We start from the raw sequence: 288,358 nt of genomic DNA, 5'->3' as shown, positions 1-288,358 counted from the left end.
GTTATATTGTTCCTTGTAACATTTCTACATTCCACATGTGACACAGTGTGAGCCAGAGGTATGCATTTATGAAATGTGTCATACTGATGAAGATCAGGAGTTGGTTTACGATTGAGTGAATGGGAATCTGGTGAGATGGGTGTGATCCTCCAGGAATGGGCAGCTTGTTGGGTCTCAATGTCTGTTCATACATAAGGTTGGGGGGAGGGAGACATTGCTCTTTCCCAATATTACAGAATGGGCAATGTGAATCCAACAGGCAGTGTGAGAGGACAGTGAGAAGCTCTGTAGGAAATATCTGAGAGATAAAGCAGTGGAGATGATCAAATCCATACCCCAGCACTGACCCCTGGATCACCCCATTCAGGCCACCCGCCAGCACTGACCCCTGGGTCACTCCACTCAGTCTATCCCCTAGATCACCCCGCTCAGTCCGTCTCCCAGTGCTGACCCCTGGATCACCCCACTCAGTCCGACTCCAGCACTAACCTCCTGATATCATTCATTACTGGAGTATAATTTCCAATTCTATTTGATACTAGATTACCCTCCCCTCAGATCAGGCAAGTTGTCATTTATTTGCAAAAAATTTAATACTATTTCCTGTTTGATCACCGATGGGAATTCACACGTTTCAATGGATAACAATTGTTGAAATCACTGATGACGGCGATATTAAGAGATCGATGCGACTTGGATTTTATGGAAAGGAATACCTCAGCTTCGATCAAGGTAGAATGAGATGGATCACAACCAATCACAATGCAGTGAAGACTAAAGAGAAATGGGATTCTGATTAATTCTGGAACAAATATTGGGAAACACATCTAGGGCAAGGGTTTGTTCGGGATTTAAAGAGATATTTGCAAGCTGGAAAGCAGTATTTTGGAAGGAAAGGTGTGTATTTCAGTTTTGTTCCATGTTCTGATCTAACCTCACTGACCTGTGAAACTGCTCTCCCATTCCATTCAGTGTCTGTCTATTGTTTGTGTTTTCACCCTTTTCACATCACAGTTCAGCCTGAAGTGTTCATCTCCAGGAGGGAGCCCAATGGTCAGGACAAGCCACTCACTCTCTCCTGCCTGGTCACTGGGTTTGATCCTGTAGACGTCGAGGTGACCTGGCTAAGGAATGGAGAGGTCATGTCTGAGACCCAATCCTCGGGGGTTCGACCGAACCACGATGGGACCCATCAGATCCAGAAAGAGATTGAGATCAATGCTGGGGATGAGGATCAATACTCCTGTCACATTGACCACAGCAGCCTGGCAGAGGCCCAGCTCTATCAGTGGGGTAAGGAACTGGAGTCTGTGTGTCTGTGTGTATCCATGCAATTTTTTTTACAATGCATAAACTTTTAAAATTTATGAAAATCCTTTGATAGCTCTTTCTGAGATTGACCTTAGATTTTCTTGGACTCACACTTCCTCGGATTGGGTAAAATGATAGTGGGTGGAATTCCCTCTTTTAGTGAGGAGGGGAGGTGATGACGTGGTGGTATTATCACGAGACTATTAATCCAGAGACCTGAGTAACATCCTGGTGACCTGAGTTTGTATTCTATTTGTTAGATGGTGGAAGTTGATTTGAATGAAAATCTGGAATTAAGAGTCTAATAATGACAATGAAACCATTGTTGTGTAAACCTGTTTGGTTCATGAATTCCCTTTTGGGTGGAAATCAGCCGTTCTCACCTCCATGTGACTCCAGTCATACAGCAGTGTGGGTAACTCTCAGCTGCCCTCTGACCAATTAGGATTGATTTATAAATGCTAGACCAGCCAGTAAGACTGCTGTTTCTGATTTATAGAAACTACGTAAAGTTGAATGTTAGAGGGTTGATCAGTAAGTTCTCAGATGATATGAAATGAGTGTGGTGGGACATAGTGAGGAGGATAGCCTTCGATTACAGGAAGATATAGATGTTCTGGTCAGGTGGGCTGATCAGTGCCAAATGGAATTCACTCTGGATAAGGCGAAGGTGATGCCCTGGGGCAGGACAACCAAGGCAAGGGAATACTTGATGGATCCTGGGAAGTATTTGCCGCGTGTATCCCCCTTAAAATTTTCACCTCTCACCTTGAATATGTGACCTCTCGTTATTGAATCCTTCAGCTTGGGAAAAAGCTTATTCCTATCCACCCTGTGTATACCCTTCATGATTTTGTAGACCTCAATCAGGTCCCCCCTCAATCTCCTTTTTTTCTAATGAAAATAAACCTAACCTACTCAACCTTTCTTCATAGCTAGCACCTTCCATACCAGGCAACATCCTTGGAAATCGTCTCTGCACCCTTTCCAAAGCATCCATATCCTTTTGGTAATGTGGCGACCAGAACTGTGCACAGTATTCTAAATGCGGCCGAACCAATGTCTTGTACAATTTTTACATGACCTGCCAGCTCTTATACTCAATACCCCGTCCAATGAAGGCAAACATATTATATGCCTTCTTGACCACTCTATCCACCTGTCCAGCCACCTTCAGGGTACAATGGACCTATACATCCAGATCCCTCTGCCCAACAACTCTTCCCAAGGCTCTTCCATTTACGGTATAGTTCGCTCTAGAATTAGACTTCCCAAAATGCATCACCTCACATTTGCCTGGATTGAACTCCATCTGCCACTTCTCCGCCCAACTCTCCAGTCTATCCATATTCTCCTGTATTCTTTGACAGTCTCTATGCTTTCTGCTACCTCACCAAACTTCGTATCTTCTGCAAACTTACTGATCAGACCAACTCTGCCCTCTTCCAGATCATTTATGTATATCACAAACAACAGTGACCCCAACACTGACCCCTGTGGAACACCACTGGTCACCTTTCTCCATTTGGAGAAACTCCCTTCAACTACTACTCCCTGTCTCCTGTTGCTCAACCAGTTCTTTATCCACCTCGCCAGAACACCCTGCACACCATGTGACTTCACTTTCTCCATTAGTTTACTACGTGGGAACCCTATCAAATGCCTTACTAAAGTTCATGTGTATGATATCTACAGCCCTTCCTTCATCTATCAACTTGGTCACTTCCTCAAAGAACTCTATTAAGTTGGTAAGGCACGATCTCCCCCACACAAAACCATGTGGCCTATCACTGATAAGCCCATTCTTTCTAAATATAAATGGATTTTATCCTTCAGTACCTTCTCCAGCAAGTTTCCCACCACTGACATCAGGCTCACTGGTCTGTGGTTACCCGCAATATCCCTACTATCCTCCTTGTACAGGGGGACAACATGAGCAACCCTCCAGTCCTCTGGCAGCTCACCTGTGTTTAAGGACGCTACAAAGATATCTATCAGGGTCCCAGCTATTTCCTCTCTCACCTCCCTCAGCAACCTGGGTTAGATCCCATCCAGTCCTGGAGATTTGTCCACCTTAATATCCTTCAGCCTACCCAGCATATCTTGCCTCTTTATGTCAACGTGATCCAGAGTAAACAAACTTCTCTCTCTAATCTCATGTCCCTCTCCTCAGTGAACACTGATGCAAAGTAATCATTGAGAATCTCACCCATTTTCTCAGGTTCGACACACAACCTTCCTTCCTTATCCTTTAGTGGACCAACCCTTTCTCTAGTTACCCTCTTGCTTCTTATATATGAATAAAAGGCTTTGGGATTCTCCTTATTTCATGACCCCTTTTAGCCCGCTTGATTCCTCATTTAAGATTGTTCCGACTCTCCCGATATTCCTCCAAGACCCGTTCTGTTCTAAGCTGCCTGGACCTTATGTACACTTCCCTTTTCCTCTTGGCTAGTTGCATGATTTCTCCGATTATCCACGGTTCATGAATCTTGCCTTTCCTATCCCTTGTTTTCAAAAGGACATGCCTATCCTGCACTATCTTTAACCTGTCTTTGAAAGCCTCCCACTTCTCAAATGTGGACTTCCCTTCAAATAGCTGTGTCCAATCCACATTTCCCAGCTCCTGCCTAATTTTGATGTAATTGGCCTTGGCCCAGTTTAGTACTCTTCCCTTAGGACCACTCTCATCTTTGTCCATGAGTATTCTAAAACTTACAGAATTGTGGTCACTATTCCCAAAGAAAACCTCCCACTGCAACTTCTACCACCTGACCTGGTTCATTCCCCAACACCAGATCCAATATGGCCGCTTCCCTTGTTGGACTATTGACATACTGCTCCAGAAAACTTTCCTGGATGCTCCTTACAAAATCTGCCCCATCCAGACCTCTGACACTAAGTGTATTCCAGTCAATTTTGGGGAAATTAAAATCTCCCATTATCACCATCTTGTTGCCTTTACATCTTTCTATAATCTGTTCACCTATTTGTTCTTCTACTTCTCGCTCACTGTTGGGAGGCCTGTATACAGCCCCAACAATGTAACTGACCCCTTCTTATTTCTCCGCCCCACCCATAATGCCTCACTACCCAAACCCTCTGTAGTGTCCTCCTTTAGCACAGCCGTGATATCATCCCTGACCATCAATGCAACTCCTCCACCCACCTTTTACTTTCCTCCCTGTCCTGTCTGAAGCATCTATATCCTGGAACATTTAGTTGCCAATCATGCCCTTCCTTCAACCAAGTCTCTGTGATCTCAATAATGCCATACTCCCAGGCACTAATCCAAGCCCTAAGTCCATCTGCCTTACTCACACTGCATTAAAGTATCTGCACTTCAGGCCACCCAGTTCTTTTGCATTCATCTGCTGTCTGCCTACTCTTCCCCTTGGTAACGCTAACTTCATGATCCTTATAGTCTCCAGTGTCCACCTCGCTGTCTACTAGTCTTCTCTTCTGGTTCCCAGCCCCCTGTCACATTAGTTTAAACCCTCCCCAACAGCAGTAGCAAAAACACCCCCAAGGACATTGGTTCCAGTCTGGTTCAGATGTAGACCGACAATTTGTAATTGTCCTGCCTTCCCCAGAATTGATCCCAATGTCCCACAAATCTGAACCCCTCCCTCCTACCCCATCCCTCAAGCCACATGTTCATCCTGCCTATTCTTTCATTTCTACCCTGGCTAACACGTGGCACTGGTAGTAATCCCGCGATCACTACCTGTGAGGTCCTCCCCTTTAACTTCTCTCCGAGCTCCCTGAATTCTGCTTTCAGGACCTCATCTCAATCTTTTACTTGTATCGTTGGTGCCTATATGGGAGTCTCGTTTTCAGCCACAGAACCGCTTATCTATTCGCCTTACAATAGAATCCACTGTGACTATGGCCCTACAAGTCTTTTTCCGCCTTTGTGAACAGCAGAGCCCACCAAGGCGCCATGATCCTGGCAACTGTTGCCCTCCCCTGGTGAGCCATCTCCCCCAGCAGTATCCAAAGTGGTATACCTGTCTTGGAGGGAGATGACCGCAGGGGACACCTGCACTGCCTTCCTGCTCTTTTTCTACCTTTTGGTCACCCATTCACTGTCTCCCTCAGCAGTTCTAACCTGCGGTGTGACCATATCACTAAACGTGCTGTCCACGACCTCCTCAGCATCTCGGATGCCCCACAGTGAGTCCATCCGCAGCTCCAGAGCCATCACACGGTCAAACAAGAGCTGCAACTGGACACACTTCTTCCAAATGTAAGAGTCAGGGACGTCAGCCACGTTCCTGAGCTCCCACATCAAGCAAGAGGCACATGCCACCGGTCTGAGGTCCCCTACCATTGTAAGCCTTAGCTTTATATCAACTAACTAAAACCAAACAATGCACTTAAATATATGAAAGAAACGAAAGTAAAAGAAAGCCTTACCTTACAGAATCCTTTTCTTCTGGTTAGAGTGGGGGGGGGGGGGGGGGAGGGAGATACTACACGTGTAGTATCACGGGTTTAGCCGCTGCCCAAATTTATACTAAGTCCTTACTTTCCCGGCAACCTCCTAGTCTCCACCACTACCTCTGCTCTGTCTCCCGCTGCTCTCAGACAGGAAAAAGGCTTTGGGCTTCGAAGGTAAGAACTTATACTGTTCTCTTACTTTCCCGGCAACCTCCTGGTCTCCAACATCACCTCCACTCTGTCTCCCTCTGCTCCCGGACAGGAAGAAAAAGAGAATAAAATGGGTCTGGGTGGATACTCTTCGGAGGGTCGGTGTGGACCTCTTGGGCTGAAGGGCCTGTTTCCGCACTATCAGGAATCTAATGTAATCAAAAAAGATTTACAGGCATGATGTGTCATCAAGATGGCGGTGGAGTGTAGCTCCACATTTTTTTGGTCTTTCTGTTTGTACTCACCTCTTTCCCTGAGCTTGAACAGCATCAGCAGCAGCAAAGTATCCCAGTGTGGACTCGACTGGGCCTAGTGTGGACCTTGTGATGGTGGTAAGTGAGCCTTGCTTACTTACTTTACCAGGGCCGAGCATGGGGAGCTGGCATCAGAATTGGCAGCTGCTACCCAGCGGAGGCGATGTTGGTAGGGTAGGCTCAGCAGCAAAAGATGGCACCTGAGGATCAGTAACTTCGTCATTGGTTGGACCCAGCTCTAGTGATGGAGATACAGTGGTGGGAGGGCCTCATAGTGACATTGGTGAGGTTGGCCAAATGGTGAGAGATGCGATTCTGATGTTGGTGGATCCGGTGCAGGTGGCAGCAAGGCGGTGGCAGAGGAGAATTGGCCCAGATTTACAAGATGGTGCCTGAAGAGTGGCAGTTTCAGCGTTGGTTGGGTCCAGTGTAGAGAGTGGGCGAGGCAGTGGGAGAGGGATCGTGGTGCAGCATCATCGATGATCAGGCCTCATGGACTCTCTTGAAGCTTTAACTCTCATTTTTTTGTTTTTTTTAAAAATAGAATCCCAACAGTGTCGAAACAGGTGCTATGGCCCAACAAGTTTACACTGATCCTCCGAGGAATATCCCACCTGAACCCATTCCCCATTACTCTACATTTACCCCTGACTAATGCACCTAACCTACACATTCCTGAACACAATAGGCAATTTAGCATGGCCACTTTACCTGACCTGCACATCTTTGGATTGGGGGAGGAAACCCATGCAGACAAGGGGAGTATGTGCAAACTCCACACAGACAGTCGCCCGAGGCTGGAGTCGAACCTGGATACCTGGCACTGGGAGGCAGCAGTGCTAACCACTGAGCCACTGTGCTGTCCCCTTGTTCTTAAAACTAATCAAAATGGCCTCAGATTGTGGTGACAGTGAAAAATCTTCTCACTGTATCTTACTGTTTGCTCACTGTAAAATACACATAACAATGAAATCATTCATTCATTCACGTGGTCGGACTAGAGAGGGTGCAGAGGAGATTTACCAGGATATGCCTGGTCTGGAGAGTTTCCGTTATGAAGAGAGATGAGACAGACTGGGATTGTTTTACATACGGCAGAGGAGATCGAAGTGGGAAGGGACATGATTGTGGTGTATAAAATCATGGGGAGCACAGATAAGGCAGACAGAAGAAACATTTCCCTCTGTGGGGTGGAGAGATCAATGAACAGGGCCAATAGATTTTATATAAGTCTGAGAACATCCACATTAAATCTGAGAACGTTCCGAGGAGCGGTGAGGAAAAGTGGGTCGTGGGAATCTGGAACTCACTGTGTGTTTGGATGTTGAAGCAGAAACCCTCATTAGCATTTAAGGAGTATTTAGATGTGTCCTTGTGATTCCAAGGCTAACAAGGCTATGGCCAAGTGCTTGAAAATGGGATTAAAACAGTTTGTTGGTTGTTGTTAACTGGTGCGGACGTGATGTGCTGAAGGGTGTCTCTCTCTCTCTGTGCTGCAGCCATTTCTGTCTCTGTGACCCCCACATCCCAGGAGCAAATTAATGAGGTTAATGTGTCCAGTGCTTATCATTCACTCTACTGAATCTCCACTATACCTCCCTCCAGAACAGTCTGTCTGATGTGAGGTTTGATGTTCAGGACACAATGTCATTCTCTGGATAGAGTCTAACCGAAGATGCACTTTGTCACTTTATATTGTAACCCCCTTGAGTTAAAGGCCAACACTCGAATAACTTTGTGTTTTTTAATGGAACATGCATGAGATTTTTATGATGTTTATACATGGCCTTGCTAAATGTACTATATTTAACATCGTATAATTTCACAACAGCAGGAAAGGGTTCAGATTTGTCTTTCTCAGATCTAAAGTGGATGATTGCACACTTCCCCACATTGGATAAAACTGAAGCAGATGGAATTCACTCATTTACTCTGTTACTGTCCCTTCAGTCCGTCTCTCAATCTAGCGCCTTCTGTAAACATGGATATTATCCCCCTAGATTGGGACAACACGTTCTTTACACCCCCTTCAATAAGATCTTTAGGGACTTTAGGAGAGTGAACCTGAGTGACGGTCAAACCAATGTTGACCCAACCCCATCAAGTCCCAACGGATAAGTTCTTTTCAATTGTCTTGAATCGACATGAATTGGGAACGGATCCAGGAACAGAGATAATCCTGATGTTATTCAAATGTATTTCAGAAGTCCCGAAAAACAGTGCAGGATATGCTCATCTTGGAATTGTGATTGGATTAGTCGTTGCAATGGCTGCAATATTTGGAATGATCATCTGGAAAAAGCCCTGGAGAGGTAAGAATCAGAGAGAGGGGAATGTGGAACTGAGGGGACAGGGTGAGTGTGGGGGAATCTCCTGTACTGGGAGTACAGGGCACTGTGGGGAATGGAACTGAATAACCCCCACACACACATACACACGTATACACACGTCCTGTCCCCTGTCTGACTTTCCTTCAGGTGATCGGCCCAGTCCAGGGCTAATATTGATCATTAAACCCTTCACACACTCTCACCTCCTCACTGACTGAGTATCAATGGAATGGGAGAGATCGCCAGAATCTCCATAAAAGGTGAGGATGGAAAGGAATGTGGGAACTAGGATTTCTTACAGAACCTCAATTCCCACACACTGTGTTGTCATCCTTTGAGAATGGATTATTCCCCATTCTAATGGACATTTATTTTGTTTCTGCAGATTCCCCAAGTGGGACCTACACAACAGCTCCCAGTAAGTGACTGAGGGGACAGAGTGTTGGGAATGATGGAGCGGGATTTGCAAGTACAGAGTTACATTCCACTGAGTGTTACTCAGGCTGACACATGTGCCACCTTCCTCACTCTGAAGACCCTCAAACTCTCGTCTCTTTTCCCACTTCTTCCTCATTTTCACACTTTTCCCACCCCCCATTCGTCTCCATCCAATTCTTTGCTCTTTCATCTGTTATCCCCATCCGTCACCATTCAGTTCCTGTTCCCTCAGGCCCCAGTGTCCCACTGCCTCACCCTTCACTTCCCCATCCCCCACACTGCACTCCCTAAACCCCACCATCCACTCTCTCCCTCCAATCCCTCTTCCTCCACTCCCTTTGTGCTGTGCTCTCTGAGTCTGGTTTGTTAATGCTGAGGGGAATTGAATCCTGGGTCCTGTGACTGAGCGACAATAACTCAAAATGGTCAAGTTTATATTTTGTTCCGTTTCTCACAGTCTGTCTTTATTTTCTCAGCTTCTGATATCTCTGTTCCAGCTCCTTCATGATTTGGTGAGTGACATTTTAATGTAGCTCCAGTGATGTATAACATTTTCACTCTGCTCCTGACCCTGTCCCACCCTCCCAGACACTGTTAAACCCTGTCAGACTAATTCCCCTCCCCTCCTGACCCTGTCCCACCCTCCCAGACACTGTTAAACCCTGTCAGTCTAATTCCCCTCCCCTCCTGACCCTGTCCCACCCTCCCAGTCACTGTTAAACCCTGTCAGACTAATTCCCCTCCCCTCCTGACACGGTCCCACCCTCCCAGTCACTGTTAAACCCTGTCAGACTAATTCCCCTCCCCTCCTGACCCTGTCCCACCCTCCCAGACACTGTTAAACCCTGTCAGTCTAATTCCCCTCCCCTCCTGACCCTGTCCCACCCTCCCAGTCACTGTTAAACCCTGTCAGACTAATTCCCCTCCCCTCCTGACACGGTCCCACCCTCCCAGTCACTGTTAAACCCTGTCAGACTAATTCCCCTCCCCTCCTGACCCTGTCCCACCCTCCCAGACACTGTTAAACCCTGTCAGACTAATTCCCCTCCCCTCCTGACCCTGTCCCACCCTCCCAGACACTGTTAAACCCTGTCAGACTAATTCCCCTCCCCTCCTGACCCTGTCCCACCCTCCCAGACACTGTTAAACCCTGTCAGACTAATTCCCCTCCTCTCCTGACCCTGTCCCACCCTCCCAGACACTGTTAAACCCTGTCAGACTAATTCCCCTCCCCTCCTGACCCTGTCCCACCCTCCCAGACACTGTTAAACCCTGTCAGACTAATTCCCCTCCCCTCCTGACCCTGTCCCACTCTCCCAGACACTGTTAAACCCTGTCAGACTAATTCCCCTCCCCTCCTGACCCTGTCCCACCCTCCCAGACACTGTTAAACCCTGTCAGACTAATTCCCCTCCCCTCCTGACCCTGTCCCACCCTCCCAGACACTGTTAAACCCTGTCAGACTAATTCCCCTCCCCTCCTGACCCTGTCCCACCCTCCCAGACACTGTTAAACCCTGTCAGACTAATTCCCGTCCCCTCCTGACCCTGTCCCACCCTCCCAGACACTATTAAACCCTGTCAGACTAATTCCCCTCCCCTCCTGACCCTGTCCCACCCTCCCAGACACTGTTAAACCCTGTCAGACTAATTCCCCTCCCCTCCTGACCCTGTCCCACCCTCCCAGACACTGTTAAACCCTGTCAGACGAATTCCCCTCCCCTCCCCACCCTGAAGTGATTACCTTGTGTCTGTCCATTCCTGACCTTGTGGGTTTCCTGGGCCCCACTACAGGTCATTCCCGGAGCCTCATTCCGGAATAATGGGATTCTCCTGTTCCAGTATGAACATGGACATCATTGTCTATCCTTCCTTATCACAGCAGACACACAGAATTACAGCTCATTGTTCACACCCAATTCTTTCAGGACTGAGATCAGTTTTCCGGGAATGTATTTCTACAGGTTAAGCAGTGGATCCCAGGTCTGCAAGTTTGGATCCTGATCCCTCAAGCGAGACCTTCTCAAGTCGTGTTTCCATCCCGTCTCAGAAATGTGAGCAGTGTCACCGTCAGAGGGATCTTCACAGATGTTTCCTCCCTCACAGATTCTCATCTTCACTGTCTTCAGTGGGTCAGTGATTGACCAGAAATAAGGCAACATCCTGAGGGAACTCAGGGGCAGTTTTTATATTGTAGGAAATTGATTTTGCATCTGACGTTAACAAATTTCAAATGTTATGTAAATCTCTGTACATAAATGTCAGTTTTACATATTCTAATTCTGAGATAAATATCTACAGAAATTTTATAAATCTGATTTATTGTTGAATACTAAAATCTGTCACAACTTATCACCATTGTTTAACTACAATCACCAATGTGTGTCATTTGTAATCACTAGAAGTTATTTGTGAACTTATTGATTTTGATGTTTTTATTAATGATTTCACAAGAACGATTCTATTCATTTACACAGCAGCAGCTTGTGGCTCTTGGAACCAGCAGATGTTGAGCTTCAATTCAATGTGAACTGGGGGAGTGAAGACCATCCAACTCCCCAACAAGCCTTCCCCAAACTAACCAGGGAGCTCAAAGTGAGGTTTGTTCAATGTGTGTTAAGAACTGGATGGTTGAAAATGTCTGTAAGTCTGCAGTTTTGGAACAAAATAAAATGTACCACACCCCAGAAGATATCGCACTTTCACTTAATGCCTGGCCCAGGCTGCTGGGGGGGGTGGGGGGGAAGAGTGAAAATCTACCTTTTCCTCCAAACAAGCACCCATGCACACACCCTCTCACACTCAGATACATACTTGACCATACTTGAGGAAAGGGGTAGGCTCACCAGCTGAATGACCCACACAATCCTTGAGACATTAACAGGAGAGAATTATAAAGTGACCCCTGACCTGTCCACTCTCCAGGAATGGGATTTTAGCTTCAAGTCTATCCTCCAATTGGACATGTTAATGATTATACTGAGGCAATAACTTTTGATAAAAAAAATCATTGCACCTGATCAATCCTGTCAGAATCTTTTAAACTATGTCAGCTATATTTTGGTACAATGTAATTCTCGTTTGAAAAATGATACAGTGCTTGAATAATGAGAATGTAAGAAACGTGAATAAAATGAAAATGGATTTTATTCCTGACACTCTGTTCCCTCAGTCACTTCCTGCAAGTCTGTGTCACACTTATTCCATCTGCAGGAACAAAATCCCCGTCAGTTTGAATGATGTTCTGGTTCCAGCTGACGGTCACCAAGGACAGTCCAATCCTGGAATGAAACCTGGATTCGAGGTGGAATATTTGTAGATGGGGTTACCATGCAGGTTAGTCACTGAAACATATTCACACGAGGCTGCTGATGTTCTTTTACAAAGGGAGTCTATATTGACACAAGAAAGGAAAAGAAACAACCAAAGCTGTGTATTTTATATACAGTATATATCCGCAGTCAGAAAGGTCTTTGTGCAAATAAGAAAACAGATTCAATCTGTTCCACAGCACGGTTACAGATATTCACTAAAAGGTCAACTCTGTCAGTTTTTATTTTACCGACTCTCCCTTATCCTTGGAATGCTGAGACAGATTCATGACTCCTTCCCAAATCTGCTGGAATGAACCTTTCACAATTCGGATCGTTTCAATCTTTCCAGTTCCAACAACTGACTTTGATCCAAACTCTCCCGGTTGAGAAGTTCCAGAAACTGCAGCCCTCTGGCTCGGGTCTCTGGTTATCCTGAATTGAACTGAAAATATCAATTTCTCGCAAGGAGAAAACTGTTCTCACCCCTGAACTGAGACCTTTAACCTTCTGTTCTGAAGTCAAAACGAAACTATTGACCTTTCTCTCTTTTCCCGGTTTGGCATTAACTCAGCAGTGTCAACTCTTAACTCATTCACACCCAAGGGATTCTGTTTGGTTGCTAGATGAGAATAATAACAAGCTTTTGTAGAATTGATACACAGAGATCACAGTTTTAAATGACTTTCTGACCTCTTTAAAATGATCACCTTTACGTAGTGACCAATATCCATCTGCCTCTATTGTAAAATCCAAATGATAACTCCATACCTGTCAACACAATCAGGGAAAGTCCATTCCCAGAGAGTGGGAACACACAAGTGTGAGGGAATGGAGATTGTGTCAGAACCTGATGTAGATTCTGGACATCGCTTCCATTCCATCGATATTCCCTGAGGATGTGAGTGTGTGTGGTGGGTTTGATCAACATCAGACTTGTACTAAAGGACATAGCTGCTAGACTGGGTCTGCAGCAGGTAGTGATGGAACCAACAAGAGGGAAAAACATACTTGATTCCATCTTTCCAATCTGCCAGCTGCAGGTACAAATGTCCATGACAGTCTCAGTGAGAGTGACCATCGCACTGTCCTTGTGGAGGCAAGTCCCACTGTCAGATTGGGAATAACCTCCATCATATTGTGTGGCACTATCACTGTGTTAAATGGAACAGACTTGGATCAGATCTAGCAGCTCAAACCTGGGTATCCATGAGGCACTGTGGGCCACCAACAGCAGCAGAACCATACTCCAGCACAATCTGTAACCTCATGGCCTGGCATAGCCCCCACTGAACCATTAACACCAAGCCAGGGGATTAACCCTGGTTCAATGGGGAGTGTAGGACGGCATGCCAGGAGCAGCACCAGACATACCTGACGATGAGGTGCCAACCTGGTGAAGCCACCAAACAGGACGAGTTGCATGTCACATAACATAAGCAGCAAGTGATAGACAGAGCTAAGCAATCCCACAACCTCAGCTCTGCAGTCCTGCCACATCCAGCCAACTCACTGGAGGCTCCACAAATATTCCCACTCTCACTGATGAAACAGCCCATTACCTCAGTGTGAAAGATAGGCCTGAAGGTTTCACAGCAATCTTCAGTCAGAAGTGTCATCTCAGCCTCCTCCAGTGGTCCCCAGCATTACAGATACCAGTCTTCAGCCAATTCAATTCACTCCACGTGATATCAAGAAACAGTTGAAGACACTGGGTACTGCAAAGGCTTCAGGCCCTGATAACATTCAGGCAATAGTACTGAAGGCTTGTGCTCGAGAACTTGCCACTCCCCAATCCAAACTGTTCCAGTCCAGTTACAACACTGGCATCTACCCACACAATCAAGAAAAATCCCAGAATATATTTCCTGTGACACCTCAGTTGTTGGGTTTTCAACTGGTTTTCCAAACACAGTAGGTATTACTCCCAGCCGTGGTCTAGCTGCCTCCTTTCCAAGGATAAACTGTACTCCTATTGACCCTCCACCACTTTTCACCAGACTCTCCAACCTCACTTTGAATTTGAATGCAACATATTACCATCTCTTCTGTCAATACAGTAGTCTCCCCCGTACCCAGCGGGGATATGTTTCAGGACCTATCCGCGGAAGCTTGAAACAGCAGATAGGAGCGAGCCCATTCATTTACATGGGAAACTTACCTTCCCGGTAGCCTCCTGGTTCCGGAACATTCCCTTTCATGTGTTCGGGTGGCAGTAACTGAAACCACGGAAACCAGTTCCATGGATACTGGGGTTGCCCCTGTCCTCCTTTTGAATGACATATTCCCTCATTCCTCAGCATCAAAGATTGATGTTTCCTGTTTCCCTGCTCCTCCTCCTGCACAGGAATGTTCTTTAAAGAGATCTGGCCCTTTCTTCTCAACCAACCCCTGACCAGGCTGTACATTCCTACTGCAGCTTTTTAGCTTCCACTGTGATCGATCTCCTTTACTGCTTTAACAAACCTCACTGGCTTCTCCTGTTTTACCACATCCTTCTTCCCAGTGCTTTTCCTAAACCACCAACATTGCAACTCATGTCTCCTTCCTTATGACAGTGAAAATGCCTGAGTTTTTTTTATTTCTCTTCCCCCTTCTTGGGTTTCCTTTTTAACTTGTGGTAAATTGTCGTTATTATCTTCAACCCTTTCCTTTACCACCTGAGGATATCTCTTTGCCCAAATTCTGTCCCTCACAGATTGAAATAATCATTGGCCAATTCTGCTGCTAACCTTGTATTTTTAACTCTGAGCCCTTCCATATGGGTTCATGGTGGTTTGTTCTTCCAGACTCCCCTTCCTCCTAGTCACTGATTGGAACAGGGACAGCTGGTTCACCCCATTCTCCAGGATGTAGAAACCCCGAGATCAGAGAAGCTCCAAGCAAATGGGAAACTATTGAAATGGACAATTTTAATTTTGTCAATTGGGAGAAGTCAAACAGCTTCATCATTCCTGGTCTAAAGTCTTGTAAACACTGCGGGGAGGAGAAGGATACTCCATGTTTAACCCAGCCCAGGCTCAGCTGTGATGATGCCCTTGAAAAGGATGGTTTTCTCTTCAATTTCCACAGCCGAAGAAAACTAGACGGAGCAATTTGGAAGCTTGGCCGGTGTTTATTCATGCATATGCAAATGTGATTCCCTTTCCTGTTGGGAAAAATTGATCTCTTCAAGCTGTTACCAATCAGGGACAATATGCCACTTTTCACACGGACCTTACATTATTCAAATACATCAATGAATTTTAATCCATTCATACAGTCCCAGTCAGGTTCCATCTCTGATGTTTGAATCTTAACACCAGGGTACTGTCCAGGAAGTGGGATAGGCTGGGCTGGGGAAAGGTAAACAGATGGCTAACTCCTCTGTCTTTAATCCTGTTTTAATGGGACATCTAACCTCATGGACTGGAACATCCTATCTCTTTACTGCCCCTGGGGAAGGTCTTAGGCCGGCAATACTGGAATTCCCATGGGAAAGGAGTCATTTTCTCTGGGCCGAGCATCATTCCATGCATTACGATCCACTGCATTAACACCCACACTGGGCTCTCTGTACATTACACACTCCATTAACGCCCACACTGGCCTCCCTGTACTCCACTCCATTAACCCCCAAACTGGGCTCCCTGTACATGACCCACTCCATTAACACACACACTGGACTCCCTGTACATGACCCACTCCATTACCCTCACACTGGACTCTCTGTACATGACCCACTCCATTACCCTCACACTGGACTCTCTGTACATGACCCACTCCATTAAACCCCACACTGGACTCTCTGTACATTACACACTCCATTAACGCCCACACTGGCCTTTCTGTACCCCACTCCAGTAAACACCACACCAGGCTCTCAGTACATGACCCACTCCATTAACACCCACACTGGACTCTCTGTACATGATCCACCCCATTAACCCCCACAGTGGACGCTCTGTACATGACCCACTCCATTAACCCCCACACTGGACTCTCTGCACATGACCCACTCCATTAACTCCCACAATGGACTCTCTGTACATGACCCACTCCATTAACCCCCACACTGGGCTCTCTGTACATGACCCACTCCATTAACCCCCCCCCGCACTGGGCTCTTTGTACATGACCCACTCCATTAACCCTCACACTGGTCTCTCTGTACATTACCCACTCCATTAACCCCCACTCTGGGCTCTCTGCACATGACTCACCCCATTAACCCTCACACTGGTCTCTCTGTACATGACCCACTCCATTAACCCCCACACTGGGCTCTCTGTACATTACACACTCCATTAACGCCCACACTGGGCTCCCTGTACCCCAGTCCATTAACCGCCAAACTGGGCTCCCTGTACATGACCCACTCCATTACCCTCACACTGGACTCTCTGTACATGACCCACTCCATTAAACCCCACACTGGACTCTCTGTACATTACACACTCCATTAACGCCCACACTGGCCTTTCTGTACCCCACTCCAGTAAACACCACACTAGGCTCTCAGTACATGACCCACTCCATTAACACCCACACTGGACTCTCTGTACATGATCCACCCCATTAACCCCCACAGTGAACTCTCAGTACATGACCCTCTCCATTAACACCCACACTGGACTCTCTGTACATGATCCACCCCATTAACCCCCTCAGTGAACTCTCTGTACGTGACCCACTCCATTAACCCCACACTGGACTCTCTGTACATGACCCACTCCATTAACCCCCACAATGGGCTCTCTGCACATGACCCACCACATTAACCCCCACACTGGGCTCTCTGTACATGACCCACCCTATTAACCCTCACACTGGTCTCTCTGTACATTACCCACTCCATTAACCACCACTCTGGGCTCTCTGTACATGACCCACCCTATTAACCCTCACACTGGTCTCTCTGTACATTACCCACTCCATTAACCACCACTCTGGGCTCTCTGCACATGACCCACTACATTAACCCCCACAATGGGCTCTCTGCACATGACCCACCCCATTAACCCCACACTGGGCTCTCTGCACATGATCCACCCCATTAACCCCACACTGGGCTCTCTGCACATGACCCACCCCATTAACCCCCACACTGGACTCTCTGCACATGACCCACTCCATTAACCCCACACTGGGCTCCCTGGACAAAAAACATAGGACATTACATTAAGCGCAGTACAGGCCTTTTGGCCCTCAATTTTGCGCCGATCTGTCATACCAATCTGAAGCCCATCTAACCTACACTACTCCATGTACATCCATATGCTTGTCCAATGACAACTTAAATGTACTTAAAGTTGCGAATTTACTACCGTTGCAAGCAAAACATTCCATATTCTTACTACTCTCTGAGTAAAGAAACTACCTCTGACACCTGTCCTATATCTATCACCCCTCAATTTAAAGCTATGCCCCCTCATGCTCGCCATCCCCATACTTGGAAAAAGGCTCTACCTGTCCACCCTATCTACCCCTCTGATTATCTTATATGTCTCTATTAAGTCACCTCTCAACCTTCTTCTCTCCAATGAAAACAGCCTCAAGTCCCTCAGCCATTCCTCGAAAGACCTTCCCTCCATACCAGGCATCATCCTAGTAAATCTCCTCTGCACCCTTTCCAAAGCTTCCACATCCTTCTTATAATGCGGTGAACAGAACTGTACACAATACTCCAAGTATGGCTGCACTAGAGTTTTGGACAGCTGTAGCATAACCTCATGGTTTCGGAACTCGATCCCTCTATTAATAAAAGCTAAAACACTGTATGCCTTCTTAACAACCCTGTCAACCTGGGTGGAAACTTTCAAGGATCTGTGTACCTGGACATCGAGATCTCTCTGCTCATCTACACTACCAAGAATCTTATCATTAGCCCAGTACTTTGCATTCTGGTTACTCCAAGCAAAGTGAATCACCTCACACTTGCCTGCATTAGGCTCTATTTGCCATCTCTCAGCCCTGCTCTGCAGCTTATCGATGTCTCTCTGTAACCTACAACATCCTTCATCACTATCCACAACTCCACCGACCTCGCTGTACATGACCCAATCCATTTACCCCCATACATGGCTCTCTTGAACATGACCCACTCCATTAACCCCCACACTGGGCTCCCTGTACATGACCCACCCCATTAACCCCCACACTGGGCTCTCTGTACATGACCCACTCCATTAACCCCCACACTGGGCTCTCTGTACATGACCCACTCCATTAACCTCCACACTGGGCTCTCTGTACATGATCAACTCCATTAACCCCCACACTGGGCTCCCTGTACATGACCCACCCCATTAACCCCCACACTGGGCTCCCTGTACATGACCCACTCCATTAACCCCACACTGGGCTCCCTGGACAAAGAACATAGTACAGGCCCTTCGGCCCTCGATGTTGCGCCAACCTGTCATACCAATCTGAAGCCCATCTAACCTACACTACTCCATGTACATCCATATGCTTGTCCAATGACAACTTAAATGTACTTAAAGCTGGCGAATCTACTACCGTTGCAGGCAAAGCATTCCATACCCTTACTACTCTCTGACTAAAGAAACTACCTCTGACACCTGTCCTATATCTATCACCCCTCAATTTAAAGCATCCCCCCCCCATGCTCGCCGTGCCCATACTTGGAAAAAGGCTCTACCTGTCCACCCTATTTAACCTTCTGATTATCTTATATGTCTCTATTAGATTAGATTAGATTAGATTAGACTACTTACAGTGTGGAAATAGGCCCTTTGGCACAACAAGTCCACACCGACCCGCCGAAGCGCAACCCACCCATTCCCCTACATTTACCCCTTTACCTAACACTACGGGCAATTTAGCATGGCCAATTCACCTGACCTGCTCATCTCTTTTTTGGTCTGTGGGAGGAAACTGGAGGACCCGGAGGAAACCCACGCAAACACGGGGAGAATGTGCAAACTCCACCAGTCAGTCACCTGAGTCGGGAATTGAACCCGGGTCTCTGGTGCTGTGAGGCAGCAGTGCTAACCACTGTGCCACCGTGCCGCCCACTGCCACCGTGCTGCCCACCTCGCAACCTCCTTCTCTTTAACGAAAACAGCCTCAAGTCCCTCAGCCTTTCCTCATAAGACCTTCCCTCCATACCAGGCAACATCCTAATAAATCTCCTCTGCACCCATTCCAAAGCTTCCACATCCTTCTTATAATGCGGTGAACAGAACTGTACACAATACTCCAAGTATGGCTGCACTAGAGTTTTGGACAGCTGTAGCATAACCTCATGGTTTCGGAACTCGATCCCTCTATTAATAAAAGCTAAAACACTGTATGCCTTCTTAACAACCCTGTCAACCTGGGTGGAAACTTTCAAGGATCTGTGTACCTGGACATCGAGATCTCTCTGCTCATCTACACTACCAATAATCTTACCATTAGCCCAGTACTTTGCATTCTGGTTACTCCGACCAAAGTGAATCACCTCACACTTGCCCACATTAGGCTCCATTCACTGTCTCTCAGCCCAGCTCTGCAGCTTATCTATGTCTCTCTGTAACCAACAACATCCTTCGTCACTATCCACAACTCCATCGATCTCGCTGTACATGACCCACTCCATTTACACCCATACATGTCTCTCTTGAACAGGATCCCCTCCATTACCCCTGACACTGGGATCTCTGAATATGAAACCCTCCATTAACACCCACACTGGGCTCTCTGTACATGACCCACTCCATTAATGCCCACACTGGGCTCTCTGTACATGACCCACCCCATTAACCCTGACACTGGGCTCTCTGTACATGATCCACACCATTAACCCTTCCACTGGGCTCTCTGTACATGGCCCACTCCATTAAGTCCACACTGGGCTCTCTGTACATGACCCATTCCATTAACCCCCACACTGGGCTCTCTGCACATGACCCACTCCATTAACCCCCACACTGGGCTCTCTGTACATGACCCACTCCATCAACCCTCACACTGGGCTCCCTGTACATTTCCCACCCAATTAACCCCCACACTGGAGTCTCTGTACATTACACACTCCGATAACGCCCACACTGGCCTTCCTGTACCCCACTCCATCAAATGCCACACTGGGCTCTCTATACATGATCCACCACATTAACCCCACAGTGGTCTCTCTGTCCATGACCCACGCCATTAACCCACACACTGGACTCTCTGTACATGACCCACTCCATTAACCCCCACACTGGACTCTCTGTACATGACCCACCCCATTAACCCCACACTGGGCTCTCTGTACATGACCCAATCAATTAACCCACACACTGGGCTCTCTGTACATGACCCACTACATTAACCCCCCCACTGGGCTCTTTGTATATGACCCACCCCATTAACCCTCACACTGGTCTCTCTGTACATTACCCACTCCATTAACCCCCACTCTGGGCTCAATGCACATGACCCACTACATTAACCCCCACACTGACCTCTCAGCACACGACCCACTCCATTTAACCGCACACTGGGCTCTCTGTACATGACCCACTACATTAAACCCCCACTGGGCTCTTTGTACATGACCCACCCCATTAACCCTCACACTGGTCTCTCTGTACATTACCCACTCCATTAACCCCCACTGGGCTCTCTGCACATGACCCACTACATTAACCCCCACACTGGGCTCTCTGCACATGACCCACTCCATTTAACCTCACACTGGGCTCCCTGGACAAAGAACATAGAACATTACATTACAGCGCCGACCTGTCATACCAATCTGAAGCCCATCTAACCTACACTATTCCATGTACATCCATATGCTTGTCCAATGACAACTTAAATGTACTTAAAGTTGGCGAATCTACTACCGTTGCAAGCAAAACATTCCATATTCTTACTACTCTCTGAGTAAAGAAACTACCTCTGACACCTGTCCTATATCTATCACCCCTCAATTTAAAGCTATGCCCCCTCATGCTCGCCATCCCTATACTTGGAAAAAGGCTCTACCTGTCCACCCTATCTACCCCTCTGATTATCTTATATGTCTCTATTAAGTCACCTCTCAACCTTCTTCTCTCCAATGAAAACAGCCTCAACACCCTCAGCCATTCCTCGAAAGACCTTCCCTCCATACCAGGCAACATCCTAGTAAATCTCCTCTGCACCCTTTCCAAAGCTTCCACATCCTTCTTATAATGCGGTGAACAGAACTGTACACAATACTCCAAGTATGGCTGCACTAGAGTTTTGGACAGCTGTAGCATAACCTCATAGTTTCGGAACTCGATCCCTCTATTAATAAAAGCTAAAACACTGTATGCCTTCTTAACAACCCTGTCAACCTGGGTGGAAACTTTCAAGGATCTGTGTACCTGGACATCGAGATCTCTCTGCTCATCTACACTACCAAGAATCTTATCATTAGCCCAGTACTTTGCATTCCGGTTACTCCAAGCAAAGTGAATCACCTCACACTTGCCCGCATTAGGCTCTATTTGCCATCTCTCAGCCCAGCTCTGCAGCTTATCGATGTCTCTCTGTAACCTACAACATCCTTCATCACTATCCACAACTCCACCGACCTCGCTGTACATGACCCAATCCATTTACCCCCATACATGGCTCTCTTGAACATGACCCACTCCATTAACCCCCACACTGGGCTCCCTGTACATGACCAACTCCATTAACCCCCACAATGGGTTCTCTGTACATGACCCACTCCATTATCCCCCACACTGGGCTCTCTGTACATGACCACTCCATTAACCCCCACACTGGGCTCTCTGTACATGACCCACTCCATTAACCCCCACACTTGGCTCTCTGTACATGACCCACTCCATTAACCCCCACACTGGGCTCCCTGTACATGACCAACTCCATTAACCCCCACAATGGGTTCTCTGTACATGACTCACTCCATTATCCCCCACACTGGACTCTCTGTACATGACCCATTCCATTAACCCCACACTGGGCTCCCTGGACATAGAACATAGAACATTACATTACAGCGCAGTACAGGCCCTTCGGCCCTCGATGTTGCCCTGACCTGTCATTCCAATCTGAAGCCCATCTAACCTATACTATTCCATGTACATCCATATGCTTGTCCAATGACAACTTAAATGTACTTAAAGTTGGCAAATCTACTACCGTTGCAAGCAAAATATTCCATACCCTTGCTACTCTCTGAGTAAAGAAACTATCTCTGACACCTGTCCTATATCTATCACCCCTCAATTTAAAGCTACTCCCCCCCCTGCCGTGCTCGCTGTCCCCATACTTGGAAAAAGGCTCTCCCTGTCCACCCTATCTAAACTTCTGATTATCTAATATGTCTCTATTAAGTCACCTCTCAACCTCCTTCTCTCTAACGAAAACAGCCTCAAGTCCCTCAGCCTTTCCTCATAAGACCATCCCTCCATACCAGGCAACATCCTAGTAAATCTCCTCTGTCCATTCCAAAGCTTCCACATCCTTCTTATAATGCGGTGACCAGAACTGTACACAATACTCCAAGTGCAGCCTCACCAGAGTTTTGGACAGCTGTAGCATAACCTCATGGTTCCGGAACTCGATCCCTCTATTAATAAAAACTAAAACACTGTATGCCTTCTTAACAACCTTTCAACCTGGGTGGCAACTTTCAAGGATCTGTGTACCTGGACACCGAGATCTCTCTGCTCACCTACACTACCAAGAATCTTACCAATAGCCCAGTACTTTGCATTCTGGTTACTCCGACCAAAATGAATCACACTTGCCCGCATTAGGCTCCATTCACTATCTCTCAGCCCAGCTCTGCAGCTTATCAATGTCTCTCTGTAACCTACAACATCCTTCGTCACTATCCACAACTCCATTGATCTCGCTGTACATGACCCACTCCATTTGCCCCCATACATGTCTCTCTTGAACATGATCCCCTCCATTACCCCTGACACTGGGATCTCTGAATATGACACCCTCCATTAACACCCACACTGGGCTCTCTGTACATGACCCACTCCATTAATGCCCACACTGGGCTCTCTGTACATGACCCACTCCATTAACCCCGACACTGGGCTCTCTGTACATGACCCACTCCATTAACCCCGACACTGGGCTCTCTGTACATGACCCACTCCATTAACCCCGACACTGGGCTCTCTGTACATGACCCACTCCATTAACCCCGACACTGGGCTCTCTGTACATGATCCACACCATTAACACCCCCCCCCCCCCCCCCCCGCCAACTGGGCTCTCTGTACATGACCCACTCCATGAACACCCACACTGGGCACTCTGGAAATGACCCACACCATTAACCCCCACACTGGGCTCTCCATACATGACCCACTCCATTAACCCCCCACACTGGGCACTCTGGAAATGACCCACACCATTAACCCCCACACTGGGCTCTCCATACATGACCAACTCCATTAACCCCCACACTGGGCTCTCTGTACATGACCCACTCTATTAACCCCCACACTGGGCTCTCTGTACATGACCCATCCCATCAACCCCCATACTGTGCTCTCTGTACATGACCCACTCCATTAACCCCCCACACTGGGCTCTCTGTACATGACCCACTCCATTAACCCACACACTGGCTCCCTGTACATGACCCACTCCATTAACCCTCACACTGGGTTCCCTGTACATGACCCACTCCATTAACCCCCACACTGGGTTCCCTGTACATGACCCACTCCATTAACCCCCACACTGGGCTCTCTGTACATGACCCACTCCATTAACCCCCCCACACTGGTCTCTCTGTACATGACCCACTCCATTAACCCACACACTGGCTCCTGTGGTGAAAGGGTTAAAATTATGTCCCAATACATGTGTGAATCTTATCATGAATATGTTACCGGAATGGAAGGTGTTGCTTAGTCTTGCCCTGTTGTTCGCATGAATATGTTGCCGGAATGGAATGTGTTGCTTATGGTGTTTATGCTACCAGCCTTGATAAGGAACAGACACTGTCAAACAGGATGTTGCAAGCTTAATTGGTTCCAGCTGAAACTCGTAAAGAGTCTTGCCCTGTTGTTCGCATGAATGTTTAGATCTCGAAAGAGTATATAAGCTGGGAAAGTCCCCAGTTCGGTAGAGTCTGCTCCAGGTTACGTTTAACCGCCGAGCGTGGGTTGTTGGCAACCGCTCTACGAGAACTGACGGCTCCCAGTTCCGGTAACATGTAGAGTGAGTATAAACCAGACCCGTTGTAAGTACGAGACCTGGTTGAGGCGACACTGCGGGGAATAAAATACTTATATTCTAGCAAACTCGTCTCTCAGTTCTTTTCTCCTGGTCTGTGTCAGACTACTCTCCTGCGAACCCGATCCTTGAGAATTTATAAAACATTTTGGCGTAGTCAGCAGGATCAATCGCAATTGGGGAGAGATTTTGATACAGAACAATGTTTGGGAAAAGGACTAAGAAACCAGAAGAACAAACTGTGGAGGTCCCAACTGTCCCGGGATGGCAGGGACCGTGGCATGACGTGGCAGTTTGTTTGAGGAATGGTGGGGGGCGACCGGAAAACTGGGAAGCCGAGGGCGTAGGAACCCCAGTGTCGCTGCTGTCTACCCTTGAGAGGATCCCAGTCCTGCCGAAGAACCCCTTGCCTGGGGTACAGCGGAGGATGTGGGCAAATGGTGGGGGGCGACCGGAAAACTGGGAAGCCGAGGGCGTAGGAACCCCAGTGTCGCTGCTGTCCACCCTTGAGAGGATCCCAGTCCTGCCGAAGAACCCCTTGCCTGGGGTACAGCGGAGGATGTGGGCAAATGGTGGGGGGCGACCGGAAAACTGGGAAGCCGAGGGCGTAGGAACCCCAGTGTCGCTGCTGTCCACCCTTGAGAAGATCTCAGTCCTGCCGAAGAACCCCTTGCCTGGGGTACAGCGGAGGATGTGGGCATGTGCGGCGGCTTGTAGACAACAGTCAGACAAGCGCCAAAAAGCTGAAGCAGAATTAGCCCTCCTGAAACATGAGCAGGGACTCAGTTCGGGAGATGCCTCTATGTTGAGGCAGGAAATTATGAAGTTAAAGGCTGAATTGACAGCATTAACTGAACTAGCAGGACGAATTATTATGTATCTGTCTGCTAAGAAACGGAAAGAGAAAAGGAAGGTCCCTCGAACCCCGGACCCAGTACAAGTACGGGCATTTGTAGCCCAGTTAAATAATGGGGATCGATGGGATATCGACCATTGGGACGGAAATATTTGGGGAGATTCAGATGATCAGTATGAAGATGACCCACCCGTACTCCAGGCTAAACCAGTAGTTAGGAGAAAACAAGTCCAGAGACGCCTCCCGGTGCAGCGGGAAGTAATGTTAGATGGGGAAGGGAATCCCATACGGAATGAACAGGGGGAGGCAATTATGCATGAATTACCGCGGGCTCAGCCTCCTGCGGAATTGGGATTTTGGTCCCGGAAATTGCCCCCGGCAGGGGAACGATACACCCCCTTTGAGAAACAATTGTTATCATGTTACTGGAGCTTGGTGGAAACTGAAGCTCTAACTATTGGACATGAAGTGATCATGAGAACAGCTATTCCTATCCTCCCGTGGGTACTCAGTGACCCCACTACCCACAGGATAGGAACCGCCCAAGAGAGCAGCATTATCAAATGGAAATGGTACGTGTCAGAAAGAGTGCGGACTGGACAAAAGGGAGTGTCAGTCCTGCATGAGCAAGTGGCGGAGGCCCCTGAGGAAGGGGAAAAGCGGTTTGAGGTGATTGAGTATAAAGAATCACCCGTCAAGATGGGCAAACGGTATGATGAACTGACCCTGGATGAACAAACCACGGCTTGGTTTGTAGATGGGTCAGCCCAATGGAAGGCAGGACAACGTAGATGGAAAGCTGCCGCTTTTAATCCGAAACAAGGTATAACCCTAGAAGAACTAGGCGAGGGGAAAAGTAGTCAGTGGGCAGAATTAAAAGCAGTACATATGGTGGTCATGCAAGCGGGGGTCATGGGAGTTTATTTGTTTTCTGACCCTTGGTCAGTGGTTAACGGCATGACACAATGGATGCCAACTTGGCAGGCCAATCAGTGGATGATCCAAAATAGGGAAGTATGGGGTAAACAGTTATGGGAAGATATTTGGGAAAAAGCTCAACACCTGGTTATATACATCACCCACGTAGATGCCCATACATCTCGAAATGATGTGGAAGCTCTACATAATCGATATGTGGATGGTATCGTCCGAACCATGAATGTGCAAAGGGGCACCTCAGTGGACCTAGCTAGATGGGCACACCTTAAGGCTGGGCACTGGGGAGTGCAAGGAACCTTGCAATGGGCTCGAGACCGAGGAATAGATCTTATGGTAGATGATGTTAAGACTGCAGTAAACCAGTGTGAGCAGTGTCAGCATCAACGGCAGGGAGTGCCCCAACATATGATGGGACATATACACCGAGGAGCGGGACCGGGACAGAGCTGGCAAATGGACTTTGTGGGTCCATTACCTTCCTCACAAGGATGTAACCATATATGTACAGCTGTGGACACTATGTCTGGGGTTTTGGTAGCCCATCCCTGTCGACATAACAACCAACAGGCTACCTTACGGTGTTTAGATTTGATCGAAAAATTTTATGGATTGCCCATACAGGTCCAGAGTGACAATGGCTCCCATTTCACAGGAGGGATGGTGAAGCAGTGGTGTCATGATAACCATGTGGAGTGGATTTATCACGTGCCCTACCATCCGCAAGCTGCGGGACTTATTGAACGAATGAACGGGCTTCTAAAATCCTCCCTGCGAAAGGCAGGAGGATGTAATAATTTAACAGGTTGGAAGAAACAATTGATTCGGGTAGTAAAGCAAATTAATAACCGCCCATTGGGAAACGGGGTGAGGCCCTTGAATCGGATGATACGGGTGTGTGATACCCCAAAGGCACAGCCTATTAAAATGTGGAAATTTGCTAAGGAAGCTAATATTCCCGTAAGGGCCACACCGGTTTCGGCTGGACTGGACTTACGAGCGTTAACTACACAGACTTTGGTCCAACAAAAAACCTACGGTGATTAAGACCGGATTAGGATTGATTTGTCCCCCTGGAACCTATGGGCATATCCTCCCGCGATCGGGATTGTCACTAAAGGGGATTGATGTAATGGCAGGAGTAATTGACGCGGACTACCAAGGAGAATTGGGAGTAGTCCTGGTCAACATCACATCTGAACCTTATGTGATACAGAAGGGAGACAGAATAGCACAATTAGTTATTAAACCATGTAACCTTACAACGGTGGAAGAGACGGGAGCTCCCGTTAAGGTTACTGAGCGTGGGACGGGGGGATTTGGGTCTACTGACACTAAGGGTGCCAAGGTATGGGTACGCCAGATAACTGGTCCCCCCAAACCGGCAGAGATCATAGCCCAAGGAAAAGACAGTCTGGTCACCATTATGTATCCTGGGGAATCAGTCTGGAGGAGTGTGCCAGCTCAGTCGTTGGTACCCTTATCGAAACAAAATGTAGGTTGGAAAATTAGTAGTGAGGAACGACAGCAAGATGATTTTAAGTGTGCGGCAAATCAATGGTGTACAATTTTAGATCTCACGAGTGATTGTCAAATGTATACTTGTGTACGATGTTATAAGGGGAGAAATGTAACTTTGATAACCCCTAACTGTACATTGATGTTGAATGCAACGGTGAATATGTGTCATTGGAATATAACCGCTCGTGAATGTGAAAGCTCAAACGGGACACGATGGAACATCACGACTGGAGATGAGGACATCTGGATCAGCAATGGAACAGTTATTCAAAACCGGACTCGAATGTTATGGCTGATCTTGGTGCGCCCTAACGTCTCTGACGCGCACCGCACACAGTTGGCTCCCATTATGTCAACTTGTCAGCAGATGGCCCAGGCAGTACTGCACACTGATGTTCACTGGCAGGTGCGGCTGCCGGCTATCCCAGAATGCCAACATAAGAGGAGGCGGCGTGCATGGTATGACACTCTACTGGGAGGTGCAGGAACTGTCATGGGTATCTCAAATGCTATTGACTCTGAGGTAACCCGTACTAAATTATCCAACACGGGACAAGCTACTTCACAAGGGCTGCACACCATTGGAAGATGGATGCCATCCGTAATGATGACTCAAGGAGAAACAGCTAAAATATTGATATAATCCCTGCAATGGGAACTAGATGTCTGGGGTGCCACCCAGGAACTGTTTGAGAACATTACAGCTCAGTTAAATTGGACTGCCTGTCATATTAACATGTTGCATGCACAGATGCAGAAAGAACGATTCTTGCGCACGGTAACATCCCCTAATGTACAAGCTTGGAGGGGAATATGGAATGTATCCGAGAAACTGTGGATGATGACACATCCAGAGAAAACATGGTGTAATACAACTATGTGTAGAGGATACTTTGTTACCATGAATGTAACCCACACTGTTACGGTCTGTCGATATTATGTATTACCAGTGATTACATCTTCTGGATATTATTTTCTGAAGACAAGGGAGCAGTGGTTTAGCCCAGATACCAATATTACCTATGATCTGTCCGCTTGTGAACAGACTGATCAGGGAAAAACTTGCCTACTGATGGACAGATATCGGGACCCTTGCTTGACTAAGGGAACGGCCCTGTGCGAATGGACTGTTGAAACTCCAAGGGACATGATGTGGCAGATTGGGCCACACACGCTCTGTGTGGCTACCAATAACCCACATCCTACGCTTCCCACAGTACCGTTCTCGGGATGCCTCTCAAATGTCTATCAGTGGCAATGGCAGAATCAGACCTATCTGTTAACCAATTATAGCAGTGCTCACCACTTTACCAAGGTGCAGTGGAAAGTGCTGATGAATCCTTGGAACATTTCCCTGGATCGGTTTAAGCGAGCATTGGACCGATCCGAGGAGCTTAAGCAGATATTACGAAAGCATCAAACCAATGTCACCAAGGTTACAGTGTCTACCTTTATACATGGACAGGAGGTAGTACACGCTGCCCATGTAGTGGAAGTAGAGTCAGCTCATCATTGGTGGGATATGTTGAGTGGTATGTCCTCCACTGCGGGGAAGTTCCTATTCCCACCCTTATCGATCCTGGTAGGAGTCCTGGTGATCGAAACATGCTGTAATATCCTGACTTGCTTGTATATTTGGCGTGTACGTAGACGCTTGTTGGAAAAAATATATATGGGCATGATGTAACACATGTATTGGGCCAATCAGTGGAATGTGGTGAAAGGGTTAAAATTATGTCCCAATACATGTGTGAATGTTATCATGAATATGTTACCGGAATGGAAGGTGTTGCTTAGTCTTGCCCTGTTGTTCGCATGAATATGTTGCCGGAATGGAATGTGTTGCTTATGGTGTTTATGCTACCGGCCTTGATAAGGAACAGACACTGTCAAACAGGATGTTGCAAGCTTAATTGGTTCCAGCTGAAACTCGTAAAGAGTCTTGCCCTGTTGTTCGCATGAATGTTTAGATCTCGAAAGAGTATATAAGCTGGGAAAGTCCCCAGTTCGGTAGAGTCTGTTCCGGGTTACGTTTAACCGCCGAGCATGTGTTGTTGGCAACCGCTCTACGAGAACTGACGGCTCCCAGTTCCGGTAACATGTAGAGTGAGTATAAACCAGACCCGTTGTAAGTACGAGACCTGGTTGAGGCGACACTGTGGGGAATAAAATACTTATATTCTAGCAAACTCGTCTCTCAGTTCTTTTCTCCTGGTCTGTGTCAGACTACTCTCCTGCGAACCCGATCCTTGAGAATTTATAAAACAGCTCCCTGTACATGACCCACTCCATTAACCCTCACACTGGGTTCCCTGTACATGACCCACTCCATTAACCCCCACACTGGGCTCTCTATACATGACCAACTCCATTAACCCCCACACTGGGCTCTCTGTACATGACCCACTCTATTAACCCCCACACTGGGCTCTCTGTACATGACCCATCCCATCAACCCCCACACTGGGCTCTCTGTACATGACCCACTCCATTATCCCCCACACTGTGCTCTCTGTACATGACCCACTCCATTAACCCACACACTGGCTCCCTGTACATGACCCACTCCATTAACCCTCACACTGGGTTCCCTGTACATGACCCACTCCATTAACCCCCACACTGGGTTCCCTGTACATGACCCACTCCATTAACCCCCACACTGGGCTCTCTGTACATGACCCACCCCATTAACCCCCACACTGGGCTCTCTATACATGACCCACTCCATTAACCCTCACACTGGGTTCCCTGTACATGACCCACTCCATTAACCCCCACACTGGGCTCTCTGTACATGACCCACTCCATTAATGGCTTGGTAGCATCTTCGGTTTTGTAAAATTCCCCTGAAAAGACTTGATGCGATTATCACCGCCGAAAGGGGGCAATCCCGATATTAACTTGGTCGTTTCCAATTCACAGTCTGACTGTAACCTGTCTGAGATACATCCTCCCAGTAACTGGTGACGAGAACCTGTTTATCTCTTTAATTGGATGGTTTTCTGAGTCCAACCAGTTTTCTGGATCTGCAGTCCGGAAATGGTCGGAATTCAACATAAATCGCTGTGCCGAGAAACTTGTTTTTGTTGTTTTCCATTTTATAAAATTAAATTGTGTTGTCCCCCCTCAGAGTGTTTTATTCCCAGTCCCTGATCGGAATAGGGAGAGTGGGTTCCCAGAATGTTGCTGATCCTTCTCTCCATCTCCCTGTGTTTTTCCCGGGTCTCTCCCGGTAAGTACAGAATTCAGCTTTCCATTCTCCCTCTCTCTCTCTGTGTCTGGGGTGAATGTGAGTCTCTTGGGGAGAGTTTGAAATGGGGGATGTTTGACCAGCCGCCTGTTATACAGCCAGCCTGATCTTTTACACATTGAAGGCAGCACAGTCTGGGAGACTCTGATGGGATTTGTGTCCAGGTCTCCTGACAGCAGGATGTAGACACCCTGAGATCAGAGAAGCTCCGAGCAAATGGGAAATGGTTCCAATGGACAATTTTAATTTTCACATCGATTGGGAGAAGCCAGACAGCTTCATCATTCCTGGTCTAAAGTCTTGTAAACATGGAGAAGGATACTCCATGTTTAACCCAGCCCAGGCTCAGGGGTCCATGATGGAGGTGACTCAGCAAGTCTGAGTCTATTGTGCTCCACCACATCTCCTCCACTTCCCGCTCCTCCGCCCTTGAGCCCCGCCTCTCCAATCGCCACCAGGACAGAACCCCACTGGTCCTCACCTACCACCCACCAAACTCCATATACATCGTATCATCCTTCAACATTTCCGCCACCTCCAAACGGACCCCACCACCAAGGATATATTTCCCTCCCCTCCCCTATCAGCGTTCCGAAAAGACCACTCCCTCCATGACTCCCTCGTCAGGTCCACACCCCCCACCAACCCAACCTCCACTCCCGGCACCTTCCCCTGCAACCGCAAGAAATGCAAAACTTGCACCCACACCTCCCCCCTTACTTCTCTCCAAGGCCCCAAGGGATCCTTCCATATCCGCCACAAATTCACCTGCACCTCCACACACATCATTTATTGCATCCGCTGCACCCGATGTGGCCTTCTCTATATGGGGAGACAGGCCGCCGACTTGCAGAACGTTTCAGAGAACACCTCTGGGACACCCGGACCAACCAACCCAATCACCCCGTGGCTCAACACTTTAACTCCCCCTCCCACTCCACCAAGGACATGCACGTCCTTGGACTCCGCCATTGCCAGACCATAGCAACACGATGGTTGGAGGAAGAGCGCCTCATCTTCCGCCTCGGAACCCTCCAACCACAAGGGATGAACTCAGATTTCTCCAGTTTCCTCATTTCCCCTCCCCCCACCTTGTCTCAGTCAAATCCCTTGAACTCAGCACCGCCTTCCTAACCTGCAATCTTCTTCCTGACCTCTCTGCCCCCACCCCCACTCCGGCCTATCACCCTCACCTTGACCTCCTTCCACCTATCACATTTCCAACGCCCCTTGCCCAAGTCCCTCCTCCCTACCTTTTATCTTAGCCTGCTGGACACACTTTCCTCATTCCTGAAGAAGGGCTCATGCCCGAAACATCGATTCTTCTGCTCCTTGGATGCTGCCTGACCTGCTGCGCTTTTCCAGCAACATATTTTTAGCTCTGATCTCCAGCATCTGCAGTCCTCACTTTCTCCTCGAAAGTGCTTCTCCCAAGACCGAGGCAAAGTGGGCCATCCTCCTCCACCACACTCACCAAATCAATTAAAAATAGTTTTTACTTAATGTGATTATGGCTTGGCTGGTGGTGAGAAGGGCTCTGCCTGTGAGATCCTTTATGCACGCCCGGACTCTCAGCCGCACCGCACGCTGCCCTCGAAGCGGCTGCGGGGGAGACGAGACTGTCACACACCTCCTTCTGGAATGTGCCTACGCAGAGGAAGTCTGGAGAGGAATGCAGTGATGTTTGTCGAGGTACGGCCCGAGCAGCGCCGTGACGCGGGACTCCGTGCTCTACGGCCTGTTCCCCGGGACACACACTGAGACGGACATCAACTGTGCCTGGAGGATCATCAACTCGGTGAAGGACGCTCTCTGGGTGGTCCGAAACCTGCTGATCTTCCAGCTGAAGGAGTTGACCCCGACTGAGTGTTGCAGACTGCCACATTCCAAGGTCCAGGACTACGTGCTGAGGGACGCGCCGAAGCTTGGGGCAGCTGCCGCCAAGGCGCAGTGGGGAAATACCACCGTATAACATCTGCCTGCCTAAAGAAGAACAGGGGGCCCACGGAGTCATTTGGGCTCCGCTGACACCTCAGCTAAATTTATGGAATATGATTGATAAACGTACAGACCTGTGTATAAAAATTATAAATTCTGATCTCTGTATGTAAATGTATGTATTTTTGAATTTATAATATGTAATTAGTGGTATAGTCCTAAATTTATACAGTTCAGTCTCCTGTAAAAATGACTAGGGGGAAAGGAGCCCCTCCCCAGCTGCAGCAGAGGCGTCCGCAGCTGCCCGGGGGACTTACCTACGGTGGCGAGCCTCGCGAAAATAATCTCCAAACTCGATGCGAAGATCGATGCTTTCATAGAAGAGTCCCGAAGTCAGTGGAATTCATTCTCGGCCGCGCTAGAAAAGCACGCCCGAGACATCGAAGAAATCGAGCGCCGAGTCGGAGGGGCGTAACTAAAGGCCGCGACCTCCGAGGCCATTGCAGAATCGGCCCTGGATCGGGTCCGGACGCTCGAGCAGCGAGTCCGGACCTTAGAGAATCACATTGACAACCTCGAGAATCGAGGTCATCGATAAAATATTTGCTTGCTGGGCCTTCCCGAACGGGCATAAGAAGGCCGGCTTATAAGGTTCCTTGAACAGTGGCTTCCACAGTTATTGAATCTGGAGGCTGGATCAGGCCAGGTAAGGGTAGAATGGGCCTACCAGGTTGCAATACATGGGCCCGGCTCGAACCAGCGCCCCCGCCCGGTCCTGTCCCGGCTGCAGAGCTATAAGGTGAGGCAGACACTTTTGGAAGCCTCCAGAAATCTTGGGAAAGATCCACAAGCCATGACTCATAAAGGATCCAAGATTATGTTATTCAATACTCTTTGCGCTACCCAGCTATACTACGCTATAGCCATGAAGGGTCCGTGTTTAACTTCGGATCACCGGAGAAGGCCAAGGAACTTTTGGACTCTCTTCGACAAATTATAAGAGTTAATCGATGTTGTTTTGCCCTACCCCACCCCGGTGTATCCCCCACCTTTTTTTTCCTTTCATTATCTTACTGTTTATTATTATCTCCGGGGGGTGGGAAGAAGGGCTTATTTATTCATCCTTTACTTAGCGATTTCCTTTCCCCTTTTTTTTATATATGTATATTATATATATAGGCCAGAGGGTCTAGTTAATGTAGATGGGGGGGGGATGGTGGCAACCATATGTTATTTTATCTTTGTCCTTGGGAGCGGGGTTGTTTACCCCTGTTATTTTGTATTAATATATTTAATTATTATTTGCTGAGACTGTAATTTTATAGTCATATATGTTCATATATGGTATTAACATTACCAAATATATTCAGGTGTTGGTGTGGGTGGCGGTGAATAGGGTACTCACTGTTAGTTCTAATTCAGTAGTATACTTGAATTTTCTTTATCCTATCGTGGGGTGCCTGGGTCAAGGGTGGGGCACTGGTTGGGAGAGGTTATGATGGGTGTTTTGGAATAAGGGGGAAGATCTCCATTTAAATACGTTTTATACTTTTTTTTACTATATAGAAATAGTTTTTTTTATATATTGATCTGAATGTACTGAAGAGCTTTTATTTTTGTGAATTTTATATGTTCTATGCTCGTGATGGTTTGGATAAATACGGGTTTTGTTGTGATCTGATGTTAACACATTCCGAGCAGGTATATCACTGCTCAATTTATGTGTTAGATTAGATTACATTACATTACAGTGTGGAAACAGGCCCTTCGGCCCAACAAGTCCACACCGACCCGCCAAGCGCGACCCACCCATACCCCTACATTTACCCCTTACCTAACACTACGGGCAATTTAGCATGGCCAATTCACCTGACCTGCACATTTTTGGACTGTGGGAGGAAACAGGAGTACCCAGAGGAAACCCACGCAGACACGGGGAGAACGTGCAAACTCCACACAGGCAGTCGCCTGAGGCGGGAATTGAACCCGGGTCGCTGGCGCTGTGAGGCAGCAGTGCTAACCACTGTGCCACCGTGCCGCCCGTGTTATCCGTTGGAAATTTTTTTTCTCTTGAATAATGGAAGAATTTTAATGTTACACTCTGGTTAGTTGTAAGTTAGATGAGTAGTTAGTTGAGTTTTGTCTTTTCTTTCTCTTGGTATTTCTTTTTCCTTGTCTGATAGATTTTGGTTATCATTTATTTAAGATTTAACTGTATATCAATGTTTATACTTGGGTCTTTTTTTTAGTTTTCTTTTGTAAACTTGTGAAAAAAAAACCCAGCCCATGCTCAGCTGTGATGCCCTCATGGTTGAATAGGCCGGGTTATCTCAGACACCAACATCCTAATGGCCGTGTATGAAGGACTAATTAAAAAGTTTAGTGAAGGACAGTGAGGATCCTGCTCTGGATTGTCCATTCCCCTGTTTGACAGAGAGACTGTTCACACAGTAACTGTCCCCCACGGTCTCACACTTCATCCTCCCAAAATATTCCTGTTTCTCTTCAACTTCAATGTGGCTTCACTCACCGCAAATCTTTCCTGGTTATGGTGATAAACCACAGCCCTGCCCCTGGGTTATCCTGAATTCCTCACTCCAGGTGGACCATGGGCAGGATTTTTCTTCCATTTATGCCAGATTCCTGTTCCAGGTTAGTGATTTTCTGTTTAATATCCAATCACTGGATTGTGTCCCAGCCTCTCCCTGTGTCCACATTGACTCCATCGAGTATCTGAGTGACCCTGATTCTGTGTTTACTCCCTGTTCTGAGAGGCTGCAGCAGCTAATTCTGACCTAGTTGAATCTGATTCTGTTGATTATATCAGACAGGATTCTGACAGTGTTATAATTTGGTGGGTTATTGGAGATTGTCACTGTGTGGATGGGCCTCACTTTGACCAGCTGGAAGTGTGTGTAATTGTTTTCAGTCTGACCTTTACAGATATAACATGTTGAAAGTGATTTTAAGGGCAGTCTCTCACATTAGCGATGTCCCTGATGTCTGTGATGTGATTCTAGTTTTGTAGCCCAGATATATTAATATGATGTTTATTTTCATGTTGAGTAACTTCCTGCTTTCATTGTTTGCTTTATAGAGGCTAATGTAATCACTGTGATTTACACAGTTGTTTCTGGAATTAAGAATTTTCCTGAGGTTACAAACACTGCAACAGTCAATGGAGTTATCATAGCTTCTCGTGACAGTAAAACCCAACAGTGCATCCCCAGGCAGCAGTTCATGGCAGAATCCTTCAATGTGAATTTCTGGGATTATCTCACACACCGGGCAAAAATACGTGCAAACATAGCAAAGGAAACAATGAGTGCAATAATGAAGAGGACAAACCAGACATCTGGTAAGATGTGGCTGATTGAATTTCTCTATTGGTTGTCCCCTTTCATCCTTTCATCATAAAACCTCATTCATTCCCCAACACTGACATTTGGTCCCCAGGACTGGGAGAGACGTAATAGACCTCGATGCTTCCCTTACCTCTGGGAGCCTTTTCCACCCACAGTGCACCACCAACATTCACCCCACTTCTTCATATCTTTTGAGCGACCAAAATAGGGAATTGTAGACACAGTGCAGTCAAAATGTTTTCCACGGGTTTAACAAAACGTCTTAGATTTTATACTCCGTTCGTCTATTTGCAAAGCCTATTGAAATCTCAGCTTTCAGTGTGACCCACCTTCCAACCATTGCTTTCTGAGATGTTAGACTTTATCTGTGAGAGTCTGAGTCACGGAGCAGATTCAGGTAACCTTTAATGTGATCGACAGCTTCAGTTACAGCATGTGATGTTGAGTTATCCCTCTGTAATTGGCTCTCTATACAGCATCTTACACAGTTCAAGTTTACCTCAATGTATTTCATCATATCACTGAACAACAAAGAGATGGACAGGTTATTGGCCCACCCGTGGTCCTTCATGACGTTTTCTCAGACTTTCTTATCTTTCTTCTTGAGGTTTTTCACAATGGATACTGTATTCCAGTGACATCTCCCTGCTGCACCATGTTAACTGCCATTTACTGGATACTTGCTTCAGGAATCTTTCACAATTCTCATCACAGGAAATACACAAGAATATTGATTTTTAAATGATCCCAACAAAGTTAGGTAGTTTCACCAAATGTTAGAATTCTTCAGCTAACAAACTGTGTCTTAAAGTGTTCATTCAATCCACATTCCAATATCTGCTGATCTCTGTTTTCATTCCTGTAGTAATGGGGAGGGTGGGGGGGGGAGAGCGGGGATTGTGTTTACTGTCTGAAACTGGTTTGAATCTTTTCCTCCAGTACTTTTATTGTATTTATTTTATATATATGTAGATTCACAACTACTTCAGAATCGATATCTATGATTATCTAAAGAATCATAAATGAAACCTACTCTTAATATTGTAACAGATTGATTAAATAATTCAAGAGAAACAACTAATTAGCGTGAAATGTTCTTATCTAAGAAAGCAACTGCAGCTGCACATTCTCTCTCAGTCAGTAACCTTGATTATACAGAGTTACTATTGTCCTACATGTGAAGGCTACGTGAAGCAAACATTTTCCTAAGTGCTGTAACTACTGTCAGCCATGTCCTGCTGCATTAACCATGGGCAGCCAGCACCCATTTTGTGCCGCTCAGTCATGGGAGCCCTGACACCAGACAATGTCACACAACTTGGTTCTTCCTGTTATGTGAGTATCTCTGTTTCTTCAAACCTGGCCCTGTGCAGTAACATCTTACAGGCACCCCGAAAGTAGAAATGTCACTGCAACATATCACAGGGTAGGAAAGTATCGCAGATGCTGGAAATCTGAAATTTAAACAGAAAATGCTGGAAATTCAAAGCTGGCCAGGCAGCATCCATCGAGAGATAAGCAGAGACAATCAAGAGTTGTGTAAAGATTTGTAGCTTGGGTGCCGGTTGCCATGGGAAGGGTATGGTCGCTGAGCGAGAAAGTTGATTTGCAGACATTTCATCCCCTGTCTGAGTGACATCTCCAGTGCTTCAGAGCCTCCTGTGAAGCGCTGCTGTACTGTGCTTTCTGGAATTTATTTGGCTCTGTTCCTTCTGATTCCAGTTGTTCATTGGAGTGGCCGGTATAAAGGGCCCAGGTAATGTGTTTGTTGATGGAGTCTGTAGATGACTGGCGTGCTTCGAGAAATTCTCTGGCTGTTCTCTGTTTAGCTTGTCCTATGATGGTTGTGGAGAAAGTGAGGTCTGCAGATGCTGGAGATCAGAGCTGAAAATGTGTTGCTGGAAAAGCGCAGCAGGTCAGGCAGCATCCAGGGAACAGGAGAATCGGCGTTTCGGGCATAAGCCCTTCTTCAGGAATTCCTGAAGAAGGGCTTATGCCCGAAACGTCGATTCTCCTGTTCCCTGGATGCTGCCTGACCTGCTGCGCTTTTCCAGCAACACATTTTCAGCTCGGATGGTTGTGTTGATTCAGTCGAATTTGTGATCCTTGGCTTCTGTATATTTGGCTATCAGGGACAGCTGGTCAAAGTATTTAGTGGCTAGTTGGTATTCATGGATGTGGATTGCTCGTTGTCTGCCTGTTCTATATAGTGTTTCATGCAGTCTTTGCATGGTATCTTGTAAATTACCTTAGTCTTGCACATGATGGGTAAAGGGGCTTTTGTTGAAGGTTCGATCCTCGGGAGTTTAAGGTAGAGTATTGGCTTAGATAAGGGATTGACTAACTGACACAAAACAGAGGATCAGGAAAAATAGGTCCTTCTCTGGATTGTGACCTGTAGCTAGTCTTGTGCTGCACGGGTTAGTTGTCAGACTTCAAGTATTTACAATCTGTATAAATGAACTGCAAGCAGGGTCAGAGTGTATCATAGTTAAACTCATGGATGATACTGATATTGGTGGGAAACCAGGCTATGATGAGAAGATAATACGTTTCCAGATGGATATTGGCTGGGAGAATGGGCCAGACTCTGACAAGTGGAGGTTAATGTGGATAAGTGTGGGGTTGTTCATTTTGGCCGGAAAATAAGAAGACAAATTGTCATTTCATTGGGAAGCAGGTTCACAGTGTGTCAGTGCAGAGGGATCTGGGTGTTTTTCGCCATGAATTGCAGAAAGTGGATATGCAGGTGCAGCATATAACAAGAAAGGCGAATGGAATACTGGCATTTATTGCAAAGAACATATGACAGAGGAGGAGGTGCTGGATGTCTTGAAATGGGTAAAGATGGATAAATCCGAGGACCTGATCAGGTGTACCCTAGAACTCTGTGGGAAGCTAGAGAAGTGATTGCTGGGCCTCTTGCTGAGATACTTGTATCATCGATAGTCACAGGTGAGGTGCCAGAAGACTGGAGGTTGGCTAATGTGGTGCCACTGTTTAAGAAGGGTGGTAAAACAAGCCAGGGAACTATAGACCGATGAGCCTGACCTCGGTGGTGGGCAAGTTGTTGGAGGGAATCCTGAGGGACAGGATGTGCATGTATTTGGAAAGGCAAGGACTGATTCGGTATAGTCAACATGGTTTTGTGCGTGGGAAATTATGTCTCACAAACTTGATTGAGTTTTTTGACGAAGTAACAAAGAGGATTGATGAGGGCAGAGCGGTAGATGTGATCTATATGGACTTCAATAAGACGTTCGACAAGGTTCCCCATGGGAGATTGATTAGCAAGGTTAGATCTCATGGAATACAGGGAGAACTAGCCGTTTGGATACAGAACTGGCTCAAAGATAAAAGGCAGAGGTTGGTGGTGGAGGGTTGTTTCTCAGACTGGAGGCCTGTGACCAGTGGAATGCCACAAGGATTCCACTGGTCAGAGGCCTCCAGTCTGCTGGGTCCTCTACTTTTTGTCATTTACATAAATGATTTGGATGCGAGCATAAGAGGTATATTGGGGAAGTTTGCAGATGATACCAAAATTGGAGGTGTAGTGGACAGCGAAGAGGGTTACCTCAGATTACAACAGGATCTTGACCAGATGGGCCATTGGGCTGACAAGTGGCAGATGGAGTTTAATTCAAATAAGTATGAGATGCTGCATTTTGGAAAAGCAAATCTTGGCAGAATGTATACACTTAATGGTAAGGTCCCAGGGAGTGTTGCTGAACAAAGAGACCTTGGAGTGCAGGTTCATAATTCCTTGAAAGTGGAGTCGCACGTAGATAGGATTGTGAAGAAGAAGGCGTTTGGTATGCTCCCCTTTATTGGTCAGAGTATTGAGTACAGGAGTTGGGAGGTCATGTTGAGGCTGTACAGGACATTGGTTAGGCCACTGTTGGAATATTGCATGCAATTCTGGTCTCCTTCCTATCGGAAAGATGTTGTGAAACTTGAAAGGGTTCAGAAAAGATTTACAAGGACTCAATTGGGTTGGGATATCTGGTCGGCATGGACGGGTTGGACCAAAGGGTCTGTTTCCATGCTGTAGATCTCTCTGACTCTATGACTGTAAGTGTTGTTACAACAATATAAGGCATTGGTGAGACCACACCTGGAGAATTGTGTCCAGTTGTGGTCTCCTTACCTAAGGGAGGATGTGGTGACATTGCAGGCAGTTCAGAGGAGGTTCACCAGGCTGTTCCAGGGATGAAAGGGTTATTGTACGAGAAGCAATTGAATAGCTTGGGCCTGGACTCACTGAGATCAGAGGAATGAAGGAGGATCTGATTGAGAAATATAAAATGCTCAAGGGGATTGATAAGGTCGATGTCTAGCAGACATTCCCCTTGTGGGACAGTCTTGAACAATAGATGGTAGATGTACAGAGAGAGGAGATCGGTTTTAAACTGAGATGAGAATTACCTCCCTCTTTCAGGGGGTTGTGAATCTGTGGAACTCACTGACCCAGAGCGGGGCAGAACCAATCAACAAATTCAGGACAGAAATGGCTACGTTTCTGATGGAAAGCAGGATAAAGGGGGATGGGAGCAGGCAGGAAGGTGGCGGTGAGATCAGGATAAGATCAGCCATGATCATGTTAAATGGTGGAGTGGACTCAAAGGGCTGACTTGCCCACTCTCCCTCTGAACTCCCATGTTACTAGGATTAACTGGGAATGTGTTTGAAAGCAGCATACCAAGTGTAGCACTGGAATCTATTACTTGTTGTCATTAAAATAGAAAAAAGAATTATAAAGCAAACAAAGCTAGGAATGAAGAAATATTTTAAAGATGCAGAAATTGATGGAATAATTATTAATATTTTCATGTTAAGTTATGAGCCAATCAACAAACAGTTAGACAACTAATGAATTGAGAACATGAGGGACATGAAAGAGAACATTTGACTGTCACGGTCCATTCATGATCTGGAGATATTTTTGAATCACGTTGTGCAGATATATTGTGACCCCTTTGGGGCAGCTGGGACCTGAAACAGGGCATTCTGGGAAACCACCACTGCCCCAAAAGAGGCCAACTCATTATGTTTAATTTGTGATGAATAGATTAAACAATGAGAACAAAGTTTAAAAACACTGTAATAATTAGAGGAAATTGTACAGAAGGTAGATTCATAGAATCGTACAGCACAGAGACAGACCTTACAGTCAATTCTTTCATGCAGACCAGCTATCTTAAACTGATCTAAGCCCCATTTGTCAGCATTTCGAGTCATAGAGATGTACAGCACAGAAACAGACCTTTTGGTCCAAGTCATCCATGCCGACCAGATATCCTAAATTAATCTGGTCCCATTTGCCAGCACTTGGCCCATATCACTCTAAACCCTTCCTATTCATATACCCATCCAGATGTCTTTTAAATGCTGCAATTGTACCAGCCTCCACCACTTCCTGTGGCACCTCATTCCATACATGTACCACCCTCTGCGTGAAAAGGTTGCCCCTTACGTCCCTTTCCCCTCTCTCCCTGAACTTATGCCCTCAAGTTCTGGACTCCCCCACCCCAGGAAAAAGACCTTGTCTATTTATCCTATCCATGCCCTCGTGATTTTATAAACCTCTATCAAGTCACCCCATAGTCTCCAACGTTCCAGGGAAAACAGCCCCAGCCTGTTCAGCCTTTCCCTTCAGCTCAAACCCTCAACCCTGACAAAATCCTTGAAAATCTTTTCTGGACCCTTCCAAGTTTCACAACATCCTTCCCATAGGAAGGAGACCAGAATTGCATGCAATATTCGAAAAGCAGCCTTACCAATGTCCTATATAGTCACAACATAACTCCCAACTCCTGTCCTCAATACTCTGACCAATAAAGGAAGGCATACAAAATGCCTTCTTCATTATCCTATCTACCTGCAACTCTACTTTCAGGGATGCTGTGGTTCTGTTCGCCGAGCTGAAAGTTTTTGTTGCAAACGTTTCGTCCCCTGTCTAGGTGACATCCTCAGTGCTTGGGAGCCTCCTGTGAAGCGCTTCTGTGGTGTTTCCTCCGGCATTTATAGTGGCCTGTCCCTGCCACTTCCGGTTGTCAGTTTCAGCTGTCCGCTGTAGTGGCCGGTATATTGGGTCCAGGTCGATGTGTTTGTTGATGGAGTTTGTGGATGAGTGCCATGCTTCTAGGAATTCCCTGGCTGTTCTTTGTTCCGCTTGCCCTATAATGGTAGTGTTGTCCCAGTCAAATTCATGTTGCTTGTCGTCTGCGTGTGTGGCTACTAGGGATAGCTGGTCGTGTCGTTTCGTGGCTAGTTGATGTTCGTGGATGCGGATCGTTAGCTGTCTTCCTGTTTGTCCTATATAGTGTTTTGTGCAGTCCTTGCATGGGATTTTGTACACTACATTAGTTTTGCTCATGCTGGGTATCGGGTCCTTCGTTCTGGTGAGTTGTTGTCTGAGAGTGGCTGTTGGTTTGTGTGCTGTTATAAGTCCTAGTGGTCGCAGTAGTCTGGCTGTCAGTTCAGAGATGTTCTTGATGTATGGTAGTGTGGCTAGTCCTTTGGGTTGCGGCATGTCCTCGTTCTGTTGTCTTTCCCTTCGGCATCTGTTGATGAAATTGCAAGGATATCAGTTTTTGGCGAATACATTGTACAGGTGTTCCGCTTCCTCTTTTTGCAGTTCTGGAGTGCTGCAGTGTGTTGTGGCCCTTTTGAATAGTGTCTTGATGCAACTTCGTTTGTGTGTATTGGGGTGGTTGCTTTCATATGTGGTGTTTCCTCCAGCATTTATAGTGGCCTGTCCCTGCCGCCTCCGGTTGTCAGTTTCAGCTGTCCGCTGTAGTGGCCGGTATATTGGGTCCAGGTCGATGTGTTTGTTGATGGAGTTTGTGGTTATGAAAGCAACCACCCCAATACACACAAACGAAGTTGCATCAAGACACTATTCAAAAGGGCCACAACACACTGCAGCACTCCAGAACTGCAAAAAGAGGAAGAGGAACACCTGTACAAGGTATTTGCCAAAAACGGATATCCTCGCAATTTCATCAACAGATGCTGAAGGGAAAGACAACAGAACGAGGACATGCCGCAACCCAAAGGACTAGCCACACTACCATACATCAGGAGCATTTCAGAACTGACAGCCAGACTACTGCGACCACTAGGACTCATAACAGCACACAAACCAACAGCCACTCTCAGACAACAACTCACCAAAACGAAGGACCCGATACCCAGCATGAGCAAAACTAATGTAGTGTACAAAATCCCATGCAAGGACTGCACAAAACACTATATAGGACAAACAGGAAGACAGCTAACGATCCGCATCCACGAACATCAACTAGCCACGAAACGACACGACCAGCTATCCCTAGTAGCCACACACGCAGACGACAAGCAACATGAATTTGACTGGGACAACACTACCATTATAGGGCAAGCGAAACAAAGAACAGCCAGGGAATTCCTAGAAGCATGGCACTCATCCACAAACTCCATCAACAAACACATCGACCTGGACCCAATATACCGGCCACTACAGCGGACAGCTGAAACTGACAACCGGAAGTGGCAGGGACAGGCCACTATAAATGCCGGAGGAAACACCACAGAAGCGCTTCACAGGAGGCTCCCAAGTACTGAGGATGTCACCTAGACAGGGGACGAAACGTTTGCAACAAAAACTTCCAGCTCGGCGAACAGAACCACAGCAACGAGCACCCGAGCTACAGATCTTCTCGCAAACTTTGAACTTTCAGGGAGCTATGAACCTGCACTCCAAGGTCTCTTTGTTCAACAGCACTCCCTCGGACCATATCATTCAGTGTATATGTCATGCTCTGATTTGCTTTTCCAAAATGCAGCACCTCACATTTATCTAGACCAAACTCCGCTGCCACTCCTCAGCCCGTTGGCCCATCTGATCAAGACCCCGTTGTAATCTGAGGTAACCTTCTTCAATGTCCACCACATCTCCAATTTTGGTGTCATCTGCAAACTTACTAACTATATCTCCAATGGTCACACCCAAATCATTTATATAAATGACAAAAAGCAGTAGAGCCATCACTGATCCTTGTGATATACCACTGGTCACAGGCCTCCACTCTGAAAAGCAACCTTCCACCCCCACCCTCTGTCTTCTATTTTTGAGCCAGTTCTATATTCAAATGGCTAGTTCCCCTGTATTCCATGAGATCTAACCTTGCTAACCAGTCTTCCATGTGGAACTTTGTCGAATGTCTTCCTGAAGTCCGTATAGGACTACCACTCTGCCCTCATCAATCTTCTTTGTTACTTCCTCAAAAAACTCAAATCAAGTTTGTGAGACATGATTTCCCTCACACAAACCCATGCCGACTATCCCCAATCAGCCTTTTCCTTCCCAAATACGTGTAAATCCTGTCCCTCAGGATTCCCTCCAACAAAGTGCCACCACCAATGTCAGGGTCACCGGTCTGTAGTTCCCTGGGTTTTCCTTACCACCCTTCTTAAATAGTGGTACCATGTTAGCCAATCCCCAGTCTTCTTGTGACTATCGATGATACAAATATCTCAGCAAGGGGCCCAGCAATCACTTCCCTAGCTTCCCACAGAGTTCTAGGGTATACCTGATCAGGTCCTGGGGATTTATCCACTTTTATGTGTTTCATGACATCCAGCACTTCCTCCTCTGTCATCTGGACATTTTTCAAGATGTCACCATCCATTTCCCTACATTCTATATCTTCTATGTCCTTCTCCAGAGTAAACCCTGATGCAAAATACTCATTTAGCATCTCCTCCATCTCCTCTGGCTCCATACAAAGGCTGCCTCTCCCTACTTACCCTTCTGTCCTTATTTGTAAAAACCCTTTGGATTCTCCTTAACCCTATTTGGCAAAACTATCGCTTGTCCCCTTTTTGCCCTCCTGATTTCTGTCTTAAGTATACTCCTACTGCATTTATACTCTTCTAAGGATTCACTTGATCTATCCTGTCTATATTGTCATATGCTTCCTTCTTATTCTTAACCAAACCCTCAATTTCTCTTGTCATCCAGCATGCCTATACCTACCAGCCTTTCTTTTCCCCCTGACAGAAATATACTGCCTCTGGACTTCTATTGTCTCACTTTTGAAGGTTTCCCATTTTCCAACCATCCCTTTACCTGCAAACATCTGCCCCCAGTCAGCTTTTGAAAGTTCTTGCCTAATACCATCAAACTTAGCCTTCCTCCAATTTAGAACTTCAACCTTTAGGTCAGGTCTATCTTTTTCCATCACTATTTTAAAACTAATAGAATTATGGTCGCTGGCCCCAAAGTGCTCCCCCACTGACACCTCAGTCACTTTTACCTTATTTCCCAAGACTCAGTCAAGTTTTCCTCCTTCTCTAGTAGGTACATGCACATACTGAATCATAAAGTTTTCTTGTACACAAATTCCTCTCCATCTAAACGCTTAACACTATGGCAATCCCAGTCTATGTTTGGAAAGTTGAAATCCCCTTCCATAACCACCCGATTATTCTTACAGATAACTGAAATCTCCTTACAAACCTGTTTCTCATTTTTCCACTAACTATTAAGGCATCTACAATCCCAGAAAGGTGATCATCCCTTTCTTATTTCTCAGTTCCACCCAAATAACTCACCTTGATGTACTCCCAGGAATATCCTCCTTCAGTTATACTATCCCTTTTCAAAAATGCCGCTCCCCTTCCTCTCTTGCCCACCCCCCACCGACCCCACCGCTTGCAATCCTTCTCTGACATTTGTATCCTGGAACATTAAGCGACCAGCCTGATCATCCCTGAGCCACATTTCTGGAATTGCTATGATATCCCAGTCCCATGTTCCCAGCCATGCCCTGAGTTCATTTGCCTTCTCTATTCGGCCTCTTGCATTGAAGTAAATGCAGTTTAATTTATCACTGCTATCTTGTTGTCTGCTATGTTCCTTCCTGCCCCAGCTGTTTGACTAACTCCCTTTCCCAACTGTACCAGTCTCGGCTTGATCACCTTTCTCAATATCTCCCTGGGTGCGCCCCCTCCCTCCACCTTACTCATTTAAATCCTCCTGAGCAGCTCTAGCAAATCTCCCTGCCAGTATATTAGTCCCCTTCCAATTTAGATGCAATCTATCCTTCTTGTACAGGTCACTTCTACCTCAGAAGAGATTCCAAAGATCCAAAAATGTGAATCCCTCTCCCATATACCAGCTCCTCAGCCACGTATTCATCTGCTCTATCCTCCTATTTCTACCCTCACTAGTTCGCAGCACCAGGAGTAATCAAGATATTACTACCCTCGAGGACCTCCTTTTTAAATCTCTGCCTAACTCTCTATATTCTCCATTCTGAATCTCATCCTTTTCCCTTCTTATGTCGTTGGTTCCAACATGTACAATGACCTCCTGCTTGTCCCTCTCCCCTTTTGAGAACATGCTTCACTCTGTCTGAGATATCCTTGATCCTGAGACCAGGGAGTTAACACACCATTCTGATTTTTCACGGCTGGTCACAGAAACGTCATCTGTGCCTCTGAATAGAGAGTGTCGTGACACAATCGATTGCTTGGAACCCGACGTACCCGTCATTACATGAGAGCCAGTCTTGATACCAGAAACTTGGCTGTTCCTGTTACATTCACCTGAGACTCCATCACCCCTTACATTTTCCAAAACAGCATACTTGTTTGAAATGGGAATAGCCACAGGAGACCCCTGCACTTCGTGCCTAACTCTCCTACCTTTCCTGGAGGTAACCCATCTATCTGACCGTATCTGCGGCTTTTCTGCCTTCCTGTAACTGCCATCCATCACACCCCATTGCTCTAGCAAATTCCTCATTGCCTTCAACTGTAGCTCCAACCGATCCATGCGATTCAATAGGATTCGCAACCAAACACATTTCCTGTAAACATAATCATCAGTAACATGAAAACTCTCCCTAACCTCCCACATCCGACAGGAAGAGCATATCACTCTACTAAAGGCTATCACTGCTCCTTCACAATCTACGGATCCAGAAAATATCACCGTCTTATTGCGCTGGAAAGCAGTACTCCAGGCTAACTGGGAATGTTTGGTTTATATTTCTAAACATTTAATCAAGAGACAGGATACAATTAAACAAATAATCAAAACAGAATTTACTCTATTCGGTTCTGCAGACTTCCAGAAAGGTTACATATCAAAAATTATGAATGTATCTGTTCCTGTGCTGGTTCCTCCAAGGTCAGCTGTGAATTTCGCTGTTTGCTAACTTTCCAAGACACACTCTGATATCCACAGATACGTGAACTCTTTGTCTGCCTTTCCTCCTTACCCAAAATGCAACACCTTTTATTTAAATTAAACTCCTCAGCACTGTTTTGGTGTCATCTGCAAATGAAACATTACTGACCATTCCTCCTATCTGCACATCCAAATCATTTATAAAACTGACAGAAGATGGACACAGGGAGTGAGTAACTTAAAGAGATTGATCCTCATCTCCATTCAGCCAGGCTCAGGGGAAGAGATTGCACAGCCCCACACAGGGAGAGGGTCCTTGTAAATAACACACAGAGTCTGATCGTGGGCCAGTGCCTGTGGGAGGCTGACAGAGTGGTCACGGACAGACATGGACTACATCCCCCAGAATGCAGCCTGTGATTGAGACAAATGATCAGAAGGACTGGGCCTGTCGTTCCAGGACAGTGGGAATGTGAGTGCTGGAATTCTGACCTGGATCAGAGAGCATATTGCTTATTTGCTCCAGGTTGAGGTGTGAGACAGCAGTTGGAGAAAGGGGCAGTGCTGCCTGAGTCTGGGACCCTCTGACAGCACAGGCCTTGGGGATTAGCCCCATGTGTAACTCCCTCACCCCCTGGGCCTGGTACAGGATAATTTGACCGGATTGTTTCTCTGGTTAAATAATTTGTTAATTATCTATGTCTGTTTGATCACTGACAGGAATTCACACTTTTCAACAGATAACTACTGTTGAGGTCAGTGATGACGGCAGCATTAAGAAATCGATGAGATTTGGATTTGATGGAAAGGATTTTATCAGTTTAGAACCAGACACAATGAGATGGATCACATCCAATCCCATTGCAGTGATGACTAAAGAGAAATGGGATTCTGATGAATCCTGGAACAACTACTGGAAAAGAAATCTGGAAGAACTCGCTGTTGAATATTTAAACAGATATCTGGAAGCTGGAAAAGATTATTTCAAAAGGAAAAGTATGTATTTCTGTTTTGCTCCATGTTCTGATCTAGCCTCACTGATCTATGAAACCGCTCTCCCATTCCATTCAGTGTCTGTCTATTGTTTGTGATTTCACCCTTTCCCATCACAGTTCAGCCTGAAGTGTTCATCTCCAGGAGGGAGCCCAATGGTCAGGACAAGCCGCTCACTCTCTCCTGCCTGGTCACTGGGTTTGATCCTGTAGACATTGAGGTGACCTGGCTAAGGAATGGAAAGGTCATGTCTGAGACCCAATCCTCAGGGGTTCGACCGAACCACGATGGGACCCATCAGATCCAGAAAGAGATTGAGATCAATGTTGGGGATGAGGATCAATACTCCTGTCACATTGAACACAGCAGCCTGGCAGAGACCCAGCTCTATCAGTGGGGTAAGTGACAGGTGAAATCATTTAGAGGACACTTTTTCACTTCCTTGTTTGCAACTACCCACCTTGTTCTCTGCGTTGATATGTCATGTTGGTCTCACTGAGTTAAAGATTTCAATTCTAAGTTTGAAAGGGTCACCGAATTCCAGAGCCTTTAGGGGATTCCAGATTCCCAAAGACCTGTGAAGTACTCGTCGATTTCACTCCGGAATAATCTCACTAGAATTACAAGCAGATTCCCTTGTATTCCAGGCTTCAGCACAAGACATGGGCCCAGATTGTCCAGCAGCCAGACACCCTGCGAGAGGAGGGTGTGGACCCGTCAGAATTCCTGACTCACGGAATGGGATTTGTCCGGGAAGTTTCAACTTCCAATGGACAATTACCTCAATCCGGAACCCTCTGGAAAGATCTCAGGTTCTGAGGTTAGGGATTGGAAGCTTCTTTAACTCCTAGTGTGATGATGCTGTCACTTTAAAAGGTTGTTGGTGTCCTAGTTTTTGTTTGGAAGAGAGGTTGTAAGGCAGAGGCACCAAACATGCTGCTGGTGATGACTGAGGTAAACCAGTTGTAAGGCCTTGGGGTTTTATTTTAAGCTGGAACAATAGAAGCAGTCTGAATGGGCGTGGCCAGCTCTTACAGATCCAGATTTCTCAGTTTGTTTTTTTTCAGTTACATCAGAAGCTTTTGGGGTCTCAAAAGAGTTGGCAGCTTCAGTGAGTGTCACCTGGCTACTACTCTCTGCATTTATTTCTTGATATTGTTTCCTCTGGGACTGGAGAACTGCATGTAAGAATCTGTGTCTGAATTTACCTTTTTGCCAAGGTGTTTATGGGATGTAACAATTGGAACAGTTAATTAATAATAAGTACTGTATTCGGTTACATTTTTCAATTGTTAAGTTATTCAAAATTCCTTTTTTGTTTTTATTTTAATGACAGCGTTTAAATAAATTGTGTTTTGCTTAACATTGAGTTGTTTGAACACTTGCATTGTATCTGGAACACTGCACTTCCCATCCAGTTTTAAAATAAGCAGCAGTTCAGATCTAGGCTACCTTCTTCAGATATTTTGAGGGGGCCTGATCTGGTCCCTAACAGACTGAGAAAACCGACCATCTCCAAAAGTACTGCTGATCCCTACATTCACACACAGACCAGGATATCTGGTCAGTGTGGGCAAGTTGGACTGAACATACACACTTGTTGTGTGACTCTTTAACTCTTTGACTCCATCCCCTCAAAATACATGACCTGACCTTCTGCAACCAACACTTGACCTCTTCCCAGCACCAACACCAGCTCACCGCCTCCAGGCGTCTGTCAGACTCGCAGTGCATCACCCTGGACAGACAACTGGGACACAACACAGAACTCCACAACTGGATCCCTAACAAGGCCCCCTCACCAGCCCACTGTGGCACCCAAACCCCATTCCATTGGTACTCAACATCCCCAACACTCACCAGTGAGTTCCCAAACTGCCCCTTGCCCAACCACTGAGGAAGTGCCTTCTGGGTACCTAACTACACCCCTCCAACCATTCACTCACTCCTTCACCTCACCCAAGGCCGATCTACCCCACCAGCACTAGTAAGGACAGGACACAGAGATATTGGGGAGAATGGGAACTGAACTGTCTGGGGAGGTAACCCCCAGGACAGGCACAACACGATGTTTATACCCCTATCAATGGGATCCTTGGTGACTTCACTGGAGAGTGAAATCGGGAGAGGGTCAAACCCGCATTTCAACCAATCCCAACAGCTCGGAGGGTTATAATTGTTCCCAATTAACACAGGGTTAGAAATAAATCCAGGAACATAGAGAATCCTGATATATTTCCAATGTGTTTCAGAAAATCTGAAAAGCAATTGGCTGCATTCCCAACTTGGAAGTCTCATTGCATCAATGGTCATACTATTGGCTGTTATTGTCGGGATAGTCGGAATAATCATCTGGAAATGGTCACGGAGAGGTAAGAATCAGAGAGAGGGGAATGTGGAACTGAGGGGACTGGGTGAGTGTGGGGGGATCTCCAGTACTGGGAGTACAGGGCACTGTGGGGAATGGAACTGATTGAATTCCCACACACAGATACACACGTATAAACACGTCTCGTTCCCTGTCTGATCTTCCTTTACGTGATCAGCCCAGACCAGGTCTAATATTGATCATTAGACCCACTGCACCCAATCAGATCCTCACTGACTGAATATTAATGGAATGGAAGGGATTTTCTGCACCTCCATAAAGTGTAAGGATGGAGGGGAGTATGGGAATGAGGATTTCTGACACAATCCCTGTAAAACCTTCCTTCCTGCCTTGTTTGGGCACCATCACCTTGATAAATTTTGAAGATCTCTCTCCCTTAATGAGTTTGTGCAGTTTTGGATGACTTATTACTTAGGTTTGACCCTCGGCGTGTGACTGATACCGATCATGTTATTCCAGGCATTTGGTTTGTCTCCAGTCCCACCGTATTTTTAATGTTTTGGAATGATCTCTCTGCCCCATTTAATGGGATTCTGGATCATCCCTTCTCTTGTTATCCAGCTGTTGACACTTTCCTCCCACCATCTGACATTTGTGATCACCTGCAGAGACTCCACTCACCCCATTTGGATGATCTTTTGATCTCTCTGCCCATTGATCTCCCTGCTGATAAATTCGGTGTCTGTGTGCTTCTCTCTCACTTCACCTGAGGAAGGGGCTACGCTCAGAAAGCTTGTGATTTCAAACAAACCTGTTGGACTGTAACCTGGGGCCGTGTGTGTTTCTGACTGTGTTCACACGAGTCCAATACCAACACCTCCACATCAATCTCCATCCCCTCACACTTGTTGTGTTCTCACTCTCTGAGAATGGATTATTCCCCATCCTAATGGACATTTATTTTGTTTCTGCAGGTTCACCAAATGGGACCTACACAACAGCTCCCAGTAAGTGACTGAGGGGACAGAGTTTTGGGAATGATGAAGAAGGTAATGGGAGGTGTAGAGTAGATTCCCTACAGTGTGGAAACAGGCCCTTCAGCCCAACAAGTCCACACAGACCCTCCAAAGAGTAACCCACCCAGACCGATCCCGCAACCCTATAGTTACCCCTGACTAACAATGTAACATGGCCATTTCACCTGACCTGCACACCTTTGGATTGTGGGTAGAAACCGGAGCACCCGGAGGAAACCCACACAGACACGGGGAGAATGTGCAAACTCCGCACAGTAACCCGAGGTGGGAATTGTACCCGGGTCCCTGGTGCTGTGCGGCAACAGTGCTAACCACTGAGCCACCGTGCTGCCCCTATTAGTGTAGAGTTATATTTGCCAGGGTGTTGCTCAGGGTGATGGGTCCGTCTCCTCACCATGCTGTTTCTCAGCCAACACTCTCTTATCGTCCTGTTTCACTACTCCATATTCCCTGAGGATGTGAGTGTGTGTGATGGGTTTGATGACCAACATCAGACTTGTACTAAAGCTGCTAGACTGGGTCTGCAGCAGGTGGTGAGGGAACCAACAAGAGGGAAAAACATACTTGATTCCATCTTTCCAATCTGCCAGCTGCAGGTACAAATGTCCATGACAGTCTCAGTGAGAGTGACCATCGCACTGTCCTTGTGGAGGCAAAGTCCCACTGTCACATTGGGAATAACCTCCATCGTATTGTTTAGATTAGATTACTTACAGTGTGGAAACAGGCACTTCGGCCCAACAAGTCCACACCGACCCGCCGAAGCGTAACCCACCCAGACCCATTCCCCTATATTTACCCCTTCATCTAACACTACGGGCAAATTAGCATGGCCAATTTGCCTAACCTGCACATTTTTTGGATTGTGGGAGGAAACCGGAGCACCCGGAGGAAACCCACGCAGACACGGGGAGAACGTGCAAACTCCACACAGTCTGTCGCCTGAGGTGGGAATTGAACCTGGGTCTCTGACGCTGTGAGGCAAAAGTGCTAACCACTGTGCCACCATGCCGCCCACAAAGTATTGTGTGGTACTATCACTGTGTTAAATGGAACAGACTTGGATCAGATCTAGCAGCTCAAACCTGGGTATCCATGAGGCACTGTGGGCCACCAACAGCAGCAGAACCATACTCCAGCACAATCTGTAAGCTCATGGCCTGGCATAACCCCCACTGAACCATTAGCACCAAGCCAGGGGATTAACCCTGGTTCAATTGGAAGCCACCAAACAGGACGAGTTGCAAGTCACATAACATAAGCAGCAAGTGATAGACAAAGCTAAGTGATCCCACAACCAACAGATCCGATCTCAGCTCTGCAGTCCTGCCACATCCAGCCAACTCACTGGAGGCTCCACAAATATTCCCACTCTCACTGATGATACAGCCCATTACATCAGTGTGAAAGATAGGCCTGAAGGTTTCACAGCAATCTTCAGTCAGAAGTGTCATCTCAGCCTCCTCCAGTGGTCCCAGCATTACAGATACCAGTCTTCAGCCAATTCAATATCCACGTGATATCAAGAAACAGTTGAAGACACTGGGTACTGCAAAGGTTTCAGTCCCTGACAACATTCAGGCAATAGTACTGAAGGCTTGTGCTCGAGAACTTGCCACTCCCCTATCCAAACTGTTCCAGTCCAGTTATAACACTGGCATCGACCCAACAATGTAGAAAATTGCCCGGGTATATCTTAGACACAAAAAGCAGGACAAACCCAATCTGCCCCATCAGTCTCCTCTCGATCATCAGTAAAGTGATGGAAGGTGTCATTAACAGTGCGATCAAGCAGCACCTGCTCAGCAATAACCTGCTCAGTGATGCCCAGTTTGGGCTCTGCCAGGGTCACTCAGCTCCTGACCTCAATACAGCCTTGGTTCGAACATGGACAAAAGAGCTGAATTCCAGAGGGGAGGTGGGAGTGACAGCCCCTGACATCAAGGCTGCATTCGACTGAGTGTGGCATCATGGAACTCGAGCAGAACTGGAATCAATGGGTATTGGGGGAAAACTCTCCAGTGGATAGAGTCATACCTGACACATAGGAAGGTGGTCTTGGTTGTTGGAGGTCAGTCATCTCAGCTCCAGGAAAGCTCTGCAGGAGTCCCTCAGGGTAATGTCCTAGGCCCAACCGTCTTCAGCTGCTTCATCAATGACCTTCCCTCCATCATAAGGTCAGAAATGGGGATGTTTGCCAGTGATTGCACAATGTTCAGCATGATTTGCAACTCCTCAGACACTGAAGCAGTCCATGTTCAAATGCAACAAGGTCTGGACAATATCCAGGCTTGGGCTGACAAGTGGCAAGTAACATTTGCGCCACACAAATGCCAAGTTATAACCATCACCAACAAGAGACAATCCCACCACCACCCCTTGGCATTCAATGGTGTTACCATCACTGAATCCCCCCACTGTCAACAGCCTGTGAGTTATCATTGATCAGAAACTCAACTGGCCTCACCACATAAATGTAGTGGCTACAAGAGCAGGTCAGAGGCTAGGGATACTGCAGCAAGTAACCCGTCTCCTGATTTCCCAAAGCCTGTCCACCAACTACAAGACACAGGTCAGGAGTGTGATGGAATACTCCCTGCTTGCCTGGATGAGTCCAGCCATCTCAACACTGAAGAAAATTGATACCATCCAGGACTTAGCAACCCAACTGATTGGCACTGTATCCACCAACATCCAGTCCCTCCACCACTGACACTCAGTTACAGCAGTGTTTGCTATCTACAGAAATTCATCAAAGATCCTTAAACAGTGCCTTCCAAACCCACAACCACCTCCATCTGGAAGGTCAAGGTCAGCAGATATATGGGAACACCACCACCTTCATGTTCCCCTCCAAGCTACTCACCATCCTGACTCGGAAATATATCACCATCCCTTCACTGTTGCTGGTCAAAATCCTGGATTTCCCTCCCGAATGGCATTGTGGCTCAACCCACAGGAGGTAGACTGCAGCAGTTCAAGAAGGCAGATCACCACCACCTTCTCAAGGGCAACTAGGGACGGGTAATAAATGCTGGCCAGTCAGAGACACCCACATCCCACACAAACAGAATCAATACAAAAACTGGGGGAGGTGTGATACATGGTTATTGTCTCTGGAGGAGGAATCCCGTGACCAAAGTATCATTCCAGAATGAGAAGCCTCTTTCTCCTCCAGGGAGTTGTTCAATGTTCACACCTGGATGTGACAGGACAGCAGAGCTTCGATCTTATCTATCGGTTGTGGAAACACTAAGTTCTGACTCTGCTCCCTCTGCTGTTTACTGCACAATCAGTCCTGATCTGACACTTCACTGACCAACACCATCACTTACAATTTCGCCTCCAAGCCATTCACCATCCTGACTTGGAAGTATATTGCACTTGGTTCACTGTCACTGGGTCAAAATCCTGGAATTCCCTCCCACCACCACATGAACTGCTGCTGTTCAGGAAGGTAGCTCACCCCCACCTTCTCAAGGACCGTTAGGGACGGGAAATAAATTCCAGCAGCCAGTGATTTCCACGTCTCTCCAGTGAATAAAAAATACATCATTTTTCATCTCTCCTTGGTCCTGCTCCTGTGATCCCTCCCACATTCCTCATTGAACCGGGGTTGGTCCCCTGGCTTGGTGGTAATGAGAGACTGGGGGTTGGGGTGAGCCATGAGGTTACAGTTTGTATTGGATGGCAGTTCTGCTGGTGTTGATGACCCACAGTACCTCATGGACACACAGTCTTCATCTGCTCGACCTGTTCACATCCCACAGGAGGGGAGGGGCTTGGGGGTGTGCCATGAGGTTTAATGGGGAAATGTGTTCCCATCTGATGGTTATTGGTAGGAGCAGGGTGCAGTGAACGGGCTGTAACCACCCGGCCCCCACTGGGTTCTCTGTACCTGACTCTCACCATCAATGTCCCCCACCCCCCCAACACTGGGTTCTCTGTACCTGACTCTCACCATCAATCCCCACCCCCCCACCCTGCAGATATATGGGAACACCACCACCTTCATGTTCCCCTCCAAACCACTCACCAACCTGACTTGGAAATATATTGCCATTACTTCACTGTCGGTGGGGGGGAGCCTGGGTGTTTCTCTCTTTGCACTCCCCCCTTCCACACTCCCCTCCCCCAGGGTCTGAGTGTCTCCCCTGTGACTGTGTCCTGAATTAGACTCAGTACCTGGAAGAACACTAGGGTCCATGGGATTCCCAGCCAGCCCAGGGTTAGCAGTGACTGATACTGACCTGTGACCCATGACCCAGGGGGACACCATGCCTCAGTGGTTAGCACTTCTGCCTCACAGCACCAGGGACCTGAGTTTGATTCCAGCCTTGGGTGACTGTCTGTGTGTAGTTTCCCTGAGTCTGCATGGGGTTTCTCCGGGTGCTCCAGTTTCCTGCCGCAGTCGAACAGGTGCACCTTGGGTGGATTGGCCATGCTCAATTGCCCACAGTGTCCAGGGATGTGCATGTGGATTATCTATGGAACATGCAGGGTTACGGGATGGAATAGAGCGGTGGGTCTGGGTAGGAAAATCTTGAGAGGGTCGGTGTTGACTCAATGGGCTGAATAGCCTGTTTCCACACTGTCGTGATTCTATAATTCATGAATGGCCTTTAATTTCCCAGTTCCCAGAGACAGAATGGAAAGCTGAATTCTGTACTCATCGGGAGAGACTCAGGAAAAACACAGGGAGGTAAAGGAAAGGATCACAACATTCTGGGAATACACTGTCCCTATTCCAATCAGGGACTGGGAATTAAACTCTCTGAGGGGAAACAGCTTCTGTTTACAAACTGGAAAAACCAGTAATACAACAATCTTTGGAAACTGCACCCTATTTGTTGAGAAATTTGATCCATTGTTTGATGTGAAGCTGCAGAAACAGAAAAATGGAACAAGTGCTAAGTGATGACCCGGTCCCAGTGACGGGGAAGCTCCAGCACAGCCAGGCTGAGGTTCAGGCTCTGAGCCAGTAAGGCTGGGGCTGAGAAGAGGCCTCCCCCACCAGCTCAGGAACATTAGGAGAGCACTAGGACCCTGGGGTCCCCCTCTCACAGTAAACATATGGCTCAGTCCTTCCAACTGGGGGAGGTGACGGTACATCGGGATTGTCCCTGGAGCAGGAATCCAGCAACCCAAGTGGAGCCTCCTCCTCCTACATTGAGTTGTTGAATGATCATGACTGGATGTGGTAGGACAGCAGATCTGATCTGTTGGTTGTGGAATCACTGAGCTCTGTCTCTGCTGCTCCTGTTGTTTCTGCACACCTCGGCCTGTTCTGTAGCTTCACCGAGGAACACCATCATCTGCAAGTTCCCTCAAAGCCACTCACCATCCTGACCATCCATTCCTTCACTGTCACTGGCTCCAAATCTTGGAATTCCCTCCCTCCCTAATGACATTGTGGGTCTGCCTCCAGCACATGGAATGCTCCATGAGGATCACTGGGGAGATGGGCTCTCCCATGACTGCAGGGAACCAGTTGAATCTCCATGCTGGATTCTCTGTACCAGACTCTCACCATCAACTCTCATACTGGAGCCTCTGGAACTAAACGTCCCACACCACTCTCTGTCATTAATCCACTCCATGAAGACCCCACACCACACTCTTCATTTCTCTCTCTGCACACCCCTCCCTCCCCCAGGGTCTGAGTGTCTCCCCTGTGACTGTGTCCTGAATTAGACTCAGTACCAGGAAGAACACCAGGGTCCATGGGATTCCCAGCCAGCCGAGGGTTAGCAGTGACTGATACTGACCTGTGACCCATGAATGGCCTTAACTCTCCCATATCACATTGAACTGACTCTCAACAACTGCTGATACGAGGACCCACAGCTGCTGAGTGAAAATCTCGTGAAATTATTAGCAATGAATTCAATCAACAATGAACAATTATTTATTGATGACTGACTACAATTATCAGCATTTACAGTCAGTTTAATGATATAAATAGGAAAAGATTGTTTTCTCATTTGCATATTTGCTTTGTAAAAATTGTAAAAACAAATTCCGTATTGGATCCAATTTACATGACACAAAGTGCAAAGTCAGTCACATTCTTTCAGTGCAGTCTGTGGCTCTCTGAGCTGCCTCACTACATTTATAACTGTCGGTTATATTTTACAATATACACATCACGTTAATCAGACAGCTCCCTCAAGGGGTTTTATAAGGTCATCAATCTCTTCCTGTCGTGTGGTGGGAGGGCTGCAGACAAAGACCTTGCTTCATTCAGCATCTATGGGACTTGAAACCCCTTTCCATGATATGCCCCATTCTGGGTCTCACATATTATTGGTAAATGAGGTTTGGCTCTGAAAGGGTTAATGCTGAGGAGTACATTAAGCACTGCCCAATATGATGATGTCACATGGACTTGGATGAAGGGATCAGGTGTGGATTTTGAAGGGGTGAGACCCAGCATGGATATCTCCCTCATCGTCTGTAAAACAATGTCCCCCTCACTCCCCAACGCCAGTGTATCCTGGACCGAGATGTTACCATGAAGTAAACTCAGTCCTGTTTAAAACAAGAGCCTGTTCTCATTAGCTTCTCATGTGGTTTTCCTCAACTAACCACTTGACCAACCAGGTCCTGGAGATTCCAACCAGGAAAGAGGATGGTCACATTTAATCTCTCAGATGGAACTGGAGGAGCTGTGGGGAGGATCCATCTTACCCTACGTGTCTGAAAAGTCAATGGTTCATGGTGTCAATCCCTTCAAACAGCCGTGGAAGTGTTCTTGAAGAGCTCGAGGTTAATGAGATCTGGGTACCACTCTGTTGTAGACTGGAATTTTACCTTCCTAACATCTCCATCATTGCACAATGAAGGACCAACGCCATCCAGATAATGAACCATCACTGGATATCTTGATCTAACACTGTATCTATATCTGTATGTGTATGTTCATCTGTATGTTGTGTGTGGGTGCAAACAGATGTCTCTGCCTTTGTACTTATCCCCATCCGTGTATATCTTTCTACACTCCTACACTCCTGAGTGAACTGTGTATGAGTGCACACTGACATATCTAACACTGACCGATATCTGTCCATCTCCCTTTCATTATCTGCCTTTTCTCTCTCACTCTGTGCAATCCACCTACTGACAGGATCCTGCTCTCTGTCTGTGAAATGTGGATCATGTATTCAGACCACATTTTGACCTGGAATCACTTTCCCCTGAGCTACCTCACACTGCCAATGGGGATCAGGCAGTTAACAAGATCCTGACACTAAAATCCATCTAAACGCTGAGCTGCCAGCTATCGATGCTCTGACCATGAATCACGGTGACAATGTTCAGCTCATGTGGTTCCAGTGTCTGAGGATCCAATCCTGAAGATGGTCTTTTCTGGGTAATTTCAGAGTGAACAGTAAGATTATAATGTCTATTTAAAAGTACTCTGACACAAAGCAATACAGATGTCTGTCATTGGGAACAAGTTGTTGAAGATGAGAAAGAGTGAGGGAAACCAGCCCTGAAGATCCCTTCGACTGTGAGAGCCATCACCTTGCTGACACTGGATGGAGCCACTCCTGGGGAAAGTCTCACCTGAAGAATCAGGATTCTGACCTGGTGGATCTGGGATCCACAATTCAATTTGTGGAAGCACATTCCCAAGAAAAATCTATCTCAATCATTTGATAAAAAACGGTTATAGAGTCATAGAGACATACAGCACAGAAACAGACAGTTCGGTCCAACACATCCAAGCTGACCAGTTATCTTGACATCATCCAGTCCCACTTGCCAGCACCTGGCCCATATCCCTCCAAACCCTTCCTGTTCATTTAACCTTCCTGATGCCTTTTAAATGCAATTGTGCCAGTCTCCACTACTTCCTCTGGCAGCTCATTCCATACACGTAACATACTCCATGTGAAAACGTTGCACTTGAGATCTCTTTTATATCTTTCCCCTCTCACCCTAAACCTATGCCCTCTAGTTCCGGACTCCTCCAGCCCATGTCTATTTATCCTATCCATGCCCCTTATAATTTTGTAAACCTCTATAAGGTCACCCCTCAGCCTCCGACGCTCCAGGGAAAACAGCCCCAGCCTGTTCAGCCTCTCCCTATAGCTCAAGTCCTCCAACCCTGGTACATCCTTATGCATCTTTTCTGAAGCCTTTCAAGTTTCACGACATCTTTCTGAAAGAATTGCATGCAATATTGCAAAAGTGGCCTTACCAATGTCCTGTACAGCTGCAACATGATCTCCCAACTCCTGTACTCAATATTCTGACCAATAAAGGAAAGCATACCAAACGCCTTCTTTACTATCCTATCTACCTGTAACTCTACTTTCAAGAAGCTATGAACCTGCACTCCAAGGTCTCTTTGTTCAGCAACACTCCCTGGGACCTTACCATTCAGTGTATAAGTCCTGCTAAGTTTTGCTTTCCCAAAATGCAGCACCTCACATTTTCTGAATTAAACTCCTCAGCCCTCTTTTTGTCGACTGTGTGGAAACCTCCCCATTACCCTTTCCTTTCACAGCTTATCGGGCCATCTGTCCAATGATATGCCGGAAGAACATGACTTGGATTTTTGTGAACTCACTGTTCACCAGGTTTAGCACCAAGCATGCCTTCGGAAGTGGATTAAATAATTCTGAGAGTTACTCCAAATGATCCTTCCACATGTGTCTGAAAATGACAAGATCAACCAAGTACACCACACAATTGAACAATCCCAAAATGGCCTTCTTCGTTAGTCTTCAAAATATGGCATTTTTCGTGTCAAAAGACATCACTTTGAACTGGTAAAGGCTGCTCGCTGTCATATAAGCCACAATTGCCTTCACTCTTTCAGTTAAAGTCCCCTGCCAGTATCCTCTGAGTAGTTCAAGCTGAGAAATGTAAGTTGCTTGTCCCACCTTCTCAATGTAATCTTTCAATCTTGGCATAGGTTACAAAGCAGGTTCCATCACTGCGTTGTATTTTCGATAGTCCACACAAAATTGTTGGGTACCATCTGGTTTTGGTACCATCACTATGCGTGAGCTCCATTCACTGCAACTCATTCAATTATGTCATCGCTCAGCATGTTTTCAAACTCTTTTGGAACTTTTAGCAATTTCAAAATATTAAGTCTACAAGAATGTTTCTTCATTGGAAAAGCATTTCCTATATTTCCACCATGAGTAATTACTTGACTACTTCCCAGCTTATTCCCACGTACAGCTATATCTTTATGTGATTGCAATCAGACTTTCAGGTCAGTTTGATTTTCCTCTGGATGGGAACTCAGTAATTTAGTGCAAGTTTCTTCATTGTCCAATTTAATTTGAGGAAAATCAAATTCAGACTCATTTGGATTTGGGTCTTCCCTCTGAGTTGTAACAAGTATCCATTCTCATCTCACTTTTCTTCCTTCTCAAACACTTTCTGAGCAAATTCCCACCCTGTTTCTTTTCTACCTGACGTTCTTATCAAATAATTCCCCTCACTCAATTTCCTTTTGATTCTATAAAGCCAACTAACCCTTACCTTTTAATGTTCACCTCCCACTGACAGTAACACGATCCCCTTATCCCCATTAGCAAAACTACACATGTCTGAGCACCTGTTTGCTTCCTGAATCACCACGTGGTGTGCTGGGTTTACACACTGTCCAGCCAACTCACCCACTCTATTTAATTTCTCCCTAATATTTATTATGTTGTCCTAATACTTAGTCTCTTCAATGTTGACTCTTCAATATTTCCTTAATTAATTTAAATGGTCCCCCCACCTCATGTCCGAATACTAATTCAAATTTAGCTGATTTATTAGGTATATCCCAAATTGAAAAAAATGTACAAATACAATTTTGTTCTCCCAGTTGTGATGACACTGTGGCATTAAGTGATGGATTTTACCCTGGTTTTTATTTGAAGAGAGATTTTAAGGGAGAGGTACTGAGCAGTCCAGCTGAGCCGTGAGAGTAAACAGCTTGTGAGGCCTTGGGGTTTTTATAAGTTGGAATAATAGAAGCAGCCTGAATGACCCTGTGGGGTCAGGCTCCCACAGAACCAGGATTTTTTTATACCTTTCAACAGTTGCTGTTGGGTTTTGAAGACGTGGAATCTATTTGTCCTTCTCTCAGTTACAGCCAAAAGCTGGGGGTTCTCTTCCTGTTATTGCAGTTGGATGTGAGACAGTCTGTTTTCTGAATTTACAATTTGCCAAGAATATATTTATGGGATATTACTCTATTGGAACAGTTAATTACTAATAGTTATTGCTTCAATTATTCTGTTATGTTTTTAATAGAGTTGTTATTTTGTTGTATTTTGACTACAGTGGGGGAATAAAGTGTGTTCTGCTTTAAATCCGGTAGATGGACCAATCAAATTGCATCTGGAATGCAGCATCTCATGTTGACCTTTAAAATAAGAAAAAGTTAGTGTCTGGACTATCTTCGGAATATTTTGAGGGGATTTGGTCTGGTTCATAACACAATCCCTTGGATGGTCTTGACTGTCTGCCCTCAAGATAGTGTTGAAATCTGGGTGTTCCCCAACAGGAAACCCTGGATGGATCAGGACATACAGAACCTGCTAAAAACCAGGTGTGAGGCCTCACATCAGGAGACCCACTCAAATATAAGGAATCCAGGTGTGACCTTCACAGAGCCATGAAGACAGCCAAGGACCAAAACTGATCCAAACTCGAGACCCAGACAGACACCCGGCAACTATGGCAAAGGCTGAATGACATCACAGGCTTGAAAAAGAGACAGTGCAAGATAGCAGACGATGACACATCCCTCCCAGATCGTCTCAACACCTTCTATGCTTACTTTGAGCAGACCTCTGGTGGAGAGCTAACACCTATTCCAACAAGTACTGATGAACCTCTCCAAACCGTCGCTGCATCAGAGGTCAGGTCAGTTTTCCTGCGTGTGAATCCAAGCAAAGTGATGGGACCAGAGTACCAGGCCGTGCACTCAGATCATGCGCAGATCAACTGGTGGAGGTCTTCTCGGACATCTACAACCTCTCTCGGCTCCCCGCTGCTCTTGACCCACTCCAATTTTCCCATTGGACCAACAGATCCACGTCAGATGCCATGTCACTTGCCCTTCACTCATCCCTAGAACATCTTGACTCCAAGAACAGCTACATAAGAATCCTACTCATTGACTACAGTTCAGCCTTCAACACTATTATCCCCTCGAGACTGATGACTACACTTACTGATATTGGACTAATCCCCATTCTCTGCAACTGGATCCTTAGTTCCTTGACCCACAGGCCACACTCAGTGAAGACTGGGGACAATATTCCATCCTCACTAACACTCAACACTGGAGGCCCCCAGGGGTGCTTACTCAATCCCCTACTGTACTCACTGTATACCCATAACTGTGTCGCCAAATACCAGACTAATGCCATTTACAAGCTCGCTGATGACACCACCACAGTCGGCCGAATCTCAGATGGCAATGAAACAGACTACAGATGGGGAAGTGGAAGACCTGGAAAATGGTGCATTGAGAATAATCGAGCTCTCAATGCCGGCAAAACCAAGGAACTCATTATTGACTGTTAGTGTGATGTTACTCATGCCCCCCACCAACCCCCTCCCCCTACACATTAACAGCACAGAGATGGAATGAGTGGAGAGTGTCAAGCTCCTGGAAGTGACCATCAACAACAAATTTTCTTGGACTCTTCATGTGGACACACTAGTTACAAAGGCCCAACAACGTCTCTTCTTCCTCAGACAACTGAGGAAATTCGGTATGATGCACGTCTTTTATAGTTGTTTTATTCAAGAGTATTCTGTCTGGATGTATCACTAGCTGGTATGGCAACTGTACGATTCAAGATCGGAGACAGTTACAGAGAGTGGTGAACTCAGCCCGGACAATCATAAAGACCAACCTCCCATCTACAGAATCCATCTACCAGGCCCGTTGTCAAGGAAAGGCAACCAGCATTCTCAAAGATCCATCCCACCCTGGCAATGTTTTTCTACAACCTCCTCTACAACCCCCTACCATCAGGGAGAAGGTAGAGAAGCCTGCACACGGCCCAGCTGGTTACTAAACAGTTTCTAACCTATTGTTGTTAGAATACTGAATGGACTCACAAACTCTTAACATTCGCCTGTCACTGTTTTTTTTTGTTTTTGCCGCGGTTTACCTATTATTTACTTATCTATTCAACTTAACTCTGTGATCTGCCTGTATTGCTCACAAGACAAAGCTTTTCACTGTGCCTCGGTACATGTGGCAATAAATTCAATACAATTTAAAGTTTGATGTCACTGTTCTAATGCTCCCCCATTTCTGGATGGTACACAATTGATTTAAATTATTTAGATGCCTGAGCTCTTCATAATTTCCTTGAATAACTTTGATGTAAAATTTGATCCTTGTTCCAATTGCATTTCTACGGGTTGTTTGTAACGAGGGAAAAATACTGAGTAATTCTTCTCCACTCCTTTCAGCCATGCTATCTCATTCTGGAATGGCCTCTGGAAATCTCAGAGACACATCCATTATGGTCAACAAATACTGATCCCCACTTTTTGTTTTAGGGTTGGGTCTATTGCAAATAATTAAAACTTTTGTAAATGATTCATCAAATGCTGGAATAGGTATTAAGGGTGTTGGTTTGATCAATAAATGAGTTTTCCAATTATCTGACATGCCTGACATGTCTGGCAAAATGCAACAACATTTTGAAGGGCTTTTGCCAGAACCATGGATTTTCCTGCTCCACGGATGCGGCCTGACCTGCTGTGCTTTTCCAGCACCACTGTAACCTTGCCTCTGATCTCCAGCATCTGCAGTCCTCACTTTCGCCGAACATCTTTCTGCAGTCCAGGCCAATAAAAATAAACTTCTATTTTCCTTACTTCCAAATGACCTCCTACTGGTAATTCTCATGGTGCTACCCACAACACGTCCTTTATATCACACACCAGTAATACAACTTGATGAGCTTCTGCCCATTTTTCACCCACTTGAATATGTGATGGTCTCCATTTCCTCATCAACATTTCATTTTTAAGAGAGTGACATTGTGGGACAGGCGCAGATTCACCTTTTCGGTAAAACTGTGTTATCTTTCCACCTTTCTGTTGTAATTTCGCTAACATCTCTGAGCTAGAAAACGTATGCTTTGTTCTCCAACTGTTCTTGCTTTTTCTCAACAAATTGAACAAATATAGTTTCTGATAATTGAATTTTAACTTGCTTATCTTTTCTCTTCGTTCTCTCCTTCTGTTCAACCTGTGGCTTTGTGACCTTGTTATCACACATTCAGGAATCATTCCAGAATGAACTGTTCTGGAACCGAGAATTTCTCTGTTACTCCATCCACCACTTTTCATCAGACCCTCTAACTTCACCTTACATGAAAGAACACTATGTTTCTCACCATGGACTCCATGTATTCTAGCAATACTTTTTCTAATTACACATCTCTGTATCTCTCCCTAGCAAAGAATGACTTGCTCCCATTTCTCTAAAAATCTTAATTTCTTTTCCTACTCGTCTTGGTAAACATGAGGAAACTTTCCTCGCACAAGTGCTGCAAAGTTGAAGAGAGTACTTGTGGATTGGAAGGTAGAAAGTTAGAATTTGGTATTTGTAAAAGGCTAGGGGTGGGTGGGGGAAAGCATTGCTTGGTCCCTTTAAAAATCTAGTGCTTTTTCCATGTTTAGAGATTTAAAATGGATGTCTGTGAACGGCAGCTTGAAGGTTTGCAAATCCACAGAGAGCACCCAAATTGAAACACTATATTGAAAGGCTATGCAGTTAGCAGGCTAAACACCAGTTATTTTTTCAATACAACAGGCTTTTGAATTTAGACAATTAATTTGAACAGGTACTTAGATACCAAAAATCTATTAAATTTAAGTCTGATGATTTTAACAACCGATTGTGTGAAATATTGTGTGAAATATTGATACGTCATCAAGGAGATGAGATAGGGGGCAGTTGGATAAAGACCCCAGAGCTAACTGCCCTCCAGCAGAGCCAACGGCCCTCAGCTCTTAAGAGAGAATCACTGGCTCTCACAGCCTCATTTATGTCTTAGAGAAAGTGCCATTAAAATAAAAATGGTACCAGTGGTACAGCTAGTTAATATTCCTGACAGAAGAATTGTTGGAGAAGGCACAGAACATTCCAGAAGGCACGTAACATGGATGTAATTTTGAGAGACTAAATATTTTAATGTATAAGTGGGACTGTTCTTTGTTGGAACAGCATACCATTAGAATCTTGCTGTAATTGGGAATAGTTAGAAGTTAATCGGGATTAATTCTGCTTGTTAATAGTTTAGTTAATTTGTTCACTGTTCGAGTGAGATAAATAAATGGTAACGAGTTGATTTTAAAGTGAGTGTCAGGGATTTATTTTATTGAACCACTTGAAGTTGCTAAGGTACACCACTCTGCACACCCCCTTTTACAGATTATGAGGTGAGGTGTTCCTCTTTGGGGATGGGGAGGGTGGGGTCAACCTCCACTTTTCACACAAGGAAATTCTTCGCAGTTTTAACTCTCTGCTCTTCATCATGAGTTACCAATACTTCACAAAGTGAATTCTTGAACTCCAACAAAGTAGTCTCTCCAAGACTGTGATATGTGTCTGATTTATTTTCATGCCCTTATCTACTTCGCAATGTTACTTTGTTTGATTTTTTTCAAACTTTGACCAAGTTCTTTCATTAGATTTTGAAATTGTTTTCTTTCAGCTTCTGGTACAAGTTCATATGAACATGAGACGGTGGTTTTTAGAATCATGGATTCATAGACTCCCTACAGTATGGGGACAGGCCATTTGGCCCAACAAGTCCACCCCGACCCACCGAAGGGTATCCCACAAAGACCCCATACCCTGTGTCCTGCCAATGGGAGAAAGGTCAGTTTTCCCTGTGTCTGTTTCACAGCGAGTAACTCAACCTGTCTGTGTCTGATCTCCCTGGGAACTGGTGACAGAAATCTGTTCATCTCTTTATTGGATTTTTAATGAGACTGGGACTGAGACTGGTTCGGCAACTTCAAGTTCAGCAAATGATCAAATTACTTTGTCGATCGGGAAATGGCATTCTGGATAGGCAAAAATGTTTATTTTGTTAATTTTTCAGTTTTTGAACAGCAGATATTTTCCTATCACTTTTTATTTCCAATCCCTGATTGGAATAGGGAGAATGAATTCCCAGAATGTTGCTGATCCTTCTCTCCATCTCCCTGTGTTTTTCCTGGGTCTCCCCGTTAAGTACAGAATTCAGCTTTCCATTCTCTCTCTCTCTCTCTCTCTCTCTCTCTCTCTCTCTCTCTCTCTCTCTGTGTCTGGGGTTAATGTGAATCTCTTGGGGAGAGTTTGAAATGGGGGATGTTTGATCAGCCGCCTGTTATACAGCCAGCCTGATCTTTTACACATTGAAGGCAGCACAGTCTGGAAGACTCTGATGGGATTTGTGTCCAGGTTCCTAATCTCAAACCTTCTTAACAGTGCAAGGCTTGTAGCTCAGGTTAAGGTTTAGGGTGTAGGTTTGCACGCTGAGCTGTAGGTTTGATACCCAGACGTTTCATTACCTGGCTCGGTAACATCATCAGTGGTGACCTCCAAGTAAAACGAATCTGTTGTCTCCTGTTTTCTATTTATATGTTTGTCCTGGATGGGGTTCCTGGGGTTTGTGGTGATGTCATTTCCTGTTCGTTTCCTGAGGGGTTGATAGATGGTATCTCGATCTATGTGTTTGTTTATGGCATTGTGGTTGGAGTGCCAGGCCTCCAGGAATTCTCTGGCGTGTCTATCCTGTCCCAGGATAGATGTGTTGTCCCAGTCGAATTGGTGGTTTTTTTCATCCATGTGTAGGGCTACGAGGGAGAGAGTGTCGTGTCTTTGTGGCTAGCTGGTGTTCGTGTATCCTGGTGGCTAACTTTCTTCCTGTTTGTCCTACATCGTGTTTGTGGCAGTCCTTGCATGGAATTTTGTAGATGACTTTGGTTTTGTCCATGGGTTGTACTGGGTCTTTTAAGTTTGTTAGTTTTTGTTTGAGAGTGTTGGTGGGGTTTGTGTGCTACTAGGATTCCGAGGGGTCTTAGTCGTCTGGCTGTCATTTCTGAAACTTCTTTGATGTATGGTAAGGTGGTTAGAGTTTCTGGCTGTGTTTGGTCTGCTTGTCGTGGTTTGTTCCTGAGGAATCTGCGGACTGTATTTTTTGAGGATCCGTTCTTCTTGAATATGTTGTATAGGTGGTTCTCCTCTGTTTTCCGAAATTCGTCTGTGCTGCAGCGTGTGGTGGCTCGTTGGAATAATGTTCTGATACAGCTTTGTTTGTGTGTGTTGGGATGGTTGCTGGTGTAGTTAAGTATTTGGTCAGTGTTTGTTGGTTTTCTGTATACGCAGGTTTGTAGTTCTCCGTTGTCCTTTCTTTCGACTGTGACGTCCAGGAATGCGAGTTTGTTGTCGGTTTCTTCCTCCTTGGTGAACTTTCTGCCTGTGAGAGTGTTGTTGATGATGTTAGATGTCTCTTCTATCTTGTTTTGTTTTGTGATGACAAAGGTGTCATCTAGGTAGCGGACCCAGAGTTTTGGTTTGATGGTTGGTAGGGCTGTTTGTTCTAGTCTCTGCATTACTGCTTCTGCTATGAATCCCGCTAGCGGAGATCCCATGGGTATGCCGTTGGTTTGTTTGTAGATGATGTTGTTGAAGGTGAAGTGGGTGGTGAGGCACAGGCCCACTAGCTTCATGATGTTTTCGTTGTTAACATGATTTGATGGTGGTTGGGGTGTGTGTGATGGTCTCTTCTAAAAGTGTGGTAAGTGTTTCCTTTGCCGGGTCGATGTTGATGGAGGTGAACAGTGCTGTTACATCGAATGAGATCATTAGATTTTTAGATTAGATTACATTACAGTGTGGAAACAGGCTCTTTGGCCCAACAAGTCCACACCGACCCGCCGAAGCGCAACCCACCCATACCCCTACATTTACCCCTTACCTAACACGACGGGCAATTTAGCATGGCCAATTCACTTGGCCTGCACATCTTTGGACTGTGGGAGGAAACCGGAGCACCCGGAGGAAACCCACGCAGACACGGGGAGAACGTGCAAACTCCACACAGTCAGTCGCCTGAGGCGGGAATTGAACCCGGGTCTCCGGCGCTGTGAGGCAGCAGTGCTAACCACTGTGCCACCGTGCCACCCACATGGTGTATCGTCTTCCTCAACTTTGGTGTTTTTGATGATTTTTAGGAATTCCTGGGTGGAGTGGATGGAGTGCTGTAACTCTTCTACTAGGTATTTCAGTCTTGCGTGTAGTTCTTCGGCCAGTCTGTAAGTTGGTGTTCCGGGTAGTGAGACTATAGGTCTGAGGGGGGCTCCTGGTTTACGGATCTTTGGTAGTCCATAGAATCGTGGAGTGTTGGTCCCGTCTGGTTGCATTTTCTGGAATTCTGTCTTGTTTAATTGTCCGGAACTGTGTACTTAGGAGAAATGTAATTTTGTTTCTTGGTTGTGGGGTCGGGTCTAGTGCCACCTGTTGGTAGGTGTTGGTGTCTGTGAGTAGTGCATTGGCTTTCTCTGTGTAGTCCCTTCTGTTCAGGATGACTGTGAGCTGACCTTTGTCTGCAGGTAATATAACGATGTTTTTGTCTTTTTGAGGTTTTCTGGGGCTTTCTTTTCTTGTGTGTTGAGTTTGTTTCCTTCCCTCGTTCGGCTCAGAGTAGGTGCAACTGTCTATCTGATCGTTTGTTGTGTTTCTTCTGTGAGATTGTTGTCCTTCAATGTGGTTTCTAATGCCGCTAGGAAATCCTTCTTGTCAGCGTCTCGGTAATTGAAATTTAGTCCTTTTACTAGTACAGCTTTTTCTGTGCCCGATAGGGTCCGGTCTGATAAGTTCTTTATCCATGCCCCTGTGTTCTCGGTTATGTCTTTGTTTGTGAGTTTGTCAAGTTTTTTCTTCAGGTCCCGATTTTGCTTTCTCTGTGTTTGTCGTTGTTTGGTGTTTATGGCTCGCTCTACCGCGTCTGGCCATTCTTGATTTGTTGCTTGTTTGAATAACGGTTTTTGGCGCGTAATTTCGCAGTTGTATTTTCGGAGTCTGTGTTTGGCGTCATTGATTAGTTCTCAGAGCATTCTGCAGCTGTTTCATTCTGTTAAACCTCTGGCTTGAGGTGTTTTTATCGGCGGTTTGTATTGGAGACATTTTGGCAGTACCTGTTTTCTCAAACATTCATACAGGAAGTACAGATATTCGCGGGTGGAACTCTCTCGGATGGCATTCCCTTCCCATCTTCGGGCAATTTGTAGTGTGTTGCGCCCATAGGTTTTGCAAGGTTTGTGAAGGTTTGTAGCTCAAGCTGAGCTGTAGGTTTGATATCCAGACGTTTCATTACCTGGCTAGGTAACATCATCAGTGGCAACCTCCAAGTGAAGCGAAGCAGTTGTCTCCTGCTTTCTATTTATATGTATGTCCTGGATGGGGTTCCTGGGGTTTGTGGTGATGTCATTCCCTGTTCATTTTCTGAGGGGTTGATAGATGATATCTAGATCTATGTGTTTGTTTATGGCGTTGTGGTTGGAGTGCCAGGCGTCTAGGAATTCTCTGACATGACTTTGCTTAGCCTGTCCCAGGATAGATGTGTTGTCCCAGTCGAAATGGTGGGATTTCTTATCTGTGTGTAGGGCTACAAGGGAGAGAGGGTCGTGTCTTTTTGTGGCTAGCTGGTGTTCATGTTTGTCCTGCGTAGTGTTTATGGCAGTCCTTGCATGGCATTTTGTCCGCTACGTAGATGACACCTTTGTAATCACAAACGAAACAAGATAGAAGAGACATTTAACATCATCAACAACACCCTCACAGGCATAAAGTTCACCAAGGAGGAAGAAACCGACAACAAACTCGCATTCCTGGACGTCACAGTCGAAAGAAAGGACAACAGAGAACTACAAACCTGCGTATACAGAAAACCGACAGACACTGACCAAATACTTAACTACACCAGCAACCATCCCAACACACAAACAAAGCTGTATCAGAACACTATTCCAACGAGCCACCACACGCTGCAGCACAGACGAACTTCGGAAAACAGAGGAGTACCACCTATACAAGGTATTCAAGAAGAACGGATCCTCAAAAAATACAGTCCGCAGATTCCTCAGGAACAAACCACGACAAGCAGACCAAACACAGCCAGAAACCCTAACCATCAAAGAAGTTCCAGAAATGACAGCCAGACTACTAAGACCCCTCGGAATCCTAGTAGCACACAATCCCACCAACACTCTCAAACAAAAACTAACAAACTTAAAAGACCCAGTACAACCCATGGACAAAACCAACGTCATCTACAAAATTCCATGCAAGGACTGCCACAAACACTACATAGGACAAACAGGAAGAAAATTAGCCACCAGGATACACGAACACCAGCTAGCCACAAAGACACGACACTCTCTCCCTCATAGCCCTACACATGGATGAATAAAAAAACCACCATTTTGACTGGGACAACACATCTATCCTGGGACAGGCTAAGCAAAGACATGCCAGAGAATTCCTGGAGGCCTGGCACTCCAACCACAATGCCATAAACAAACACATAGATCGAGATACCATCTATCAACCCCTCAGGAAACGAACAGGAAATGACATCACCACAAACCCCAGGAACCCCATCCAGGACATACATATAAATAGAAAACAGGAGACAACAGCTTCGCTTCACTTGGAGGTTGCCACTGATGATGTTACCTAGCCAGGTAGTGAAACGTCTGGGTATCAAACATACAGCTCAGCGAGCAAACCTACACCCTTCTTAACAGTAAATATGTTCATTTTCTTGGAAGGCAATAACAAAATGTGAAATATACCGGCAAGAGACTGGAAGAACACAGCAAGCAAGGCAGCAGCAGGAGGTAGAGAAGTCGAGGTTTTGCATATAGCCCTTCTTCAGGATTGGGGGTCGATTTGAGGGGGAGCTGCAGATAAATGAGGAGGTGGAGGAAGGATGGTGAAGTGGGGATAGGTAAAGACAGATAGTGGATATGACCTGGTTGGTGAATGGGACGTACATATCCCGTTGGTGGCAGGGGCCAGTGGGAGATAGGGGAGAGCTGGGAAGTGAGTCTGGGGATGGGGAGGAAGGTTATTGAAATCTGGAGACCTCGATGTTAAGTCCTCCGAGCTGGTGTCTGCCCAGGTGGAAGATGAGATGTCGTTCCTCCAATTTGCGCTGTGGCTCATTTTGGCAATGGAGGAGGCCAAGGATTGTCATGTTGGAAAGGGAGTGGTTGGGGGAATTGAAATGGGTGGTGACTGGGAGGATGGTCATGTTGGAAAGGGAGCGGCTGGGGGAATTGAAATGGGCAGTGACTGGGAGGATGGTCATGTTGGAAAGGGAGCGGCTGGGGGAATTGAAATGGGCAGTGACTGGGAGGATGGTCATGTTGGAAAGGGAGCGGCTGGGGGAATTGAAATGATCTGTTACGTTTGGTGAACCATTCCCTAAGCTAACGTTCGGTCTCCCCGATGTAGAGTAGACCACACGAGGAGCACCTGATGCAGTAAACTAGGTTGGAAGAGAGGCAGTTGAACCTCTGTCTCACCTGGAAGGACGGTTTGTGGCCCTGGATTGAGGTGAGGGGTGTGTTGAGCAGGTTTTGCATTTCTTCTGGTTGCACAGGGAGGTATCTGAGAGTTCAGGGGGGGGTTTGGTGGGGAGAGTGGTGCAAAGCAAGGAGTGTTGGAGGGAATGGTCCTTGTGGAAAACAGAGAGGGGTGGGAAGGGGAAGATGTTCTTTGGGAAGGGGGAGATGTTCTTGTGGTGGGGTCTAGTTGGAGTTGGCAGAAGTGTTTAAGGATGTGGAGACTGGCAGGATGGTAGGTGAGGACAAGAGGGGCCACCCCCTTTATCTGCAGCTCCCTCCACACCCACCCCCAGTCCTGAAGAAGGGTTAGACCAAAACGACGAGTTCTCCACCTCCTCATGCTGCCTGGCTTGCTGTGTTCTTCCAGCCTCCTGCCTCTCTGGTTTGGATTCCCAGCACCTGCAGTTTTTTTGTCTCTGTCAATAATAAAATGTGAGCTGTGGTGTGGATGGCCCTCAGTTTGAAATGTGTAAAAACGGTGTATTGTTATTGTGATTTTTAATATTGTGGACTGAAATGGGAAAGCCCTGTTTTCCAGCAGGGATTTACAAGGATGGCTGCATGTTTTGGAAGTAGGGAATTCGATACCTTTTGTGAACCCTGTTTGTGTAGCTGTTGGTTTCAGCTGAAATATCTCCACCAAGGCTGGTATCCTGTCACCAAGTCACATGTTCATAAGATCTAGGAGCAGAATTAGGTCATTCGGCCCATCAAGTCTGCTCTGCCATTCTATCATGGCTGTTCTGCTCCTCACCCCCATTTTCCTGCCTTCTCCCCATATCCCTTCACCCCATTACCAATTAAACATCTGTCTCACTCCTCCTTAAATTTACTCACTGTCCCAGCATCCACCGTACTTTGGGGGAATGAATCCCACCGATTCACAACCCTTTGGGAGAAGTCGCTTTTCCCCAACTCTGTTTGAAATTTGCTCCCTCTCATCCTACAACCTCCCGTCCGAGGATGCCCCACAAGGGGAAGCATCCATTCCCCATCTATTTTATCCGTGACTTTTATCATCTTGACAACCCAATTTGAAGTCTCCTCATTTTTCGAAATTCCAGACAGTATCAGCCTACACTGGTCAATTTCTCTTCATGTGACAAACCCCTTATCTCTGGGATCAATCTCACCAACCCTCTTGGGAACTGCCTCCAATGCCATTACATCTTTCCTCAAATAAGGGGACCAAAACTGTGCACAATACTCCAGGTGCGGTCTCTCCAATGCCTTGTATAGCTGCAACAATACGGCCTTCCCTTTATATTCTATTCCCTGAGCTGGGAAAGACAACATTCCATTCACTTGCTTTACTATCTGCTGGACCTGAATGCGAGCTTTCTGTACCTCATGAATGAGGACACCCACCTCCCTCTGTACCTCAGCATCACAAGTCTCTGCCCATGTAGATAAAAGGTCACCTTCCCATTGCTCGACCCCAATGCATGACCTCACACGTATCCAGGTTAAACTCCATCTGCCACATTTTGGCTGACTCCCCTACCCTATCTGTTGTAAGGTTCCTATTTCCTTATTGCAATTTACCATCCCACCTATTTTTGGCAACCTTCCCTATATCCAAGTCGTGAATGTATATTGTCAAAAACTGGGGCCCAAGGACCAAACCCTGTGGCACCCCACTCGTAACCTTTTGCCATCTGGCAAAAAAACCCTATTTATCCCGACTCTCTGTCTTCTGTCCATTAGCCAGTCATCTGCCCAAGATAATAAATTACCCATAATCCCATATGATCCAACTTTATGAATTATCCTTTTGTGCGGCACCTTATCAAATACCTGCCAAGAGTCCAGATACATTACACCTAAAGGATCCCCAGTATCCACTTTGCTTCTCACATCTTCAAAGCCACCCAGCAAATTAGTCAAACATGATTTGCCCTTCATAAACCCATGCTGACTCTGATGGACCGCATTCTGACTTGCCACCTGTCCTGATATTGCTTCCTTGATAATTGATTCCATCAACAGATATTAAACTAACTGGTCTATAATTTTTGAATAAGATTAGTATTTTTCTAATCCATGGGAGCTTTTCCCATGTCGAGGGAATTTTGGAATATTGTAATGAATGGATCCATGATCTCCACCGTCACTTCCTTTAATACAAGTCTCGGCCATCTGGCTCAGGAGACTTGTCTGCCCTCAATCCTAATAGTTTGCCGAGTACCTTTTCCTGATCAATGCTGATTGTTTTACGTTCTCCCCTTTCTATTGCCTCTGACTCGAACCAATAAGAATGGTCCTTCACTGTGAAAACTGGGGCAAAGCATTGATTTGGCATCTCTGCCATTTCAGTTGTCCCCACGATTAACTCTCCAGTTTCACCTTCCAAGGGACCAACATTCACATCAACGGCTCTCTTCCCTTTTGTATACTTATAGAAGCTTTTGCTATCCTTTTTGATATTTTGTGCCAATTTTCTTTCTTCATTTACCTTAGCTCCTGTTATTAATTTTTTAGTATCCCTTTGCTTATGTTTGATAGTTTCCCAAGCTTCCTGCCTGCCACTGGCCTTTGCAATATGGTAGACCTTCATTGTTGACTTTATATTGTCCTTGACTTCCTTTTTTAGCTATGGAAGTTTTTGACCTTCTACCCCCTGCCCTCCACCCCACCTTCCCCCCACCCCGCCCCACCACACGCCTTACCACCTTTCTTACTCACTGGGATATAGTTTAGTTATGAGGAATTTTACTAGCCCCTTAAACAACTGCCACTGCTCATCCACTCTCTTACCTTTGAGCCTTCCCGCCCAATCTACTCGAGCCAAATCTGTTCCCATGCCTCTCTCATTTCCATAAGACCATAAGACATAGGAGTGGAAGTAAGGCCATTCGGCCCATCGAGTCCACTCCGCCATTCAATCATGGCTGATGGGCATTTCAACTCCACTTACCAGCACTCTCCCCGTAGCCCTTAATTCCTTGTGACATCAAGAATTTATCAATCTCTGACTTGAAGACATTTAGCATCCTGGCCTCCACTACACTCTGCAGCAATGAATTCCACAGGCCTACCACTGTCTAGCTGAAGAAATGTCTCTGCATTTCTGTTCTGAATTTACCCCCTCTAATTCTAAGGCTGTGTCCACGGGTCCTAGTCTCCTCGCCTAACAGAAACAATTTCCTAGCATCCACCCTTTCCAAGCCATGTATTATCCTCTAAGTTTCTAAGTTTCCCCTTAATCTTCTAAAGTCCAATGAATACAATCCCAGGATCCTCAGCCGTTCCTCATATGTTAGACCTACCATTCCAGGGATTACCCATCTGAATCTCCACTGGACACACTCCAGTGCCATTATGTCCTTCCTGAGGTGTGGGGACCAAAACTGAACTCTAGGATGTAGCCCATCGGAGCCAAGAGATTTATCAATTTTAAGACCTTTTAGCTTTTCTAGCACTTTCTCTTTTGTGATGGCAACCATACTCCACTCAGTCCCCTGACTCCCTTTAATTGTTGGGATATTACTCATATCTTCCACTGTGAAGACTGACGCAAAGTACTTGTTACGTTCTCCTGCTATTTCCTTATCTCCCATCACTAGGCTTCCAGCATCAGTTTGAAATGGTCCAATGTCTACATTTGCCTGTCATTTGTTTGTTTCTTATGTATTGATTTCCTATGTTTAATTCCAGAACACGAGTGTGGACTCCACTTTCTCCCCTCAAACGGGAGTCACCCTTTATTTACAGGTACATAGCACATGACAGTGACTCAGCTAGCACGGAGCCAGCTCCTCGAGTGGACAGAACCCCTGACCCTCCTGTTTATATCTGTCAGCTGGGGCTTCCTGATAGGATGAGGTTAACAGCCACAATCAGGGAACTCATATTCGATGAGGGAAACCTGAATGATAACATACGGATCAGTACACCAGTAAACTGGGGCTGAGGGGTGGTTTAAAGTGAAGCTGATTGGTTTGTGGCCTCATGGCCAGTTGTAATGACAGAGCTCCTCTGCCCGCCAACAGCAAGGTGATTGGTTGTCAGGGAACTGAACAGCTCAGGGCTGACCGCAAAATTGTATTGAATTTATTGCCAAATGTACTGAGGCACAGCGAAAAGCTTTGTCTTGTGAACAATACAGGCAGATCACAGAGTTAAGTAGCACAGGTAAGTAAATAATAGGTAAACAGCAGCAAAAGCAAAAACGCAGGTACAGGCGAATGTTAAGAGTTTGTGAATCCATTCAGTATTCTAACAACTTAGGGTCGAAATGGTTTCAAAACCAGCTGGTGCATGTGTTCAGGCTTCTGTACCTTCTCCCCGATGGTAGGGGTTGTAGAAAAACATTGCCAGGGTGGGATGGATCTTTGAGAATGCTGGCGGCCTTTCCTTGACAGCGGGCCTGGTAGATGGATTCTATAGATGGGAGATTGGCCTTTATGATTGTCCGGGCCGACTTCACCACTCTCTGTAACCGTCTCCGATTTTGAATGGTACAGTTGCCATACCAGGTAGTGATACATCCAGATATAATGCTCTCAGTGGCGCACCTATAAATGTTGGCAGAGCGTCATGCCAAATTTCCTCAGCTGCCTGAGGAAGAAGAGACATTGTTGGGCCATTGTAACCAATGCATCCATGTGAAGAGTCCAAGAAAGCTTGTTGTGGATGACCATTCCCAGGAGCTTGACACTCTCCACTCGTTCCAGCTCTGTGCTGTTAATGTGTAGGGGGGGCATGAGTAACATCCCACCCAAAGTCAATAATGAGTTCCTTGGTTTTGCTGGCATTGAGAGCTTGTTTATTCTCAGTGCACCGTTTTTCCAGGTCTTTCATCTGTAGTCTGTATCGTCGCCATCTGAGATTCGACCGACTGTGGTGGTGTCATCAGCGAACTTGTAAATGGCATTAGTCTGGTATTTGGTGACGCAGTCATGGGTATACAACAAGTACAGTAGGGGACAGAGTACACACCCCTGGGGGGCTCCAGAATTAAGTGTTAGTGAGGATGAAATATTGTCCCCAATCTTCACTGATTATAGCCTGTGGGTCAGGAAACAGGTCAGTTTCAGAGAGTGGGGCTCAGTCTGAGATCACAAAGTTTAGTCATCAGTCTTGAGGGGATAATACTGTTTTAATTTTTTTTAGAAGTTACATCCTCAAGTGCATTTTAACAAGTGGTGTCATGTCGGCCCAGATAAGGTATTGAAGGTGTAAACTCCCTGTGTGAGAATGTCTGTGCCACAATGGTCAGAATGATTCAAATCTAAAAACGGATTTACAAACTCTTACATGGATTCATGCAGTTTTTGAGCAAAGTACAATGTAATTCTGCAAGTACAAATTCACCCACAAACTTATATGTATATGTGTGCATGTGGGTGTGCGTGTGTGTATGTTATGTGTGTGTCGGAGTGTCTGTGTGTGTCTGTCTGTGTGTGAGACATAACAAACAATCCAGGTCTTTTTCAATATATGGTTTCAGTTATATCACACTGTAAACTTTTGCTGTAAATTCTGTGTCCTACAATCTTATTCTCCACAATCACCTGATGAAGTAGCAGCTCTCCGAAAATTAGTGCTTCCAAATAAACCGATTGGACTGGAACCTGGTGTTGTGTGATTTTTAACTTTGTCCACCCCAGTCCAACACCAGTGCCTCCCAATTAATGAAGCAAACCCCAGTTCGAATACCGAATGAAATGATGTGGCACAGCTCCTGTTTAAATGACAGGGATAAATGAAGCGAAATTGGACATTTTTAACATCCAATGGCAGAACTAGGAAACATCAACCAAATCATTGAGCAAACTTCCTCGTCTCTTGCTTTCTCCCAACAATCTCTCTCTCTTCCTTCCCGCTGTTCTCTCTCTCTCTCTCTCTTTCCCCTCCCCAGTGTCTCTCTCTTCTTTCCTTCTTCTTCCCTTCTTCTTCCCTTCTTCTTCCCTTCTTCTTTCCTTCTTTCTTTTTCTCTCTCTCCACCTAACCTCAGCCTCTTTCCCATCCCCTCCCCAATCTATTATCCAACCTTCCCCAGAGTCTCATTTCCCTCCCTGGTCTCAACCCCTCCCCCCGCTCCCCATCCCAGTTTCTTTCTGTCCTGTGTAATCTCTCTCTCCCCCTCCTTCACAGTCTTTATCCCCTCATCAGTCCCTTTGCTCCTCCCAATCCCTTTCCCTCCCCTGCAATATCTTTGCCTTCTACGCCTGCCTCTCGCCCTTCTCGATCTGTAACCCCTCCCATTCTATTCTTCCAGGTCCCAGTCTCTTTTGTCCTCATCCCAATGTTCTCTCTTCACCTCTGACCTTCCTTATCTCATTTCCAAACCCTCCACATTCTCTCCTCACTCCTCAGTGTCCCTCCTCCATGCTGTACAGTCTCTCTTCCTCATTTCCCAGTTCCTCCGCAGTGTGTCTCTCTCTCCCCCATCCCCAGTATTTATTTTCCAATGCTAGTCTCCGTCCCTCGTCTGTCTCCGTCCCTCGTCTGTCTCCGTCCCTTCCCTGTCTCTGTCCCTTCCCTGTCTCTGTCCCTCCCCAGTCTCTGTCCCTCCCCAGTCTCTGTCCCTCCCCTGTCTCTGTCCCTCCCCTGTCTCCATCCCTCCCCAGTCTGGCTCTCTTAATCCCCCAAGTCTCTCTTCCTCGCCCCCACCAGCCACATTCTGTTTTGTTTGCTAGTTCCTCTCCCTCCCAGTTTTCCTTCCAGTGCTTGTTCTGCAGTTTGATAACCAGCTCCTCGAACTGTTTATATTACAGAGACTAACTCACGAACAATAAAATATACAATTGTCTCAGGAGAACAAGATTTCCCTAAAATCACTGTTGTTGCGATGGTCAACGGAATACAAACAGGTTACTTTGACAGTGATACCCGTCGCTGTGTTCCTAGGCAGCAGTTCCTGGCTGATTCACTCAGTGTGAAATTCTGGGATGAAATTCTGCTACAGATCAGGCGATCACACACACCGGGCTGGCAAAGGGGAATCTGAAATCGATCATGAAAAGGACAAACCAGACTTCAGGTAAAATCTCACCGTCAATTGTCCACATTATCCCCCAGGTCACTCCACTCAGTCCATCTCCCAGCACTGACCCCTGGGTCTGTCCACTCAGTCCATCTCCCAGCACTGACCCCTGGGTCTGTCCACTCAGTCCATCTCCCAGCACTGACCCCTGGGTCACTCCACTCAGTCTATCCCCCAGCACTGACCTTGGAATGTAAAGTGAAATGAGGACTGTCAACTAATTCTGCAACTTTAACTTGAGATTGGAACCCTTTCCCCTCTGATCAGACTGTGACCCTCATCCCCTATTTCCATCTGATATTTGATCCCCTTTCCCTCTGATCAGACAGTGTGTGATTATCTATTATTTATTGATGATTGATCCCTGTCTGGTCACTGACAGGAATTCACCCTCTCCAATGGATACATTCTGTTGAGGTCAGTGAAGATGGCTCTGTGAAGAGATCGATGAGATTTGGATTTGATGGAAAGGACCACATTAGTTTAGAGCCAGACAGAATGAGATGGGTTGCCGCAAATCACTTTGCAGTGATCAATAAAGAGAAATGGAATTCGGATCAATCCTGGAACTACTATTGGGAATCATATCTGCAAAAAACATCTGTTGAACATTTAAACAGATATCTGGAAGTTGGAAAGGAATATTTCACAAGGAAAGGTATGTATTTCAGTTTTGTTCCATGTTCGGATCTAACCTCACTGATCTATGAAACCGTTCTCCCATTCCATTCAGTGTCTGTCTATTGTTTGTGGTTTCACCCTTTCCCATCACAGTTCAGCCTGAAGTGTTCATCTCCAGGAGGGAGCCCAGCCGTCAGGAAAAGCCGCTCACTCTCTCCTGCCTGGTCACTGGGTTTGATCCTGCAGACATCGAGGTGACCTGGCTAAGGAATGGAGAGGTCATGTCTGAGACCCAATCCTCGGGGGTTCAACCGAACCATGATGGGACCCATCAGATCCAGAAAGAGATTGAGATCAATGCTGGGGATGAGGAGCAATACTCCTGTCACATTGAACACAGCAGCCTGGCAGAGAGCAAGCTCTATCAGTGGGGTAAGGGACTGGAGAGTGTGTGTGTGTGTCTGTGCCTGTGTCTGTGTGCCTGTGTCTGTGTCTGTGTGTGTGTGTGTATATATATATACATGTGACAGATGAAACTATTTAGAGGACACTTTTTCACTTCCTTGTTTGCAACTACCCATCTTGTTCTCTGCGTTGATATGTCATGTTGGTCTCAGTTGCGTTAAAGATTTCAATTCTAAGTTTGAAAGGGTCTCCGAATCCCAAACTTCCAGCACCTTTTGGGGATTCCAGATTCCCACAGCCCTGTTATTGGTGAAGTACTCATCGATTTCACTCCGGAATAATCTCACCAGAATTACAAGAAGATTTGCTTGTATTCCAGGCTTCAGCACCAGACATGGGCCCAGATTGTCCAGCAGCCAGACAGTCAGAGACTGGACACACCTTGAGAGAGGAGGGTCTGGACCCCTCAGAATTCCTGACTCACTGAATGGGATTTGTCTGGGAAGTTTCAAACCGTACCTGGAACCCTCTGGAAAGATCTCAGGTTCTGAGGTTAGGGATTGGAAGCTTCTTTAACTCCTAGTGTGATGATGCTGTCACTTTAAAAGGTTGTTGGTGTCCTAGTTTTTGTTTTGAAGAGAGGTTGTAAGGCAGAGGCACCAAACTCGCTGCTGATCATGACTGAGGTAAACAAGTTGTGAGGTCTTGAAGTTTTTTTTTAAACTGGAACAATAGAAGCAGTGGCCAGCTCTCTGAATGGGCGTGGCCAGCTCTCACAGATCCAGATTTCTCAGTTTGGTTTTTATCAGTTACGTCAGAAGCCTTTGGGGTCTCAAAAGAGTTGGCAGGTTCAGTGAATGTCACCTGGCTACTACTGTCTGCATTTTCTTCTTGATATTGTTTCTCCTGGATTGGAGAACTGCATGTAAGAATCTGTGTCTGAATTTACCTTTTTGCCAAGGTGTTTATAGGATGTTACAATATTGCAACAGTTAATTAATAATAGGTACTATGTTCAGTTACATTTTTCAATCGTTAAGTTATTCAAAATTCCTTTTTCTTTTGTTTGTATTTTAATTACAGCGTTTAAATAAATTGTGTTTTGCTTAACATTGAGTTGTTTGAACACTTGCATTGCATCTGGAACACTGCACTTCCCATCCAGTTTTAAAAGAAGAAACGGTTCAGATCTAGATTACCTTCTTCAGATATTTTGAGGGGGCCTGGTGTGGTCCCTAACACCAGAGAACTAGAAAACCGACCATCTCCAAACGTACTGCTGATCCCTCCATTCACACACTGACGAGGATATCTGGTCAGCGTGGGCAAGTTGGACAGAACACGCACACTTGTTGTGTGACTCTTTAACTCTTTGACTCCATCCCCTCAAAATACATAACCTGACATTCTGCAACCAACACTTGACCTCTCCCCAGCACCAACACCAGCTCACCGCCTCCAGACGTCTGTCAGACTCGCAGTGCATCACCCTGGACAGACAACTGGGACACAACACAGAACTCCACAACTGGATCCCTAACAAGGCCCCCTCACCAGCCCACTGTGGCACCCAAACCCCATTCCATTGGTACTCAACATCCCCAACACTCACCAGTGAGTTCCCAAACTGCCCCTTGCCCAACCACTGAGGAAGTGCCTTTCTGGGACACCGAACGACACCCCTCCAACCATTCACTCACTCCTTCACCTCACCCAAGGCCGATCTACCCCACCAGCACTAGTAAGGACAGGACACAGAGATATTGGGGAGAATGGGAACTGAACTGTCTGGGGAGGTAACCCCCAGGACAGGCACAACACGATGTTTATACCCCTATCAATGGGATCCTTGGTGACTTCACTGGAGAGTGAAATCGGGAGAGGGTCAAACCAGCATTTCAACCAATCCCAACAATTCCCAACAGCCCGGAGCAGTTATAATTGTTCCCAATCAACACAGAGCTAGAAATAAATCCAGGAACAGAGAGAATCCTGATATATTTCCAATGTGTTTCAGAAAATCTGAAAAGCAATTGGCTGCATTCCCAACTTGGAAGTCTCATTGCATCAATGGTCATTCTATTGGCTGTTATTGTCGGGATAGTCGGAATAATCATCTGGAAATGGTCACGGAGAGGTAAGAATCAGAGAGAGGGGAATGTGGAACTGAGGGGACAGAGTGAGTGTGGGGGATCTCCAGTACTGGGAGTACAGGGCACTGTGGGGAATGGAACTGATTGAATTCCCACACACAGATCCACACGTATAAACACGGCTCGTTCCCTGTCTGATCTTCCTTTATGTGATCAGCCCAGAACAGGTCTAATATTGATCATTAGACCCACTGCACCCAATCAGATCCTCACTGACTGAATATTAATGGAATGGAAGGGATTTTCTGCATCTCCATTAAGTGTAAGGATGGACGGGAGTGTGGAAATGAGGATTTCTGACACAATCCCTGTAAAACCTTCCTTCCTGCCTTGTTTGGGCACCATCTCCTTGATAAATTTTGAAGCTCTCTCTCCCTTAATGAGTTTGTGCAGTTTTGGATGACTTATTACTTTGGTTTGACCCTCGGCGTGTGACTCTGATACCGATCATGTTATTCCAGGCATTTGGTTTGTCTCCAGTCCCACCGTATTTTTAATGTTTTGGAATGATCTCTCTGCCCCATTTAATGGGATTCTGGATCATCCCTTCTCTTGTTATCCAGCTGTTGACACTTTCCTCCCACCATCTGACATTTGTGATCACCTGCAGAGACTCCACTCACCCCATTTGGATGATCTTTTGATCTCTCTGCCCATTGATCTCCCTGCTGATAAATTCGGTGTCTGTGAGCTTCTCTCTCACTTCACCTGAGGAAGGGGCTATGCTCAGAAAGCTTGTGATTTCAAACAAACCTGTTGGACTGTAACTTGGGGCCGTGTGTGATTTCTGACTGTGTTCACACGAGTCCAATACCAACACCCCCACATCAATCTCCATTCCCTCACTTGTTGTGTTCTCACTCTCTGAGAATGGATTATTCCCCATCCTAATGGACATTTATTTTGTTTCTGCAGATTCACCAAATGGGACCTACACAACAGCTCCCAGTAAGTGGCTGAGGGGACAGAGTGTTGGGAATGATGGATAAGGTAATGGGAGGTGTAGAGTAGATTCCCTACAGTGTGGAAACAGGCCCTTCAGGCCAACAAGTCCACACAGACCCTCCAAAGGGTAACCCACCCAGACCCATTCCCCAACCCTATATTTACCCCTGACGAACACACCTAACACTATGTGCAATGTAGCATGGCCAATTCACCTGACCTGCACACCTTTGGATTGTGGGCAGAAACTGGAGCACCCAGAGGAAACCCACACAGACACGGGGAGAGTGTGCAAACTCCGCACAGTAACCCGAGGTGGGAATTGTACCCGGGTCCCTGGTGCTGTGAGGCAACAGTGCTAACCACTGAGCCATCCGTGCTGCCCCTATGAGAGTGTAGAGTTATATTTGCCAGGGTGTTGCTCAGGGTGATGGGTCCGTCTCCTCACAATGCTGTTTCTCAGCCAACACTCTCTTATCGTCCTGTTTCTCTACTCCATGTCCCCAGTGTCTCTCCTTCGAACTGTCACCCTCCATTCTCTTCCCCCACTGCCCCTCCCTCCACTCACTCACACTTAATTCCCATTGGGGGTGCTCGGAGAGTCTGGTTAGTTAGAGCTGAGGGCGATTAAATCCTGGGTCCAGTGAGTGATAGAGAATATCTCACACTGTCTCATTTTATATTTGATATAACTTCTCACATTCTGTTTTTATTTTCTCAGCTTCTGATATCTCTGGTGCAGCTTCTTCATGATTCGGTAAGTGACATGTCAACTTTTCTCTGACTGAAATTTATTAGATTTAGATTCTCTCGATTTATTTGGAACATTTTCACATCCCTCCTGACCCTGTCCCACCCTCCCATACACTGTTAAACCCTATCAGACTAATTCCCCTCCCCTCCTGACCCTGTCCCACCCTCACAGTCACTGTTAAACCCTGTCAAACCATTTCCCCTCCCACCCCCCCTGACCCTGTCCCACCCTCTCAGTCACAGTTAAACCCTGTCAGACTAATTCCCCTCCCCTGCTGACCCTGTCCCACCCTCCCAGTCACTGGTAAACCCTGTCAGACTAATTCCCCTCCCCTTCCCAACCTGAAGTGATTGCCTCCTGTCTGTCCATTCCTGACCTTGTGGGTTTCCTGGGCCCCAGTACAGGATATTCCCGGAGCCTCATTGCGGAATAACAGGATTCTCCTGTTCCAGTGTGAACATGGACACCATTGTCTATCCTTCCATGTCACAGCAGACACACAGAATTACAGCTCATTGTTCACACTCAATTCCTTCAGGACTGAGATCAATTTTTCTGGGAATGTGTTTCCACAGATTGAGCAGTGGATCCCAGATCCCCAGGTTTGGATCCTGGTTCTTCAAGTGAGACCTTCTCAAGTCGTGTTTCCATCCCGTCTCAGAAATGTGAGCAGTGCCACCGTCAGAGGGATCTTCACAGATGGTTCCTCCCTCACACTTTCTCATCTGAAATGAAGCAACGTCCTGAGGGAACTCGGAGACAGTTTTTATATTGAAAGAAATTGATTTTGCATCTGACGTTAAGAAATTTCAAATGTTATGCAAATTTCTGTACATAAATATCAGTTTTACATATTCTAATTCTTAGATAAATATATAAATATTATAAATCTGAGTTATTGTTGAATACTAAAATCTATCACTACTTATCACCATTGTTTAACTACAATCACCAATATGTGTCATTTGTAATCATTAAAAGTTATATATAGACTTATTGATTGTGATATTTTTATTAATGATTTCACGAGAACGATTATATTCATTTACACAGCAGCAGCTTGTGGCAGTTGCAGAGTTCAATTTGGGTGGCACGGTGGCACACTGGTTAACACTGCTGCCTCACAGCGCCAGAGACCCGGGTTCAATTCCTGCATCAGGCGACTGTCTGTGCTGAGTTTGCACATTCTCCCCGTGTCTGCATGGGTTTCCACCCACAGTCCAAAAATGAGCAGGTTAGGTAAATGGGCCATACTAAATTGCCTGTAGTGTTAGGTGGAGGGGTAAATGTAGGGGAATGCGTCTGGATGGGTGGCGGGTCAGTGTGGACTTGTTGGGCTGAAGTCCTGTTTCCGCACTGTAAGTAATGTAATCTAATCTAATCAGTGTGAACTGGGGAGTTAAAACCATATCCATCTGTCTCTATTGTAAAATCCAAATCCCAGATGATAACTCCATACTCGTCAAAACAATCAGGGAAAGTCCATTCCCAGAGAGTGGGAACACGCAAGTGTGAGGGAATGGAGATTGTGTCAGAACCTGATGGAGATTCTGGACATCGCTTCCATTCCATCGATATTCCCTGAGGATGTGAGTGTGTGTGTGTGTGTGGTGGGTTTGATGACCAACATCAGACTTGTACAAAAGGACATAGCTACTAGACTGGGTCTGCAGCAGGTGGTGAGGGAACCAACAAGAGGGAAAAACATACTTGATTCCATCTTTCCAATCTGGCAGCTGCAGGTGCAAATGTCCATGACAGTCTCAGTGAGAGTGACCATCGCACTGTCCTTGTGGAGGCAAAGTCCCACTGTCACATTGGGAATAACCTCCATCGTAATGTGTGGCACTATCACTGTGCTAAATGGAACAGACTTGAATCAGATCTAGCAGCTCAAGCCTGGGTATCCATGAGGCACTGTGGGCCACCAACAGCAGCAGAACCAGACTCCAGCACAATCTGTAACCTCATGCCCTGGCATAGCCCCCACTGAACCATTAACACCAAGACAGGGGATCAACCCTGGTTCAATGGGGAGTGCAGGAGGGCATGCCAGGAGCACCACCAGACATACCTGAAGATGAGGTGTCAACCTGGTGAAGCCACCAAACAGGATGACTTGCATGTCACACAACATAAGCTGCAAGTGACAGACAGAGCTAAGTTATCCCACAACCAACAGACCTGATCTCAGCTCTGCAGTCCTGCCACATCCAGCCAACTCACTGGAGGCTCCACAAATATTCCCACTCTCACTGATGAAACAGCCCATTACATCAGTGTGAAAGATAGGCCTGAAGGTTTCACAGCAATCTTCAGTCAGAAGTGTCATCTCAGCCTCCTCCAGTGGTCCCCAGCATTACAGATACCAGTCTTCAGCCAATTCAATTCACTCCACGTGATATCAAGAAACAGTTGAAGACACTGGGTACTGCAAAGGCTTCAGGCCCTGACAACATTCAGGCAATAGTACTGAAGGCTTGTGCTCGAGAACTTGCCACTCCCCTATCCAAACTGTTCCAGTCCAGTTACAACACTGGCATCTACCCAACAATGTAGAAAATTGCCCAGGTATATCTTAGACACAAAAAGCAGGACAAACCCAATCTGCCCCATCAGTCTCCTCTCGATCATCAGTAAAGTGATGGAAGGTGTCATTAACAGTGCTATCAAGCAGCACTTGCTCAACAATAACCTGCTCAGTGACGCCCAGTTTGGGCTCTGCCAGGGTCACTCAGCTCCTGACCTCAATACAGCCTTGGTTCGAACATGGACAAGAGTTGAATTCCAGAGGGGAGGTGGGAGTGACAGCCCCTGACATCAAGGCTGCATTCGACCGAGTGTGGCATCATGGAACTCGAGCAGAACTGGAATCAATGGATATTGGGGGAAAACTCTCCAGTGGATAGAGTCATACCTGACACATAGGAAGGTGGTCTTGGTTGTTGGAGGTCAGTCACCTCAGCTCCAGGAAAGCTCTGCAGGAGTCCCTCAGGGTATTGTCCAAGGCCCAACCGTCTTCAGCTGCTTCATCAATGACCTTCCCTCCATCATAAGGTCAGAAATGGGGATGTTTGCCAGTGATTGCACAATGTTCAGCACTATTTGCAACTCCTCAGACACTGAAGCAGTCCATGTTCAAATGCAACAAGGTCTGGACAATATCCAGGCTTGGGCTGACAAGTGGCAAGTAACATTTGCGCCACACAAATGCCAAGTTATAACCATCACCAACAAGAGACAATCTCACCACCACTCCTTGGCATTCAATGGTGTTACCATCAATGAATCCCCCCACTGTCAACAGCCTGTGAGTTATCATTGATCAGAAACTCAGTTGGACTCACCACATAAATGCAGTGTCGTCAAGAGCAGGTCAGAGGCTAGAGATACTGCAGCAAGTAACACGTCTCCTGATTTCCCAAAGCCTGTCCACCAACTACAAGATACAGGTCAGGAGTGTGATGGAATACTCCCTGCTTGCCTGGATGAGTACAGCCATCTCAACACTGAAGAAGCTTGATACCATCCAGGACCTAGCAACCCAACTGATTGGCACTGTATCCACCAACATCCAGTCCCTCCATCACTGACACTCAGTTACAGCAGTGTTTGCTATCTACGGAAATTCATCAAAGATCCTTAAACAGTGCCTTCCAAACCCACAACCACCTCCATCTGGAAGGTCAAGGTCAGCAGATAAATGGGAACACCACCACCTTCATGTTCCCTCCAAGTCACTCACCATCCTGACTCAGAAATATGTCACCATTCCTTCACTGTTGCTGGCCAAAATCCTGGATTTCCCTCCCTAATGGCATTGTGGCTCAACCCACAGGAGGTAGACAGCAGCAGTTCAAGAAGGCAGATCACCACCACCTTCTCAAGGGCAACTAGGGACGGGTAATAAATGCTGGCCAGTCAGAGACACCCACATCCCACACAAACAGAATCAATACAAAAACTGGGGGAGGTGTGATACATGGTTATTGTCTCTGGAGGAGGAATCCCGTGACCAAAGTATCATTCCAGAATGAGAAGCCTCTTTCTCCTCCAGGGAGTTGTTCAATGTTCACACCTGGATGTGACAGGACAGCAGAGCTTCGATCTTATCTATCGGTTGTGGAAACACTAAGTTCTGACTCTGCTCCCTCTGCTGTTTACTGCACAATCAGTCCTGATCTGTCACTTCACTGACCAACACCATCACTTACAAGTTCCCCTCCAAGCCATTCACCATCCTGACTTGGAAATGTATTGCACTTCCTTCACTGTCACTGGGTCAAAATCCTGGAATTCCCTCCCTAATGACATTGTGGGTCTCCCACCACCACATGAGCTGCTGCTGTTCAGGAAGGTACCTCACCCCCACCTTCTCAAGGACCGTTAGGGACGGGAAATAAATTCCAGCAGCCAGTGATTCCCACATCCCTGCAGTGAATAAAAAAGACATCATTTTTCATCTCTCCTTGGTCCTGCTCCTGTGATCCCTCCCACATTCCGCATTGAACCGGGGTTGGTCCCCTGGCTTGGTGGTAATGAGAGACTGGGGGTTGGGGTGAGCCATGAGGTTACAGTTTGTATTGGATGGCAGTTCTGCTGGTGTTGATGACCCACAGTACCTCATGGACACACAGTCTTCATCTGCTCGATCTGTTCACATCCCACAGGAGGGGAGGGGCTTGGGGGTGTGCCATGAGGTTTAATGGGGAAATATGTTCTCACAAGATGGTTATTGGCCAGTGAACAGTCTGTTTCCACCCCACCCCCACCCGACACTGGGTTCTCTGTACCTGACTCTCATCGTCGATCACCCCCCCCACTGGGTTCTCTGTACCTGACTCTCACATTAATCTCCCCCCCATTCCTCACTGGGCTCTCAATACCTGACCCTCACCATCAACTCCCCCCCCCCCCCAACACTGGGATCTCTGTACCTGATTCTCATCATCAATTCCCACCCCCCCCCCCCCCCGGGTTCTCTGTACCTGACTCTCAACATCAATCCCCCCCCCCCGACCCCCCCCCCCCCCCCCCCCGGTTCTCTGTACCTGTACCAACCGGATTCACTGTAATTAAAAGTTTCAATCAATTCTGAAATAAATCCTTTTCACAATAGCCCACAGGCAACCTGACTCTCTGTAATTAATCCACTCCATGTTCCCTCACATTAAACTCTCTGTCAGGTTTAGGTCATTGATCACTGACTGGGTGAAGAATCTCTCTCACTGTAACTGTGTCCTCCTGTTCTGAATCTCTCGGTGTCGTTTAAAACCAATCTCAGATTTCCCTTTTCCAGACTGTTTAATGTTTTATAAATCCCATCAGGTGCTTCCTTTCCTGGTAGAATAGCCCAATTCGCATTGCCACATGACCCAGAACCTTGACCCTGGGGGTGAGCCTGGGTGTTTCTCTCTCTGCACTCCCCCTTCCACACTCCCCCCTCCCAGGGTCTGAGTGTCTCCCCTGTGACTGTGTCCTGAATTAGACTCAGTACCAGGAAGAACACCAGGGTCCAAGGGATTCCCAGCCAGCAGAGGGTTAGCAGTGACTGATACTGACCTGTGACCCATGACCCAGGGTGGCACCATGCTTCAGTGGTTAGCACTTCTGCCTCACAGCACCAGGGACCTGAGTTTGATTCCAGCCTTGGGCGACAGTCTGTGTGGAGTTTCCCTGAGTCTGCATGGGGTTCCTCCGGGTGCTCCAGTTTCCTGCCGCAGTCGAACAGGTGCACCCTGGGTGGATTGGCCATGCTCAATTGCCCAGTGTACAGGGTTTATTTTTTGGCTAACATGTGCAGGGATGTGTATGTTGGGTGGATTATCTGTAGGGATTCTATGATTCACGAATGGCCTTTTAATCTCCCAGTTCACAGAGAGAGAATGGAAAGCTGAATTCTGTACTCATCGGGAGAGACTCAGGAAAAATACAGGCAGGTAAAGGAAAGGATCACAACATTCTGGGAATACACTGTCCCTATTCCAATCAGGGACTGCGAATTAAACACTCTGATGGGGAAACAGCTTCTGTTTACAAACTGGAAAAACCAGTAATACAACAATCTTTGGAGACTGCATCCTATTTGTTGAGAAATTTGATCCATTGTTTGATGTGAAGCTGCAGAAGCAGAAAAATGGAACAAGTGCTAAATGATGACCCGGTCCCAGCACAGCCAGGCTGAGGTTCAGGCTCTGAGCCAGTAAGGCTGGGGGTGAGAAGAGGCCTCCCCCACCAGCTCAAGGAGTATCAGGACAGCACTAGGACCCTGGGATCCCCCTCTCACAGTAAACATATGGCTCAGTCCTTCCAACTGGGGGAGGTGACGGTACATCAGGAGAGTCCCTCGGGCATAGAGTCATAGAGATGTACAGCACGGAAACAGACCCTGCAGTCCAACTTCTCCATGTATCTGACATTGTACCTATTACCCGTGTGTGTACATCTTTCTACAGTCCTGAGTGAGCTGTGTATGGGTGCACACTGAACACTCTATGTGTATCTGCCTATCTCCCTTCCCTTATCCCGGTTCCGTAACTTCACTATCAGCCTCTTCTCGGCCACTTTGTGTTATTGCCTGTCCTGAAGTCTGCATTGGAGGATGGTCACCGGGAGATCTGAAGCTGAATGTCCCTGCCCGCTGAAGTGTTCCCCACCTGGGAGGGAGCACACGCCTGCCTGGTGATGACTGAGCTGTTTCCCTGAGGGTAACCCAACCTGTCTGAGTGTGACCATCCTGGGAACTGGTGACAGGAATCTGTTCATCTCTTTATTGGGTATTTTACTGAGACTGGGACCAATCATTGACTCTCTGCTTCTGCAGCTTGAAGTTGAGGAAATGATCTGCAGCTCAGCATTGACATGGAGTGGCGGGGAGAAGGTGGTTTGTTCTTATAGACTCTAACAGCAGTTGATCCCATTCCCTCACCCTGAATGTTTTATTCCCAATCCCTGATGGGAATAGGGAGAGTGGATTCCCAAAATGTTGCTGATCCTTCTCTCCATCTCCCTGTGTTTTTCCCGGGTCTCTCCCGGTAAGTACAGAATTCAGCTTTCCATTCTCTCTCTCTCTCTGTGTGTGTCTGGGGTGAATGTGAGTCTCTTGGGGAGAGTTTGAAATGGGGGATGTTTGACCAGCCGCCTGTTACACAGCCAGCCTGATCTTTTACACATTGAAGGCAGCACAGTCTGGGAGACTCTGATGGGATTTGTGTCCAGGTCTCCTGACAGCAGGGTGTAGAAACCCCGAGATCAGAGAAGCTCCGAGCAAATGGGAAATGGTTCCAATGGAGAATTTTAATTTTCACATCGATTGGGAGAAACCAAACAGCTTCATCATTCCTGATCTAAAGTCTTGTAAACACTGCGGGGAGGAGAAGGAGACTCCATGTTTAACTCAGCCCAGGCTCAGGGATCCATGATGGAGGTGACTCAGCAAGTCTGAGTCGATAGTGCTTCTCCCAAGACCGAGGCAAAGTGGGCCATCCTCCTCCACCACACTCACCAAGTCCTGACCTTCTTGAGAAGATATGTCCAGGTCGAGGGAGAGAGTACCGATGTGGTCGATTCTTTCGGGATCTGGACCAGCAAATGACAGGTCAGGGTAACCTTGGGGGTCGATGCCAGTGGGAACACCCTCCACCCACCCTCCAGCTTTGCCATCGGAGGGAGCAGAGGTTACCTGACATATGCAGGGCAGCCGAAAGTGTGCCAAACCTGCGGGAGGTCAGGCCACATGGCGGTGGATTGTAAGGTGACCATCTGCCGAAACTGTAAGCAGGAAGCCCACCCGACCAAGGAATGTAAGGAGGCCAAGAACTGTAATCTGTGCGGAGAGGCGGGCCACATGTACAAGGCCTGCCCAAGACGAGGGGCCGCCACCTACGCACAGATGGCCGGAGGTGGCAACACGAGCCGTGGACCGCCCAAGACCAGCAAGGTACCACAAAACAGCACGGGAACGGTGTCTGGAGGCACCCAGAAGGAAGGGCAGGCTGTAGGGGAGCAGACGGCAGACAGCGGGGAGATGCAGCAGCCGATCCAAGCTCCTTCAAGACAGACGGAGGAAATGGAAGAGAAGGGATCAAAGGAGGCAGAGGATTGGATTACCGTGAAAAGCAGGAAGAGGAAACCTCCCAGAGCCACCCAGCGAAGGGGGAAGCGACACCTACACGGCGAGGATACAGGCAGCTCTTCCGACGGTGAGGACGGGCGCAAGGAGGGTCGTCACCAGAGGAAGAGACAGAGCGCCGTGGGGAAAAAGGAGGGCAGCACCGCCCAAGCAGGAAAAGACCATCCCTCTGAGGGGATGGGTAAAGGCCTCCCCCCACCCGGTGAGAACCAAGAGGTACCCACCGGCCCACAGCTCCAGGTAACTGGGAGCAGCGGTCCTGTGACAGCCCCGCTGTCAGATGGAGAACTGGACCATGCGGAGCCTGGGCCCGACCCGAAGACACCAGAACAGGGAAATGGCTCCAGCGTGGAGCCGGACAGCTACCTCAGCCCTGGGAAGATCCAGCAGTTTGCCGTCACCACGGGGGTGCACACAGCTACCCCAGAGGGGCACGACCAGCAGCAAATGGACACTGTTAACCTCGTAAACTGTTAAAATGGGGTTTAAAATTGCCAGCATCAATGTGCGTAGCATCAAATCGGCTACACGATGTGTTTCTACGATGGCCTTCCTGGCCAACGTTAAAGCCGACGTCCTGTTCCTGCAGGAGTGTGGGATACCGCACCTCAGCAGCTACAGGAGATGGTCGAACTTGTGGGCCCATGGGTCGTCAGTTTGGTCGGGGGGCAACGATAGCCGCGCCTCTGGTCTGGGTATCCTGTTGAGAGGAGGCAATTTCACCATCTCCGAGGTTAAGGAGGTGATGGGCGGGCGTCTCCTCGTCGCCGACGTCATGTACAGGAATGCTCCCCTGAGACTGATTAATGTGTACGCCCCAGTGTGTAAGAGTGAACGGTTGGCCGTCCTGCAGCAGCTCCCACTGTTGCTGGCTACGTCCAGGCCAGTCAGTCTGGCCGGAGACTTCAACTGTATCATTGATGCAGATGGACGATCCGGCGGGGGGGACAGTAAACTGGACGCCACGTCCAGAGCCCTGATGGACACGGTAAAAGATGCCAAGCTGCACAATGTCTTCAGCGCCCCTGCAGACGGAGCCCAGCGTAGATACACCTGGTCACGGGCAGACGGGTCTATCCGTTCAAGGATAGATTACCTGTTTGTGTCCCGAACGCTCTCGGTCAGATCCACCGACGTCAAGCCGGTGTTCTTCTCTGACCACTGCCTCCTGCTGGCCGAATGTCACCTACAGACGAGCAGCGGGCTGGTAAGGGAACGTGGAAGATGAACACAAAGCTGTTGACCCCGGGAAACATTGAGGAGCTCAAGAGGGACTATGCAGGTTGGAGAACCGTGAAGCCCCTCTTTGAGTCCCCAGCGGACTGGTGGGAAACAGTAAAAGGGAACATCAAGAGACTCTTCATCCTCAAAGGTGTTCAGGAGACGAGAGAGAACCGGGGAAAACTGTCCCAGCTCCAGGAAAGTATGCAGAACCTGCTCCTGCTGCAGACGATGGAGGTGGATGTCACGGAGGACCTCAAGGAGGTGAAGGGCTAGCAAGCCTCGCTCTTTGCCTCAGAGGCCTCCAAGATAATCTTCCGGTCCAGGGTCCGCTCGGTGGAGCAGGACGAGACGTGCTCACGTTTCTTCTTCCAGAAGGTGCACAAAGAGAGCTCTGTGCTCAGCAGCCTGAAGGAAGAAGATGGCTCGCTAACGTCATCTCAGGCTGACGTCATGAGGATCAGTAAATCCTTCTACACCAGTCTGTATGACTAGAAGCCAATTGACAGCGCGGCCTCCCAGTCGTTCCTGTCCTCTATCACGGAGGTCTTAGACGACAGAACACGGGAGAGGCTGTACCAGCCGCTATCTCTGGATGAGCTGACCAAGGCCCTCGAGTCCTTCGAAAAGCATAAAACTCCCGGAAGCGACGGCTTACCGGTCGAGCTCTATTCCGCTCTGTGGGACTTGATTGGCCAGGACCTGCTGGAGGTGTATGTCAGTATGCTTCGGGCAGGTACCATGAGTGAATCCATGAGGAAAGGCATCACCACCCTCATCTACAAGCGGAAGGGGGAGAGGGAGGAACTCAAGAATTGGAGACCAATCTCACTGTTGAATGCGGATTACAAAATTCTGTCAAAGGTAATTGCCAACCGGGTCAGGTCTGCTCTGGGGTCGGTGATTCACCCTGACCAAACCTGTGCTGTGCCGGGCAGGAAGATCGCTGAGAGTCTCGCACTCCTCAGGGATACGATCGCCTACGTGCAGGACAGGGGGTTGGACACCTGCCTGAGCAGCCTGGACCAGGAGAAAGCCTTTGACAGGATATCACACAGGTATATGAGAGATGTTCTCTCCAAAATGGGCTTTGGGGAGGGAATCTGTAATTGGATCAGACTGCTCTACACCAACATTGTCAGTGCAGTCTCAATCAATGGGTGGGAATCAGATAGCTTCCCAGTCAGATCTGGAGTCAGGCAGGGCTGCCCTCTCTCTCCTGCCTTGTTTGTGTGCTGCATAGAGCCATTTGCCGAGTCCATCAGGAAGGATGCGAGCCTGAGAGGGGTGACTATTCCTGGCAGTGGGGGCCTGCAGGTTAAGGCCTCCCTGTACATGGATGACGTCGCCGTTTTCTGCTCGGATCCGCTGTCCGTGAGCAGACTCATGTGCATTTGTGACCGGTTCGAACGGGCCTCGGGGGCCAAGGTAAACCGAGGCAAGAACGAGGCCATGCTCTTCGGGAACTGGGCCGACCAATCCTCGATCCCCTTCCCCGTCAGGACCGACCACCTGAAGGTGCTGGGTATTTGGTTCGGGGGGGCTGGGGCGTGCGCCAAGACCTGGGAGGAGTGTATCAGCAAAGTGAGGCACAAACTGGGCAGATGTGTGTGGCTGCATCAAGCTGTGCGTGGATCCCCGGTACGCAAACACCAAGTGTCACTTCGTACTGAGGTTCTACCTGTCCCCGGTGTTGCGAAGGATGGGCCTGGCCTCGCTGCCGCGGAACGCTCCGAGTAGTTGGACCGTTCCGTGTCACTTGTCCTTTGTGGAGAAGTTTATGAAGAAAAACACCTTTCACCACAAGTCCATCAGGAAGTGGTCAGCACGTAGTGTCTTTGAGACCCTTCGGGAAAAGGAGAGGGCGGATCCTATCGAGCGGTTCCCTGAGCAGACTGTCAAAGCCATTTGGCAGAATGCCTCATCGCCAGAACTTTCCAACAAGCACCAAGACATGGCTTGGCTGGTGGTGAGAAGGGCTCTGCCTGTGAGATCCTTTATGCACGCCCGGACCCTCAGCCGCGCCGCACGCTGCCCTCGAAGCGGCTGCTGGGGGGACGAGACTGTCACACACCTCCTTCTGGAATGTGTCTATGCTGAGGAACGCAGTGGTGTTTTTTGAGGTTCGTCCCGAGCAGCGCCGTGTCGCAGGACTCCGTGCTCTACGGCCTGTTCCCCGGGACGCACACCGAGACAAACATCAACTGTGCCTGGAGGATCATCAACTTGCTGAAGGACGCTCTCTGGGCGGTCCGAAACCTCTGATCTTCCAGCTGAAGGAGTTGACCCCGACTGAATGTTGCAGACTGGCACATTCCAAGGTCCAGGACTATGTGTTGAGGGACGCGCTGAAGCTTGGGGCAGCTGCCGCCAAGGCGCGGTGGGGAAAGACCACCGTGTAACATCTGCCTGCCTAAAGAAGAACAGGGGGCCCATGCAGTCATTTGGGCTCTGCTGACGCCTCAGCTAATTATATGGGCATATGATCAAAAAATGTACAGAAAAATGTACAAAATGATAAATTCTGATCTCTGTATGTAAATGTTTACATATGTATGGCATGACCAACTGTACAGACCATCTAATTATTTTATGAATAAAGTATATTTTTGAAATAAAACAAAATAAATTGGCAGGGCAGGAGCAGCCTCATTAAACAAGCTGGGACTGATTGTGGGACCAGGAAGCATTCCAAATTGTCAAAAATTCACAAACTGTTTTTCATTTTTCTTCTGCCAAAAGTTTCAAAACATCACAAACAAGTGTTGTATGCTTACAGATCCAAACTGTAGTTGCTTAACACTTTTATTCAAACCTTGAACTTTGAGTGCAATAGAGCAGGGGCATGATCGACTCTGAAGAGAATGACAGGATTGTGGGCCAAGAGACTTTGGTTCAAATGAGCAGCTCTGGAATTGACACACCTCTCTCTCCCGAAGTGGATTCCTCCTGTTCTTCAATGTGGAACTACAAGTCAGAGACAAAAACACTGCAGATACTGGAATCCAAAATAATCAGGCAGGAGGCTGGAAGAACACAGCAAGCCAGGCAACATCAGGAGGGGGAGAAGTCCACATTTCAGGTGTAACCCTTCTTCAGGACTGGGGGTGGGGGTGGGAGGGGACCTGCAGGTAAAGGGGGTGGTGGGGGCAGTGTGTGAGGTGGGGGATAGGTGAATACAGGTAGAGGACACAACCTGGTTGGTCAATGGAAGGAGTGAATCCTGTGGGTGTCAGGGAGCAGTGGAAGGGAGGGTGGGGGGGGGGGGGGGGGCGTGGGGTGGTGGGCTGGGAAGGGAGTCAGGGAATGGTACAGGAGGTTATTTTGAACAACGAGTTTTTCCTCCCTCTTGTCATCCAGAAGCCCTTTGCTGGACCATCTCCATTCCAGGTTCCACGGCTCTAAACACCCCACACCCCAATGCAATAAAGACAGAGTCACCCTTGTCCTCACCTATCACTCCACCAGTCTCCACATCCAACGCATCCTCCTTAAACACTTCCACCAACTCCAACTAGACCCCACCCCCTCCACACCGCCCTCTGCCTTTCGCAAGGACCATTCCTTTCAGCAGCCCTTGGTTTGCACCACTCTGCATCGGGGAGACCAAACCTAAACTTAGGGAACGGTTCACCGAGCATCTCAGGTGGGACCGCAGGGACTGACCGGACCTCCCATTTTAATTCCCCTTCCCACTCCCTTTCCAACACGACCAGCCTTGGTCTCCTCCACTGCCACAATGAACCCAACTGCAAATTGGAGGAACAACACCTCATCTTCGTCTGGACAGCCTCCAGCCTGGAGGACTCAACATTGGGTTCTCCAGTTTTAAATAACCTCCCTCCCCAACCCCCCGACTCCCTTCCCAACCCCTCCCCCATCCCTTCCACTGCTCCCTCCCACCAACTGGATTCATTCCACCCATTGACCAAATGGGTTGTACCCTCTACCTGTCTTCACCTATCCCCATTTCACCACCCTGCCCTCACCACCCCCTTTATCTGCACCCCACCCCGAACACCCACCCCTAGTCCTGAAAAAGGGTTACACCCGAAACGTTCACCTCTCCACCTCATGATGTTGCCTGGCCTGCTGTAGGATTACAAGAGAGGGCAGCACCGTTTCTATGCCAAGAAGCTCAGGTTACTGTGTACCCAAATGTTTAATGGAATTTCACAGGGAAGGTGGGGCTTAAAAACACTCGGTGAGACAAATCAGGAAAACAGCTTGTTGTTTGCCAGTCGGGGACTGGACTGAAGGACATAACACACTCTAACGTCACTGGTGCCTGAGCACTCTGACACAATGGCTCTCCTCAAGCTCTACCCCACAGACTACACCTTGGCCCTATCGCTGCTGGCCCTCTTTCTCTTCCTGGTCGTGTCCGTAATTCGGCGGCGAGTTCCCATGAATTTCCCTCCTGGACCAAACCCGCTTCCTCTGATCGGAAACCTGCACCAACTGGACCTCAAAAGGCTGGACTGGTCTCTCATTGGGGTAAGTGAGAATCCTTCACTGGGGGACTGTCTGAGGGATGGGGCGGTGTGAGGGAACAGCTCCCAAGGTGAAGCTCACAGAGACCGAGAGAGACACAAACCGAAGCAGATCCCTAATCCCTGACCGAGGAATCTGTTAGCCCTGGGGGCTGTGTTCTGAGAGTCTCTGATCTCTGGTCGGACTTTAATTCTAAACAGAACGGGAGGCAGAAAAAAAACAAAGCAATTGCAAAGTTATGGCACCTCAGAGAGTGACCAATCTGGGAAATGTTCAATTTAATTAACGTGACAGTAAAGCAAGAGCGACGCTGGACGATGGACCGAATGGCCTCTGACCATGCTGGATTTGGTCTGAATCCTGAAGCCTATTTGAGAGCTTATCAGATCCTGACAACCAGATATTTAAAGCAGAGAGGGGATCGATATAAAATGATGGAAGAAGATTTGGGAGAATCAAAAATCTCTGGATTTTTTATTTCAGGCCATTATAACCAGATAATGACATTGTGAAAGTTCAGGAAAACAGCTGAATTCACGTCCTGATCAAAAACCTGATCAAAAACCGAAGTCAGGTCAGTGCAAAGGGAAGGGACTGGTTTGTGAGAGTGAGTGTTCCTTTGAGGAATATCCCAGAGCCAAGTGCCCATCAAATACGTGTCACAAGGGAAAGAAAAAAAAGTCTTAAAATTCAGTCCAATAATCATGAACAAAATGCGGACTGATTTGTCTTTTTGTTTTGCAAATACAATCACCGCTTCCCAACGCAATTTAAAGTGCAAGGGGCCATACCACCAGAGGGGGGCCCAAGGTTGGGAATGGGGTGGAGGAGGGTTGCAGGGGGAGGATTGGGAAAGCAACAGCTCTAAGGAATTTGGGACTTGGGAGATATGGCATGATTTGGAGGAGCCGGTGTTGGATTGGGGTGGACAAAGTTAAAGCTCACACAACACCAGCCAATAGCACTGCTTCTGCATCAGGTGGTTGTGGAACAAACACAGTATTTATAGCAACAGGATTGCAGTGTCATGGAGTGTCATAGTAAACAAATAAAGATCCAGTCTTTCATCTTTTAGAATGATCATGTTCGTTTCAGTTCTTTCATATGTAAATCCCAGAACTCCTTTTAAAGTTACATTCTCGAGGGATCTTGAACAATAGGTACCACCTCAACTCAGATAATGCATTGAAGGTGTGAGGTTAAAATCTGTCGGTGTCCCAGTTTACAGAATCTGACATGTATTTATGCAGTTTTTGAACAAAATAAAATGTAATACTTCAAGTACAAACTCACCCAACAAACATATATTCTGGATTAGTGTGTGTGTGTATATATATATATACATTCAAAGTTTGTGAGAAGATTTGTAGCTCGGGTGCTTGTTGTTGTGGTTCTGTTCGCGAGCTGGGAATTAGTGTTGCAGACATTTTGTCCCCTGTCTGGCTGACATCCTCAGTGCTTGGGAGCCTCCTGTGAAGCGCTTCTGTGATGTTTCCTCCGGCATTTGTAGTGGTTTGAATCTGCCACTTCCGGTTGTCAGTACCAGCTGTCCGTTGCAGTGGTCGATATATTGGATCCAGGTTGATGTGCTTATTGATTGAATCTGTGGATGAGTGCCATGCCTCTAGGAATTCCCTGGCTGTTCTCTGTTTGGCTTGTCCTATAATAGTAGTGTTGTCCCAGTCGAATACTGGCCAACATTGGCCTTCTTGGTCAACGTTAAAGCCAACGTCCTGTTTCTGCAGGAGTGTGGGATACTGCACCTCAGCAGCTACATGAGATGCTCGAGCTTGTGGGCCCATGGGCCATCAGTTTGGTCGGGGGTCAACGATAGCCGCGCCTCCGGCCTGGGTATCCTGTTGAGAGGAGGCAACTTCACCATCTCCGAGGTTAAGGAGGTGGTGGGCGGGCGCCTCCTCGTCGCTGACGTCATGTACAGGAATGCTCCCCTGAGACTGATTAATGTGTACGCCCCAGTGGGTAAGAGGGAACAGTTGGCCGTCCTGCAGCAGCTTCCACTGTTGCTGGCTACGTCCAGGCCAGTCAGTCTGGCCAGAGACTTCAACTGTATCATTGATGCAGATGGACGATCCGGCGGGGGGGACAGTAAACTGGACGCCACGTCCAGAGCCCTGATGGACACGGTAAAAGATGCCAAGCTACACGATGTCTTCAGCGCCCCTGCAGACGGAGCGCAGCGTAGATACACCTGGTCACGGGCAGACGGGTCTATCCGCTCAAGGATAGATTACCTGTTTGTGTCCTGAACGCTCTCGGTCAGATCCACCAACGTCAAGCCGGTGTTCTTCTCTGACCACTGCCTCCTGCTGGCCGACTGTCACCGACAGGACGAGCAGTGGGCTGGTAAGGGAATGTGGAAGCTGAACACCAAGCTGTTGACCCCGGGAAACATTGAGGAGCTCAAGAGGGACTACGCAGGTTGGAGAACCGTGAAGCCCCTCTTTGAGTCCCCAGAGGACTGGTGGGAAACAGTAAAAGGGAACATCAAGAGGTTCTTCATCCTCAAAGGTGTTCAGGAGGCGAGAGAGAGGCGGGGAAAACTGTCCCAGCTCCAGGAAAGTATGCAGAACCTGCTCCTGCTGCAGACGATGGGGGTGGATGTCACGGAGGACCTCAAGGAGGTGAAGGGCCAGCAAGCCTCGCTCTTTGCTTCGGAGGGCTCCAAGATAATCTTGCGGTCCAGGGTCCGCTCGGTGGAGCAGGAGGAGACGTGCTCACGTTTCTTCATCCAGAAGGTGCACAAAGAGATCTCCGTGCTCAGCAGCCTGAAGGAAGAAGATGGATCGCTGACGTCATCTCAGGCTGACGTCATGAGGATCAGTAAATCCTTCTATACCAGTCTGCATGACGCGAAGCCGACCGACAGCGCGGCCTCCCAGTCGTTCCTGTCCTCTATCACGGAGGTCTTAGACGACAGAACACGCGAGAGGCTGGACCAGCCGCTATCTCTGGATGAGCTGACCAAAGCCCTTGAGTCCTTCGGAAAGAATAAAACTCCCGGAAGCGACGGCTTACCGGTCGAGCTCTATTCCGCTCTGTGGGACTAGATTGGCCAGGACCTGCTGGAGGTGTATGTCAGTATGCTTCGGGCAGGTACCATGAGTGAATCCATGAGGAAAGGCATCATCACCATCATCTACAAGCGGAAGGGGGAGAGGGAGGAATTCAAAAATTGGAGACCCATCTCACTATTGAATGCGGATTATAAAATTTTGTCAAACGTTATCGCCAACCGGGTCAGGTCTGCTCTGAGATCGGTGATTCACCCTGACCAAACCTGTGCTGTACCGGGCAGGAAGATTGCTGAGAGTCTCGCACTCCTCAGGGATACGATCGCCTACGTGCAGGACAGAGGGTTGGACACCTGCCTGATCAGCCTGGACCAGGAGAAAGCCTTTGACAGGATATCACACAGGTATACGAGAGATGTTCTCTCCAAAATGGGCTTTGGGGATATTTCTAACATGGGACAGGAAACAAGGTGGAGGATAAGCAGATGGATACGTGCCAGGGGATATGGCATTTGTGGGGGTGAAAGTTTGGGGGAATTAGGCTCCTCAGAGGTTAGTAACAATTCTGGAGCAGTTGAGACTTGTCCAGGCCGGATGGTTTGCACCTGAATAGAGATAGTCCAGCGTCCTGATGGGATAGTATATTAATGTTATTGAGGAGGGTTCAGATTAATTTTTCGGGGGGGATGGGAATGAGAAGATAACACTAGAGAGGAAAATCCAGGAATTGGAAGAGACAGCTAGCAAGAGAGTGAAAAAGGTTACTTACATTCTGAGTAAGAGGAACAGCAGTAAGGTCGAAATGACCATCACTGAGCCTACCCATGAATTCATGGAGTGTGGTCAATGATATTGGTGAGTCGCTGATGCAGATAGCCAGCCACATGGGAACATGACAACATGGAAATAAGTTAGACCTGAATCTACAAGGAGAAAGTATTGCTGTTCCTTCAGTGTCACTGGCTCAACAGTGGATGTGCAAAGAGACTTGAGAGTTTGGGTGCACAGATCATTGAAATATTGTAAGTAGGTTCAGAATATAATCAAGAAAGTTGGTTGAATGTTGGCCTTCATACCTGGAATACAAAAGGATGAATAGATTATGCTGCAGTTAGACAGGACCCTGGTCAGAGCCCACGTGGAGCACTGTGAGCAGGTCTGGGCTCCACACCTCAGGAAGGATGGAATGGCCTTGGAGGGAGCACAGCGAAGGTTTACAGGAATAATACATGTCCTTCAGGGGTAGGTTATGAGGAGAGATGATCCAAATAAGTCCTGCTTTCTCTTAAATTTAGAAGGATAAGGGGTGATCTGATCAAAATCTTCGAGATTGTTAACATGAAAAGGGTGGATAAAGATAAACTATTTCCACTGTTTGGAGAGTCTCGAACGAAAGGACACAGTCTGGGCCAGACCGTTCAGGAGGGAGATATGAGAAAGGGTGGTAGAACACTCTTCCACAAATGGCAGTGGGTGTGGGATCAGTTATTAGTTTTAAACCTGAGGTAGATACATTTTTATGAAGCAAAACCATGAGGGGATATGGGCCAAAGGCAGGAACATGGAGTTCGGCCAAAGATCATTCATGATGTCATTGAGTTGTGGAGGGAGCTTGAGGGGCTGAATGGCCTCCTTCTGTTTCTATGTTCAACATTCTGGAATTCCTTTCCCAACACCATTGAAGGTTTACCCACCTGCACTGCAGTGGGTCAGGAAGGCAGCTCACCAACACCTTCTAGAGGGAAAATACAGATGGGCATCAAATTCTTAAGAATTGGGGATTAATATTCTTTCCTTCATTTTTTGCCCCTGACTTGTGCTACAGCTGATTAGAAATAAAATCTTAATGAAATAAATCTCTCTTTGTTAGCTTGCAGAGAAGTATGGAAGTGTATTTTCAGTGGAGCTCGGCCCGCTGAAGGCAGTGGTGTTGACTGGTTACGACACAGTGAAAGACGCTCTTGTGAATCACGCTGATCAATTCAGTGGGAGGCCACACTTACCGATATATGACGCAGTTTCATTCCAAAGTGGTAATTTCCCTCTTTCATCTCTGTGTTACTCTTCGGTCATTTCTGTCTTCAACTCAGCTCACCCGATCATGCTGGTTAAAGTGACACAAAATGTTCTGGAATTGAACTGTAGCCTTTTAGCCACTATTTCCCTCAATTTATAAATACCCAAGCTTCTCATTCTCAATAATCCTGGGTTAGGCCAATGTTTATCAGTGATTACAACTGAAATGGTCCTGCTCCCCTGCCCTTTCCCTGCATCCCTGAAAAGCCTTTCCCTTGTCAGGCACTTATTCAAATCTTTTTTGAAAACTTCCATTGAATTTCCATTGATCAGGCACTTCTGATCATCACCATTCAATGTGTCTTTCACAAACCCTCTTTGTTTCTTTTGCCATTGCTATGAGCTCTGTGCCATCTGATTCTCAGTCCTCCAGCCAATGGGAAACAGTGTCTTTTCATTGACTCTGACGAGATCCCTTATGATCTTGGATATTTCCATCCAAAAGCTCACACAACCTTCTCTTCTCCAAGGTGAATAACACCACCTTTGACAAGCGATCATCTATCATTCGTCTGATGGTGACCCTCGCTCAACCATTTCCCGACAATGTGGCGCTCAGAATTGAATACATTGCTCCACTTGAAGCCAAACAAATGTTTTATTAAATTTCAACGTAATTTCCTTTGGTTTTGCTGAAGAAATACACATTTTGACAATCGGAATTCTTGCAATGTGCTAGAAAATGCCAAAGTAATGCCAACCAAAACTTGTGCTGCGTGAGAGGAGGGCTACTAGCAATTAAAATCATTACATTTCACATCCACAGAAATACATAGTGCAACTTTGGCATCTCATTCAAAACCCCAATATGCTCGAGCTTCCTGCTGTCATATTAAATGGCAGGGATCAGATCCCGAGCTGCTAACAGACCTCACACCCCTCCCTTGGTTAAGCTGCTGGGTTGGCAGTCAGACCCTGTTACCTTCCTACTTTTTATTTCCTGCCAATTGGCCACTTGCCAATACCTTGCTGTCTCAAGGTACTGCACTTCTCCCTCACCTCCCTCAATATAATGGGAGTCATTGAATACCTGGGACAATCCCCTGCATCAACAATTTGACGAACTCCATAAATGTTGCTCAAGCTACAGAACATTAACCTTCACATGATATATTCGAGTTGTTCAATATTAAATCAACAAATAAAAAGGGCACATTTTACTGTGGGACAACCTTAAATATGAACTGACAAACACAGAAATTGGGAGTCATAGATCATAGAGTCATAAAACACTGAAACAGACCCTTCGGCCTAACCAGTCCATGCTGAACGTAATCCCAAACTAAACTTATCCCACTTGGCTGCGCTTGGTCCACATTCCTCCAAACATTTCTTATTCGTGTACTTATCCAAATGCCTTTTAAATGTTATAACTATATCCACTTCTCCCACTTCCACTGGAAGTTCACTCCACACACAAACCACACTCTGTATAAAACAACTGCTCCCATGTCTTTTTTTAAAACCTTTCTACTCACATCTAAAGAATATGCCCCTTGCCTTGAAATCCTCCATCCCGGGGAGAAAAGACACCTGCCATTCACCTTATCCATGTCCCTCATGATTTTATAAACCTCTGCAAGGTCAGCCCTCAACCTCCCACACTCCAGTGAAAAACGTTGCAGCCTATGCAGCCTCTCCCCATACCTCAAACTCTCTAATCCCAGTAACATCCTGGTGAATCTCTTCTTAACCCCATCCAGCTTAATAATATCCTCCCTGCAGAGGGAGACCAGAATTGGGCAGACTACATCAAAAGAGGCCGCTTGGTTACAAAAATCAGAGGGAAGATGAGATTGAGTTTTACAGCTCTCATTGTCATCTGGGATGGTTCTGGAAGCAGGGTCAACAGGAACATCCAAAGTAAATTGAGAATGACAACATCAAGAAGAATTTTGTGAAGTCAGACCAATGGCTCACTCCCCCAAAGAGCACTCATGGATACAATGACCTTCCTCTTGGTTGTAGAATGGTGTAATTCTCAGGAAAGGAAAGGGTGTTAGAAACCTGGGGTTTGGCAGCACTCACAGCAGAACCCGTGTACAATATTTGATCAGCTTTTCGTGTGTCACTTTCAGGCGTGATATTCAGTGACGGGAAGTTGTGACGGGAGAACCGAAAGTTTGTGATCGCAGCTCTCCGAGGATTTGGCATGGGCAAGAAATCCATTGAAGACAGGATCAATGAAGAGGCCAGCTTTCTTGTCAATGTGTTTGAGAGTCACAAGGGTGAGTGCTTGGTAGGTCATGACATGCTGGGATTCATGGTTCCCTCGAAATTGACATCTACAGAAAAGATTTTCACTTGAATAAAAGATCCCAACACCAACTTCAAGAGAATGTTCTAGGGCAGCATCCACACATCAATGCTGCTGCTGCTGTGAAGATTCAGGACTGTACTTCCCCTCAGTTTAACTCGGTACTGCCTGATCAGCAGAGACTCTGCCACTCTGGTTCTTTGGTCATCGCCTCCACATGTTGGTGACAAAGGCTCTCATGTGTACGGCAGAGATGTGGGTGTCGAGGTACCTAGACTTGCTGAGCTATGGCTGTGGTGAGGCTCCCAGGTCAGTCACTGTAGGGGTGGCCCAATGGGGGCCCTCAGGTTCCAGGTCCCAATACAACTTGGAGACGAGTGGAAAGCATCCTTGTGGGATTTCTTATTTTAAAATGTGGGCTGGTCCATGCACACCGATTCCCACAGGACACAACAGGCTGTGACACTGGTGCAGTGGCAAGGGAGTTTGAAGGTAATTTGAGTCCAGACTCTGGTGTGTAAGCACGGACACAACATGGTCTGTGTCTGGTTGTCTGCTCCTGCACAAAGCTTACTGAATTACTTCCATTCCTTCAGTGTGGACGGTGGTTGCTAAAAGTTAGGTGCGATGGTGTATTAACAGCCTTTCTCATGCTCTTCCCAACTCTCGGGTCAATTTAGGCATTTGTTTGTTCAAGCCATTGGTCCATTTAACCCCTAAGATCTGTTTGTTCCTCCTCGACTTGGTCTGACATAATTTACAGGTGAAATCACTGTCGTCCCTCTCTCTCACTGAGTAGACATGACTGGTGCTGAGTTTAACCTTAAACATGCCTCAGGTGAGGGATGAGATTGAAAAGGTGGGACCTTTATAGCAATCACAGCCAGTGTGAGAATTGAGACCATGCTATATGTTCAAACCTTTACACATGGCATTGGCACCGCTGACTGCCAGCAACATTTTGCCTGTGTCTAGTTGTCTCTTGAGAAGGAGATGGTGAGCTGTCTACTTGAACAATTCCAGTTCACGTGCTATAGGTTGACCCACAATGTCCTAACGGAGGGAATTCCAGGAGTTTGATTCAGTGATGTTAAACAATGATACATTTCTTCCTCACACACTCCAGTCTCTTCAGAGATGTAGCTTTGAATCCCATCGCTGCCAAGTCATTTTAAGCTGAAGGATTCTGCGTAACCTGAGGTGGAGGATGGGAAAAAGTTGTGGCTGTAACAGCTGCTCGATATTGGAGATATTGCAGTGTTGGAGATGATTTCCTGGAATCTTTGGAGCAGTAATTACTGTTTTATAAGCTGTTGCTTTGATTATTTTGGGAAGAAATCAAAAGAACAATGGTTTTAAAAATGATGAAACGAGACAAAGCAGATATCACATGGAAGGTTAGAAATGGAGACATCAAACCGAAACAGCTGAGTGACCCAGGAATGACTCTGGACAGCTGTGTGACCCAGCAGTGAATGTGCATAACTGAGTTACACAGCAATGACCTTGTACAGCTGTGTGACCCAGCAATGACCCTGGACAGCTGTGTGACCCAGCAATGACCCTGCACAGCTGTGTGACCCAGCAATGACCCTGTACAGCTGCGTGACCCAGCAAGGACCCTGCACAGCTGTGTGACCCAGCAGTGACCCTGCACAGCAGTGTGACCCAGCAGTAACCCTGTACAGCTGTGTGACCCAGCAGTGACCCTGTAAAGCTGTGTGGCCCAGCAGTGATCCTGTACAGCTGTGAGACCCAGCAATGACCATGTACAGCTGTGTGACCCAGCAGTGACCCTGCAAAGCTGTGTGACCCAGCAATGACCCTGTACAGCTGTGTGACGCAGCAGTGATCCTGTACAGCTGTGTGACCCAGCAATGATCCTGCACAGCTGTGTGACCCAGCAGTAACCCTGTACAGCTGTGTAACCTAGCAGTGACCCTGCACAGCTGTGTGACCCAGCAGTGACCCTGTACAGCTGTGTAACCCAGCAGTAACCCCCCGCACAGCTGTGTGACCCAGCAGTGACCCTGCACAGCTATGACCCAGCAATGACCCTGTACAGCTGTGTGACCCAGCAATGACCCTGCACAGCTGTGTGACCCAAAAGTAACCCTGCACAGCTGTGTGATCCAGCAGTAACCCTGCACAGCTGTCTGACCCAGCAGTGACCCTGCACAGCTGCGTGACCCAGCAATGACCCTGCACAGCTGTGTGACCCAGCAGTGACCCTGCACAGCTGTGTGACCCAGCAATGATCCTGTACAGCTGTGTGAGACAGCAGTGATCCTGTACAGCTGTGTGACCCAGCAGTGACCCTGCACAGCTGTGTGACCCAGCAGTGATCCTGTACAACTGTGTGACCCAGCAGTGACCCTGCACAGCTGTGTGTCCTAGCAGTGACCCTGCACAGCTGTGTTACCCAGTAGTGATCCTGCACAGCTGTGTGACCCAGCAGTGACCCTGCACAGCTGCGTGACCAAGCAGTGACCCTGCACAGCTGCGTGACCCAGCAGTGACCCTGCACAGCTGTGTGACCCAGCAGTGATCCTGTACAGCTGTGTGACCCAGCAGTGATCCTGTACAACTGTGTGACCCAGCAATGACCCTGTACAGCTGTGTGACCCAGCAGTGAATGTGCACAGCTGTGTGATCCGGCAGTGATCCTGTACAGCTGTGTGACCCAGCAATGACCCTGCACAGCTGCGTGACCCAGCAATGACCCTGCACAGCTGTGTGACCCAGCAGTGATCCTGTACAGCTGTGTGACCCAGCAGTGATCCTGTACAACTGTGTGACCCAGCAATGACCCTGTACAGCTGTGTGACCCAGCAGTGATCCTGTACAACTGTGTGACCCAGCAATGAGCCTGTACAGCTGCGTGAGACAGCAGTGATCCTGTCCAGCTGTGTGACCCAGCAATGACCCTGCACAGCTGTGTGACCCAGCAATGACCCTGTACAGCTGTGTGACCCAGCCGTGATCCTGTACAGCTTTGTGACCCAGCAGTGATCCTGTACAGCTGTGTGACCCAGCAGTGACCTTGTACAGCTGTGTGACCCGGCAGTGATCCTGTACAGCTGTGTGACCCAGCAATGACCCTGTACAGCTGTGTGACCCAGCAGTGATCCTGTACAGCTGTGTGACCCAGCAATGACCCTGCACAGCTGTGTGACTCAGCAATGACCCCGCACAGCTGTGTGACCCAGCAGTGATCCTGCACAGCTGTGTGACCCAGCAGTGACCCTGCACAGCTGTGTGACCCAGCAGTGACCCTGCACAGCGGTCTGACCCAGCAGTGACCCTGCAGAGCTGTATGGTTTTGCTGTTTAGTAACAAATGTATCTGGACATTGGCGTTCATTCTGAGAAAAATGAACAAACAGTAAAATTCGAAGCTGACCTTTGAGAAACCGTGTGGGGATCTCACAACAGGGAGCAGTGAAATGGCTAGCTTTAAAGTGTAACCTTACTGTGGTTTTTGGTAAATCTACAACAGTGAGTACAAGGGGTACTTTTGATTATATGTTTTTATTAAGATCTCTCTCTTCAATAAACTATAATGATATAAAACAGAGGTACGAAGTTATCCTTGTTTGAGCGGCACGACAAGGCTATTTTCTGCGTCTGTCGATTAAGGTGTAAAGATGGCTTTTAGTAGAGTGATGTGCTCTTCCTGTTGGATGTGGGAGATTGGGGAGAGTTTCCAAGTTACTGATGATTACATCTGCAGGAAGTGTATTGTTTGCGGATTCTATTGGATTGCATGGCTTGGTGAGAGTGGCAGGTTGAGGAAATGAGGAATTTACAGGAGCGAGGGGTGTGGTGGATGGCAGCTTCAGGAAGGGAGAAAAACTGCACAGACAGTCCGGTAGATGGGTTAACTCCAGGAAAGGTCGGCAGATAGTGCAGGAGTCTCCTGTGGCTATTCCATCTCAAACAAGTATGTTGTTTTGGAAAATGTAGGAGGTGGTGGACTCTCAGGGAAATGTAGCACAAAGTTTTTAGTAGTGAGACTGGCTCTAATGTAACAAGATGGTATGTCTCCTTCAAAGTGATTTCTTGTAACTAAGAGGATTGATGTGGGCAGAGTGGTGGATGTGATCCAAATGGACTTCAGCAAGGCATTCAACAAGCTTCCGCAAGGTAGACTGGTTAGCAAGGTTAGATCTCATCGAATACAGAGAGAACTAGCCATTTGGATATAGAACTGGCTCAAAGGTAGAAGACAGAGGGTGGTAATGAAGGGTTGCTTTTCAGACTGGAGGCCTATGACCAGTGGAGTGCCACAAGGATCAGTGCCTGGTTCATTGATTTTTATCATTTATATAAATGATTTGGATGTGAACACAGGAAGTATTGTTGGTATGTTTGCAGATGATGCCAAAAATGTAGGTGTTGCAGACAGCAACGAAGGTTATCTCAGAGTACTACAGGATCTTGGCGAGATGAGCCAGTGGACGAAGAGTGGCAAATAGAGGTTAATTTAAATAATGTGAGATGCTGTATTTTGGAAAGGCAAATCAGGCAGGGCTTATGCACTTAACAGTAAGGTCCTCAGGAGTGTTGCTGAACAAAGAGACCTTGGAGGGCAGGTTCATAGTTCCTTGAAAGTGGAGTTGCAGGTAGATAGGATCGTGAAGAAGGCATTTAGTATGCTTTTCTTTATTGGTAAGAGCATTGAGTATAGGAGTTGGGAAGTCATGTTGTACAGGACATTGGCTAGTCCACTTTTGGAAGATTTTGTGCAATTCCGGTCTCCCTCCTCAAGGAAGGATTTTGTGAAATGTGAAATGGTGTAGAAATGATTCACAAGGATGTTGCCAGGTTGGAGGGTTTGAGTTATAGGGAGAGGCTGAATAGGCTAGGGCTGTTTTCCGTGGAGTGTTGAAGGCTGAGGGGTGACCTCTAAGAGGTTTATTAAATCATGAGAGGCATGGATCAGGTAAATAGACAAGGCCTTTTCGCTGGGGTAGGGGAGCCCAGAACGAGAGAGCATAGGTTTAGGGTGAGAGGGGAAAGATATAATGGACGCATAAAGGGGCAAAATTTTCATGCAAAGGGGGGTACATGGTTGGAATAAGCTGCCAGAGGAAGTGGTGGAGGCTGATATGGTTACAACATTTAAAATTCATCTGGACATGTGTATGAATAGGAAGGGTTTAGAGGGATATGGGCCATGTACAGGCAAAAGGCACTAGATATAGATGAATTGGATGGAATGGTCTATTTCCATGCTGTACATCTCTATGACTATGACTCATCTAAAAGCTGCAATTTTGACTTCCTGCTTCCTGATTAATCTTAAATCTTCCCAATTCTGACAAAACTCAGCAGGTCGGGGCGTATCTGTGGGAGAGAAAACAGCGTTAACCTTTCCAGTCCCCTTCTTCAGAACAGGAACATTGAAAAGGGAACTGGACCGATTCCTGAAGAAGCAGGGAATAGAGGGATATGGAGTGTGTGGAGGCAGAAGGGTTTTAGTTCAGAAAGGTTTCATGCATCAGTACAGGCTCGATGGGCCGAAGGGCCTGTTCCAGTAATGTACTGTTGTTTGTTAAAACACTAACTCTGTTTTCTCTCCAGGGATGCTGCCAGATGTGCTGAGTTTCTCCAGCAATTTCTGTTGTCACTTCAGATTTGCAGCCTCTGCGGTTCTTTGTTTTATATGAGTAACTTGTGCTTTGTAAAAGAGGACAATGATTGAAGTATTATTACTGTTTAGAGGCCTTTTTGTAATGGAATTCTGTGTTTATTCACAGGTCAGCCTTTTGAAACTGCACAGATTATGCATTTGGCTGTGAGCAATATCGTCTGTTCCATCATATTTGGAGACCGTTTTGATTATAACAATGAAGTATTTATCCATCTAACAAACATGGTTAATGAGAACACGAGACTGTTGGGAACAGCTCCAATACATGTAATTGTCGTTTTGTGGTATTGTACTCAGGCTGAGTGTTGAGGTCATTTGCAATTTGGTGTGTGTGACGGTTTCCACATCTGACTTGTTACAGGTTGAAGACTCTTGTTAACATTGTGTCTCAGTCATAAATGCTGATATGTGAGACAGGCTTACGCGGGCTAAATTGGAAAACTTTTGGTCAGAAAATAAACGTGAAAATCTATTTTAAAATAAAGCAAAGAACTGCAGCATTGCTGGCAATCAGAAAATGGTTGGGAAGTTGCTGGAAAGACCCAGGAGGTCTGGTAGTCTCAGAGGAGAGAAAGTTTCAGGTCCAATGGCCCTCCTTCAGCACTGACAAAATTAACCTGGCCTGGCACTGAACGTGTTGTCACCGGAATGAGTTTTCTGAACTCATTTAGAATGAAATGAGGCATTTTATAGAATCACAGAAAGATTCCCCGAAGTGGAATCATTCTCCCACACTCTTGATATGGAGAGGGAGTGGGTGGGGTCGGGGTGTGGTGGGGGCGGGGGTAATGCTTTCAAGAGATGTGATTCCCTCAGCTTCCCACATGAAGGAAAATGATGCAAGTGACATCAACCTGGGGGAGCCGGGTTCAAATCCTGCTGTGGTGGATGGCGGAATTTCAATTCGCTTTAACAATACAAATCTGGATTTAAGAGTATAATGATGAATATTATTGGCAAGAAAAGCCCAGCTGGTCCACTAATTTGGAGGAAATCTGCTGTCCTTACTTAGTCTGACCTGTATCTGAGTTTTGGAATCCATATGTAACAGATGATAGCTGATAGGTCACCCATTCTGGATGAGAGCTAAAGCATTCAAACTAAAGCTGTAAATTTGGAGGGTTTATGGGTTGGGGTGGGGGCACTGAGGAGAGGAGAGGAAGTGCGGTGTTGCTATGACAATCTCCTATCTCCCATGAAGCATCACTGAATGTAAGTAGTTGCTGCACTGACCGTGGATGAGCAATCACTGGATCCTCCAAAGGCCTGATCCTTATGTTCTTGTTCCAATCCAGCTGTTCAACTCTTTCCCATCTCTGGGATTTCTGATTCCGAGCCGCAGGAAGATTATTCAAAATCTCGTGAAGGTGCATGAAATCATTGAAGATTTCTTCAAAGCTGCTAAAGAGACGTTGAGCGAGAACAGCATCCAGACACTCAGCGAGGCCTTAATTCTGAGGCATCAGCAGGTATAGTGACACACCTCTTCAGCACTAAGGGGAATCTCCCCAGATTTCAGACTCCACACCAGGACTTTGTGGGTTTTGATGGAGGAAGATTCTGTGTCAAACATCTGTTAAAATGTCGCTCAGTGCTGCCCCTCATTTCTGGATACAACTACGAATGTGTAGCTTCAAGCGCTCACTGTATCTGATTATTTATCTCATCGTAGTGCTCATGACATCATGTGGATGCTCAATGTGTCCAGAATATAGCATTGATGGTGTGTGAGCTTCAATCTTGCAAAAGTCAACACGGAAAGTCTCATGAGTAATATAACTGAGGAGAGGTCTTTCCTAATTTTACACATTATTTTCCCCGAACACTGCCCTTGAAATTACACCTGGATCTGTTGTTCAGTGCTTTGGAGCCACACTATTCTCATTTTGACTAGGAAATCAATCTCTTTAATGAATTTAAACCCCACATTCATTAAGTCCTGCCCCTTCATCTCTGCTTAGCTGCCAGAGTGGATTGAAACCTAATGGTGAACTCAGACAGGAGAGGCAACTTTCATTCAGAGAATTGGAGGGTGATACAGCAGAGGGAAAGGTCGCTCGGCCCATCATATCGATAGCTGCTCCCTGGTAGAGCTATCCCACTCCCCTATTCTTTCTCCACTGCCTTGTCACTTTTTTCCCTTCAAGTATATCCCCGACTCTCGTGTGAATGTAGCTTTGTGTCTGTGTCAGGAATTCCAGTCACTCAGCATTGCATTGCTGTAGAGTGCTCCTTGTTGCCCCCTCCTACTGGACTTGTCCCTGACCCACCCTGCTCCTGCAATCAGTCTCTCCTTACTTATCCAGTCAAAACCATTCATGATTTCCAACGGTTCTATCGAATCTCCCCTTGATCTTCTCCCCTTCAGTAAATCTGCCCTGCACTCACGCCCCAGCATTGACATTTTCCCAAAAGTGTGACACCAGAACTGGATGCAATATTCCAGCTGAGGCCTTACCAGATTTTTATATATATTTGTATATAAAACAGAATGGTGTGGGTTAACTTCCTGATGTACGTACTCAGTCCAACAAAAGCTGTAAAGTTGCTTTAAAGGACTTCTCGACCTGTCCCTCCACCTTCAAATTGGTGAAGTCTATTGCCTCCCCAAAGCCTGACCATGAGTGAGTGTATTTCTCCTCCCTCCACTTCCCATTTCCCTGCATTGTATTCCATCTGCCAAGTCTGTCATTGTCATCGTGACGTTCATGACCAGAGGCTGGAAGGATCACTATCCTCGGGCACACAGACCTCTGTCCAGACATTTATGGAGCTGAATATTTTCCTGAAGGAGGCGACACACTCTCCTTTGTTTCATTTTGTCTTGAAGGAGCTGGGAGGTGAAGATTTAGAGAGTAAGAAAAAGGATATTGTGGTTACAATCGCTGACCTGTTTGGTGCTGGCACAGAAACCACCGCCACTACCCTCTGCTGGGGACTTCTTCTGATGGTAAACTACCCAGAAATCCAGAGTAAGGAATCCTTCACTCTGTGTTTGTTAGTTTGGTGGTTGTGCCTAAATTGGCATCTGAATCTAATATAATATTGTTGCTTGTATAATTGTATCTTGTTGCTTGTAATGTATATAGATGTTTGGGAGGGGAATGCAGACATGGTCTGATTGATGCGTTTGTGGATGACACACAGTTCAGGGGTGCTGTGGATAGTAAGGAGGATTGTCAGAGGATACAGCAGGATAGAGATTGGTTGGAGAGTTGGGTGGAGAAATGGCAGATGGAGTTTAATCCAGACAAATGGAAGGTGATGCATTTCGGGAGATCGAATGCAGGAGGGAAGTACTGCACACAGTAAATGGCAGAAACCTTCGTAGCACCAACATACCGAGGCATTTGGTGTGCAGGTCCACAGTTCCCTGAAAGTGACAACACAAGTCGATAAGGAGGTCAAGAAGACATCTGGGCGTGCTTGCCTTCACTAGTCAGGGATAGAGGATGAATAATTAGCAAGTCATGTGGCAGTGGTGTGGTACTTTAGTGAGGCCACATTTGAAATATTGTGTACAGTTCTGGTCGCCACACTACCAGAAGGATGTGGAGGCTTTGGAGAGGGTTCAGAAATGGTTGATAAGGATGTTGCCTGGTGTAGAGGGCATTAGCCATGAGGAGACAGTGGAAAAACTCAGTTGTTTTCACTATAATTTCAAAGGATGAGGGGTGACCTTATAGATGTTTACAAATTATGAGAGGCATGGATAGATGGAGTCCTTAATGACAGTTCCTGGGTGACATCAATTTAAGGTAAAAGGGGGTAAGTTTAACAAAAATATGAGAGCCAAAATTTTTTTACCCAGAGGGTGGTAAGTGCCTGGAGGAGGTGGTGGAGGTGGAGACAATAGTAACGTTTAAGAGACATCTTGACAATTGAGGAACAGGCAGGGAATAGAGGGATACTGACCACGTAGAGGCAAAAGGGTTTTAGTTAGAAAGGCATCACGTGTCAGCACAGTCTTGTTGGGCCGAAGGGCGTGTTCCTGGGCTCTACTCTCCTTTGTTTTGTTTTAGTCAGTCCTTTATGTTCCCTGAGGGAGGTTAGTTCCTGTCATGAGTGTCTTGGCACGTGGCATTTCATATCTATATCTGGTGCTCAAACCCACCCTCCCCTCAGGGTAAAATACTGACCCCTGTAAGAATCTGATTGAGAATAAGACAAGACATTGTCAGTCAGGAACCCAGTGACCATCAAGAGCAATACTGAAACAGCTCTGGGCTCAGCACGATGTTGGCCATCACAATCAGAAGCCTCTCTAATGGTTGGGATTAGAAAGAGCTGATCATTAGTGAGCCAGCAAGTGGAGTCTTCCTGAGCTTGAGCCCAAGGTGACACCTCTGGGCACAGAGGAGACAACTTTCATTGCAGGTTCTGGGATGATTCCCAGGGTGACGTTCAGAAAGACACAAAATCAATATTGACACATCTCATCAATCCACATTTTAAATTCTGTATTTGATTTCTGCCCTGGAATTGGAGCACAGAAACTTTATTAAACACCAGAGAAAATGCTAGACCTGGGAGTGCAGGTTTGAAAGAGAGCAGAGCTATAACCTGTTGACAGTGTGGCACAGTCATACTCCTGCATCTACACACCAATCCCACTAGGTGGAGCCTTGCAGTCCAGCACTGAGCTCCATACCTGCATCGATGTTCGGAGAATTATCCAATTTATCACAATTTTCCTGAGTTTAAGCCCAGGTGAACACACCAGTAGCTGCACAGTGAACACTCCAATCTTGTGGATCGTTGTGGTCAAGGGGAACCAACAGCATGGAATGTGGAAACAGAGCATTGATAAGCCTCGAACAAGTTGTATCCAAGACCTCTCTCGCTCTCTGACAGAGAGACAAAGCCTCCCTCAGGGACATCGGGAATCCAACAGAATTGGCAGATCCTCTGTCAGTCTGATTCACTTGGGTAAATAATTACCTCACTGTCTGATTCCCAATTGGACTGAAGGCAAGAAGGCTTTATGTAGGTTGAGGTGAACAGTTATCCCAATAAACAGGTCACTGCAGAGGGGATAGGCCACTTGGATTGATTTGTTATACTTTCGATCTAGGTTGAGGGGGGAATACTCTGGGGGTGGCCCTAAAATGTCCCTCCTGGGATCATCCTGCCCCTGCCGAGTTTCCTGCCCAGCACTTTGTGGAAATTATGACACTCGACAAATCAGCACTTTCAATCGGAGCCTTCTCAAGGGTAATAAATATGAATAGTGGCATGGAATTATTTTAAATAGATTGTCAAATTGTCCTCAGTAGTGAACAAGAAAAATTTACCTTGGAGGTTAGCACACAGTGGGTGGTATCACATCAGCTGTGTTTTTGGGGCAGTTTGATGTTTATGCCTGTCAGAGTTGATGAAGCAAAGTATTGAGAGGGGAATGTACTGGCAATGGAACTGATCGAGCCCGTTTCGTGTCACTCAACAACACAAAATTCTCCACTTCAGTTCAGTCTGCTGTAAACTGTTTCCCTCCATCCAAAGATCTTTACCTTTTTGCCGATTTCAGGGAAAGTTCAAGATGAAATTGATCGGGTGATAGGAGCTGGTCGATTCCCGAGGACAGAAGACCAGAGACACATGCCCTACACTGAGGCTGTGATTCACGAAATCCAGAGGTTTGCCAACATTGTCCCGAACCTTGCTCATTCGACAACCAAGGACACGCATTTCAGAGGGTATTTCCTTCCAAAGGTATCCGAGATACAAGGCTTACTTTTCACAATTTGTGCCACTTGGAGCATTGTTCGAGACAAAAGAAACTGCAGAGACTGGAAACCAAAATAAACAAACAGGAGGCTGGAAGGACACAGCAAGTCAGGCAGCACCAGGAGGTGGGGAAGTGGGCGTTTCGGGTGTAACCCTTCTTCAGGACAGAGGGTGGGGGTGAGGGGGTGGGGTTGGGGAGGGGGTCAGAGTGGTGAGGTAGGAATAGGTGAACACAGGGAGAGGGCACGATCTGGTTGGTCGATGGGAGGAATGTATCCAGTTGGTAGCCGGAAGGAAGGGTCAATCCTAAGAATGGAAGGGAGGGGGAGGGGCTGGGAAGGGAGTCAGGGGATGGAGAGGGAGGTTATTTGAAATTGGAGAACTCAACGATGAGTCCTCCTGGCCATAGGCTGCCCAGGCAGAAGATGAGGTGTTGTTCCTCCAACTTGAGGTCTGGCAATGGTAAAGGTTGAGGATGATCATATTGGAGAGGGAGTGGGAAGGGTTATTAAAATGGACAGTGACTGGGAGGTCAGGTCGGCACCTGTGGGCCCGGCTGAGATGTTCAGTGAACAGTTCCTTAAGTTTACATTTGGCCTCCCCAGTGTAGAGAAGACCACATCGGGAGGACCTGATACAGTAAACTTGGTTGGAAGTGAGGCAGGTGAACCTCTGACTGACCTGGAAGGACTGTTTGGGGCTCTGGAGGGAGGTGAGGAAAGTGGTGTACCAGCAGGTTTTGCACCTTTTCCGGCTGCAGGGGAGGTACCATGGGTTGGATGTGGGGTGATGGGGATATGTTGGTGGGAAAGTGGCACAAATCAAGGACTGTTGAAGGGAACGGTTTTTTCCTGAGGGCAGAGATGGGTGGGGAGGGGGAGATGTTCTTGGGGTTGGGACTAGTTGGAGTTGGCCAACCTGACCTCCCAACCACCACCTATTTCAATTCCCCTTCCCATACCCTCTCCAACATGTCCATTATCCTCCGCCTCAACATTGAACTCTCCAATTTCAAACAACCTCCCTTCCCAGACCCTCCCCCTCTCTTCCACTGCTCCCTGCCACCCAGCCCACTTCCTACCCAAAACCCTCCCCCACATCACCCCCCCACCTTTATCTGCAGCTCCCCTCACCCCCACCCCAGTCCTGAAGAAAGGTTCTACTTGGAACATTGTCACCATGGTAATAATATTATGGTACTTTCTGAATAAATACAGGAACTGAGTTAGAAGGGAAACAAATTAAAAGGGGGAATTTCAATGTTGAGAATTGCTAATAAAAAAATCACATAGAAGGTTCCCATCACACAACCTCAATGGTGAAAAATGAGGCCATTTCTCCCATCTTATCTGTACTCTTTAGCATTTTGACAGAACCAAACGTCTGCCTTTCCCCCATAAGCCATTGGTCCTATTGAAATAATCATCAAGTGCTCTCCTGAATTTTTTTTTATTATTTCAAAAATATACTTTATTCATAAAATAATTTGACGGTCTGTACAATTGGTCATGCCATACATATGTAAACATGTACATACAGAGATCAGAATTTATCATTTTTATACAGGTCTGTACATTTTTCAATCATATGCCCATATAATTAGCTGAGGCGTCAGCAGAGCCCAAATGACTGCATGGGCCCCCTGTTCTTCGTTAGACAGGCAGACTTTACACAGTGGTCTTTCCCCACCACGCCTTGGCGGCAGCTGCCCCAAGCTTCAGCACGTCCCTCAACACGTAATCTTAGACCTTGGAATGTGCCAGTCTGCAACTCTCAGTCGGGGTCAACTCCTTCAGCTGGAAGATCAGAGGTTTCGGACCGCCCAGAGAGCGTCCTTCACCGAGTTGATGATCCTCCAGGCACAGTTGATGTTCGTCTTGCTGTGCGTCCCGGACCCTGCCTTGACCATACTTCATTCCAAACCCAGTCACTAACTGTGGGAAGAGGTTTGATTTTAAATCTCACCTCACATTTGTGTTTTTTAAAATGCATCAAATCGCACCTCACACATGCTTTTTTTCAAAATGTGGTTAAAATGTGCCATCTGACTCTCAATCCTGTTACAAACACTTTGCACTCATCAATGAAAAGGGTAACATTATTGTTAATGAATGAGAGGAGAGTGCTGATTGGTTGGCTCTGATTAGCAGAGATCAAAGCAAATGCACCAGTTAATGATGACTGGCGCTTAGCTACCAAGCTCTGTTTAAGTTTTAACCTGGGCAGGGTCACTATGATTGCCCTGAAGAGTGAACTGGATAAAGGCAGTCACCTATTTTATTGAATTGAACAGGCACAATCTCTGTACGTGTTCCTTCTGTCAGCAAACAGCAGGGCCCTGTGCACTAATCTACCCAGCCTCCACTGCAGGTAATTATGTCCCACTGCAGGCCAAACAGCAATTTGGATTTTAGGAATTGAGTTTCTTTAATCGTGGGGAAGAGCCGTTACATTTGACAATAAGGTGGAGTCGGTTATAACCTGAGGTATCTAGTGAAACTAACAGGATCAAGGATAAAACTGGGTTTACCACATCCTGCATGACTTACTCTCCATTAAACACAGGCACAGTAACACATTCAGGCTTTCTGTGTTTTTCAGGGAACGTACGTTATTCTTTTATTGACCTCGGTGCTGTACGATAAAACCCAATGGGAAAAGCCCCACCAGTTTAACCCGGCTCACTTCCTGGATGCTGATGGGAATTTTGTGAAGAGAGACGCCTTCATGCCTTTCTCTGCAGGTAACCGGTTGTAAAAGGGGCCATGTGTTCCGTTACTAAAATATTCCCATTTCTGAAGTGAGGCAACTGACTGTGGAGAGCCAGCTCTGATTTGAACTGGGAGCAAACTCCAAAATTTCACAATGTGTTGAGCTCCCCCATTTGGCTCTTACTTCATCTACGGTATGTGGGTGTCACTGGCTGGGCCCAGGATTTATTGCCCGTGTCCAAGTCGCCCCTTGAGAAGGTGGTGGTGAGCTGGTGTCTTGACCCGCTGCAGTCCGTGCGCTGGAGACAAATGCTGTTACAGAGGGAACTCCACGATTCTGAGCCAGCGACACTGAAGGAATGGGGATATGAAAAAGGCAGGGCTGTGGATGTGAAGAATGTGGAATGAGCCATTATCCTATTGAATGGCAGAACAGTCTCGAGGGGCCGAATGGTCTGCTCCAGTTCTTATTTCTCGTGGTCTTAAGGTCAGGATGGTGAGTGGCTCGGAGGGACTGTAGTGTTTCAAGAAGCCAGCTCACCACCACCTTCCCAACGGGACAAATCGGGAATGGGCAATAAGTGCTGGGCCCAGACAGTGACGTTCATGTTCCATGAGTGAATAAAGAAAAGGGAAGTTAAATACGAAGGCTATGACCAGTAATGTCAACTAATTCAGCTCAGGAGGTGGCACAGGTCCTGCGATCCCATAGGGGTTTGGTGGGACCACACTCAGTCACAGTTTTGGTCTCTCCACCCAAGGAAGGGTAAAGTTACCTCAGAGAGAGTCACTGAGCTGACTCCTGGAACAGAGTCTCGGTGCTCTATTCCTTAAAGACATTGAAATAAGGATAATTCTTCAGGCCTGGAGAGGGGATGTGTCATAGAGTCATAGAGATGTACAGGATGGAAACAGACCCTTCGGTCCAACCCGTCCATGCCGACCAGGTATCCCAATCCAATCTCGTCCCACCTGTCAGTACCCGGCCCATATCCCTCCAAACCCTTCCTATTCATATACCCATCCAAATGCTTCTTAAATGTTGCAATTGTACCAGCCTCCACCACATCATCTGGCAGCTCATTCCATACACGCATCACCCTCTGGGTGAAAGGTTGCCCCTTAGGTCCCTTTTATATCTTTCCCTTCTCACTCTAAACCTATGCCCTCTAGTTCTGAACTCCCTGACCCCATGGAAAAGACTTTGCCTATTTACCCTATCTATGCCCCTCATAATTTTGTAAACCTCTATAAGGTCACCCCTCAGCCTCCAACGCTCCAGGCAAACAGCCCCAGCCTGTTCAGCCTCTCCCTATAGCTCAAATCCTCCAACCCTGGCAACATCCTTGTAAATCTTTTCTGAGCCCTTTCAAGTTCCACAACATCTTTCTGATAGGAAGCAGACCAGAATTGCACACAATATTCCAACAGTGGCCTCACCAAGTCCTGTACAGCTACAACATGACCTCCCGACTCCTGTACTCAATACTCTGACCAATAAAGGAAAGCATAACAAACACCGTCTTCACTATCCTATCTACCTGCGACTCCACTTTCAAAGAACTATGAACCTGCCCTCCAAGGTCTCTTTGTTCAGCAACATTCCCAAGAACCTTATCATTAAGTGTATAAGTCCTGCTAAGATTTGCTTTCCCAAAATGTAGCACCTCGCATTTATCTGAATTTAACTCCATCATTTCTGTTCAATGGACAGCCTCACAGTAAAGGAGTGTCCATTTCGGATGGGGAGAGGACAACGTTTTCTCACTCAGAGTTGGGTGTGTCTTTGGAATTCCCTGCCCTGAGGGTCTGTGGATGTTCAGTCATTGAGTAGATTCAGGACCAGGCTATTGGATCCGAATTAAACGGATAGGAATGGAGAAGTTTGGGAAGGTGGGGTGGAGGGAGCAGATCAGCCAGGTTCTTATTGAATGAGCAAAGATCGAGAAGGGCCGAATGTACTCCCAGCTGTTCGACTGTCTGTACGGGGATGGAGAGACACACTGTGGGAATGAGATTGCTTGCAGTTGGTGACCATTGGGATGGTTTCAGCGATGGGGGTTTGGAAGATGGTGGTCTATGAACGGACTGTGTGTGTGTGTGTGTCTGTGTGTGTGTGTGTGAGTGGGTGTGTGTGTGTGTGGGGGGGGGTCAGTGTGGGTCTGAGTGTGTGTTGGTGTGTGTCTGTGTCTATGCGTGTTTGTGTGTGTGTGTGTCTGTGTATGTGTGTGTGTGTATATCTGTGTATGTGTGTGTGTGTCTGTGTGTGTGTGTCAGTGTGTTTGTGTGTGTTTGTGTGTGTGTGTGTGTCTGTGTGTGTGTCTGTGTGTGTGTTTCTGTGTGTGTCTGTGTGTGTGTGTTTGTGTGTGTGTGTGCGTGTGTCTGTGTGTCTGTGTGTGTATATGTGTGTGTGTGTGTGTGTATGTGTTTGTGTGTGTGTGGGTGTGTGTGTCTGTGTGTGTGTATATGTGTGTGTGTCTGTGTGTGTGTGTGTGCGTGCGTGTGTGTGTGTGTGTGTGGGTGAGGTACTGACCGTCCCCTGTTCTTTCTCAGGTCGGAGGGTGTGCGCTGGTGAGGCACTGGCTAAAGTGGAGCTTTTCCTGTTCTTCACCACCCTGCTGCAGAAGTTCCACTTCCAGGCCCCACCAGGCATGACAGACCTGGACACCAGCCCGAGAATTGGCTTAGTGTCCAACCGGAAACCCCACCGGGTTTGTGCTGTGTCTCGCTGATGGGACCCAGCGACAGGCCCAGTCGGTCTTTCGCTGCTGGGTTTATAAAGGTGGGAGCTGCAGCACAAAGTGTGAGGCAGCACCAGAACCGGATTACCCTGTCTCTATGTGACATGGCACACAATCATTTACTCTTCGTACAAATCTATATCGTCCCACCTTCACTTCTGTAACGATAATGTTTCCAGGGAATCAACTGAGAATGTTCTCCCATTACAAAAGGAGGCAGGCATTTCATTGAGGGTTTGAATGCTCTTTGCAAATTAACTCAGACCCCATTCCAAACCTGTCTGACTGATTCATTTTGAGGAGAATCCTTGCTTTTTGGAGCATTACATTCATTGAGGTATTTGAACTGATGCATTGCAATGACTGAATGATTAAACCATGTTCCCGAATCTTGCAATAATTCGCATTTCTCTCTGAATTGTTTGTTTGGGAGGTTTCACACAGCCTAGTCAGATTGGTCGGTCTAGTTCCATAGAAACCTAATTGTGCGAAAACTGTCAGATTAAATGAATAACTGAATGGTTTAACCATGTTCGCTATTAGAGTCGTACAGTCATAGAGATGTACAGCACAGAAACAGGCCCTTCAGTCCACCTTGTCCATGCTGACCAGATATCCCAACCTAATCTAATACCTTTTGCCCGCACTTGGTCCATATCCCTCCAAACCCTTCCTATTCATACACCCATCCAGATGCCTTTTAAATGTTGTAATTGTTCCAACCTCCACCACTTCCTCTGGCAGCTCATTCCATACACTCAACAGTCTCTATGTGAAAAAATTGTCCCTCAAGTCCCTTTTAAATCTTGCCCCTCTGACAGTAAACCTAAACCCCTCACGTTTTAGACTCCCTACCTTGCAGAAACTACATTGGCTGTTCACCCTCTCCATATCCTTCATGGTTTTTGTAAACCCCTAGAAGGTCATCCCTCAGCCTCCGACATTCCAGTAAAACCAGCCCCAGCCTGTTCAGCCTCTCCCTGTAGCTCAAATCCTCCAATCCTGGCAACATCCTTGTAAATCTTTTCTGAACCCTTTCAGGTTTCACAACATCCTTCCTATAGCAGGGAGACCAGAACTGAACACAGTATTCCAAAAGGGCCCTAACCAAGGTCCTGTACAACCACAGCATGACCTCCAACTCCTATACTGAAGTGAATTGTTAATCTGCGACAGCCCATTTTGCTCTCTGTAATAATTGAGGAGTCACAGCTGGAAAGGAAAATTGTTTCTTATTGGACACCAAAATAGAGCCACTACTTGTTTTGTATATGAGCTAGTCCCAGCCTGGGGCAGACGTACCCCTGAGTCTGCAGCACGATGGTCCTGTGGTTAGCACTGCTGCCTCACAGCGCCAGGGACCCGGGTTCGATCCCAGCCTCGGGCGATTGTCTGTGTGGAATTTGCACAGTCTCCCTGTGTGGGTTTCCTCCCACTATCCAAAGATATGCAGGTAAGGCTGGATTGGCTGTGTTAAATTACCCCAAAGTGTTCAGGGATGTGGTTAGATGCATTAGTCAGGGGTAAATGTAGAGTAATAGGGTGGGGGAATGGGTCTGGGTGGGTTACTCTTCAGAGGGTCAGTATGGACTTGTTGGGCTGAATGGCCTGTTTCCGTCCTGTGAGGATTCTACTCTATGAATAGTGCCCAGAGTGTGGGGCCCGGACTGGTGGCTGGTTACTTGCTGTTTTGAGTCAGAGCATGGAGATGAGCAGGTTTGTACTTTACCTCTGTTACACAGGCTCATGTATATCACACTGAGAGGCCACATGATAGAGAATTCATGGTGCCTTTTTGAACACCTCTGTATCCCTGGGTCTGTCGCTTAAACAGATCTCTGCTCGCAACTCACAGCGTCCCCGGGAATGGGGCAGACCAAGATTAATCTTTGTGCATTTAGGGAAGAGATAGAATCCCCACAGTTCGGGAACAGGCCATTCGGCCCAACAGGTCCACACTAATCCTCCAAAGAGCATCCTATCCACACCCATCCTCAACCCTAACCCTGCCCTCCTCGTGGCTAATGCACCATCCTGCACATCCCTGGATACTGTGGACTATTTAACACAGGCCAATCCACCCTGACCCACAGCCCTGAACACTCTGGGCAATTTACTGTGCCAATCCATCGAACCTGCACATCTCTGGACACAATGGGCAATCCACCTAAGATGGATCTTTGGACTGTGGGAGGAAACTGGAGCATCTGGAGGAAACCCACTCAGACACGGGGAGAGTGTGCAAACTCCACACAGACAGTTGCCCGAGGGTGGGATTGAACCCGGGTCCCTGCCGTTGTGAGGCAGCTGTGCTAACCACTGAGCCACTGTCCTGTCCCTAGATCTCCACTGTCTTTCTCTCCCTTCTATGTCACCTTCTCCTGCTATTGCTGAAGGCATCTCACTGACATAACAATGTAGGAACACAAGAAGTGGGAATAGGACTGACCAATTGAACCCCTTGATTGAATATGACCAAGGCTGAACTCATCTTGGCTTCAACTCCACGTTGCTGCCCACTCTCCATATCCCTTCAACCCATCACTAATTAAACATCTGTCTATCTCCTGCTCAACTTTAATCAATGTCCTGGCATCCACCACATCCTTCCACATTCATCCTGCACTTCCACACACTACTGGGTCCGTTGCTCCCGATGCGGTCTCCTCTACATTGGGGAGACAGAATGCCAATTTGTGGAATGTTTCATGGAATATCTTTGGGATATCTGCACCAAACAACCCCTCCACCCTGTGGTCGACCACTTCAACTCCCACTCCCACTCCCGCAAGGATTTGCAAGTCCTGGGTCTCCTCCACCACCAAATTCTGGCCACCCGCCGCCTGGAGGCAGTATGCCTCATCTTCTGCCTTGGGACCCTCCAACCACACGGAATCAATGTTGATTTCACCAGTTTCCTTAATTCCCCTCCAATTCCAGATCCAATTTTCCAACTCGGCACCTCCCTCTTGAACTATTGTAACTGTCCATCTTCCTTCCCACCTATCCGTTCCACCCTCCACTCTGTCACCGTCACCCTCCCCTTCATCGACCTATCGCATTCCCAGCTGCCTTTCCCCCCACCCTCACACTCTCCCATTTATCTCTCAGCCCCCTTGGGCACCCCCTCTCATTCCTGCTGAAGATTTTATGCTCGAAACGTTGACTCTCCTGCTCCTCGGATGCTGCCTGACCAACTGTACTTTTCCATCACCACACTCTCGACTCTGATCTCCAGCATCTGCAGTCCTCACTTTCTCCTGCTGCCAGATCTGCTGAGTTTCTCCACCCAGACCCTGATGTTTGCAGCAGATTTCCAGCACACACTGTATTTGACATTACTTTTCCCAGGTCTCGGACCTCAGTGGTAATTCGAAACAGGGGCTCGGAAAAATTGCTTGAGTGAAGGAAAATGCAGAAGTGGCATTCATGGGGAGGTAATAAATGGCAGAGAGAAAATCATACGTGTGGAGAGAATTGCAAGTAAGTGTAGGAATTATGTAGGATAGGGACAATCACGTGGCAGTTACTGCGGTATGGAACAATGTGAAAGGGGGGAAGTGATGATTGGAAGGGGTATCTGTGGGGTGAGAGAACGAAAGCTCAATAAACATACCATACAGAATCGTCTTCTCTGTGGATTGTAAACCAGGGGAGGGGGTGGGGAGGGGGTGGGTGGGATAGAGAGAAAGAAAGAGAGAGACAGGATCCACCAGTTTTGGCATCATCCGCAAACTTACTAACCATATCTCCTGTATTCACATCCACATCATTGATATAAATGATGAAAAACCATGACCTAAATGAGCAGTGGGGCAACATCTACAGGCTGAATGGTCTACTCTTGTTGCTACCTTGTGAGGGGAGCATTGTAACTGTGCAGGCAGCTGGGGTGAATATCTTCCTTAATGCTGGAAAACGGTCAGCTCCAGTCACAGTCAGCGCCACAGACCGCAGCAGATGGACCACTGCCTCCCTCTGCTGGAGTGACCCCTGCACTGCACATAACGGCCAGTTGAAGTTCCAGCACAAAAACAAGTGAAAAGCCCTTCCTCATGAAGGGCTTATGCCTGAAACATCGACTCTCCTGCCCCTCGGATGCTGCCTGACTGGCTGTACTTTTCCAGCACCACACTCTTCAACTCTGACTCTCCAGCATCTGCAGTCCTCACATTCTCCTACGTTATTATCAGTACACCTCACAAACCTGCTCCTGTTTTGATTACCACCTCTCATCCCCAGGGAACACAGGGACAGCAGACCATTTAGCCCTCCATTTAATGTAGCCATGGCTGATTGAACAGTTCCCATTTACTCGCACTATCGCCATAGTCCCTTTTACCAATGATACCTAAAACTCTAAACTTTAAAGACAGCTAATTCCTGATTTCTTAGGATTCAAATTCCAGCATCTGTCGCAATGGGATTCGAGCTGTGGTTAGTATCAATATCCCATCGCCTCCCCAACAAGCCACACTCTTTTTCCCTTTTATGTCACGAATGGGTCAAACTTTCTGTCAAAATGATGGATCCTGGTGCTTCAAATGCTCCATTCTATGGGGAATTCCCTACCGGCAACACGACGTGGAAACAAATCCTCCAAAGTTTCATGCTCATTCCCATGCAACAATTGTAAGTGTTTCCTTTGGAGTTATCCGAAAAACAGGAATGGTTTCTGCATGCCCATTTCTTCAAATTCCTTCCCAAATTTAAAGATGTCCATTTGTTGTCCCCAACACTCCACAATATAAAGTCTGAGATTGACATCATTTCCTGGGTGTGGCAGCTCCTTAACCTGAATCAATGATATGGAAAAATGGGTGGTACGGTGGCTCAGTGGTTAGCACTGCAGCCTCACGGCACCAGGATCCAGTTTCGGTTCCACCCTCGGGCAACTGCCTGTGTGGAGCTTGCACATTCTCCCCGTGTCCAATAGTGTGTAGGTTAGGGTGGATTGGCCATGGGAAATGCAGGGTTAGAGGGTAGGGGGTGGGTCTGGTTGGGATGCTCCCTGAAGGGTCAGTATGGACTCGATGGGCCTAATGACCTGCTTCCACATTGTAGGGACTCTATGGTTTCTGTGCAATATTTCCCACATTTCCTCCAATGATGTCTATTTAATATGAAGATTGGGGATCCCCACTGGCAAAACACGCAATGCTGACATGAGAAACAGCACAAGTGGTTTGGATCTGGAATATATTGCCTGAGAGCACACAGGAGGCTCAATCAGTTGTGGTTTTCTGAGGAGAATTGATTAACTATCTGATGTAGAAATAGGGCAATCCTGTCTTACAGAGAGCTCTTCCTGGGGTGTAAGCACTCTCTTGATTCTCTTATTCCCCAAGTGTCATCGATGCACATTGGCACATTTTGACCTGGCGACAGAATTGGCTATTTGCCAAGAAACACCGAGTGGAGATAAGGGCTTCTTTTTCAGGTGGGTGACCTGTAACCAATGGGGTTCTCCAGAGGTCAGTGCTGGGATCACAAGTGTTTCTATTAACCACTTGGAGGAAGGAAGGGGATGTACCATCACCAAACTTACAGACAACATAAAAATGGGTGGAAAGGCAGACAGTTTATGGAGGGAACTGAAAGAACTTTGGATGCTGTAAATCATAAATAAAACACCAATTGCTGGTTTCATCCCACCATCAGACTGACCATGGACTACTCCTTAGTAGCTGTCTCATTCTTCGACACATGCCTCTCCATCAAGGATGTGGACCTCAGTATTCCACTCTCCCCAAACCCACAGATAATCTCGTAATGCTACATTTCTCCAGCTTCCACCCACAACATATTAAAACAGCCATCCCCTATGGACAAGCCCTACACATTCACAGGATCTGTTCAGATGAGGAGGAACATGACGGACACCTGAAGGTGCTCAAGGATGTTCGTAAAAGAACAGGGTACGATGATCAACTCAGCGACTGCCAGTTCCGATGTGCCACAGCGAGTACCCGTAATGACCTCCTCAGGAGACAGATACGAGCTGCAACCAACAGTATCCTTTGTTGTTCAGTACTTCCTGGGAGCTGAAAAATGACACCGTGTTCTTCACAGCTTGCAACATGTTATCGATGAGGATGAGCATCTCGCCAAGACCTTCCCTATGCCTCCAGTTCTCACCTTTAAACAACCACCAGACCTTAAACAGACTGCCCAGCCTTCAGGACAACATCGACCACAACACTGTACATCCCTATCATGGGAACCCTGCAGGACATGTCAGAGTGTGGACACGGATACCACCATTACACGTGGGGACACCACCACCGTGTACTGGCTGTATCCCAATCTTTGTCTCGGCCAGCGCTGTCTACCTCATACGCTGCAGGCAAGGATGCCCCGAGGTATGGTTCATTGGTGAGACCAAGCAGACGCTACAACAACAGATGACACCGCACAACAATCACCAGGCAGGGGTGTTCCCTCCCAGTTGGGGAACACTTCAGCAGTCAGGGAAATTTGGCCTCAGATCATTGGGTGACCATCCTCCAATGGGACTTTGGGATATACAACAACTCAGAATGGCCGAGCAGAGACTGATAACCAAGTTCGGTATCCATGGGGATGGCCTCAACTGGGACCTTGGGTTCATGTCACACTACAGGTGACCCCACTACACTACACACTCTCCCTCACACACAAGCACACATACATACACACTCTTACATACTCACACAGTCACTCAGACCCTCTCTCATACACACTCTCTCTCTCATACACACAAACATACACCTCCCACACTCACACATTTTCACCAAGCTTTCACACATGCAAACACACTCTCTCACTTTCACTAACACTCACCTACTCACATGCACATACCAACTCTCTCTCTCTCTCTCTCTCAAACACATGCACAAACATATTAGTCGATGGGGTGAAGTTATATCGGTAGTATTATATTTGCAGATACATTCTATTTTGCTCAATCCACAATCTACAGGCAGTCAATACATGTATGTTTTGGACATTCCGTGTTGGAAATAGAATCAAAGCCCTTCTTCAGGAAAGGTTGGGATATAGACAGACTTTAACCTCACACCTTTAATGCATTGTCTGAGCTGAATTATCACCATTTGTTATGAAACCTTAAGTTATCTTGAAAAGGTGACTTGAAAGATATTCTGCAATTTACATATTAATGAACTGAAATATTCTAATGATGAAAGACTTAACAACAATCTAGCTTTGTTCAATATATTATTTTAGTTGCATGACACTGTAAACTTTTGCTATAAATTCTGTGTCTTATGGTCCTATTCTCCACAGCAACTTGATGATGGAGCAGCACTCTGAATGCACTGTCTGCAGAACACGAGCATCAGAACCTAATTTTTTTTTAATTTCAAAAATATACTTTATTTATAAAATACTTTGATGGTCTGTACAGTTGGACATGCAACAAATATGTAAACATTCCATTTGTTTGCATTCCGAAACAGAGTAATCATTCCTATTTCCAGGTCTGTCCGATTACATTTTTAGCTGAGGCGTCAGCAGAGCCCAAATAACTGCGTGGGCCCCCTGTTCTTCTTTAGGCAGGCAGATGTTACACGGTGGTCTTTCCCCACCGCGCCTTGGTGGCAGCTGCCCCAAGCTTCAGCGCGTCCCTCAACACGTAGTCCTGGACCTTCGAATGTGCCAGTCTGCAACACTCAGTCGGGGTCAACTCCTTCAGCTGGAAGATCAGCAGGTTTCGGACCACCCAGAGAGCGTCCTTCACCGAGTTGATGATCCTCCAGGCACAGTTGATGTTCGTCTCCGTGTGTGTCCAGGGGAACAGGCCGTAGAGCACAGAGTCCCACGTCACGGCGCTGCTCGAGACGAACCTCAACAAACACCACTGCATTCCTCTCCAGACTTCCTCTGCATAGGCACATTTCAGAAGGAGGTGTGTGACAGTCTCGTCCCCCCCGCAGCCGCTTCGAGGGCAGCGTGCGGTGCGGCTGAGAGTCCGGGCGTGCATAAAGGATCTCACAGGCAGAGCCCTTCTCACCACCAGCCAAGCCATGTCTTGGTGATTGTTGGAAAGTTCTGGCGATGAGGCAATCTGCCAAATGGCTTTGACAGTCTGCTCAGGGAACTGCTCGATAGGATTCGCCCTCTCCTTTTCCCGAAGGGTCTCAAGGACACTACGTGCTGACCACTTCCTGATGGACTTGTGGTCAAAGTATTTTTCTTCATAAACTTCTCCACGAAGGACAGGTGATACGGAACGGTCCAACTACTCAGAGCGCTCCGCGGCAGCGAGGCCAGGCCCATCCTTCGCAACACCGGGGACAGGTAGAACCTCAGTACGTAGTGACACTTGGTGTTTGCGTACAAACAAGGCAGGAGAGAGAGAGGGCAGCCCTGCCTGACTCCAGATCTGACTGGGAAGCTATCTGATTCCCACCCATTGATTGAGACTGCACTGACAATGTTGGTGTAGAGCAGTCTGATCCAATTGCAGATTCCCTCTCCAAAGCCCATTTTGGAGAGAACATCTCTCATATACCTGCGTGATATCCTGTCAAAGGCTTTCTCCTGGTCCAGGCTGATCAGGCAGATGTCCAACCCTCTGTCCTGCACGTAGGCGATCGTATCCCTGAGGAGCGCGAGACTCTCAGCGATCTTCCTGCCCGGCACAGCACAGGTTTGGTCAGGGTGAATCACCGACCCTAGAGCAGACCTGACCCGATTGGCGATTACCTTTGACAGAATTTTGTAATCCGCATTCAACAGTGAGATTGGTCTCCAATTTTTGAGTTCTGCCCCATCCAATCCAACTGTCTGCCATTCTGTATTGATCCCGGACCCATCCAGCTCTCAGCCATTCTATACTGACACAGGCCTCGAATCCGCCCCAATCCAGCTCTCAGCCATTCTGTACTGATACACGCCTCTAATCCGCACCCATCCAGCTCTCAGTCATTCTGTGCTGATCCACGCCTCGAATCCGCTCCAATCCAGCTCTCAGCCATTCGAGACTGTTGCAGCTCTCCATCGGCTCCTCTTCAGCTCTCAGCTGCTCTGCACTGCTCCAGACCTCTGGCTCAAACTGTTCTTACTCACATCTGCTCTGCACTGACCCAGGCCTCCAGCCCACTCTGTTCTCTCAGCCACTCTCAGCCTCACCACACCACACCAGGCCTCCAGTCCACTGTGTGCTGCCTCAAGGATAGATTACCTATTTGTGTCCCAAACGCTATCAGTCAGATTCACCGACGTCAAGCTGGTGTTCTTCTCCGACCACTGCCTCCTGCTGGCCGACTGTCACCTACAGGACGAGCAGCGGGATGGTAAGGGAACATGGAAGCTGAACACCAAGCTGTTGACCCCGGGAAACATTGAGGAGCTCAAGAGGGACTACGCAGGTTAGAGAACCGTGAAGCCCCTCTTTGAGTCCCCAGCGGACTGGTGGGAAACAGTAAAAGGGAACACCAAGAGGTTCTTCATCCTCAAAGGTGTTCAGGAGGCGAGAGAGAGGCGGGGAAAACTGTCCCAGCTCCAGGAAAGTATGCAGAACCTGCTCCTGCTGCAGACGATGGGGGTGGATGTCACGGAGGACCTCAAGGAGGTGAAGGGCCAGCAAGCCTCGCTCTTTGCCTCGGAGACCTCCAAGATAATCTTCCGGTCCAGGGTCCGCTCGGTGGAGCAGGACGAGACGTTTCTTCTTCCAGAAGGTGCACAAAGAGAGCTCTGTGCTCAGCAGCCTGAAGGAAGAAGATGGCTCAATAACGTCATCTCAGGCTGACGTCATGAGGATCAGTAAATCCTTCTATGCCAGTCTGTATGACCCGAAGCCGACCGACAGCGCGGCCTCCCAGTTGTTCCTGTCCTCTATCAAGGAGGTCTTAGACGACAGAACACGCGAGAGGCTGGACCAGCCGCTATCTCTGGACAAGCTGACCAAAGCCCTTGAGTCCTTCGAAAAGAATAAAACTCCCGGGAGTGACGGCTGACCGGTCAAGCTCTATTCCGCTCTATGGGACTTGATTGGCCAGGACCTGCTGGAGGTGTATGTCAGTATGCTTCGGGCAGGTACCATGAGTGAATCCATGAGGAAAGGCATTATCACCCTCATCTACAAGCGGAAGGGGGAGAGGGAGGAACTCAAAAATTGAAGACCAATCTCACTGTTGAATGCAGATTACAAAATTCTGTCAAAGGTAATCGCCAACTGGGTCAGGTCTGCTCTAGGGTCGGTGATTCACCCTGACCAAACCTGTGCTGTGCCGGGCAGGAAGATCGCTGAGAGTCTCGCACTCCTCAGGGATACGATCGCCTCTGTGCAGGACAGAGGGTTGGACACCTGCCTGATCAGCTTGGACCAGGAGAAAGCCTTTGACAGGATATCACACAGGTATATGAGAGAAGTTCTCTCCAAAATGGGCTTTGGGGAGGGAATCTGCAATTGGATCAGACTGCTCTGCACCAACATTGTCAGTGCAGTCTCAATCAATGGGTGGGAATCAGATAGCTTCCCAGTCAGATCTGGAGTCAGGCAGGGCTGCCCTCTCTCTCCTGCCTTGTTTGTGTGCTGCATAGAGCCATTTGCCGAGTCCATCAGGAAGGATGCGAGCCTGAGAGGGGTGACTATTCCTGGCAGCGGGGGCCTGCAGGTTAAGGCCTCCTGTACATGGATGACATCGCCGTTTTCTGCTCAGATCCGCTGTCCGTGTACAGACTCATGTGCATGTGTGACCAGTTCGAACGGGCCTCAGGGGCCAAGGTAAACCGAGGCAAGAGCGAGGCCATGTTCTTCGGGAACTGGGCCGACCAATCCTCGATCCCCTTCACCGTATTTGGTTCGGGGGGGCTGGGGCGTGTGCCAAATCTTGGGAGGAGCGTATCAGCAAAGTGAGGCAGAAACTGGGCAGATGGAAGCTACAGTCGCTCTGCATCGCGGGAAAAAACCTGGTCATCAGGTGTGAGGCAATGTCATTGCTGTTATACGTGGCACAGGTCTGGCCTGTTCCCAGAACCTGCCGCTGCAGTCACCCAGGCCATCTTCCAGTTTATATGGAGGTCAAAGATGGACCGGGTCCGAAGGGACTCGCAGTACAAAGATCTGGGCAACGGGGGAAAAAATACACCCAATGCCACCCTCACCCTGATGGCCACCTTTGTGTGTGGCTGCATCAAGCTGTGGGTGGATCCCCGGTACGCAAACACCAAGTGTCGCTACGTACTGAGGTTCTACCTGTCCCGGTGTTGCGAAGGATGGGCCTGGCCTCGCTGCCGCGGAACGCTCCGAGTAGTTGGACCGTTCCGTATCACCTGTCCTTCATGGAGAAGTTTATGAAGAAAAACACCTTTGACCACAAGTCCATCAGGAAGTGGTCAGCACGTAGTGTCCTTGAGACCCTTCGGGAAAAGGAGAGGGCGGATCCTATCGAGCGGTTCCCTGAGCAGACTGTCAAAGCCATTTGGCAGAATGCCTCATCGCCAGAACTTTCCAACAAGCACCAAGACATGGCTTGGCTGGTGGTGAGAAGGGGTCTGCCTGTGAGATCCTTTCTGCACGCCCGGACTCTCAGCCGCACCGCACGCTGCCCTCGAAGTGGCTGCGGGGGGGATCAAGACTGTCACACACCTCCTTCTGGAATGTGCCTACGCAGAGGAAGTCTGGAGAGGAATGCAGTGGTGTTTGTTGAGGTTTGTCCCGAGCAGCGCCTTGACGCGGGACTCCGTGCTCAACGGCCTGTTCCCCGGTACGCACACCGAGACGAACATCAACTGTGCCTGGAGGATCATCAACCCGGTGAAGGACGCTCTCTGGGTGGTCCGAAACCTGCTGATCTTCCAGCTGAAGGGGTTGACCCCGACTGAGTGCTGCAGACTGGCAGATTCCAAGGCCCAGGACTACGTGTTGAGGGACGCGCTGAAGCTTGGGACAGCTGCCGCCAAGGCGCGGTGGGGAAAGACCACTGTGTAACATGTGCCTGCCTAACGAAGAACAGGGGGCCCGCGCAGTCATTTGGGCTCTGCTGACGCCTCAGCTCAATGGAATCGCATCAACCTGTAAATAAAAATGATTACACTGTCTCGATACGCAAAGAAATGGAATGTGTACATGTGTGTGACATGTCCAGTTGTATAGATCAAAGTATTTATGAATAAAGTATATTTTTGAAATAAAAAAAGGGTGGCGTTCCCAGGACGAGGCTATCCCATTGCACTTCGGGTGTGCTGACGCCTGCGATGTCCCCAAATGCGGGATACTCGACTGCAACATTTGTGGTAGTGGGGGACTGCGTTCGGGCTCTCCACTGATTTACAAACCAATGGCACAATCTGAATTGCGCTTTTTCTGGAGGCAGCGCTGTTATGCTGCGACTTGTCTTGTCACTGCTACGTTAACACCCAAGTTTGCTCGGGCAGTCTTTGATATACCTTTCTTCCCTCTCCAAGCAAGAGCCGTCCTAACTTTAAAACCGTTAAGCCCATCAAACCTCTGCTGCATATACGACCATTTCCCTCTATTTCCTCACTATATCTCTCAACATGCTGCTTAATCACCTTCCCTCTTAACTGCTCTCAGTCACCATCTGCTCCATGTCTTACCACCATTTGCTTCTTTGCCAACCTATCAAGCAAGGGCACCAACACCCTGAGCTACAAAGTGCAAACTCCAGCCCACCTCACGCCTGGGGGGAGCAATGCCTCATCTTCCGCCTTCGGACCCTCCAACCACACAGCATCAATGTTGATTTCACCCGTTTCCTCATCTTCCACCCCCCCCTCATCTCAGACCCGATCCTCCACTTGACTTGTCCCACCTGTCCATTTCCTTCCCACCTATCCACTCCACACTGACCTATCCCCATCAATGCTCCGCAACCCCCACCCACTTGCATGTACCTATCACCTTCACAGCAAGCTTCCCCCAGCTCCACAACCACCTCCAGTCCAATTACCGCTTTCGCTCCGCTCCAAGTCTCCAGTCTGCTCCAATTCAGCTCCCAGCCTTTCTGTACTGATCCAGGCCTCAGCCATCCTGTACTGATCCAGGCCTCGAATCCTGCCCCAACCAGCTCTCAGCCATTCTGTACTGATACAGGCCTCTAATCCACTCCAATCCAACTCTCAGCCATTCTGAACTGATCCAGGCCTCTAATGCAGCCTCATCCAGCTCTCAGGCATTCTGTACTGATCCAGGCCTCGAATGCCGTCTCATCCAGCTCTCAGGCATTCTGTACTGATCCAGGCCTTAATCTGCCCACATCCAGCTCTCAGCCATTCTGTACTGATACAGGCCTCTAATCCGCCGCCATCCAGCTCTCAGATATTCTGTACTGATCCAGGCCTCTAATCTGCCCCCATCCAGCTCTCAGTCATTCTGTAGTGATCTAGGCCTCTCATCCATTCCAATCCAGCTCTCAGTCATTCTGTACTGATACAGGCCTCTAATGCCACCTCATCCAGCTCTCAGCCATTCTGTAATCATCCAGGCCTTAATCCGCCCCCATCCAGCTCTCTGCCATTCTGAACTGATACAGGCCTTAATCCGCCCCCATCCAGCTCTCTGCCATTCTGTACAGATACAGGCCTTAATCTGCCCCCATCCAGCTCTCAGCCATTCTGAACTGATACAGCCTTCTAATCCGCCCCCCGCCCCACCCCCCCGCCATCCAGCTCTCAGCCATTCTGAACTGATACATGCCTCTAATCCGCCCCCCTCCCCATACAGCTCTCAACCATTCTGTAGTGATCCAGGCCTCAAATCCACACCAATCCAGCTCTCAACCATTCTGTCCTGATACAGGCCTCTAATCCACTTCAATCCAACTCTGAGCCATCCTGTACTAATTCAGGCCTCGAATCCACTCCAATCCAGCTCTCAGCCATTCGAGACTGTTGCAGCTCTCAATCGGCTCCTCTTCAGCTCTCAGCTGCTCCGCACTGATCCAAGCCTCTGGCTCACTCTGTTCTGCCTCACAGCTGCCCCGCACTGATCCAGGCCTCCAGCCCACCCTGTTGTGCCTCTCAGCCTCTCCACACCACACTAGGCCTCCAGCCCACTCTGATCTGCCTCTCAGCCTCTCCACACCACACTAGGCCTCCAGTTCACCGTGTGCTGGGTCACAGCAGCCCCGCACTGATCCAGGTCTCCAGCCCACTTTGTTCTGCCGCACAGCTGCTCCGCACTAATCCAGATATCCTAATTTAATCTTGTCCCGTTTGCCAGCACTTGGCCCTTATCCCTCTGAACCCTTCCTATTCAGATGCCTTTCGCATGTTGTACTTGTACCAACCTCCATCACTTCCTCTGGCAGCTCATTGCGTCCACGCAGCACCCTCTGTGTGAAATAGTTGCCCCCTAGATCCCTTTGAAATCTTTCTCTTCTCACCCTAAACTATGCCCTCTAAATTTGGAATCCTTTACCCCAGGGAAAGCAGCAGGTAAATCAGACACGGAAGAAAAGGACGATTACATTTTAATCACAGGCCAGTTTATTTTACACAGAGGGTGGTGAGTGCTCGGAATGTGCAGCCAGACGAGGTGGTGGTGGTCTCAGTTTCGTGTCTCATCCAACATCATGTTGAGAAATATGTTTCCCTGGCACCCTTAATCTTGTATGTGATTTCAACCTGAAGTCACTAATCTGATTGAAGAGAGATTTGCAAAGCTGCAGCTAAACATTGTAGAAAGTCGAGGTAAATTGGTTTTAAAAAATGCTTCTAGTTTCACAACCAAATATTGTAAGTTGCTTTTATTCGCGTTGACATCAAATTCGGACGAGTGTTTGAAAACAAAGTTGGAACTTTCCCTCCTGTTTTTCCGCGAATCAGGAGGCAGCCTGAAGGAAACAGGGGCGGGGCGTGTCCTTTTAAGGGATAGATGCAGATAAGCAGCGCAGGCGCAGCCGTGGGTGGTATTTGAGTAAAACGGGAGTCCTGGAGACATTCGGTGATCCATTTGAAGAATGAAGCTGATCGACAGGCAGGGCAGGTTGGGGAAGTGAATGTTCGATGTTGCAAAAGTGAGTGAGTGTGAGAGTGAGAGGGAGCGGCTGTTGTGGGGTGTGAGTGAGTGTGAGTGCTGAGCATACTTACCTGGCAGGGGAGATGACATGGTCATTGCGGGGGCGCTCCCAGGATGAGACTATCCCATTGCACTTCGGGTGTGCTGACGCCTGCGATGTCCCCAAATGCGGGATACTCGACTGCAACATTTGTGGGAGTGGGGGACTGCGTTCGTGCTCTCCACTGATTTACAAACCAATGGCACAATTTGAATTGCGCTTTTTCTGGAGGCAGTGCTGTTATGCTGCAACTTGTCTTGTCACTGCTTCGTTAACACCCAACTTTGCTCGGGTAGTCTTTGGTATACCTTTCTTCCCTCTCCAAGCAAGAGCCGTCCTAACTTTAAAACCGTTAAGCCCACCAAACCTCTGCTGCATATGCGACCATTTCCCTCTATTTCCTCACTATATCTCTCAACATGGTGCTTAACCACCTTCCCTCTTAACTGCTCTCAGTCACCATCTGCTCCATGTCTTCCGGTCCTTTCCCCTCCCAGTGAACTTCCGCGCCGTCTGCTTCGTCCTCGCCCATCCCCACTCTCTCCCATCCCCATCCTCTCCCCTCATCAGGGTGCTGTTGTTTTGAGCGCAAAACATTTTTTTTTCTATTTTGTATGCTTTGTTCACACAAATCTTTGTTACATTCACAGCTGATGGTGCCATTCACATTCACAGAACAGATTCCGTCGTTGATTTCACTGGATTAAATGCCCATCCTCTTGGCTTCAGCTTGGGTCACTCAGCACATCGTCCTGGACCTTGGAATGTGCCAGTCTGCAACACTCAGTCAGGGGCTGGGAGATTTGTCATAACCAAAGCAATCATTTTGTCACATACTAAAAGCCTGGAAACCATTTTGAATCTTATGTTAGTGTCTGTCTGTCATTCGTTCCCTGGCTCAGTGAGGTGGTTGAACTTGCAGCTGCACAAATACCTAACAGTGAAGTCTTTCCCAGCTCTTCCTTTACAAGAACCTCTTGTATACAGACACTTGCTTTTCAGCTACTAACCAACACTGTCTAGACACTATGTGACTGAGGCTAGTGACTGGGCAAAGTGCCTGAACTCGCCTTATCCTGCAATTAACAGTTGATGCTGCTAGATTAGCAGAGCGCATGATGTGGGAGGAGGAGGTCTTGGGCTGGGATGAACAAAGTTAAAAATCACACAAGCCCAGGTTCTGGTCCAAGAGGTTTATTTGGATCACTAGCTTTCAGAGTGCTGCTCCATCATCAGGTTGCTGTGGAGAATAGGACCAAGACACATCACTTATCGTGAAGGATTACAGTGTGATGCAACTGAAATGATATATTGAACAAACCTGGATTGCTGTTAAGTCTTTCATCATTTAGAATATTTTGATTCATTAATACGTAAATCCCAGAACTTCTTTTAAGTCACCTTTTCAAGATAACTTTAGGTTTCATAACAAATGGTGATAATTCAGCTCAGACAATGCATTAAAGGGGTGAGGGTAGAGTCTGTCTGTATCCCAACCTTTCCTGAAGAAGGGCTTATGCCCGAAATGTCGATTCTCCTGCTCCTCGGATGCTGCCTGACTTGCTGTGCTTTTCCAGCACCACACTCTCGACTCTGATCTCCAGCATCTGCGGTCCTCACTTTCTCGCATATATCCCAATTTTGAGTCAGACTGGTTCTATTTCCAAAGTGGAATTTACAAAATGTTACATATATTGGCTGCCTGCAGATTATGCATTTTGTGAGCAAAATAGAATGTATCTGCAAATATAATTCTGCCAATACAAATTCACCCCATCGACTAATATGTGTGTGCACGTCTTTCAGAGAGAGAGAGAGCGCGAGGGTATGTGCGTGTGAGTGGGTGAGTGTGAGTGAAACTGAGAGAGTGTGTGTTTGCATGTGTGAAAGCTTGGTGAAAGTGTGTATGTGGATGTGATGGAGTATAAGCCTGTGAGAGGGTGTGAGTATGGGAGGTGTATGTTTGTCTGTATGAGAGAGAGCTTGTGTATGAGAGAGGATCTGCATGACTGTGTGAGTAAGTAAGAGTGTTTGTGTATGTGTGAGCGAGTGTGTATCGTGTAGTGGGGTCACCTGTAGTCCAGTTGAAGCCATTCATATGGGTACCGAACTTAGTTATCAGCCTCTGCGAGGCCACTCTGATTTGTTGTATATCCCAAAGTCCTCCTTGGAGGATCTGAGGCCAAATTTCCCTGACTGCTGAATTCTGGGAGGGAACACCCCTGCCTGGTGATTGTTGTGCGGTGTCATCTGTTGTTGTAGCGTCTGCTTGGCCTCACCAATGAGCCATGCCTCAGGGCATCCTTGCCTGCAGCGTATGAGGTAGACAGCGCTGACCGAGACAAAGATTGTGATACAGCCAGACCTGCTGCGTACACGGTGCGTGGTGTCCCCACGTATAATGGTGGTATCCGTGTCGACACTCTGACATGTGTTGCAGGGTTGCCATGATAGGGCTGTACAGTGTTGTGGTCGATGTTATCCTGCAGGCTGGGCAGTTTGCTGTGAATAATGGTCTGTTTAAGGTTTGGCAGTTGTCTAAAGGTGAAAAGTGGTGGCGTAGGGAAGGTCTTGGTGATAACGTGTTGCAAGCTGTGAAGAACATGGTGTCGTTTTTCACCAGCCTGAAAAAGAAGCCCTTAACTCCACTCGTTGTTTCTTACCCAATAGTCAATTCTGTAGCCAGGTCAAAATGCATTGACGAGAGCATCCTAACCAAACCCACCCCCTACCTACACTATAACCCTGCATTTCCCAGTGGCAATGCACCCTAACCTGCACGTGTTCAGACTGTGGAGGAAACCCACACAGACACAGGGCGAAAGTGCAAGCTGCACACAGACAGTTGCCGGAGGGTGGAACCGAACCTGGATTCCTGGCGCTGTGAGGCTGCAGTGCTAACTACTGAGTCACTGTACCACCCGGGTTTCCATATCATTGATTCAGGTTAAGGAGCTGCCACAGCCAGGAAATGATGTCAAGCTCGGAGTTTATACTGTGGAGTGTTGGGGTCGGACAACTCCAGAGGAAACCCTGACAATTATTGCTTGGGAAAGAGCATGGAACTTTGGAGGATTTGTTCCCACGTCGTGTTGCAGGTAGGGAATTCCCCACAGAATGGAGCGTTTGAAGCAGTCTCCATCCATCCTTCTCACGGAAAGTTTGATGCATTCGTGACGGAAAAGGGAAAAAGAGCGTGGCTTGTTGGGGAGGCGATGGGATATTGGTACTAACCACAGCTCAGGAAATGTTCTGGGGCACAGGTTCCAATCCCCTTGTGACAGATGCTGGAATTTGAATCCTAAAAATAAATCAGGAATTAGATGTCCTTTAAGGTTAGGTTTTGAAGTATCATTGTTAAAGGGATTATGATGGTACTGCGAGTAAATGGGAACTGTTCAATCAGCCATGGCTACATTAAATGGCGGGCTAAATGGTCTGCTGTCCCTGTGTTCCCTGGGGATGAGAGGTGGTAATCACAACAGAATCAGGTTTGTGAGATGTTCAGAGAACAACGTAGGAAAACGTGAGGACTACAGATGCTGGAGAATCAGAGTTGAAGAGTGTGGTGCTGGAAAAGTACAGCCAGTCAGGCAGCATCCGAGGGGCAGGAGAGTGGACGTTTCAGGCATAAGCCCTTCATGAGGAAAGGCTTTTCACTTGTTTTTGTGCTGGAACTACAACTGGCCGTTATGTGCAGTGCAGGGGCTACTCCAGCAGAGTGAGGCAGTGGTCCATCTGCTGCGGTCTGTGGAGCTGACTGTGACTGGAGCTGACCGTTTTCCAGCATTAAGGAAGATATTCACCCCAGCTGCCTGCACAGTTACAATGGTCCCCTCACAAGGTAGCAACAAGAGTAGACCATTCAGCCTGTAGATGCTGCCCCACTGCTCATTTAGGTCATGGCTTGACATCATTTCTCTCAATGATGTGGATATGAATTTAGGAGATATGGTTAGTAAGTTTGCAGATGATGCCAAAATTGATGGTACAGGGTAACTTTCTCTCCCTCCCTCCCCTGGTTTACAAGATTTGGGCTGACAAGTGACAAGTGACATTCACACCACACAAATGCCAGACTATGACCATCACCAATGCGAGACAATCTAACCATGCCCCTTCACATTCAATGGTGTTACCTTCCCTGAATCCCCCACTATCAACATCCTGGGGGTTATCATTGACCAGACACTCAACTGGGCTTACCACATAAACACAGCGGCTACAGGAACAGGTCAGAGGCTAGGAATATTCTGGCGAGTAACGCATCTCTTGAGTCCCCAAAGCCTGTCCACCACCTACAAAGTGCAAGTCAGGAGTGTGATGGAATACTCCCCACTTGCCTGGGTGGGTGCAGCTCCAACAACACTCAAGAAGCTTGACACCATCCAGGACAAAGCAGCCTTCGCTTGTTTGGCACCACATCCACAAGCATCCACTCCCTCCACCACCCATGCTCAGTAGCAGTAGTGTGTACTATCTACAAGATAGAACATAGAACATTACAGCACAGTACAGGCCCTTCAGCCCTCAATGTTGCGCCGACCTATCATACCAATCTGAACCCCATCTAACCTACACTATTCCATGTCCGTCCATATGCTTGTCCAATGACAACTTAAATGTACCTAAAGTTGGCACTGCAGAAATTCACCAAAGATTCTCAGACAGCACCTTGCAATCTAGACTACCTCTATCTAAAAGGACAAGGACAGCAGATACATGGGAACACCACCTCTTGCAAGTTGCCATCCAAGCCACTCACCATCAAGAAGGGATTAGATTAGATTAGATTCCCTACAGTGTGGAAACAGGCCCGTTGGCCCAACAAGTCCACACCGACCCTGTAACCCAGCCAGACCCATTTCCCTCTGACTAATGCACCTAACACTATGAGCAATTTAGAATGGCCAATTAACCTGACCTGCACATCTTTGGACTGTGGGAGGAAACCGGAGCACCCGGAGGAAATCACGCAGACACAGGGAGAATGTGCAAACTACACACAGACAGTTGCCCATGGCTGGGATTGCACCTGGGTCCCTGGTGTTGTGAGGCAGCAGTGCTAACCACTGAGCCACCATGTTACCCTCATGGGTCTAGGTAGGATGCTGTTCGGAGGGTTGGTGTAGACCTGTTGGGCTGAATGGCCTGTTCCCACACTGTGGAGATATATCGCCGTTCCTTCACTGTCACTGGGTCAAAATCCTGGAATTCCCTCCCCACAGCAGGTGGGCAGCAGTGATTCAAGAAGGCAGCTCACCACCATCTTCAGAAGGGGGCAACTAGGGACGGGCAGTGACTGCTGTGCCCAGACAGTGATGCCCATGTCCCATGAGAGAATGAAATAAAATTGAGACCAAGAGGTATCCAATTTAAAAGAGTAATGAGGAGGAAGTGTTGTGAATTGATTAGCCCAGAGGGTGGTGGATGCCAGGAGATTGATTAAAGTTAAGGAGGAGATAGACAGATTTTTAATTAGCAATGAGTTGAAGGGATATGGAGAGTGAGAAGGAAAGTGGGGTTGAAGCTGAGATGAGATTAGCTTTCGTCATATCAAATGGTGGAGCAGGCTCAAGGGGTTCAATTGGTCAGTTCTGCTCCCACCTCTTGAGTTCCAACATTTTTATGTAAGTGAGATGCTTCAGCAATAGCAGTAGAAGGTGACATAGAAGGGAGAGAGAGAGAGAGAGAGAGAGTGGGGTGGCACGGTTACTCAGTGGTTAGCACCAATGCCTCACCGCGCTAGTGTCCCTGGTTCAATCCCAGCCTCGGGCAACTGTCTGTGTTGAGTTTGCACATTCTCCCTGTGTCTGCGTGGGTTTCCTCCGGGTGCTCCGGTTTCCTCCCACCATCCAAACATGTGCAGGTTAAGTGGACTGGCCACAGTAAATTGCCCCACAGTGTCCTGGGATGTGCAGGTTATGGGTGGAATGGCCCACGTGCAGGCTAGGTGCATTGGCCATGAGGAGGACAGGGTGTGGGTGGGATGCCCTTTGGAAGGTTGGTGTGGATCTGTTGGGCCGAATGGCCTGTTTCCACACTTGTGCGGATTCTATCTCTTCTCTAAATGCACAAAGATTAATCCTGGTCTGCCCCATTCCTGTGGACACTGCAAGTTGCAAGCAGAGATCTGTTTAAGCGACAGACCCCGTGATACATAGGTGTTTCAAAAGGCACGATGAATTCTCTATCATGTGACCTCTCAGTGTTGTATACATGAGCCTGTGCAACAGAGAAAAAGTACAAACCTGCCCATCTCCACGCTCTGACTCAAAACAGCAAGCGACCAGCCACCAGTCCAGGCCCCACACTCTGGGCAGTGACAGGCATTGGGTGATACAGTTGGAATGCATCAACGGAGCCCTTTACAAAGCAGACTCAGGGATGGGTCTGCAGAACTGTCTGCCCCAGGCTGGGACTAGCCCATATACAAAACAAGTAGTGGCTCTGTTTTGGTGTCCAACAAGTAACTATTTTCCTTTTCAGCTGTGATTCCTCAATTATCACAGAGAGCAAATTGGGCTGTCGCAGATTAACAGTTCACTTCAGTATAGGAGTTGGAGGTCATGTTGTAGTTGTACAGGACCTTGGTTAGGGCCCTTTTGGAATATTGCGTTCAGTTCTGGTCTCCCTGCTGTCGGAAGGATGTTGTGAAACTTGAAAGGGTTCAGAGGGATCTGGGTCAAATGCTGACAAAAGGGAGTTGATTAATTTAGGATATCTGGTCAGCATGGAGGAGTTGGACTGAAGGGTCTGTTTCCATGCTGTACATCTCTGAGACTCGATGACCTCATACTTATTACATCTTGTTCTGAATCACTGGGGTAGCTGGTAGTCAAGAAGTATTCCCCAGTTTCCCCGACTTTCTGATAGAAATCACAGACCAGGTTTCTGCATTGAACAAGAATCGATGTTTATTACAAGAAATTAGTCTCTAACTTCAGGTAACCATGACGTGGAGGAGCTGGTGTTGGACTGGGGTGGACCACGTTAAAAACCACATAACACTTGGTTATAGTTCAACAGGTGTATTTGGAAACACTAGCTTACTTCCCAATAAGCCTTTTGGACTATAACCTGGTTCCACCGGCATATAATTACTAACTTCTAATCCCCTTCGAAACTCCCCTGTCACACACATACACCCACAGACAAATGAGAGGGTAAAACAGATTATGATCACAGGAAAGACTGGAAAGACAGTTCAATAGTGTTCATTCCCAGATTCTGTTGTCAAAATGATCTCATAGACTCACAGAGTCATAGACATGTCCAGCATGGAAACAGATCCTTCGGTCCAACCCGTCCATGTCGACCAGATATCCCAACCCAATCTGGTCCCACCTTCCAGCACCCGGCCCATATCCCTCCAAATCAATCCTATTCATATACCCATCCAAATGCCTCTTAAATGTTGTAATTGAACCAGCCTCCGCCACTTCCTCTGGCAGCTCATTCCATACACATATCACCCTCTGTGTGAAAAAAATTGCCCCTTAGGTCTCTTTTATATCTTTCCCCTCTCACCCTAAACCTATGCCTTTTATTTCTGGACTCACCCACCCCAGGGAAAAGACTTTGTCTATTTATCCTAGCTATGCCCATCTTGATTTTGTAAACGTCTACAAGGTCACCCTCAGCCTCCAACGCTCCAAGGAAAACAACCCCAAGCCTGCTCAGCCTTTCCCAACAGCTCTAAACCTCCAAATCTGGCAACATCCTTGTAAATCTTTTCTGAACCCTTTCAAGTTTCACAACATCTTTCCGATACGAAGGAGACCAGAATTGCAAGCGATATTTCAACAGTGGCCGAACCAATGTCCTGTACAGCCGCAACATGACCTCCCAACTCCTGTACTCAATACTCTGACCAATAAAGGAAAGCATACCAAACGCCTTCTTCACTATCCTATTTACCTGTGACTTCACTTTCAAAGAGCTATGAACCTGCACGCCAAGGTCTCTTTGATCAGCAACCCTCCCTAGGACCTTACCATTAAGTGTATAAGTCTTTCTGCTGGCCAACACATTGCAGTGCTCCTTACTCTGAATGCTTGCAGAGGCAGCAGATGGCTGGTACCACATAAAAAATGCCTCTGACTTATCAGTTACAAGCCACAACTTACAACTATTGATGCAGGAAAGATAAGACCATAAGACATGGAGCAGAAATTAGGCCATTCAGCCCATCGAGTCTGCTCCACCATTCAGTCATGTCTGATAAGGTTCTCAATGCCATTCTCCCCATAACCCTTGATCCTCATGATACTCAAACTGCTTTTCATTGGGTGCTTTGACTGCAGTGAACAGAGAGACCACTCCTGAGCTGAGGAAGTACTGTACTCCCCTCTTTCTCTTTGAAATTTGTTCCCAGCTTCAGGCATTCCAGAGACCTGAGAACCAATCACTTAATTGTTGCCAGGCAGAACAGTCTCTGTGCGGGAGAAGGGAATACCATTTTGCCTACTGACCACTTCCTTACAGAAAACATGTTTGGCTCTAGCGAAAGAGGGCCTACCCACAATGCCATTGGTACCTCAAATTAGCTACACTCAGGAACTAACAGCAAAAGAGCCAATACCTGAGCATTACCTAATCGGAGGAATATGTTTTCTAAACAACCCGCTAATGGGATTCTCGACCTCACAATGGCATTGCACCTCCAGAATCCACAAAGGCTCTCTCTGTCTCCCCAGGAGTCCAGCCGACACAATGCCCCCACAGACTAAATGGCACCAGGGTATTCCATATGGATGACCACTGTCCTATGGAACTATTGTGAACAGGATGCTACCCATTACTGTCTCAATGCCTTTAGATTAGCTAACCTCCTGTGGGCATTGTTTACCTGACAGATACTGCTGGACACGCAGCATTGATTCAACAATCTCAAACTATCAACTGTAATCAGAACGGTATTGTCCTGTAATTAACTTTATTTGTATTTCAGAAATATACTTTATTCATAAAATAATTTGATGGTCTGTACAGTTGGTCATGCCATACATATGTAAACATGTACATACAGAGATCAGAATTTATCATTTTTATACCTGTCTGTACATGTATCAATCATATGCCCATATAATTAGCTGAGGCGTCAGCGGAGCCCAAACGACTATGCGGGCCCCCTCTTCTTCGTTAGGCAGGCAGACGTTACACGGTGGTCTTTCCCCACCGTGCCTTGGCGGCAGCTGCCCCAAGCTTCAGCGCGTCCCTCAACACGTAGTCCTGGACCTTGGAATGTGCCAGTCTGCAGCACTTAGTCGGGGTCAACTCCTTCAGCTGGAAGATCAACAGGTTTCGGACCACCCAGAGAGCGTCCTACACCGAGTTGATGATCCTCCAGTCTCGGTGTGCGTCCCGGGGAACAGGCCGTAGAGCACGGAGTCCCGTGTCACGGCGCTGCTCGGGACGAACCTCGACAAACACCACTGCATTCCTCTCCAGACTTCTTCTGCGTAGGCACATTCCAGAAGGAGGTGTGTGACAGTCTCGTCCCCCCCGTATCCGCTTCGAGGGCAGCGTGCTGAGAGACCGGGCGTGCATAAATGATCTCACAGGCAGAGCCCTTCTCACCACCAGCCAAGCCATGTCTTGGTGCTTGTTGGAAAGTTCTGGCGATGAGGCATTCTGCCAAATGGCTTTGACAGTCTGCTCAGGGAACCGCTCGATAGGATCCGCCCTCTCCTTTTCCCGAAGGGTCTCGAGGACACTACGTGCTGACCACTTCCTGATGGACTTGTGGTCAAAGGTGTTTTTCTTCATAAACTTCTCCACGAAGGACAGGTGATACGGAACGGTCCAACTACTCGGATGTTCCGCGGCAGCGAGGCCAGGCCCATCCTTCGCAACACCGGGGACAGGTAGAACCTCAGTATGTAGTGACACTTGGTGTTTGCGTACCGGGGATCCACACACAGCTTGATGCAGCCACACACAAAGGTGGCCATCAGGGTGAGGGTGGCATTGGGTGTATTTTTTCCCCCGTTGCCCAGATCTTTGTACATTGAGTCCCTTCGGACCCGGTCCATCTTTGACCTCCATATAAACTGGAAGATGGCCCGGGTGACGGCAGCGGCACAGGTTCTGGGAATAGGCCAGACCTGTGCCACGTATAATAGCAATGACAGTGCCTCACACCTGATGACCAGGTTTTTTTCCCGCGATGGAGAGCGACTGTAGCTTCCATCTTCCCAGTTTCTGCCTCACTTTGCTGATACGCTCCTCTCAAGACTTGACGCACACCCCAGCCCCTCCGAACCAAATACCCAGCACCTTCAGGTAGTCGGTCCTGACGGTGAAGGGGATCGAGGATTGGTCGGCCCAGTTCCCGAAGAGCATGGCTTCGCTCTTGCCTCGGTTTACCTTGGCCCCCGAGGCCTATTCGACCTGGTCACAAATGCACATGAGTCTGCGCACGGACAGCGGATCCGAGCAGAAAATGGCGATGTCATCCATGTACAGGGAGGCCTTAACCTGCAGGCCCCCGCTGCCAGGAATAGTCACCCCTCTCAGGCTCGCATCCTTCCTGATGGACTCGGCAAATGGCTCTATGCAGCACACAAACAAGGCAGGAGAGAGAGGGCAGCCCTGCCTGACTCCAGATCTGACTGGGAAGCTATCTGATTCCCACCCATTGATTGAGACTGCACTGACAATGTTGGTGTAGAGCAGTCTGATCCAATTGCAGATTCCCTCCCCAAAGCCCATTTTGGAGAGAACATCTCTCATATACCTGTGTGATATCCTGTCAAAGGCTTTCTCCTGGTCCAGGCTGATCAGGCAGGTGTCCAACCCTCTGTCCTGCATGTAGGCGATCGTATCCCTGAGGAGTGCGAGACTCTCAGCGATCTTCCTGCCCGGCACAGCACAGGTTTGGTCAAGGTGAATCACCGATCCCAGAGCAGACCTGACCCGGTTGGCGATTACCTTTGACAGAATTTTGTAATCCGCATTCAACAGTGAGATTGGTCTCCAATTTTTGAGTTCCTCCCTCTCCCCCTTCCGCTTGTAGATGAGGGTGATGATGCCTTTCCTCATGGATTCACTCATGGTACCTGCCCGAAGCATACTGACATACACCTCCAGCAGGTCCTGGCCAATCAAGTCCCACAGAGCGGAATAGAGCTCGACCGGTAAGCCGTCGCTTCCGGGAGTTTTATTCTTTTCGAAGGACTCGAGGGCCTTGGTCAGCTCGTCCAGAGATAGCGGCTGGTACAGCCTCTCCCGTGTTCTGTCGTCTCAGACCTCCGTGATAGAGGACAGGAACGACTGGGAGGCCGCGCTGTCGGTCGGCTTCGCGTCATACACTCTGGCGTAGAAGGATTTACTGATCCTCATGACGTCAGCCTGAGATGACGTTATCGAGCCACCTTCTTCCTTCAGGCTGCTGAGCACGAAGCACAGAGCTCTCTTTGTGCACCTTGTCTCCCTAATGTAGAGGAAAGCACATTGGGAGCAACAGATACAGTGAATGACATGTGTGGAGGTGCAGGTAAAACGCTGATGGATGTGAGGCCTTGGACAGGGGTGAGGGGGGAGGTGTGGGTGCAGGTTTTGTAATTCCTGTAGTGGCAGGGGAAGGTGCCAGGATGGGAAGGGTGGATTGTTGGCGGGCGTGGACCTGGCCAGGTAGTCGCCAGGGTTTTTACAAATCCATTAAGGACAAAAGGGAAACTGGGGAGAGAATCGGGCCCCTCAAAGATCAGCAAGGTGGCCTTTGTGTGGAGCCGCAGGAGACGGGGGAGATACTAAATGAGTATTTTACATCAGTGTTTATTGTGGAAAATGACATGGAAGACATAGAACGTAGGGAAATAATTGGTGACATCTTGAAAAATGTCCATATTACAGAGGAGGAAGTGCTGGATGTTTTACATCACATAATAATGACCCGATTAGGTGTGTCCTAGAGCTCTGTGGGAAGCTAGGGAAGTGATTGCTGGGCCTCCTGCTGAGATATTTGTATCATCGATAGTCACAGGTGAGATGCTGGAAGACTGGAGGTTGGCAAACGTGGTGCCACTGTTTAATCAGGGTGGTAAGGACAAGCCAGGGAACTACAGACCAGTGAACTTGCCGTTGGTGGTGGGAATGTTGAGGGAATGTTGAGGGACAGGATGTACATGTATTTGGAAAGGAAAGGACTGGTTGGGGATAGTCACATGGCTTTGTGCGTGGGAAATCATGTCTCACAAACTTGATTGAGTTTTTGTGAAGAAGTAACAAAGAGGATTGGTGAGGTCAGAGCAGTGAGCGTGATCTATATGGACTTCAGTGAGGCATTCAACAAGGTTCCCCATGGGAGACTGATTAGCAAGGTTAGATCTCATGGGGTACATGGAGAACCAGCCATTTGGATACAGAACTGGTTCAAAGGTAGACGGCAGAGGGTGGTGGTGGAGGGATGTTTTTCAAACTGGAGACCTGTGACCAGTGGAGTGCCACAAGGATCGGTGCTGGGTCCACTGCTTTTCATCATTTACATAGATCAGTTGCAGATAGGGGTGAAGAATGGTAGATGGAGTTCAATCGAGGTCAGTGTGAGATGATGCGTTTTGGGAGATCAGATGTTAAGCAAAAGAATACAGTTAATTGCAGGACTCTGAACAGAAGGATCATGGGGTTCAAGTCCATAGCTCCCTGAAAGTGACCACCCAAGTAGAGAGGGTGGTAAAGAAGGCGTATGGCATACTGGCCTTTACAGTCGGGGAATGGAGTAAAAGAGTCAGGATGTCATATTGCAGCTTTGTAAGATTGCTGCACTTAGGCCACACTTAGAATGTTGCATTCAATTCTGGTCGTCACATTACCAGGCCCCTCTCCCTGTTCAGGCCTTTCCTGCACCATTACATCAAACAGGGTGTCCGTTAACTGAACTTCAACTCCTTCATCTTTCTCTTTAGTTTTTCCTTCGTGCTATGAATTATGATGGTGGGACCTTGTTACTACACAGTCTGGGAAGTTTCCAGGGTATTTTTCTTGTAACTCCTCAGTTCCCTGGTCTTCCTTTGGTTTCTCCACAACAAGGGGTGTCACTCCCACCTTGGATCCTGCTGGATCGTTCCCAAGAACAATCTATATTCCTGGAACTGACACTCTGTCAATCACTCCCACTGTTACTTCCCCAGTCTTGATTTGGCTCTCCAACCTGATCTTACACTGGAGAACACGAAATGTCCATCTATTCCACAAATTACCACTGTCTCAGGTCACATGTCAGGAAGAGCGTAAATACAGTCATCTCTTTCTATTAGAGTCTGATTGAATTCCTTATCTTTCAAAATTTTTAAGTCTTTGCCTTCTCCCCCCCCCTTCTTTCTGAATAAACTTTACCCATGGAGGTGATGTCTTTATAGAGATCAGGCACTAACTCAGTCCCCAGCCCGTGCCTAGGCCGTGCACTCTCCTGCAGATCCTCGACTTCTCTTGGGGTTTCCTTCACTACTTTCACTAATGCCACTGGCTTCTCCTCCTTTACCACATTTTTTCCCACAGTGCCTTCCTTCAACAAACAGCACTGTGACTTTCCATGTCCCACCTTCCCATGTCCCGCCTTTCACCTCCTTTCCACCCTTTTGGGCTTCTTTTTTCACCTGTGGTAAACTATTCCCAGTGTGCTCTACTCTTTGTTGTGTAGTGTCGGATCTCCCCTTCTCCCAGTTTCTATCCCTCACAGGATGAAATGCTTGCTGGAAGCTGAAATTTGTGTATGTACCAACGTACATTCATCTGCCATCTCTGCTGCTCTTCTCACTTTTTGCACTCTCTGTTCATCCACATAAATTCTTATCATCTCTGGACATGAGCTTTTAAACTCCTCCAGCAAAATAATCTCTCTTACAGCCTCACAGGTCTTATCTAGTTTTAAGGCCTGCACCCATCTATCAAAATGACCATATTTAATTCTTTTGAACGCAGTGTAAGTCTGACCTGGTTCCTTCTTTCTGTTTCTGAACCACTGTCTATATGTTTCTGGTACCAGTCCATGAGCTCTCAAAGTAACCTGTTTGCCATCTGCATGATCTCTTGACCCATCATCTGACAGCGTTGCCTATATCTCACTCAAACTGCCTACCAGCTCAGTCTGAACTAGCATTACCCACAAGTTCTCTGACCACTCCATCCACCACACCATTTTTTTTAAATGAAATAAAGACGGCTTCAACATCTTTCTCACCAAAATGTAGCAATGTTTAAACACTTTTTAAAAATCCATTTGCAGGATTTGGGTGTTGCTGGCTGGGTCAGCATTGATAGCCCATCCCTATTTACCCTGGAGAAGGTAGTGGGGAGCTGCCTTCTTGAATCGCTGCAGTCCACGTGCTGTGGGTTAACGCACAATGTCGGTAGGGAGGGAATTCCAGGATTTTGACCCAGTGACTGTGAAGGAACGGCGGTATTTTCCAAGTCAGGATGGTGAGTGGCTTGGAGGGGAACTTGCAGGTGGTGGTGTTCCCAAGTACCTGCTGCCCTTGTCCTTCTCGATGGAAGTGGTCGTGGGTTTGGAAGGTGCTGTCTAAGGATCTTTGGTGAATTTCTGCAGCGCATCTTGTAGATAGTACACACGCTGCTACTGAGCACTGGTGGTGGAGGGATTGAAGGTTTGTAGATGTGGTGCCAAACAAGTGGGCTACTTTGTCCTGGATGGTGTCAAGCTTCTTGAGTGTTGTTGGAGCTGCACCCACCCAGGCAAGTGGGAGGATCCCATCACACCCCTGTCTTGTGCCTGTAGATGGTGGATCGACTTTGGGGTGTCAGGAAGTGAGTTACCTGCTGCTGTGTCACTTGTCTCTGACCTGCTCTTGTAGCCACTGTGTTTATGTGGTGAGCTCAGTTGTGTTTCTGGTCAATAGTAACCCCAAGGATGTTGACAGTAGGGGATTCAGTGATGGTAATACCATTGAATGCCAAGGGGCAGTGGTTAGAGTGTCTCTTATTGGTGATAGTCATTGTCTGGTATATTTATATGATTTTGGTTACTTGTGGTTGGTTAAATTAAAAATGAGGGAAATGGCTCTTAAGAATTGCAGAAGAGGTGTGTCCTTCCACTATCTTTCTAAATGGTGCGAATGTTACTTGTCACTTGTCAGCCCAGCCTGAATATTGTCCAGGTCGTGTTGCATTTGAGCACAGACTCTTTCAGTACTTGAGGAGACGCGAATGGGGCTGAACACTGTGCAACCATCGGCGAACATCCCCCCTTCTGACCTGATGACAGAGGGAAGGTCATTGATGAAGCAGCTGAAGATGGTTGGGCCTAGGACACTACCCTGAGGGACTCCTGCAGAGATGTCCTGGAGCTGAAATGACTGACTCTCCACAACCACAACTCCATTTGTATGTATCACTACCTTTTCTCTGCATCTCCATCCCTTTAATTTGATTTTCCTGACTAATTCGCAACTTCTGAAGTTCAAATTCTCTCTCCTTTCTCTTCCTCTTTGTTCAGCTTTTTCTTTCTTTTTCCTCTCTCTCTCTCTCTCTCTCTCTCTTTCTTCTCTCATGGCTCTTCTTCTCTTCCTTTATCATCTAACTCCATTTGTCTCAATTGCAATTTAAGTTTTTCTAACTCTACTGCACTGGTCTGTTTCTCTGAGACACCAAAGTGCTTGACCAACTCCATGACAATTTCAGCTTTACTTTTGTCCCTGGTTAAACCCAATTCTAACCTACTTGCTAATTTTTAAAATATGTCCTTCCACTATCTTTCTAAATGTTTTTGCCAAATTTGGGAAACAAGTTTTCTTCAAACCCCAGAACCTCCTCTGCAATTCTTAAGAGCCATTTCCCTCACTTTTAATTGAACCAACCACAAGTGACCAAAATCATATAAATTGCCTCACCTACCATTTATTTAAAAATCCAGGAGACTAATCAGCAAGTGGTTAAATCTGCTGGGATCTTTCAAACCCCAAATCTGTTCAAATCTGTCCTAATCTCAGACTGGATCTGTCTAAACCTGTCCAAATCACAGACCCAAGCCCCCAGACTGTTAGGACATTGGGTAAACTCTTCTGCTAATTAAACCAAACACACAGTAAAGCTCATCTCACCTTGTAATTTGTTAAAATATGAGTGACAGAGAACACACAAATTTCACTATTTAAAGAAAATAACGTCAGTTTATTTTTTTAATTCTAATAGTGAATATTAACCAACAACTGTTCACAACTCTGAGCCCCCCTTTCTCATATCTGTTTATTACCTGCCTCCAACTGTATAACAATATACTGTTCCAGTAAGACACTTATTAAAATTACATCAACTTAATTTCAAAACCACACAACAGCTGTCGTCATCGGTGTCTTTCTTCTTCTGGATGAAGATCTCCCTGGGTCATCATCTTTCTTTATCCTTTGATCATGCTTCATATGAAAAGGTACCTTTGATAGATAGTGTTTCCTAATTTCTTGGATCTGTGTTGATGGCAGTTGCTCTGTCTGATTTTCAAAATGCCTGCCTGTTTTATATTCCCAACATTGGATTGTCTCATTGGGTCAACGTTCGCAAGAAAATAAATTGAAACTTGATTATGTTTTAGTATCCTGGGGCATAATTTAAACTGATTGGTTAAATTCAAATTGCTGTCAAAACAGCAATCGCACAGCTAATTGATGCATGTTTCAATTTCAGAATTGCCTATAATATGCATCTGCTTATTAACTCAGTCTCTGTGTTAAACGTTAAGCTTAGATAAGCACTTTACCTCTTAAAGGGACCATGCACTCTTTCCTCTTATCATTTTAACAAACAAATTCCATTTCACTTCAGGAGTACTCTACACAACTTCATAACAATATATTTGTAATTATGTCTGATACCGGCACTTGGAATTCAGACGATCTGCCTAATTTTGTCCAAAGGCCTGAAGGCACAGAACCAGAACTAGATCATCCAGCTCATTAGTTCCTGCTCCATGATTTGATTAAATCGTGGCTGATCTGATAATCTTACAGCTGCATTTTCCTTCCTGACCCTGACTGATTAAAATCTGTCTGTCTCAGCCTTGAAAATACTTAATAAACAAGCCTTGAAAGCCCAATGTGATACAGAATTCCAGAGATTCATCCCCCTAAAAAACACTCCTTAAATAGCTAACCCCTTACTCTGGGTTTAAGCTTCTTCTCTTCAACTCTTCTACAAAGAGAAATAATCTTTTCCCATCTCCCCGTCTAATTTCTAAAAACATTCTGGTGATCTGAATACTGACTGATGCCAGTGCCATTCCTGAAGGACATTCTTCATTTGGCCAAGCACTGTCAGTCTGGAGATTTCCTGACTGCTTTCTGAGATCTTCCCCGGCCATGGCATACAGGGGACATTTTGTGTCCCACTTTGTGGACAGGTACCTGGAGGCCCTACTGAGCAGGGTGATGCAGAGGAGGGGTGTCCTCTTTCCTCAGGACCACAGAGAATGCTATGGGAATAGATCCTGCCAGTCTGCCCTGACATTGCCAGTCAGGTCAGTGCAGTGTCAGCTGATTGGAGGAATGTCCAGCAGTGTAGGAAGGGGGTCAGTGACAATGTCCACTCAGACAGTGTGGGGGTCACCATTTCACTCCAACACCTCACGTTCACTCTATCTCTGTAACTGGACCCAGCTCCCACCAAGGCTAAATTCCACCCACCCTCACTTTTGCATGCAACATCTTCCCCCAGTCGTTCCCACCGACCCCAACATCAAAAACCCTGAATGCTCCCTCTGCGCTGCCTGCTCAGTGCTTGGGACAACTGCCCACTTGCCCCCACCTGCACCAGCACCAAGAGCTGTACAACCCCCTTCTATCTCCTTTAATAACTCCCTTTCTCCCATCCCCAGGGTAAAACACCCACTGTCGGGCAGGAAGAACCGAGACAGGCAGTGGCCTGTCTGACATTCAGTTCCTCACCCTTCATGAGGAAAGTATCTGACGGACTGAGTATACTTCACAGGGAAATCAGGAAGGCAGAAAGGGGACATGAGGAAGCTTTGGCAAACGGGGGTTAATGACAATCTAAAGGGGTTCTGGAAATACATTAAGGAGGAAAGGAGAGAACAGAGTCCCTCAAAGATCAGCAAGGACACCTATGTGTGGAACCACATGAGATGGGGGAGATACTAAATGACTTGTATCAGTGTTTATTGTGAGGAAGGATATGGAAGATAGGGGCCATGAGGAAACAAGTAGTGACAACTTGAAAAATGTTCATATTACATCCTTCCGACAGCAGGGAGACCAGAATTGCACACAGAATTTCATAAGTAGGCTCACCAATGTCCTGTCCAGCCACAATAGGTCCTCCCAGCTCATGTACTCAATACACTGACCAACACGGCGAACATACCAAATGCCTTCTTCACTATCCTATAAACTTGCAACCCCACATTTGAGGAACTATGAACCAGGACTCCAAGGTCTCTTTGTTCAGAATCACTCCTCAGATCATACCATGAAGTGTATAAGTCCTGCCCTTTCCAAAATCAGCACCTCGCATTTATGTAAACCAAGCTCCATCTGCCACTCCTCACCCCACTGGCCCATCTGATCAAGACCCCATTGTACTCTGAGGTCACCTTCTTCACTGTCCACTCCACCAGAACTGTTGGGGTCATCTGCAAACTTACTAACCACACCCTGCGATGTTCTCTTACCATTTTGGGAATACTCGACACACCCCACTTTCCTGACAAAGGGGGTAACCTCCCATTTTCCACATCCCATTCCTTTTCCTCCTGATTTTCCTCAGATATTCCATTCCCAGTCATGGTTGCCATCATTGTTTCCGTCATTTAGGTCATTCCAAAGCCTTCAGTTGAGCCTTCCGTTGTTTACCTCATTGTGAGTGTTACACACATCCAAGTGGGGACACCTGAACTTGCTCTTTTTGACACCATTCCATTTCCCAAGCAGACTGGATGCTCCACTTTCTTCCCTCGGCCTTCTAGACGTCCTCATGGCTTTTTAACTCACTGTCACCAACTTTACTTCCATCAGTTTGGTTCCCATCCATCGGAACTCATCTCATCAGCATCAGCAAATCTCCACATAGGCATTTCACTTCCAGTCCCAATAGGGTGTAACCAAGTGGTAGTGTCCCTACGCTAGACCGCGAGGCCTAGTTCCAGTCCTACCTGCTCCAGAGGTGTGGAACAACATTCATTAGGAAAATGGGTAAAATAAAACAAAAGTTCCCCTTGACAAGTCTCACCTGCCCCAGGATTAGATTGAATTCCTCGGAAGTCTCATGCCATCCCTCAGCATTGCTTCTCTCACCATGGATTGAAACAACTGATCCTCCTGTTCTTATACTCACTTCTTACTTTGGATTGTTTCATGTCCTATTCTTTAATCAGCCGAAACCTCATGCTACAACGATCACCGTCCTTTAAACGTTCCCAGCTAACTTGGTGCCTCCCTCATTCCTGAGAACAAAGTCTCACAGTGTCTCCTCTCTGACTGAACTGGAAGCATGTCAGAGAGTCATGGACTCACAGAGATGTAAAGCGTGGAAACAGACCCTTCGGTCCAATCCGTCCATACTGACCAGATATCCCAACCCAATCTAGGCCCACCTGCCAGCACCCGGCCCATATCCCTCCAAACCCTTCCTAAACATATACCTGTCCAAATGCCTTTTACATGTTGTAATTGTACCTGTCTCCACCACTTCCTCTGGCAGCTCATTCCATACACATACCACCCTCTGCGTGAAAAAGTTTACCCTTAGGTCTTTCCCCTTTCGCCCTAAACCTATGCCCTCTAGTTCTGGACTCCCCCACCCCAGGGAAAAGACCTTGGGTATGTACCCTATCCATGCCCCTTATGATTTTGTAAACCTCTATAAGGTCACCCCTCAGCCTCCAACACTCCCTGGAAACATCCTTTTAAATCTTTTCTGAACCCTTTCAAGTTTCACAACATCCTTCCGATAGGAAGGAGACCAGAATTGCAGACAATATTCCAAGAGTGGCCTAACCAATGTCCTGTACAGCCGCAATATGACCTCCCAACTCCTGTACTCAATACTCTGACCAATAAAGGCAAGCATTCTAAACACCTTATTCACTATCCTATCTACCTGTGACTGTACTTTCAAGGAGCTATGAACCTGCACTCCAAGGTCTCTTTGTTCAGCAACACTCCCTAGGACCTTACCATTAAGTGTATAAATCCTGCTAAGGTTTGCTTTCCCAAAATGCAGCACCTCGCATTTATCTGAATTAAACTCCATCTGCCACTGCTCAGCCCATTGGCCCGTCTGGTCAAGATCCCATTGTAATTCGGGGTAACCCTCTTCGCTGTCCACTACACCTCCAATTTTGGTGTCATCTGCAAACTTACTAACTGTACCTCTTAAGCTCACATCAAAATCATTTATGTAAATCATTTATATGAAACGTAGTGGGCCCAATCCTTGTGGCACTCCACTGGTCACAGGCCTCCAGTCTGAAAAACTACCCTCCAACACCACCCTCTGTCTTCTACCTTTGAGCCAGTTCTGTATCCAAATGGCTAGTTCTCCCTGTATTCCATGAGATCTAACCTCGCTAATCAGTCTCCCGCGGGGAACCTTGTCGAATGCCTTACTGAAGTCCACATAGATCACGTCTACATCTCTGCCCTCATCAATCCTCTTTGTTACTTCTTCAAAAAACTCAATCAAGTTTGTGAGACATGATTCCCCACGCACAAAACCATGTTGACTATCCCTAATCAGTCCTTGCCTTTCCAAATATATGTACATCCTGTCCCTCAGGATTCCCTCCAACAACTTGTCCACCACCGACGTCAGGCTCACTGGCCTACAGTTCCCTGGCTTGTCTTTACCACCCTTCTTAAACAGTGGCACCACATTTGCCAACCTCCAGTCTTCCGGCACCTCACCTGTGACTATCGATGATACAAATATCTCAGCAAGAGGCCCAGCAATCACTTCCCTAGCTTCCCACAGAGTTCTAAGGTACACCTGATCAGGTCCTGGGGAGTTATCCACTTTTATGCGTTTCAAGACATCCAGCACTTCCTCCTCTGCAATATGGACACTTTTCAAGATGTCACCATCTCTTTCCCTACATTCTGTATCTTCCATGTCCTTTACCACAGTGAATACTGATGCAAAATACTCATTTAGTGTCTCCCCCATCTCCTGCAGCTCCACACATGGGAGAAAATCTCCTTCAGCACACTCTCACACTCTTGGGCTTTACTATTCTGTATACTCCTGATATTCCCCTTTGGCTTAGTTCCTAATTTTGTTTGTTTAAATACCTTCCCCCCACCACCCCCCCCCCCCCCCCCCCCCGTCCCACACTTCATATCATGGAAAACGAGAGACGCTTTATGGCTGATTTCTTTACCCAGCCGTCTATACGGTGGGGACTATCCCCTCCCAAGGTCACAGGGGAGTGGTGCACGGACACACTGACAGACAATGTTTGGAGCATGCCCAGTGCGAGCAGTCTACACACATAAGCACATCTTGTTCCCTGTCTGATCTTTCTTTGTGTGATCGGCCCAGACCAGGTCTAATATTGATCATTAAACCCATCACACACACTCTCATCCTCACTGACTGAATACTGATGGGATGGGAGAGATCTCCAGAATCTCCATAAGGTATAAGGATGGAGGGGAGTGTGGGAATGAGGATTTCTGACACAGTCTCCATCCCCTCATACTTGTTGTGTTCTCACTCTCTGAGAATGGATCATTCCCCATCCTCATGGACATTTATTTTGTTTCTGCAGTTTCCCCAAGTGGGCCCTACACAACAGCCCCCAGTGAGTGACTGAGGGGACAGAGTGTTGGGAATGGTGGGAGAGGGATTGGAATGTGGAGAATTAAACTCCCTGGGAATTACTCAGTCGTGGAATCCTCAACATCCAGATCCTCAGCCTGCAGTTGTTCCTTCTTTCGTCCTTGCTCTTCAATCTCTCTTCCTCAATCATTTTTCATCCACTTGCTCACTGTCCAGGTCTCTCAGCATCCTCCCCTCAGCCGCAGCCCTCCCCACCCTCTCCCTCACCATGTTCTGGTGTATGTGAGGTGTGACAGTGCTGTGCCTTTCAGGGATGTGTTTTGTCCTGTTTCTCTTGCAGAGGGGTGTTGTCACACTGGGACCTAAATGTCTCATTCAGACAAGCAGGTGGTGAACAGCTTTGAATCATGAGTGGGTGGGGTCGGGCTGCGTGGGGTGGGTTTGGTGAAGTCTTTGCTGGCTGCTGGAGCTGAAAACCTGAGTTCTCTGCTGCTGGAGTGAAACCTTCGACAGAGAGGCTTCCTTTCAGGAATCAACATGGGCAAATGTTTATTTGGGTGTTTCCTACAATTGAGCTGGAGAGAGATAGCATGTGAGAATAATAACTTCTGCTGAATTTCATTTGTCAAGAGTTTAAGGGATGCTTTTAAGTATATCAATAGGATTAAAGTTATGTCTTTCTTTTGTATTTTAACTGCACTGTAAAAATAAAGTGTGTTTTGTTTAAAGTCTAGCGATGGGCCAATCAAATCACATCTGGAACACAGCACCTTGACTTGCCTTTCAATAAATATAAAAGTTCGGGTCGAGGCAATTTCCATCATATACTTAGTGAGGGATCTGGTGTGATCTGTAATAAATCGGGACGTCTGGTCTGGGATCAGAACCTCCAACTCCAGGTTGGGTTCAGGAGGATTGTCCTCAAAGGCAGCAAATGGGGAGGGTTGGTATTCTCTATTGGTGTGTTGCAATCAGTTGGTTTGAATAGGGGTGTGTTGTATAATAATGGCTGTTCTCAGAGGTTAAACGTTTCTGGGCTGCGGGGTAAGTCGTCACTTGGGGTGGATTGCAGATGGTGAATAATGGAAAGCTTTTGGAGTTGGCAGATGAGCTCCAGTTACCTGCAGATGTGAGGAAAGTGGGAGATAACAGCAGTGAGAGCTCTGCATTTCTGGCAAATGTAGGTGCTCTCAGAATCGTTGGAAATGGCTAAACTTCAATTGCACATGAAGGATCTAATAATAGAGGCAACAGTAAAGGAGAGAGAGAATTGCAGTAGAACAAAGAGCAAAAGAATTAGAATAGTTTGAATATGAAAAGGAAATGAAACAGTTTGCTTTACAATTGCAAGCAGAACAAAGAGAGAAAAAGAATATTATCTTTTATAACTGATGACTGAAAATGTAAAATACTATGATCAACATATTTAAACTCTATTGTCTTTACTAATGCTGACTGGCTTATATAGTAATAGAGTCATAGAGATGTACAGCACGGAAACAGACCCTTCGGTCCAACCCGTCCATGCTGACCAGATATCCCAACCCAATCTAGTCCCACCTGCCAGCACCCAGCCCATGTCCCTCCAAACCCTTCCTATTCATGTACCCATCCAAATGTTTCTTAAATGTTGTAATTGTACCAGCCTCCACCACTTCCTCTGGCAGCTCATTCCAGGCTTGATGTGAATTTGTATTATTTTCTCTCGTTATTTGGAGATAGAATACAGTTGTGTTGTTTAATCATTGTGTATGAATGCCAAAAGGAAATCAATAGCTAACTGTTGAAATAAATAGAAACTGTACCAGTCTTCTGTGTAATACAGACAGGTAAAACAAAATTTGAACATTTGTACAGGGCTATTCAAACAGATTTATTAGCATTTTACAGGTCTTATGTTTTCTCCAAATTAGCTTGCAGATTATAAATGATGTCACGAGTGACCAATAAGTGGACAATATGTGACCTGTGACAACGTTATCTTGTTAACCTCGGAAATCATTATGCAAAACAATTTGACAGCAATTATTCAAAATTCCAATTCCAGTCAACAAATCCTAAATGGCTGCAATTAGTTAAACCTTCTATAAGATTTACAGTCAATTTTCTATGTCCTCTTACTGAAACGGAATGAATTTTATTCAGTTGACAATAAAATAGCTTATTTCATTCAGTTTATTTTGATCTTTGCAAACAATTGAATTCCTGAATAAAGCAGTGCAGAGTCAGGCTTGTGGTTTTGGGTGAGTCAAACATGATCAAGTAACAACTATAATAACTTTTTTTTATTCAGACTGTTTAATTGGCCAGTTTAATTTTTTACTAAATATAGCAATTGGTTTCCTCTGTGGGCAGTATCTACATAGACAGAAAATCTGATCGTTGAAATGATGTTTAAAAATATTTAATGAACCAACTTTGATTCTACAGGTATTGAACAAGAATCTTACCAAAGGTCCTCACTAAATATAATGTTCTCCACCAAAATGTGCTGAGGGGCTAGCGTGAGGATTGAAAACATTGGAGGGCAGAGGAGGTGGAAGCCATAGCATTTGCAAGGGAGTGAAGGAGTGCAGGCTTAGAAAATCAGCAGATACAATCAATAAAGTTGAAAGTTAGGAATATGAGGATAAGGAAAGGAGATGAAGGAGCAGCGGTCGAAAGCTGGTGCTTCCAAATATACATGTTGGACGATAACCTGGTGTTGTGCAATCTTTTCGAATGGGTTGCAGGTTTCAGAGGGTCCCAGACTATGGGCCACAAAATCTTCTTGATGGAGCAACACCACCACCTGCTGCCTAACAACGGGACTTCATGTGTTTGTTCATCTCCTGCACTACCGGCGGTGGACAGTTGGTGGTGGTATTGTCCATCTTCCACCATCCAAACCCACACAATGGAGTTAATGTACTTCTTTCAAGCCACCGCGCTGCCATCGTTGATTACGATGCATCTCTCGAAACACAATTTGTCAAATAAAAAACTTTTCTGTTCTACAGACATGATCCTGAACTTCCAGTCACATTGTTTTAATGAAGGACTGGGCCTGTCGTTCCAGGACAGTGGGAATGTGAGCGCTGGAAGTTTGACCCGGATCAGAGAGCCCGTTCCTTATCTGCTCCAGGTTGAGGGGTGAGGCAGCAGCTGGAGAAAGGGGCAGTGCTGCCTGAGTGTGGGCCCCTCTGACAGCACAGGCCCTGGGGATTAGCACCGTGTGTAACCCCCCTCTCCCTGGGCCTGATACAGGATCCCCATTCACCTTTGATCATATTGTTTCGCAGTTTCAGTTAAGAATTAATTATTGATCATTGATTTTTATTGGGTTAGTGACAGGAGTTCACATCTTTCAATGGTTTATTACTGTTGAGGTCAGTGATGGTGGCTCTGTGAAGGGATCGATGAGATTTGGAGCCAATGGAAAGGATTATATCAGTTTAGACCCAGACAGAATGAGATGGATCGTAACCAATCACTTTGCAGTGAAGACAAAAGAGGAATGGGATTCCGATGAATCCTGGAACAATTACTGGGAAACACAGCTGCATGGACAGTTTGTTGAGCATTTAAAGAGGTATCTGGAAGCTGGAAAGGATTATTTCACAATGTTTCTGTCTTGTCCAGGATTCTAGCACCAGATCTTTCACAGCCCCAGAAATGGGATCTTCAGGAATGACACTGAAGAGTGAAGTCAGGTGTGAGTCAAACCAACATTTCAACCAATTCCATCAATTCCCGGTGGGCAAGGCCAGTTAAAATTGTCCCCAAATAACACAGACCTGGGAATGGATTTGGGAACAGAGACAATCTTGATGTTATTCCAATATTTTTCAGAAATCCCAAAAAACAATGTGGGACATTTCCATCTCTTACCTGTGCTTGTATTAGACACTGCAATGGCTGCAATATTTGGAATAATCATCTGGAAAAGGCCGTGGAGAGGTAAGAAACAAGGAGTGGAAAATGTCAAACTGAGGGGTCAGGGTGGTTGTGGGGAATATCCAGGATACAAAACAAAGTGAATGAGTTGAGTTTGTAGCGCAGGTTGAAATCAGTAGGTATATGGTTCTGGGCATCACAGAGACATAGTTACAAGGAGATCGGGGTTGGAATGAAATATCCCAGAAACAAGTCCTCCCAATAAGATAGACAGGTGGGCAGAGGAGGCAGGATTGCCTTGTTAATAAGAAATGAAATTCAATTTACAGCAAAAAGCAACATATGGACAGAAGGCGTTGAATCTGTCTGTATACAGGTCAGGAACCACAACGACATAATAACCCTGATGGGAGTTGTGTACCATTCCCAGCAGGAATCAGGGTGTGGGGCAGAAAATAAATCTAGGGATAGAAAAGGTCTGTAAGAAAAGGCACTATTACAATAATCATGAGGGACTTCAATAAGAAGGTGGTCTGGGAAAATCAGCTCGGCAGTGGAGCCTCAGAAATGAGCTTGTGTGGAATGTCTATGAGATGTCTTTTGCAGCAGCTGGTGGTGGAGCCCCCAGGGAACAGGCCGTTCTGGGTTTGATGATGTGTAACGAGGCAGACCTGAGGTGAAGGGGAAGGAACCCTGAGTCGTCAGTGATGATAATATGAAAAGTTTCACCTTGCAGTTTGAGAGGGAGAAGCTTGAATCAGATGTTACAGTATTACCATTGAGTAAAAGGTAACCACAAAGACATGAGGGAGGAGCTGGCCTGAGTGAATCGGAAGGGGAGCCCAGCAGCAATAAGAGGGGTTTCTGGGGGGGGGGGGGGTGATCCAGGAGATACACCTAAAACTCATCCCAGGGAAGAAGAAACATACTAAAGGGAGGATGAGGTAACCACGGCTGACAAGTGAAGTCAGGACAGAATAAAAGTCAAATAGTAAAGGATAGAGTGTGGTGAAAATTGGGATAACTTTAAAACCCAGCAGAGGACAATTGAAGAAGCAATAAGGGGGAGAAGCTGAAATATAAGTGAGGCTAACTAGTAATATGAAAGAAGGTTGCAAGAGATTTTTTGATGACTAAGAATGTGAGAGACAAGAGTGGCCTTTGGATCACTGGACGCTGAGGCTGGAGAAACAGTAATGAGGCACAAGGAAATGGTGGGGGAACTGAATAGATACTTTGCATCAGGCTTCCCAACGAGAGGCTCGACCCTCTCCACCTCAGCTCTGTTAATGTAGATAAGGGCATGTCCTCCTCCCTGCTTCAGGAAGTCAATGATCAGCTCATTAGTTTTGCCAACATTGAGAGAGGGAATGTTATCATTGCACCATGGCACTGAGCACTCTAACTCCTTCCTGTGTTCGGACTCCCCACTGTTTGATACCCATCCTACCACGGTGGTGTCATCAGCAAATGTGCAGATGGCGTTTGTTGGGAATTTGGTAACACAGCTATGGGGGTACAGGGAGTATGGTAGAGGACTGAGTACGCATCATTGTGGGGTGTCAGTGTTAAGGATTATCATGGAGGAGGTGCTGTTATCTATCTTCACTGATTGTGGTCTGTAGGTCAGGAAGCTGAGGGTGGGGAGAGACCTAGGTCTTGGTGTTTTGAGATCGGACTGGAGCGGGTTATGGTGTTTAAGGAGGAGCTGTAGTCATAGGTGTCCTTACTGTCCAGATGTTCCAGGGATGGGTGTCGGGATACGGAAATGCATCCGCTGTGGACCTGTTTTGCTGGTAGGCAAATTGGAGGGGATCAAGGGGGAGACTAGAGTTGGTGTGAGTCATGACCAGCCTCTCGAGCACTTCATGATGATGGAGGTCAGAGCCACTGGGCAGTCCACATTAAGGCACATTGTGTGGGTTTTCCTTGGCACGAGGATGATGGTGGTCTTCTTGAAGCAGTAACATGGATTGGGAAATGGTTAACATAACACCCCTGTTCAAAAGCAAAAGAAAGAAATACTTGGCCCTTTAGCCTGCCCTTGGTCATTGGTGAGAGTTTAGAGTCTATAATGAAGGATGAGAATGTGGAGTATTGGATGTGAAGGTAAAGTAAGGCTGAGCCAGCATGTCTGACAGATCTGTTAGAATTCTTCGAGGAGGTAATGAGCAAGTTTGACAAGGAGAGGCAGTGAATCTATTTGGATTTCTAGAAGACCTTTGACAAGGTGCCACACAGACGGCTGCTCAAGATAACAAGAGCCCACCCTGTTAGGGGCAAGATACTGGCACGGTTACAGGATTGGCTGACTGGCAGAAGGCAGAGAGTAGGGATAAAGGGATCTTTTTAAGGATGGTAGAATTCTGTAGGACTCAGTGTTGGGACCACAACTGTTCACGTTGTACAATAAAAGGATCTGGATAAAGGTAAACAATCAGTGGAGATATAGCCCAAAGAGAGAGAAAACCAGTTGTACAGACAAAGGAGTGGATAACAGAGCCTGGGAGAATGAGTCACTGCTAATGGGGATTATTAATGGCTGACAAGGGTTGTGGCCAATAGAGTGTGTGTGTTGTGTGTGTGTTGTGTGTGTGTGTCTGTGTGTGTGTCTGTGTGTGTGTGTGTGTGTGTGTGTAACATGGGGAAAGGTACACAAGCCTGAAATTGTTAAACTCTGTATTGAGTCCACACGGCTGCAGGGTTCCCAAGCAGAAAATGAAGAGCTGTCCTTCAAGCTTGTGCTGAGCTTCACTGGTGCACTGCAGCAAGCCTGAGACAGAGCTGTTGGCCAGGGAACAGGGTGATGTGTTGAAGTGATAGGAACTGAAATCTCCAGGTCGTTTCTGCGACACGAGCATGGGGTTGTGTGGAGCAGTCCCGCAGTGTACGCTTTGTTTCCCCAATGGAGAGGGGACCACAGTCTCAGCAGTGAATACAGTCGCCGGGATTGAGTGGAATGCTTCACCTGGAAGGTGTGTTTTGATTCTGGGATACGGAGGACAGTGGAAGTAAATGGGTAGGTGACACATCTTCTGCCATTGCAGGGAAAGGTGCTATGGGGCTGTGGGGGGGGGGGGGAACGCGGAGGTCAGTGGGGGGATTGGGGAGGGGGTTGGGAGTGAAGAAGGAATGGACCAGTGTTTCCCAGAGGGAATGGTCCTTGTAGAAGGTCAGGAAGGGTCAGGCAGTGGAATGTGGGTTTGGTGCTGGCATCCTGCTGGAGGTGGAAATGGCAGCTGATGATCCTCCGGATGTAGATGGTGGTGGGACGGTGGGTGAAGACAAGGGAGACCCTATCACTGTTGTGGGAAGGGGGGGGGGGGGCAAAGTGTGGGAGATGGGTCAGACCCGGCCAACTGCCCTGTCAACCACGGTGTTGGGAATTCCTCGGCTGAGGAAGAAGATGGACATTTCTGAGGCCATCTTATCGAAGCTGGCATCATTCAAACAGATGCAGCGGAGACAAAGTCGCTCAGAGAATAGAACAGTCTTTACAGGAAGCAGGATGTGAGGATGTCCAGTCAAGGTACCTGTGGGACTCGGTCGGTTTGTAGTGGGTATTGTCACCAGGCTCTCCCAGAAATGGAAACAGGTGTTAAGGAAGGGAAGGGAGGAGTCAGAGATGGACCAAGTGAGGGTGTAAACTGAAAGGGAAATTGATAAACTTGATAAACCAATTCTGGATAAGGGAGGGAAGCAGCATTGGTGATATCATTGACCTACCGGAGAAACAGTTGTGAGTGGGGGCCAGAATAAGAGTGGGACAAGGAATGTTCCAAGAGGCAGGCAAGTGGATATGTCTGGTATGCATACCTTTGACCAGAAGAAAGAATTGAGAGAAGTTTTAAGGATGGGCTTGGCCAGGAGGAAGTTGGTGATGAATGGAGATGGTTCAGACCATTTTACCGGGAAGACTGAGAGAGCCCTGAGACCATCCTGACTGGGGATAGATGTGTAAAAGGGGGTGATACATCCAAGGTGTAGAGGAGGTGGCAGAGCCCATGAACTGGAAATTCTAAACTGACATAAAGCAGAGGAATGGCAGGTGTAAGGGGGAAGGGACTGGATAAGGGCAGACCACAAAACAAAGTTGAGGAAGGATAAGATGGTTCCTGTGCAGCTGGAGCAGTGAGTCTGCCCAGGCAGCCCAGTGTGGGGATTTTGGGAAGGAGGTAGAAGTGAGATGTGCGGAGTTAGGAGACTATGAGCTTGGATACACTGAGGGTGAGATTCTTGGATGAGATGAGGTTGGTGACCAAAGTGGACACAATGCACTGTTGTGCCAATGGTAGGGTCATGGGTCAGGGGGAGATAGGAGGAGGGACCAGAGAGTTGGTGCTCATCCTGTGCAATGTAGCGATCAGTACATCAGGCAACAACCACAGGTCTGAGCCAGCATGAGGCGCTGTTGTTGGACAGAGGTTGGGAATGTGCATATGACAATGTATGACACTGAGTGTGGATCTCAGGAAATGATGAGAACAGCTGTCAGGCACCCGTTGAACAGCACAGAGATCCCTGTGATACTGGATGGATTCAACACAAAGGATGGAACTGGAGTTGGAATCCACGTGGGGGGAGTCTGAGCCAGAGGCAGTCTCTGAGAAATATGATGTGATTGTGGATAGGGGTTTTCACAAATACCTTGTCAAACACCAGGAGTGACAGCAACATTAACGGTGGTGAACAAGAAATAAGAAAGATTGGAATGGAAATCCTGTCAGAGAGAGGAGCAGCACTTCTTCAAATTGGCCATAACGAGAAGAGACGTGGCAGTGAGTTAAACAGTTAACAAAAACCTGAATTAACTGTGTGCGGATGCTGGAAATCCAACAAAAACAGAAATTGCTGGGAAAACTCAGCAGGTCTGACAGCATCTTTTGGGATAAATGTTGTGGGGGATAGGGATGGGTAAACAATAGGTGGAAATAATCTAAAGAGAGAGATAAACAGTTAGACAAACAAAGGAGTGGATAATGGTTAGTCTGGGAACATTAATAGCTGCTACTAGGACTATTTGCATCTGACAAAGGATTATGTACAATAGCAGCTGATGTGATAACAAGGCCTGGTATGTGGGGGTGGGGAAAAGTGACATTTAGCTTGGATCCATTTATGTATCTGAGACATTTTCACTCTCTCAGAACCCTGTTTCACCCTCCCAGACTCTTAAACCTGTCAAAATAATTCCCCCCCACCCCGAAGTGATTGCCTCGTGTCTGTCCAGGCTGGTTGATGTATTTTTTTTTGTCTTTATTGCACATTGACAGAATGCATACTGGCTGCAAGTTATGTGATAGTCCTTTAGTGACTGTCCATTGCTTATGTAGAGTCATGCCGTTTATTGTATTTTTCAACTTCACCAAAACTAATTTTGACCTCAGGTTTTCATAATTTGCCTTATGTGAAAATTAACACCCTTGCTAGAATGCTCCCATGATTTTAAAGATTATATAACATTCTGTCGTTTTAAGATCACTCATTCTTGAAGTTTAAAAAAAATAATAACAAGGTTATTAATTAATCATTTCTTCTTACAAAATACTAGATCTCGAATAACACATCCTGTCATTGGCCCTCCAACATTGTGTTTGAGAAAACCACCCGATAAAGACTCCACAATCTCGTTCTTCACAGCTTCGGCGTTGAACTGTGTTGTGTTTTCTCATTATATATGCGGATAGAAGTCACCCTTGGCAACTTAGATGTCCATGTGACATAACACTCTCATGTCCTGATGAAAATCGTGCCACACACCCCCACCGCTATTTGGTGGCCTCTAAATGAATCTAACTAACGTCTGCTGCCCCCCTGCTATCTTTTAGCCACGTCTGAACAGATTCCACACACCACTCCTGATCCGAGCTGTTCCCTTGGTAATCCATTCATCGCATCCCGTAATACTGTTCTAACACAACCTCCCTTTACAACTTGTCATTTGTTCCAAATCTTCGAATTTCCTTGACTATTCAGTTCCCAGTTCTGCTAAACATGTGACCTTTGTTTGTGTAAGAGCAATTAGCTCATAGTGAGATCGATTCGAGCCTTTTGCTTGATTACCTTGCTGGGAATGTTCCATCCAATCAGGGGGAGTGCTATTAACTTTACCTTTTTGACACCATTTCACTTTCAGACCATGCTCGATGTTCAGCTCTCTGTATCAGTGGTGCTGGAAGAGCACAGCAATTCAGGCAGCATCCGAGGACAGGCAAAATCGACGTTTCCTGATGAAGGGCTTTTGCCCGAAACGTCGATTTTGCCTGTCCTCGGATGCTGCCTGAATTGCTGTGCTCTTCCAGCACCACTGATCCAGAATCTGGTTTCCAGCATCTGCAGTCATTGTTTTTACCTCGTTCAGCTCTCTGTCCTGACTTCTCGTTTTCCTTGCCTTTGTTCTGATTCCTGTTATCAAAATTACTTCCTCCCAATTAGGTTTGTATCCCCGATGAGCTGGTTTAAACCCACACCAACAACTCTCGGAAATCTCGCTTTCGGGATATCAGTTCCGGCACTGTTAAAGGTGTAATCCGCCCAGCAGGTGCTCGCGGAACATTTACACTTCATTGTTCTTTACACTACCGCTATTCAAGTATAATTTGGTTCCAAATTTTATTAATTAAAAACCACCATCTCCCTGCCCACACTCCATATCCAACAAAGAGAAGTTACACAGCAATGGCTGGTCTACCTACCCAGAAATCCCCGCGGTTGAGAACTTCCCCTATACAGGCCACAACAGGGAAGTACGCAGACGCAGTAACTCCCTCACTCTGGAGCATGCGCATTGTGACAGAGGGCTGGGTGATGCTGGTGGTGAGGATGTGGGAACGAGAAGGTGACCCTTGGAGCCGGAGGGTGGATGGGGAAATGGTTCAAAACATTTATTAAAGGCTGCAAACCTCGATTAAAGTCCTGCCTCCGACCGAAAGAAGGGCAGGAAAAAGGAGTAGACCCTGAATGGTCACTGTCAGGGGAGCACGGGAGCTCAGTGGTTAGCGCTGCTGCATTACAGCTCCAGGGACGGAGGTTCGATTCCACACTCGGGACCATTGTCTGTGTAGAGTTTCTCTGTGGGTTTCCGACCACAGACCAAAGATGTGCAGATTAGCTGAATTGGCCATACTTTAAATTACCCCACAGTGTTCAGGCCGTGGGGAATGGGTCTGGGTGGGATGCTCTTTGAAGGCTCAGTGTGGACTAAATGGATTTCTATGAGTTTGAAAAGTCAGCAAAAGCTGACAGTCTCTGGGAATATTCAAGTTTGCAAAGAATCCAGTTAAAAGTTTATTTCTTACCTTTTTTGTTGTATTTGAATAAAGTGTCTGCATGCTTCACTTATGGTTGGCTGCTGGTGTGTAGTCCTTTCCCGATTACACTGAAAAATACCCAGGGAAGTAAATTTTGCTGATTTTTCCCAAGACCTTGAACAATTGGGGCATTGAGTTAATTGCTTTTGCCATCTTGAAATATTGTTAATAGTTTTTGATGGCGTGCTAACAGTGACCTGTTTGAATTGTTTACTTTGGGGACTGAGTGTCCACTTTTGAAACCAGAGTATGCACCTAATCTTCTGTTTTATTGAGGCATGTCTGCCCCATGTGGTGACTTGTTTGGAAGGAAATATTGAGTTGCCCTTTACACTTTGTAAAGCAGTCTTGAATCTCTCTACTTTTGAGTTGTCTGGGCTTGAATCTTTGCAAGGACCTGTTTGGGCAAAATTGTCTGTGTCTTGGCTTCGGTGTTGCCACCATACCTTGGTTTTTGGCCAGTGTTTCTGCCCTGTTTATTTCAGTTGCTCTGATTGTATTTCTGGCTTTCTTTTTTAATTACTTTAGTTTTCTTGAACAATAGCAGGCTACTACATCTAAGATGGACAGATTTTTATTGAGCAAAAGTATCAAGATTTTAGTATATAGATTTTGGCCATAGGCCAGCCATGTTTAATTGAGTGATGGAACAGCCTCGAAGGGCTGAATGGCCTCTCCCTGTCCTCAGTTTATATGAGCTGCAGATTTGGAAATATTTCATTTGATCCTTGCCTCCAAATCACTGATGTATATTGTGAAGAGCTGGAACTAAATACAGATCTTTGTGTTATTCCATGAAGCACATCCTGCCAACATGAGAATGACCTGTATCTCTGATTCTGTCTGTTTGCCAATCATTAATCTGTGCCAGTCCTATCCAATATATTTAATCTTTCTAACTAGCGTGCGCAGAGGACTTCATCAAACATATTCTAAAAATTAAGTTTATTCACATCATTGGCTCTCTTAAAATTCTGGTTTAAGGAAACTCCAACGATTTTGTCCAACACAATTTCTCTTTTGCAAATCCACACTGACTATGCCCAAACCGTTCTTCAACACCTAGGTGTGTATTATCCCATCCTCCACAATAGATTTATATGATGTGGAAGTGCCGGTGTTGGACTGGGGTGAACAAAGTCAGAAATTAGACAACACCAGCTGATAGTCCAACAGGTTTATTTGAAATCACAAGCTTTCAAAGTGTAGCCCCTTTGTCAGGTGAAGTGAGTGAGAAAAACACAGAACACAATTTATTGGTAGAGAGATCAAGGGCAGAGAAATCAGATCATAAAAATGGTGTGAGTCAAGTGTTGCACAGTCGGCCTCTGCAGGTGACTAAGAGTAGTATACAGTGGGAGTAAAGTGTCAACAGCTGAAAGGATAACCTCTAACCTCTAATCAGAGGCAGAGAGATAATTACAAAAAAAATGAAAATAATGTGGTGCTGGACACAGCCCGATTGACTGGAGTAACAGGGAACTCACACGGAAGCTACTGGAAAAGCACAGCAGGCCCGGCAGTATCTGGGAAGAAATCCCGGAGGAAGGATCACCGGACCCAAAACGTTAACTCTGAATCTTTTTCTCAGATGCCACTAGACCCACGAAGCAAAACCCCTCCTGGTTTACAATATCCGTAATTCTTTTGGTTTTGTTTGACTGAAATAATATGATCGGTGTAAGAATCGCATGTTACAGGTCTAACAAAAGTAATAAATCTAAAACTATATGATGTAATTAAGGTAGATCATAATTGATCAAGGTGATTGTGTCAAACAGGACAGAAAGGAAGGTTTTACAGATACAGAACTGTGTGGTGGGCTCACATGTAAATGACATGAACCCAAGATCATGGTTGAGGTCATCTTGAGGTCATATTGAAGTTGACTATCAGTTTTTGCTCATTGATTCTGTAGATTTGTAGCATTTTTTCCTGTTACTGATGTAGGCCTACCATGTTTGTAATTCCTTATTTTCTCTCTGGCTCCCTTCTTAAATAATAGTGACATTCACTATTTTCCAATCAGCAAGAACAAATAATAAAAATGCATCAATTATCCCTATAGCCATCTCCTTCAACATGTTGGGATGAAGACTATCAGGTCCAAGAGATGTATCCATTTCCAGCTGCATTAATATCTCCAGTATAACCATATCATCTCTCAAATTTCTGGAGATCTCTGGTATCTTGCTTATTGAAAATATATATAAAACTTCTCTGCCATTTCTATATTCATCAATATAAATTTTCTGTAATATATTCAACTTTATTTCAGTCGTGTTTTCTGTTTACATCTCTATGTAAGCTTTTACAGTCTATTTACATATTTAAGTTGCTAAATTATGTTAAAGTTCTATTAGTTTGGCAGACACTCAGGCCTCTGTCACTGTATTCTATGAACCTTGCAAACATGAGAATTGCTGCTATTTCTGGGAACATTACAGATCATTCCTTTTAGTGCAAGGCAACTCCGAACTTCATTTGTTAACCTCCGTTGACTGGCTTTTTCTTTCAGTTTTTGCAGCATGAACAAATGGATAGTTGCTGTAAGTCATGTGACCAAGCTTTTCAAATAAACCCATCCATTACTTTGTACAGTCATGCCTTATAAAGTATTTTTCCAATTCACCTGAACCATTTGTTACTCTTGCCTCCTTCATTTCCTTAATTAGAATGAACTTCTTCACTTTTAAACATAATGTAACAGTGTCTGAGTGACAACTCACTCCATTTGGGTCTTGAAGAATGAGATTACTAATTAGCATTTTTGCATTACAAAATGCTAGATCAAAAATGACACATGACCGAGTTGGTTAACCAAGATATTGCTGGACAACCCCATCCCAAATACATTCCGTTGAGGTGAGGATTAGCGCACCAAGTAACTTCTAACTTCCCAAAACCTAGCCACTATCTGCAAGGCACAAGTCAGGAGTGTGATGGAATACTCTACACTTGTCAGGATGAGAAACGCTCAAAGAACACACGAGGAGCTTGAAGCCATCTCTCATGAAGCAACCAGCTTGATTGGTACCTAATCCTCAAATATCCACACTCTCCACCACCCACTCAGTTACATCAGTGTATACTAGCGATAAGATTCACTACAGAAATTTGCCAAAGATCCTGAGACAGCACCTTCTGAACCCATTACCACTTCCTTCCAAAAGGAGAAGAGCAACAGATACATTCCAAGCAACAGATACTTAGGATCACCACCACCTACAGTTTCCCCTCTAAGCCATTCACCATTCTGTGTTGGAACTATATCACCGTTACTTTATTGTTGCTGAATCAAAATCCTGTAATTCCCTCTTCAATGGCATAATGGCTGTAACTAGAGCAGATGGACTGCTGATGTTCAAGAAGGCAGCTCACAGCTATCTTTTCAAGGGTAGCTAAGGACGGGCAGTAAATTCTAGCCCAGCCAGTCTCACTCTCATCCATGAGTGAATTGAAATAAAATATTGTCCTTCCCTGCATTATGCATAATTAGTTTACCCAGTGCATATGCAGATTGAAGTCACCCAGCTGTATTGCCCATGTTAGAACATAATTTCATCTCCTGATGAATACCACACCCCACACCATTACTACTGTTGGTGGCAAATAAACAAATCCAGCTGATATTGCTGCCCCTTCCTGTTTCTTAGCTCCACCCAGACAGCTGACACACATTTACTCTGCTGATCTGAAATCCTCCCTCATTGCTGTATGATCCCATCTATTATTATCAGTACAACACCACTTCCTTTTCCTTATATCCGTCTTTAAATACTGCATTCCCAGTCCTGGTTACCATGCAGCCATTGTTTCAGCAGCAACATTAGATCATACCCATGATCTTTACTTGTGCCTTTAGATTGATTATATTGCTGTGAAAGCAGTGTGCTTTTAGGTCAAGTGCCTTTAACTTTGGATTTTTGACATCATTCTATTTTCAAACCTTAATCAGTGCCTCTACTTTGTTCTCCTACCTGCTATTCTCCCAAGAATCTTTTTGCTATCCTTTTACCAACTTCACTGCTTTCTAATTTGGGTTACCCCTCAAGTTTCCTTTCCCTGACAAGGTGGTTTAAACCCACCCCTATCAGCAGGAACAAATCTCTGAGAGAATATTGGGTCAGGTCCCATGAAGCTTTCACCCATCCAGCTTGACCAGGTTCCACGTGCCACAGAACCAGACTGAATTCCTCAGAAATCTGAAACGAAGACTGAAATATCAACCCTGGCTGATATTTTTGCATCATTGTTAGCCATGGGTGAGGTGCTGGAAGATTGGAGGGTTGGTATTCACTAGTGTTGACATAACCTCCAAAGCTGAAAACTTAGACTTTTGTTCACCATCAATATTCCATTCCATTTCTGTTGAAATGTAATCAACACCATTAGTAAATGTTGTTTTTCTTGCTCCACAGATCCTGTTGACTTCAGCTGAACACAGCCAATATTTTCTATATTTGTTTCAGATTTCTAGTGTCGGGGTGGAATGACCAAATGATCCACTCTGCACCCAGGAGTTCACTGCCAGCACCAAAGAGTTTATTCCATTGGGGAAGAAAAACAGCTGAAAATCCAAAGAAGTCTTCACTAACAAAGGACAATGTACATTTTTATACATTTGTTTCATCCGGCCTTTAACGCTTACAAACTAATCGTTAATTAATTACATATATTTTCAATTAAGGTAATTGTCTGTCTAAACAGCTACAGATGGACATGCTTGTGGTCAGCCCCCAGTCCTCCATGGTCTCATGATGTTTCCCAGACTCCCTTCTTGGGACTTTTCACAATGGGCACTGTATTCAAGTATATTCCCGCCCAAATAACTGAAAATTAATTGGATATTCACCTTAAGGACTTTTTAAGTTCCTCATTAACCTCATTACATGAAATGCAAAAACAATCTTTACTAGTTGTTATAATATCAGTTCCAATGAAGTTATATGGTTTCCACCTAATGTTAGAATTCTTTAGCTCCTGAGTTATGAGCAGTTTCTTTCTCACCGTGTTTATGAGACACCCTGATCTTTACCCTTGGGTGTCTTACAATATGGTCATTTAACCTGCATTCTAGTTTCTGTACCTGTTCTCCCTGTAATGATATAGAGGCTGCTTTTACTCTCTGACACTGGTTTTCCTTCATGATTTTATTTGGATCTTTCCCCTTAATGTTTTCAGTTTTCTTTTTTGTATATAGATGAATATATAACCACCTCAGAATCCATACCGATGATTATTTGAAGGATCTTAACGAAAACCTACTATTAGTATTGTAACAGATTGATTAAATAATTCAAGACAGACTCACTAATTAAATGTTGTGTTAAAATTTCTTATCTATGTCTTATGGTTAAACAACTGCAGCTGCATATTCTATCTCAGTTCTGGTACCTTGGGTCCACAGAGCGACGAGGTTGTGCAGGCTACATTCAGCAAATATTTTTCCAAGCTCTAAGACAACTGTCAGTCATGTTCTGCTGTTTCACTCAGGTGCAGTCATTGGCCGTTTTGTGCTGCTCAGTCATGGTTACCCGAACAATCCTCCTTTTGATAAGAGCCACCATCGAAAGGCTCTTAAACCCAATTTTGTGAACAATTTATCACTTGGTATTACTCGCCTCATTTGTGCTCACCACTCATGTGATTTGAAGAATCCATGTCACTTAAATCAAATCAAATTGCCTGGGTGTAGATGTCTTCCACGGTTTTTGTTGTTCCGTTACTAAGATGGAAGCATTTTCTTAAGCTACACATGCCAAGTGAATGATCTTGGCACTGGATACCATCGCACTTTTATGCCCAGACAATATTCCAGCAACAGCAGTGAAGACTAAGCCTCCAGAATGAGCCATGCACCTAGCCAAGCTGATCTAGTGCAGTTACAACATTAGTATTTACCAAGAATGTGGAAAATCATCCAGGTAGGTCCTGTACACAAAAATCCACCCTGTTTCCACCCTGTTATTCTACTCTCAATCATCAGCAAAACTATAAAATGTGTCATTGACAATGCCATCAAGTGGCACTTTCTCCACAATAACCTTATCACTCAGTTTGGGTTGCACTTGGCCCATTCACCTCCTAATGTCATTACAGCCTTGGTACAAAATGGACAAAAGAAAATTCAAGAGGGAAAGTAAGGATGACTGCCAATGATTTCAGTGATTTATTTGACCGAGTGTAACCTTAATGAGCCCTGTAAAACTAGTCAATAGGAATCGGGGAAAACTCCCCACTGGTTGGAGACACATCCCGCACAATAAATAATGACTGTAATTGTTAAGAATCACTCACCATATCCAGAAGACATCACTGTATGAGTTCTTCAGGGTGGTGTACTTCGCCCAACCATCTCCCGCTGTTTTGTCAATGATCTCCACATCCCCCCCCCCCCATCATAAGGACAGAGGTGGGGGTGCACAATATTCAGCACAATTCATGACCTTTCAGATACTGAGCAGTCAAAATGCAGCAAAGCCTGGACATGATCCCAACATCTACTATTAAGTAGCAAGTATCATCCAGCTGACACGTGTTAGACAATGACCATGCAGCTAGTCACCCCAGCTCCAAGCCTGATGACAGCTGTCCCACCTCACTCTGGGCCGGTAGCCAGTGGGCCCAGAACAGGGGCAACTCGTGGGCCCACAGTGGGGAAGCCAGCAGCCCAGAGTGATGCGGGGACAGTAGCCAGTGGGCCCAGGGCAGGGGCAACCAGCATCTCTAGAGTGGGAGGCCAGTAGTCAAAGCAACAATGGATACTGGTTGGTAACCAGTGGAAAACCCTTGTGGAAAAGCTAATGTTTATCTTATTAGCTTTGTTTTGTATTTTCCTGATTTATATTATGTACATCTCTAATGGAGTATAACTTTTTTTTATTTTCTCTTTTTTGTACTAAGATTTGTACCTAAGCTGGCGCAGTGTGTTGGTGACATTGTACACTTTACACTGAACCCCTGGTCTTTTGTAACTTGAACACACAGGACAATAAACCTAATTCTAGTCCGATTGAAAAGACACAATGTAAAATCCTTAAGGAACAATAGGATTGACTTTTCAAAATCTCAGTCTAAAACCTGAAACTGTACTTTTCCTATTCAAATGCTGACTCGCCTATCATGTATTTGTACTATTTTCAATTTGTATCTGTTTTATTTTAGCTTTAGAGAAGAAATTTATTTAATAATTCCATAACAATTTTCTTATTCTTGAGTTATCTGTCCATACTGCACACAGCGATGATCAGTGCCATGGATAGGGCAAGGAGGAAGGTCATGAATGTATCTAAAGAAAATCAGGAACTAACTTCAGAAACAAATAGTAACGATCACACATTCCTAAAATATCAGTTTCGGGAGGTTAAACACTACATTAACATTTCTACTCAGTTATTCCTATCGTTACATGTTATGATTTTACTCTTTCAAAAATGTTTCTGGCAATGTTGTCCTTTTGTAGGATTTTATAATCTACGATAAATAAATTGTTTAACATTCTATTTTGAAATAATTATTGCACTGGTTTAGAATGTTAATTTCATGGTGAACAAAGGCTTGAATTCTGTTTGAAAGTGTTTGAACATAATTGGATTTCCCATAAAGTCTGAACAAATGGTCCTCACTTCCATTAGTTAAGTAAACTTTATCAAGCAATCAGGTTTGAAACTGTACAAAATTTAATCAGCAATTAATCACTTGACAAAAAAAAAGAGTTAATACAACTTCATGTAACCTTTAATAACAACTAAATTCTTGGTTAAATCTCCGCAAAGAGTAACTGGGGGATGGGTGTCTCACTTTACCAAGGAATGTTTCACAATACGATTTGAGTATTATGTGTTTAGTATGTTTCAAACTCATGCTTCATGCCAAACATCACTTCATTCGTGAACATCTTATTTCCCCGAAAAGACCACTCCCTCTGTGACTCCCTCGTCAAGTCCACACCCCCCACCATTCCAACCTCCACTTCTGGCACCTTCCCCTGCAACCGCAAGAAATGCAAAACTTGCGCCCACACCTCCCCCCTTACTTCCCTCCAAGGTCCCAAGGAATCCTTCCATATCCACCACAAATTCACCTGCACCTCCACACAAATCATTTATTGCATCCGCTGCACCCGATGTGGCCTCCTCTACATTGGGGAGACAGGCCGCCTACTTGCGGAACATTTTAGAGAACACCTCTGGGACACCCAGACCAACCAACCTAACCACCCCATGGCTCAACACTTCAACTCCCCCTCCCACTCCACCAAGGACATGCAGGTCCTTGGACTCCTCCATCACCAGACCATAGCAACACGACAGTTGGAGGAAGAGCGCCTCATCTTCTGCCTATGAACCCTCCAACCACAAGGGATGAACTCCGATTTCTCCAGTTTCCTCATTTCCTCTCCCCCCACCTTGTCTCAGTCAAATCCCTCGAACTCAGCACCGCCTTCCTAACCTGCAATTTTCTTCCTGACCTCTCCGCCCCCACCCCCACTCCGGCCTATCACCCTCACCTTGACCTCTTTCCACCTATCGCATTTCCAACGCCCCTCCCCCAAGTCCCTCCTCCCTACCTTTTATCTTAGCCTGCTGGACACACTTTCCTCATTCCTGAAGAAGGGCTCATGCCCGAAACGTCGATTCTCCTGCTCCATGGATGCTGCCTGACCTGCACTTTTCCAGCAACACATTTTCAGATCTTATTTCCCCACTCCACCTTGGTGACTGGTCCATGATAGCTCCCAGTTAAACAATGCCTTGATTTTGAAAATTTTCATACATGTTTTAAAATCCCTCTATGGTCTCACTTCTCTCTGTCTCCATAACATCCTCAAGCCCACAACCCTTCAGGGTCTCTGTACTCCTCCAACTCTGGCTTCTTCAAGTTGCCTCTGTCTTAGTTCCTCCACCAACAAAGTGTGTCTCTCCAACTCACTGGACCCTGAAGTAGGGAATGCCCTTCCAGAACATCTCTATCTCATTCAATCTTGTTTTAAGATGCTCTAAAACCACCTCTTTGACCAAGCGTGCAGTCACCTGACCTTTTTTTAAAAAAGCTTCATTCACAGGATGAGGGCATCAACAGCCAGGCCAGCATTTATTGGCCATTCCTAATTGGAATAATTCAGAAGCATTCATCAAAAATGGTTTCATGGACATCACCTAGTAGCTGCTTAAGTGATTTGGTCTTAAATTGTGTTTGCTAATTATTCTTCTGAAGTGTCTACTTCATCAAAGATACTATATAAATGCAAGATATTATTGTTGTTTAGATATATTTTCGAGGGTGTGATGTGCTTACCATTGCTGAGACAAATAACAGCTGGATTGTAAATCAGACGCTCTGCCCCTAAGCTAATGGGAAAGGTGATGTTTCGATGTTAGGTATGCAATTTGCGTCACCCTATTAGTCTCCAATAATATGGAGGATGTGTACTGTGTATATTGTAAAATATAACCGACAATTATAAATGTAGTGTGGCAGCTCAGAGAGCCACAGACTGCACTGAAAGGATGTGACTGACTTTGCACTTTGTGTCATGCAAATTGGATCCAATTTGGAAATTGTTTTTACAATTTTTGGACAGTAAATATGCAAATAGGAAAACAGTCTTTTCCTATTTATATCATTAAGCTGACTATAAATGCTGATAATTGTGGTTAGTCATCAATAAATAATTGTTCATTGTTGATTGAATTCATTGCTAATAATTTCACGAGATTTTCACTCAGCAGTTTGTGGGTCCTCGTATCAGCAGTTGTTGAGGGTCAGTTCAATGCGACCTGGGAGAGTTAAGGCTATTCATGGGTCACAGGTCAGTATCAGTCACTGCTAACCCTCTGCTGGCTGGGAATCCCATGGACCCTGGTGTTCTTCCTGGTACTGAGCCTAATTCAGGACACAGTCACAGGGGAGACACTCAGACCCTGGGGGAGGGAGGGGAGTGCAGAGAGAGAAACGAAGAGTGCGGTGTGGGGTCTTCATGAAGTGGATTAATGACAGAGAGTGGTGTGGGACGTTTAGTTCCAGAGGCTCCAGTATGAGAGTTGATGGTGAGAGTCTGGTACAGAGAATCCAACATGGAGATTCAGCTGGTTCCCTGCAGTCATGGGAGAGCCCATCTCCCCAGTGATCCTCATGGAGCATTCCATGTGCAGACCCACAATGTCATTAGGGAGGGAGGGAATTCCAAGATTTGGAGCCAGTGACAGTGAAGGAATGGATGGCCAGGGTGGTGAGTGGCTTTGAGGGAACTTGCAGATGATGGTGTTCCTCGGTGAAGCTACAGAACAGGCCGAGGTGTGCAGAAACAACAGGAGCAGCAGAGACAGAGCTCAGTGATTCCACAACCAACAGATCAGATCTGCTGTCCTACCACATCCAGTCATGATCATTCAACAACTCAATGTAGGAGGAGGAGGCTCCACTTGGGTTGCTGGATTCCTGCTCCACGGACAATCCCGATGTACCGTCACCTCCCCCAGTTGGAAGGACTGAGCCATATGTTTACTGTGAGAGGGGGATCCCAGGGTCCTAGTGCTGTCCTGATGCTCCTGAGCAGGTGGGGGAGGCCTCTTCTCACCCCCAGCCTTACTGGCTCAGAGCCTGAACCTCAGCCTGGCTGTGCTGGAGCTTCCCCGTCACTGGGACCAGGTCATCACTTAGCACTTGTTCCATTTTCTGCTTCTGCAGCTTCACATCAAACAATGGATCAAATTTCTCAACAAATAGGGTGCAGTCTCCAAAGATTGTCGTATTATCGGTTTTTCCAGTTTGTAAACAGAAGCTGTTTCCCCTCAGAGTATTTAATTCCCAGTCCCTGATTGGAATAGGGACAGTGCATTCCCAGAGTGTTGTGATCCTTTCCTTTCCCTCCCTGTGTTTTTCCTGAGTCCCTCCCGATGAGTACAGAATTCAGCTTTCCATTCTGTCTCTCAGTTCTGCAGCTCAGGATGAGGACAGGAACTTTCCTGGGATTTTACGTGAGGGGGTTTCATGAGGGAACTGGTCTCTCACCAGTCTGGGCCTCTCACCAGTGTAACAATCCCTGAGAGACTGGGAGCTCAGGTTGATAATTGCCCCTGGAAGATAGGGAGATGAGCAGATTCTTCATCATCTCTGGGCTGCTATTGAAAGCAACCAGGAGGATGGTAAAAGGGAATAGCGTCCCAGAAATGGACTCCCAGTGGGAGCAGGGTGCCAGATGAAAGGGTGATGAGTGATTGTGTTGATAAGCAGTATTCCCACTCAGGGACAGGGTGCTGACAGGCAGCATTTATATAGCAGCCAAGGACTACACTGTGCTCATCGCTGTCTGGCCTGTGTTATACAATGTTCACTGACACTAATCCTGAGAGTGAATGAAGCTCAAGTCTATAAAAAGAGAGGTTAAACAATCACAACTACAGCCAGTACGTCTGGTCAAACAACATGGCCAGCATCACTGGCATCACAATTAGCATTGCTGGCTGCATGACTGGTATTGTTGGTACCATGTATTACTGTCACCACAGACATTGTGACTGATCATGACCAGTTACACAGATACCATGGGCCGTATTTCCTGTGTTACATCCGTTATTACTGATATACTGGCACCCATGACCACATCCATCTCAAAGGGCAAGGGTAATAGATCGATGGTAACACTACCATCTGCAAGTTCCCCTCCAGGCTACTCATCATCCTGACTTGGAAATGTATCTAGGATGAGGAGGAACCAGTGTGGGGCGGGGATGGACAAAGTTAAAAATCACACAACACCAAGTTATAGTCCCAAGTTATAGGTTATTTGGAAGCACTAGTTTTCAGAGCGCTGCTCCTTCATCAGGAAACATATCGCCGTACCTTCCCTGTCACTGGGTCAAAATCCTGGAATTCCCTCCCAAGAGTATTGTGGGTCTACCTATAGCACATAAAACATGGAACATAGAACAGTACAGCACAGTACAGGCCCTTCGGCCCATGATGTTGTACTGAACATTTATCTTAATCTAAGATCAACCTTAAAAATCACACAACACCAGGTTAGAGTCCAACAGGTTTATTTGGAAGCACTCGCTTTCGGAGCACTGCTCCTTCAAATGGTGGTTGTGGAGCAGGACCAGAAGACACAGAATTTATAGCAAAAAGGGTTACAGAGTCACGGAGTTGTAATGACATATTAAACAAACTTAGATTAAGTCTTGCATCTTTTCAGAGGGGACATGTTGGTTTCAGCTCTTTAATATGCAAATTCGAAAACTTTGAAGTTACATTCTCAAGATAGCTTCAGTTTATCTAACAATAGCCGTTATCCCAGCTCAGACAATGTATTAAAGTTGTGAACTTAAAGTCTGTCCCAGTGTTGAGTCAGTTTTATTTCTAAAGTGGGACTTTTAGATTCTGACATGGATTTATGCCGTTTTTGAACAAAAAAAATGTAATTCTGCAACTGCAGATCCACTCTACAAATGTATATGTGCGCACATGCAGGAGAGAGAGTGGGTGTGTGTATGTGAGTGTGTGCATGTGGGTGTGAGTGTATGTGAAAGAATGTGTGTATATGTGTGTGTAGGTTTGGTCAAGTATGTGTCTGAGTGTGAGGGTGTGTGCATGTGGGTGTGAGTGTATGTGAAAGAATGTGTGTATATGTGTGTGTAGGTTTGGTCAAGTGTGTGTCTGTGAGAGGGTGTGTGCATGTGGGTGTGAGTGTATGTGAAAGAATGTGTGTATATGTGTGTGTAGGTTTGGTCAAGTGTGTGTCTGAGTGTGAGAGGGTGTGTGAATGTGGGTGTGAGTGTATGTGAAAGAATGTATGTATATGTGTGTGTAGGTTTGGTCAAGTGTGTGTCTGAGTGTGAGAGGGTGTGTGAATGTGGGTGTGAGTGTATGTGAAAGAATGTGTGTATATGTGTGTGTAGGTTTGGTCAAGTGTGTGTCTGAGTGTGAGAGGGTGTGTGCATGTGGGTGTGAGTGTATGTGAAAGAATGTATGTATATGTGTGTGTAGGTTTGGTCAAGTGTGTGTCTGAGTGTGAGAGGGTGTGTGCATGTGGGTGTGAGTGTATGTGAAAGAATGTATGTATATGTGTGTGTAGGTTTGGTCAAGTGTGTGTCTGAGTGTGAGAGGGTGTGTGCATGGGGGTTTGTTTGGAGGAAATGTTAGATTTTCACTCCCCTCCCCCACCCCACCCCAACCCCCAGCAGCCTGGGCCAGGCATTAAGTGAAAGTGCGATATCTTCGGGGTGTGGGTACATTTTATTTTGTTCCAAAACTGCAGACTTACAGACATTGTCAACCATCCAATTCTTAACACACATTGATTAAACCTCACTTTGTGCTTCCTGGTTAGTTTGGGGAAGGCTTGTTGGGGAGTTGGATGGTCTTAACTCCCCCAGTTCACATTGAATTGAAGCCCAACATCTGCTCATTCCAACAGCCACAAGCTGCTGAGTGAATGAATTAAACCTTTCTTGTGAAATTCATTGATGAAAAAAGTGGACAAATCAACCACTGACAATTATTTATTAATGACACACTACAATGATCAGTATTTGCTGACACTGACTCCCCCCTCCTCCCCAACCCCCTCCAGCCGGTGTGTCCAAAGGCAGCACCTGTCAGAAGGAAACATTGACAATGAAGGTTCCTCTCCATCTGTCCCAGCCCAGAAGCTTGTGTGCTCAGCCCTGGGTGAAACATTCAGCTGGTGAGCCAGCCCTTTCCTCCCTCCAATAGCTGCTGGGACACCAGTCAGTGCAGTATTCCTGACTCCCAGCAGCTGCCCAGCCCCCTCTTCACACTCATTCAGATCCTTCGAAAAGGATGCACGGAAGCACGGATGGTGTTTCCATGTTCACACTGGAACATGAGAATCCCGCTATTCCTTAATGAGACTCCTGGAATGTCCTGGAGTGGATCCCAGGGAACCCACGAGGTCAGGAATGGACAGAAACAAGGTAATTGCTTCAGGGAGGGAAGGGGAGGGGAATTAGACTGGCAGGTATTAACAGTGTCCGGGAAGGTGAGGCAGGGCCAGGAGGAGACTGAAATCAGTCTGACAGCATTTAACAGTGTCTGGAAAGGTGGGACAAAGTCTGGAGGGGAGTGAAATTGGACTATCAATTGGACTGCTACAGCTGTAACAGTATCTGTGAGGGTGAGATAGGGCAAGGAGAGGGATGAAATTCGTCAGACAGGTTTTAAAGGTGTGTGGGAGGGTGTGACAGGGTCAGGAGGGGAGGGGAATTAGTCTGACAGGGTTTAACAGTGACTGGGAGGGTGGGACAGGGTCAGGAGGGGAGGGGAATTCGTCTGACAGGGTTTAACAGTGTCTGGGAGGGTGGGACAGGATCAGGAGGGGAGGGGAATTAGTCTGACAGGGTTTAACAGTGTCTGGGAGGGTGGGACAGGGTCAGGAGGGGAGGGGAATTAGTCTGACAGGGTTTAACAGTGTCTGGGAGGGTGGGATAGGGTCAGGAGGGGAGGGGAATTAGTCTGACAGGGTTTAACAGTGTCTGTGAGGGTGAGACAGGGTCAGGAGGGGAGGGGAATTAGTCTGACAGGGTTTAACAGTGTCTGGGAGGGTGGGACAGGGTCAGGAGGGGAGGGGAATTAGTCTGACAGGGTTTAACAGTCTCTGGGAGGGTGGGACAGGGTCAGGAGGGGAGGGGAATTAGTCTGACAGGGTTTAACAGTCTCTGGGAGGGTGGGACAGGGTCAGGAGGGGAGGGGAATTAGTCTGACAGGGTTTAACAGTGTCTGGGAGGGTGGGACAGGGTCAGGAGGGGAGGGGAATTAGTCTGACAGGGTTTAACAGTGTCTGGGAGGGTGGGACAGGGTCAGGAGGGGAGTGAAGAAGTTCCAAATAAGTCTACAGAGAGAAATTGCCATATCATTTACTAAATTATGAAGAAGCTGAAACAGAGATGTCCAAAGCTGAGAAAATAAAAAAAGAATGTTCGAAATGGAAAGAAATATAAAATGACACACTCTGAAACATTCACTCACTCATTGGACCCAGGATTCATTCACCCTCAGCATTAACGAACCACATTCACACAGCACAGTGCAGAGGGAGTCAAGGGTGAAGGAGTCATAGAGTCGTAGAGCCATAGAGATGTACAGCATGAAAACAGACCCTTCGGTCCAACCCGTCCATGCCGACCAGATATCCCAATCCAATCTAGTCCCACCTGCCAGCACCCGGCCCATATCCCTCCAAACCCTTCCTATTCATATACCCATCCAAATGTATCTTAAATGTTGTAATTGTACCAGCCTCTACCACTTTCTCTGACAGCTCATTCCATACCCGTACCACCCTCTGTGTGAAAAAGTTGCCCCTTAGGTCTCTTTTATATCTTTCCCCTCTCACCCTAAACCTATGCTCTCTAGTTCTGGACTCCCCGACCCCAGGGAAAAGACTTTGCCTATTTACCCTATCCATGCCCCTCATAATTTTGTAAATCTCTGTAAACCTCTTTACTCAGAGAGTAGTAAGGGTATGGAATGCTTTGCCTGCAACGGTAGTAGATTCGCCAACTTTAAGTACATTTAAGTCGTCATTGGACAAGCATATGAACGTCCATAGAATAGTGTAGGTTAGATGGGCTTCAGATTAGTATAACAGGTCGGTGCAACATCCAGGGCCAAAGGGCCTGTACTGCGCTGTAATGTTCTATGTTCTATGTTCTATAACGTCACCCCTCAGCCTTCAACACTCCAGCAAACACAACCCCAGCCTGTTCAGCCTCTCCCTATAGCTAAAATCCTCCAACCCTGGCATCATCCTTGTAAATCTTTTCTGAACCCTTTCAAGTTTCACAACATCTTTCCGATAGGAAGGAGACCAGAATTGCATGCAATATTCCAACAATGGCCTTACCAATGTCCTATACAGACACAACATGACTTCCCAACTCCTGACCAACAAAAGAAAGCATACCAAACACCTTCTTCACTGTCCTATCTATCTGTGACTCCACTTTCAAGGAGCTATGAACCTGCAGTCCAAGGTCTCTTTGTTCAGCAACACTTCCTAGGACCTTACCATTAAGTGTATAAGTCCTGCTAAGATTTGCTTTCCCAAAATGCAGCACCTTGCATTTAGCTAAATTAAACGCCATCTGCCACTTCTCAGCCCATTGGCCCATCTATTCAAGATCCTGTTGTAATCTGAGGGAACCTTCTTCGCTGTCCACTTCACCTCCAATTTTGGTGTCATCTGCAAACTGACTAACTGTACCTCTTATGCTCACATCCAAATAATTTATGTAAATGACAAAAAGTAGAGGACCCAGCACCGATCCTTGTGGCACTCCACTGGTCACAGACCTCCAGTCTGAAAAACAACTCTCAACCACCACCCCGTGTCATCTACCTTTGGGCCAGTTCTGTATCCAAATGCTAGTTCTCCCTGTATTCGGTGAGATCTAACCCTACTCACCAGTCTCCCATAGGGAACCTTCTTGAATGCCTTACTGATGACATCTACCGCTCTGCCCTCATCAATCCTCTTTGTTACTTCCTCAAAAAACTCACCATGTTCGTGAGACATGATTTCCCACGCACAAACTCATGTTGACTATCCCTAATCAGTCCTTGCCTTTCTAAATGCATGTGCATCCTGTCCCTCAGGATTCCCTTCAACAACTTGCCCACCCCTGAGGTCAGGCTCACCGGTCTATAGTTCCCTGGCTTGTCCTTACCACATTTCTTAAACAGTGGCACCACATTAGCCAACCTCCAGTCTTCCGGCACCTCACCTGTGACTATCGATGATACAAATATCTCAGCAAGAGGCCCAGCAAACACTTCTCTAGCTTCCCACAGAGTTCTCGGGTACACCTGATCAGGTCCTGGGGATTTATCCACCTTTAACCATTTCAAAACATCCAGCACTTCCTCCTCTGTAATCTGGACATTTTGCAAGATGTCACCATCTATTTCCCTGCAGTCTATATCTTCCATATCCTCTTCCACAGTAAATACTGATACAAAATACTCATTTAGTATCTCCCCCATTTTCTGTGGCTCCACCCAAAGGCTGCCGTGCTGATCTTTGAGGGGCCCTATTCTCTCCCTAGTTACTCTTTTGTCCTTAATATATTTGTAAAAACCCTTTGGATTCTCCTTAATTCTATTTGCCAAAGCTATCTTATGTCCCCTTTTTGCCCTCCTGATTTCCCTCTTAAGGTATACTCCTACTGCCTTTATACTCTTCTAAGGATTCACTCGATCTATCCTGTCTTTCCCTTACATATGTTTCTTTCTTTTACTGAACCAAACCCTCAATTTCTTTTGTCATTCAGCATTCCCTATACCTACCAGCCTTCCCTTTCACCCTGACAGGAATATACTTTCTCTGGATTCTCGTTATCTTATTTCTGAAGGCTTCCCATTTTCCAGCTGTCCCTTTACCTGCGAACATCTGCCTCCAATCAGCTTTTGAATGTTCTTGCCTAATACCATCAAAATTGGCCTTTCTCTAATTTAGAACTTCAACTTTTAGATCTGGTCTATCCTTTTCCATCACTATTTTAAATCTAAATAGAATTATGGTCGCTGGCCCAAAGTGCTCCCCCACTGACACCCCAGTCACCTGCCCAGCCTTATTTCCCAAGAGTAAGTCAAGTTTTGCACCTTCTCTAGTAGGTACATCCACATACTGAATCAGAAAATTGTCTTGTACACACTGAATAAAATCCTCTCCATCGAAACCCTTCACACTATGGCAGTCCCAGTCTATGTTTGGAAAGTTAAAATCCCCTACCATAACTACCCTATTATTCTTACAGATAGCTGAGATCTCCTTACAAGTTTGTTTCTCAATTTCTCTCTGACTCTTAGGGGGCCTATAATACAATCCCAAAAAGGTTATCATCCCTTTCTTATTTCTCAATTCCACCCAAATAACATCCCTGGATAACATTTCCGGGAATATTCTTCCTCAGCACAGCTGTAATGCTATCCTTTATCAAAAATGCCACTCCCCCTCCTCTCTTGCCTCCCTTTCTATCCTTCCTGTAGCATTTATATTCTGGAACATTAAGCTGCCAGTCCTGCCCATCCCGGAGCCATGTTTCTGTAATTACTATGATATCCCAGTCCCATGTTCCTAATCATGCCCTGAGTTCAACAGCCTTCCCTGTTCGGCCCCTTGCATTGAAATAAATGCAGTTTAATTTATTAGTCCTACCTTGTCTTTGTCGGCCCTGACTGTTTGACTCGCTTCTGTTCTCAGCTGTACCAGACTCAGATTGATCTCTTTCCTCACTATCTCTCTGGGTCCCACCACCCCCCTCCCCCAATCGTACTTGTTTAAATCCTCTTGAGCAGCTCCAGCAAATTTCCCTGCCAGTATATTAGTCCTTTTCCAATTCAGGTGCAATCTGTCCTTCTTGTACAGGTCACTTCTACCCCAAAAGAGATTCCAATGATCCAAAAATGTGAATCCGTCTCCCATACACCAGCTCCTCAGCCATGCATTCATCTGCTGTATCCTCCTATTCCTGCCCTCACTACCTCGTAGCACTGGGAGTATTCCAGATATAACTACTCTCGAGGACCTCCTTTTTAAATTTCTGCCTAATTCTCTGTAATCTCCCTTCAGAATTGCAACCATTTCCCTTCCTATGTCATTGATTCCAATGTGGACAATGATCTCTTGCTGGACCCCTGTCCCCCATGAGAACATTCTGCACCCTCTCTGAGACATCCTTAATCCTGGCACCAGGGAAACAACACACCATTCTGATTTTTCGCTGCTGGCCACAGAAAAGTCTGCCTGTACCTTGGACTACAGAATCCCCTAACACAATTGATCTCTTGGAAGCCGACGTACCCCTCGTTGCATTAGAGCCAGTCTCAATACCAGAAACTTGGCTGTTCGTGCTACGTTCCCCTGAGAATCAGCACCCCCTACATTTTCCAACAGCATACCTGTTTGAAATGGATATATCCACAAAATACTCCTGCACTAGGTGCCTACCTCTCTTACCCTTCCTGGAGTTAGCCTATCTATGTGATTGTATCTGAGACGTTCCCTCCTTCCTATAACTGCCATCCATCACATACTGTTGCTGTTCCAAATTCCTTATTGCTTCTAACTATCTCTCCAAATGATCCATTTGATCTGATAAGATTCGCAGCCAACAGCATTTATGGCAGATATACTCCGCCATAAACTCTCTTTATACTCCCACATCTGACAAGAAGTACTTATCACTCTATTAAAGGCCATTTTTGCTCCTTCACAATCTACAGACACAGAAAATAACACCGACTTATTCCTCTACAAACACTGCCCGGGTTAAATTAATAGTTATGGCTTATATTTTAAGATTAATCAAGAGACATATCTCCAAAAACATATAATCAAGAAAGAACCCACTCTACTCATTACTGCAGATTCTCTGTCAGCCACACTTAAAACAACGATTAACTTATCTGATTCTGTGCTGTAAACTTCGCTCAACAGTTCCTCCAAGATTAATTGTGAATCTCACTGTTTGATCATTTTCCCAGATGCACTTTGATGTCCAGCAATACACAAATTCAAACATCAAAGGCAGTAACACAGACACAGGGAGAATATGCAGGCTCCACACAGACAGTCGCCCGAGGCTGGGATTGAACTCAGGTCCCTGGCACTATGAGGCAGCTGTGCTCGCCACTGAGCCACCCACATCAACATCAGCCCACACTGGGGGCTGTACCTTCAGTTAGCTGGGCTCTCACCAACTCCCTCCCTACACCTTTCCATCTGTCTCTCATCAGCTCGTTCTGAAAAAGGGTCATTGGACTCATAACCTAAACATTGTTTTCTCTCCAAAGATGCTGCCAGACCTGCGAGTTTCTCCAGCAATTTCACCTTTTGTTGATCCCACTCTCGTAACCTGCCCAAACATGTTGTTTCTCAGCCCATCAATCTTCCCAGTCCGCCCGATGGCAGTCTGTGAGAGAGGGGAACCCTTCACAGTGAGGACATCCTGCAGAAGGCAATGTCAGAGCACTGCAGCCTTTTCCCCGGGAGTAACCAGGGACCCTGTTCATCCTGTGGCTACCCCTCAGCAACACGGAGGGTGGAAAATGAGAAAATGTGGCTTGGTAGCATCCTCTGTTCGGTCAAATACTCCTTGAAGAGACAGGAGATGTTTAGCACTGCCTGAAGGGGACAGTATCGATGTGTGTAGTTGTTACTGACTGTAACCTGACTGAGAGACATCTTCCCAGAAACTGGTGACGAGTGACTGCTTATCTCTTTAATTGGATGTCCCTCTGAGACTAACCAGATCTCTGCTTCTGCAATCAGGAAATGATCGAGGAGCAACATGAAATGCTGCTTCGAGAAAGTTGTCTTTGATAAATTCCGGGTTATTAACAGCTGTTGAGCTATTTCTCCTCGGAGGAATCAAGTCCCTGTTTAGGAAACAGGGTCACTATATTCCCAGAATGTTGCTGATCCTCCTCTCCATCTCCCTGTGTTTTTCCCGGGTCTCTCTCGGTAAGTACAGAATTCAGCTTTCCATTCTCTCTCTCTCTCTCTGTGTCTGGGGTGAATGTGAATCTCTTGGTGGGAGTTTGAAATGGGAGATGTTTGATCAGCCGCCTGTTACACAGCCAGCCTGATCTTTCAGACCACCAGGAGGCTGGAAGAACACAGCAAGCCAGGCAGCATCAGGAGGGACACAAGTGGACGTTTCCGGTGTAATCTCTCTTCAGGAATGGAGATAGAGATGGGGGGAGCTGCAGGTACAGGAGGGAGGGTTATGGGTGGGGAGAGGGGCAGAATGGTGAGGTGAATACAGGTGGTGGGTATGACCTGGTTGGTCGATGGGAGGGATGAATCTGGTTCGTAACTGGAAGGAAGGCTGAGGTTGTTGAGTCCTCCTTGGCTGTGGGCTGCCCCAATGGAAGTGTCGTTCCTCCAGTTTGTGGTCTGATTCACTGTGGCAATGGAGGGGGCCAAGGGTAGACATGTTGGAGAGGGAGTGGGAGGGGGAACTGAAATGGGCAGTGACTGGGAGGTCAGTTCAGCCTTTACAGGCCTGGCTGAGATGCTCCACCACCAAGAATATCTTCCCCTCCCCACCCCTCTCTGTCTTCCGTAAGGACCATTCCCTCTGTCACTCCTTGGTTTGTGCAACTTCTCTCCCCACCAACTCCCTAACCTCACCGCCCCATACCTTCCCCTGCAACCGTACAAGATGCAAAACCTGCCAGTACACTACTTCTCTCACCTCCATCCAGTCCTTCGGCGTGAGACAGAGATTCACCTACCTCTCCTCCAACCGAGTTTACTGTAAGGAGTGCTCCTGATGTGATCTTCTATACATTGGCAAGACCAAACGTAAACTAACAGCACAATTCACCGAGCATCTCAGCTGGGCCCATATGGACCAGCCTGACCTCCAGGTCATTGCCCATTTCAATTCCCCTTCCCACTCCCTGTCCGACATGTGCATCCAGAGGGAAAAATGGTGGCCTGGAGTTCTGATGCTGTGAGGTACGAGGCCAAGAAAGAGAAGAGGAGGAAAGAAAGGCTAAAGGTGAGAAAAAGGAAAATGAACAGATGAAGCTCTGGCTGAGGTATCCTACTCTGCCGCCATCTTGTTTAGAATGTTGTGGATGTAGTGCCAATCAAGCAGCTGCTTTGGATGGGGTTATGGGCCAGACCAAATCCCCCCAAAATATTTTAAGAAGGTATCCTAGACCCCAGCCTTTTCTTATTTTAAATGGAAATATAACATGTTGTGTTCCAGATGAAACTTGATTGATCAATCTACTCAATGTTAAGCAAAAGGCTTTGGTTAAAATACGACAAAAGAAAGATGAATTTAGGGTAATAACTCTATTGGAAAACTTCACAGAATAAGAGATACAGTAACTATTACTAATTAACTGTTCCAGTGTAGTAGCATCCCATACATACACCCCTTGGCAAAAAGGCAAAGGAAGCAGCCCGAGGAAGTGGTGGAGGCTGGTTCAATTACAGCATTTAAAAGGCGTTTGGATGGGTATACGAATAGGAAGAGTTTAGAGGGATATGGACCAAGTGCTGACAAATGGGACGAAATTAGGTCAGAATATATTGTCGGCATGGAAGAGTTGAATCGAAGGGTCTGTTTGTGTGTTGATACTCTCTCTGACTCTATGACTCTATGACTCTCCTCCTGCTTCCCTACATTCTTCTCACCCCAAGATCTACTCACGACCTATCTCTATCTCTGTCTGTATTCCCCCTTCCCAAACTCTCTTTCACCTTCTCCCCAATCTGTCGCTCTCTCTACCCCCTTTCCCATTTTGTCTCTCCCCAATCTCTCTCTCTCCCCGCCCAAGTCTCTCTTACCCCTCCCCAGTCTCTCGCTCTCTCTGGTCTCTCTTTGAATGCTGATGTTTTTGATTGGTAACCAGATCCTGAAATTGTTTGCGTTACAGGCACAAACTCACGCAGTACAATTTTCACAATAGTCTCTGGAATTCAAGATTATCCTGAGGTCACTGCAACTAAGACAGTCAACGGAGTCCAAATCACATTTTTTGACACTAATATCAGGCGCAGCATCCCCAGGCAGCAGTTCATGGCAGAGTCATTCAATAAGAACTTTTGGGATTCGGAAACAGTTCTGACGAACGCACATATAAAAATGGTCAAGGACAAAATGAAAACAATCATGGAAAGGACGAACCAGACGTCAGGTAGGTTCAGGCCTCTAAAACCTCACTGTCGAGGGCTCACATTATGTACCACTCAGTCCATCCCGCAACACTAACCCCTGGGTCACTCCACTCAGTCCATCCCCCAGCACTGACCCCTGGGTCACTCCACTCAGTCCATCCCCCAGCACTGACCCCTGGGTCACTCCACTCAGTCCATCCCCCAGCACTAACCCCTGGGTCACTCCATTCACTCCATCCTCCAGCACTGATCACTGGGTCACTCCACTCAGTCCATCCCCCAGCACTGACCCCTGGGTCACTCCATTCACTCCATCCTCCAGCACTGACCCCTGGGTCACTCCACACAGTCCATCCCCCAACACTGACCCCTGGGTCACTCCACTCAGTCCATTCACCAGCACTGACCCCTGGGTCACTCCATTCACTCCATCCTCCAGCGCTGACCCCTGGGTCTCTCCACTCAGCCCATTCCCCAGTAATAACCTCAGGGTCACTCCACTCAGTCCATCACACAGCACTGACCCCTGGGCCAATCCACTCAGTCTATCCCCCAGCACTGACCCCTGGGTCAATCCACTCAGTCTATCCCCCAGCAGTGACCCCGGGTCATTCCATTCAGTCCATCTCCCAGCACTGACCCCTGGGTCACACCACTCAGACCACACCCAGCACGGACCCCTGGGTCACTCCACTCTGTCCATCTCCTCACTGACCCCTGGGTCACTCCACTCAGACCATTCCCACCAGTGACCCCAGGGTCACTCCACTGAGTCCATCCCTAACAACTAACCTCTGGGTCACTCCACTCAGTACATATCCCAGCACTGACCCCTGGGTCACTCCACTCAATTCATATCCCAGCACTGACCCCTGGGTCACTCCACTCAGTCCATCCCCCAGCACTGACCCCTGGGTCACTCCACCCAGTCCATCCCCAAGCACTGACCCCTGGGTCACTCCACTCAGTCCATCCCCCAGCACTGACCCCTGGGTCACTCCACCCAGTCCATCCCCCAGCACTGACCCCTGGGTCACTCCACGCAGTCCATCTCCCAGCACTGACCCCTGGATCATTCCATTCAGTCCATCCCCCAGCACAGACCACTGGGTCACTCCACCATGTCCATCTCCCAGCACTGACCCCTGGTTCAGTCCACACTGTCCATCCACTCGCACTGACCCCTGCGTCACTCCACTCAATCCATCTCCGAACATGACCCCTGGGTCACTCCACTCAGTCAATCCCCCAGCACAGACCCCTGGGTCACTCCACACTGTCCATCCCCTCGCACTGATCCCTGCGTCACTCCACTCAGTCCAACTCTGAGCACTGCCCCCTGGGTCACTCCACTCAGTCCATTCCCCAGCACTGACCCCTGGGTCACTCCACACTGTCCATCCCCTCGCACTGACCCCTGCGTCACTCCACTCAGTCCATCTCCGAGCACTGCCCCCTGGGTCACTCCACACTGTTGATCCCCCAGCACTGACCCCTGGGTCACTCCACTCAGTCCATTCCCCTGCACTGACACCTGGGTCACTCCACTCAGTCCAACTCCCAGCACTGACCCCTGGGTCACTCCACTCTGTCGATCACTGACCCCTGTGTCACTCCACTCAGTCCATCCCACAGCACTGACCCCTGGGTCCCTCCACTCAGTCCATCTGACAGCACTGACCTCTGGGTCCCACCACTCAGTCTATCTCCCAGCACTGATCCCTGGGTCACTCCACTCAGTCCATCACTGACCCCTGGGTCACTCCACTCAGTCCATCCCCCAGCACTGACCCCTGTGTCACTCCACTCAGTCCATCTCCGAGCATGACCCCTGGGTCACTCCACTCAGGCAATCCCCCAGCACAGACCACTGGGTCACTCCACTCAGTCCATCTCCCAGCACTGACCCCTGGTTCAGTTCACTCAGTTCATCTCCCAGCACTGACCCCTGGGTCACTCCACTCAGTCCATCCCCCAACACTGACCTCTGGCTCACTCCTCTCAGTCCATCCTCCAGCACTGACCCCAGGGTCACTCCAACTCAGTCCATCCCCCAGCACTGACCCCTGGGTCACCGCAATCAGTCCATCTCCCAGCACTGACCCCTGGGTCACTCCACTCAGTCCATCTGACAGTACTGACCCCTGGATCACTCCACTCAGTCCATTCCCCAGCACTGACCCCCTGGGTCACTCCACTCAGTCCATTCCTCAGCACTGACCCCTGGGTCACTCCACACTGTCCATCCCCTCGCACTGATCCCTGCGTCACTCCACTCAGTCCATCTCCCAGCACTGACCCCTGGGTCACTCCACTCAGTCCATCTCCAAGCACTGCCCCCTGGGTCACTCCACACTGTTGATCCCCCAGCACTGACCCCTGGGTCACTCCACTCAGTCCATTCCCCTGCACTGACACCAGGGTCACTCCACTCAATCCAACTCCCAGCACTGGCCCCTGGGTCACTCCACTCAGTCCATCACTGACCCCTGTGTCACTCCACTCAGTCCATCCCCCAGCACTGACCCCTGGGTCAAGCCACCCAGTCCATCTCACAGCACTGACCCGTGGGTCCCTCCACTCAGTCCAGCTCCCAGCACTGACCCCTGGGTCACTCCATTTAGTCCAGCTCACAGCACTGACCCCTGGGTCACTCCACTCAGTCCACCACTGACCCCTGGGTGACTGCACTCAGTCCATCTCCCAGTGCTGACCATTGGTCACTCCTCTCTGTCCATCTCCCAGCACTGACCCCTAGGTCACTCCACACTGTTGATCCCCCAGCACTGACCCCTGGGTCACTCCAGTCAGTCCATTCCCCTGCACTGATCCCTGGGTCACTCCACTCAGTCCATCCCCCAGCACTGACCCCTGTGTCACTCCACTCAGTCCATCTCCGAGCATGACCCCTGGGTCACTCCACTCAGTCAATCCCCCAGCACTGACCCCTGGGTCACTCCACACTGTCCATCCCCTCGCACTGATCCCTGCGTCACTCCACTCAGTCCATCTCCCAGCACTGACCCCTGGGTCACTCCACACTGTTGATCCCCCAGCACTGACCCCTGGGTCACTCCAGTCAGTCCATTCCCCTGCACTGACCCCTGGGTCACTCCACTCAGTCCATTCCCCAGCACTGACCCGTGGGTCCCTCCACTCAGTCCATCTCCCAGCACTGACGCCTGGGTCACTCCACTCAGTCCACCACAGACCCCTGGGTGACTGCACTCAGTCCATCTCCCAGCACTGACCCCTAGGTCACTCCACTCAGTCCATCCCGAAACACTGACCACTGAGTCACTCCACTCAGTCCATGTCCCAGCTCTGACCCCTGGGTCAGTCCACTCATTCCTTCGCCCAGCACCACCGCCTGGGTCACCCCACTCAGTCCATCCACCAGCACTGACCACTGGGTCACTCCATTCAGTCCATTCTCCAGCACTGACCCCTGGGTCACTCCACTCAGTCCATCTCCCAGAACTGACCCCGGGTCACTCCACTCAGTCTATTTCCCAGCACTGACCCCTGGGTCAATCCACTCAGTCCATCCCCCAGCACTGACCCCTGGGGCTCTCCACTCAGTCCATTTCACAGCACTGACCTCTGGGTCACTCCACTCAGTCCATTCCCCAGCATTGACCCCTGGGTCACTCCTCACTGTCCATCCCATCGCACTGATCCCTGCGTCACTCCACTCAGTCCATCTCCCAGCACTGACCCCTGGGTCACTCCACTCAGTCCATCTCCGAGCACTGCCCCCTGGGTCACTCCACACTGTTGATCCCCCAGCACTGACCCCTGGGTCACTCCACACAGTTCAACTGCAAGCAGTCACCCCTGGGTCACTCCACTCAGTCCATCACTGACCCCTGTGTCACTCCACTCAGTCCATCCCCCAGCACTGACCCCTGCGTCACACCACTCAGTCCATCACTGACCCCTGTGTCACTCCACTCAGTCCATCCCCCAGCACTGACCACTGGGTCAATCCACCCAGTCCATCTCACACCACTGAGCCGTGGGTCCCTCCACTCAGTCCAGCTCCCAGCACTGACCCCTGTGTCACTCCACTCAGTCCATCTCCGAGCATAACTCCTGGCTCACTCCACTCAGTCAATCCCCCAGCACTGACCCCTGGGTCACTCCACACTGTCCATCCCCTCGCACTGATCCCTGCGTCACTCCACTCAGTCCATCTCCCAGCACTGACCCCTGGGTCACTCCACACTGTTGATCACCCAGCACTGACCCCTGGGTCACTCCACTCAGTCCATTCCCCTGCACTGACCCCTGGGTCACTCCACTCTGTCCATCCCCTCGCACTGATCCCTGCGTCACTCCATTCAGTCCATTCTCCAGCACTGACCCCTGTGTGACACCACTCAGTCCATCTCCGAGCATGGCCCCTGGGTCACTCCACTCAGTCAATCCCCCAGCACAGACCACTGGGTCACTCCACCATGTCCATCTCCCAGCACTGACCCCTGGTTCAGTTCACTCAGTTCATCTCCCAGCACTGACCCCTGGGTCACTCCACTCAGTCCATCCCCCAACACTGACCTCTGGGTCACTCCTCTCAGTCCATCCTCCAGCACTGACCCCTGGGTCACTCCACTCAGTCCATCCCCCAGCACTGACCCCTGGGTCACCCCACTCAGTCCATCTCCCAGCACTGACCCCTGGGTCACTCCACTCAGTCCGTCTGCCAGTACTGACCCCTGGATCACTCCACTCAGTCCATCCCCCAGCACTGACCCCCTGGGTCACTCCACTCAGTCCATTCCCCTGCACTGACCACTGGGTCACTCCACACTGTCCATCCCATCGCACTGATCCCTGCGTCACTCCACTCAGTCCATCTCCCAGCACTGACCCCTGGGTCACTCCACTCAGTCCATCTCCGATCACTGCCCCCTGGGTAACTCCACACTGTTGATCCCCCAGTACTGACCCCTGGGTCACTCCACTCAGTCCAACTCCCAGCACTGACCCCTGGGTCACTCCACTCAGTCCATCACTGACCCCTGTGTCACTCCATTCAGTCCATCCCACAGCACTGACCCCTGGGTCAATCCACCCAGTCCATCTCACAGCACGGACCCGTGGGTCCCTCCACTCAGTCCAGCTCCCAGCACTGACCCCTGAGTCACTCCACTCAGTCCACCACTGACCCCTGGGTGACTGCACTCAGTCCATCTCCCAGCACTGACCATTGGTCACTCCTCTCTGTCCATCTCCCAGCACTGACCCCTAGGTCACTCCACTCAGTCCATCCCGCAACACTGACCACTGAGTCACTGCACTCAGTCCATGTCCCAGCTCTGACCCCTGGGTCAGTCCACCCATTCCTTCCCCCAGCACCACAGCCTGGGTCACCCCATTCAGTCCACCACCAGCACTGACCCCTGGGTCACTCCACTCAGTCTATCTCCCAGCACTGATCCCTGGGTCACTCCACTCAGTCCATCCCCCAGCACTGACCCCTGTGTCACTCCACTCAGTCCATCTCCGAGCATGACCCCTGGGTCACTCCACTCAGTCAATCCCCCAGCACTGACCCCTGGGTCACTCCACACTGTCCATCCCCTCGCACTGATCCCTGCGTAACTCCACTCAGTCCATCTCCCAGCACTGACCCCTGGGTCACTCCACACTGTTGATCCCCCAGCACTGACCCCTGGGTCACTCTACTCAGTCCATTCCCCTGCACTAACACCTGGGTCACTCCACTCAGTCCATCCTCCAGCACTGACCCCTGGGTCACTCCACTCTGTCCATCCCCCAGCACTGACCCCTGGGTCACCCCACTCAGTCCATCTCCTAGCACTGACCCCTGGATCACTCCACTCAGTCCATCCCCCAGCACCGACCGCCTGGGTCACTCCACTCAGTCCATTCCCCAGCACTGACCCCTGGGTCACTCCACACTGTCCATCCTCTCGCACTGATCCCTGCGTCACTCCACTCAGTTCATCTCCGAGCACTGCCCCTGGTCACTCCACACTGTTGATCCCCCAGCACTGACCCCTGGGTCACTCCACTCAGTCCATTCCCCTGCACTGACACCTGGGTCACTCCACCATGTCCATCTCCCAGCACTGACCCCTGGTTCAGTTCACTCAGTTCATCTCGCAGCACTGACCCCTGGGTCACTCCACTCAGTCCATCTCACAGCACTGACCCGTGGGTCCCTCCACTCAGTCCAGCTCCCAGCACTGACCCCTGGGTCACTCCACTCAGTCCACCACTGACCCCTGGGTGACTGCACTCAGTCCACCTCCCAGCACTGACCATTGGTCACTCCTCTCTGTCCATCTCCCAGCACTGACCCCTAGGTCACTCCACTCAGTCCATCCCGCAACACTGACCACTGAGTCACTCCACTCAGTCCATGTCCCAGCTCTGACCCCAGGGTCAGTCCACCCATTCATTCCCCCAGCGCCACAGCCTAGGTCACCCCATTCAGTCCATCCACCAGCACTGACCCCTGGGTCACTCCACTCAGTCCATCTCACAGCACTGACCTCTGGGTCCCTCCACTCAGTCTGTCTCCCAGCACTGATCCCTGGGTCACTCCACTCAGTCCATCCCCCAGCACTGACCCCTGTGTCACTCCACTCAGTCCATCTCCGAGCATGACCCCTGGGTCACTCCACTCAGTCAATCCCCCAGCACTGACCCCTGGGTCACTCCACACTGTCCATCCCCTCGCACTGATCCCTGCGTAACTCCACTCAGTCCATCTCCCAGCACTGACCCCTGGGTCACTCCACACTGTTGATCCCCCAGCACTGACCCCTGGGTCACTCGATTCAGTCCATTCCCCTGCACTGACACCTGGGTCACTCCACTCAGTCCATCCTCCAGCACTGACCCCTGGGTCACTCCACTCTGTCCATCCCCCAGCACTGACCCCTGGGTCACCCCACTCAGTCCATCTCCCAGCACTGACCCCTGGATCACTCCACTCAGTCCATCCCCCAGCACTGACCGCCTGGGTCACTCCACTCTGTTCATTCCCCAGCACTGACCCCTGGGTCACTCCACACTGTCCATCCTCTCGCACTGATCCCTGCGTCACTCCACTCAGTTCATCTCCGAGCACTGCCCCCTGGGTCACTCCACACTGTTGATCCCCCAGCACTGACCCCTGGGTCACTCCACTCAGTCCATTCCCCTGCACTGACACCTGGGTCACTCCACCATGTCCATCTCCCAGCACTGACCCCTGGTTCAGTTCACTCAGTTCATCTCCCAGCACTGACCCCTGGGTCACTCCACTCAGTCCATCCCCCAGCACTGACCCCTGGGTCACTCCTCTCAGTCCATCCTCCAGCACTGACCCCTGGGTCACTCCACTCAGTCCATCCCCCAGCACTGACCCCTGGGTCACCCCACTCAGTCCATCTCCCAGCACTGACCCCTGGGTCACTCCACTCAGTCCGTCTGCCAGTACTGACCCCTGGATCACTCCACTCAGTCCATCCCCCAGCACTGACCCCCTGGGTCACTCCACTCAGTCCATTCCCTGCACTGACCCCTGGGTCACTCCACACTGTCCATCCCATCGCACTGATCTCTGCGTCACTCCACTCAGTCCATCTCCCAGCACTGACCCCTGGGTCACTCCACTCAGTCCATCTCCGATCACTGCCCCCTGGGTAACTCCACACTGTTAATCCCCCAGCACTGACCCCTGGGTCACTCCACTCAGTCCATCACTGACCCCTGTGTCACTCCACTCAGTCCATCCCCCAGCACTGACCCCTGGGTCAATCCACCCAGTCCATCTCACAGCACTGACCCGTGGGTCCCTCCACTCAGTCCAGCTCCCAGCACTGACCCCTGGGTCACTCCACTCAGTCCACCACTGACCCCTGGGTGACTGCACTCAGTCCATCTCCCAGCACTGACCATTGGTCACTCCTCTCTGTCCATCTCCCAGCACTGACCCCTAGGTCACTCCACTCAGACCATCCCGCAACACTGACCACTGAGTCACTCCACTCAGTCCATGTCCCATCTCTGACCCCTGGGTCAGTCCACCCATTCCTTCCCCCAGCACCACAGCCTGGGTCACCCCACTCAGTCCATCCACCAGCACTGACCCCGGGTCACTCCACTCAGTCTATCTACCAGCACTGACCGCTGGGTCACTCCACTCAGTCCATCCCCCAGCACTGACCCCTGTGTCACTCCACTCTGTCCATCTCACAGCACTGACCCCTGGGTCCCTCCAGTCAGTCCATCTCCCAGCACTGATCCCTGGGTCACTCCACTCAGTCCATCACTGACCACTGGGTCACTGCACTCAGTCCATCTCCCAGCACTGATCCCTGGGTCACTCCACTCAGTCCATCCCCCAACACTGACCACTAGGTCACTCCACTAGTCCTTGCCCCAGCTCTGACCCCTGGGTCAGTCCACTCAGTCCATCCCCAACACTGACCCCTGTGTCACTCCACTCAGTCCATCCCTGAGTCACTCTACTCAGTCCATCTCCCAGCACTGACCCCTGGGTCACTCCACTCAGTCTATCCCCCAGCACTGACCCCTGGATCCCTCCACTCAGTCCAACCCCCAGCACTGACCCCTGGATCTCTCCACTCAGTCCATCCCCCAGCACTGACTCCTTTGTTGAAGAGTCTAATAATCACCTTAAATTGATACTTAGCCCCTTTCTCCTCTGATTAGACTATCACTTTAATCTCCCTTTTCTCTCTGAGACTCGTTCCCCTTTCCTTCTGACCAGATTGTGATGCTAATCCCTCAGTTCTGTCTGATATTAAATCCCTTGCCCCTTTGACCAGGCTGTGAATTTAATTTCCCATTTGGATCAGATACCAGGTCGCCTTTATCTTCTGTTCAGATTGTGATTCTGATCCTTCATTTCTATTTGATACTTGACCCCTTTCCCCTCTCATCACACTCTCCCTGTCACCCCATTTCTATTTGATACTCGAATCCCTTTGCCCTCTGATCACTCTGTGACATTAATGCCCCATTTGTACCTCCTATGAGATCCTCTTTCCCTCTGATCTACTTCTGACATCAATCTGTAATTTCTATCTAATACAGATCCCCTTCCATCTGATCAGACAGTGACTCCAATCCTCCATTTCTGAAGCTTGATCTCCTTTCCCCTCTGATCGGATTGTGACTTGAATCCACTTTTTCTATCTGATGTTGGATTCCCTTTCCTCTCTGATCAGACTGTGACTCTAATCCCCCATGTCAATCTGCTACTAGATTCCTTACTGAGGCAGTGTTCTAATGTTTCCCAACCTCTGGGAGAATAAATCTCTTGTCAACTCTGTCCTAATAGGGAGACCCTATTTGTTAACAATGCTCCCATCAGTTGTGACTTACTCATAGAAGAAAACATCCTATACTTATCCAGCTTCTCAAGACCAATCAGGATGTTAGGTACTTTAATTAAAGCACTCCTGACTCTTCCAACTGGATCAGAAGCTTGACCAGTCTATCCAAAAGAGAAGAGAACCCACTCCTTCCAGGTACCAGTCTCCTCTAAACTGCCTCCAACATCGAGTCCATAGAATCCCTACAGTGTGGACACAAGTTATTTGGCCCAACAGGACTACATCGACCCTCTAAAGACTATCCCACTCAGACCCATCCCCCTATCCTATCACCGTGTATTTCCCAAGGCATGGCTAGTCCACCTAATCTGCACAACTTTGGACGGTGGGGGGAAACTGGAGCACTCAGAGGAAAGCCACGCTGATACCGGGAGAATGTGTAAACTCCACGCAGACAGTTGCCCGAGGTTGGAATCTAACCCGGGTCCAGATGGTGCTATGAGGCAGCAGTGCTAACACTTGACCCACCATGCTGCCCTACAGCCTGGAAACAGAGACTTCAGTCCAACTTGTCCACACCAACAAGATATCCTAGATTGATCTCGTCCCATTTACCAGCATTTGGCCCATTATCTCTCCAAAATCTTCCTGCTCAGGTACTCACCCAGATGCATGTTAAATATTGTAATTGTACCAGCCTCCACCACCTCCTCCGGCAGCTCTGCGTGAACACGTTGCCCCTAAGGTTCCTTTTAAATGTTGCCCTCTCACCTTAAACCTCTGCCCTCTAGGTTTGGACTCCCCTACCTGGCAAAAAGACCTTGGCTATTCACATTACCCATGCCCCTTATAATTTTATAAATATTTATTAGGTCATCCCTTAGCCTCTGAATGCTCCGGGGAAAACCGTCCATCCCCATTAAGTCTCTCCCTGGAGCTTAAACCCTCCGACCCTGGCAACATTCTTGTAAATCTTTTCTGATCCCGTTCAAGTTTCCCAGCATCCTTCTGATAGGAAGGAGACCAGAACTGATGCACTATTCTCAAAGTGGCCTAACCAATGTCCTGTACAGTCACACATGACATCCCCCGAACTCCCATATTCAATGCACTGACCAGTGAAGGCACGCATGTCAAATGGTCTGCAGTACCCTGTCTCCCTGTGACTCCACTTTCAAGGAACTATGCATCTGCACCCCTCGGTCTCTTCATTTGGCAACACTCCCTAAGGCCCTACCTTCATTAACTACTGCCTTGGTTTGCCTTAGCAAAGTGCAACACTTCATATTTATCTAAATTAAACTCCATCTGCCACTCCTCGGCCCATTAGCCCATCTGATCACGGTACCATTGTAGTCTGAGTTAACCTTCTTCACTGCGCTCAGCACCATCTATTTTGGTGTTATCTGTAAAGTTACTAACCATACTTCCTGTATTCACATTCAAATCATTTATATCAGTGACGAAAAGCAGTGAATCCAACATCTATCCTTGTGGCACTCTGCTGGTCAAAGGCACCCAGTCTGAAAAGCAACTCTCCATCACCCCCACCCCCCATCTCCTACCTTCAAGCCAATTTTGTATCCAATTGGCTAGTTCCCCCTAGATTTCATGTTATCAAACTTTACTAACCAGTCTACCATGTGGAACCTTGTCAAACGTTTCGTAAAATCCATTTAGACAACGTCTACCAAACTGCCTTCATCAATCTTCTTTGTCACCTGATCAAAAAACTCAAGCAAGTTAGTGAGGTATGATTTCTCACACAAAAAGCCGTGGTTATTCACATCTTTCTCTAAATAAGGATATCTGAATTGCATACAGTTTTTGAAATGTAATCTCACCCATGCCCTGTATGATTGAAGCAGATCATTCCCATATTTATGTTCAGTTCCTTTTGCAATAAAGGCTAGCATTCCATTTGACTTCTTAATTACTTGCTGCACCTGCATACTAATCTTTTGTGCCTTATGCAAGAGAACTGATCTATTGGTTGTGGGATTACATATCTCTGTTGATCACTTGCTACTTATGCTGTTTGGTGTGCACGTTGTCCTGTTTGGTAGCTTCACCACATTGACACCTCATTTTCAGGTATGCCTAATACTGCTCCTTGCAAGCCCTCCTGCACTCTCCATTGAACCAGGGTTGATCTCCTGACTTGATGATGTGCCAGGCCATGGGTTTGCAGATTGTGTTGAAGTACAATTCGTTTGCTGTTGATGGACCACAGCACCTCAGACGTGAGCTGCCAAATCTGTCCATTTAGCATGGTGAGAGTGTCACACAACATGCTGGAGGTTATGTAGGCAGGACTTCATCTCCATAAAGACCATGTGGTGGTCACTCGTATCAATACTGACATGGACAGATGTATCTGCTGCTGGCAGATTGATGAGGAGGAGGTCAAGTATGTTCTTCCCTCATGTTGGTTTTCTCACCACCCAGTCTAGCAGCTATGTCGTTTAGGACCCAACCAGCTCAATCAGTAGTACTGCTACCGAGCCACTCTTGTTGGTGGACACTGAAATCTCCCACCCAGAATACATTCTGTGCCCTTGCCACCCTCAATGCTTCCTCCAAGTGTTGTTCAACATAGAGTCATAGAAATGTACAGCATGGAAACAGACCCTTCAGTCCAGCCCGTCCGTGCTAACATATCCATGCGCCTCATAATTTTGTAAACCTCTATAAGGTCATCCCTCGGCCTCCGATGCTCATGAGGGACTGCTGATTCATTAGCCAAGGGAGGATGGTCCACGGTAATCAGCAGGTGGTTTTCTTACCATATTTAACCTGAAGACATAAGACTTCATGGTGTCCAGAGCTGATGTTGGAGACTCCTTTTGCAACTCTCTCCCAACTATAAACCATCGTGCTGCTACCTCTGCTGGGTCTGTCCTGCCGTTGAGACAGGACATATCCACTGATGGCGATGGTGGTGTCTGGGACATTGTCAGTAAGTTATGATTCCATGAGGCTGTTGCTTGCTTAGTCTGTGAGACAACTCTCCTGATTTTGGCACTATCCACCGATGTTCATGAGGAGGACTTTGCAGGGTCAACAGAGCTGCTTCTGCAGTTGTTGTTGCCAGTGCCTACGTCAATGCCAGATGGTCTATCCAGTTCCATTTCTTCTTGAGACTTCATTGCGATTGTTACACGGAGTGGCTTGCTCTGCCATTTCAGAGGGAAGTTGGAGTCACCAGGTGGGGATGGCTGGTTTTTGTACCTGAAGAACATTAATGAGCCAGATGGGTTTTCTGACAATCAACAATGGCTTCATGGTGATCAGTCATTTCTCAATTCCAGGTATTTTTATTAAATTCAAATTCCATTATCTGCCCCAGGAAGGTTTGAACCTGAGTCCTGAGAACATCAGCTGAATTTCTGGATTACCAGTCTCTAGTGATAGTACCACTGCCATCACCTCCCCATCACCTCTTGAATATCCCTTCCCCAATGATTGTAATTTAACCAAGTTCCTCTCCCCCTTCCACTTCCTGGTTTTGTACTCTCTGTAGTGAAGGCAACAGGAAATTATGTCTTTATTTCATTCACCATTTTCTTATTAATTTCCCATTTCACTCTTGAGAGGACCAGCACTAACTTTACATAATCTTTCTATTTTTAATACCTGTAATAAATTGCTGTCCATTTTCACATATGTAGCTAGCTGCTTTTCATTCATTATTTTCTTTCTAAATGATTAATCTTTGAACCGTTCTCTGCTGCTCCTTAGACTCTGTTCAACCATCTGATCTGCCATTCACCTTTAAGTAATTCTGTGCTTTTTCCTTGACTTTGATGCTTTCATTAGCTTCTTTTGTTAACCACAGTACTCCCCTTAAAATGTTTCTTTATATTTGTGTTTGCTGCTTTCTATATGTACCTTTGCTCTGAGGTTCATGATTTATCCTGTCACATTACACAATTCGAAGCCTAACATAACCTGTTCTCTGTTGGTTCCTAAATGTGCTTCTCGAAAGAAAAACTTGCTCAAAAGCAAACTATGACCTGTTCATCCAACCTACCAGTGTAAATCTTATTTTTCCACTTGCTATGTAAATTAAATTGACTACAATTATCATTGTATTGTCACAGCAATCAGCATTTCTTCTTGTAAGTTCACTGTTTACTGTTACGGAACTAGGGACCACTGCTACAAATAATTCATTCCCCCTACTATCCCTCACTTCCACCTGATCTGATATTCAACGTCTCAATGTCTGAAACCAAGATCATTTGTAACTATTGCACATGTACCATCTTTGATTAACTGTGTCATCCCTCACCATTACCGAACTTCTGATTCTTTTAGAGGTCATCTGTCCCTGAAATGTTATGACCCAAATCAGTGACACTGATCCCAATTTATATCTAATATTAGATCCCCTTTTCCTTCTGATCAGAATGTGACACTCATCCACCATTTCTAAATGATGTAACATTCCCCCCTCCCTCTGATCAGATTCTGATTATCTATTAATGATTGATTACTGACCCCTGTTGGTCACTCACAGGAATTCATATTTTCCAATGGACCCGTTCAGCTGAGGTCAGTGATGACGGCTCCATGAAGAGATGGATGAGTTTTGGATTTGATGGAAAGGATTACATTAGTTTAGAACCAGACAGAATGAGGTGGGTTGCAGCAAATCACTTTGCAGTGCAAACGAAAGAGAAATGGGATTCGGATCAAGCCTGGAACAACTACTGGGAATCATATCTGCAAGAAAGTTACATTGAATATTTGAATAAGTATTTGCAAGCAGGAAAGGAATATTTCTCAAGGAAAGGTATGTATTTCTGTTTTTATGCCATGTTCTGATCTAACCTCACTGATCTATGAAACCGCTCTCCCATTCCATTCAGTGTCTGTCTGTTGTTTGTGGTTTCACCCTTTCCCATCACAGTTCAGCCTGAAGTGTTCATCTCCAGGAGGGAGCCCAATGGTCAGGACAAGCCGCTCACTCTCTCCTGCCTGGTCACTGGGTTTGATCCTGTAGACATCGAGGTGACCTGGCTAAGGAATGGAGAGGTCATGTCTGAGACCCAATCCTCGGGGGTTCGACCGAACCACGATGGGACCCATCAGATCCAGAAAGAGATTGAGATCAATGCTGGGGATGAGGATCAATACTCCTGTCAAATTGAACACAGCAGCCTGGCAGAGGCCCAGCTCTATCAGTGGGGTAAGGGACTGTCCTCAATGATATTTAAATATTGATTCCCCGCACTGCACATTTATTGGTGGTAAATTTGCTGCCACCAATCATTCTGACTGGTGTTCATCAACAAGACTGATTTCCAGTGCTACTTCATCTTAGGCAGTGCTGGAGTCTCAATGGACAATCAGTCAGTTCATTACAGAATATTTCATAACTAATTATACCATACAGCAAATGCAGCATGATCTCCCATGAGACAGCAGACACAGCCTAAGATGAAGCACACAATACTGTTCTTCCAACATTCTCACATTATGGATAGACCTCACCTTGTGATCTCAGATTCCACTCTCAGCTCACATTGTAACTGCTGTACACAACAAGTAGTGTGTATCTGTATGTTGATATGTTTGTGTGTACATGTTACTGAGTAAGTATGCATCTGTGTATGGACATGTTTGTGTGGTCTGTGTGTGGACGTGTCAGTGTGTATGCAATTCTCTGTGTGTCCATGTATTTGTGAGTGGATATGACTGTTGTGTCTGTGCCTGGGTGTGTCTATGTATGTGTGTGATGAGGATAAGTGTATCTATGTGTGTTGGAGTGCATCTGTCTGTCTGTGTGTGTATGTAGGTGTGTCATTGTGTAGGTGTGCACTTTTGTGGGAGTGGTCTGTGTGGGTGTGCCCATGTATGATGTGTGTGTTTCTATGCAAGGGCATGTTTGTGTGAGTGTGTGAGTGTGTATGGATGGAAATGCCTACACATGGACTAGTCTGCATGATAGTAGAACATCCACAGACTTAGTGTGGGGCATGTTTCCACATTTCTGCTGCCTGATTTATGCCATGGTTTTCCCTCTTTTTAACCATAGCTTAAAGATGCAGCTCTCTTGTTCCAGATTCTGCAACTAGAGAAAATAGGTTTGCTGTAAATAAGCTATCACCTCCCTGTGAACACTTTGATCAGCTCATCTTTCATCCTGCTTATCATGTGAAAACACATGGCTGATCGATATGATCTGTCCTTAGACTGTATTCTTGACCAGACCAGACCACCTTAAAATGTTTTAAGAAGGTATCCCAGACCCTAACGTTTTTAGTTGTTTTGGTAGATGTAAGGTGGATATCCCAGGAGTGATGCAATTGGTCAAACCATGCAACTTTAAACAAAACAGAGTTTATTTGCAGAGTACCAAATATATGGAAACAAGCCCTTCAGTCCAACTCGTCCATGCTGACCAGATATCCTAACCCAATCTAGTCCCACCTGCCAGCACCCGGCCATATCCCTCCAAACCCTTCCTATTCATATACCCATCCAAATGCCTCGTAAATGTTGCAATTGTACAAGCCTCCACCACTTCTTCTGGCAGCTCATTCCATACACGTACCACCCTCTGTGTGAAAAAGTTGCCCTTGAGGTCTCTTATATCTTTCCCCTCTCACCCTAAACCTATGCCCTCTAGTTCTGGACTCCACCAACCCACAGAAAAACCTTTTGTATTTACCCTATCCATGCCCCTCATGATTTTATAAACCTCTGTAAGGTCACCCCCCCCCCAGCCTCTAACACTCCAAGGAAAACAGCCCTAGTCTATTCAACCTCTCCCGATAGCTCAAATGCTCCAGCCCTGGCAACATCCTTGTAACTCTTTTCTGAACCCTTTCAAGTTTCACAGTATCCTTCTGATAGGAAGGAAACCAGAATTGCACGAAATATTCCAAAAGTGACCTTACCAATGTCCTGTACAGCCACAACATGGCCTTCCAACTCCTGTACCCAATACTCTAACCAATAGAGGAAACGCCTACCAAATGCCTTCTTCACTATTCTATCTGCCTGTGACTCTACTTTCAAGGAGCTACAAACCTGCACTCCAAGTTTATTTGTTCAGCAACACTCCCAAGGACCTTACTATTCAGTGTATAGTCCTACTAAAATTTGCTTTCCCAAAATGTAGCACCTCGTATTTATCTAAATTAAACTCCATCTACCACTCCTCAGCCCATTGGTCCATCTGATCAAGAACCTGTTGTAATCTGAGGTAACCCTCTTCGCTGTCCAGTACACCTAACCTGCACATCTTTGGACTGTATGAGGAAGCCGGAGCACCTGGACAAAACCCACGCAGACACAGGGAGAACGTGCAAACTCCCCACAGCCTGAGGCTGGAGTTGAACCTGGGTCCCTGGCGCTGCAAGACAGCAGTGCTAACTGCTGAGCCCCCGTGTCGCCCATTTGCAACACTCCTACTTCAATTCCTCTGACAATCTAGAGTCTGTTATAACCCAGGCATGTGTCATTTGATCACTCTTTTCTAATTTACCTACTAGTTTGAACTTGGCTTTTCATTTTGGTTTCTTAATTTAAAAAATGTAAACCCATAGTATTTGCGAAGTGATGAAGCTAAAAGGATTAAATAATGAAAACATATAAATATGCTGATGTTGTTTAAAATCTTTAGGATTATGGGGTGACCTCTGAAATAACTCCACAGAAGCCGATATCTTTTAACCAAGTCACCCTTTATTGACACATGGAAAGTCCTTGACACTAGTCCAGCTCCCTCAGAGACAACTCTCAGTGTGTCAGAATAGAACATAGAACATAGAACAATACAGCACAGAACAGGCCCTTCGGCCCACGATGTTGTGCCGAACATTTGTCCTAGCTTAAGCACCCATCCATGTACCTATCCAATTGCCGCTTAAAGGTCACCAAAGACTCTGACTCTACCACTCCCACAGGCAGCGCATTCCATGCCCCCACCACTCTCTGGGTAAAGAACCCACCCCTGACACCTCTCCTATACCTTCCACCCTTCACCTTAAATTTATGTCCCCTTGTAACACTCTGTTGTACCCGGGGAAAAAGTTTCAGACTGTCTACTCTATCTATTCCTCTGATCATCTTATAAACCTCTATCAAGTCACCCCTCATTCTTCGCCATTCCAACGAGAAAAGGCCTAGCACTCTCAACCTATCCTTGTACGACCTATTCTCCATTCCAGGCAACATCCTGGTAAATCTTCTCTGCACCCTCTCCAAAGTTTCCACATCTTTCCTAAAGTGAGGCGACCAGAACTGCACACAGTACTCCAAATGTGGCCTAACCAAAGTCCTGTACAGTTGCAACATCACTTCACGACTCTTGAATTCAATCCCTCTGCTAATGAACGCTACTACACCATAGGCCTTTTTACAAGCTGTATCCACCTGAGTGGCAACTTTCAAAGATCTATGAACATAGACCCCAAGATCCCTCTGTTCCTCCACCTCACTAAGAACCCTACCGTTAACCCTGTATTCCGCATTCTTATTTGCCTTTCCAAAATGGACAACCTCACACTTGGCAGGGTTGAACTCCATCTGCCACTCCTCAGCCCAGCTCTGCATCATATCTAAGTCCCTTTGCAGCCGACAAGAGCCCTCCTCACTATCCACAACTCCACCAATCTTCGTATCATCTGCAAATTTACTGACCCACCCTTCGACTCCTTCATCCAAGTCATTAATAAAAATTACGAACAGCAGAGGACCCAGAACTGATCCCTGCGGAACTCCACTTGTAACTGGGCTCCAGGCTGAATATTTACCATCTACCACCACTCTCTGACTTCGACCGGTTAGCCAGTTTTCTATCCAATTGGCCAAATTTCCCTCTATCCCATGCCTCCTGACTTTCCGCATAAGCCTACCATGGGGAACCTTATCAAATGCCTTACTAAAATCCATGTATACTACATCCACTGCTCTACCCTCATCCACATGCTTGGTCACCTCCTCAAAGAATTCAATCAGACTTTTAAGGCAAGACCTACCCTTCACAAATCCGTGCTGGCTGTCCCTAATCAAGCAGTGCCTTTCCAGATACTCATAAATACTATCCCTCAGTACCCTTTCCATTACTTGACCTACCACCGAAGTAAGACTACCTGGCCTGTAATTCCCGGGGTTATCCCTATTCCCTTTTTTGAACAGGGGCACAACATTCGCCACTCTCCAGTCCCCTGGTACCACCCCCGTTGACAGTGAAATGTCTGACATTCCTCGTTATCTGTCAGCCAGAGGTCCCTGATTGGACCAGATAAACAGCCCCAATCTGGGAACTCATATTCTATGATATCCACCTGGCTGACCTCATTGCTATCACAATATCCCTCCCCCTTTGAGTCTGAAGTCATAGGTTGACCTTTTCTCTTAGGGAGCCTCCTGGGGCATTTTAGCACTGCATCAAGTCCTTCCTCGAAACTCGGTGTGCAGTGTAGGCAGTATGTAACGCACGGGAGCTTGGCTTTTATGAGAGAAACTCCTCGGAAGGAACTCAGTCTCTTTTTCCGCAAGCAAAGACATTGATGCGGCTACATCCTCCATGTCCATCTCAGATTCAGAATCTCGTGATGGGGAAGGTGAACCCATGGGTTCAGAGCCTTTCCAACTGTTCTGTGGAACTGAGCATGGTTTGTTCCCATGCCGTTTGCGGATTTGCGGGCTTTCATATGTCATCATTCTTGTTCAGAACCGTCGCACTGACTGAGTTCCAGATGTGGGGAACTGCTGACGATAATTTTTGTTCTTTTTAGCACTCTGGGCACTGGCCCATTAGTGTGGCTATGTCTGTATCCAAGCCTGGCCACCAGATATATCCTCTCACGAACATCTTCATTTTGGAGACCACTGGATGACTCTGGTAGAGTTCAGCCTGTATCTGGTAGTGACCATTGCTCAGGATAATCACTCTTGCTGTCCTCTACTGTGAGCTGGTCGCTCTGGGTCCAAAAAGGTTTCAATTCTGGTTGTGATTGCCCTTTCATTTCTCCCATCACCACCAGCTGTTTTAGTTTTGCCAGGACTGGATCTTTCTGCACCCAAAGTCTGATATTGTCAGCTGTGCCTGGAAGTGTGTATACAAAATTTAAGACCACCACAGGCTTTTCCATTGATGGTACCAGCGATTGTATATCTGCTGGTGGGAAGCAGCTCAATATATCTGTAATCACTACTTGGCCTCCAGGACGGTGTTCCAACTTGTAATTAGAGGCACTTAGTATTAGAAGCTAATGCTGAATTTGGCCTGAAGCTATGTGTGGTACTGCCTTGTCCTCTTCAACCAGACCTCGTAGAGTTTTATGGTCCATTATTATCACAAATTTCTATCAATAAAGATATTGGTTGAACTTGCTGACTCCAAATATGACTGCCAATCCTTCTTTGTCTGTCTGGCATATTTACGTTCAGCATTAGCCAAAGTCCTGGATGCATACGCGATTGGGCATTCCTCTCCATTGAGCCACCTATGAGCTAATACCACCCCGCTTTTGTACATTGCATGTCAACACCAGATCCGCCTGAGCTCATAGTGTGCCAGCATTTTAGAAGAGGATTGCCATTTTGTCACTTCACTGAAAGCTTTGATTTGACTTTGTGACCATCTCCAAGGCTGACCCTTTTTTAGGAGATGGTGCAAAGCTGGCAGGATGTGGTTTAGGTTATGTATGAACTTTCCATAATAATTTACCAGCCCAAGAAATAACCTAAGCTTCTGGACGTAAATGGAAGCCGGAGCACTTTTAATCAGAGTAATCGAGTAATACAACACGGAAACGGACCCTTCAATCCAACTAGTCCACACCATCCATGTTCCCAAAATAAACCAGTCCCACCTGCCTGTGTTTGGCTCATAGCCCTCTAAACCTTTCCTATTTGTGTACTTATCCAAATGTCTTTGCATCCACTGCTTCCTCTGGCATTTCATTCCACACACAAACCACCCTGTAAAAAGAAATTGCCCCTCATGTCCTTTTTAAATCTTTCGCTTCTCACCTTAAAAATATATCCCCCATGTAGGGAAAAGACCTTTGCTATTCATCTTATCAATGCCCCTCATGATTTTATAACCTTCTATAAGGTCACCCCTCAATCTCACATGCTCCAGTGAAAACAGTCTCAGCCAATCTTGCATAGTTTTATAACTCAAATCCTTCATTCCTGGCAACACCCTGGGAAATCTTTTCTGATCTTTTTTCAGTTTCGTAATCTCCTTCCTATAACAGGGTGATTAGAACCTGTGCACAATATCCAGAAGAGACCAAACCAGCTCCCTATGTGTCTATGTTAACTACCTGTACAATCTCAACATGGTGTCCCAACTCCTGTACTCAAAGATCTGAGCAATGAAGGCAAGTGTGCTGAATGCCTTCTTCATCACTCTGTCTACCTATGACACAGATTTCAGGTGCAAAATTCTTTGAAATCTGAGGCTTCTATGACACTACCCAAGGCTCTACCATAAATTGTGTAAGTCCTGTCCATGTTTGTTTTACCCAAAATGCAATACCTCACATTTATCCATTAAATTCCATCTGCCATTCGTCAGCTGATTGACTCAATTGATCAAGGTCTCTTTATAATCTCAGATAACCTTCTTCACTGTCTGCTATACAACCAATTAGAGCGTTGTCTGCAAACTTACCAATTGTACCTCCTATGCTCTCATCCAAGTAACATATAAATGACAAACAAAAGTAGAACACCACTGATCATAGACCTCCAATTAACTTCTCAAAGTTCTTGTCTCATACCACTAAAATTTGCCTTACTCCAATTAAAAACTTTAACTTCTATGGAAGGCGTATCCTTTCCCATAACTATTTTAAACCTAATATAATTAGGATCACTAGTCCCAAAGTATTCCCCTACTAACACTTCAGTCACTTGCCCTGCCTTATTTCCTGAGAACAGCTCCAGTTTTGCACCTTTTCTAGCTGGAACATTTACAGATTGATATAGAAAATTTTCTTGAACACAAATTCCTCACCTTCCAAACCTTTATCACACCCTCATTTTTTCTTCCAATGCATGTAATCCAGACCTGTTGACTCTGTAGCCCAAATAAGTCTCTTTGAGTCCTGAAACATGCATTTTTTCCATCTCAGGTATATGCCTGCCTTGGAGAAATGTCTAAGGATTGCATCCAGATTTTCTAAGTGCTTCTTATTCGTCTTTCCTGTTATGAGTATATCATCGAGATAAGTGATGACCTGGGATAGACCTTGTAAAATGTCCTCCATTGTGCACTTAAAAATTGAACAGGGTGATGATATCCCAAATAGTATTTGCATATATTTGTACAAATCCTTATGTGTATTAATTGTAGCATATTCTGGGAATCCTCATCTGAACACAATTTCAAGTAAGCGTGATTCATATCCGGCTTCATGAAGGAGAGCTCTCTTACCAGCTTTGCTATGGGCAAATGGCAGTGGGCGGGCCTTACAGATATGCTTCGTGGTTAACATGCAAAGTGGCCTTGGCTCCTCTGATAGTCTCGAGGCCTTCCTGGAAGACATCTGGTTATTTCATTGGGAATTTACTCAAGCAGCCATTTTCTAATTGAAAAAATGTTGAGCCAATTTTGGTAAATCTCTCTCAGTCAATTTTGCTCAATCAAGCTTAGGCCTGAGTCTTTTAGTACAATAACTGGTAACGGAACCAGTTGCTTATTTGAAGAGACCAGAACAGAAGTTGTACCCCTAATCTGTAAAGGTTCCCTACAAAAGGATTTTAGCCCAGTTGAAGTTTTGTGCAAACTTAAGGGTTGGAGTCCAGAGCAAGTTTAGTTAAAGACTGCTTTTGTGCCCACTCACACAGTCCCGCCTGTATTGACATCCATTAGAACTGGGTGACCATATACCCAGATATTGATTTTGATTGGTTCTGATTTGGATGTTCCAAACAGGATGGACTCACCAGGCTGTGCCCTCTCCTGGATGCCAGCCTATGATTTCTCTGACTGAATTTATGTCTGGTAGGACTCTCTTGTTTTTGAGTCCACATACTGGCTTGCCGACTCGGATCCTGAAAAAATGTCTAACCATTCGGCCAAGGCTTAGCTTTATTTTGGCGCTTTGCTGTGGGCTGACCGAGATCCCTCCAATCAGGATATGTCCTGAATGTGGCTATTCAATTGACTGCACTGAAGTGGTGTTCCCAAGCTCAGTTTTACTCTGCAACTCATATGCTCCACTTGCCATATTTTCCGATGATAAAGCCAGTGATCGGGCCTGTTTGAAGTCCAGTTGGGCTTTAGCCAGTAGGTGCTTTTGTATAGTTACATCATTCATACCACACACCAAATGATATCTAAGCATCTCGTTAAGGGATAAACCAAAGTCACATGCCTCTGCTCGTCACCTTAACCTTGTCAAAAATCCTGACATGATTAGATTACTTTACATTTAGATTAGATTAGATTAGATTACTTTACAGTGTGGAAACAGGCCCTTCGGCCCAACAAGTCCACACCGATCCGCCGAAGCGCAACCCACCCATACCCCTACATTTACCCCTTACCTAACACTACGGACAATTTAACATGGCCAATTCACCTGACCTGCACATCTTTGGACTGTGGGAGGAAACCGGAGCACCCGGAGGAAACCCACGCAGACACGGGGAGAATGTGCAAACTCCACACAGTCAGTCGCCTGAGGCGGGAATTGAACCCGGGTCTCCAGCGCTGCGAGGCAGCAGTGCTAACCACTGTGCCACCGTGCCGCGCACCATGGATTCCCCGGTTCTTGAATTGCTAAGTAAAACTGATAGCATCTCAGAAACATAAATGATTTGGATGCAAGCATAAGCGGTACGGTTAGTAAGTTTGCAGATGACACCAAATTTGGAAGTGTAGTGGACAGCGAAGAGGGTTACCTCAGATTACAACAGGATCTTGACCAGATGGGCCAGTGGGCTGAGAAGTGGCAGATGAAGTTTAATTCAGATAAATGCGAGGTGCTGCATTTTGGGAAAGCAAATCTTAGCAGGACTTATACACTTAATGGTAAGGTCCTAGGGAGTGTTGGTGAACAAAAGAGACCTTGGAGTGCAGGTTCATAGCTCCTTAAAAGTGGAGTCGCAGGTCGATAGGATAGTGAAGAAGGCGTTTGGTATGCTTTCCTTTATTGGTCAGAGTATTGAGTACAGGAGTTGGGAGGACATGTTGCAGCTGTACAGGACATTGATTCGGCCCCTGTTGGAATACTGTGTGCAATTCTGGTCTCCTTTCTATGGATAGGGTAAAAAGGAAAAGTCTTTTCCCTGGGGTTGGGGCATCCAGAACTAGAGGGCATAGGTTGAGGGTGAGAGGGGAAAAATATAAAAGAGACCTAAGGGGCAACTTTTTCTCACAGTGGGTGGTACGTGTATGGAATGAGCTGCCAGAGAATGTGGTGGAGGCTGGTACAATTGCAACATTGAAGAGGCATTTGGATGGATATATGAATAGGAAGGGTTTGGAGGGATATGGGCCGGGTGCTGGCAGGTGGGAATAGATTGGATTGGGATATCTGGTCGGCACGGACGGGTTGGATTGAAGGGTCTGTTTCCATGCTGTACATCTCTATGACTCGAATTAAAGGAGGCTTGGGTTGTCATATTCTTTAACTAAATCCATCATGGCTTGCAAGGTTTTAGTTTCTGGTGCCTCAGGGAAAGTTAGGCTCCTAATAACAGAAGGGGCTGTGGTTCCACGGGCTATTAGGAGAATTACTTGTTGCTTTTCAACTACCTCAGTGTTGTTCTCCTGGAAAAAATAACACATTCTATCCTTATGCTGGGCCCCGTCTTCGGCAGGGTTGATCCCAAATAATGGCATGTTCCAAGAAATGCTTACCCAACTCAAAGACAATTATTGCGAGCAGGTTTCTTCAGGAATGTGCTTTATTTTCATCACCACTGAAATAAGTCACAGATGCCAGTATCCCATCATCAATTCACAGTCCATTTATTTGTGCAAAGTCCTTGACTCTGGCACAGCTTCATTAGTGACAGCAGCCAAACGTTAGAATCTCTGACACTCCTCTTTTTACTTGTCAGCCAGGGCTCCCTGATTGGACCAGACTAACAGCCCCTACCAGGGAACACATCTTCTATGAGGTCCTTCTGGCTGACCTCATTACAATCGCGACACTCATCAAATTCATTGAGATGCGTCAGACATGAACTCACCTTCACAAATTCATTCACGCTATCCTTCAGATCCTTGTCTCAGAGTCTGTCTCTCAGTGTCTGGACGTTTGTGGGAACTTCATTTGAGCTGGATTCTTTCACTCATTTCATGTGATGGGTTCACTGCAGTCGATTAGGACTAAGATTTTAAAAATGTATTCACGGGACATAGGTGTCACTAGCTAGGCCGGCATTTATTACCCATCCCTAATTGCTGGGAAAGCAATTGAAAGTCAACCACATTTCTGTGGGTCTGGAGTCTCACATAGGCCAGACCAGGTAAGGTAAGCAGTTTCCTTCCCGAATGGACACTGGTGAACCATCTGGGTTTTTCCAGCAGTCGACCATGATCTCACGGCCATCATTCGATTCCTAATTTCTAACATCATTGAATTCAAATTACATTTCAAACCTGGGCTCCCAGACCATTAGCTGGGTCTCTAGATTAATAGTCTCACACTTGGTCCTGGGATTGTGCTAAATGCTTTTTTGGAAGGTTTTGCTCGTTTTCCTCATGATTAGCTCAGCCTAATTTCCAACAGTCAGTTTACTCCTCATCCCTTTGAGGTTTGATGTGAAAGCTATTGGTGATGCTGCCTTCTGGGCTGTCCAATGTATTCTGAGGGTTTGAACAAGGACAGGACACAGAGACATTGGGGAGAATGGGAACTGAACTGTCCGGGAAAGTAACCCCGAGGATTGGAATGACATCATGTTAACACCCCCATCAATGGGATCTTTGGAGAGTTTACTGGAGAGTGAAATTGAGTGAGAGTCAAACCAGCATTTCAACCAATCCCTTCAATTTCCAATGGGTGGGTTTACTTAAAATTGACCCCAATGAACACAGAACTGGGAATGAATCCTGGAAAAGAGATAATCCTGATATTATTCCAATGTGTTTCAGAAATTGCAGAAAACAGAGTGGAGCATTTCCATCTTATTATTGTTTTTGGAATAGTCTCTGCAATGGCTGCAATATTCGGAATAATCATCTGGAAAAGGCCTTGGAGAGGTAAGAATCAGAGAGAGAGGAATGTAGAACTGAGGGGACAGAGTGAGTGTGGGGGAGTCTCCAGTACTGGGAGTACAGGGAATGGAACTGATTGAATTCACACACATACATACATACACACACACACACACACACACACACACAAACACAACTTGTTCCCTGTCTGATCTTCTTTTGTGTGATTGGCCCCGACCAAGTCTAATATTGATCATTAAACCCAATGCACACACTCACATTCTCACTGACTGAATATCGATAGAATGGGAGAGATCTCCAGAAACTCCATAAGGTGTAAGGATGGAGGGGAGTGTGGGAATGAGGATTTCTGACACAATCTCCATTCCCTCGCACTTGTTGTGTTCTCACTCTCTGAGAATGGATTATTCCCCATTCTAATGGACATTTATTTTGTTTCTGCAGGTTCACCAAGTGGGACCTACACAACAGCTCCCTGTAAGTGACTGAGGGGACAGAGTGTTGGGAATGATGCAAAAGAGATTGGAAGTTGAAGAAATATCTTCTTTTTGCAGTGACTTAGGGGAACAGTGATGCTGCATCTCTCAAAAGTCATGACCTTTCCTTGAAGGTCCTCACTCCATGGTCTCCTGTTGTTCTTTTCCTTCATCTCTATCTCTCCACTCATTCTCCTTCTAAATCTCATTCTTCAATCCTTATTTCCCATTCTCTCTTTCTTCAATTCCTCACCCTTCACTCCCTCACTGTCCAGTGTCTCACCATCCAGTCCCTAAACCCCAAACTTCCATCTTCCTCTCATTCTCTCACAGTTTCCAGACCCTATTTCAATCCCTTACCCACCTCTCCTTCACCCTTGACTCCCTCTGTGCTATATCATGTGAGTCTGGTTAGTTAACGCTGAGGGTGATTGAATCCTGGGGTGCAGTGAGTGAGAGAGAATATCTCACACTGTCTAATTTTATATTTTATTCCATTTCTCACATTGTGTTTTTATTTTCTCAGCTTCTGATGTTGCTGTTCCAGCTTCTTCATGATTCAGTAAGTGACATACAAACTTCTCTACAGACTTATTTGGAATATTTTCACTCCCGCTCTGACCCTGTCACACCCTCCCAGACATTGGTAAATTCTGTAAACCTCAGTTCATTCCCATTCCCATACTGACGTGATTCCCTTGTGTCTGTCTTCCTGACAATGTAGGTTTCCTGGGCTTCACTGCAGGATATTCCTGGAGCCTCATTGTGGAATAATGGGATTCTCCTATTCCAGTATGATCATGGACACTATTGTCCATCCTTCCATGTCACAGCAGACACACAGAATTACAACTCATTGCTCACACCCAGTTCTTTCAGGATTGAGATTGATTTTTCCTGGGAATGTGTTTCCACAGATTGGGCAGTGGATCCCAGATCCCCAGGTTTGGATCCTGATCCTTCAAGAGAGACCTTCTCAAGTCGTGTTTCCATCCCGTCTCAGAAATGTGAGCAGTGTCACCGTCAGAGGGATCTTCACGGATGGTTCCTCCCTCACACTTCTCATCTTCACTGTCTTCAGTGGGTCAGTGATTGACCTGAAATAAGGCAACATCCCGAGGGAACTCAGAGGCAATTTTTATAGATTGTATTCTGTGTCAACCATTTTTAGTCATTGTGTACATATTTATATAACTTTTGCAACTTATCATTTTATGTTGACAAAAATCTTTTTTGATTTATAGTCATAGAGATGTACAGCACGGAAACAGACCCTTTGGTCCAACCCGTCCACGCCGACCAGCTATCCCAACCCAATCTAGTCCCACCTGCCAGCACCCGGCCCATATCCCTCCAAACCCTTCCTATTCATATACCCATCCAAATGCCTCTTCAATGTTGTAATTGTACCAGCCTCCACCACATCCTCTGGCAGCTCATTCCATGCACGTACCACCCTCTGCGTGAAGAAGTTGCCCCTTAGGTCTCTTTTATATCTTTCCCCTCTCACCCTAAACCTATGCCCTCTAGTTCTGGACTCCCCGACCCCAGGGAAAAGACTTTGTCAATTCATCCTATCCACGCCCGTCATAATTTTGGAAACCTTTATAAGGTCACCCCTCAGCATCTGACGCTCCAGGGAATTTGTTTGTTTCTATTTAATAATTATTCTATTTCAAGCTGAACAGTGATGTTTTGAATTTTTAGTAACTGTTGTGGGCTCTTTTGTGATGTATAAATTTTATAACTTGTGCTTTTTTACATATGTTACTGTTTATCATCAATGTTGAACCACAAATACCGATAGCAGTGGTGTGTAATTAATAAACATTTTTCTCTTGTTGATTTCTTCACATTGTTCATTAATGAATTTCACAAGAAAGGTTTAATTCATTCACTCAGCAGCTTGTGGCTCTTGGAACCAGCAGATGTTGAGCTTCAATTCAATAGGAACTGGGGGAATTAAGACCATCCAACTCCCCAACAAGCCTTCCCCAAACTAACCAGGATGCACAAAGTGAGGTTTATTGAATGTGTGATTCAGAGTTGGATGGTTGATAATGACTGGGAGTGTTCATTTCCTGGCGGGGGGGGTGAGTGTCCTTTTGGAAGGATCTGAATGAGTTTGAAGAGAGGGCCAGGCAGCTGCTGGGAATCAGGAATCAGCTATTGGAGGGAGGAGAGGGCAGGCTCACCAGCTGAATGTTTCCCCCAGGGCTGAGTACAATAGCGTCTGGGCTGGGACAGATGGAGAGGAACCTTCATTGTCAATGTTTCCTTCTGACAGGTGCTGCCTTTGGACACACCACCTGGAGGGGGTGGGGAGGGAGGGGGGAGTCAGTGTCAGCAGCTGAGGGGGGTGAAAGGGGACCTGGAGAAGGCACTGAGCCCTGGGACACAGAGGGAAGTGAGACAGTAACTGAGCTGGAGGGGGAAGGGGAGTGACATCCAGATGAACAGGAAGGGGAGCACCCTGGGCTGGGAGGGCAGGTGAAGTGGCACTCTCACTCCTGTCCCCATGTTGCACCTTCGGGTGTTAATGTGGGGAGTGTCCCAAGTCTGGGATGATAATCAGATCCCCAGCTCTCCATCTCCGTGCCCCTCTTGGTCTGAGGGAGGCATTAGGGCAGCCATAAACTGATTGGGTGGGGTGACTGGGAGGGTGGGTGATAAACCGGTCTGATCTGTCAGGGCCTGAGGGACCTCCAACAGTTCAAGGACTTGCTTCATGATCTTCAGTGACACAGGGACCACATCAGGCCCATGTTGGCACTCTGCTGGAAGAGGTGTTCATTACTGACCTGAGCAATGGACTGGTGGCTCAACATGACAAGCACCTTGACTCTCTGCACTTGATCAGCAGCAGATGGGGGAGGTTCAGACAAGGGCTTCTCAGCAGCTGGGCCTTTGGAGAAAAAGCATTCCTGATGCATTGTCTGGTCCAAAGCAGACCCATCTCCATCCTTCCGACCACATGGAGGATGCTGCAAAGCCCCCTAACCAGAGGCCAATACAAACCCAGCAGTTGGAGACAGCTGCTCGGACAGGAATACAAAGCAGCCCAATAGAAGGCCTCCTGGCAGCTCCGAGTACAGAAACAGGGCAGGCCCAAGGGAGAGCAGCTGGAGCTGTCATGGATGCAGCTTCTGGCCAGCAGCTCCCCGGGGAAGAGTTCTCAGCTGCTGGGTGATGTCTCTGGGACAGGACGGGGGGGGTGCAGGATATGGGCACAGGGGGAGATACAGGAGGCATGAGGGTGGCAGCTCTAACTGGGTGTTCGACCCCCACCCCACCCCCCCCGACCCCCCAACCTTGCCCTTTGAGAGTGATCCTCAGGCACCGATGGGAGGGTGGGTTTTTAATGTTTCATTTGGGGAAGTGTCTTATTAAAGGAGAGTTATATTTCTAAAATATAAGTTGTTTCTGTTCTATTGGAGTCCATTACTTTATTTACAGATTGGCAAGGAGTCATGTTAAAGTGTACGTTGCAATTTTTATTGACATGTAACATTCAGAAATTACAACCATTTACCAAATAGAGAAACTGCTCTTTAATACAAATAATCTGAAAGGATTTCACCTGAGCAGTTGAAGTTAATAGGACTAGGTTAGATTAGGAGATCTGGTCAGTATGGACAAGTTGGACCAAACAATCTGTTTCCGTGCAGTATATCTGTCAGACACAATCATTCTATGGCTGACACTGGGTTCTCTGTACCTGACTCTCACCATCACTCCCCCCCTCGCTGCCCCCCCTCCCCCACACTGGGTTCTCTGTACCTGACTCTCACCATCACTCCCCCCCTCGCTGCCCCCCCTCCCCCACACTGGGTTCTCTGTACCTGACTCTCACCATTAATCCCCCCCTCGCTGCCCCCCCCCTCCCCCACACCGGGTTCTCTGTACCTGACTCTCACCATCAATCCCCCCTCCCCCTACCCCCCACACTGGGTTCTCTGTACCTGACTCTCACCATCAATCCCCCCCTCGCCCCCCCCCCTCCCCCACACTGGGTTCTCTGTATCTGACTCTCACCATTAATCCCCCCCTCGCTGCCCCCCCCCTCCCCCACACTGGGTTCTCTGTATCTGACACTCACCATCAATCCCTCCCCCCGCCCCCACACACTGGGTTCTCTGTACCTGACTCTCACCATCAATCCCCCTCCCCCCCCCCCCACACTGGGTTCTCTGTACATGACTCTCACCATCAATCCCCCCTCCCCCCCCCCCCACACTGGGTTCTCTGCACCTGACTCTCACCATCAATCCCCCCCACCCCTCACCCCCACACTTTGCTCTTTCTAGCCGACTCTTCCCACCAAACCCCATACCGGATTCTCTGCTATCAAAAGATCTAAACAATTCTGAAATAAATTCTTTTCACAAAAGCCCACAGGCAACCTGACTCTCTGTAATGAATCCACTCCATGTTCCCTCACATTAAACTCTCTGTCAGGTTTAGCTCATTGATCACTGACTGGGTGAAGAATCTCTCTCACTGTAACTGTGTCCTCCTGTTCTGAATCTCTCGGTTTAGTTTAAAACCAATCTCAGATTTCCCTTTTCCAGACTGTTTAATGTTTTATAAATCCCATCAGGTGCTTCCTTTCCTGGTAGAATAGCCCAATTTTCCCTGCCACATGACCCAGAACCTTGACCCTGGGGGTGAGCCTGGGTGTTTCTCTCTCTGCACTCCCCCCTTCCACACTCCCCTCCCCCAGGGTCTGAGTGTCTCCCCTGTGACTGTGTCCCGCTTCTCGGCCTTTTGGCTAAGATCAAGCGTCCATACTTATCAGGACAGGGGTCGAGTTGCGAGTCATCAGAGCTAGTGGAGATCATCGCTGGATCATGATTGGACGTTGGATGTTCGTTTGGTTGTGCTGACCTGCTATTGGTGGATCTTCATGCTGGCTTCAGCCTAACGCCAATTCAGGGACCAGCCAACCTCAGAGCTATGGCCTCAACAGCTGCCCGCAGCCCTGGGCAGGGGGTTCGAAACACAGTTCGGGTGACTGTGAAAAAGGATCATACACTGGTTGTGGGATATAGGTGAATTAATGTTATTTCTGCAAATTATAAGTTCTGATGCAGAGTAAATGAATTCACATCAGTCTGTGATTGTTTTCTCAGCTAGGAGCTGAGTTAGCAAAAATGGGAACTTCATAGAGGAAGGACTTAGCATGAGACATGATTACAGAACAATGGTAGAAATACAAGCACTAGATAAAATGCTGTGAAAAGAGGCCTTTATAAACATCTGTTTCCCACTTGTACAGAGACACAGGAACAAACCCCAATTAAAAGGGCTGAGTGATAAGATGCTGTGAGGGGCAGCACAGATGGAGGGAGTAGATAATGGTAAGCAAAGGATGGGATGACGTCAAACAACCTTATGGGGGGGCCAGAGATAGGCATTTGTCACGGACAAGGCCGGATAAACAGAAGTTGTGGGATCAGTCTTAAGGAAATGAATGACGTAAGCGGAGGATGGGGGCAAACAATGGAATAAGGAAAAAATATGGGGATTCAAACTGTATAAATTTCGAGAGTTTGTTGGATTTGGTGTGCATTTGTCATTGCCTTACCTGGCATTAGACATGGCACCCACTTGCAAGTGTACAAATAAACGACACTGTTTCAGATTTTTGGTCTCGGACTGAAATTATTGAAGTGAGTGAGCTTTTGTTTCTCACAATTGGGGGCTCGTCCGGGATTTTCTTCCATCGCCAGGGGGAGTGGCTGGCCTTGGACACTGTGAAGACGCGTCCCGTTCCCCATTGAGGAGCGGTCTCGTGTCCCGGTTTGGTCTGCTCCCTTGGGTGACTGGTTTGAATCCTACAAGAGAGACATCTGAATCAGACAGTGATAGGAGGTTGATAGACAATATGGAAAAAAGGGGCCAGGCAACTCTGTGCACAGACCAGGTTAAGAAAATTGACTTTTAAGTATTGCCTTGGTGGCCAGGATTGAGTTTTAGTAGTTAATAAGGGACTAACGAAGGAACTCAATATGGATTGTGCTGTGGGTGAGGAAACAGCCTCCGGGAAAACAAAGTAAGGAAAAGGCAATGGAAATGGAGGCGGGGTCCCTTACAACATACTTCCGGAAAGTCCTTTGGGCAGGATGTTGTGGAATTGGCAAAATAATACTTGTACAAGGGAGAAAGATGATTAAATATTGTTGTTTTGTATGGACGAAGGAATCCATTCTTCGTCCCGCTGTCTTCTGGCCAAAGTACAGATCGGACGAAGACTGGGTTTGTAAATATCTGAATTTATATGTCAATGTACGAGAGAGAGTGAAAATGAAAAGAGCTGTCTAGCAGGTAGGAAGTTTAACCCTTTGTGATTTGGTTTGAGTGAACATTTGTTTGTTGGTGATTGAATGTTTGTGTTTTATTCCCTGGAGCTTGAGTTCCAGGACTGTTTTGAATCTGATTTTTATTATGGAAACCTAACATGATTTCTTTTAAGGTTAAGGATTCTATCGAGAAAAAAAAGAATGATAACTCCTGTTCTTTTTACAGATCATGACTGCCTTACTATCAGTTTCTAACTAATCTCTTTTATCTTTACATAACAGCGATTTATGGAGGACAGTTGAAGTTTCAGTTCAACATTAGATTGTAGTAAAAGCAAAATTCTATGGTTAATATCGGTGACCTTGGATTCAGCCATTGTTCATGCATTAGAAGTTTTTTTAAAACTTGAGTAGACAAATTCTTTTAAGGCAGCTCTGATTATTTTACGACCTATAGTATTGTAATTGAGCAATGATTGGTCAGGACTATTTAAGAAAACTAATTTTGGATCTAAATTAAAGGACTAAAACTGGGTAATTACAGTGAATTGCAAAATTAGGAACTGTATGCATTTTGCATTTTGACTATTAAATACTGAAGAAGTGAACGTAAATATATATAAATATATTTATAAGTTAGGAACAGGCTTTAAAGGTTATTCAAGCATGAATTGATGAATTGGTGTTTGAAGTTATGGGGAGCTAGAAATATTGCAATATTTCTTTAAGGAAAGAAAAAGGGGAAGAACGTAACGACTTATCCCCTTTGGGAGGTACCCATAGGGGACAAAGAGATTGGGTTTGTAAGTGCCCCCCTCACTAGTGGGGAGGTCAGAACATTTAAAAAGGAAATGAAGGTCCTGGTTGAGGATCCGGTGGGGTTGTCTGAACACATTGATCAATTTCTGGGGCCCAGTCTGTATACCTGGGCTGAGTTAATGTCTATTTTGAATATACTATTTACTGGGGAGGAAAGGGGATTTATACGGGGAGCTGCTATTAAAATATGGGACAGGGAACACCCGATTGGAGATGGGGATGCTGGACAGGGAGAGGTGAAGTTTCCCCTCAAAGACCCCCAGTGGGAAAACCAAAACCCGGAGCATAGAGAAGAAATGAGGGAATTGAAAGACCTGATTCTAAAAGGAATAAGAGAGGCAGTTCCAAAGTCGCAGAATCTGACTAAAGCCTTTGAAGTTAGACAGGAGAAAGATGAGACTCCCTCAGCTTGCTTGCAAAGATTAAGGGACTCAATGCGAAAATATTCTGGAATGAACCCTGAGGACCCAGTGGCACAGGGTCTTTTGAAAGTACATTTTGTGACAAAAGCATGGCCAGACATACAGAGAAAGATACAGAAGATAGAAGGGTGGAGTGAAAAACCATTAGATGAATTGTTGAGAGAGGCACAGAAAGTGTTTGTAAAGAGGGAGGATGAGAGACAAAAACAGAAGGTGAAAATGATGGTAGCTACGGTGGATGGGGTAATTAAGGGGAGAATGGAACCAGTAGTGAGCAACCGGAGCGGCGAGAGGCAGCATGTAGGACAGAGAGGAAGAGGGAGAGGGAGAGGACAAGGGGGAGCATTTGATAGAGGGTTCGAGCGACAGGGGCAGAGATGGAGGTCTTCACAGGCAGGATGCTATTATTGCGGAAAGATAGGGCATTTTAAGCGGGAGTGTCCTGATCTACAAAGGGAAGAGAGGGCAATTCCACTTTTGAATTTTGATGAAGAATAGGGGTGTCAGGGGTTCCTGCCCTCAGGGGCCCACCAGGAACCCTTGATGAACTTGAAGGTGGGACCCTGTAGGGAAGAGGCAGTCTTCCTAGTAGATACGGGGGCAGCACGGTCATCGCTGAATTTTAAAACAAAGAAGGTAGAAATGTCAACACGATCAATTACTGTTTCGGGGGTAAAAGGGGAAGGATTTACTGTTCCGGTATTTGAACCTATGATGATAGAAGGTCCTAAGGATAGGGTCATAGGGGAACTGCTGTATATCCCTGATATAGGAAGTAACTTACTGGGGAGAGACTTAATTATCTTTTTAGGACTGGGGATTGGAATTCAGGAAAAGGAATTAGTTGTACAACTGGCAATGTTGACAGAGGACGCAGAGAGAGAGATAGACCCTATAGTATGGGCAAGAGAAGGGAATCGTGGAAAACTACAGATCCCTCCCCTTACAATAAATTTAAAACGGAAAGGGGACATTGTCTGTGAACGACAATATCCTATTTCCATAGAAGGTAAACGAGGACTGCAGCCAGTAATTGAGGGACTGATTAGAGATGGACTGTTGGAGCCGTGTATGTCTCCTTATAATACCCCAATTCTACCAGTGCGGAAATCTGATGGAACTTATCGATTGGTGCAGGATTTGAGAACATTGAATCGAATAGTACAGATCAGGCACCCAGTGGTGCCAAACCCCTTCACGTTATTAAGTAAGATCCCTCATGATCACAGATGGTTTAGTGTGATAGATTTAAAGGATGCCTTTTGGGCTTGTCCCTTGGCAGAGGAAAGATTTGGGACTATCCCCCTATGAAATCTTATTTGGATTACCTTATCTGGGAACACAGGGAGAATTGCCAATTCCTGAAACTAAAGATTTGTTTTTAAAGAAGTATATACTGGGCTTGTCCTCCTCTTTATCTTTCCTCAGAAAACAGGGTCTATTGGCACAGACTCCGCCCCTTTGAATTCGCTGTTCACTCCATCCGGCTAGGAGATTGGGTCTTAATAAAATCATGGACAGAGACTAAGCTGCAGCCAGACTGGGAAGGGCTGTACCAGGCTCTTTTGACTACCGAAATGGCAATAAGGATGGCGGAACAAGGCTTGACTCATTACACTCGGATCAAAGGGCCTGTGGACCCTCCAGTTGAGGAAGAAGTCTGGACAGCCGAATCAACGCAAGACCCGCTAAAACTCAGACTAAAGAGACTTTGAGTAACTGACTATACAGTGACGGCGCGAGCACGGGATTATTTCAGTAAGATTGTATATTAAGCCTTTTTGTGCTTCAGCATGATGTTTAAAGTACTGGGAATGCTTAGAGTTATGATGCTAGCCCTCTTAGTATTGGGATTTTGTCAAATATCATTTTCGTATGTATTATTAACGGTTCCTGAGTCTGATAATCCACAAGTAATAGACACTGATGCATGCAGCTTAGTAAATTGTGGGAATGTAGCTAATCAGAGACAATACCCCAGCTCAGAGATACATCTTAAGTCCTATGGGGATGGCCTCAGGGATGGTACTTGGTATAATGGTCTCGTCACAGTACACCGGGTCCCCTTCCGACCAGCTCACGATTGTCTCGATAAGAAGTGTAACCCAATATACTTAACGATAAGGAAAACCACATGGCGCGAAGCAATTCTGGGGAGGGGGGGGGGCACTTATGAGATACAATTAAATGAAACATTTGGGATTGAAATGAAAACAAATGGGAAGGAGTTCGTGGGCTGTTGTTTTCGAATTAGCGTAGGACAGGGAAAACGGGTAGAATTACTGGATAATGAGATACAACATTTCACCCCTCCCGATGATCCTAAAGTAGTAAAAATTATAGCGGTAAAAGACTTGAAACAGACAATCGAAATAGAAACTGGGTACGGGGATGCAAATGCCTGGGTTGAATGGGTAAAGTATACTGTAAAAAGTCTGAACAAAAGCAATTGCTATGCATGTGCCTCCGGTCGGCCAGTGGCCCAGGTGGTTCCCTTTCTGCTCGGGTGGAAGCGAGACAGGCAGGGCATGAAATGTATGATAGCCCTGTACCAGGGTGAGATTGCATGGAATGATAGGAATTGTACCTCCCTATCTCTGATGTTCCCTCCCTTGGAGAAGAAAGATGTAAAAGTTCCCCCCACATTTTCCGCCGCAGTTGGAAATCACACGTCGTGTGTGCGTAGACGAGTTACAAGTCGGTCGAGACATTTGGGGGAGCTGAAATTATGTACAGAGATTAAGAACGTTACCGAAACGGAGAAGGGAGGGAACTACTCAGCACTAAAGGTTCCCCGAGCGGATCTGTGGTGGTACTGTGGAGGCAAAATATTGAGACCCACCCTCCCTCCGGATTGGAGAGGGATATGTGCAATTGTACAATTGGCAATTCCATTTACGCTGGCATTTGAGAAGGAAAAGATAGTAGGGAAAAAGGGAAGGGGTAAGAGATCACTGTTAGACACTTCTTTCGATGACAGGATTTATCTCTATTCGGTAGGAGTCCCTAGGGGGGTACCTGAATTCAAAGCTCGTAACCAGATTGCAGCAGGCTTTGAGTCAGCTCTCTTTTGGTGGGTAACAGTTAATAAAAATGTAGATTGGATAAATTACATTTTTTATAATCAACAGTGATTTATAAATTATACAAGAGAGGCGGTTAAAGGAATATCAGAATAGCTTGATGCGACAAGTAGGATGGCATGGGAAAACAGAATAGCCCTTGATATGATTTTAGCAGAGAAAGGGGGTGTATGTGTGATGTTTGGAGGAAGCTGCTGTACCTTTATTCCTAATAACACTGCGCCTGATGGTTCAATTACTCGGGCCTTACGGGGATTGACTACTTTAGGAGAGGAACTGGCTGAGAATTCAGGAGTAGACACATCTCTCACGGGATGGCTGGTATCCTGGTTTGGAAAATGGAAGGGGGTGGTAGTTTCTATCCTTACTTCCCTGATAGTAGTAGTTGGGGTATTGGTGGCCATTGGCTGTTGTGTCATACACTGTATACGAGGGTTCACCCAAAGACTGATTGAGACAGCCTTGATGAAACAGATGCCTCTAAAAGGGAATCACACAGAGGAACTTTATCGGATAAATAATGAGGAGATGAGTGAAACCAAGATGGATGAAATCTCTGAAATGATGTTTGCGAATTTTGGGAACAATGTTTAAAAAAAAGAGACAAAAATGCAGAAGATAACAAATGGTAATGAAAAGAAAAAGGTGAAATTGTGGGATATAGGTGAATTAATGTTATTTCTGCAAATTATAAGTTCTGATACAGAGTAAATGAATTCACATCAGTCTGTGATTGTTTTCTCAGCTAGGAGCTGAGTTAGCAAAAATGGGAACTTCATAGAGGAAGGACTTAGCATGAGACATGATTACAGAACAATGGTAGAAATACAAGCACTAGATAAAATGCTGTGAAAAGAGGCCTTTATAAACATCTGTTTCCCACTTGTACAGAGACACAGGAACAAACCCCAATTAAAAGGGCTGAGTGATAAGATGCTGTGAGGGGCAGCACAGATGGAGGGAGTAGATAATGGTAAGCAAAGGATGGGATGACGTCAAACAACCTTATGGGGGAGCCAGAGATAGGCATTTGTCACGGACAAGGCCGGATAAACAGAAGTTGTGGGATCAGTCTTAAGGAAATGAATGACGTAAGCGGAGGATGGGGGCAAACAATGGAATAAGGAAAAAATATGGGGATTCAAACTGTATAAATTTCGAGAGTTTGTTGGATTTGGTGTGCATTTGTCATTGCCTTACCTGGCATTAGACATGGCACCCATTTGCAAGTGTACAAATAAACGACACTGTTTCAGATTTTTGGTCTCGGACTGAAATTATTGAAGTGAGTGAGCATTTTTTTTCTCACACCCGTCGACTGCATCCCGTTTATGAAGAAAGTGCTGCTGGGATGCTGTGGGTTTGCTGCTCTCCTGCCTTGTTTGTGTGCTGCATAGAGCTTGGGGCAGCTGCCGCCAAGGCGCGGTGGGGAAAGACCACCGTGTAACATCTGCCTGCCTAACGAAGAACAGGGACCCACGGAGTCATTTGGGCTCTGCTGACGCCTCAGCTAAATATGTAATTGTACAGACCTGTGAATAGGAATGATTACTCTGTTTCAGTATGCAAACAAATGGAATGTTTACATATGTATGGCATGTCCAGTTGTACAGATCATCAAAGTATTTTATGAATAAAGTATATTTTTGAAATAAGAAAAAAAGGACGTGTATTCCCTGCAGGATTTCCCTGGGGCAGGCTACTTTGATGTGACCTTCAGAAGTGTGAAGCAGTGCGAACAGCTCCTGAAGGTCTTCAAGGAAAAGGAAGGGGAGCCGCTGTTCTCCATCTTGTTGGCGATCCCATTGTGTGTGCTTCCTGCACAGAGGAGTCGGGTTGTTACAATCCATATGTACAACCCCTATGTTCCAGCGGCTGATGTCCTGACCTTCCTGGGAAGGTACGTCCAAGTTGAGGGAGAAGCCACCCATGTGATCGACCCCTTTGGGATCTGGACCAGTAAGCGGCAGGTTAGGGTAACTCTGAGGGTCGATGACAATGGGAACATTCTCCACCCACCCTCGAGCTTCGCAATTGGAGGGAACAGAGGCTACCTGACATATGCAGGGCAGCCGAAAGTGTGCCGAGCCTGCGGGAAGTCGGGACACGTGGCGGCGGATTGCAAAGTGACCATCTGCAGGAACTGCAAACAGGAGGGTCACCTGACTAAGGACTGTCAGGAAGCAAAGAGCTGCAACCTGTGCGGAGAGGCGGGCCACATGTACAAGACCTGCCCAAGACGGGGGGGGGCCCACTTACGCACAGATGGCTGGAGGTGGCAATGCGAGCCGTGGACCCCCAAAGACCAGTAAGATCCACCCAGACAGCAGGGAAACAGAGTCTGGTGGCACCCAGAAAGAAGAACAGGCCGGAGTAGAGGAGGCGGCAGCCAGCGGAGAGACACAGCAGCTGATCCTAGCTCTCACTGGGCAGATGGTAGCAATGGAGGAGGAGGTAATCGAGCAGGCAGAGGAGTGGATACCTGTTAAAGACAGGAAGAGAAAATCCGGCCAGGCCCCCAAAACCTCCCAGCAAAGGGGGAAAAGGGAGGGACGGCCAGCTCTTTGGATGGGGAAGACGGGCGCAAAGAATGTCATCACCACCAGGAGAAGAGACAGAGCACCGTAGATAAAGAGGAGGGCATTTCCTCCCAACCAGGAAACAACAGACCCCCTGAAGTCCACCCTCCACCCAGTGAGAACCAGGGGGTACCCACTGCCCCACAACTACAGGTAACTGAGAGCTGTGATCCTCTGACAGTCCCATTGTCAGACACAGAACTGGACGGTGCAGACCCTTGCCTTGGCTCAATGACTCCAGAGCAGGTAAATGACCCCAGTGAGAGCCTGGATAGCTACCTCAGCCCAGCGAGGGTCCAGCAGTTCGTGCTCACCATGGGGATGCAGACAGCTACCCCAGAGACAGGACAGTCACATGGACAACGGTAACCCCATAAACTGGGGGTTAAAGAAGGTTCATTTGCTATCGTATAACAGGGCACCCACTCAGTAGGTGGGTTCTGCTGAAGCCACAGCTAAATACTAAGAGACTGGATGGTTAATAAAGGGAACTGTAAATAGGATAACTGTAAATTCGAGTAATTCAATCTGTTCTTTGCAATGTTAAGACATGCAATGTATATATCTATGAACGACATGACAAATTGTACAAGTACCAAAGATTTATTTCTATGAATAAAGTATATTTTGAAATTTAAAAAAAGTCCTGAATTAGACTCAGTACCAGGAAGAACACTAGGGTCCATGGGATTCCCAGCCAGCCCAGGGTTAGCAGTGACAGATACTGACCTGTGACCCATGACCCAGGGTGGCACCATGCCTCAGTGGTTAGCACTTCTGCCTCACAGCACCAGGGACCTGAGTTTGATTCCAGCCTTGGGTGACTGTCTGTGTGGAGTTTCCCTGAGTCTGCATGGGGTTCCTCCGGGTGCTCCAGTTTCCTGCCACAGTCGAACAGGTGCACCTTGGGTGGATTGGTCATGCTCAATTGCCCAGTGTCCAGGGTTTATTTTTTGGCTAACATGTGCAGGGATGTGTATGTTGGGTGGATTATCTGTAGGGATTCTATGATTCATGAATGGCCTTTTAATCTCCCAGTTCACAGAGAGAGAATGGAAAGCTGAATTCTGTACTCATCGGGAGAGACTCAGGAAAAACACAGGGAGGGAAAGGAAAGGATCAGCAACATCCTGGGAATACACTGTCCCTATTCCAATCAGGGACTGGGAATTAAACACTGAGGGGAAACAGCTTCTGTTTATAAACTGGAAAAACCAGTAACACAACAATCTTTGGAGACTGCACCCTATTTGTTGAGAAATTTGATCCATTGTTTGATGTGAAGCTGCAGAAGCAGAAAAATAGAACAAGTGCTAAGTGATGACCCGGTCCCAGTGACGGGGAAGCTCCAGCACAGCCAGGCTGAGGTTCAGGCTCTGAGCCAGTAAGGCTGGGGCTGAGAAGAGGCCTCCCCCACCAGCTCAAGGAGCATCTGGACAGCACTAGGACCCTGGAATCCCCCTCTCACAGTAAACATATGGCTCAGTCCTTCCAACTGGGGGAGGTGACGGTACATCGGGATAGTCCCTCGGGCATAGAGTCACGGAAACAGACCCTGCAGTCCAACTTCTCCATATTTCTGACATTGTACCTATTACCCGTGTGTGTACATCTTTCTACAGTCCTGAGTGAGCTGTATATGGGTGCACACTGAACACTCTATGTGTATCTGCCTATCTCCCTTCCCTTATCCCGGTTCCGTAACTTCACTATCAGCCTCTTCTCGGCCACTTTGTGTTATTGCCTGTCCTGAAGTCTGCATTGGAGGATGGTCACCGGGAGATCTGAAGCTGAATGTCCCTGCCCGCTGAAGTGTTCCCCACCTGGGAGGGAGCACACGCCTGCCTGGTGATGACTGAGCTGTTTCCCTGAGGGTAACCCAACCTGTCTGAGTGTGACCATCCTGGGAACTGGTGACAGGAATCTGTTCATCTCTTTATTGGGTATTTTACTGAGACTGGGACCAATCATTGACTCTCTGCTTCTGCAGCTTGAAGTTGAGGAAATGATCTGCAGCTCAGCATTGACATGGAGTGGCGGGGAGAAGGTGGTTTGTTCTTATAGACTACAGCAGTTGATCCCGTTCCCTCACCCTGAATTATTTATTCCCAATCCCTGATGGGAATAGGGAGAGTGGATTCCCAGAATGTTGCTGATCCTTCTCTCCATCTCCCTGTGTCTTTCCCGGGTCTCTCCCGGTAAGTACAGAATTCAGCTTTCCATTCTCTCTCTCTCTCTCTCTCTCTGTGTGTCTGGGGTGAATGTGAATCTCTTGGGGAGAGTTTGAAATGGGGGATGTTTGACCAGCCGCCTGTTATACAGCCAGCCTGATCTTTTACACATTGAAGGCAGCACAGTCTGGGAGACTCTGATGGGATTTGTGTCCAGGTCTCCTGACAGCAGGATGTAGAAACCCCGAGATCAGAGAAGCTCCGAGCAAATGGGAAATGGTTCCAATGGACAATTTTAATTTTCACATCGATTGGGAGAAGCCAAACAGCTTCATCATTCCTGGTCTAAAGTCTTGTAAACACTGCGGGGAGGAGAAGGAGACTCCATGTTTAATCCAGCCCAGGCTCAGCTGTGATGCCCTCATGGTTGAATAGGCCGGGTTATCTCAGACACCAACATCCTACTGGTCGTGTATAAAGGGCTGATTAAAAAGCTCAGTGAAGGACAGTGAGGATCCTGCTCTGGATTGTCCATCCTCCTGTTTGACAGAGAGACTGTTCACACAGTAACTGTCCCCCATGGTCTCACACTTCATCCTCCCAAAATATTCCTGTTTCTCTTCATTTCAATCTGGATTCACTCACCCTACACCTTCCCTGGTTATGGTGATAAACCTGCCCTCGGATTATCCTGAATTCCTCACTCCTGACGGACCATGGTCAGGATAGTCTTCTCAATGTCCTTTTTCAGTTTATCCTGGGACATTGCTCCAGGTTAGCGATAGACCGGGTTTGTCCCAGGTTACTGCTCCAGGTTAGTGATAGACTGTGTACCAGGTTACTGTTGCAAATTAGTGATTAATCTGTTTAACATTTCTGTCCCAGCCTCTTCCCTGCGTCCAAACTGACTCCATTAAGATTAGATTAGATTAGATTAGATTCCATAAAGTATGGAAACCGGCCCTTCAGCCCAACAAGTCCACACCGACCCTCCGAAGAGCAACCCACCCAGTCCCATTCCCCTACATCTGACACTACGGGCAATTTAGCATGGTCAATTCACCTCACCTGCACATATTTGGACTGTGGGAGGAAACCAGAGCACCCGGAGGAAATCCACACAGACACAGGGAGAATGTGCAAACTCCGCACAGTCACCTGAGGCGGGAATTGAACCCGGTCCCTGGCACTGTGTAATCACTGAGGCACCGTGCCACCCCAAGTATCTGAGTGACTCTGATTCTGTGTTTACTCCCTGGTCTTAGAGGCTGCAGCAGCTAATTCTGACCCAGTTTAATCTGATTCGGTTTATGACATCAGACAGGACTCTGACAGTGTGATGAAGTGGTGGACTACGGGAGATAGTCACTGTATAGATGGGTCCTTACACGGATTGTAGTCCATGTAAATAACTAGTAACCTGTCTCTTGTTTTTTTACAGACGCTAACACATTTTCAGTGATCTTCACAGCAGTCTCTGGCATTGATGATATGCCTGAGGTTATTGGTATTGCAATGGTCAATGGAATCCAGATTGATTATTTTGACACCAAACTCAATCAGACCATCCCTAAATTGCAGTTCATGGCAGACTCTTTTGGTGTTGAATACTGGAAATATATCACAAGTCTCGTGAAGACACGATCAGACATTGCAAAGCAGGTTCTGGATACAATGATGAAAAGTACAAACCAGACAACTGGTAAGTTCAGTGTGTGATGGAGCAGACCAACTCCCCAGCCCCCTCAAAACATATGAAGAAAATGGCCTGGACCCTAACTTTTTTGTTAAGGCAAGTGTAAGGCCCTATGCTTCAGTTTTGGTTTGATTGGTCATCTTCTTAGCTTTAAGCAAAACACATTTTATTCTTACAACATGAAGGATTGATGAAGGTAGGGTGATGGATGTGATCTATATGGACTTCAGTAAGGTTTTCAACTAGGTTCCCCATGGGAGTCTGGTTCGCAAGGGTAGATCTCATGAAATACAAGGAGAACCAGCCATTTGGATTCAGAACTGGCTTGAAGGTCGAAGACAGAGGGTGGTGATGGAGGGTTGGTTTTCAGACTAAAAGCCTGTGACCAGTGGAGTGTGCCACTAGGATCAGCACTGGGTCCACTGCTTTTCATCATTTATATAAGTGATTTAGATGTGAACATAGGAGCTATTGTTAGTAAGTTTGCAGATCGCACCAAAATTGGAGATGTAGTGGACAGCGAAAAACATTACCTCAGAGTACAATGAGATCTTGAGCAGATGGACCAATGGGCTGAGGAGTGGTTAATGAAGTTGTTATGAAGATGTGGGTGTATTGTAACTTTAAGAGAGTTAAAAGCAACAGACCTACCTGACAGAACCAAGTATTCTGAAAAAACATATAATGTAACATTTAGTCGAATAGCTTGATTAGCTGGTTGTCTGGAGACAAAAACAGATTCAAATTAGGCCAATCAGTTTAAATTATATCCCCCCCCCCCAAAAAAAAACTCCAATCCAGTTAGAATTTAGTATATTGACAACTTTAAAAACCAATGACACAATCCAATGCTTTGGGGGTATAAATCCGGGGAAAGTGGAACAGTTGGGAGGAGAGCAGCCAAAGCACTAGCATGTAAAAAGGCTGCCCAAAAAAGAACCGTCTTAAAGGTACCGTTATCACTCAGTAACCTAGGAAGCAGAAGTCCTGAGAAGAAGAAAAGAAGACAGGAATACAGAGAAGAACCGAAAGCTGTTTGGTTTGGAGATAAGAAATTTTGTTTTGTAAACTTAATCAGGGGTTTTATCTGACTAGTATTGTAGAAAGAGAAAGTAAACGGTAGGTTAGAGGAAAGAGTTGTAAATAGTTGTTAGTTAATTCTTCTCTGTTATACTTTAAGAAATAAAGTTGTTACTTTCACTTTAACTAGTTCTTGGCCTATCAACTTTCACACATTGCTGCACAGGATAAATCTTTTCTGTGTTGCTGGGTTAAAATAAGCAGGTGGGTTTACACGTGTCATTTTTTTTAGTTTAATTTAGATAAATGTGAGGTGCGGCACATTGGAAAGGCAAATCTTAGCAGGACTTATTCACTTAATGGTAAGGTCCTAGGGAGTGTGGCTGAACAAAGAGACCTCGGAGTGCAGGTTTATAGCTCCCTGACAGTATGAGAGAGAGAGGGAAGATGCTGAATGCGATAGTTAAAGTGAGCCTTGGTGGGAAGTGGGTGCAGTGACAGCGATAGTGTATGTGAGGCAGCAGAGAACAGATGGTGGCCCTTACCCTGTCAGAGCAGAGAAGGTCAATGAGCTTCTTCCTCCATTTGCTGAGCCTTCCTCCGGGCAGCTGACATTGCACTGAACCAGAGGGCAACCTCCCAGCAGGATGTAGTATGTGGCTCCCTCTGCTGGTCCTGAGAGAAGAGGACACTCCTCCTCTACACAACCCGGTCCCATCAGCACCTCCCACTGCCCGTCCACAAAGCATGACGCAAAATTCCTCTGCTGTCCCAAATATCCTAAAGTGTGCAGGACAGACCCAGACAGACAGTGCCTGCCCAGTGAGCAACCTGTTCAATTCTTTGGAAGTTGGCAGCAGCTTCAGAGATGCCAGTCCATTCTGGGATACTCAGACAGTGGTGGGTTCTCAGTATTGTCACTGGGAGGGCAGGCGGTTATTGAGGCGGGTTTAGGATGATAGAAGGTGGAGACCCATTAGGCCTCATAGATAGAAACCATCCTTGAAACTTGATGAAATTGACCCTTCACAAAATAAAAGCAGAATTCAACCCTGTGGCTGGAACCCACTCTTCAGCCCCAGTGCTGTACGGAAGGATGTCCCTGCATTTTGATCCTGTGATTGTGAAAGAATGGTGTTATAGTTCACGTTCCAGTGGGATTGGAGAGGAACTGGCAGGTTTGTGGTGTTCTCAAATATCTTCACACCTTCCCCTTTTAGGTAGAGCTCACAGATTTGGGAGTAGCTGCAGTGAGGAGCCTTGGTGAGTTATTGGAGTGTATACCTGGCAGGTAACACACACTGCTGTCACTGTGCGTTGGTGCTGGTGGGGGTGGGGGGGGGGGGGGGGGGGGGGTGGAATGCTTAAGATGATAGATGGGCAGTTGGTTTGTCTGGATTCTCTGAAGCCTCATGTGTGTTGCTGAAGCTGAAACTATCCAGACAAGTGGAGCATGTTCCATCAGAATTGATTGTTGATCCTTTTTTTTGGTCACTGGCAGGAATTCACATTTTTCAATGGATTAGGAGTGTGGAGATGAATGAAGATGATAAAGTCAGGAAAGGTTCCACAAAGAGATCGATGCGTTTTGGATTTGATGGAAAGGACTATATCAGCCTTGAGCCAGACAGAATGAGATGGGTTGCTTCCAATGACAAGGCAGTGAAGATAAAGGAAAAATGGGATTCTGATGAATCCTGGAACAAATTATGGAAAGAACATCTGGAAGAAGTATGCGTTCAGTATTTAATGAGATATTTGCAAGCTGGAAAAAAATACTTCAAAAGGAAAGGTATTTATTTCAGTTGTTACCACCCACTGGGACAGTCTGCTGTAAATTGTTCTGTCCCTGGAGACATACCAAATGGTAAAGTTTCTTTTTAAGGTTCACATAGTACCTCAACCTGCTTGATGTTCAGCCCAAGTTTTATACAAAACACAGACCAGGTTTCTGTACTAACCAAGAATTATTACTTACCATAAGTAATTAGACTATTGTTACAAGTAAACGGAAACATACCCTTGGTATATAACACTACTAACTAAAACTCTAATCCCTTTATAAAGTCCCCCTTAAACATACAAAAATAAACAAATGGGGAAAATGGATCATTGAAAGAGGAAAGTCAGTCCAATGGTCTCTGTTTTCTGACTTCAATGTTGAAATCATCCTATGTCAGTGAGCCAGACCACTTACTGTTCAGTTGTCTTTCTCACTTCAAAACTCACAGCCCACAGAAAATGCTGCAGGAAAGGGAACTGGTTTACTTCAAGTTTAAAAATCAGGTTCTTTTTACTGCAGAGAACAGGTAGCTTCTACTACGAAGAACTTCAGCACAGGTGTGTGTGTATGTGTGTCTGTGTGTGTGTGTGTGTGTGTGTAAATGTGTCTGTGTAACTTGGTTCCAGTTCCAGCCTGCTCAGTTAACTAAGAATGAATCAGCTTAATTTAGAAATAGCTACTCAACTCCTGCAAATTTCAGGAACACACAACTATCAAAAACAGAGTTCAAAATAGGTATCAATTTCCTTGCTGTGAAATTATGCAGCCATCCTGGCAAGTCCCTGTTTACAAAAGCAGTCCTTCCTCGTAGTCCACAGTTTTTAAAGATACAAAGATATAAGCAACATAGTCCTGACACGGTTCTGATCCCACGTTCTGATCTAACCTCACTGATCTATGAAACCGTTCTCCCATTCCATTCAGTGTCTGTCTATTGTTTGTGTTTTCACCCTTTCCCATCACAGTTCAGCCCGAAGTGTTCATCTCCAGGAGGGAGCCCAATGGTCAGGACAAGCCGCTCACTCTCTCCTGCCTGGTCACTGGGTTTTATCCTGTAGACATCGAGGTGACCTGGCTAAGGAATGGAGAGGTCATGTCTGAGACCCAATCCTCGGGGGTACGACCGAACCACGATGGGACCCATCAGATCCAGAAAGAGATTGAGATCAATGCTGGGGATGAGGATCAATACTCCTGTCACATTGAACACAGGAGCCTGGCAGAGGCCCAGCTCTATCAGTGGGGTAAGGGACTGGAGTGTGTGTGTGTCTGTGTGTGTGTGTGATTCAACTTTTGACTCTGTTCCCAATTTAATGAAATTATGAGTTTGACACCACAATTCAATATAGCACCATAAAAATTCAAAAGTATGTTGTTAAGTCTGCTCTGTTATTCAATGTGACTATGGCTGATCATCATCCTCAAACCCACTTGCCTCTCCACTTCCCAGGTTCCCTGAGAAACCAAAACCTTCCCTGTCCCAGCCTTAAGGGCATTCAACAGTAAACATTTGCAAAGCCCTGGGGAGGAAAGTTTCAGAGAGTCACATGACTGTCAATCCAGACTGAATGCTCCTTTACAATGAAAAGCAAAACAATGCATTGTTATGACCTCAGCTACTGGACAAGTTATATTCTGAAAGGAAGTCTGACTTGATGGATCACTTGCTGATTATTTTTATTATTGTTGCTGCTGGATAGACACTGAAGCATATTCACTCCATCCTGCAGACGGTCTTTAAAAGCACAGCACAGGCTTATTGCGCACAAGAAAAATGAACAAAACTAGATGTCTGTGACAGAAAGATATTCAGACAAACAGCAAGATCAGGTTTCCACAGAGACAGAAATTGCTGGAGAAACTCAACAGATCTGACAGCATTAGTGGAGAGAAAGTAGAGTCAATTTCTGTTTCTGTTTCAGATCTCCAGCATCCACAGTTCTTTGTTTTATATTAAAACAAAGTTGCATCTTGCTTCCCAAGGCAATCTTTTTAGAAATACTCAATTCAAGGGAAATGTCACTGCCAGCTTAACACTTCAGTTTTTCCTGACACAAGTCCATCCACACACTCTTTGATCTGCTGAGACTTGTCTAGGTGCCTGTCCCTCAATCTCTGGGCACTTTCTTTAAGCTGGATTCTCTCACTTATTTCATGCCTTGACCATGTCGGCCAATTGCAGGAGCTTCAGACTAAGTCCTTGGTGGATTGTACCTTTGTGCCTCTTTTGTAACAGTGCCTTAATTGTCATTTGCCTCATCATCAGGTCAGTAGAAAGGAATTGTATGATTCCCTTAAATCTGGACCAAAAACTTGTTTGTGACCAAGCATGGACCACCCCTGGACAGTGCAGATGAGTTTAAACAATCCCAAAGCATTTATTAATGTACTTCAGGATCTGTACAAAGCATTAAAAAAGGGCAGTCAGGGCTCTTGTAACACAGGGTGTGCCAACCTCTGAGCCAGAAGGCCTGGGTTCAAGTCCCACCTGCTCCAGAGGTGTGTCGTTACCATTCCTGGACTGGTTGATTTACAAAATATTCAGTTTTGTTAAAGTTAGAATTCAGTTCAATTAAAGCTCGGTCCAAAATATTCCAATTGACTGTCGCGCTGTCTCTCACTGTCTCTGGGTAAACTTTTGGTCTTGCTCTCTCTCTCTTCACGTGCACAAAGCAGGGTCCCGCAAGTTCTCTTTGTACCCCTTTCCTCTCTGGACTTGTGCTAAATTTGGTAAAACCCAATTTTAGTTTCACAATTCTCTCATTAAAATGTCCATAAGCTTTCAGGACGATTGCATGTTCCTCAGGACCCTCTGATCGTGTACTTTTGGGTCCTGCACCTTCTGTAAGAGGCTCAGATTTCACACCTTCAGCTGATACAGCAATCTTAGCTTAATGTCTTCCCTGTGTAGCATCACGTCACTTCTCATTCTCGATCATTGATCTTTCAGAAAAGCCGCAGCTGGGGGAAAAAAGAATCCTTGCTTTTCCGTATTTAAGAGAGAAAAAAGGTGTTTTTCCAGCATTTCTTCAAGGCTTGGCATACAGCCACAGAGTCATCCAGCACAGAAACAGACCCTTCCGTCCAACCGCCCACGCCAAACGTGATCCCAAACTCAACTAGTCTCACCTGTCTACTCCTGGTCCCTATCCCTCCAAACCTTTCCTATTCATGATGTGGAAGTGCGGGTGTTGGACAAAGTTAAAAATCGGACAACACCAAGTTGCAGTCCAACAGGTTTATTTGGAAGTACAAGTTTTCAGAGCGCTGCTCCTTCATCTGCTCAACAGCTACCTGACGGATGAGCAGTGCTCCGAAAGCTAGTGCTTCCAAATAAACCTGTTGGACTATAACCTGGTGTTGTGTGATTTGTAACTTTTTCCTATTCATGGATTTTTCTGTTATGTTCCTGTGCAGCATTTCAGGATGTGTTCCAAATTTAAAAGTCACAATATAAATGTAAAATGTTGTTGCTGTAAACACAATTAAAAGGCAGCCCAGAATTAAATGCTGTACTGGGTGAATTTGATTGTAGCATTATTAACAGGATTTCATGACAGCACAAAATACACACAAGCCCGAGTTACACAGAGTAAACTCAAAAGACAGTAATATGTTAGGAGCAAAGCTAAAAGTCACGTTTTGCTATCCGAATTTACATTGCTGCATTGCTAACCAGCATGTGACAGATAACTTATATCAGCCTGTTCAGACAGACATCCGGGGGAGCTGCTGGAAATCTGAACAAACACAGAGAATACTACAGATATCCAGCTGTTCTGGCAGGGTTTGTGGAGAGAGAAAAAACAAAATTAATGTTTCAATTTCAGAATAACCCTTCTTCAACCTTTCGACATTTCCCTTGCCACAGATTCTGCAAGAATTGCTGAGTGTCACATTTTCTCCTCTGGCCCAGAGGTAGGGACACTACCACTACACCATAGAGCACTTAATTGGCACTTTATCAGTATACAAAATGGAACAAAGTGAGCCCTGTTTCCTGCAGTCAGTTGATTCCTCCTCCCTTTGAAGTTTGATGTGAAAACCATCAGTAATGCTGCCTCCTGGGCTGTCCAGTATAACCCTGGGGATTGAGCAAGGACAGGACACAGAGACATCAGGGAGAGTGGAAACTGAACTCTCCAGGAAGGTAACCCCTAGGTTTGGGACAACGTGATGTTTATATCCCCATCAATGGGATCTTTAGTGACTTCACTGCAGAGGGCAATCCGATGAGGCTCAGACAGTATTTCAACCTATCCCATCAATTCCCAATGGGTGGGATCAGTTAAAATTGTTCCCAATCAACACAGAACTTGGAATGGATTGGGGAACAGAGACAATCCTGATTTTATTCCATTCTGTTTCAGAAATCCTGGAAAATAATTGGGGACGTTCCCATCTTGGAAGTGTCATTGCATCAATGATCATTCTCCTAGCTGTTATTGTTGGGATAATGGGAATAATCATCCGGAAAAGGCCATGGAGAGGTAAGAATCAAAGAGAGGGGAATGTCGAACTGAGGGGACAGAGTGAGTGTGGGGGAGTCTCCAGTACTGGGAGTACAGGGCACTGTGGGGAATGGAACTGATTGAATTCCCACACACAGATACACACGTATAATCATGTCTTGTTCCCTGTCTGATCTTCCTTTGTGAGATCAGCCCAGACGAGGTCTAATATTGATCATTAAACCCACTGCACACACTCACATCCTCACTGACTGAATATCAATGGAATGGGAGAGATCTCCAGAATCTCCATAAGGTGTAAGGATGGAGGGGAGTGTGGGAATGAGGATTTCTGACACAATCTCCATTCCCTCACAGTTGTTGTGTTCTCATTCTCTGAGAATGGATTATTCCCCATTCTAATGGACATTTATTTTGTTTCTGCAGGTTCCCCAAGTGGGACCTACACAACAGCTCCCAGTAAGTGATTGAGGGGACAGAGTGTTGGGAATGATGGAGAAGGGATTGGAAGATGTAGTGTTACATTCTCCTGGGAATAATTCCATATGTTCACATGGAATCTCACACTCCACTCCCTCAGTGCTGTGCTGTGTGAGTCTGTTTCGTTAAGGTGGGGGGGGGGGCTTTATTGAATCCTGGGTCAAATGAGTGATAGCCAGTATCTCACACTCTCTATTTTTATATTTTATTACGTTCCTCACAATCTGTTTTTATTTTCTCAGCTTCTGAAGTCTCTGTCTCAGCTCCTTCATGACTCAGTGAGTGACATTTTGGTTTTTCTCTGTGGATCCAGATGTAACTCTCAGTGTTTGCCCCATGGCTATAATTACGTTCAGATGGACAAAGGAAATCGGGGCAGGAGTAGGCCATTCGGCCCTTTAAATCAGCTCTAACTGTCAATGAAATCATGGGGGGAGCTGTTCTGATTACTGCACATTCCCAAATCCCCCTGATAACGTCACCCTCTTGTTTATCAAGAACCTATCAGCCTCTGCCTTAAAAATAGTCGAAGATTTGGGTTCTAACATATTTTGAGGAGAAGATGTATCCCCTAATGGGAATATCTTCAACTAGGGCTCAATGTTTGGAAATAAGGGGTCATCCGTTTAAAACAGAGATGAGGAAACACATTTTCTCACAAATGGTTGAGCATCATCTTCAAATCTAAACCTGTCAAGACCCCTCAGGATCTCACACGTTTCAGTCAAGCCTCCCTTACTGTTCTGAACTCGAGCAGATACAAACCGAGTCAATCAATCCTTTCCTCATAAGACACCACACCTCAATCCAAGTAATAATCTGGTAAATGTGTTCTGTACTGTTTCCAATTCACTTGTTTCCTTCCTTCAGCAAGGAGAGCAAACCTGTAGACAGTCCTCCATTGGCCGTCAATACCCTGTATGGCTAAAGCAGAACCTCCCTACTTTTATGTTCCGTTCCCCTCACAATGAACAATCACATTCTCTGAGGTTTCCGTATGAGCTGCTGTATCTGACAACCAACCTGGTGATCCATGTACCAGGGGACTCACAAACTCTGGATCTTAGAGCTCTGCACACTCTCACCATTTAGACAACATGTTCCTTTTTCATTCTTCCTGAGGAAATGGGCAGTTTCACATTTACCTCATTTAACCAAGTATTTACCCATTAATTTCGTCGATCCATATTACAAGTGGTAAGTGTTTCACTCTCAGATGATTCTCATTCCCATTCTGAGTCTGTCTTGCACTTTGTGTTGGATGAAGTTCAGTTATTATCCAGGCCCTACCCGAAAGACAGAAAGCAGATCACAACAACCCCCTGAAGTCTGACATTAATTGTTGCCACCTTAAATACAGTAACCTTCACCACTTTAGCTGTATTCTTATTGACAATCACAGTTGCACAGACACCGAGCAGTGTATACTCTGACCAACCCAAGAGGAACAGCTTTGTCTAAAATGTTTAACTCTTTCTCATTTTTCAGGGCTGGCTTAATGAGAGTGCCTTGTGTCTGTCCATTCCCTAGCTCGTGGGATCCTGATTGTGTCAGCAAGGTGATGGCTCTCACAGTCGAAGGGATCTTCAGGGATAGCTTCCCCTCACACATTCTCAACTACAACAACTTGTTCCCAAAGACAGAAGTCCATCTTGCTCTGTGTCTGAGTCACTTTTAAACAGACATTATAATCTTGCTGTTCACTCTGAAATTACCCAGAAAAGACTATCTTCAGGATTGGATCCTCAGACACTGGAATCACATGAGCTGAACATTGTCACCGTGATTCATGGTCAGAGCATCGATAGCTGGTAGTTCTGCTTTTCGATGGACTTTAGAGTCAGGATCTTGTTTAACCACCTGATCCCCATTGGCAGTGTCAGGTAGCTCAGTGGAAAGTGATTCCAGATCATAATATGATCAAGGTATGTGATTCTGATTTCCATCACAGACTGCTTGGCTGTGAACAGGCTTTAAATTAGCTTTTGCTGATCTGCTGCTCTAACTGTGGGATGTGTCTCAAGAATTTGGGCACATTTCCCTGAACTGATGCTGGTTTTTCACTGAGAAACCTTCAGGCTGCTTTATCCAGGAACAGAACCCAGTCTCATCTTTCCAGGGAGATTCAACCCCCAGCAGAAAGGAGCTTCCAGAACGGAGAGTTTGTCCATTTCAATTTTGAAATGGATCTGATTTCACAATTGGTTCTGAAGTGTTGATCTGAATATCTGCCTTTTTAAATTGATTTTTTGTAATTGCTGTTCTTAACAAAATTGAACTGGTGTTTCCAATATTCAGAAATAAACATGACTTTTTATCAAGCTTTTTCTGATGTAAATTAAAAGGAATTTTAACCAGTTTGAACTGGATAAGAGTTTTAAAAGTAAATTGGATTTCACATCAAGTTATCTGGCTTGTAATCTTTTAAGGTGAAAGACTCTTCAACGTGTCACATGGTGGAGCGAGCGATCAGGATATTGACGTGTCACATGGTAAAGGGTATGATCAAAGGTCACCTTACAATTCTCTCCTGTGAATGTCTCGAGGATTGTGTGGGTCTGGTGCACATTGTACAAGGTTCCCCTGCAGGAAGCACTGAGCCTTCAGCCCACAGACCAGATGGGGCCAGAAACCAATGAAATGGAGGCACCCAACATGGATGTGACTGGAGCCAGGCCTCATGGAGCAGCTGAGGAAACCCAGCCTGCAGCTGCCAGGGCAGCTCGAGAGCAGCTGGGGGCTGATGGATGTGGACATTGAGAAGGAGAAAATCCCTCTCCCTCCCCCAGGAAATCAGAGAGAAGAGCAGTGGAGATGGAGAGGGAAACAAGGGACATTTTAGTTCAGCAGCAAATAGACTTTGCAGGATGTTTGTGGGAGATATTGCTGAACAACGTCAACTTCATCTGCTCAGATCAAAACCTTTCAGATCATGTGTATTAATGAGTAGCTTTTCTACTTTATAAATGTTTGTGATGTCGAATATTACATGTCAATAAAAATTGTTTTGTACAATTTGAAATGACTCCAGGCAAATCTATAAATAAAATAATGGACTCCAATAGAACAGAAACAATTTAGAAATAGAACACTCCTTAAAGAAAATATTTCCTCAAAATGAAACATGGAGAGCTGGGCAGCGGCTTACCATCCCAGACTCGGGACAGTCCCCACATTAACACCCGAAGGTGCAACATGGGGACAGGAGTGAGAGTGCCACTTCACCTGCCCTCCCACCCCAGGGTGCTTCCCCTCCTGTTCATCTGGATGTCACTCCCCTTCCCCCTCCAGCTCAGTTACTGTCTCACTTCCCTCTGTGTCCCAGGGCTCATTGCCTTCTCCAGGTCCCCTTTCACCCCCCTCAGCTGCTGACACTGACTCCCCCCTCGTCTCCCCCCTCCTCCAGGCAGTGTGTCCAAAGGCAGCACCTGTCAGAAGGAAACATTGACAATGAAGGTTCCTCTCCATCTGTCCCAGCCCAGAAGCTTGTGTGCTGAGCCCTGGGTGAAACATTCAGTTGGTGAGCCTGCCCTTTCCTCCCTCCAATAGCTGCTGAGTCACCAGTCAGTGAAGTATTCCTGACTCCCAGCAGCTGCCTGGCCCTCTCTTCACACTCATTCAGATCCTTCTGAAAGGACACCCCCCCACACACCCCGGGAATGAACACTCCCAGACATTATCAACCATCCAACTCTGAAACACCCATATTAAATAAACCTCACTTTGAGCTTCCTGGTTAGTTTGGGGAAGGCTTGTTGGGGAGTTGGATGGTCTTCACTCCCCCAGTTCACATTGAACTGAAGCTCAACACCTGCTGATTCCAAGAGCCACAAGCTGCTGAGTGAATGAACTAAACTTTTCTTGTGAAATCATTCCTGAAGTATGTGGACAAATCGACCAGAAACAATGATTTATTCATTACACACCACAATTATCAGTATTTGCAGCTAAACATCTGTTCCTATTTATCAATAATATTTATAACCATAAATACGTTATTGTGGTAAGAAAATAATGTGACAATATAGAAGAGATCAAGTTTGCTCAGACTGGTTAAAGTGCAAAACAGATCAGTTCATTTTAATATTGATTAGAATAAAAACTGAAAAGCAAGAGGTAAATGGTGAGATTCTTTGTCCACATGAAAAGACAGCTGAAAAGTTTATACAGATATGTACATCATCATGAAAAATTGTTGACACAAAGTGCAGAATTGATCTACTTCCTACAATATAAAACTTGTCTCGGAGGTGGTTCAGGATGTTGCTTCATTTCAGGTAAATCACTGACCCACTTGTGGGATATAGGTAAATTAATGTTTCTTCTGCAGTTCTGTAATTCTGCAATTATAATTTCTGATACAAAGTAAATGAACTCACACCAGTGTGTGGTTGTTTCTGCCGGGAGCTGAGTCAACAAGAATGGAAACTATGTGGAGGAAATATATAATTGTTTTTGTATTAGCTAAAATTGTATGCCAGCGTGAAACGTGATTGCAAAACAATGGTAGATATTATGGGCAAATAGATAAGATGTTGTGAGAGGATGAAGTTAGGCCAGATACGCCTGTACAAACATCTGTTTCCCACTTTTACAGAGACACAGGAACAAACCCTAATTAAAGAGGTCATAGGGATCAGAGTGGCTTCGGGAGAATCCTAGATGGAAAGAGTAGATACTGATGAAGAAAGAATATGCCTAACAATGACCTGCAGTGGGATGAGGTCAAACGGCCTTGTGAGGCCAGAAAAAAGCATTTTGTCACAGACAAGGCCGGATAAGGCAAGAGATAAGCAGGAGTGGTGGGACCAGTCTTAGGGAAGTGGAGGGTGTAAACAGGGGAGAAACAATGAAATAAGAAAAAAAATGTAAGAACCAAATTATATAAATGTCGAGAGTTTGTTGAATTTGGTATGTATGTCCTCTGCCTTGCTTGGCACTGGACATCACACCCACTTGCAAGTGTAAAAATAAAGGACACTACTGATTCAGATTTTGTCTCGGACTGCAATTATTGATGTGTGTGGGCTTTGTTTCTCACACACTGAAGACAGTGAGGATGAGAAAGTGTGAGGGGGGAACCATCCATGAAGATCCCTCTGACGGTGACACTGCTCACATTTCTGAGACGGGATGGAAACATGACTTGAGAAGGTCTCACTTAAAGTTAAAAATCACACAACACCAGGTTATAGTCCAACAGGTTTATTTGGAAGCACTAGCTTTCGGAGCGCTGCTCCTTCATCAGGTGGTTGTGGAGAATAAGATTGCAAGATGCGGAATTTATAGAAAAAGCTTACAGTGTGATTTAACTGAAATTATATATTGAAAAAGTCCTTGATTGTTTGTTAAACTTAAAGGATCAGGATCCAAACCTGCAGATCCGAGATCCACTGTCCAATCTGTGGAAACAGAATTCCAGGAAAAAATTGATCTCAATCTGAAAGAACTGGGTATGAACTGTGTGTCTGCTGTGATATGGAAGGATGGACAATGGTGCCCATGTTTACACTGGAACAGGACAATCCCATTATTCCGCAATCAGGCTCCTGGAATATCCTGCAGTGGAGCCCAGGACACCCACAAGGTCAGAAATGACAGACACAAGGCAATCTCTTCAGGGTGGGGAGGGGAATTAATCTGACAGGGTTTAACAGTGACTGGGAGGGTGGGACAGGGTCAGGAGGGGAGGGGAATGAGTCTGACAGGGTTTAACAATGTCTGGAGGGTGGGACAGGGTCAGGAGGGGAGGGGAATTAGTCTAGCAGGGTTTAACAGTGACTGGGAATGTGGGACAGGGTCGGTGTTCTGTAGTATAACTATGGCCTGCTAGCTGTCCCACACTCGGTATTCAGCGGTATAGCTGTGGCCTGCTAGCGGTCTCACACTTGGTGTTCTGAAGTATAACTATAGCCTGCTAGCTGTCTCACACTCGGTGTTCTGCAGTATAACTATGGGCCTGCTAGCGGTCTCACACTTGGTGTTCTGCAGTATAACTATGGCCTGCTAGCTGTCTCACACTCGGTGTTCTGCAGTATAACTATGGCCTGCCAGCTGTCTCACACCCGGTGTTCTGCAGTATAACTATGGCCTGCTAGCTGTCTCACACTCGGTGTTCTGCAGTATAACTATAGCCTGCTAGCTGTCTCACACCCGGTGTTCTGCAGTATAACTATAGCCTGCTAGCTGTCTCACACTCGGTGTTCTGCAGTATAACTACAGCCTGCTAGCTGTCTCACACTCGGTGTTCTGCAGTATAACTACAGCCTGCTAGCTGTCCCACACCCGGTGTTCTGCAGTATAACTGTAGCCTTCTAGGTGTTAGAAACAAAACTCACTTATAAATCAGCCGGAGACAAAGCCATGGAAACAAAGACAATTTATTACAAACTTGCAAGTCCGGGCACCCCGCTAGCCTGGCGACGAGTGCCAAGATATCAGTTATACAATCATTTTTATACAGTTTGTGTGTTGCAGGCTGACGCCTCCCTTTGCTCATTGGTCCCATCACAAGTCGGTTACCTCACATGTTTTTCAATTCCCTTATCTCTGTACCAAGCTGTTTCTGGATGTCTGCATTCTTTGTCTTGTTACTATAAGCTTTATTGTGAAAATGCCCTTAGTTCTTCTGTTGTGGTCGGCTACAACACTCCATAGTTATTTCCAAGCTTCAAACTATTTTCTTTAAAACTCCTTCTTTAAAAGACCCCCTATATTCATTAAAGTGTTAGCCTTAAGTATATTACATGCTACAAGAATTCCATGACCGTTTGTATAATGTCTCACCCCTCCCCCATCTACAAAAATTACACTCCACGAACACTTACAACTACCTTTCTATATCGCGTGCAGAAAACTACATTTCTTATTTCCCACAGGAGGAAGTCACACTGACAGGGGGAGAGTGAGGGGAGGGGGTCACACTGACAGGGGGAGAGTGAGGGGAGGGGGTCACACTGACAGGGGGAGAGTGACGGGAGGGGGTCACACTGACAGGGGGAGAGTGACGGGAGGGGGTCACACTGACAGGGGGAGAGTGAGGGGAGGGAATCACACTGACAGGGGGAGGGGGAGGGGAGGGAGTCACACTGACAGGAGGAGAGTGAGGGGAGGGAGTCACGCTGACAGGGGGAGAGTGAGGGGAGGGGGTCACACTGACAGAGGGAGAGTGAGGGGAGGGGGTCACACTGACAGGGGGAGAATGAGGGGAGGGAGTCATACTGACAGGGGGAATGTGAGGGGAGGTAGTCACGCTGATAGGGGGAGAGTGAGGGGAGGGAGTTACACTGACAGGAGGAGAGTGAGGGGAGGGGGTCACACTGACAGGGGGAGAGTGAGGGGAGGGAGTCACACTGACAGGAGGAGTGTGAGGAGAGGGACACACACTGACAGGAAGAGAGTGAGTGGAGGGGGTCACACTGACGGGGGAGAGTGAGGGGAGGGGGTCACACTGACAGGGGGAGAGTGAGGGGAGGGAGTCATACTGACAGGAGGAGAGAGAGGGGAGGGAGTCACACTGACAGGAGGAGAGTGAGGGGAGGGAGTCACACTGACAGGGGGAAAGTGAGGGGAGGGAGTCACACTGACAGGAGGAGTGTGAGGGGAGGGAGACACACTGACAGGAGGAGTGTGAGGGGAGGGAGACACACTGACAGGGGGAAAGTGAGGGGAGGGAGTCACACTGACAGGAGGAGTGTGAGGGGAGGGAGACACACTGACAGGAGGAGTGTGAGGGGCGGGGATTACAATGATAGGAAGGCTGTGAGCATTGATGCGAAATTCTGTTCCCATAGTCCTGCTCCAGGAGTGAGCAGGGAGCAGAAAAGTAAATGAATGACCTCACACTGTACTCTCTGTACATGACCCACTCCATTAACCCTCACACTGGGCTCCCTCTACATGACCCACTCCATTAACCCCCACACTGGGGTCCCTCTACATGACCCACTCCATTAACCCCCACACTGGGGTCCCTCTACATGACCCACTCCATTAACCCCCACACTGGGGTCCCTCTACATGACCCACTCCATTAACCCCCACACTGGGCTCCCTCTACATGACCCACTCCATTAACCCCACACTGGGCTCCCTCTACATGACCCATCCCATTAACTCCGACACTGGGCTCCCTGCACACGACCCACCCCATTAAACCCCACACTGGGCTCCCTGTACATGACCCACCCCATTAAGCCCCACACTGGGCTCTCTGTACATGACCCACCCCATTAAACCCCACACTGGGCTCCCTGTACATGACCGACCCACCCCATTAAACCCCACACTGGGCTCCCTGTACATGACCCACCCCATTAACCCCCACACTGGGCTCCCTGTACATGACCCACTCCATTAACCCCCACTCTGGACTCTCTGTACATGACTCACCCCATTAACCCCCACACTGGGCTCTCTGTACATGACCCACTCCATTAACCCCACACTGGGCTCCCTGTACATGACCCACCCCATTAACCCCCACACTGGGCTCTCTGTACATGACCCACCCCATTAACCCCCACACTGGGCTCCCTGTACATGACCCACTCCATTAGCCCGTCTGTCCAGGATTCTCTGAATTCAACCCAGGTTGCTAAATTCGGCTCCTCCCTCCCCCCCATTCGTTCCCAGGAAACAAAATCTGGATTGTAACCTTCTCACCCGGTGTTCAAATCTTTCCATGCCTTTACTTTTGGTAGTTTCTGGCGACTGACTGTGTGGATTTTGCACCTTCTCCCCGTGTCTGCGTGGGTTTCCTCCGGGTGCTCCGGTTTCCTCCCACAGTCCAAAGATGTGCAGGTCAGGTGAATTGGCCATGCTAAATTGCCTGTAGTGTTAGGTGAAGGGGTAAATGTAGGGGAATGGGTCTGGGTGGGTTGCTCGTCGGTGTGGACTTGTTGGGCCGAAGGGCCTGTTTCCACACTGTAAAGTAATCTAATCTAATCTCCTCTGGGCCCCTCTGAGGTACCTGCCCCCCATTTCATTCTGGCATCTCAATGATCCCACATTACCATCAGCCCACTGTACACTGAGGGCTGTACCTTCAGTTCACTGGGCGCGGACCCACTCCCTGCTCACACCTTCCCATCAATCTTTAATCAGTTCGTTTTCACCAAGTTCTGAAAAAGGGTCACTGGATTCTGATTTCTCTGCCAGACCTGCCGAGTTTCTCCAGCAATTTCACCTTTTGTTGATCCCACTCTCGTAACCTGCCCAAACATGTTGTTTCTCAGCCCATCAACCTTCCCAATCCGCCTGATGGCAGTCTGTGAGAGAGGGGAACCCTTCACAGTGAGGACATCCTGCAGATGGCAATGTCAGAGCACTGCAGCCTTTTCCCCGGGAGTAATCAGGGACCCTGTTCATCCTGTGGCTACCCCTCAGCAACACGGAGGACAATGAGAAAAAATGTGGCTTGGTACTTTGTCAAATTCACTTCAAGAGACTTGATGCGTTTATCACCGCCTGAAGGAGGCTTTCCAAATGCTGTTAGAGTTTCAGAGTCTGAATTGTAACCTGCCTGAGATCTATCTTCCCGGTAACTGGTGACGAGTCACTGCTCCTCCCTGTAATTGGATGGTTTTCGGAGTCTAACCAGTTCCTGATTGCAACCAGGAAATGGTCGAAGTTCAACCGAAAAGGGTGTTTCGGCAAACTTGGTTTTTGTTTTCCAGTTTATAAACAACAATTGATTTGTTCGCTCTCGGAGTGTTTTATCCCCAGTCCCTGATGGGAATTGGGAGAGTGGGTTCCCAGAATGTTGCTGATCCTTCTCTCCATCTCTTTGTGTTTTTCCTGGGTCTCTCCCGGTAAGTACAGAATTCAGCTTTCCATTCTCTCTCCCTCTCTCTCTGTGTCTGGGGTGAATGTGAATCTCTTGGGGAGAGTTTGAAACGGGGGATGTTTGACCAGCCGCCTGTTATACAGCCAGCCTGATCTTTTACACATTGAAGGCAGCACAGTCTGGGAGACTCTGATGGGATTTGTGTCCAGGTCTCCTGACAGCAGGGTGGAGAAGGTCAGAGATGCCAGGAGATGTATGTATAAACAATGACTTCAGATGCTGGAAACCAGATTCTGGATTAATGGTGCTGGAAGAGCATAGCAGTTCAGTCAGCATCCGAGGAGCAGTAAAATCTCGGATGCTGTCTGAACTGCTTTCCTCTTCCAGCACCACGAATCCAGAATGTTAGTTTTCTCATCGATTGGATCGCTGTGGGAGAATTTCTGAACGTTTGCAATCTTTCCTGACCCATCTTTCAATTTGTTTTGAATATGACAACAGGGTCGGAAATAGGCCATTCAGTCCAACAAGTCCACACCGACCCTCCGAAGAGTAGCCCACCCAAACCCATTCCCCTACCCCATATACTCTACATATCCCCTGACTAATGCATCTAACCTACACATCCCTGACCATTATGGGCAATTTAGCATGGGGAGAAGTCTTGAGGAGTATAAGATTGAAGTAATTCTATTAAAGGACGAGAATTCCACTTGGAGAGCAAAGTCTACCCTTAGGGCGAGGCCCAGTCTAAAGTTGAAGCAAGTGGCAGTGAAAAGTGCCTGAGACAATGAGAGCAATCAATGAAACAGTAAGGGAGCAGAAAGATTCTACTGAGAAAGGAGAGTTCAGGTACTATAAAGCCATCAGAAAGCTGAGTGCAGATAGATGTTTGAGAGTGTGTGGGTGAGGCTGTGATAGGCCTGTGGAAAATGCTGAGGATGGGTGTATTTTAACACACCTGCCACTATAGCACTCCCACAATACTGACCCAACAACAATGCAGTGTTCCCTCAGTACTGTCCCTCTGCCACTGTAGCATTCCCACAATACTGACCCAACAACAATGCAGTGTTCCCTCAGTACTGTCCCTCTGCCACTGTAGCATTCCCACAATACTGACCCAACAACAATGCAGTGTTCCCTCAGTACTGTCCCTCTGCCACTGTAGCATTCCCACAATACTGACCCAACAACAATGCAGTGTTCCCTCAGTACTGTCCCTCTGCCACTGTAGCATTCCCACAATACTGACCCAACAACAATGCAGTGTTCCCTCAGTACTGTCCCTCTGCCACTGTAGCATTCCCACAGTACTGACCCACCAACAATGCAGTGTTCCCTCAGTACTGTCCCTCTGCCACTGTAGCATTCCCACAGTACTGACCCACCAACAATGCAGTGTTCCCTCAGTGCTGAGCCTCAGATAGCATCGCACTTTATCAATGTTGTTCCTTTGACACTCTAGCAGGTCTGACAGCATTGGAAGTTCTGCAGAAGGATCACTGGACCCGAAATGTTAATTCTGCTTCCTCTCCACAGGATGCTGCCAGATCTGCTGAGTTTTTCAAGCAATTTCTGTTTTTGTTTCTGATTTCCAGAATCTGCAGGGTTTTTGTTTTGTTTAACATTCCCACAGTACTGATTCTCTAACAACGCAGTGTTCCGGCTGTACTGTACCTCTGAGAGTGCAGTATTCCCATGCTAGTTGCTAGTGACCCTTGAAAGGTGTAGCACTTACTCAGTACTGGTCTTCCTGAGTATTTCCTTTCTTATATTCCCAACTTGGTTTGTAAACATCGTTTGTTCTCTGGAAGTGTCAAACTGAAATTGAAAGTTTCCACTGTTTTAGTTACCCGCGGTTTACAGCGGCCTGAACATTTTACAGGGAACATTCCAGAATCACGGACCAGGGGGCTGCCAGGAAACTAAGTTTCCCATTGAAATGAATGGGTTCACACCTATCCGCGGTTTCAGACGTTCACGGTGGGTCTTGGAATGTACGCCCCACAGGTACGAGGGGGACTACTGTACAATTCTGGCCTCCCTGTTATAGGAAGGATGTTGTGAAATTTGAAAAGTTTCAGAAACATTCACAAGGGATTTGCCAGGGTTGGGGGATTTGAGCTATAGGGAGAGGCTGAATAGGCTGGGGCTGTTTTCCCTGAAGGGTCGGAAGCTGAGGGGTGACCTAAGGGGCAACTTTTTCATGCAGAGGGTGGTACGTGTATGGAATGAGCTGCCACAGTAAGTGGTGGAGGCTGGTACAATTGCAACATTTGATAGGCATCTGGATGGGTATATGAACAGGAACGGTTTGGAGGGATATGGGCCAGGTGGGACTAGATTGGGTTGGCATATCTGGTCGGCATGGACAGGTTGGACTGAAGGGTCTGTTTCCATGCTGTACATCTCTATGACTCTATGAGGGACATGGATAGGGTAAATAGGCAAGGTCTTTTTCTCAAGGTAGGGGAGTCCAAAACTAGAGGATATAGGTGTAAGGTGAGAGAGGAAAGATTTAAAGAGAGCCTAAGGACAGAGGGTGGTGCATGTATGGAATGAGCTGCCAGAGGAAGTGGTGGAGGCTGGTACAATTGCAACAGTTAATAGGCATCTGGATGGGTATATGAATAGGTTCAGAGGGATACGGACCAAATGCTGTGAACTGGGACTAGATTAATGTTGGATATCTGGTCAGCACAAATGAGTTGGACTGAAGGATGTGTGTCCATGCGTTACACCTCTATGACTTTGTCTTTATTTGTCTGTTACATTCCTGAACCTCTCATCTCAGCCTCCTCCATTCTCACCTCCAGCAGTGTATGAGCAGGTTTTATTACCATGGATACATAGTGCTTCTGATCAGACGCACTATCAGTGTTCCCTACAAACCACATTCCACATCCCTCATTCAGTCCCTCATTGCATCCTGACTCGAGCATTCCAACACAATCCCGGCCAGCGCCGGTCCCAATCCCTCCAGGATTGTTCGATGTAAGTGGGGATGAGTCAACCTTATGACATGGAGCCATTCAAATGGGGAAAGGAGTAGGGTTGTAGTTGTGAGAATGGACGGGATAAGTAGGGGGATAGGGAAAGTTCCAAGCAGTGGTGAGCAGGTGTTCCAAAAGCTGACTTGCCCAGCCTGGGCTTGGGGGTGGTGAGCGGTGTATCACATGGTGAAATTTGGCATTCAGTTTGCGAGGGAGGAACTTGAGTCGAAACGACTGTGCTCAATGTCAGCACATCTCCTCAGACTGCAGAGTTAAGGCAGGGATCCAAGTATTATCATCCACATTGGTACCAATGACATTTGTTGGACCAGAAAGGAGGTTCTGCTGAAAGGTCTTGAATAGTTAGGGGTTAAATAGAAAAGCAGAACCTCTGAGGTAAGAGTCTCTGAACTACTACCCTTACAGGCAAACTGGCATAGGGTATATTACTATCACCCTCCCCCCACCAACTGCACCTGCCTATCGCCTTCCCAGCTACCTTCCCACCGCCCTCTCCTTCCTATTTATTTTTGAGCCCCCTTTCTTCCCCCCTCCCTTCCCAACCACATTCCTGATGAAGGGCTTATACCCAAAATGTCAACTCTCCTGCTGCCCGGATGCTGCCTGACCTGTGGTGCTTTTCCAGCCCCGCACTTTTCACCGTAGGTTTAAAAAAGTCAAGGTGCTAAATGTGTTGCTCAGAGATTGGTGAGGGTACAGCGGGTTTCACTTTATGGGGCAGTGGCATAACACTGGGGTATAAGGAAACTGTTTCAATGGGATGGGCTTAGCCTGAACTAACCAGAGACCTGTGGCCCCGGTGACTCAAATAATAAGGGCTGTAAAGAGGGTTTTCAACGGATGGTGGGGGGGAGGGGGGGGAATGTAAACTTACAAAGCGAAATATGGCCCTAATAAACTACTTGGAATACCATAGCTGGAGTGGAAAGGACATGGAAAAACAGTGGCAAAAAGGGTAACATGGGAGGAAAATGGTTTTGGAAAAGGTAAAGTTAATGGATTTTTGCTTGAATGCTTGCAGTTTTTGCAACAAAATAAATGAAACTTATGGCACAAACACAGACGATGGGTACAGAGTAAGATTTTATAGTCATTACAGTGATATAATTCCAAGGAGATCGAAGCTGGGAATGAAATATTCAGATGCATGGGACCTTTCAACAAGACGGGAAGGCTGGTGAGGTAGTGTTTGTACACTGCTGGGGTAAGTACAACAGCAATAAATGATTCTGGATCAGAAGGTGTAGAAGTCATACAGGTGGACGTAAGAAATGTCAAGGGAAGGAAACCCAAGGGGATTATTTATGGACGGGGAGAAAGGGAGGTCTGCAGATGCTGGAGATCAGAGCTGGAAATGTGTTGCTGGAAAAGCGCAGCAGGTCAGGCAGCATCCAGGGAACAGGAGAATCGACGTTTCGGGCATAAGCCTGAAGAAGGGCTTATGCCCGAAACGTCGATTCTCCTGTTCCCTGGATGCTGCCTGACCTGCTGCGCTTTTCCAGCAACACATTTCCAGCGATTATTTATGGACCCCTAACGGGACAGAGAATGAACCAGGAGATAATGAGGGTATACAACAAAGGTAGTACATTAATAATGGGTAACTTTAATCTTCATAGACATTGGGGTAGCCTGATTGACAGAGGTAACCATGAGGAAGAATTCAGGACAGTTTCCTGAACAATATGTTATGGACCCAACCAAGGGTTCGGCTCTTTTGGATCTGGTACTGTCTCGTGAGACAGGTTTAATAAATGGTGTTAGAGTCAAAATAAGTGACCATCACCTGGTAGAACTTAGCGTTCAGTTTGAGAGGGAGGAACCTGGGTCAGAAACAATTGTGCTACACTCAAACAAAGGAATAAGTGTAGAGTTGGCAGGAATGAACTGGGAAAGAAGTTTGGAGACTGGGGAACAATGGCCGATATTTAAAGACATTTACAACCTCACAGCAGAGATATCATATATACTCGAGTAATAGTCGATCTCCTGTTAAAGTCAACCCCTTATTTTCGGCCAAAAAAATCGAGAATGTTCCATATATGACATGAAAAAGTCAACCCTAGTTCTTCACAGGTAACAGGTCATGGGCGGCACGGTGGCACAGTGGTTAGCACTGCTGTCTCACAGCGCCAGAGACCCGTCTCAGGTGACTGTCTGTGTGGAGTTTGCACATTCTGCTTGGGTTTCCTCTAGGTGCTCTGGTTTCCTCCCACAGTCCAGAAATGTGCAGGTTAGGTGAATTGGCCATGCTAAATTGCCCGTAGTGTTAGGTGCAGGGGTAAATGTAGGGGAATGGGTCTGGATGGGTGCCCTTCGACGGGTCGGTGTGGACTTGTTGGGCCGAAGGGCCTGTTTCCACGTTGTAAATAATCTAATCAACATTTATGAATCAGTGTGCCACTTGGCTTGCTCCACTCTGGGTGTTCAGAATTACCGTAATCGTAGTTTTTGTGTCTTTATTTGTTTAGGGATCAGTTGGGCTTCTGCGAATGATATGGTATAGATTTTGACAGGCATGAATTTCAGCCCCTCAAAAGTGGTATCCAGATAATAGTTGACCCCATAAATTTAACCTTAAAAAGAATTGACTTTTACTCGAGTATATATGGTACACCCCATTGAGTAGAAGGGGACTTTAGAAAGAGCATGAGCCAACAATGGTTAATTAGGGAGGTTAAGGAGATCGTCCAATTAAAGATAAGTTTAAATTAAATGTGGCAAAAATTAGTAGCAAGCCAGGGGATTGGGAACACCTTCAAAACCAACGAGAAAAGACCAAGAAATTAATGAAGAGGGAAAAGTTAAAACTTGAGGGAAACTTGAAAGTAATAAGAAAACAGTCAGCAAGAGCTTATTTAAATATCTGAAAAGGCAGAGAGAGGAAACGCAGGTCCCTAGGAAAACGCTGGGGAACTAACACTGGAGAACCAGGAAACGGCAGAGGAGCTGAATAAATACTTTCCAATGATCTCAACAGTACATGATGCTAATAACATTCCAAAATTGCAACATAATTAAGTGACAAAAGGAGGAATGGACGTAAATACTTTTCAACAGAGGAAACTAATGGGGTTTAAAAACCATTAAGTCCCATGGACCTGATGGGATGCATCTGAGGATACTAAAGGAAGTAGCTGTAGAGATAGTAGATGCACTGGCTGGAACCTTCCAGGACTAGTTCGATTCTGGAAAAGCCCCAGCAGATTGGAAGACTGTCAAACATGTCTATTTAAGAAGTTGAAAAGCATGGTGCTGGAAAAGCGCAGCAGGTCAGGCAGAATCCGAGGAGCGGGAGAGTCGACCTTTTGGCTATATGCCCTTCATCAGGAATGTTCTAATGAAGGGCTTATGCCCGAAATGTCGACTCTTTTGCTCCTCGGATGCTGCCTGACCTGCTGCGCTTTTCCAGCACCACACTTTTCGACTCTGACTCTCCAGTATTTACAGTCCCCACTTTCTCCTACCTCTATTTAAGAAGGAAAGATAGGAAAAAGACAGGTATTTATAGGCCAGTTAGCTTAATATCTGTTATGGGGGAAACATTAGAGTTTCTTTAAAAGGATGTAACAGCAGGGAATTTAGAAACACATAATATAAATGAACAGAGTCAGTAAAGCTTCATGAAGGGGAAAACATGCCTGACAAATTTATACAAATTCTTTGAGGAAGTAACAAGCAGGATAGATAAAAGGGAAACAGTAGATGTAATATACTTAGATTTTCAGAAGTCCCTTGATTAAGTAATACTTGATAAGCTATGTAATAAGTGAAGTATTCCTGTTGTTGGAGGCAATACCTTTGCATGCATATAGGATTAGTTAACTAATAGAAGATAGAGAGTTGGGCTAAGAGAGGGTATTATCAAAATGGCAGCCAGGGTGGAGTGCACCAGGGATTGTGCTGGGGCCACAAATATTTATGATATATGTCAATAACGTGAAGGAGTTACTGTAGCCAAGTTGATGGATTACACAAAAATAAGTGGGAAGACAAGTGCTAATGCTGATACAAAAAGTCAGTAAGAGGTATAAACAAGTGAGCGGGCAAAACATGGCCAATGGAACATATTGTGGGAAAATATGAAGTAATTCACTTTGGCAGGAGAACTGGGGAGCTGAATATTATTTAAATGGAGAAAGACTGCAGAAAACTACAGCACAGAGGAATATGAGCGTCTCTGTGCAAATCACAAAAAAAAAACTGGCATGTAAGTTCAGCAGTTATTAGAAAAAGCAAGTGGAATGTTGGTGTCTATGTCAAAGGTGGAAATGTGTTGCTGGAAAAGCGCAGCAGGTCAGGCAGCATCTAGGGAACAGGAGAATCGACGTTTCGGGCATTAGCCCTTCTTCCAGCAACACATTTCCATCTCTGATCTCCAGCATCTGCAGACCTCACTCTCTCCGTCTATGTCAAAGGCAATGGCATATAAAATTAGGGAGGTTTTGATGAAACTATATAAGGCATTGGTCAGGTCACAGCTGGAATACTGTGAAAAGTTTTGCGCCTCTTTTGTAAGGATAGATGTGCGAGCATTGGAGGCAGACCGGAGAATGTTCACTAGGCTGGTGCCAGGAATGAAGGGAGTGAGTTATGAGGAGTGGTTGAATAATTTGGGCCTCATTGCACTGTAGGAGGATGATAGCCGATCTTATTGAAACATCAAAGATTTTTCCGGCATTTGGCAGGGGAGATGCGGAAAGGTTGTTCCCCGGGTGTAAGTTTGCTCGCTGAGCTGCAATGTTCGTATGGTCACCATACTGGGTTTGGAACGTCCAGAACCTCAACCTGAGGTCCGAAAGGGTTGCTCCCCTTGTGGGAAGATCCAGGGCCGGAGGGAATAATCTCACAATAAGGGGTTGCATGATTAAGACAGAATTGAAGAAGTCCTTTTCCTCTGAGGGTGGTGAATCGGTGAAATTCTTTCTCACAAATAAATGTAGAGGCGGGTTTGTTATGGATTTTGTAAGGCTGAGATTTCAAATCAGTCAGGAATCAAGTGTTATGGGACAAACGGTAGGGAAGAGGATTTGGAGACTAGCAGATCAGCCATGATCTCATTGAAACCGATGCGATGGGCTGAGTAGACCACCTCGGCTCCAAGGTCTTATGGTTTTATTGTCTTCCCTGAGACAGATTTGGCTTTTATCTTTGACAGAATCACACTCCCTGAGGTATTACTACACCTCAATGCTGAACAGCAATGACTTTCCTAAATTCATTCATGTTGGAGTTTTGGATGATGTCCAGATAACCTACTTTGACAGTGTGATCCAGAAGAATATCCCTCGGCAGCCGTGGATGCGGACATCACTGACGGATCAATATTGGGAACAGGAGACACAGCGGCTGATTGACCGACAGCGTCTGTCCCTCACCAATGTGGAGATAGCACAACGGAGAACAAACAGCAGTAAACAAGGTTAGTGCTCACATGGGTTACAGAGTGACCTGGCTTCACAGAGTACAATGGTGAACAAACTCTCATGTAAGAGTTTGACCCAGGTTCCTAGGAAGGCTGCAACAGTGAAAGTATACTTGTGTTAGAGAGTGGACCAGGTTCACAGGACGGCTGGAATGGACAGACGTACTCTTGCGTTAAGGTGTCACCCAGGCTGCAGGATAATTTGTAACGCTGAACACACTTTCATGTTAGTGAGAAACCTAGGCCACAAGAAATCCTTAACGGTGAAAACGTATACTCTTCTTAGTGCGTGACCCAGGTGATCTGTAATGGGGAATATGAACTCCTGTCAGTGTGTGACCCAGACCCTCAGGGTGATCTATAATGGGGAATATATACCCCTGCCGGTGTGTGGCCCAGGTCCTCATGGTGATCTGTAAATGGGAATATGTACCCCTGTTATTGTCTGACCCTGGTCCTCCGGGTGGTCTGTAATGGGGAATATGTACTCCTGTTAGTGTGTGACTCAGAGCGATCCTCAGGGAGATCTGTAATGGGGAATATGTCCTCCTGTTAGTGTGTGACCCAGACCATCAGAGTGATCTGTAACGGGGAATACGTACTCCTGTTAGTGTGTCACCCAGGCCCTCTGGGAGATCTGTAATGGGGAATATGTACCCATGTTAGTGCGTGACCCAGGCCCTCAGGGAGATCTGTAATGGGGAATATGTATTCCTGTTAGTGTGTGACCCAGGTCCTGAGGGAGATCTGTAACGGGGAATAGGTACCCCTGTCAGTGTGTTACCCAGGCCCTCAGGGAGATCTGTAACGGGGAATACGTACTCCTGTTAGTGTGTTACCCAGGTCCTGAGGGAGATCTGTAACGGGGAATACGTACCCCTGTCAGTGTGTGACCCAGGTCCTCCGGGTGGTCTGTAATGGGCAATATGTACCCCTGTCAGTGTGTGACCCAGGTCCTCCGGGTGGTCTGTAATGGGCAATATGTGCCCCTGTTATTGTGTGACCCAGGTCCTCAGGGAGATCTGTAATGGGCAATATGTACCCCTGTTAATCTGTGACCCAGTTACTCAGGGAGGTCTGTAATGAGGAATATGTACTCCTGTTAGTGTGTGACCCAGGTCCTCAGGGTGGTCTGTAATGGGGACTATGTACTCCTGTTAGTGTGTGACCCAGGTCCTCAGGGTGGTCTGTAATGGGGAATATGCACTCCTGTTAGTGTCTGACCCAGGTCCTCAGGGTGGTCTGCAATGGGGAATATGTACCCCTGTTAGTGTCTGACCCTGGTCCTCAGGGATATCTGTAATGGGGAATATGTACCCCTGTTAGTGTGTGACCCAGGTCCTCAGGGTGGTCTGTAATGGGGAATATGTACCCCTGTTAGTGTGTGACCCAGGTCCTCAGGGTGGTCTGTAACGGGGAATATGTACCCCTGTCAGTGAGTGGCCCAGGTCCTCAGGGTGGTCTGCAATGGGGAATATATACCCCTGTTAGTGTGTGACCCAGGTCCTCAGGGTGGTCTGCAATGGGGAATATGTACCCCTGTTAGTGTGTGACCCTGGTCCTCCGGGTGGTCTGTAATGGGGAATATGTACTCCTGTTAGTGTGTGACCCAGACCATCAGAGTGATCTGTAACGGGGAATACGTACTCCTGTTAGTGTGTCACCCAGGCCCTCTGGGAGATCTGTAATGGGGAATATGTACCCCTGTTAGTGTGTGACCCAGGTCCTGAGGGAGATCTGTAACGGGGAATATGTACCCCTGTCAGTGTGTGACCCAGGTCCTCCGGGTGGTCTGTAATGGGCAATATGTACCCCTGTCAGTGTGTGACCCAGGTCCTCCGGGTGGTCTGTAATGGGCAATATGTGCCCCTGTTATTGTGTGACCCAGGTCCTCAGGGAGATCTGTAATGGGCAATATGTACCCCTGTTAATCTGTGACCCAGTTACTGAGGGAGATCTGTAATGAGGAATATGTACTCCTGTTAGTGTGTGACCCAGGTCCTCAGGGTGGTCTGTAATGGGGAATATGTACTCCTGTTAGTGTGTGACCCAGGTACTCAGGGTTGTCTGTAATGGGGAATATGTACTCCTGTAGATGTGTGACCCAGGTCCTCAGGGTGATCTGTAATGGGGAATATATAGTTCTAGCACAAACCTGAGTATAGCAGGTAAGGTTCTGAGCTTAGAGCCTGGGTTAGTACATGGTGCTGTGATGTTACAGTCAAAACAGAAGCTTGGTTCAGAGAAGGGCAGGACTGACAGCTCAGCGTTCCAGAGTTTCAATGTTGCATTACTGATTAAGGAGAAAGTGCAGCTGTACTGAGAGAGGACATCTTGGAGACTTCATCCAGTGAGGATGGGAGGGTAGAACTCAGGAAGCTGAAAGCTCCAGTCACTCTGGGGTTATACTGTAGGCCTCCCAATAGCCAATGGGTGATACAGGAACAGCTGTGTAAGCAGGTCATGGAAAGATGTTTTAAAAGAAAACAGCATGGTTGCTAAGGTGAGTGATTTTATCTTTGACAGCGGTCTTACCTCATAAATTCAATTGTGTCTTTTGAGGAAGAGACAAAGATGATTGTTCAGGTTAGGGTAATGGACGTTGTCTGCATAGAATACGTATTTGATAAGGTCAGATGTGGTAGACTGGTCCAGAAGATTAAGTTGTTTGGGATCCATGGTGACTTAGGGACTGGATGGGACAAATTTGATTGATTGGTTTATTGAGATATAGTGAAAAGTGTTATGTTGCATTCTGTACTGGCAGATCGTACCATACGAAGTCCCCCAAGGTCGCAGAGTAGAATGCACGATATAGTGTTACAGCTGCAGAGAGAGAGAGAGAGGGATCAGAGTTAATATTTGAGAGGTCTGTTCAAAAGTGTGACAACAGCGGGGATGAAGCTGTTCTTGAATATCTTCGTATAGGTATTCAAATCTTTATATCTTCTGCGTGATGGAAGAGGGTGGAACGGGTCTTTGTGGTTGATTGCTTTCCCTAGGCAGCAGGAAGTGTAGATGGAGTCAGTGGATGGGAGGCTGCTTTGTGTGATGGACTGGGCTGTGTTCATGACTGTAGTTTTTTGGGCAGAGCATCTAGATGATGCATCTAGATAGGATGCTTTCTATGGTACGTCTATAAAAATCGGTTAGAATCCTTGTGGACATGCCAAATATCCTTAGCCTCCTCAGGAAGTAGAGACATTGTTGTGCTTTCTTGACCATTGCATCAACATGGGTGGACTAGGACAGGTCGTTGGTGACCATCGCGTCCAGGGAACATGATGCTGTCGACCACCTCCACCTCAGCACCATTGATGCAGACAGGGGGAGTGCTTTGACTCTGCTTCCTGGAGTCAATGACCACATTCAGCCCCTTCATTTTGCTGATGTTGATGAAGACATTATTGTCTTTACACCATGCCGTAAGCACTCACCCACTTTCCAGCATTCTGTCTCGCCATTGTTTCAAATCCGACCCACGACGATGGTGTCATCACCAAATTTGTGAATTGATTTGGGTCAGAATTTGTCTGCACAGTCGTGAGTGTATAAGGAGTTTTGAAGGGGGATAAGTATGCAGCCTTGTGGGGCATCAGCGTTGAGGATTATGCTGGAAGAGGTGTTCTGGCCTACTCTTACTGATTGTGGTCTATGGGTCAGGAAGTGGAGGATCCAGTTACAGAGTAGGGAGCCAAGACCTAAGTCACTGAGTTCAGAGATGAGTTTGTTTGGAATTGTTGTGATGAAGGCGGAACTGTAGTCAATAGGTCGGAGCCAGATATAGGTATCCTTGTTTTCCAATGTTCCTGGGATGAGTGTAGCACCAAGGAATTGGCATCTGCTGTGGACCGATTGCACTGGTCAGTGAATTACAAATCATCCAAGCAGTTGGGTAGGCTGGAGTTGATGTGAAGCATGACTAACCTCTCGAAGCACTTCATAATACTGGAGGTCAGAGTCCATCAGGTAGCAGTCTAGATTAGAGTGGTGCTGGAAAAGCACAGCAAGTCAGGCAGCATCCGAGGAGCGGGAAAATTGACGTTTCGGGCAAAAGCCCTTCATCAGGAATAGAGGCAGGGTGCCTGCAGAGTGCAGAGATAAGTGAGAGGGGATTGGGGGTGGGGAGAAAGTAGCATAGAGTACAATAGGTGAATGAGGGTGGGGATGAAGGTGATAGGTCAGAGAGGAGGGTGGGAGAAGGTAGCAAAGAGTAGAATTGGTGAATGGGGGTGGGGATGAAGGTGATCGGTCAGAGAGGAGGGTGGGGGGAGGTAGCAAAGAGTACAGTGGGTGAATGGGGGTGGGGATGAAGGTGATAGGTCAGAGAGGAGGGTGGGAGAAGGTAGCAAAGAGTAGAATTGGTGAATGGGGGTGGGGATGAAGGTGATCGGTCAGAGAGGAGGGTGGGGGGGGGGTAGCAAAGAGTACAATGGGTGAATGGGGGTGGGGATGAAGGTGATAGATCAGAGAGGAGGGTGAAGTGGATAGGTGGGAAGGAAGATAGGCAGGTAGGACACATCATGGGGACAGTGCTGAGCTGGAAGGTTGGAGGGCTGTGATAGCGAGTCTGTTTGAGAACATGGTTGAAGAGCTTCAGGGCAGCACTCATTGGGGCATGCTGCAGGAGTTCTCTTTGGCTCATGCACATTGTTTCCATACACCTAGGAAGGTTTCCTGAAATGTAGATGAAATGTAGATAGTCCCAACTAGGGAAGGGCTGCACTCGATTACTTATCGGGGAATGAGCCTGCGCAAGTGATCCCATTTTCAGTGGTGGCACGTTTCGGGAACAGTAATTGTAATTCCATAAGTTTGACGATAGTTAAGGGTAAAACTGGTCATCAGACGAAATATATTGGGGGAGGCTGATTGCAACAGTATTAAGCAGGGACTGGAGAAATGAGATTGGGTGTGGCTGTTTAGAGGGTAAATTCCTATTTGAAATGAGGGAGCCTTTTGAAGGCCAGGACCAGCTTGTCCCTGTGACAATGGAAGACAAGGACAGCAAGATTCAGGAACCCTGGATGACAAGAGATATTCAGAGTATAGTCAAAAAAGAAAAAGAAGCATATTAAGGTTTTGGGGCAGCATGGTGGCTCAGTGGTTAGCACTGCTACCTCACAGCACCAGGGTCCCAGGTTCAATCCCAGCCTCGGGGGTGACTGTCTGTGTGGAGTTTGCACATTCTCCCCGTGTCTGTGTGGGTTTCCTCCGGGTGCTCCAGTTTCCTCCCACAGTCTAAAGATGTGCAGGTTAGGTCAATTGGCCATGTTAAATTGCCCATAATGTTAGGTACATGAGTCAGAGGGAAATGGGACTGGGTGGGTTACTGTTCAGAGGCTCGGTGTGGACTTGCTGGGCTGAAGGGACTGTTTCCACACTGTAGGGAATCTAGGAATCTAAGGTTTAGGAATATAAAGGAAGCAGGAAAGAACTTCAACAAGAGATTTGGAGGGTTAGAAGGGGCCGTAAGTAGGAATAAAGAGAATGCCAAGATATTTTATAGATACATGAGCAGCACGTGGTTAACCAGAGAAAGGGCAAGTTCATTCAGAGACAAAGGGGGAATTTATGCAAGGAGTAAATGGGCGAGGTCCTTAGTGAGTACTATTCATCAGTATTCACCCAGGAGAAGGATATGCATGATGGGAAGATTAAGGAGGGCTATATGAGGTGGTTGAAATTCTGGGTCATGTCAATATTAAGAAGGAGGTGGTGTTGAAAGACATCAACTTGGATAGGTTCCCAGGGCCTGATGGGATCTATCCCAGGATACTGAAGGAGGCAAGGGAGGAGATTGCCGGGGCCTTGACAGAGATCTCTGAATGCTCTTTAGCCACAGGCGAGGTCCCGGAAGATGGGGAAGAGTCAGTGTTGTTCTTTTGTTTAAGGAAGGCAAAGGGAAACTCGAGGCTGCTCGAGTGATAGGGAAATTGTTGGAGAAGATTCCAAACATTAGGATATCCTCACGTTTGGAAAGGAATGGATATTGTTAGAGATAGTTAGCATGGCTCTGGGCACAATTGTCTTTATCTCACAAATTCAAGTGAAGTTTCAAGGAAGTGACAAAGATGAGTATTGAGGCTCGGGTAGTGCATACTGTCTGCATGGACTTCACTCAGGTATTTGACAAGATCAGACATGTTCCAGAATGATGGTCCAGAAGATTATGTCTCTTGGGATCCATAGTGTGTTGGCAAGTCAGATGCAAAATTGGTTTGGCCATAGTAGACAGAGTAGCTATGGAGCATTGTTCTGACTGTAGGTCTGTGACCAGTGGTGCTCTGCAAGGATGGGTGTTGGGACCTCTGTTTGGTAATATTGGATGAAAGGTAGGTGGTCTGATTTAGTAAGTTTGCAGATGACTCAAAATGGAAGTGTGGATATTGAGGAAGATTGTCAAAAGTTACAGTAGGATATAAATCATTGGACAGAGAATTGGCAGATGGAGTTTAGTCCAGACAAGTGTGAGGTGATGCATCTTAGGAGATCAAATGCAAGAGGAAAGTGTACAATACAAACGTAGGAGCATTGTGGGGATCTTGGGGTGCAAGTCCTTAGCTCCCTGAAGATGGCAACACAAGTGGATAACATGGTAAAGAAGGTGTATGGCATGCTTGTTCTCATCTGTCAGGGCATTGAGTATAAAAGTTGGGCAAGTCACGTTGCAGCTGTTTAAGTCTTTGGTCTGGCCACACTTGGAGTATTGCATACAATTGTGGTGACCACACAACAGGAAAGATATGGAGGCTTTGGAGCGGGTACAAAAGAGGTTTATCAAGGTGTTGCCTGGATTGCAGTGTATTTGCTGTCAGGAGAGGTTGGACAAACTTGAATTGTCTTTGTTAGAGCATTAGAGTCGGAGGGGTCATCTGATAGATGTGTGTAACATTATGAGAGGCGCGGATAGGGTGGGCAATTGCGGTCTCTTTGACATGGTGAAAATGTTAAGTAGTAAGGGGCACAGGTTTAAGGTGAGAGGAGGTAAGTTTAAAAATGATGTATGAGGCTAGTCTTTTCATGCAGAGGGTTGTACGTGCCTGGAACACACTGCCAGGGGTGGTCGTAGAAGCAGATACAACAGCAATAGGTAGGGAATCAAGGGATATGGAATGTGCACGTGTGTGTGGGGTTAGTTTAGATTGGTACCAGTCCTCTGAAGGGCATCTTTCCCCAGACCCTTCCCATCTCCATAACCCTGCATTTACCATGCTAATCCACCCAGTATGTGGAACCATGGATACGACAAGACAATTCAGTATGGCCAATCTATCTAACGTGCAGGTCTTTGGGCTATGGGGAGAAACCGGAGAGGCCAGTGGAAACCCACACAGACAGTCACCCAAGGCTGGAATCAAACCTGGGTCACTGGCGCTGTGAGGCAGCAGTGCTAAACACAGTGCCACCATACTGCCCTGTTGGCGCTCATGGGGCACAGTGGTTAACATATTCAATTGCTGGCCCTCACAGTCTGTACAGACATGGTGGGAGGAAGGGCTTGTTCCTGCGTTGTACTGTTTTACATTCTCACTGTCATGTGAATGCAGGGTGGCACGGTGGCTCAGTGGTTAGCACTACTGCCTCACAGCCCCAACAGGGACCCGGGTTCGATTCCAGCCTCAGGTGACTGAGCAAACTCCACACAGACATTCTCCCCACATCTGCGTGGGCTCTGTCTGGATGCTCTGATTTCTTCCCACAGACAAAGATGTGCAGGTTAGGGTGAATTGGATACGCTAAATTGCCCATAGTGTTCAGGGATGTGTCAATTAGATGCATTTGTCAGAGGTAAATGTGGAGGAATGGGGAATGGGTTTGGGTAGAATCCTGTTTGGAGGGTTGGGATGGACTTGTCAGGCCGAAGGGCCTGTTTCCACACTGTCGGGATTCTGTGATTCAATGACATTCCTGCGTTTGAATATCGATTTAGAGTTTAAGGTGTGATCACGCGTAATGCAGAAGCTGGGTTTAAGCTCACGTCTGTTGGGTTCTGGTTGTATTTAGGTTTGAACTACCTGCAGTATACCTCAGGCTGTGAGGTACTGGAAGATGGGACTGTCACTGGAAAACGGCAGTACGCCTTCAACGGGCAAGAGCTGATCAGCTTCGACCTGGATCACAGCCTCTGGGTTGCTGTCTCCCCGTACGCGGTGTCGACCCAGGACAAGTGGAACAGCAACAAGGATGACAACGAGTACAAGAAACAATACACAAAGAGAATTTGCGTTGATTGGTTAAACACGTACCGTGGTTATGGTCAGGCATTCCTGAATCGCAAAGGTAGGTCAGATCCAAACGTTGCTGTCACAAGCCCAACGGAAAATGCACTGAAATGGCTGTCCTGTGTGGCACACTTGCTGCGGAGCAGACCCAGGCATTGGATCAATACAACATCCACAAGGCAGAGAGTGCAGGGAACACAGGCAACCCACAGCAAACATACAGGGCACGTACAATTGAATACAAAGCACGCCACAAATCATTCGACACAGAGCACAGGAAGTGTGGACACAGCTCACAGCATAGTACACAAGGCACAGGGCACTGTACACAGCACAGTACGCAGGGCACGGGGCACTGTACACAGCACAGTACACAAGGCACGGGGCACTGTACACAGCACAGTACACAAGGCACGGGGCACTGTACACAGCACAGTACGCAGGGCACGGGACACTGTACACAGCACAGTACACAGGACACGGGGCACTGTACACAGCACAGTCCACAAGGCACGGGGCACTGTACACAGCATAGTACGCAGGGCACGGGGCACTGTACACAGCACAGTACACAAGGCACGGGGCACTGTACACAGCACAGTACGCAGGGCACGGGGCACTGTACACAGCACAGTACACAAGGCACGGGGCACTGTACACAGCACAGTACGCAGGGCACGGGGCACTGTACACAGCACAGTACACAAGGCACGGGGCACTGTACACAGCACAGTACACAAGGCACGGGGCACTGTACACAGCACAGTACACAAGGCACGGGGCACTGTACACAGCACAGTACACAAGGCACGGGGCACTGTACACAGCACAGCACGCAGGGCACGGGGCACTGTACACATCACAGTACGCAGGGCAAGGGGCACTGTACACAGCACAGTACACAAGGCATGGGGCACTGTACACAGCACAGTATGCAGGCACAGGCACTGTACACAGTACGGTACACATGGCACAGGGCACTGTACACAGCACAGTATGCAGGGCACAGGGCACTATACACAGCACAGCATGCAGGGCATGGGGCACTGTACACAGCACAGTATGCAGGGCATGGGGCACTGTACACAGCACAGCATGCAGGGCATGGGGCACTGTACACAGCACAGTATGCAGGGCACGTGGCACTGTACACAGCACAGTACGCAGGGCACGTGGCACTGTACACAGCACAGTACGCAGGGCACGTGGCACTGTACACAGCACAGTATGCAGGGCACGGGGCACTGTACACAGCACAGTACGCAGGGCGCTTGGCACTGTACACAGCACAGTACACAGGGCATGGGGCACTGTACACAGCACAGTACGCAGGGTACTGGGCCCTGTACACAGCACAGTACGCAGGGCACGGGGCCCTGTACACAGCACAGTACACAAGGCGCGTGGCACTGTACACAGCACAGTACGCAGGGTACGGGACACGGTACACAGCACAGTATGCAGGGCATGGGGCACCTTACACAGCACAGTACGCAGGGCATGGGGCACCGTACACAGCATAGTATGCAGGGCATGGAGCATTGTACACAGCACAGCATGCAGGGCACAGGCACTGTATACAGCACGGTACACAGGGTGCAGAGCACTGTACACAGCACAGTACGCAGAGCACGGAGCACTGTACACAGCACAGTACGCAGGGCACGGAGCACTGTACACAGCACAGTACGCAGGGCACAGGACACTGTACACAGCACAGTACGCAGGGCACAGGGCAGTGTACACAGCACAGCACGCAGGGCATGGGGCAGTGTACACAGCACAGTACGCAGGGCACAGGACATTGTACACATCACAGTACGCAGGGCACAGGACACTGTACACAGCACAGTACGCAGGGCACGGGGCAGTGTACACAGCACAGTACGCAGGGCACGGGGCAGTGTACACAGCACAGCACGCAGGGCACGGGGCACTGTACACAGCATAGCACGCAGGGCACGGTGCACTGGACACTTCACAGTACGCAGCGCGCGGGGCACTGCATACAGCACAGCGCGCGGGGCACTGAGCACAGCACAGCATGCAGGGCACGGGGACTGTACACAACACAGTACACAAGGGACAGGGCACTGTACACAGCACAGTACGCAGGGCACAGAACACAATAAACGGGTCAGTGTGCAGTGCACAGCCCATAGCACTCTTCACCAGGATTGACTCCGGTTTCTCTCAAGGCCATCTCCATTTTTTTATCATCTTCCTCATCGAATGCTGCTGTCCTTCTGTGTCGATGAGGAGAATGAATTTCCCAGAGCTGTTAGTGAGTGGGCCACAGTTAATCTGCTGAACCGCAGCAAGGTGAGGGCAGTACTGAGGGCGGCTGGACGCTCCGGTGCTCAACGGACTGATTTGCCAAGAGGGCGGGACTTGGTTGAGATTCCCACACAGACTGATCCCTGAGTCTGTACTCCTTATTTCACCAAAATTACTGGGAATATGGAAAAGTAAAACCAGTCCAAGGGAGCCATTGCAGTTAAAGTGACTCTCTCTCCCTCTGTGTGTCTCTCTCTCTCTCACACAGTTGTCCCTGAGGCAAATGTCTACTACACAAATGGGCATAATGGCAACCTCCACTGCCTAGTCACTGGCTTTTACCCACGGTCGATTAATGTGACCTGGCTTGCAGACGGAGTGCCAGTCTCCGGAACCCACAGCACAGGCATTCTACCCAACCACGATGGCACTTACCAAATTCGGGTAACTTTCCAGATCGAGCCCGGGGATGACCGGAATCACGTGTGCCATATTGAACACAGCAGCCTGCCGGCACCACTGAAGAGAATATGGGGTAAGAGATGGGACTGACCCACAGACTCCGAATGGGAATACACTGGGGAGGGGGAGGATGGGAGGAGGGATAACTGATTACCCAGCACCGGAAACGGGAGTGAAATTTGGATTCCGAAATCGGCACAAGAGCGTAAAGAGTGAGAGAAAACCAGGATGAGTCATGCTTCTGGGTGAGGAATGGTCGGAATGTGGGGAAAGGAAGGGGAATGTAATAGACTGGGAACATGAATCATCAAGATGAGAGTGGAATGGTGATCCAGAAACTCGGGGGTTGTATTCTCAGTCTGGGAGGTGGCAGCCCGGGGAGATGTTCACTTCCAAGACACTGTTCATTCGTTCCCAGGATGTGGGCGTAGCCAGCATTTGTTGTCCATCCCTGATTATCGAAAGGGTAGTTGAGTCCTTGCTGTGGGTCTGGAGTCACGTGCGGACAAGACTGGGTAAAGGTGACAGTTTCCCTCCCCGACGGGGCATTCACGAACCGGGTGGCTCTCCCATGACTACAATTTCACAGCCATCATTAGACTCTTAATGCCAGAATTCATATTGAACTCAAAGTCCACCATCTGTTATGGCAGGGTTTGAACCCGGGGTCCAGGGACATTAGTTGAGTGTCCTGAATTGATAGTCCAGCAACAATACCAAAGGCTATTGCCTTCCCTCATGCCTCAGTGCACAGTGTTTGTGGGGGACACCTTGGTGCCAACATCATGGCGTTTGACCTTTGTCCCAGCCCCACTACCTCCATGCCCTATATCCATGGCAGAGTTGGCAGTGTTCTCAGGGGGAAAACCCTTTGGGAGACTGAACACCAGAAGTGGGAGATTTCAAACCTCGGGGGGGGGGGGGGCATATTTTTAAGGTCATGGGAGAGAGATCTAAGAACGACACGAGGGGCAAATGTTTTACACAGAGTTTGGTTCACGTATGGAAGGACCTTCCTGAGGAAGTGCCAGAGGTGGGCACAATTTCCATTTTGAAAAACAATTGAATTAGTAGGAATGGTTTGGAGGGATTTGGGCCAGGTGGGACTAGCTTAGATCGGAATTATGTTCGGCATGGAATGGTTCTACCGAAGGGTCTGTTTCCACGCTGTAGGACTCTAAGAAGCAATGGGAATTGCCCAGGAGGAGAAGGAATGGGAATAACCAGGGATGAGGAATGCCAGGAAGCAATGGGAATAAGGAGGCAATTGGACTGACCTGGATGGAAAGGTTTTGCGCAAGAGGAGAGTAGGAGTGGTATTCCTGAGTCACATTCTGTTTGTGTGGAAGGGGTCCTTGCGTGCTCAGGGAGGAGAGAAACCAAGCTTCATCGCTGCCTTTTCCAGCAGTTGTCTGATTGCTGGGTGGCGGGGGGGGGGGGGGGGGGGGGGTCTGAACTTTCTCAGCAAAGATCGCCCTGGTCACTGTCCAAATTGCAAACCGATTTGATTTTGAGTGCTCGGTGGCTCAAGGCCCATTGCCTCTCTCCTGAACAACTGGGACTGTGACCAGAACTGCGCAGGCCGGAGTCGAAGAAAGTTTACCCATTCCATTGGATCGAGATATTTCAGGCTGGGATGAGGGGCCAAGACTCGATGTGTTCTTTGTTCTTTCAGAGAAAGGTGGCAGTGTGGTACCAGGGATGATTGGCGCTATCTTTGCGCTTGTGCTGCTCATTTTCTGCATCGCAGCTGGCATTTACTACAGGAAGCACAAAGCTGAAGTGAAGAAAAGGTTCTCCAGCTGTTTCACACATGGTGAGAGTGATAATTTATTCAGCTCCATCCATACCTCACAGTCATCACCCTGCATTTTAAACCAGGTGTATTGGGACAGGACTTAAAAGGAAGCCTCACTGTTACAGGGCACTTTTAAAGACCAATCCTGTGGGTAACGTGGTCATCTCGAAATCAGAACAGTGAGTTAGTACACGTAGAGATAGAATGACCAAATAATCAATTGCCATGTATGTGTTTGAGGAACCAATAATACCCACAATGCATAGTGACACTTGCCCACGCTCCCTTGCAGAGCATTGTGAGAGGTTTTACATTTCCGAAAAAATGGATGGAAGGGACCTCAACCATCCAAAAATGCCATCTTCAGATAATGTACCTGGAACTCACTGCAGCCGTTCAAGTGCACCACCACTGGCACAGTTCAGCTCCTCAAGCAAAGACGCGTACCTTCACGATGCACCCATTGACAGTACGGCACTCCCTCAGTACTGATCCTGTGACAGTGCGGCATTCCCTCAGTACTGATCCTGTGACAGTGCGGCACTCCCTCATTACTGACCCTCTGACAGTGCAGCACTCCCTCACTACTGACCCTCTGACAGTGCTGAACTCCCTCACTACTGACCCTCTGACAGTGCAGTACTCCCTCACTACTGACCCTCTGACAGTGCAGTACTCCCTCACTACTGACCCTCTGACAGTGCAACACTCCCTCAGTACTGACCGTTTGACAGGTCGGTACTCCCTCACTACTGACCCTCTGACAGTGCGGTACTCCCTCACTACTGACCCTCTGATAGTGTGGCACCCCCTCAGGCCTGACCCTCTGACAGTGCAGCACTCCCTCAGTACTGATCCTCAGACATTGCAGCACTCCCTCAGTACTGACCCTCTGATGGTACTGCAGTCCCTCAGAACTGATCCTCTGACAGTGCGGTATTCCCTCACTACTGACCCTGCGACAGTGCTGCACTCCCTCAGTACTGACCCTCTGACCGTGCAGCACTCCCTCAGTACTGACTCTCTGACAGTGCGGCACTCCCTCAGTACTGACTCTCTGACAGTGCGGCACTCCCTCAGTACTGACCCACTGACAGTGCGGTACTCCCTCAGTACTGACCCTCTCACATTGCGGCACTCCCTCAGTACTGACCCTCTGATAGTGTGGCACTCCCTCAGTACAGACCCTCTGACAGTGTGGCACTCCCCCAGTACTGACACTCTGACAGTGTGCCACTCCCTCAGGCCTGACCCTCTGACAGTGCAGCACTCCCTCAGTACCTATCCTCAGACATTGCAGCACTCCCTCAGTACTGACCCTCTGATGGTACTGCAGTCCCTCAGAACTGACCCTCTGACAGTGCAGCACTCCCTCAGTACTGACCTCTGACAGTGCGGTACTCCCTCAGTACTAACCCTCTGATGGTACTGCACTCCCTCAGAATTGACCCACTGACAGTGTGGCACTCCCTCAGTACAGACCCTCTGACAGTGCGGCACTCTCTCAGTACTGACCCACTGACAGTGCGGTACTCCCTCAGTACTGACCCTCTCACATTGCGGCACTCCCTCAGTACTGACCCTCTGACAGTGTGGCACTCCCTCAGTACAGACCCTCTGACAGTGTGGCACTCCCCCAGTACTGACACTCTGACAGTGTGCCACTCCCTCAGTACTGACCCTCTGACAGTGTGGCACTCCCTCAGGCCTGACCCTCTGACAGTGCAGCACTCCCTCAGTACCTATCCTCAGACATTGCAGCACTCCCTCAGTACTGACCCTCTGATGGTACTGCAGTCCCTCAGAACTGACCCTCTGACAGTGTGGCACTCCCTCAGTACTGACCCTCTGACAGTGCAGCACTCCCTCAGTACTGACCTCTGACAGTGCGGTACTCCCTCAGTACTGACCCTCTGATGGTACTGCACTCCCTCAGAACTGACCCTCTGACAGTGTGGCACTCCCTCAGTACTGACCCTCTGACAGTGCGGCACTCCCTCAGAACTGACCCTCTGACAGTGTGGCACTCCCTCAGCACTGACCCTCTGACAGTGCAGCACTCCCTTGGTACTGACACTCTGACAGTGCAGCATCCCTCAGAACTGATCCTCTGACAGTGCGGCACTCCCTCAGAACTGACCCTCTGACAGTGCGGCACTCCCTCAGAACTGACCCTCTGACAGTGCGGCACTCCCTCAGTACTGACCCTCTGACAGTGTGGCACTCCCTCAGGACTGACCCTCTGACAGTGTGGCACTCCCTCAGCACTGACCCTCTGACAGTGGATCACTCCCTCAGCGGTAAGTAACCTCCATATCCCTGTTTGCTTCAGTCACTTCCATTGCCTGTCTTAGCAACTCTGATGGAAGCAACCCCTCAACAATTTCACCCAAGCGTTTGAAAGCGAAGATTGCTGTAAATCCCAGCGAGTCAGGCTGTATGCGTGGATGGAGAGCAAGCTAATGGTTCGAGTCTCGGTGATTCTGATGAAGTCATTTAGACTGGAAATGTTAGCTTGCTGTCTCTGCGCGGCTGCTGCCTGACTCGCTGGGACCACCAGCATGTTTTGTTTCCAGTACAGATTTTGACATCTGCAGTAATTTACTGCTCCTCCCTGTCATGACTCTGACTCACCACATGATCAAACCATTTGCTCCCGAAGTTTGTCAAAGGTTGCACTGTCTTCACACTGACCTCCCCTTGACTGAAGTTGTGTGTATGTGTTTTTTTTTTCAGGGTCAGAGTTCAGCGGCACATCAACCAGTGAGTACATTCGAAATGGATTGAAGTGCAATTATTTGTCAAGGGATGGCCTGTTCTAGGGAATGATGACAGCCTCATACCTGAGGGAGCAGGGGGAAATTGCTGGAGAGGGGGTATGGTGCTGCTGGAAGAGGGGGACGGAGAAGGGGACAGTCAGAGGAGAGGAACGTGGAGATCTTCCCATGCGCTCATTGCTGACTGAATGTGTGCGCTGCCAGTGAATATAGAATTGCTGAGCAAGCTTCCCACTTCTCCCCTGAATGGGTCAGCTTTCTCACTGCGATGGCAGAATACTGGTCTGCACAGCACTCCCATGATGACAAATATCTTGTTTTGGTTCCTAGATCAATGAACTGGCAAGATCTACCCAGTTCCCCAGGTTGCACAGATAGATTGGAAACAGGGAAATGTCGAAAATAGCTGCAGGAGTGGGCCATTCGGCCCTTCAGCCTGCACCACCATTCAATCCGATCATGGCTGACCAAGCCATCTCGGTATCCCATTCCCACTCTCTCTTTCTCCATACCCCTGATCCCTTCGGGCTCAAGGCTCATATCAAGCTCCCTCGTGACTATATCTAACAAACTGGCCCCAACAGCTTCCTGTGGGAGAGAATTCCACAGGTTCACAACTCTCTGGGTGAAAACAATTCTTCCTCATCTCAGTCCTGAATGGCTTACCCCTTATTTTTTATTGACTCCCAGTTCTGGACTTGGCCAACATCAGGAACAATCTTCCTGCATCTCGCCTGTCCAGTCCCATCAGGATTTTATATGTATCTATGAGATCCCTCCCCGCGCCCCCAATCTTCTAAAGTCCAGCAAATAGAAGCCCAGTTGAAGGGTGGCACGGTGGCTCAGTGGTTAGCACTGCTGCCTCATAGGCCCAGGGTCCCAGGTTCGATTCCAGCCTCAGGCGTCTGTCTGTGTGCAGTTTGCATGTTCTCGCCGTGTCTGTGTGGGTTTGCTCTGGTTTCCTCCCACAGTCCAAAGGTGTGTAGGTCAGGGGAACTGGCCATGTTCAGGGATGGGTAGGTTAGGTGCGTTAGTCAGAGGAAATGTGTAGTGGGGTCTGGGCGAGTTATTTCTTTAAAGAAAACACAAGCTCAGTCGATCCAATCTTTCATCATCTGTTTCTGGTTCCATGCACTGCTGTGGTCAGCACATGCTGCACAGTTGTCGAGTCCAGTTGCATAGATCCATGCACTGCTGTGGTCTACAGTACTTCCAGTCCTGAACAGATATGTATTCCAGGTTGCGAGATCAATGCACTGGTATGGTCTGCACAGCTCCCCATGCTGGACAGATATCCCAGAGATTCCCAAGCTGCTGGTGTTTTTTTGCGAATGATCCGGGAGTGGGCCTCCCTGTTTCCCATCCCCTGTCGTCCTGTTGCCTGGAGACTGGGCGTGGGTAAGTGACTGGAGAAAGGGACGGCCTCCTGCAGGGATCCAGCTCCCCCACCCAACCCCGAGCCGGTCAGTCACTGTCGTGGGCCACAGTGGGGTCCCCTGGGCCGCAGTGACCTGGCAGAGACTGTGCCCTGAGCGCAGCTGGACTCACTGACCTCTCGCCGTTTCTCTTTCCATTAGGTTGTGAATGCAGCCAAACACTGCACGGCAACAATTCAGACACCAGTGAAAGTGAAAAGCCTCTTGTCACACCTCCTTCCAGCGATACCAGTACAAGAGGCAATATGCACAGTGTGCAAGAACCACTGGTTACGAAGCCAGACCCTTCTCTGCCCGATACTGGGGCTGCCCCTGATCACATGATGGTGGAAATTGAAAAATAGCGTTTTGCAGCTCTTGCTTCTCTGTGACACTTTCTCACTCTCTTGATGTGATTTGAATTAGACAGTAATAGTTTATAAATATGAACATTCACACTCTGCTGCTGTCACAATCTGCCATTTTAAACTTGCTTTATGTTCAGTTACCTTGGTAACCGTGGTACAGTGGTAAAATCACAGCACTGTTAATCACCAAGCTGATGGTCTGGGGACCAGAGTTCAAATCCCACCATGACAAATGGTAAAAGGTGTGTTTAATAATAGTCTAAAAACCACTGTGAATTGTTCTTGGGAACCGGGTTGGTGGACGAACGCCAAGTAAGCAAGGAATTCAGTCATCCTTTCCCCTGTATGTGACATTCCAGATCCGTAACTCAGCTGATCCACTCAGTGTCCTTTCCAAGGGCCAGAGGCATCGGATCAGGCAGTGCTGAAGGTGCCCTCTGAGCCCTTCCTGATCCAGGAAGAATCCTCTCCACACTCTCCCTGCCCTCCGTTTACCTGCCCCATTAATTGCAGAGGGTGCCTGGCTCTCTCTCAGACCTGGGAGAATAAGCAATAAAGATCAAGAGAGCACAGAAAGGAAAGAGTGAGTTGTCACTGCTCTCTCAGCTGCATCTGACCAAGGGTTAGAACCACTCCATTGAATACAGGTCCAGTCTCACACTTCATATCAAACACACTGGAAAACTGGCACCGAATACCCTTATAACAGAGAATTGGGATCAAGATTGTCAAGATTCTTGGCATAATATATTTTTGTAACCAGACATTGTGTTATAATCTATAATACATTCAAGGGCAGCTTAGCGCTCGGGAGTGAACTAACATCATTTATTTGATAGTAGAATGGGTTAGTGCTTAGGGAGTTTTAATCTGAGGGGAGGTGGGGTAATTTGATGTTCAGAACAAAGTAATCCTCAGTGGGGTGGGGGTGGGAATAATGCTCCGAGCGTATTAATCCTCGGAAGGGATGGAGTTCAGACTGGGGAGTTAATACTCCGGGAGAGCCTCCCAAGCCAAGAGTTCATCAATGCTCAACGTGGTTGTTGCATGAAGTGTATTCATACACAAGAGTTAGGGTTAATACTTGGTGAATTTTAATGTTTATGGGAGGGTCTTTAAAGTGGTCGGAAGTGGATTAATGCCTGATGAAGGGCTTTTGCCCGAAAAGTCAATTTTCCTACTCTTCGGATGCTGCCGGGACTTGCTGTGCTTTCTCAGCACCACTCTAATCGCGATGAATGCTTTGAGTCAGGGCTTAAAACCTGAATAATCAAAGGGGCACTTGATTCTTGAATGGTGGCTGAATTCGATGGGAGAAGTAATGTTCTGAATGGGTTAATTCTTGGAAGGAGATTAATGCACTAGTAGGAGGGTTAATGCTGTGCTTGGATTACTCCTTGGAGGGGAATTAATGTGTCGAGGCAAGAGTTAAGGCTCATGTAAGGAGGATAGAGGTGGGGTGTTAGAGGTTTCTAGTTTGACATCGAAACATAGACAGTAGGTGCGGGTAGACCATTCACCACCATTCAGTACGATCATGGCTGATAATACAATCTCAGTATCCCATTGCTGCCCTCTCCCCATATCCCTTGATCCCTTCAGCTGCAAGGGCTGCATCCAGTTCCCCCTGTGATATGCAGAATGAAGTGGCCCCAGTAACCTTTGGAGGAGAATTCCACAGCTTCACAACTCTCTGAGTGAAGAAATTCTTTTTCATCTCAGGCCTCAATTTGATTATTGATCTGAGGGCATAATTGCTTGAAGATGGGAATTATAATGCATTAAAATTGTAATTTTCAATTATTCCTCTTTGCTATTCTGTTTTATTTTTACTTGTTTTGTGAAAACAATAAAGAATTTAAAAACCTGGTGTGTCTGACACTAAATTCTCGTCTTCGACTTCAACAGACAGGTCCTGTGTTATCCCTTGGGAACTTCATCTCTGTCTGGAATGGGAAATCCGTCAACTTTTCCATTCTGATCCCATTTTGATGCAGGTGGGAAGGATATAGTAGAGGACATGATAGGGAACAAGGGGGAAGGTGTTTAGGTAGGGGTATGGGATAAAGGGAGTGTAGAGGGGGAGGGGAGGGCGAGGGAGGAAGATCGGATGTGGGAATGAGATGGGGGGGTGTGAAGGGGTGGGAGAGGACACCCTTCCCAGATTGCTTCATCTTGATGCCGACTATGAAGACACCATTCCCAGAAATGGCTACTTCCTGTCCCACACCTTATATGTGCAGTAGTAAACTATTTGGCTGCTTGAGTCTTGCTGTACTATTGAAAAAGATCTGGCTGATATGTCTGCATTACAGATTCCTTGCCCCCATCTATCCTTAATCACCTTTCATTCCTTCATCTAACAAGACACCTCTCTACCTCTGTCCTAAAAATATTAGCAAACCAGATGGATGTGGGCAAACATTGCTTCAGTAATTACCAAAACCAGCCCCCTCCAAATCTTGGAGGTTTGATGATATCACTTCCTGTTTGTCTAAACGCCAACTGGTGTATGCAATGTACGCACAAATTGCTGAAGGTGGTGGGGAATTTTGAAATGACATCTGGGCCCCTGGACTTTTAAATGGAGGATTAGTATGGAAAAACAGAGAAGTTATAATAAAGGTAAAATCACCATAGTCTCACCAGACTGGAGGGCCGCTCTCTCTGATCAGACAGCAATGACGGATAGTGGTTTAACCTAAGGGTCACCATGCCTTGTGTGAGGAGAGAGATTAAGAAGGAGAATCCTTTATGGTCAGCTCAGCCAGCGCAGGAAATCAACCCATGATCTGCATCACAGACCAGCCATACAGCCAACTGAGCTAACCAGTGTGCTTTACATAGCAGTAATGTGGTTTGACCTGAAGTAGCACAGGTACAATTCTGAATATCACACTCCAGGCAGAGGTAAAGACGGGAGGAAGATACAGCAAAGTTTTCAACAGGATAGTGTTTGGGGCTGAGGGATTCAGTAAATAGTGATTTTTGAAAAGATTTGTAGCTCAGGATGTAGGTTTGCTCGCTGAGGTGAGTTTTCAGACATTTTGTCACCATGACTAAGTAACATCATCACTGAGCCTCCGGTGAAGCCCTGGTGGTATGGCCCGCCTCTCTATTTATAGGTCGTGGTTTCTTAAGGTGGGTGATGTCATTTCCTGGTAGTTGGTGCTCATGTATCCCCGTTGAAATACAGTCCTGATGCAGCTCTGTTTGTGGGTGTTGGGGTGATTGCCTCTGAAGTCGAGTATTTGGTCTGGGTTTGATGGGGTGATTGTGTTCAACAGGAAAACAACAAACCCAGACCAAAAACTCCTCATCCCAGGCAACCACCCCAACACCCACGAATGGAGCTGCATCAGCATATTATTTCAACAAACCACGCCACACTGCAGCACCCAACATCTACAAAAAACGGAAGATAAATATCTATACAATGTTTTCAAGAAGAATGCGTACCCAATAAACACAGCCCACCGATTAGATTCAGATTCCCTACCGTGTGGAAACAGGCCCTTCAGCCCAACCAGTCCACCCTGACCCTCCGAAGAGTAACCCACCCAGACCCATTTCCCTCCGACTAACGCGCCTCACACTATGGGCAATCTAGCACGGCCAATTAACCTGACCCGCACATCTTTGGACTGTGGGAGGGAACTGGAGCAAACCCGGGGAGAATGTGCAAACTCCACACAGACAGTCACCAGAGGCTGGAATCGAACCTGGGTGTTGTGAGGCAGCAGTAGCTAACCACTGAGCCACAGTGCCCCCCCCCCCTTAAGGTCAGTGATATCATTTCAGGTTCTTTTTATCAGAGGATGGTAAATGGGGTCCAAATCAATGTGTATATCGATGGAGTTCTGTATAGAATGCCAGGTTTCTAGGAATTCTCGTATGTTCCTCAGAACCGCCTGTTCCTCAGAAACAAACTCAAACAAGCAGACAGAATACAACCAAAAACTATAGCCCTGTTGCCTTACATCAAGGACATATCAGAAATGACTCCCAGAATACTCAGACCCCTTGCATCATGGTAGCCCACAAACCCCTTAACACACTTAGACAAACCTCAAGGGTTCAATAAATCTACCAGCAAAACGAACATCATTTACAAAATACCATGCAAGAACTGCAACAAACACTATATTGGACAAACAGGCCACCAGGATACATGAAACCAGCTCACCACCGAAAAACATGATCCACTATCACTAGTTTCTATACATACAGACAAAGAAGGACATGACTTTGACTGGGACAATACACACATCCTAGCACAGGCGATACAAAGGCATGTCTGAGAATTTCTGGAAACCTAGCATTCTAATCAGAACTCCATCGATAAACACATTGATTTGGACCCCATTTACCATCCTCTGATAAAAAGAACCAGAAATGATATCGCTGACCTGAAGACACCAAGATCTATAAATAAAGAGGTGGGACATAGCACCAGCGCTTCACCAGAGGCTCTCAGTGATGATGTTACCTCATCGTGGTAACAAAACATCTGAAAACAAACCTTCCAGCTCAGCGAACAAACTTACATCCAGGATTCAGTTATGTCAACAGAATAGAGAAGGCAAGGCTGCTGTCCTGAGAGGCCATATAATCATAGAGTTCAGAATCAAGAGGGACTTAGACAGAGTAATGTAACAAAAACCTGCTGACCTGGGAATGAGGGGACACTGTTTCAAGGTAATTGCCAGACACACTAATGACAGCACGAGCAGTGAGGATCTGGAATACACTGCCTCAAACTGTGATGGGGGAATATTCAATCCCGGAATATTCTAAAAGGTTAAGCATTTGAAGAGCAAACATCTGTAGGGGAACTGGGGTGCAGGGGAGTGAGATGAACAGTTGTAGAGAGCTAGTCTCCTGCAACATAACCACTCTATCATTTTATGGTTTGGTGATCAATGAATGCACTGGATGGCACAGTGGCACAGTGGTTAGCACTGCTGCCTCACAGCGCCAGAGACCCGGGTTCAATTCCCGCCTCAGGCGACTGACTGTGTGGAGTTTGCACGTTCTCCCCGTGTCTGTATGGGTTTCCTCCGGTTTCCTCCCACAGTCACAAAGATGTGCAGGTCGGGTGAATTGGCCATGCTGAATTGCCCCTAGTGTTAGGTAAGGGGTAAATGTAGAGGAATGGGTGGGTTGCGTTTTGGCGGGGCGGTGTGGACTTGTTGGGCCGAAGGGTCTGTTTCCACACTGTAAGTAATCTAATCTAAACAGTCCCACCAAAATTGAACAGGATGGGAAGTGGGGTGCCAACATTTTTTTAAAAAAATAGGTTATAGATGGAATACACACGTCATGTACACTGGCAAACCAGTGTAATATGATGCATTTGACCTGTTATGACAAGCATGTGATTTCAACCTTGATCCAATGCGGGAGTGATTGACCACAAGAGGGCACGACGAGTACTTTTTTAAAATGTTGCAAATGCATTTGTTTCCTTCCCAGCTGAAGATGTAAATTTACTGCTTCCAGGTCAGACAAGGTGTGTATAAACAGGCCACAGTTTGACCTCAGAAGGGAGTACCATTCTACTGGACTGTTAGTTCCATGTGTTTGTTTCCTGAAACATGAGGCTTTGCTTAATTTTGTCTTTCTCCTGTAGCTCAGAAAGGAGCTGAAAAATGTGTTGCTGGAAAAGCGCAGCAGGTCAGGCAACATCCAAGGAGCAGGAGAATCGACGTTTCGGGCATAAGCCCTTCTTCAGGAATGAGGAGGGTGTGCCAAGCAGGCTAAGATAAAAGGTGGGGAGGAGGGACTTGGGGGAGGGGCGTTGGGAATGCGATAGGTGGAAGGAGGTTAAGGTTGTGGGATATAAATGAATTAATGTTATTTCTGCAAGTATAAATTCTGATACAGAACAGAAATGAGAAAATACATATTCAGCAAAAAGAAAGCATGAGACATGAATACAGAACAATGGTGGATATATGGGCAAACAGGAAAGCATCTGTTTCCCCTCCTCAAGACACAGGAACAAACCCTAATCAAAGAGGTCAAAGTGGCCTCTGGATGGAAATAGATGCTGATAGAAGAAAAGATATGCCTAATCAATAATCTATAATAGACTGACGTCAAACACCCTTATGGGAGTCAGAGATAAGAGTTTGTCACAGACAAAACAGGATAAACAGAAGCTGTGGGATAAGTCTTAAGGAAATGAGTGACATAAGCGAAGCAGGGAACAGACAATGGAATAAGGAAAACATATGGTATAAATTGCGAGGGTTTTTTGGATATAGTGTGCATTCTGTAATTACCTTACCTGGTAATTTGACAAGACACCCGCCTATAGGTGTATAGATAAAAAAAGCGGTTATTCAGATATTCGTCTCGGACTGAAATTATTAAAGTGAGTGAGCTTTTGTTTCTCACAATTGGGGGCTCGTGTCCGGGATTTTCTTCCATCACCGGGGGGAGTGGCTGGCCTTGGACACTGGGAAGATGCGTCCCGTTCCCCATTGAGGAATGGTCTCGTGTCCCGGTTTGGTCTGCTCCCTTGGGTGACTGATGTGAATCCTATAAGAGAGACATCTGAATCAGACAGTGATAGGAGCTCGATAGAAGATACAGTGATAAAAGGGGCCAGGCAATTCTGTGCACAGACCAAGGTAAGAAAATTGACTTTTAAGTATTGCCTTGGTGGCCGGGATTGAGTTTTAGTAGTTAATCAGGGACTAACGAAGGAACTCACTATGGCTTGCGCTTTGGGTAAGGAAAAAGCCTCCGGGGAAACAAAGTAAGGACACGGCAATGGAAATGGAGGCGGGGTCCCTTACAACATTCCTCCGGAAAGTCCTTTGGCAGGATGTTGTGGAAATTGGCAAAATAATACTTGTACAAGGGAGAAAGATGATTAAATATTGTTGCTTTGTATGGACTAAAGACTCCATTCTTCGTCCCGCTGTCTTCTGGCCAAAGTACAGATCGGACGAAGACTGGGTTTGTGAATATCTGAGTTTATATGTCAATGTGAGAGTGAGAGAGAGAGAGAATGAAAAGAGCTGTACAGCTGGTAGGAAGTTTAACCCTTTGTGATTTGGTTTGAGTGAACGTTTGTTTGTTGGTGATTGAATGTTTGTGTTTTATTCCCTGGAGCTTGTGTTCCAGGACTGTTTTGAATCTGATTTTGTTATGGAAACTTAACATGATTTCTTTTAAGGTTAAGGATTCTATTGAGATTAAAAAAAAAGGAATGATAACTCCTGTTCTTTTTACAGATCATGACTGCCTTACTATCAGTTTCTAACTAATCTCTTTTATCTTTACATAACAGCGATTTATGGAGGACAGTTGAAGTTTCAGTTCAACATTAGATTGTGGTAAAAGCAAAATTCTATGGTTAATATCTGTGACCTTGGATTCAGCCATTGTTCATGCATTAGAAGTTTTTTTTAAAAAAACTTGAGTAGACAAATTCTTTTAAGGCAAGCTCTGATTATTTTACGACTTATAGTATTGAAATTGAGCAATGATTGGTCAGGACTATTTAAGAAAACTAATTCTGGATCTAAATTAAAGGACTAAAACTGGGTAATTACAGTGAATTGCAAAATTGGGAACTGTATGCATTTTGCATTTTAACTATTAAATACTGAAGAAATGAACATAAATATATATAAATATATTTATAAGTTAGGAACAGGCTTTGAAGGTTAGTCAAGCATGAATTGATGAATTGGTGTTTGAAGTTATGGGGAGCTAGAAATATTGCAATATTTCTTTAAAAAAAAAGATAAAGGCGAAAAACGTAACAACTTATCCCCTTCGGGAGGTACCCATAGGGGACAAAGAGATTGGGTTTGTAAGTGCCCCCCTCACTAGTGGGGAGGTCAGAACATTTAAAAAGGAAATGGAGGTCCTGGTTGAGGATCCGGTGGGGTTGTCTGAACAAATTGATCAATTTTTGGGGCCCAGTCTGTATACCTGGGCTGAATTAATGTCTATTTTGAATATACTATTTACTGGGGAAGAGAGGGGACTTATACGAGGAGCTGCCATTAAAATATGGGACAGGGAACACCCGATTGGAGATGGGGATGCTGGACAGGGAGAGGTGAAGTTTCCCCTCAGAGACCCCCAGTGGGAAAACCAAAACCCGGAGCATAGAGAAGAAATGGGGGAATTGAAAGACCTGATTCTAAAAGGAATAAGGGAGGCAGTTCCGAAGTCACAGAATTTGATTAAAGCCTTTGAAATTAGACAGGAGAAAGATGAGACTCCCTCAGCTTTCTTGCAAAGATTAAGGAACTCAATGCGGAAATACTCTGGAATGAACCCTGAGGACCCAGTGGCACAGGGTCTTTTGAAAGTACATTTTGTGACAAAAGCATGGCCAGACATACAGAGAAAGATACAGAAGATAGAAGGATGGAGCGAAAAACCATTAGATGAATTGTTGAGAGAGGCACAGAAAGTGTTTGTAAAGAGGGAGGATGAGAGACAAAAACAGAAGGCAAAAATGATGGTAGCTACGGTTGATGAGGTAAGTAAGAGGAGAATGGAACTAATAGTGAGCAACCGGAGTGGCAGGAGGCAGCATGTAGGACAGAGAGGAAGAGGAAGAGGGAGAGGACAAGGGGGAACATTTGATAGAGGGTTTGAGCGACAGGGGCAGAGATGGAAGTCGCTACAGGCAGGATGCTATTATTGTGGAAAGATAGGGCATTTTAAGCGGGAGTGTCCTGATCTACAAAGGGAAGAAAAGGCAATTCCGCTTATGAATTATGATGACGAATAGGGGTGTCAGGGGTTCCTGCCCTAGGGGTCCCACTAGGAACCCTTGATAAACTTGAAGGTGGGACCCTGTAGGGAAGAGGTAGTCTTCCTAGTAGATACGGGGGCAGCACGGTCATCGCTGAATTTTAAACCAAAGAAAGTAGAAATGTTAACACGGTCAATTACTGTTTCGGGGGTGAAAGGGGAAGGATTTACTGTTCCACTAT

General features: G+C 47.0%; 7 protein-coding genes, 1 long non-coding RNA gene, 1 other non-coding gene and 2 pseudogenes across 14 annotated transcripts in view; all 11 read left to right on the top strand.

Moving 5' to 3' along the window:
* LOC148140770 (putative HLA class I histocompatibility antigen, alpha chain H) overlaps nt 1-11,675 on the top strand; it is a 14,088-nt gene extending 2,413 nt beyond the window's left edge. Inside the window, exons 3-7 of the mRNA XM_087979551.1 lie at nt 1,015-1,293; nt 8,423-8,530; nt 8,934-8,966; nt 9,463-9,498; nt 10,950-11,675. Coding sequence (XP_087835677.1) covers nt 1,015-1,293; nt 8,423-8,530; nt 8,934-8,966; nt 9,463-9,494 — 452 coding nt within the window. The 3' untranslated portion in view covers nt 9,495-9,498; nt 10,950-11,675. The remainder of the gene's footprint in view (nt 1-1,014; nt 1,294-8,422; nt 8,531-8,933; nt 8,967-9,462; nt 9,499-10,949) is intronic.
* A 13,311-nt stretch (nt 11,676-24,986) lies between these two features.
* LOC148140769 (uncharacterized) lies at nt 24,987-29,522 on the top strand. The gene is given in 2 exon segments (XM_087979030.1): nt 24,987-26,664; nt 27,632-29,522. Coding segments are annotated over 2 exon segments (3,474 nt in total). The 5' UTR covers nt 24,987-25,035; the 3' UTR covers nt 29,477-29,522.
* Nucleotides 29,523-30,840: 1,318 nt separating this feature from the next.
* LOC148140768 (class I histocompatibility antigen, F10 alpha chain-like) lies at nt 30,841-51,861 on the top strand. The gene is made up of 6 exons (XM_087979028.1): nt 30,841-31,024; nt 36,078-36,338; nt 48,245-48,520; nt 48,637-48,915; nt 50,770-50,889; nt 51,821-51,861. Exons 1-6 carry the CDS (start codon nt 30,973-30,975, stop codon nt 51,859-51,861), a joined length of 1,029 nt encoding a protein of 342 aa, XP_087835154.1. The 5' UTR covers nt 30,841-30,972.
* A 24,881-nt stretch (nt 51,862-76,742) lies between these two features.
* On the top strand, nt 76,743-84,373 carry LOC148140767 (class I histocompatibility antigen, F10 alpha chain-like; annotated as a pseudogene).
* A 6,933-nt stretch (nt 84,374-91,306) lies between these two features.
* LOC122541298 (class I histocompatibility antigen, F10 alpha chain-like) lies at nt 91,307-281,256 on the top strand. 2 transcript variants are annotated; one of them, XM_087979545.1, is made up of 7 exons: nt 91,307-91,408; nt 261,798-262,061; nt 270,072-270,347; nt 272,835-273,101; nt 274,704-274,844; nt 277,563-277,589; nt 279,181-281,256. In XM_087979545.1, exons 1-7 carry the CDS (start codon nt 91,357-91,359, stop codon nt 279,381-279,383), a joined length of 1,230 nt encoding a protein of 409 aa, XP_087835671.1. In that variant the 5' UTR covers nt 91,307-91,356; the 3' UTR covers nt 279,384-281,256. The 2 variants fall into 2 exon arrangements, with proteins under 2 accessions (XP_087835671.1, XP_043533856.2); XM_043677921.2 differs by lacking the exon at nt 91,307-91,408 and adding an exon at nt 253,451-253,647.
* LOC148140766 (cytochrome P450 2B19-like) lies at nt 98,032-105,543 on the top strand. The gene is made up of 3 exons (XM_087979774.1): nt 98,032-98,223; nt 103,123-103,285; nt 105,407-105,543. The coding sequence occupies exons 1-3, from the start codon at nt 98,032-98,034 to the stop codon at nt 105,433-105,435; spliced, it is 384 nt and encodes a 127-aa protein (XP_087835900.1). The 3' UTR covers nt 105,436-105,543.
* Nucleotides 114,075-122,283, top strand: LOC148140765 (uncharacterized). Its single transcript, XR_015752958.1, has 4 exons — nt 114,075-114,212; nt 116,768-116,952; nt 119,569-119,717; nt 122,239-122,283. It is a non-coding gene; the product is annotated as an uncharacterized LOC148140765 (long non-coding RNA).
* LOC148140764 (U1 spliceosomal RNA) lies at nt 134,557-134,694 on the top strand (annotated as a pseudogene).
* On the top strand, nt 137,472-137,635 carry LOC122546692 (U1 spliceosomal RNA). Its single transcript, XR_006310791.2, has one exon. It is a non-coding gene; the product is annotated as a U1 spliceosomal RNA (small nuclear RNA).
* Nucleotides 190,689-220,853, top strand: LOC122541307 (class I histocompatibility antigen, F10 alpha chain-like). Of its 2 annotated transcripts, XM_087979549.1 has the most exons (8): nt 190,689-190,869; nt 192,804-193,064; nt 206,887-207,162; nt 207,280-207,558; nt 218,449-218,556; nt 218,977-219,009; nt 219,535-219,570; nt 219,926-220,853. In XM_087979549.1, exons 1-7 carry the CDS (start codon nt 190,818-190,820, stop codon nt 219,564-219,566), a joined length of 1,041 nt encoding a protein of 346 aa, XP_087835675.1. In that variant the 5' UTR covers nt 190,689-190,817; the 3' UTR covers nt 219,567-219,570; nt 219,926-220,853. The 2 variants fall into 2 exon arrangements, with proteins under 2 accessions (XP_087835675.1, XP_087835676.1); XM_087979550.1 differs by lacking the exon at nt 218,449-218,556.
* Nucleotides 234,258-246,848, top strand: LOC122541301 (class I histocompatibility antigen, F10 alpha chain-like). 4 transcript variants are annotated; one of them, XR_015753078.1, is made up of 8 exons: nt 234,258-234,411; nt 235,826-236,086; nt 238,602-238,892; nt 239,849-240,127; nt 243,254-243,373; nt 244,078-244,113; nt 245,324-245,760; nt 246,265-246,848. XR_015753078.1 is itself a non-coding variant. In XM_087979548.1 (7 exons), exons 1-6 carry the CDS (start codon nt 234,360-234,362, stop codon nt 244,107-244,109), a joined length of 1,035 nt encoding a protein of 344 aa, XP_087835674.1. In that variant the 5' UTR covers nt 234,258-234,359; the 3' UTR covers nt 244,110-244,113; nt 246,265-246,848. The 4 variants fall into 4 exon arrangements, 3 of the variants coding, with proteins under 3 accessions (XP_087835674.1, XP_087835673.1, XP_087835672.1); XM_087979548.1 differs by lacking the exon at nt 245,324-245,760; XM_087979547.1 differs by having other exon boundaries at nt 245,324-246,848.
* Nucleotides 281,257-288,358: the final 7,102 nt, after the last annotated feature.

This window comes from Chiloscyllium plagiosum, unplaced genomic scaffold, assembly GCF_037043375.1.
Source record: "Chiloscyllium plagiosum isolate Xiang-an unplaced genomic scaffold, Cpla_swu_hap1 HiC_scaffold_35, whole genome shotgun sequence".
Classification (NCBI taxonomy): Eukaryota; Metazoa; Chordata; class Chondrichthyes; order Orectolobiformes; family Hemiscylliidae; genus Chiloscyllium; species Chiloscyllium plagiosum.
The sequence above is the reverse complement of the archived record's forward strand: the minus strand, read 5'-3'. Positions and strand labels throughout refer to the sequence as shown.

Coding starts and splice junctions, on each gene's coding strand:
- LOC148140768 (XM_087979028.1), top strand. CDS start 30,973: ATGTTGCTGATCCTTCTCTCCATCTCCCTGTGTTTTTCCCGGGTCTCT. Junction 31,025..36,077: donor TTTTTCCCGGGTCTCTCCCG/GTAAGTACAGAA, acceptor TTTGCTTTATAG/AGGCTAATGTAATCACTGTG. Junction 50,890..51,820: donor CTGGAAATGGTCACGGAGAG/GTAAGAATCAGA, acceptor TTGTTTCTGCAG/GTTCACCAAATGGGACCTAC.
- LOC122541298 (XM_087979545.1), top strand. CDS start 91,357: ATGTTGCTGATCCTTCTCTCCATCTCCCTGTGTTTTTCCCGGGTCTCT. Junction 273,102..274,703: donor ACCACTGAAGAGAATATGGG/GTAAGAGATGGG, acceptor TTGTTCTTTCAG/AGAAAGGTGGCAGTGTGGTA. Junction 277,590..279,180: donor GTTCAGCGGCACATCAACCA/GTGAGTACATTC, acceptor TCTTTCCATTAG/GTTGTGAATGCAGCCAAACA.
- LOC148140766 (XM_087979774.1), top strand. CDS start 98,032: ATGGCTCTCCTCAAGCTCTACCCCACAGACTACACCTTGGCCCTATCG. Junction 98,224..103,122: donor TGGACTGGTCTCTCATTGGG/GTAAGTGAGAAT, acceptor TCTCTTTGTTAG/CTTGCAGAGAAGTATGGAAG. Junction 103,286..105,406: donor CGCAGTTTCATTCCAAAGTG/GTAATTTCCCTC, acceptor TGTCACTTTCAG/GCGTGATATTCAGTGACGGG.
- LOC122541307 (XM_087979549.1), top strand. CDS start 190,818: ATGTTGCTGATCCTCCTCTCCATCTCCCTGTGTTTTTCCCGGGTCTCT. Junction 193,065..206,886: donor AAGGACGAACCAGACGTCAG/GTAGGTTCAGGC, acceptor GGTCACTCACAG/GAATTCATATTTTCCAATGG. Junction 219,010..219,534: donor GACCTACACAACAGCTCCCT/GTAAGTGACTGA, acceptor TTATTTTCTCAG/CTTCTGATGTTGCTGTTCCA.
- LOC122541301 (XM_087979546.1), top strand. CDS start 234,360: ATGTTGCTGATCCTTCTCTCCATCTCCCTGTGTCTTTCCCGGGTCTCT. Junction 236,087..238,601: donor AAGTACAAACCAGACAACTG/GTAAGTTCAGTG, acceptor GGTCACTGGCAG/GAATTCACATTTTTCAATGG. Junction 238,893..239,848: donor AAAATACTTCAAAAGGAAAG/GTATTTATTTCA, acceptor TTCCCATCACAG/TTCAGCCCGAAGTGTTCATC.